The 269483-nt window shown below is 43.4% G+C and overlaps 1 protein-coding gene across 7 annotated transcripts; it reads right to left on the reverse strand.

The window, feature by feature from the left end:
* Positions 1-6265: 6265 nt before the first annotated feature.
* FBXW7 (F-box and WD repeat domain containing 7) lies at positions 6266-235926 on the reverse strand. 7 transcript variants are annotated; one of them, XM_033059352.1, is made up of 12 exons: positions 235863-235926; positions 123817-124398; positions 37747-37829; positions 34582-34723; positions 28327-28461; positions 23067-23190; positions 21073-21209; positions 19302-19415; positions 15215-15396; positions 13946-14171; positions 9340-9550; positions 6266-8279 (listed from the first exon to the last, which is right to left on the reverse strand). In XM_033059352.1, the coding sequence occupies exons 2-12, from the start codon at positions 124327-124329 to the stop codon at positions 8011-8013; spliced, it is 2136 nt and encodes a 711-aa protein (XP_032915243.1). In that variant the 5' UTR covers positions 124330-124398; positions 235863-235926; the 3' UTR covers positions 6266-8010. The 7 variants fall into 7 exon arrangements, with proteins under 7 accessions (XP_032915243.1, XP_032915242.1, XP_032915248.1 ...); XM_033059351.2 differs by lacking the exon at positions 235863-235926 and adding an exon at positions 182088-182173; XM_033059357.2 differs by lacking the exons at positions 123817-124398; positions 235863-235926 and adding exons at positions 59907-60090; positions 60774-61791.
* Between the last annotated feature and the right edge of the window lie 33557 nt (positions 235927-269483).

Genomic DNA, 269483 nt, shown 5'->3' on the forward strand with positions numbered 1-269483 from the left:
GTCCCAAAAACCTCTGTTTTTATCTTGGTAAGAAATGCTGGGCTCTTCCCTCCAGCTGGCGCAACTTCCAATGGGATGAAGTAATTTTATCAGTCACACAGTGGGACTCAATGGGCCATTAGCAGAAAATGACTCACTGAAGGAAGGATGGGTTGTGAAAAGATAAAGAACAATGCCCCGCCTGTTTTCAATGGATGGCCCATTAGCAGAATATCTCCCACGGAGATAAGGATCACTGCCCCCACCCTCAACAGATGGTGATAGAATAGATACCGTTTATCACACTCTGTATTGTAACGTGCGGCTTATAATCAGGTGCGGCTTAGATATGGACAAAAAATGAAAAATTGCTGACACCCGGAAGTGCGGTTTATGATCAGGTGCGGCTTATGATCGTGAAATTACTGTAATTTCAAACTGAGGAGCTCAAAATAAAACTCCAGTTTAGGAAGAGCAGCACTGCTCAGTTTACCACACTGATATTTACAGTCATAATCTAAATCCTTTTGTCAATTAGAAATCATCAATCCTCTTGAAGGTGTGAGCATCTTCTCACACTGTCAGATTTGAATATTTAATCTAGAGAATAAACACGTTTAAATGTGACTCCTTTGGCAATGGAAGCTGACTTTGAAGTTTTTGGATCTTCTACATTCCATGTTTCCTGTTTTAAATTAAAAGAACAAAGCAGTCTCAAATAATGCACTGCAAGCAGCCTGTGAAACCTGCATCTCAGACATGAGGAACTAGAAACAAGGAGGTCTGAGGGCATTTCATTCATCTTCCCATCAAACCATCTGCCCCACGTAAGAGCAGTTCAGGTAAGCCAGATCTAACAGGGTTGATCATATCCTCAATTACAGGGCAGCCCAACTAAGGGCTTCATTAAAAATCTTACTCCTGTGCTTTGTTGATGACAATGATTAAATACCCCACCATAGTTATTGCAGGATGCAAAATTATGATCTCTTGGAAAGACTCCCCAGCCCATTCTGCCCCCATAAAGCCGCAAATTGTTGTCATCTGCCATTCTCAGAATTCCATAGGTCAGTTCTGATCCAGCTTACGTTGGCTTTCCATTTTTTTCACTGTCTTTAGACCAGGACCTCTCCCAGCTTCTAGGAGACAACACTTATGATCCTGCTTTAACTGTGAAACTTCTTAGGATGTGCCTATTTTTCAGGCATGACTGGAAGACTAAGGAGTTTAGAGATCAACTTGAAATTTACCTAATTGAACCAGGTTTAAACACTTTTTTCAGTCTAGACTCAGGTTGGGGTGTGTTTTATCAACACTGATGATGAATCTGTCATTCTGGGATGAATGATATCTTCTCATCTCCATGCACTGCACCTTGGAGCATTCAGTTTTAGACTGTTGTAGGTTGTACTGTCCCTGTGCATTAAGTGGCAAAATCTACAGGGTAGATTCCAGCAGCACAAGGTCTAAAACCTCAGCTTATCTTTCGCCAGAAGTATTGCTACTATGTAACTTTTGACAAGATCAGGTTGCCAGTAGGCATCAGGGAGTTGAGTCTGAATCAAAGTGAGACAGAGGTGAGGACAAAGGAGGGTTGAAGAATACCTTTAGTTAAGTCTCAGTCTGTAATTTAGAACCACTGCTGAATTGGCAACTGCTCTGATTAATGATTTCTGACATCTCTAGTTCCTGGGGAGATTTTGTCTTAGCTCAGTTATGATTTTATAGGACTCTCCTGTCCCAGCTGGGCTAGAGCAATGCAGTGTACATGGGCATAAAGCCATTGGTTTTTAGGAACAGCAGTCTCACAGAGTGCTTGCACCATTTGTCCTCGGCAGCTCTTGCTTCTGGTAGCACAACGCACCATTTCTTCACCTTGAAGTAGCACTGCAGCTGCTGGGCCAGAGGGCAACTTGAACAGGGAGCAAGAGCCTGGACTTGCTCCTGACTTTTTGGTGACAACTGGTTTGTCAGAATCTCTGTCTCAGAAGGAACCTGGAACAGCTTTAATGTAAAAAGATCTATTGTATTTATAAACCTACACTAATGCTTGAAGAGGTGTTTGAAAAATTTCATATGCTATTTTTAGACGATGTTTGAAAATCCTGGTAAATAGCAAATAGATCATATACTTTGTGTATAACCATAAACATAACATATCATCATAAAATGGTAAATGTCATTCCACAGCATGTGTATCTTTGCACATTGACAGGGATCAAGGCTATAGATAGAATGGCAGGAGATGGAAAGAAAATAATATTCCCGCTTTTATTAAAGATTCAGTGGTCAGTATAGCTTGGCTATTACCCCTTAAGTAATAAACAGTTTGTCACTGAGTGACCAAAGTAATTACTGACAAGTTTGTCTTCATTATTATTACTATTATTTTTATTTGGCTCTTCTGTACAATTGCACAGCTTCACTGTTCCTTTTTCTGAATGATCAGGTGTTGATTTACTGGTACCAGATTTTGACCAGACTGATTGTAAGAAATTTGCATTTCTTTTTACTGGATTCTATAAGCTGATCAGAAGAACCTCTCCATAGGAATGCTGAAAGAGTTGAAGGCATCTGAGCTTTTTGCTTTGGTAAAATCTTTTAAGTGATATCAGGTGAATTCTCTTGGGATGGGAGCTGGTTCTGATTACAAGTGAGGAGCCAGGGATGCTGTGGGAGAGGAGCTGGTGATGGTTATGTCCGTACCAGAAATTAGTGCTGTGCAGTAGGAGCAGAACTGTAATGCCAATTACAAAATGCTGGTCCTGAAGACCTAATGTCCACATAAATGTATTTTTGACATGTTGGACTAGTTCTGGTTTGGTCCCACATTGCTCCTACAGTGGCTTGAGTGCCTGGTGTGTGCCCTTGGAGAGCTGCTCCAGATTTAGGATTCCTGAAGGAATCCTGTTAGTGATCTCCAAGGCAGCACTGTGTTCTACTGGGAAAGCTGCTGATCTGAACTACAAATTGGCATAGACACAGATGTTAAATGTCTGGTCCTATCTTTTGAATAAGTAAATCGAGACCACAGGAATAGGCTCTTGGAGGAAGTGGCAATAAGCTCTGACTTACTGTTGGATAAAATCAAGGTCCATTAAAAATTATTACATTAAAAAAAAATTAATGTTATTGACTTGGTTTCACACACAGGAGAAAGTAAGGAAGCTCTTTCTAGGGCTAAAACTAAAAGAAAAAGGGGAATCAGCATGAAAAGAAGAGAGCAGAAATGCCAGAAACACCATTGCAGTTATTTCTTTAGGATAGCTGCAGTATTTTGACATAGCCTATGATGACTAAGCCACTGGATTCAAGAAGTGAGTGTGTATTGAGAACATAAAGATGTTATAGTCTTATAAAAGTATTCTTAAATGTTTTTATTTTAAAAAATCCCAAACACTCTACCCACCTTAGAATCAAAATCTCATTACACTAAATAAAGATGTTTCCTGAGCAATCCTATTTGAAGCACGTGCTGCCAAAGAAGAGTTCATATTGTGAGCTATATTATGATGAATACATCAACAAAAGGGGGAGAGGGTGTAAAGAGAAACTGATCAGTTTCTTACATGTAACATGTTTACTACAGGCCCATCTTCCTTAAATCACAAAATTTCTGCTTATTGAGCTGTGTTGTTCAGATAGCTCATAAGCAACTCCTACAAACCAAAACAGACTTCGCAAAATTAGAAGTCTTTAAAGCACTAACACAATTAACTTTGTAAAGTTGTTTTATTGAATGGGAAAAGCTTTTCTAAAAATATTTTTAGAGTACTCTGTTGTTTTTGGTATTTAATGTGACAGTCAATCATATTTTGGCTTTGTAGCCATTAGTTTACTTGAACCTAAATCTGTGATGAAGGAATCTGGAAATATGGTTTGCTTCAAGTTCAAGTTATTCTGAATTAATTTGAACATTTAGATACTGCTGGAACCACACTGTCAACAGGAAAACATCTCAATTCTGGTTAAGCACATTTTCCTTCTGCTCATATTGGCTGCCTAAACTACCTTGATTTGTTAGTTTCCTTCCTCTGTCAGTTCACTCTTCTGCCCAGATTTGTATTCCTGCCCTCCAGTGCAACATTACTCAGAAACATCTCATCCTCCTGCACCATCAGGCAAGTGCCTTCACTCTTTGAAAACATGTTGTTGCAATTTCTAAAAATCATGGAAGAAAATTGTATAATCTTAAAAGCTATTGTTCTGCTTACTGTATTAAATATTCATATTTCTACCCTTGTATTTCCAGCACATCTCACAAGTACTTCAACCCACGCTGGCAAGTGTTCTGCCATCAAGGGGCCCAGAGTCTTGGCCTGAACTCTCAGCAGAGCCATGACACATCCTGGCAATCTTCCACTGCCATTTTAGAAAAGATTAATCTTCAACGGTTTTTACATAAATAAGAGACAATCACAGTTCTTATATTGTCAGTACTTGCTGCAAGGTTTTTTTCCTTAAGCACCAACCCAAGGAATAGATTTTTACAATTTGGAGATGCTCAGTCAGTTCAGACGGCTTTTTAATCTCCAGAGGCCAGATGGAAGCATGATCCTTCACCATGGCAAGTTCTGTGTAATGTAAGGATTGGAATTAAATTTTGTTTCCATTTAGTCTTAGATGTGTAAGTATATAAATATTTTTCTTTCCTATATTTTCTCTTCTACTGTTTTGTTTCAGTTTTTTTAATGACAGCTTTCTACAGGGCAAAACTGTCACAAACAAGCAAATGCTATGCCCCGAAAGAAAAGCTTACACAGAAGAAAACAATTATTTTGGTCAAGGAGATTTGAGACAGAACTTGACACTCAAGTACTAAGTTTCTGAGACAGAAGACGACTTACCTGGGTTTCAGGGCTCTGATAAAACTACTGTTGGACTGATGTGGAATGATGTTATTTTATTATTTGTTCTGAAGCTTTATTTCAGGCTCTCCAATCCCAACTTTGTTTTTAGTTGGATTTATGGATTTGTTCTTTGCTGTCAACTGCAATCAACTGACTGAAATCTATAAACAATAAACATCAAGTTTCAATTTAAGATGCAGTTATGAGGATGCCATTGGAAAAAGTTTTAGGTACAGTAATTTCACGAATACAAGCTGCACCATTTTGGCTAAAATTTTGCTCCCACACCGGAAATGCGGCTTACACTCAGGAGCAGCTAATATGTGAATAATTTTCTGACATTTACAACCCTGGAAGTGCCAGCCAAGGTGCCGAGCCAAGCACCTGCCAGTAAAACCCAGGATTTTGCGATTGTTACAAATTGGTTACTGTGTTGCTTGGTGGGAGGGGCCAGCTCAGTGCCGGCAGCGCGGGGAGGGGGAGGGAGGCAGGGGAGCTCCCTCCTTCAGGCGGAGGAGAGGGCAGGGGCTCTGTGCTGACATCCACATGGCTCAGGGAGGAGGTGGGGGCTCCGTGCTGCCATCCCCATTGTGCGTGGGGTAAGCGGGGGGCTCCTGCCCCCGCCTGCCGCAGCAGGAGCAGGCAAGCTCTGCCCCCACCTGCCACCACTGCCGCGGGAGTGGGGGGGCTCCGTCCCTGCCTGCCACCGTGGGTGCCAGTGGGCTCTGCCCCCGCCTGCCGCGGCGGGAGCGGGGGTGCTCCTTCCCCACCTGCCACTGCGGGAGTGGGGGTGGCTCCGTCCCCGCCTGCCACCACGGGGCAGCGCTGGGCCGGGGCGAGTGAGCCCAGCAGCAGCAGTGGCCGGCCCCGAGGGGCCCTACTGAGCAGCCCCACCGAGCTGGGCCACCTGGCCCTGTCGGCAGCCCCGAGTGGGCTGAACCTGCACAGCCTTAGCCGAGCCAGTAAACCCCGCCATGTCGCGATTCTGTTACTATTTGGCAACTTTGTTGCACGCGGGTCCTCGCTGCGAACGACAGAGTGGCTTATAATCAGGTGCGGCTTACTTATGGACAAAGAATGAAATGTTTGCCACCACCCGGCAATGCGGCTTATAGTCCGTGCGGCTTGTATTCGTGAAATTACTGTACTTTAGCAGCTTTTTTAGCTGCCTCCCCTCCCAGAGCAAGGTCCTGACATGTTCCTCCTGAGAAGGAGCAAATATCCTTCCTGCATGTTTGTCCAGACCCACGTGACAAATCCCATATGGTAACTGAAAGAGAGGACACTCACACACCTGTGGAAGGGTTATATAACAAGTCCCAGGACATATTTAAGCATGTACCAGTAAGATGAGCTACTTGACCTGTTTTACCCCTCATAGGATACATAATATTAAATTAACAACTAGAAAATAAAAATTTTTTAAAAAGACATACTAACATGAAAAAACACATTTTATTGCACTTAAGTTATAAGAAAATAAAATTTCTAAGTGAATCAAACCATAGACACAATCCCTTTAAAGGTTGTTTTCCTCCATCAAGTCAGGTTGTTACATAGCTAAAATTAACCAACTGGAATCTGATTGTTTTAAATCAGACTATAAATAAAACAAAAACAAAAAAAGGAGGAAAAAAGATCACCTAGGATACAGTGTTAAATCACTTTCACAGTTCAGCTTGAGTTGTGGAGAGGCTCTTGGAGAATGAGGCAAATAATTTGACTCTTTCTTTTCTCATTTTGTTTGCATGTGACATCTTTACAAAAACATAAGTTTTTGCTCTGTCAGTTCCTCCCAGCAATAACTGTAACAGTTGTTTTTTTCTCAAATTCTGTAAAACACTAAGACTGACCAGAAATTTTGTTTTATTTTTTTGCATTTTATAATATTTTTTAAAAATTTTGTCAGTTTTTTAAATGTGTGTTCATTCCATTCACCACAGTCCTCACAAAGAAAAATTTCCCCACAGAACAGGCTACAATAGCTTTGTTCCAAGGAATGTGTTTTAATTTTTGCCCAGAAAAAAGAAAATAAGCTTTGCACACACACTCAATTCTTTATTTGCAGGCAAACTTCACTCTTAATTGTCTGAAACTCTTCCACTCTCAGCCTCTTAGAGGCACAGTTGGCTCAAGTTTCAGTGGCAAAAAGTCTTTTTCTGTAATCAAACTAGAGCAAATTTGGAATTCAGTCTGGGACTAAAACGTCACAGCAGAAAAAAAAATAAAAAAAATAATTTGCTTTTCTTTCTTTCATTTAGCAGCATAAATAAGTTTGGCCACTGGGAATACAGTACAGGGGTGGGACAACAATCCCATAATTGAAGACCTACTTCTAGCACCAGCATTATTAATTAAATGTATCAGAGGACTCTCAAAACCCAGGACAACTTGCCACCTCAGAGCAACTTATGCATTGATGAGTGTAGATGGAAGCAACGTAAAAAGACTAAACAGAGGCTAATACCGTGACTGAAATTGGCAATGGTTGTCAAAAAAAAAAAAAAAAAAAAGAGAGGAATAAAGAAAAAAAAATGAAAAAGCTCTGACAAAACTGTACAAAACAATTCACAGTAATATTTTAGCTTTTCCACACCAGGAATGGATTATTTGTTTTTGTTTGTTTTTCTCATTGCAGATGCTCTCTAGTTTTTGAAAGTCAGCCAGTGACTGCTGGTGGAGGTTGGAAGGGACCTTAGAGGTAGTCCCATCCAACCCCTCGCTTGGAGCAGGGCTAAGGGACAGTTTGTTACTCAGAGGGGCTGCTGGGACCCAGGGTGACCCAGGGGTACATGAACAGGCTTGCCTGTGCAGCTTATTTAAAGATGTTTGTGGTAAAATAGCTTGTTAACAAGAAATGCAACAATTTTTTTTCACTTCAAATTGCTCAAGGGTTTCATTTCTAAAGTTGGATTTTTGCAAAACTGCCCTGGTCAAAAGCGTAGCCTTTTTATGTGATGAGACAGCAAAAGCCTCTCTTGTCAGTAATAGTTTGTAATCTTTGTCTTCTCCTTCGTAGTCTGTAGGTCTTTAGGATCTGTTGCCCCAAGGCAACATCCTGCACCACCAAGGACAAGGGATTTTTTCCTTTTACTTTCTTTCTTTTTACTTTTTTTTTTTTCTGGGGGGAGAGAAAGGAGAACATCATCTACACATTTGGAAAAATTAATCTTTATGCCCTTCACTTCATATCGACATCAAAGTCCAACACCAGCAGCTTTGTTTCCTCAGTCCCATTGCGGCTCCCAACTGCACACACCAGTTTTGTGTTAGAAGCTCTGATTCGCCATACGACGCCTCCACTTCCCCCGCTCTCCAATGTGACTAGATTTCGGATAAATTCACCCGTTTTCAAGTCCCAAAGTTTTACAGTCCCATCATCTGAGCTGGTAATTACAAAGTTCTTGTTGAACTGTAAACAGGTCACAGCACTCTGGTGCTTGTTGGGACCTGTAAGAGTAAACAAAAACATTTCTACTTGTAATTAATTAGAAAGTAATGTCAGATAGTGCTGCATTTAGAATAAACACCTTGCTATTTGCACACAGCTCTTTCCATCTATTAGAACTATTAGAGAACTATCTGTTATATTTCCTGGGTTTGTACATTAAAAGGTGCAGAAGCCTTGCCATGCTTTCAAAAAGTGAAGCCAGGTAAAAAAAAATTTTGTTTCAGTGATCTCGTTGTGCTGTATATCAGCAGCTAGGGAAACGTGCACTTGGACATCTATGAAAATTAACTTAACCATTCACAATGAGGTGACTGCTGTAAGAGTTTGTCTCCAAGTCCCTTTGTAGTGTTATTATGATTTTACTCCATCAGTAAATACTGACAGTTATATGCTGACATATAGCTTAAAGACTATATGTCTGTTAAAATCGTAAAACAGCAGTTTGCTTTAGAGGGAAATTGAATTTTCTGCTCCAGCCAGCATGGCTGCATATAATATCTGAGAATGATATAAGACCTTTTTCTGTGGGGAGAAACACAACCATGGGTTTGTGTGCATGATGCCTGAGTGACATCAACACGGAGGAAAAAAATAATACAAAAAAAATTTCTCTTTACTGAAATAAAGAAAACATCTTCCACTTGCATCTCTTGATTTATTGCAACAGACAGTGTACTTTGCCTCCTGATCCAGTTAAACTGGAGGTTTTGAAATGTTGAAGTGACCCCTAAATAAATACATTGATTGTCTATTTTGAAATGCAATTTCCTACATATTTATGTGGCTTATTAGGCTAATATACCCATAGCAAATTGCTATCAGTCCAGATCATCTGCCTTTCATAACGGGCAAATGATTTGAATAGATTAGATTAAATACATTTTGTTCTTCTAGTTCAGAAAAAGATCACACAGCTGTCTTAAAAAAAAATTCAAGTTTTAAGTGGTCAGTGCTTGTTTCTTTGTACGTAATTATTTTACAGTGGGGTTTTTTTATGTAGAATCTGCAGCACAGAACACTGTAGGCTGCCTATTTTACGTGAAACTAGTTTAAACTTACCTTGCAATGTCTGTAAACATTGTCCTGTTTTAATGTCCCAGATTTTGACTGTAGAATCTGCATTCCCAGAGACAAGTATATTGTCCTTGAGTTCCATTCCACTTGTGAGTGACTGGTGGCCTGTTAGAGTGTGAATGCAGTTGCCTGTCTCCACATCCCAAACTCGGATGGAAGTATCAAGAGATCCACTCACCACATGGATACCATCAAACTACAAGAAAGATAAATCCATTACAAGCAATTATATTAGGACCTTACAAAGAAGGCTATTAAGTATTTAAGTCACTAAATGCAATACATGTAGATACTATATATATTCAGTGCAGTACAAAGCAAAAACTCAGTAGACATGACCATGTTACCACAGCAGGTGCTTCACTGTCAGTGTAATTTTCTGCTGAAGATGTAGGCTCTTGAGGGACATGGTTTGAAAAGAGACTCAGCCATGGTCTTTGAAATGCAATACATTTCCTTCAAACACAGCAGATCCTGACTACCCTACAGTGTGCAAAGGTAAGAGGAAAGTACAGTAATTTCAAGGCTCACCCTTTTGACTAAAATTTTGATCGAAACCTGGAAGTGTGCCTTATAATCCGGTACGCCTTATATATGGTCAAAGTTTGGAAATTTGCCAACCTGGAAGTGTGAGCCGTGAGCCGAGCCGCGAGCTGAGCCACAAGCCGAGCCACAAGCCAAGCCGTGCCATGAGAGCTGCACCAGCCACGAGAACCGCGCCAGAACCCGTGGCATGGGGAGGGCACCTGGGGCTAAGTTTAAAGGCTAGGCTGATCCGTGAAAAATGTTTGCAAATTGAGCACCTGCCTGTAAACCCCACGATTCCATTACTAATTTGTTACTTTGTTGCACGCGGATCCTCGCTGCAAAAAAGAAGTGCGCCTTATAGTTCGGTGCGCCTTATATATGGGAAAAGTTTGGAAATTTGCCGACACCCGGAAGTGCGCCTTATAATCCGGTGCGCCTTATAGTTGTGAAATTACTGTACTTTTCCTAAAGGAGATGTTAAAAAGCCAACCTTGCTTTTTACAAGTCTGAGGGACTTCAAGCAGGAGAACAACAACAACATTAATCCAGAATCATCTACGCAAAACTCACAACATTAGAAAATGGAAGGAAATGTAACTGAAAAATATGGAATTCAGCTATTTTGTAACCCTAATTGTGTACAATAAGGAAGTGTTTCTTTCCAGTCATGTAGGGAAGGCATACACGCTAAGATACAAGATTCTTTTGAGTAAGAGCACTGACCATGTAGAGAACAAAAAGGTAGAAAATAGCTTGAGCTATGATGACAATAATAGAAGAGTCCAGAATTCTCAAAAAAGGGAAAAAGCAATATAATAAAACCAGTGGTCTTTAAGCAAGCATATTTAAAAAACCCAAGACTTCCTTCCCATGTGGATTTTATGCATCTATTCTCTGAGGGGAAGAATAATTCAGGACAGTTGGCAGTTTCTTAAAGACATAAACTAACCTGTGTAAAAGAAAGATAGCAAGTATTGCAAATTACTGAGACCTACTTGGCTAAACCACAAAGAATTGTACAAAAAGTAGAAACTAGATCAATAGACGTGTATAAAAGAGCATACTGGGACAAAACCAGAAAGGCAGGGCACAACACAAGATAAAATCAGTAAGAGCCATTTCACTATTGTATTAAAAAGTCTCAATCAGAATCATAACAAAACGGAAAAAAAAACCACATCAAGAGGAAGGCAAAAAACCCCTCATTTATCCTCAGTGGGAAGGAAACACTTATTGAGGCCAGCTATTTAACTTCTTTTTGTCTCAGTCCTCAGTCATGTGAGTGTAGGCCCACAGCAGTAATGCCAATGACAAATGAGTGTAAGGTTTTGCTAGAACGGGGAAACAAAATCACATAAGGCAAGTTGTTTTAAGACAGTCTCAGACATCTGCCGCTGTCTTTGAGAACCCATGGAAGATAGACAAATTTCAGATGGCAAATACAATTCCTTCCTTTATTGAAGGAGATGATGGGATAGGGGAATTATGGATCAATCAACCTAACTTCAATTTCCACAAGGAACTTTTAAGCCCTTTGTAATGTGGTAAGTAGCAGCAAACAGATTTGTGGGAAAATTATCATAACCAATATGATTTTTTTTGTGATAGAGTAAAAAGTCATGTGAAACAGCTAAAGTCTTGGTTGTATTTTTACAAAGAGGAAGAAAAATTTGAGGCAGGGATACTGTTACTCTGCTTAGAGTATTATTAGAGATACCAGAAAGAGTTTCAGAGAGGTCTGGCATTTACTGTTTTCATTAGGATTTGAGTGACATTTGAAACAGTAGAACTGACCAAAAGCAAGGAGTGTGGAAGCCAAGTAAAAAGTGTGAAGATCTGAACTTGGCAGAGAACAAATGAAGGTACAGCTGCAGCCTGGGAGAAGGAAGGTGAGAGAGGAATCTTGGTTATATTTAAGGTAATGTGACACTACTTGTCCATTCGGACTAACTGGTACCAGATGATACAAGAACAAACCCAGTTAAGGGAATTTGACTATCTGGGGCTGCTGTTTCTTATAAAACCTGCAGAAAATGAGTATCTTAGATCTCTGCAGTCAGACGTGGTTGGGCATGGCACCTAGATTCAAAAGAATGGAGAGTGACTGGCACATAGACTGCTTATCTGCTGTATGCACGGCATTTTATGCAATGCATTTAAATTCATTTTAATATGCATTTTCATAGATGAAAATACACTAAAAAAGACCCTCTGGTATCTGAATGGAAGGCGTAAAAAATTTTTCACTTCTAGCAAGCATTGATAAGACTTTGACTGGACCCTGTTTTGGGTCCCCTGCTTTCAAAAGTGGATGGGAAATAATCTGACTTCAGATAAAAAGACAAGGAGTGCCAAGTAGCCCAACAGACTTAAGAAGGCTAGAGCATATTTTTATATCTTAAAAAGAACTAAACCTGATTGATATAACAAATTCTCAATTCTTTTCCCCCTTTCCTGCAAACTAATTTTATTCTCTATTCATGAGGTATTCAGAAAGAAAGGTTTAAGGTTGAGCATCAAGAGAAATTGATGTTGCTGCAGTGAAACAAACACTGGTTTGGATCAGTTAGTTATCCATGAACCATGAGAATCTGTGGGTTACCGTGGAGGCAGTTAATGGACTGTTAATGGTCCTCAACTACTGCATAAGGATCTCTGGAAAATATTAGGTCTACTCATGGGTAAAAATCAAGATATAATAGAACTTGCCATGGAGGACTGGCTTATTCCATCTGATTGTTCTAATTATGGGAACTCTGCCGTTTGGAGCCACTTCAGGCTGAAGGGCAGGAGCCACCACGCAATTTTAAGGAATCTTTCTGTTCCAAACCTGTATGCACCTATAGCTTGCCCTGCCCTGCCCGACCCCTTCTCATTTGTTTCAGAATGTATCAATATGTAATACAACCCAGTTATTTGATCCATTATTACTACAGTATCAGAGTAAGACATAAACATTCGTAAGCCAAAACAAGAGTCAGTGGTGAAGATAAGGTTGAAAAACATCTGTTCCCAAATTGACCCACATGAAATAAATCCTCAGAACATTTTTTAGAGTTAGGTAGATAGTACAGCATTTTTAACTTGCTTCCTGCTTGTCTAGAGAACACTCCTCAGCATATGAATATAAGAGAAGAGCTGGAGTTTTTGATAAATTTTGCTACACATTTTTGAGAAAGGAAACCAATTAGGAGCTTTGTTCATATTTAATATATTATGGGGAGGTATGAAATACTTTATGAAAAATGTCTCAAGCACTGCGCTTCACTTTCTGGTTCATAAACCAGAGCAGTTACATGCTGAATGCCATTTCCTAATTTTGAACTGTCTTTGCTGATTTCTTTTTCAAGTCCTGACAGATTGTGGTGTGAACAGCCACAAGCATGGAATTAATTTTTTTTGCCTTTCAATGCCTGGAAGTGATGCCTTGACTCTATGAACGAATAAGATGAGGTTTTGGGTTAGTAAAGGTAAGACCACTCAAGACATGAGGTTTGTGTGTATCTTCACCAGCTTTGGGGGTAACTGGTGGGCAAAAGAGAGATGCCACAAAGCACCACCATAATAACCTCCACCTATATTATTAACATATTGCTGTTGAAAAAGCCTCACACTTGTATATCTGGCCTATACTCAGAGAAGAGGAAGTAGAAGGCTAGAGATTTACATAGGATTGTTAAAATTTTAGGTTCAGCCTTACTGTGAATTACAGTTTAGAATTTCTTGAGGAAAGCATCCTCCAAAATACATGCAAGATTTGAAAAGAAAATCTTCCCAAACAACCCATCAATCCACAAAACAATGTAACTTGCTGGTATAGAGATTTGGGCTTTATTGAATTGGATCCTTTAAAAAATGCTACTCTAAAAAAAATTCAGCTTCCAAATTAAGACAATATCTAAGTAGTGCAACAAAATTAAAGAGGTGTTTATCACAGATGCCTCTGTATTCTTGTGGTCTGTATAATTCTTTATGAGGTACACACAACTTAATAAACAAGATGAAATAAACTGACTTTAAAGATTATTTAAGGAAACTAAAGCAGCAGATAAAAATCACATACCTGTAATGAGTAGACTCTGTTAGTATGCCCTTGCAGTGTGTGCAGGCAGGTCTCTGTCTCTGGATCCCACACTTTGACCATAAAATCATATGCACCACTTACAACCCTTCTGCCATCATACTGAACGCACCGAACTGCAGCGACGTGGCCCATCAGAACGTGTAAACACTGGCCTGTCTCTATGTCCCAGACTCGCAGCGTAGCATCTCGAGACCCACTGACCACCCTGTAGCAACAAGAAAACCCCTCTGGTACTTAGCATTGGACATAAAAGTACTACAACAATCACACTTGGCTACAAATGGGTTCTGAGTTTTAATTTGGGACTTTAGAAAGAGTTGGTGCACCAGCCAACAAAGTTGTGGCTTGGTGTGACATTTTAACAGGATCTCAAATGACTGGAGTGTTATTCTTTCTTGCTCTACTCACATCCTCAGGATCTGTCTATTTGATACAATTAGCAATCAGTATTTAAAAAGCACTTCATTCCTGAACAGCAAAACAATGCCATGAGAAATTCTGTGGACTGTTGTATCTACCTATGAAAGCTTATGAACATGGTGAGCTCAAGTCAGTGCTACAGGAATTCTGTTTTAATAATTGAGTTGACTAATTATAAAAAATAAACAAACATCTTTAGAAATTTCACTTTTAGTAAAGTAACAGTTATTTGGCTTGATTTTTTTTTTCAGTTTATAGTTCTATAAGGTTTTTTAGGCAAGAACACAAATGAGATGGAATGAGCATTAAAGAATTTATGTAGAAAAACATCATCATTCTCCGAAAAAGAAGATATGCAAACAACAATCTGATACCACAGCCAAGTAACAGAGCTATGCCAATGTTTGCTGAATCAAGACATGGTTTACTCTTGCAAAATTATGTTATAATCAGTTAAAATTTAATTAAAATACTCCAGTGACAATACTTAGAAGGTTATTGGGTAAAAGGAGTAAAAGTTTGTAACACTGACAAAAGAAGGTATTATTCAGTGTGGGAGACTGGATCATGGCACAATAAAGAATAAGCTTTGAAATAATGCAGACTGTGACTTTTTGAAGTACATGACTCAATTTTCAGTTCTTCATTTAGTATTCTTATGCTTCTACTCCTATTAATCATCTCTTCCCTTGTGTTGATTTATGTTTTGCTGGTTTGTGTTTCACTCAGTGCTGGATGAGGTCCCCAAGTCTCAGGAGAACTTTCTGTGAGCACAATTGTATGAATGCCAGGCCAGGCTGTGGCTGTAGCTCTACACAAAGCTCTCACCTTTTCTCATGGAGATGCATGCAGCGCACGGTGGAGGTATGTCCATACAAGGTGTGGATGCATTCCCCGGTCTCAGCATTCCAGACTTTCAACGTTCTGTCTGTAGAGCCACTGATGATGATATTGTCCCTCATCTGTGATGACCACACTCCGCCTGTGTGCCCAACCAGTGTTCTCAAACACTGAAAATAAACATTTTCCTTAGTTACCCTTTTAACACAGGGGAATGTAAACTTCAAGAAAAAGCAGTCTTGGAGGTAAGAGTCGGCTCTCATAGCAAGAGCCAGAAGTTCCCTGGAGACTTCTTTCTGCTTGAACAAAAAAATTCCCCTTTTAAAAAATATTCATCAAATTTCTCTGTCAATTGTTGGTACTTCAACTATAAGGAATTTTTCTTGCAATCTTTTCCTTTCCAAATTTCTCAATACAAGGACATGCTTTGCAGCCTTGAGTCATTTTCCTGGCATTTTCTGAGTCATTGCAGGATTTCCAATAGCTTTTTGAAGTGTGTTAAAAGTGGAGAGTATACACTTGGTATTTTTACCACCAATCTATAAACCATATATTTTTGTTGTATTTTTCTCTTTGTTTATCCAAGAAACACTACACTCTAAACAAAAGCTACAGCATCACTCCTGCAAAACCATGTTTCAGACCTTTTTCAGACTTTACTGTTGCCCAGGAGAAAACCCCACACAATATAAACACAGCCTCCTTTTTCTCATCCCAAATGTATTACATGATTTCTCACTATGTACAGACAGTGTTTGCTCACACCTTCTTCTATAATACCCCTGTTGGCCCAGAACAATGGCTTGTGTCTGTCTCCCAGCCTGTTTTCCCTACAAGTAATGACTATATATGCTTTCCCACCAGGCAGCAAGAAATGGTAATTAGCACAGACAAGGAAAGATCCTTGCAAGACTCCTTTAGATAGATACTTGTGAAGATTCTGCATTTTCTTTAACAAAATGTTCTCTATAATTACCCATTTTCTAACCCACTTAAATATGTGCCATGATGAGTTTTGCACTATTGTATTTTCTTCAGTTCTGTCGTGGGGACAGAGTCTTTAAGGGCACACAGACATAGACTTCTGCACTATTATTTTTATCAGTCAAACCTGTAACTGCACGAGAAAAGAGGACAAGGCAGTTTGAGGATCTTTTTTTCTGTAATCTAATGTTAAGTGGCATTAATTGCTGTGGTCTTTTTTTAACTGTTTGTTGACTCCTCTTTACACAGTCCAATGTTCTTTATCTGAAATACCCAGTCTTTCAGTTTACTCTATTTAAACATTGATGCATTTTAAACTAGATCTTCTCCTAGTGATCATACCCCTTGAAAATGCACTAATTTTAAGCCAAAGATTACTTTAGAAAAAAAAACTCAAATACATATTATATGGATCAACTCTAATAAGAAAAAACATAACTTCGGTAGTTAGCATGAGTTTCTGCTGAAATGTTCTATTATCACTGCATGCTGTATTTCCATCACATTAATTTTCTTCCAAAGTATTTTTTCTGCATTAGTGACAGTATAGTAATTTCTGTTGTTACTATCCTGTTCTTTCTAACATCCTTGAAAATATTTGCTTTTTTGTTGTACATAGGTTTCCTGTTCTTTAACAATTTTTAACTGGTCTTCTGCAATTACTGGCTCCTGGCTTAATTCACTGCTCTCAAATCCATCTTTTTCAGTTCATTGCTGATGTTCACTTCTACAGTTCTCTTTTTTCTTATTTCATCCAATGTGCTCATATTTTAAGAAATCATCCTGATAAAGCAGTAAGAACAGAGAATCCTTATTTTGGGCTTTATATCTGTCAAGGGAATTATTTAGTCATGTTCATTTGCACAAACCAACCTTTAGGGTTTCTTTATTTTATTAATTCTCCAGCATTAGTAAGCATGAGGGCTGATACAGCATGCTTCCACCTTTCAGACACAATTTCTGGCTCTGTTAAAGGTTTGGGGTAAATGGCCACACTAGGTTTTGCAATTACTTTCAAAAAATTACTGAACAGTAATTAAGTCATGCCACTGTGCTTAACTTGATATATTTAGGGGAATGTTTTGCTTTTGGAAGTGTAGTATGTACAAGGAAAGTATTTTTCATTTGTGTTTAGGTTGCACTTTTCAATTAAAATAGATGCAAATTTCATTATGGAATCCTTCATTAGACAGTTTGTTGTAGGGAATCCAACAGCAGCAGGGTAAGGCTGCCTATGGCTCTTAATTTTATTCTTACCCACAGTAGGATTAATAATCCCTTCAAGGATCTCCTGGGCATGCAATGACAAATGCTGAATACATTCAGATTCCACATTATGAAGTGGATACCTTTTACATCTTAAACATGTTATCTTCAGCAGCTGTCCTGTTTTTACCTACACCATTAAAACCAAGCTAAGTGCACACAATACCAGTCCAAAAGGAAAAGGTACAGTAATTTCAGGACCATAAGGCGCATCAGATTATAAGGCACACCTCCGGGAGCCAGCAAATTTCACAACGTTGTACATTATATAAGGCGCATCGCACTACAAGGCGTTGCAGTGAGGAGCTGCACCGTGTGCAACAAAGTAACAAATTACTGGCAGGACCTCAATTTGCAAACATTTTTCACAGATTGGCGTAGCTTTTAAACGCAGCCCCAGGAGCCCTCCCCATGCTGCGGGCCCCAGCACTCCCGCCCACCCGCGGCACCGGCTGGTGCGGCTTGCGGTTCCTGACTACCACCGCGCAGCCGTGGGTCTCAGCTTCCCCTGCCCAGCGGCCACAGTTGGTGCAGGCCCAGGCACTCCCACTCGCCGCTGGCTGACACAGCTAGGCTTGCAGCTTGGACACCATGGCCATCGGTGGCTCCATCCCCCCCTCGCCCGGGCTGCAGCCACCAGCGGCTCCATCCCCCCTCACCCAGGCTGCAGCCGGCGCTGACCAGCTTCTTCTTTCCCCCGCGCCCAGGCTGGCGCCGGCCGGTTTCTCCTTCCCCCATGTCCGGGCCGGCACTGGCTCCCTCTCTCTCCGCATGGCAGCCGAGGTTTGGGCTGGGGCCGGCGCCAGCTCCCTCCCTCCCCACGCAGCTGCCGGAGCCGGTGGCAGCTCCCTCTCTCCCCGCACAGCTCCTGCCGGCTGCGGCTGCCCGCTCCTGCCCCCGCCTCGCGATTCGGCGCTCCCGCGGCACCACCCCCCCATTGCGGCTCACACTTCTGGGTTGGCAAGTTTCACAACTTTGTCCATTATATAAGGTGCACCGGACTATAAGGCGCACTTCTGGGTTCAGGGGAAAATTTTAGTCAAAAGGGTGCGCCTTATAGTTGTGAAATTACTGTACTGTTTTACCAAGGCCTTTTCTACATCCTTGGTCGATCAGTCACCTCAAAAAAAAAAACCCCTGTAGGCTGAGTAGTTGTGATGTTCTAACATGAGTGAAATGCTCAGTACTGTCTTTTTGATTGCACATATTGCTTTGCTTCTCTAAGCCAGAATTAAATTATTGAAGTTTATTAAATTCCTGCCTGAGTTGAATCTAATTTAACAGGAAATATTTAAATCTAAAGCAAGTTAATTTTTTTTGTGTGGCTCAGTAATATAGTAGGTTGGGAAGAAAAACAAACTTTCTATTTGAAATCTGAGCCAGTAAAATGAACGCTCCATTGCAAAAACTTGAAAACAAGTGAAAGAATCCTAGAAGATAAGTGAGAAAATGAGACCCAGAGTGGTAAATGCAGCCAAAGTTAAGCGTTAAGGAAGATAAAGTAATGTTTCTGTCCAAATTCTTTAAAATCCATGCCACAAATGACTTCACAAGAATAGCAAAATTGCCAAGAGAACAAGGATATATGCCAGTGGTAACATGAGTAGCATTGAAATTTCACATCAAGGTAGCTTTTTAGAACTGGAGGAGTTTCTGTGCAGGAAAAGGCAGCTCAGATGATTATCCAGTACATCATCTGATTCCTGACCCAGAGGCACCAAAGGCCATCCGGCAGCTCGGTCTGATGGCATAGTACCATTTTTGCTGTGCCACAGCTCTACGAGTGGCTCATTTCCCAAGGAATCCAGCAGAGCAGACACCTTACCTTGCCTGTGACTGCTGACCACACTTTGAGCGTGTTGTCATCAGAGCCGCTCACAATCCGGTTCCCACAGAACTGTAGGCACGTAATCACATGGTCATCATGGCCCTTGAGCACCTGGCAACCAAGAACACAAAAGCAACAGTCACAATTTAATGCAGGAGATTAGAGAGAAGCAGGAGAAACAAAGTGCTCTTCTAATTCATAAATTACAAAATGCTAGAGTTGCTTCAGTAATAATAAGGCCCCTTAATCCTGTGTGTCAAGTCCAATTTACTGCAACCTGGGACCAAAGGTGTTTCCCTCCTTCCATGGAGTGATGCTGCATTGCTTAGCAGGTACACTGCAGTTACTGCAAACCTCCTAAAAGTACAGGAAAAATCATTAACAAAAGTGGGTTGAAGTAGTAACTGGAGACTGCTCTATTCCTCTGCAGTTATTTCATCTCTTTAATTTTTCAGTTGAGTTACTGTTACCTTTTGTTGTGCTAATCCTTAATAAAAAGGATGGGCTGATTATTTGCTGAATATTTTGTATGTCAGTGGTTAAGGCTGACTACATCTATTTTTTTTCCTTACCAGCCAAGCATTGTATTGTGTTAAATGCAAGGCAGCACCAAAGGCAAATCTAGAAAACCATCAACTCAAGTAAATACAAACAAAAGCAACAATTTCATGTGTTGGGAATGTGGATTGCAATGTCATTTTATAGAGGTGGGGTTTTCAATGCTTGATTTTGGAAAAACTGTAATTCTGTATATGTTATTGCAATGCAGCAAAAAAACCCAACCTCCTTCGTAGAATACATAGGATGAATAATTTTTTATTTTAGCTATCCAAACATTTTTCAAGATGTTCATTGAAATGAAATGGCATTTGGATAATGTCAGAGGCTGTAATTTTAACAATAATTCCAAGATAACTTGATGTGGCATATCAAGGCAAGAAATACAGAACCATTGCCAGACACGTATGTAAGTCACAGCCAAATAAATACCAGGATATAGCCAAAGGTTTTCCATGGGAATTCTTTTGTTCCTATTTTATTTTGTTATTTTTAAATAAGAAAACAGGTAATTTGTCTTAAAACCGTAAAAAGCCACAAATGTGGATTTTCTTCACATTTCTGGCTGCTTGTTCATTATGAAATTTGATCAGAGAGTTGCTGTTTTATTTACAAAAGGTTTGAAATATTGAAGATATTCCATACCTTCATATTGGAAAGGATGTAATGATAAATATCAACGTCATTAAAATAATTTTAACATTTAGAAAACCCCACAACAGTCTTAACACAGAAGGAAGTCACTGTCTTGTATTGCTCAATTTAGAAGAATATATTCAAAGTAAAGCATGAATTGATCCCAGAACAGTTGTGCAGTATTTTTATGTTGTAACATGACCCAGCTCCACCAATACATACATATACACTCATATATATATGTGTCTGTATGTTTAAATATAAGTATTTCAGTCAAGTTTCCATGATTACCTGCCTCAAAGAGACTGGCATATTTATAAGAATTCACAAAATTGTACAGAAATTCTTAGAAATGCAGTGAAAGGATTCTGCAGTATGAAGCATAACACATTGCCAAAATGGTGGTCAGAATATAACTGAAAGCCAGGTAAGCTAAAACACAAATTATTTCTAGATTTCTAGAAATTCACTGGTTTTTGTCCATGGATAGTCTTGTTTGTTGAAAGGAAAGAACCTGAGCCATGAGCTGATCCTGCTTCATTCACAGCCCTGTGCACAGAGCTCAGAATCTCACCTTGGGTGATTTCAATTCTCCTCGCCGCCAGTTGGTATCAATCCTGTGCTGTCTGATGTAGGCGCTTTTCCATGGACTGTGTATAAAGCCTGGTTTTATTACTTTCCTCCTCTTGATATGTAACGGTTCATCAATCCCTAAAATGGAATTTTAAAAAAGGGGGAGCGTGGAAGAGATGAGGCCACCTCACAGAAAACACCTTCCCTCCCCTTTACTGTGACCCCTGACATTAACATATGGCAGAAACGTAACAATCTCCTGCAGGTCAACATTTGTGTGTCAGTGTCACCACCCTGCTCCTCAGAGATTTATACTCTGCCTGTCCTTGTCAGTTCAGCATAATCATTATCATAACACGACTGAAAATGCTATAGCTCATCATTCCCTGCTGGCAACCTCCTAGTTTGGGTTTGGATCCCCCTTTCCAAGGTAATGCAGCAGAATATTGCCTTTTACAAATGGGTATTGTCCAAAACTCTCCTTAACCACTTATATGCTTATTCTGGAGCAGTTCAAGAAGTCAGCCTTTCTGTCTGCAATTCTCCACCCTGGTCACCCATCTTCATTATCTTTAAGTTCACTGTGACTCCTGGTATTAGTGGGCTTTTAATTTCTTTCTTGATCTGAAAGGCTGAGTACTTTTGGCATTGTCCTCTCTTGGCTGGAATTTATATTATAGTTATGCCCTTTCTGACTTAACACTTAGGCAGTAGCACTTTGTTTCAGCCTTGCTACTACAGATACAGCTTTTTTAACAATTCTCTTGCCCTGCTCTCTTTTCTATGCAGTTCCTTTATCCACTGCATTTCATTACTGGGAGGAGTCTTGTCTCTTGCCAGTATGTGGATTTCACTCTTCTGCCTTTAGCCCTGTCTCTGCTTGCAATCTTGAATTAAGGGCTCCTTCATGTTAGTGAGCAGTTCACTGAGGCTAAGAAGGCTGCAATACAGGCCTGTTTGCCTGTGCTTTCCTGCCTGGATGTATTTATTCTTATTTTAAGCTCACAAATGTAAGCTCATTCCCCTCTCAAACCTCTCCTTTTTTCTCACTCTATCCTTGTAATGCATTTTCACTGACATTTTTAAGAGGAGAATCTTTAGAGAAGATTTAGGAGGTCAGACACCTGCTTTCCATCATAAAAGAAAACAAATTAGTTTAGATGCCCTCACAAATAGCCAGCTACAACTGACATTGTTATTGAAGCCTTTGCATCAATCCCTCACAAGTCCTTGTCTCCATACTTGAAGGCAGTCTGGACAGGGTCCTGTGTCCAAGATGAGATTGCTCTGGATCACATGTATGTGCTTTTCTACCCCTCTCCTCCCTGGCCCAAACAGACTCCTTGTTCCTATAATTCTCCTTAAACATAAAAGCTTACATTCTCCATTTGCACAAATACATGGCTACTTTCATGGGAGCCTTTTTTTGCCCATTCATATCAGTGCTGGAGCACCATATCTTCTTGAATTGGTATAAGCAGAATAATATCCATGTGGCTAATTGACTGTGTGTCCCTCTCCAAGCAAAACTTTTAGCACCTTCTCCCACTACCATGTGCCATCTTTGCCTTAATTACCCTACTAGTGATGTGAAATTAGAGCAGCCCTTCTACCAACCACTGAAACAGCTTTTCTTCCACACTACAACCTGCCAGGCCATACTCCTATCATTTTTACACCGCAGTTGTTATTTCTTTTGGTTGCATTTTGAATAAACATAATCCTCAAAAAGCAAACCCAACTGTATTCTGAAAATATGCAACTGGTATACTTTATAAATAAGATATTCAAGCCTAAACTCTAGCACTCTGTGGATTATTTCTACTTCCTGCTTTCAACAGACATACATACCAGGTAGCTCAAAGCATAACTAGCACTAAATCTAAAGTCACAAGAATTGCCTTCGTAAAAATTTAAGCTTATTATGTAAATGAACTGCACTTTTTATGATGGCAGCATCTTGACCATTACATCCAACATTTTTCACAGCCTTACCCTCCTCTTTGCATTTCTCTCTCCAGAGAAGATTATCTTCAGCCAGAATTCTCCAGTAACGACATGTCTGGGCTGCCTGCAGAAGGTCCCTGGGCTCCAGGAATGAAAGCACATACAGTGCCAGCTGTAAAAAATTAGAAGAGAGTGTATTTTCTGCACTGCTTTTGAAGAGAAAAGTGAAATAACTCCATTTACTATCACACATCAGGGGCTGAAATGCAGAAAATTGGAACGATAAATTATTAAACAATCTCTGAAATTTAACACACTCCAGTTTATTCCTGTGGGCATGTGGAAATAATCATCACAAGTAACTACTTACAGATCATATCACCAAATTATTCTTGCATTTGCAATAAAATAGATGTCAGCTGCAATAATTATTACATTTTTGAAAAAATATAAGCCACATTACTTTGAATCATAAGAAGAATTACTACCAAAGTAATCATGCCTGTTATTTTAGCTAACAATTGCACCAAAAGTTATTTTGAGAGTTGAACTGAAAAGCAGAGTGTTCACCACATGAGTAAATAGGGATGTACATTGTGGTGAGCAACATCACTCAGTAAGCCCAAATACAGAACAAGTAAATGCTATGCTCCCCAGAGCTCAAAACCACCCTGCAGCCATAGGAAACGCAGTGTAGTTATCGCTCATTTTCTGCTGAGAATTCAAACACACTCCTAGGTGGAGTTACAAGCAGCTTTATGGATTGGGATGTAGTAGGATCAAGATATGTAACTTCAGTGCAGCTTGTTACCAAAACCACAGGGCAAATCCTAATGAGCACCAGAAAGTAAATAGAAAATGAGCTTTTCCACGTGACAAAACTAAAGTTTATTGGGTAAAAATTCAGACCTTTTCTGACTGAGCTAAACTGTATAGTGACCACAACGAAGTCCCCAAAATCTCCACATCTCCATGAAGCCTTAAACAGAGGCATATAAACCAAAATCCAAAACACAAAGACAGCTATCATTAAGGGTGTGACGACCAAGTACAGTTTTTCTACTTGACAGCAACAATGCAAGTCCCTAGTAACGGAAAATAAGTGTGAGATGGAGGAAAGTCACAGGAAATGCATGGAGTCCCTAAAAACTCTGCAGAAAGAACAATATTGATAAACATTAATGCAGAGAACTACTAAGATGCTCACACAGTGGGGTCTTCATCAGTAATTAACAGGATGCAGAAGCTGTCAAGGAAATCAGATCACCCATTTTTGCTTCAACTTGCCATGTATTTTGTTTAGGACTTCAAATTTTTAGCTGAAGTTGTTAGATAGACAGACAGAAAGAAACAGAATCTGCCCTTCAAAGCAGAAAAGACTGAAATTTACTGAGGATGTCATAACTGCAGGCTACTGATCTCAGCAGATTTTTTACTTCACTTTGTGAGAACCATTTACTTTTAGTAATCTACACAAATCAGTGACTGAGCAGAAAATAAAAATTCAGCACTTCACAACTGTTTGCATTTTGGTTGCACACACACCTTTCTTGCAAATCATCACCTGCAGCTTATGGGGAGCACACTGGACTTCACATTAGAGGGAGGGACCTATGCCTTTAATGATGTGTTAAATCCTGTAGGCACCCCAGGCCACAAACCTGAAGAACCATCTCTCCTTACTCAGGAAGTCAGCATTTGGGCTCTGGTGTAAGGTTCTCTATTACAGGAGCAACAACTGTACTTGTTAGACTTTTTAGACTTTTTGTCTTCATTCCTTGGCATGTGAAATTACTGAAGAACTGTTTTTTCCTAACACACATTACATAGTGAAAAACTCAAACATGACACAGACCCTTTCCATTTTTTGCTGAATGTTCCTCAGTTGGCAGCAGTTTGTTTAAATATTACTTGTCTTATCTATATAGACAAGGACATTTGCTAAGCTGGTGTTAAACCTATGAGCCAACTGATTCTAAACCAGGTTAAATATGGGTAGCATATATTTCAGACTACATTTATCTAAATAGTCATAATGGTCAACACAGCTGACTTTAGGATTAGCAGTGGATAAGAAAACTTCAGGTAGCAAAGATCTGACCCTGGACTAAACTGGATTTAGAACTACTCTCTGTTGAAGTGTTAATAATACCCAATAGTAAGCAGCCCCTTGCCTTTTTCTTCACTTACACACACAGAACCAACAACATTTCTATGGCTGATTTCAGCAAAATTCTATCTATTGGTTTCTCAACCTGACTTTCATAAATTAGTAATTTGAATAATTATTTCTAAAGTCTCAGTAAGAAAACAAGAGTATTTATTTCATATTAACTATGACTGCTGTTTTCTCGGGAGGAAAACAAACATTTCCATGGTTATTTGGCTTTTAAGTTCCTGTCCTTGCATTGCAGTCAATAGTTTTGAAGCAAAGCCCTCCTGTCCACATCATCTTCCTGTTCTGGTTTGGTAATAAAATCAGTGCATTGCATTCAACAGCACTGGAGATAACCAAAGATGTTAATGTGGAGCAACGGGTTTTCATAGGATGATGGCTTCACTAGGGAAGTCTCTTCATGAAACTACTGATCCCAACAACTAGCTTGTGCCCTCACAACTCAGAGCATCACCCCTGCACTGCAGCCAGCACTCAGCAGCTGGGGACACCCCTGCTGAGGAGATCTGGGTGAGGGAACAGCAGAGGAGATGGTGGAGTCAGCTCAATGGTTTTTTTAAACTTGGTTAATTTCGGTGATAGTGACTTGGGGTTAGAAAGCGAAAATTATTCAAGCCAACTTCACTGGTGAAGTCAGCCTGTCATGACGCTACACATTACAATATTCTGGTTTCAAGAGGCAGGAAACACACTAGAAATAAGCAAATTAAACATTAGTAGTTTACAGAGGAGTGAAGAAACCTAAGTGAGGTAGTTTTACTGCTAATTATTGTATTTTTTCTGTGAAGAAATTGTGAAAACTGAAATTATGACACGATCTTTACTTACAGTGAAGCTCCATCACTGGTTGTACTTCAATGAGTAGTGCCACAAAATCATGCAAAGAAAACTGATCTCTGAGCTACTGTTATCAATTCTCTGCTAAATTTCCAGACTGAACAGATGCAGAAGTGGTCAAGTATCTTCTGTCTCTTCAAAATATAAAGTCTTGTTGCCTTCCTCTGCCTCTGATGCTCTGGGTAGCCTCTGGAAAAATGGCAACTATGCAGAGGTGCTGCTACACTCTTCTACTCTCCCAGTGTCCTTCCCACTCCCTGAGAAGGTTGCTGTAGGAATTACTTCTCTAAATATTGATCTCATGTGCTGTGTACTAAGTTAACACCTGCTGCATAAATTGATTCCAACCCTTACAAACGCCAGCCAGCAAGGGAAGGCTGTGATACTTCCAGACTTGTGAAGATATCACAGTGTAGTAAAGGAAAGAAGAAATTTGTACATGCAAGTATTCAAAAATAGGATATATGCCAGAAAAGAGTGTCAAAGAACAGAACACGAAAGTCTTCAGGTAATAAAACCACGTCAAACATAGCAACCAACTACAAACACCACAATACTTCGCTTTGCAAAGTGTCAAGAACTAAGACTTAACTTCCTAAAATCAATCAAGATGAGAAGTACAGTAAATTCACGAATACAAGCCGCACTGAGTATAAGCCGCATCTCTGGGTGTTGGCAAACATTTCGGTTTTTGTCCATAAATAAGCCGCACCCGAATATAAGCTGCTCTGTCATTCGCAGCGAGGACCTGCGTGCAACAAAGTTGCCAATAAGTAACAGAACCGCGGGAGGGCGGGGTTTACTGGCTGAGCTAAGGCTGTGCAGGCTCGGCCTGCTAGGGGCTGCTGACGGGGCCAGGTGGCCCAGCCCGGCGCTGCCGCTCGGGGCCAGCCGCCGCCGCTGCCACTGGGCTTGGGGCTGGCTGCTGCTCAGCGCCGGCCGCCGCTGCCACTGGGCTCGGTCACCCCGGGTCAGTGCTGCCCCGCGGTGACAGGCAGGGATGGAGCTTCCCCCGCTCCTACAGCAGCGGCAGCAGGCGGGGACGGAGCTTTCCCACGCCCGTGGCGCCGGCAGCGGGCAGGGACGGAGCTTTCCCGCGCCTGCCGCAGTGACGGCGGGCAGGGACGGAGTTTCCCCGCTCCTGCCGCAGTGGCGGCGGGCGGGGACAGAGCACCCCGCCTCCTCCCCGAGCCGCAGTAATGGCTGCGCGGGGCTCCCGTTGGCTCCCCGAGCCGCGGCAATGGCGGCGCAGGGCCCCCCCGTCTCTCCCCTGGGCTGTCGCAGAGGAGGGAAGAGAGTTCTCCCGTCTCTCTCCCCGCCCCTCATGCTGCCTGCAGGGAGCCAGGGCAACAGAGTAACACTGTAACAATCGCGGAATGCCAGCTTTTACTGGCAGGTGCTTTGCTTGGTGCCCTGGTTGGCGCGTCTGGGGTTGTAAATGTCAGAAAATTATTCACATATTAGCCGCCCCTGAGTATTAGCCACACTTCCGGGTTTCCACCAAAATTTTTGTCAAATTGCTGCGGCTTGTATTCGTGAAATTACTGTACTATTTATAAGTCAACTAAAATACATGTATTCAATAACTGCAGCAAATTTGGTTATAACTTTGCATATTCACCCTCACGTTCTAGTAGTGATGACATCACAAATTACTCTTGTATGGACAGCATTTAGTTACACACACTGAAATCTAAATCTCAGTTTCTCTTTAACTGGATACAACATTATCTGATTTTCAGTGAAGGATTTACTGTAAAGCGTCTGCTTAATTACAGTTTGGCTTGATCCTTAGTAAGAAGTGCTTTTCAGGGTTTATTTTTGGTTTATTTGGTAGAGATTTTAGGTTTTCATTTGTCTAAAATAAATTCAAAAATAACATTAACAAACACTCACCACTCACAGCATTAAAAATAATGCTTACACTCACAGAATAATGTGCAGAGAGGTCTTACATCCAGAGGAAATCTTTGTGTGTGTGTGCCCTAACAGAATTGGTTCCCACAAAAAATCACAACTGGCCCAATTAAGATACAGAGATATTTTTAGAGCTATTGGGATTTTATTTAAAGGGGTCATCTGTATTTCCAAACATTCAAATGCTATCAAGACAGAGATACGTCAACCTGAAACTACAGTAGCCATATTATGTCAGTGTTCCAAACTGTTAACTTCTAACATGAGATTCCATCACTATGTTGGCAAAATTAGCACAGAACTTTTCTGAAGATGGCAGCTAATGCACTTCATAATCCAATATTATGGTGTAATCCAATAATAAGGTGTAATTCTCACCTCTTTTGGGAGCAAGGAAATGAAGTCTCTTTGAAACTGGGGCTCTATCACTTGCATCATGTGTTTTACTTGTGTTGGTTCACAACTATCAATGAGTTCATCTAAAGCAAGTAACTTCTCTGGTCCACTCCAGCTCTGGAAGGGAAGAAGAAAGAAACAGGGAGCTTAGTTTAACAAACTGGTTTGGTTTATATTAGTAAGTGCCACTGCTGTGCCAATAAGGCAAATTAAATTTCCTCATTAAAATGTGTGCAAGCATATAAAAAACCATGAGATAAATGCTCATGTTAATGATACAAAAATGAGGAGTTAATCAACACAATATATTCAAAATTACTACACTAATTCATAAGTTAAGAAAGGATTTGTTACATGCACACATACAGATTGGCAATTAAATAGATAATAATATTTATTAATAATAATTGAATTAATTAAGCTTCTTTTGAAGTTGATGAAATCTACACACATGCTACAGACAATGGAGGGGTTGAAATGAAATTAACTCCTTTCCTCTATTGTGCATTCAAGTGAAATGATACCTTTTAACCTTCATGTTTCATCTGGTAGACAAAAATCTTGAAGTAAGAGGAAAAAAAGCAAAAAGCTTTCTTGAAAAGTACATTAGCTTACTGTCTGCTTATAACCACAGTGTGTCCCTAAGTGACAATGTTGTAATTTCAGAATCCTGGCTATAAACCAACGCATATTTTGTAAGTATCAATTCACACTTGAATAAAGAGGGAATTTTGATTGGCAATTTTCTTGCTCGACATTTTTACTAATACGAGCTATAAAATTGGAAGATTTTAATAAGGCACTCAATTGGGAGCATAGTAGATTAGGAGCATCATTTTTAGGAAAAAAAAAATAGCAACTTAATATATGCAGGATCTAAAAATCCTGTCTTAAACTCATCTGTGCTCACCAAAAACATTTGATTTGTTACGTGAAACCAATTTAAAGGGAAAAAAATTACAGGTAAAAAAAAGAGCTACCGCTCGCTGATTTAGCAACAGAATTAGAACACAAAGCCTTAGAGAGAAAATGAAACATCACAATTTTTGAAAGCACATTCACATTCCTACTCTTGAATATCTTCTAGAGTGACATTTACAAGTAAATTAGCACATACAAGTAATATTATAGTTACCGTAAGAGGCTAACTGAAACTTTAAAAAAAGGCAGGATACCTTGCAACTTAGATTTCTGTATTAATCTGCCATGTATTTCAGGACCTTTACTGCTCAGGTTATAAATTTCTGTTCCCTGGATTTGACTCTGACAATTCACTCTGGTCTTAATGATACTACACTGTTTGTGTACTGTTCAGTTTCTGCAGAACAATGAGGCAAGGGTTAAGAAAGGGTTAAGATGGAATTTCTGAAAGTGAATGCAAAGCAGATAAATATCCAGTTTTACTCAATGTAGAGAGGTCACTGTGTTACATCACTTCTCCCTAGTTAAAACATCAAAATACTTGAAATGTCAGTAGAATTATAATTTACCCAAATGATGGCCTTGGGGACTTTCAGGTGACCCAAGTCCCTCAGAGCAGTGCAGGTGGCTGCATTATGGAGCCTCATCTCTGGGACTGCCGTGGATCAGCCATGCACAGCAGCTGCCTCACTGCACTACCATGCACTTGTTCTGCAGCAAATATGTGCCAGGTACTGGACAGCCTATCCTAAAGGAGGAGGAAGTTCCTGACCTGAGCTTTTCCACACACTGTGTGCAACTGATAAAATGGTTTAAGCTGGCAAGAAAACATTTTCCATCCACCTGTGTGTATGCAGTGTCACCACAGGAGATTAAGATTTCCATGTCTAATACCCAATACCTCAGAATATTCAAAAGAAACAAGACTATCTCAGCCAAAGTTCCAGCAGTGCTATTGCAAATACCTTTTATTATAAATTTATTTCAATAGAAACATTTCTATCACAGAGTATTTCTCCATAAATCATGCACTAAAGAACTGTTAATCTCACCAAATTTCCAACTGCTGTTTGTTTCATTAACCTACACCTTAGCTGCTGTTAGGTACAAATGTTTGAAGTCTTTAATCTCATCTGTCAGCTGTGTTTGAATGTAGGAGAATTAAAAAGAGAGAAAGTAATACTTGTGCTACTTCCTTATAATATAAATTTCCAAGGTCATTCTACTCCTAGTTTATAAGTAGCTACATTTACTAAATCAGAACAACTCTACCTGAAGAGCACTTGCTGCTGGGGCAAATGTTGCTAGCAGTTACCAACATGTTATTGATTAATAATGTCACTGTATGCCATCTTAATCTGTAACTCTCTTACACTTAGTTGGTTTTTAAAACTTAATACAGATCTGGACAGAAAAGGGAAAAGATTCAAGAATGGGAAAGATTTGCTAATGACTAAAAGCAGAACCCTCTTTTATCTGTCTGTCATCATTAGGGGATGGGTACAGGCAGCTTCCTACAGATCTTCTTAAGAAATCAACAGCCACAAAAGGTTGTCTCTAGGACACTGACCCCTCAGTCTTTCACAAACAAACCTTCAGCTACAGTCAGTAAGGGGTCTCCGAGGGAAATGTCTGGCATGGAAAATTGGGAGGAAGCCTTGCCAGATGAACACAACTGTTTGCATTAATGAAGACAACACTAGTAAATTCTTTTTCTGGGCCCTGTAGCTTGATCCATTTGCAACAAAACTGCATGCAGCCCACTAGGCAGAAAGGATAAGGAGTAACTTTGTAGCTTCGATGAGAAACAACAGTGACCAAGCACTGAAGAAGAGAAAGATATATAACTGTGTGCCAAACCTTATAGATGACCTGAGACTTTTGAGGCAGGCGCAGGTGACCAAACACCTTGGATTCCTACCAGGTAATTCCCTTTCAAATTGAAGGTTCTTGTAAAATACTTAAAATACTGTTGCTTAATTGACTTCCTTTGCTTTTCTTGTCATCAAAACTGAAGTTTAATTTTAATGTAAAATTAAACTAAAGCTTTTATTTTGGGCAGGGGTTCCCTCAAAAAAGGTAACTCCAGGATTCATTCACATAGCCTTGGGAAGCCAGCAGGGCCTTTTGATACTGTTCTTTGAATGACTTCAGAATCCTGAAGAAACATACCCCTCCTTTCCTCCCATTTCCTCAGGAAGGTCTTGATTTGTCAGCCAAAGCCTTTTGGTTGTCCATACCATTTCCTCATCCAGTAAAGCAGCTGCTGCAACAATGGCACTACCTAGCTGAAAACTAACCCTTCTTTCCTCCCCTTGCTACTCTGGGTAAATGTCTTCCCTTTCTTACAGTCAATATAAACAACATCTTTGCTGCTTCTACAACTTCCACCTCATATCTTCTGTCTGACCTGCCACCTGCTTTTTTATCATCATCTCTTTCTGCAGCCATCCTCTTCCATGACCTGCACTCTTCTATTGCTCAGTTCTCATCTGCTACCTTCAATTTGTACAATTACAGCTTGTAGCAACTATATCCTTTTGCTATAATAGGTATATATTGACAACCCATTTTAAAGAGTTTAACTTCAGGGCGCTGTTCTCCATTACTAAGTTCAGTTATTGGAGGTCTGTCATTACTGAGACCTGCAGAAGGGCATTTCTTGGAGCCTGCTTCTGTCCAGCTCTTGCATCAGTTACTGAAAACCTTGCCATCCCCCACCTTGAGGGTATCTCAGTCTAGATAAAAATAGCACATAAGCACTGAAACAAACATCATCTACAGCTGTAGAGCTGTACAGCAAGTAGTTTGTCACACAAGGAGGGATTCAGGAACAGCTGGTACTGAAGTCCCCTCATTGACCCATATCAGAGTCCCAGTCCCCAGTCTGGTCTCCTGGGCCAAACATTTGCACCATGTATGATGGACCTTTTCTACAGGAGATGTGACCCAACATCACTGCTAGAGTTGGATAACAGAGTTTCTCAGAAATTCAGTTTCTCTGAATTTCAATTCAGTTGAATTTGTATGTAACAAAACTTCCATGAGAGCAAAACCAAAGGGAAATAAGCAGGGACGGATAGGAGATCTGCTGTAAGTCTGCAGGACTCCTTTGAAACAAACCAGTGATAAGCCAAGAGGGGCATGAAGTTGTAGTGCAGATCTCTCCAGAGCTGCTTGTAGGGGTTTTACAGAAACTCCAACCCTTGATCTAGTCCCACCACAACACACAGAGCAGAAAATGCTGCAATGCTGGTTATGGTACAATCTTTACTGCCTGCTTCACATAAGAGGTGGACTACTCAGTTGTACATGTATTCATTCCTGAGCATCTTTGGAATGGTAAGCAATTTGAATTTAGGTGACTAAGCCAACTATTTATCTAAAAAAAAAAAAAAAAAGAAAAAAAAATGAATGGTGCTGTTGCCAGCACGACATGGCAAAAGCATTTTTGACGCTATCTAAAATGCTGTGAAAAAAATGCTTTCAGTTGTAGGTAAAATGATAGCATTCACTGTTTATTCAAAGTGATTGACTATATTAGTGTGTATGGGACAACTTTTCAAGATCAATTTTCCATGAAAATGCCATTTTAAAATAATTTACTTAATTAAAAAAAACCCAATACCCTAAGTATATGAAGTAGGACAAAGAGAGAGCTTAGTAATTTTTAAAGCAAATACCAACTCTGACTGAACTTAGCATCCAGCTGACTTTTTTCCCTTATGGTAAGCAATTTGGTAACTTAAAACTTCTTGTAAAGAATTAAATTTTGTAAAGATAAACTTGGGCACAGGGTTTTAAAAACTCTTAGAGTGAATTTTAAAAAGAACTGAAGTCAAGAGCCACTGCAAATCAGAAAAAATAAATAGGCCTTTAAGAAATTAACTGGTTTGAATCTAATAAAATGCCTTTCTATTCTTCTTTCGAGACTTCATTGAAATCCATATACAACTTTATTTTTAAAAGGAAAGTGCAACCACACAACTGTTTCTCCCTTCTGCGTTATTTTGTTACTTTCAAAATAAAAGGCTTAGATCAACGGTAAAACATAACAACAAGAAATGCATATAAAAACCCTTAGAGATCATCTTAAGTTTTCTTAATATTTGCAGAGTCATCTTGATTTTATCTGAAAAGATAACACAGGAGATGGACTGAAGGCCAGCATACAGGTGAGAGTTCTCAAAATAGCTAAGTATCACTGGTCACTGCCAGCTTCCATGCCAAAGAACAGTTCTACCTGAAACAATACATATGTCGCCCTAACATGCCCCTAGAAACTGAGTTTCAAAATTAATTTGAAATATATTTTCAGATAAACTAACAGAGCTATTAAGCTGTACTATCAAATACACAGTACACGAAGAAAGTTCTCTCATTCCTGTTTCTTTACAGGCAAAACATCGTGTTGCAAGAATGATGCCGCATGCGCCATTTAATCCTGCCTTTTGGGCAGAGCTACCTCCCCTCTGAATGTGCTTTTATAATTCGGCTGTTTAAGACTTTCCCCTTTCACAAAATCCATGTGAAAAATAAGCCCACAGAAAATGAGGAAGCAAGCAGATGTAACACTGTGATAGAACTATGTGACTCTGAAAGCTTTGCATTCAAAAGTAAGGGACTCCGTTTTGTGAATACAATAAAACCTACCAGTGACAGATGTGATCAATAAGTGCTGCTCAATGATCTCCAGTTAGGAGAGAGAGGCCTCCCTCTCTCTCTCAGTAATATAGATCAACATTTAGGTACTTAGCATTGCAACTAAGTATTTTGGCAAGTTGAAAGTATCTAAATATATATGTATTAAGACATGTTTTCTACATTACACACTGTACACATTTCTCTATATAGGCAAAATTTTCATGTGCTTATAGACTACTTATCCTAACCAAACAGCCAATAGCCTTGGTTTTACTGGCTTGTGTATCTGCACCACTTTCTCAAACACTTCAGCCTTCGGTAATGGTATAACTGCACTGAAGCTAACCATGCACCAAAGCTTATTAGTCTCAAGTGAAAATGCCTTGAGGCCATGCAGGTAGCCCTTACATGTTGGACAGACTTTGCAGAAAATGTGAAAGCATTAAACAGGAAGGATTATATTATTAAGAAACAAGTTAAAGCTATTATTTGCTGAAGCAGGGGACAAGTATTCCTTAAAGTTGATTCCCATTTGTTATTGCAAGAGAACTCTAAATCAATGGTAGAGACATTCTGGGATGTATAAGGAAGACCAGCTCTACTGAAGCTCTCCCTTACATAAACCATGGAGGTGGAGTTGCTTCAGATGCTTATTTCTGCAAGCATGGTTACCTGAAACATTTTCAGCCATTCCTGGAGGCCCGATGGTGGCTGCACAGATGTAATGCGGCGCCGCTGCTGTCCCTGGCCATTGGCTGCCCGCAGGTCCCCAAACGTTGTTGGTGTGGCGGAACATGGCACCAGCCCTGTGGTACTGCCATACAAATGAAGAGTGATAGCCATAAGTAAAACATCAAGAAAAATCCACAAGAGAACAAAAAATCTCATACATAATTTGCAACTATTACTTAAACTCTTTAGCTTAATGCAAAAGCATTAACGTGAAGAATTGTTCTGCTAGTCACTCAAGAGGTCAGTCCCTCACTTGGATAAATCTGCCTGCTTCTACCTACCAGTGCTAGCCCTCCAACTAGGGGAGAAATACGGATGTAAATATGTGTGTAAAGATACAGGTTTATACATTCCTTTCCTTTTGGGCTACACTGGTGGCTTCTGATGGGGAATACAGGAAGCCAGACCTCAGAGTTCCCACCTGTATGTGAAATGTGCTACTGCTGCTTAATCTCCAAACAGAAAGGGGGAAAAAAAACCCCATTTTTAGATTTTAATATATTTTGTTGACAAAGAGCTAGTAATATCAAGTGGTTCTAGTGGTTTAGTGGTCTTAGATTGGGCTTTGAAATACTCTGTATGGTGTTTTTAAGTTCCTGTGTTGATAGAATGACACAGAAATTAAGGGGGGGTGTGAAGTGAAAAGGAGCCAAAGGTGCTCTTTGAATCAGTTTGATTTATTCACTCTGACATGTTAGAAACCAGTTCATTAATATGGAATGGAGCTTTTAAAAGAGCTCGGATTAAGCTACTATTGTGGGAGTCTAAAGAAATACAACTGACAGTGTTTTCTGGTTTGGGTTTTTTTATTTGGTTGATTGTTTTTTCATTTTGGATTTTTGTTGTTGGGGTTTTTTGTTGTTTTTTGGTTTGGTTTGGGGTTTTTTGTTTTTGTTTTTGTTTTGTTTTTTACATAATATAAAGTACTTCGTTCACAGAATATCAAAGCTGTATTCCCTATCAGGATATGGAATCCCAGCAGTATTTGCACAAGCATGAACACTTTGAATATAGTGTGAGACTCCCAAAATCCCTCTGTTTTTTTGCAGGATAAACCCAGCTTTTTAGGAGGCATGAGCTTAGAGGGTTTACTAATTTTTCAGTGGCTACAGGAATAGCTTTAAATGATGCATGGCAAGTTCATTTTAATATTTACCTCATTATGCTCTACAAATATTTCACACTATTCTTCCTTATTCTGAAGGACAATCATAGCACGTCCTAACATTTACCCAAACAGGTTAAGAAAAGTAAAGATTGGTTTGGGCAGGTCTATTTTTAACTGTTCATTTTACTAAGTAATAACAGAAACAGAAGCTGGTATGAAAATACTGTTTCAGAGATGAAGGATCCTCTTAATGGCATTTGTTTACTGACTTTATCTGTTACATGCAAACAAAGTTCATCAGCTGGTCAATTTTAGAGTGCCTGATCCTAGAGAAAATGGAAACAAGCAGGCACTAGGAACTGCATAATTTGCCTACATATTATTTAGGTAAAACCAAATCAATGAGTTTAAGAGAGGAGGATAAAATGTTATTTAAGGATTATTTTATGCCAATAACTACTCAAAATCCAAGTAATGTCAGTAAAAAGTATTTTTAAAATAAAAATGTGGTTTTACAGCTTAGTCATTCTAACCATCTGCACAGAGATCCAGCACAAGGCCTATCATTCAAGGTCCAAAATAAGGCACTTGAAATTAGCTTTTATTGGTTCTGAGCAGTATGTAGCCTTGAACCTACTCCAGTAGAACAGTTACACTTTACTTTCTTCTGCTGTAAACTGGTTCTCAGTCAAAAACAGTTATTCAAAGCAGGATTTAAAAGTTTCTTTCCTTTTACCTGAGATTAAACCACAAGATACTTGTTTGTGCTTCATTTTTCCTCTGTTTTCATTTCCCTGAAACAACAAGTGAGGTCTCTGTGGAAGCTTGACAAGTCCAGCAGCTCCTCTAAATCTGACACATACGCTTGACAAAAAAGTGTACTTTCTTTGGTGCTGAATTGTTTACTCTTCTGGGAATGCAGAGAACTCCCAGTGTGTCACCTGAATAAATGGTGGCCAGCAAGAGAGTCCTTCCATTAGACAGACTCAGAAATCAGAAGATACCACCTGCAGGCTTGGGGGAATGTGGAAGCTGCAACAAGTGCCTCTCAGCAGCAACACATCACCTCTTTTACTCTGCTGTAGCATTTACACATCTGAAATGTAACCCTACGATCTGCAGCCCATCTTTTCATTCATCACTGGATAAACCTCTTAATGGAAGAGAAATGATATATAAACTACTTTGAAAGAGCCATCAGTGACTGAACACTGCTGTAGTGAGTTCAAAGGAAGTGCCATTTCCAGATAGTCTTGGGAGGTAAATGCAATGCTCATGGGAGGGACGATACTTATAGTGGGGGAAAAATGCAAAATAGTGTATATTCAAACAGAACAGGAAGCAGTGTGACATCCAAGCACAATTGTTATGGCAACTACATAGTAAGAATGCAGTTGTAAGGCATGGTTCCACAGCCCTGCTCTGCTACTGCTGCTCATGGTTGGGAATGCTTTACCCCACAAAGCACCTGATGGAAACAGCAGGTATTTGTGCTTCCTGGTACCACAGAGGAGTAGCAAGGAAGCGGACCAGAACCCATAATACTTTCACACTGGATAGCAAGTATGCATATGTTCCTGGTCTGCTCTGCCTACATGAATTTCCATTCTCTCATTCCTGTTACCATAGCAAAGTGATACATTTGATCACAATTTTAATAGTCTTAGGGTTTATCGTTATGCCCCTTTTTAAAATCTGACTGACTTTCCCAAGAATGCTCCAGGCCTCAAAACATCTCTTAAGTAAATGGGCATGCTACATTTAGAATGAAACACAAACCTCAACTGAAGAAATGCAAGTCCAGCTACTTCATTAAAACCCATCTTCAGTTCACGTAATTTCAATTAGCAAAGCAATATACAAATGCTGATACCACTTCTCCTTTGCTTTTCAGTGTTTTAACATTAAGAGGTGCTTAATTAATCAGGCTCAGCAACTGGAAAGCTAGGATATTTGCAGGAATCAGGATCCAGTGATCTGTCATTGTGTTTAATTACCTCGTGTATTCTGAGACTTTGCAGGGTTTCTTTCCCAGAGAGAAAGAACGGACCTCAGAGCCATGGTCCAACTTTCTCTTCATCTGCAAGGTGAGGGAAAAAGAGTAACAACACAGATTTAGTTACACAATCAATCTTACTTATGTGTACTTCTGTAAAATTAACACATTTTTACCTTCTACTTTTATACCAAATTTCAAAAAGTTGACACGTATAAAATGATTTAAAGCAACATTTTATTTTCCAAATTCAACAATATTTGATACATGTTTTATGGGTGCCGGTACATATTATGTCTCTTTTAGGGTCCAAAATCTATTGGAATTACATTCTTTTAATTCCCAAATTGTGAAAAAGTGTGCAGTGTATTGGTTTATTCACTAAGCTATTTTCTCTCTGTCCTCCCAGAAGAGGAGGGAAGGAACTAAACCAAAGCCCTGGATCCTGGATTTTTTGTGTTCAGGTTCATTGCTCAGTCTGCCATTGAAACGGTTAAATTTTAGGTAGTCTGCCTTCATTATAAACCCTATTTATTTCAAGGTCTAAAAAAACCAAAATTACCGTATCTTTTATTTTGTCTATATTTATATTTTAAAGCTGTACATTAAAAACATTCGTAAAACTGCGGTAAAACAAACTGACAGATTAAACAGTATTTTTCCAAGAAGGGTAAGGATGAAAAACATTACACCCCAGCCCCAAATGTCACCTGCAATTAGATAGGATCAAAACCAAATAATGAGCAGGTCAGCTGCTAAAAGGGGAAGCCAGACTGCAAAAATTACCAAAGAGATGGAAATCAATGAAAGCCATATTTACCCAGGCAAATAGAGATTACTTTCTACATATTCGGGTAATCTTTAACCACAGACTTTTGAACTAAATGAGACCTACGTGTGCCAAATGCAACTTCTGAGGTTTTTTCTGGTTTTAATTTTTTTTTTTTTTGAGATGTGATACACCACAACAGTTTAGCCAGCTGAAGAATATTTACTGCTGTTTACAACTATAAGCTGCAAAATACATAAACTACTTGTATTACATTTCAGACTTTAGTAAAACCATTTGCTTTCTTTTTTTCCAAAATTTCATTATTAAGATACAGTTTAAAAGTTGGCATCTTTATTACACAACTGATTTGATATTTTAAAATATTTTATTATAACAGTTATTTAACTATTTATTTTATCAGTCTACTTACCTAAAACAAAACACCTCAAACTCAACAGGATTTTCTAATGCTTATGCCCCATATACTTTTGCTGTGATTTTGGTTATTTATACTTTTAAAATACTCTTATGGCTTTACCTAAAAACAGCCACTGAAGATCTTGTGTTCTGCTTCACTAGTGCTTACACAGGAAAGCTAAGGCTTTTTTATATGGGAACAGCTACAACACAACCAGAAGAGCTTGCCTTGTAGCTGTCTTTTCTTGCCCATGCCTCACATGGGACACTCCACCAGATTTCACCAGACAAGCACCGAGCCAGAACCACCCTTCATGCTCCCAAATCACCAGCCTTACCCTCACTGCTTCCCCACGTCTCAGGAGGAGCAGCCCCCCCACTCCCCCCAAGAAAACCAATTGCAAAGATCACTGAAAAATAATGGATACCATCCTCTATTGCTGTGCTAGGTGGGTGAGCCACCAAAATTACCAGCAGCATAAGGAAGATGTTTGAGAACGAATTTCAGTATTTGATGATACACTTTTCAGAAAGGATTTTTCCTGTTCAAGGAAAATTTTTATTTCCAGCTTGCCCTTCTGAGAGGTTATCATCATATTCCTCTTCTGCTTCTCATATGAGGTAGATGCAGTTTTTCAAAAGCACACCTTAAAAATAAAAAGTAGAAAGCCAACAGCAGAAAAATCAGCTCTGGTGATTTATTCTTTCACGTTAGTGAAGAAAACAATATGCATTATGTTGCCTGATAATGATTTCACCTGTTTCTTTTGGTTGGTTTTTTTTTCCGACATTTTAGGCAACTTTTACATGGGGTCCATCACACAGACTGACTTTCAGTATCTTAGAAGGTGCTAAACGCCGTTTATCATAAGAAGAAGATAAAACTTTCTCTACAGCAGAGAGGTCTCGTGAGAAGATTCAGACATCAGTAAGGTCTCTGTGCAACCAAAACACAGAAACCGTCGAGCAAACATGCTCTAGACATTTAATTTGCCGCTAGGAAAACACAACTCCTTCAGACAACGTTTATTTATCGAACTAACCGAGACTGCAGTATATAAAAAAATTAAAACAAAAAATATTTTTAAAAATGAAAAGAAGGGGCAGCAAACTGCATACCGCATCACCGCCCGTCACCAAGCGCTGGCAGCGCTCCCCGGCAGCGTACTGACTGCAGTTACGGCCGGGTGGCAGCCCTCCGCCGCCGGCACGTCTCCGCCTGCGGACCGCCGGTGCGGAGGACGCACGGCCACCGCCCGTCCCTCCCTGCCCTCCGCGGCCGCGCACCCGGGCCACTCACTTTGTAGAAGATCATCTTGAGGGTGCCGTAGAAGCCCATGGTGTCCGCGCGCTTCCCCTTGCGCGGCGGCGGCGGCACCCCACGGGCCCGGCGGCCGGGCAGGCGCTGGCAGTACAGCCCCTTCTCCGGCAGGTAGGTCACCGCCTCCCGCGCCGACATGCTCGGGCACGGCGGGCGGCGGCGGCTTTGCTGGCCCGGCCCGGCCCGGCCCTGCCTGCGCGGCTCCCCCTGCCCGCCGCCTGCCTCCCGCCGCCCCGCGCATCCGCTCCGCCCCGTCCCTCCCTCCCCGTCCGCCTCCGCAGCGGCGGCGCGGCACTGCGGGATGCGCGGCCGGGAGGGACCCGCGGGCCCCGCCGGCGGGAAACCGCCCTCACCCTGCGCAGAGAGGGGAAAAAATTAAAAAAAACAAAAACCAAAAAACCCAAAAACAAAACCAAAAACAAAAAAACAGGGCTACGTGGGTTTGGGGCTATTTCCCCCTTTCATCTTTCTCCCTCCCTCCCCTCCCACTTCTCCCGCACCGCCTCCGAGGCAAGGGCTGCCACCAAGCCCTCGCTCTGTTCTCTCAATGCCACTCTCTCAAAACAAGCTCATTTCCACTAACTATAATTATACCATCGCCCTCGGCGGGCCTGGCTGGACTCGTCCATGATTGCATTCCGTGGACAGACCCAAATTAGTAATTTAAAAGTGCGGGTAATTTTAGAATAATTTGAAATGCACTACAGTTTTGCCAGGGAAAAATATACTGAAGTACAATCTATTGGCTAGACAATAGAATAAACGGTTTTTGAAGATTTAGGAGTTTAAAGACCATAATCCAACAATTAATTAATATACATTGAAACACTAATCCGGAGCTGTCAGAGGCAGGAGCGGAGTTTCCCCAGCAGGGAGGTGGGCAGCCTTCCCCGCGCACCTGGAAGAGCCTGGACGCATACACATGCCCCTCTTCTGTACAAGGCAGCTCTTGGGCGGCACCAAGCCATCTTAGTTCGGGCTTCAAATCCTTCGCAGGATTCTCACTTGTCTTTCAGTGAAAGCACAAGGAAAGCCCTTGGTAATTAATTACTAAAGAACGCTCCTTTTTTAGTCATTGTTCACATTAAAAAAATCTGTCCAGTTCACCCTTACGGCTCTATTCAAGGGCATTGAAGTTCCTGACATATGTCTAGACTCTCAGACACCTGGAACCGGCACAGCAGCTGAGTAGTTTGATTGTTTTAGTGACTCAAGAGACTTCAGCTTCCAAAATCTTTCTTTTTTTATTATTTTTTAAATTTTTAAAATTTTTTTTCCACTCCTGTAAAGTTTTCTGCCTAAGTTCAGAACAGAACATATCCGAATATGATCTGAAGCTGCAGCATTCCCCTATAATTTTCCCCAAGTGCAGTGGAAACTGAAGATGCTCAGCAGCCCTCCAAATCAATGCACTCAAACAGAAGGAAGCATGTAGGCCGTTCCTAATGACCTGAGAGGAAATCATCTTCTTTATCATCCAAAGCAGTACAAAACAGGTTTTACCTTTATAGAACACACATCTAAAGGAGTGGAACTGTAAAACCCATTAGCTTCCTCATTAGTACAGTGATTTCACGAATACAAGCCGCAGCAATTTGACAAAAATTTTGGTGGAAACCCGGAAGTGCGGCTAATAGTCGGGGGCGGCTAATATGTGAATAATTTTCTGACATTTATAACCCCAGACGTGCCAGCCAGGGTGCTGAGCCAAGCACCTGCCAGTAAAAGCCGGTATTCCACGATTGTTACAGTGTTACTGTGTTGCCCTGGCTCCCTGCAGGCAACACGGGGGGGCGGGGAGAGAGGCGGGAGAGCTCTCTTCTTCCCTCCTCTGCCGCAGCCCAGGGGAGGACGGGTGGGGGTGCGCGCCGCCATTGCCGCGGCTCGGGGAGCCGACGGGGGCCCTGCGCCGCCATTGCCACGGCTCGGGGAGGAGGGGGGGGCCGCGCTGTCATTGCCACAGCTCGGGGAGCCGACAGGGGCCCTGCGCCGCCATTGCCGCGGCTCGGGGAGCCGATGGGGGCCCTGCGCCGCCATTACCGCGGCTCGGGGAGCCGACAGGGGCCCTGCACTGTCATTGCTGCGGCCCGGGGAGGACCGGGGCGGGGCGCCGCCATTGCCGTGGCTCCGGGAGCCGACGGGAGCCCCGTGCAGCCATTGCCGCGGCCCGGGGGGGGGGAAAGTGCGCGCAGCCATTGCCGTGGCCCAGGGAGGAGGCGGGGTGCTTTGTCCGCGCCCACCGCCGGCGCCACGGGCGCGGGAAAGCTCCGTCCCCGCCCGCCGCCGCTGCCGTAGGAGCGGGGGAAGCTCCGTCCCTGCCTGCCACCGCGGGGCAGCGCCGACCCAGGGTGACCGAGCCCAGTGGCAGCGGCGGCCGGCCCCGAACGGCAGCACCGGGCTGGGCCACCTGGCCCCGTCAGCAGCCCCTAGTGGGCCGAGCCTGCACAGCCTTAGCTCAGCCAGTAAACCCCGCCCTCCTGTGGTTCTGTTACTAATTGCACACGGGTCCTCGCTGCGAACGACAGAGCGGCTTATATTCGGGTGTGGCTTATTTATGGACAAAAACCGAAATATTTGCCAACACCCAGAGATGCGGCTTATACTCAGTGCGGCTTGTATTCGTGAATTTACTGTACTTTGAAAAATCTCATATGTATTATTACTTAGCAATAGACAAGTGGCAGGTGTTAGGACACTCAGATAAGGTGAAATCACTACCTCCACAGCACAGATTCTGCCTCTCTATGGTTGTATATATCTCCCATCCAGCACTGAGTCCTCACAGTGCTTTACATCTCCCAGCGAAAATGGTTTTGCCCATCAAATCTTGGCATTTATGCCATTATCCACTAAACTGCAGTGCTGTATATTTTATGAGAACAAAATGCTCTGGAGTTGACTTCATACCTCAAGAGCTGTACATATCCCAGGAGACTATTACTTTCTTTGCTAGCACATCATATGCAAAGGGGAAGGGAAAAAAACCCCACAGGCTGCATGTACACATTAAATAATCACAGGAAGCAAATTAACACTCAAATCATCAGAGTAAGAAGAATTTGAACATTATCACTGTGAGAACTTAGAAGTACTTTATCTATGTGCCTGCCTAATGCCTTGTGATGCTTGCAGCGACCTCTGCCCCTTTTCCCATCAGTGAATGTACTCTATGCAGAGGAGGGATGATGGCTACTCTTGCTCCAGCATAGAAGCAGGAGCGGGTAGGAAATCTCCAGGGATTAGCCTCTCCCCCGGCCCAAAGGCAAGTGTAATCTGACAGCATGGCTAGATTTATCTTTTGAACAAAATGTGCTTCAGAATTAAGCAGTCAGTGAGTTGAATAATAATTAGAAATTACTATTTTCATCCCTTTTGAAGTACTACTATTGCAGATTACTTCTCTTTTGATCATGACTGGCAGATATTCTCTCATGGTAAAAAACCCCACTGACTTAACTACTAATCACTTCAACACAGTCAGGACCCATGTAATAACCCCAACAATCATTTGCTAATGGTAGAAAACTTGGTATGTCAGGTATTTGTTCTGCACAAAAGATTTGGGTTTTTTATTAATTTTAGATACAGATATCACAGATAGACATGACATTTGAACAATGACCATCTCTTATCTAGTAATCTGCCTTTCTCAGAGGAAAAAAAATTTTCATATGATTAGGGCTCTGGATCTCACCTGTTTAGTGTTTTTTCTCTGGAGTGGTCCCACTTTTGATTCTCTACAAATAAAGAAACATTCTCTCTATTTCAAACTAAGTTTGATAGTCTCTGGGTAATTGCAAAATTACTCTAGTTGGATGTCTGTTCTTCCCCAAAATGCTGAACCACAGCCTAGGCCCTCCTTAGTTATTGGAGAAGAACATGTTCCACCAAAGGCTGATAGCACCTACTTTTAGAATCCCACTTCTAAATTCCTGTCTAGAAAGGACTTTGTCTCTCTCCCTTGACTTTGAGAACCACCCTGTCCTCAGAAAAAAAATCATGTAATGAATGCACCACATTCTCCCTTGTAGGAAATTATTTAATGTTTTGCAGAAGTAATGTGGAACTGCCTAACCTGGGAAAACTGAGGTCACACAGCTTCACTCTGCATCTTCTGGAAAAATACAAAGGTGGAGGAATAAGACCCCAACCCTGCAGGTACTTTTGAGAGCCTGACAGCAAGTAGCAAAGACGATGCATTCACTTACATCTCTAGCAATATTTGAAATAATATTTGCTACAGTAACTTTATGCCCCAAGACAACTTAATGATATAAAGTAAACATTCATCACAAATTAAGGTACACTGAGGAAGACTACATTTTAAAGCAATATTAAGAGAAAAATCAAAAGTTACCATGTTTCTTTCCCTGTTTAGTATATATTTAATTTCAAAGGTTGGTCTTACTTTTTTTAAGCTGACAATAATTTTTCAAGTTCTGAAAACCACAAACAACATACAATTCATGGCATTTAGAAAAATGTCTAGAGTAAAATTACAGTAATTTCACTATTACAAGCCACACCTGACTATAAGCCACACCTCTGGATGTCAGCAACCTTTAGGTCTTTGTCCATATATAAGCCGCAACTGATTATAAGCTGCACTGCCATTCGCAGCAAGGACCCATGTGCAACAAAGTTGCCAATTAGTAACAGAATCACGGGATCGCGGGGTTTACTGGCTCAGCTCGGGGCCGGGCAGGCTCAGCCCTCTCGGGGCTGCCAACATGGCCCAGCTCAGCGCTGCAGCTCGGCAGGGCTGCTCGGGGCCGACCACTGCTGCCGCTGCCACCGGCCTCGCTCACCCCAGCCCAGCACTACCCTGCGGCAGCAGGCAGGGCGGAACCCGCCCACACCTGTGGCAGCACCCGCCCACACCTGTGGCAGCAGGCGAGGATAGAGCCCGCCTGCTCCCCCGATGGCAGCGGGCATGGAGCCCACCGCCTTATCCCCCTGCCGTGGGGCTGGCAGGAGGGAGCCCCCCACCTCTGCCCCCGCGCTGCCGGCAGCATGGAGCCCACCTCTACCCACTGCGCAACAGAGTAACCGATTTGTAACAATTGCGCAATCCCGGGTTTTACTGGCAGGTGCTCGGCTCGGCACCTTGGCTTCACTTCCAGGTTTGGAAATTTCAGAACGTTTTTCATATATTAGCCACTCCTGAGTGTAAGTCGCATTTCTGGGTAGGGATCAAAATTTTAGTCAAAATGGTGCGGCTTATAATTGTGAAATTACTGTACATACTTTTCAGTGGACACAAGTCCAATCTTATTTCCTGTCAGTACTGCAAACTCTTAATTAGAAAAAAAATTCACAACATCCAATTCTTTTCCTGTTGGCATCACTTCTAGCACCTTTACCAGTTTGTCATGTGGCATGCTGTAATTAAGACCGTCTATTACTTCTAAAGAAAGACTAAAATGAATTACAGAAATCACCCGCAGTGCTATATAATCCCCAGAAGATCAGAGATTACAGTGCAACAGACCAAAGAAACAACTTTTTGGTGGGGGGGGGGTTGTTTTTTTTTTAGCTGGAGAAACATTTTTGGGTGGAGAGACCACAGGATGGTCTGGCTGTGTTAATGGCCAGTCAGCATTTTGAAAAACACTGATGCTTAAACCAGAGAAAGCAAAAACCGTAATTGGCATTTCATATTCACACATGTGTTGGAAGCATAATGTGTGCAGGAGGAACCGTGGAGCAATATGGTTTGGTGTCTCCATTAATATTGGTAAATGCATCATTCAAGACAGTGCCAGAAGGGATTCAGTGTACTCTGCACATTTAGCAGACGCTTAGCAGACTCACTCCTTTAGAAACATTTCAAAGTGATTTTTGTGTGTTGTCTAATAGGATTGCAGGGCTTTCTCTATCCAGGAAATCAATAGTGAGGGGTCAAATTCTTAGCTGTGCAAGATTTACCGTGGACACAGTGAAGACAACCTGAGAAGAACAGTAATGCTTAGCTGTTCTTCCCTTTCTCAAATTTGGATCCACTTTGGCTTTAAACATTCCCCTTCTGCTTGGTAATCTAGTTTGGGCAGCTGCAGCAGCCAGCACTTTGTCTTCTATATTTGACCTATTCATCCAGCTACATACTTCATTTAATTTGCCAAATACTCCCATTTAGGCAAGAATCTGGCCCCACAGAGAGATATTTCCACCATTTGCTTCAGACATTTAACAACAGCTTAGCTTAGGACACCTACATTTAAAAGCCTAAGCTCCCACTCACTCAGTGAGAAAGGCACATGCTAGAGTCCAGCATGTGTAAGGTTTCAGAAACGGAGAAAAATATTCCACATGATAGCAAGTGTTTAGCAGGTTTCAAAGCAATTCAGGGTGGGCTTTTCCACTACAAAAAGGCATTGCTTTTATGGTCAGATCTTTTTCTTTCTGAACTATTATGAAATTAAACAAGTAACCCACTGGGATCATAGAAATCCCACATTCTCACATTTTCTCCCAGTTCAGTTTGGGTTAGGCAGCAGCCTTACAGGCTACAGATTTGAGATTTATTAGTGTGTATAGAAGTTGCTGAGCTAGAATTATTTTATGGGTAAATTCCAGATCTGTGGGCTGGGTGAGATGAAAGTTTAGCACACTCACCAGTTAAGGAAAATGGGTATTTGGCTAAGGAAGTTCACGGGTACAGTGTAGGATGTACCTGTCACACAGGTGTAACTGTGTAGAATATACCATTGGTATTGATGCCACGAAATAGACCTGCAGAAATGAATTTAGGTGCACCAATTTGTGACCAACAGCTGCTATATTACAGCTATTAGGGAAGAACAAAAGCAACTTGGCTCCCTGGAAGCCATTCAGATAGAGGAATTTCTGCTTAATTTGTTTATAATGTGCACAGCAAGCTCAGAAAGGTTCACTTCCGCATGTTTGCCTAACACAGTTACAGGAAGAAATTTACACTTATGATCATGTATAGTTTAAGTGTAATACAAGCAATTCTGGACACTGCAATGTGCACTGATCAGTAGCTTAATGATCAATGATGTATTTCTATAATACTGATGAACTTAACCTCCAGGAGGAAGTAGTGAAAGCAACAGTAACTCTACTATGGAAGGAAGGACACAGAGGGGTATTACACTACATTGCATGAAGCCTTCCAAAGCTTATTTAAGTGGAGCGGAGAATATGTATTATGAAATATGATGGGTAAGTCACCAAACTGTTTCACTAACCATGTAATGTTTCTTGGCAAAGTGTTTTGAAGACTGTCTTCAAAATTACAGTAATTTCATGATTATAAGCCGCACCATTTTTACTAAAATTTTGCTCCCAAACTGGAAGTGTGGCTTACATTCAGGAGTGGCTTATATATGAAAAAATTTTGGAAATTTCCCAACCTGGAAGTCCGACCCAGCAGCAGCCCGGAGCCGAGCCGGAGCCCACCCGACCCCGGGCGGCGGGGCAGTGGCAGCACAGCAGCGGCGCCGCCCAGCCCAGGGGGGCGCAGTGGCGGCACCGGCCAGGCACACCCCTCTCCCTCCTCCCAGCGGCAGCGACTAGGCAAGCCCCTCTCCCGCTTCCCGGTGGCAGCGGCTGGGCACACCCCTCTCCCTCTTCCCAGAGGCAGTGGCTGGGCACGCCCCTCTCTCTCTTCCCAGTGGCACCGGCTGGGCAAGCCCCTCTCCCGCTTCCCGATGGCACCAGCCGGGCAAGCCCCTCTTCCTCCTCCTGGTGGCAGTGGCTGGGCAAGCCCCTCTCCCACTTCCCAGTAGCACCGGCCGGGCACGCCGCTCCCCCGCCTCCTGGTGGCAGCGGTGAGCGAGGCTGGGGCCGCTCCCTGGTGGCCGCCCCGAGCAGGGCCAAGCCAGTAAACCCCTTGATCCCGCGATTTTGTTACTAATTGGCAACTTTGTGAAAGTTGCACGTGGATCCTCGCTGCAAACGAAAGTGCGGCTAATAATCTGGTGCGACTTGTAATCATGAAATTACTGTAAATGCCCCACACATGATTATCCATGATTTCCATGCAAAGTACGGCACTGAAGTCAAACAAAATCGTAAAAAGACTTTAAGCTTTATTTCTGCAGGGAAGGAAATGGTATTGGTAGCAACTGAAAAAAAAAAATCAATTAATATTTATTTATAAATCATGATCCTATTAGAATAGTGTGAACTTTGATTACAAATACCATTTTGAAGGTATATATAGCAGAGATTTCCCATAAAACCTTTTCTTAAAATATTTGTCTTTAAAATAGAGTTCTAAATACATTGTGATAAAATTCAAAAGGTGTGCTAGTTAATGGCTGCAAAAATAGCTTTGAAAAGGATTTAAACATGAAGTGTACGTAACAGATTTCAGCATTGGATGCTTTTAATAAACTTAAAATTATGTTTTAAGAGCAGGGAGATTTCACAGACAAGCTTAATATAATATGGCATCACTGTGTGTCCAGCAGAGCAGAACTCCCCTCTGAAGGTCATATATCCTATCGTCTTTGCTGGCTCTCTGTATCTGGGCACAGAATTTGCAACATATGCTTCAATGCTTAGGTTATTTTAAAGGAGTACAGCCAAAGTTGTCATATGCCCATCAATGAAAGGAACAGATCCATGCATTCTTCCTTGGTGATAACACCAGCTTAAAGATGTCCCAGTCTCACCTGCTCGTTCCCGTCCCCAAATGGCTCTTTGCCCTTATTTCTGCAGGAAGAAACATCAGTAGAAACACCCTGTGAACCAATTCATTTACTGATGCAAGGTTAAGAGACATGGATTTAAGTTTTTACCCTTGGGGTTTTCTTTTTTCTTTCTTTTAGAACTAGTTGCTAGTTTAAATTTCCACCATGGTTTCACAAACAATTGAGCCAGCAGAAGCAAATGAGCAATTCACAGGCAGTGTACAAACTCCTTGAGCCAGCTACACCACTCAGAAGAAGGTATGAGGAACTATGACCCGAGTGTCCCATGCAGAGAGGATAAGCCTATTATCTGTACCTAGAGGCATCACTCTCTCAGCTATAGCTTCATGTGCATTTCCCAGTACAGCCACTGGGAAGAAGGAAAAAAACAAACACTTCCTTGTGGCTACCCTTGGCCATTACAGTAATTTCATGACCATAAGGCACACCGGACTATAAGGCGCACCCCCCAGGAGCCGGTACATTTTGCAACTTTGTAGATCAGATAAGGCGCACCGGACTATAAGGCGCACCTTTTTGTTTGCAGCGAGGCTCCGCCCCCAGCTCCCCCAACACGCTTGCTGGCCGAAGCCCCGCCTCAACCCGGCAGCCATTGGCCCCTGGGCCTGCCTGTACCCGGCGGAGCTGGGCTATGCCTGCTGCCGCTCCGTGCAGCGTCCCCAGGGCCCCGCTGCTCCGGGTGTCACGCGCTCTCCTGGCGCACCGGGAACCCCGCACTGCCGGCGTGCTCTGGGAGTCCCCTGGCACTCCGGGTGACCTGATGTTAGCAGGCTTGCCCCGTGCCGCCGCTGCCCCGATTCCGGCTGCTTTCCCCCTTCCTGCACGGTAGCCGCTCCAATTCCGGCGGCTCTTGCCCCCCCCGCGCAGCGGCCCCCCGATTCTGGTGGCTTTTGCCCCACCGCGTGGCGGCCGCTCCGATTCCGGCGGCTTTCCCCCTCCCCGTGCGGGGGGGCGCTCCGATGCCGGTAGGCCCGCCCCGTGGGGCCAGCTCCCCGATGCCGGTAGGCCCGCCCCATGGGGCCAGCTCCCCGATGCCGGTGGGCCCGCCCCGCGCGGGGGACACCCCGATGCCGGCAGGCCTGCCCCACGCGGGGGATGCCCTGATGCTGGTGGGCCCGCCCCATGGGGCCTGCTCCCCGATGCCAGCGGGCCCGCCCTGCGTGGGGGACGCCCCCATGCCGGTGGGCTCGCACTTCCGGGGTGGCAAATGTCGCAACTTTGTACATCAGATAAGGTGCACCGGACTATAAGGCGCACTTCCGGTTTTGGAAAATTTTAGTCAAAAGGGTGCACCTTATAGTCGTCAAATTACTGTAATTTCTATCCTTGCATCACTTCTCAGATGGCCACCACAGCCTTCATTATATGGCTCTGTGGCCAACTACAGTGGCAACTGACCTCGAGTTGCCTTTTTGCTAGGCTATTTTCCAGCCAGGTCAGATTCCTCATCTCTCTCACTGCACATCCACACACACGTCTGTGCCTGCACAGCAAGAGATACAGCCCGTTCTCTCCTTTTTAACCTCCCCAAGCCCCCAAAGAGCTACCTTACCTTGAACACTCACAAAACTACAACCCTAGATGAAAAGGCAAGAAACTGTGGGGTTTGGGCTTTGTCCTCCCAACTCAGAGGAACTGTATTATCACCAGAACAACTTATTTGCATTGAAAAATATACTTCTGTCTGTGATAAATGGAAATGGACATTCAAAGGTTTACCACAAAACAAGAAAAAGGTGAACCACAGGCAGGCGGTATAATGTCAACCTTCTTTAAACATCATGTTGTAAATCCAGGAAGCTTGTCTCCTTAGAACTCCATACTCTTTTACTGAATAAAACTAACAAAACCAGAATGTTTTTCTTCCCAAAGCATTTTTCTTCTTGTTAAAGAAAAAGATAAATTAAAACAAAGTATCAGTGCAGCTAAGCTTCCTGTTGCTTTTAATTCCCTGTGACAGTAACCACATGCAAGTTTACTACACAGAAATACATGATTTGTTTTAAAACTAGCAATATTAGCATATAATAAACATTTTTGCATATTCATAAGGACCAGAATTAAGTTTGGTAGAGTAACCTTTACTTTCACATTCTTCACTGCTTTCTGTGCAACAGGAACATTATGAGTTGCTTTTTTGAGTTTTGTTCAGAATTTTAAGATTATTCATTTTTCAAAGGAAGAAGGTATTACATATAATACATCTTGCAAAACATTCTCTAATGGCAGCAGATCTTCATAAGAACTACGTCTCCATTCATTGCGTTTCTATTAAAGTTAACTGTAATCTATTTATTATATCATTAAACTTAATATATTGTAAGATGAATTCTATTTATAGATGCAGTAATAGCTGTGCTAATCACTCAAGTTTTCATTGAACCAGGTTGTGCTTCTGGGTCACAGTCAACACTAGCAGCTTCTTCAGAGACCAAAGGACATTCCTAGATTTCTGGAAGTGATGACCTTGCCTGTTACACACTGGACAAGCCCAAGTGGCCTGCCAAGCAGCTTCTGCAAGCTGCTGGCTCCCACACTTGCACTGTGGAGGAAGATGGAACCACACATCCCGTCCACTTTTCTCCCTTGGCCCACTCTTCTCCCAGATATCCATACACATCACTGAAGTCAAGGGCAGTGGCTGCCACACCACATCAGCAACCAGAGGCCACCTTGGCACAGGGTAGTCTGTTGGCACAATATGAAGACAGCAGTCACTGCCTGGGATCTTTCAAAAATAATTTTACCTTACATTCCTATCATAGTAATTTCACAGATTCTGTATGTGACAATAGTCCATAAAATTAGAAAACCGTGCACTAGAGACTGTTCTTAGGCACACAAAGCACAAGCCCTTCTTGCTGATCCACAGATGACAAACAAAATACAGAAAAAACTAGTAGAGATCAGTTCCTTTTTACAACGTTTCAAACAGAGAGTTGTTTTGTTTATATTGACAAGAATGTTTCCAAATTGGAGAAGTGTGCATTTCTGCCTTTGAACATCAATGTTCGAACTGCTTTCACTCGAATATAAGCAGGTTGGCAAATCACCTTTGTACAGAAAAAGAAATGTGTGTTTGGACTTGAAAGGCTTACCAAAAAATGTCTGTTCTTTGCACTGTATACAAGTGGAGGACTGGTATCTACTGCTGTTTTCTATTAAGTTTTCCTTTTATTGTTTTTAGAGATAGCTTAATTTTACAGTAATTTCACGACTACAAGGCGCACCTTTTTGACAAAAATTTTGCCTGAACCTGGAAGTGCGCCTTATAGTCCGGTGCACCTTATATAATGTACAAAGTTGCGAAATTTGCCAAACCAGAAGTGTGAGCTGCAACAGGAGGGCGGTGCCACAGGAGCGCCGAGTTGTGAGGGGGGGCAGGAGCGGGCGGCTGCAGCCGGCAGGAGCTGCGTGGGGAGGGACGGAGCCAGCGCCGGCCCCAGCCGCCGCGTGGGGAGGGAGGGAGCTGCCGCTGGCCTAGGGGGAAGAAGAAGCCTGCACTGGCCCCAGCCTGGGCACGGGGGGAAGAAGAAGCCGGTGCCGGTCCCAGCCCAGGCACAGGGAAAAGAAGCCGGCTGTCACCAGTCCCAGCCTGGGTGCGGGGGGAAGAAGAAGCCAGCACCGGCCCCAGCCTGGGCGTGGGGGGAAGAAGAAGCTGGTGCCAGCCCCAGCCTGAGCCGCACGGGGAGGGAAGGGAGCCGCTGGCCCTGAACCGCTGCGAGTTGTGGCCGCCCTGAGCTGCCCCTCGCCAGCCAGCGCCGGAGGCAGGCAGGAGTGCTGAGGCCCACGGCACGGGGAGGGTGCCTGGGGCTGCGTTTAAAGGTTACGCCAATCTGTGAAAAATGTTTGCAAATTGAGCACCTGCCAGTAATTCATTACTTTGTTGCACGCAGCGCAGCTCCTTGCTGCAAAAGTGTGCCTTATAGTCCGGTGTGTCTTATATAATGTTGCAAAATTTGCCAACTCCCGGAGGTGCGCTTTATAATCCGGTGCGCCTTATAGTCGTGAAATTACTGTGATTGCCAAGAGAAGTGCTTGTTTATCTGGCATAATCTATACAAATTTATTTACAAAATAGTTTCTGTTGTCATTTGTGTTACATGAGAATGAGAAGGGGTTAGTTGTGAGTCTTTAGGCTACAGACAGAAGAATTCCTGGAATTACAGATAAAACAAGAAGGATTTAGGAAGAATGTAAAGAAAAATTGTCAAATCTCTTTTCCTACCTGTTTTACCTAAAGGGGGTATAAAGGTTACAAAACCAAGCATTCAAAAGAACTTGAAATTACAGGAATAAGATGCTTTTACTCTGAAAAAGCTGTGTAACAAGACAGCCTGTGCATGGCACACACTAAATAAGAGAGATTCGGTGTCAAGCTCAGTGTCTGAGCTTGTGATTTATTGTACATTTATTTCATTTTTATTACATTATTACATTTGTTATACATTGCACATGCATCAAGTTTGCAAAGGCAAACATTCCAATGATTTAGGCATGCCATCCTGGCATCCATTTTATAACATCAAGGGAATTCACTCCATCTTGTGGCAACAGATTGACTTCTTGTACAGTGTGCCAGTGTCATGGAACACAGCCTGAGCTCCCATGTGACACCCCACCACTGTGGGTAACCAGCAGTGAGGAACACAGCAGGATGCCACCTTTGGTGCAAAAGCTCTAAAGAAAGATGAAACGTGATGTGCCAGGGCAGTTGGCTGGTAACAGAAGTGTAGGATCCTTGAGTCTCAGCTTTGGAGAGGTGATTGTTCTGTTGAACATGTATGAATGGCTCTCTCCATCTTTTCCTCCTTGATTCTCTGCAAACACCACCCCCAGGGTCCTCCATTCTCTTGCCCTGTGCTTCCTGTATCAATCTTCTGGCCCAGTATTTTCCTCCCTCCTGCCCTCTCCACAGCATCACAGTCTAACAAGACTTAGTGTCCCATGTTGTAACTTCTTTCCTTTGTCATCCTCACCCATGTTTTCTCCCTCTGGAATTCAGAGGAAGCATTTTTCCATAAAATGTTCAAGCATCTACAAGGCAGGGGACATCTGGACTGCAGGACACAGAATCATATAAAAGTCTGGGTTAGAAGGGACCTTCAAGATAATTTAGTTCCAACCTCCCCCCATGGTCTTTGATGCCACCCACTAGATCAGGTTGCTCAGGGCCTCATCCAACCTGGCCTTGAACAATTCCAGGGATGGGGCATCCATAACTTCTCTCAGCAACCTACACCAGTGCCTCCCTAGCTCCTTCGTAAAGAATTTCTTCCGAACATCTAGTCTAAATCTCTCGTTTCAGTTTAAAACGGTTCCCCCTTGTCCTGTAACTACCTACCTGTATAAAAAGTGACACTCCCTCGTTTTTACAAGCATTTTTAAGTAACTGAATGACCACAGGGAAGTCTCCCTGATGCCTTCTCATCTCCAGGCTGAACAACTCTCTCAGTCTGTCTTCACAGAAGTGCTTTGGCCCCCTGATCATCTTCATGGCCTGCTCTGGACTTACTCCAGCAGGTCCATGTCTTTCTCGTGCTGAAGACCCCAGAGCTGAATAAAGCACTGCAGGTGGAGTAGAGAGGCAGAATCCCCTCTCTGCCCTGCAGCCCACAGGGTTTCAGATGCCGTCCAGGACACAACTGGCCTTCAGGGCTGCAAGCACGTTGCTGGCTCATATCCAGCTTTCTGTCCATACCCATGTCCTCCTCTGTAGGGCTGCTCTCAACAAGATCTCCCAGTTGTATTCATGTCTGGATTGCCTTTACTCAGGTGCAGCACCTTGCACTTGGGACTCCCAGCCTCCAGAGATTTTCATGGGATGACTTACTAACCTTGTCCAGGTCCCTCCGGATGGTATCCCATCCTTCTGTTGTGTCAACTGAGTTGCCAGCTCTGGTCAGCTCCTCTGTACCTAAGGTCGGTTTCCCTGGGGATCTAATAAACTAATTCTTTAAAGGACTTAAAGTTCACTTTTCTGGAGCTCACAGTCCTGACTTTGCTCTTGTCAGGCCCATGTTCCTCAAGATCAGAAACTCAACCAGGGCAGGGTTGCTACAGCCTAGGCTACCTCCAATCTTAACCTGTCTAATGAGCTCCTCTGCATGGGTAAGCACCACGTCCAGTAATGTTTCTCCTTTGCTTTGTCTAATACCCACACCAGCAAGTTACCTAGAGGATATTTGGTGTTTTTCTCTGCCATTCTTGCCCTACAGGGAAGATGCAGTTCTGCCTACATTGCCTTTGGCTACAAAATGCTCAGTGCATCCCAGGTCAGTCAGGTCAGTCTGATCAGCACTATGACCTGGTAGGACACAGACTCTTTGCAGCCCAGAGTGTCTCTGGTACATGCAAATGGTAATTTTCCTGTGCCCTAGCATTAAGTGGTAGTGGTGGTTATAAAATTGCACATTCTACCTGCTTGATCCAGCTTCCTTTTCTCTCCTAACCCATGCCTATTCTCTATGGTAGAGTACAGAGAAGGGAATTTACTTTTTCCACGAACCCTTATGATTTATTGCCATGACAACTCTCCCCTCTCCAGAGGTGTGGGGGAGCCCTGTGAGCTTGTTTCTCCTGAGTACATTCTTCCTGCAGCAGAGGATGGATGCCAAACCCTTGCAGAACAGAAAGGAATGCCAGGCATCTCAGGGTCACACCAGATGCTTGGAAGGCTTGCTAACCCACTGTCATTCACCTTATGCTGTGCAATTGCATGCCAAAATGGGCTACAGTCAGAGCATGGAGGCCAACAAACCTGCCCCATCTAAAAATGTTCTTCCCCAAACAGGTGATACCAGTCTAGAAACCACACAGCATGCTTGCCTGCCTCTTCAAGAGACACAGCACTGCACAACTTCAGGTAACCAGTCCCTCATCTAGACGAGAGGGATGACAACTGGTAATAATTTACTTTTTTTACACTGAATTTAGCTTTACTAGCACAATTCTTTGTAACAGATGTTTCACAGAATTCAAGACGTACGGAATAGGTGCCACATTTCACTGTGTTTCAGAGATATTTTCAAACAGTGCTACCTGCACAAAACCTAAGAACTACAGCATGAAAGAAGAATATGACCATACCTGTCCCCTGTTATGTCTAAGGTTCTTTTGGGAAAGCATTTTGTTAAAGAAAAACTTATGTTTCCTTTATAAAGTGATAACATTTCTACTTGAATTTTAAAAAAAATTACAAGTCAAAACCCCCTGTTTCTACCCTCAAACTGCATGTCTTTGACATAACTTTAGACATCACATATTTCATCACCATTTCTCTAAAAACTTCTGTCAACTTGCCAGATCAGTGTAATGGAACTGATGTGTTCGCTAAACCAATCCATTCACTGTGGGTTAAATTGCAAGACAGTCAACTAAACTCCTGGGTTTTGAAGCTTACAATTTCTTTATTTATGGACAGGATGGAGTAAATTAAAGATTTCAGATTTTTTAGTTTACTGTTCTATTCACTTGTAACCACAAAATTAGATGGCATCTACGGTTTTAAATGTGTATGTTTATGGAGACTCAGTATTTCACAAATCCAATTATTTAAGGAAATACAGTCCATCTAATGTTACTGATTTACAAATTAAACACTACAAAGTAAAATGCCAAGGAATAGTCCATGTCACCAATGTGGTTGGTTGTACAGGGAAGTATCTTAAAACTATTTTAAAATTAAGAGGGAAAAAAGCAGAATATTGCAAACTATTATTTGAAATTAGTACACTAGAAGAGAGATTTAAGATTCTATAATAAAGCCTGTGCAAATATATGTTCTAGTTCCTATTCCTTTTATTTTGCTGAAAGCGACTACTAAAACTTGTTATTAGCTATAACATTGCTTAAGCAATGCCAGCAATATTCTGAAAAATCTCTAGGAATTTTTTTACCCACTTTCCTTTCATACTCCATCTCTAGTATTCAATCAGTGCCAAATTGGTTTATGTATGCCAATCTTTCTCACAGAAATGGAAAAATATCCTGTATGCCATAGGCCTGTTGATGTGACAAGGAGACACTGGAAGTGGGAAAAGGAAGGGAAGCAAAAGGGAAGAGGATGAGAGCACCAGCCTGCAGTCTGGTATTTTAGCAGAATTGTAATTTTTTTTGATCAGAAAGTTGGCAAAAAAATCAAAGTGCAGAGTTATGTCCCTTAGTTAGGTCCCTTTTAATTTAACCTTCAACATAAGCTTTGCACATCGTGTGGACTCTTCTCTTTAGTCTAATTTCAGACACAGAACAAACTTTTGGGTTGAAGTCTGGCCAGACCTGAATAATCCCCATTTTACTACCTACCTTCAACAAAACATGCTACAAGACCAATCATTTGCTGATGAACCTAAATTTCAAATTTTATGCAGTTATTTATACACAGCCCAGTTGTTAAACAAATTTCCCCACTGGAACAAGACTGTATAATGTACACTTTTGTCCCTTGTAAAATCATAGTTGGTGTTTAGGAATATTTGATTAAAAAGAAAATTCTGAGAAGAACTCATTTGCTGCTTGTGTAAATATAGTTCCTCATTAAAATTTGATAACAACAGTCTTAATAGAATACTACAACCTCATTCATGCTTTTAAATAAAGTGATTTAAATTGGCATGAGTACACTTTAAGTACACTTCTTCCCAGCTAACTGTTGGCTGCTTTTTAACGGCCTGCAGGGACAGGTATGGACTCATGTCTGCTCTTCAAAAACTTTTTCAAAATACAGATTTTTTTTCACTGATCTATTATGCTTTACAAGTAAACTGAAAGAGACTAAAATTAGAAAGCAGACTACTATCATCAGAAGGATTAGGAACTCCTAGCTATGCTGATTCCAAAAACTGAATTGGTTGACCTGTACTAGGGACTCTTTCTTTTTGGTTCCTATTAGATTTCTGGCAAACTTCATCCAAAGTCTCTCCTGGTTACAAATTATTTTAATTCCATGTGTTAGGAACAGCACGTGTTCCTCTGGATTCACACGCAACATTGCACTGAAAAACCCTCATTCTCTGCTATGCAAGACCAAAGAAAATTAAAGTGTTCCCCCTAAGTAAGCCAGCATGAGAATGGCTACCTGGTCATAAGGCATATGGCAAAAGCTCTGGGGTTTTTAAAACAACTGCAGCAACAGTCTTTTCATGTGCATTATGCACAGTATGTTAATATTTAGTGATTCTGATTAATACAAAGAAAGTTTGGTGGACAGTTATTTTAAGAAAGGACTCCAACAGCCTCAAGTTTAGGTAGCAGGAGATACTAACCTTCCCTGAACTTCAGGCATTTTAGGTAATGCAGACTACTGGGTTAAAAGCTAAAACAGTAGGTACTTTTCAACTTAAGACAGGGATGTCAGCCTCCTTATCAGCACATTGCTTCAAAGAGCCCTCTGAAATTCTCTTCCTTTGAGAGACAAGCCTCACATCCATAGCAAGATGTGTGGGCTACTCAGTCCTGAAGAGCACAATAGGTGCTCTCAAAGTAATATCCTGTTAACCAGAAAACCTGAACAAGTTTTGTGCTTCTTCATGCAAAATACCTAGGGGAAAAATGTTAAGTACTTAATTTGCCATATCACAGAGGGAAGTTAAATGTGACTCAGCAGGTGTACATACTGAGAAGCAAGAACATTAAAACTAACTGAGCTTTGTTCACTTTCCTGTTCATGATAGCTGGTTACATTACCATATTATGTGCATCTACTTTAGGAATGGTGGCTTTTTCTTTTACAGCAGGTAAACAGACAGTTGGCAGTTTTGTGTGTCTCTCTGAAAGGAGCTATAGAAATGTGACTAGTAATCTTGGTTAGCTGTTCAGTATTACAGGCTGAATGGGGAAAAGAAAAAAGAGGAAGACCCAGCCAGAGCATTAATCTAAAGCATGGGTCAACAGCCCCAGGAGAGAGTAAATCCAATTCATTTTCCATTTCCAATTTCCAGGGATTATCTATTACAATCTAAAAGGTATCTGTTTTGAAGAGTTGTGGTGATACTAATACTGTTTTCGAAGCAGAAGTAGTGTGCACTGAGGTTAAAGACATATCAAAAGAAATCTCATCTCGGAATTTAAAAAAAGGTGTGGAAAAACAATCATAATGTTCCTTTCACCTCCACAAAACTAGACTTTTTTTGTTGCAACAGAAAGTGGAACTCTTAAGTTAAAAATTTAGCAGATGCCCAAGTCTGAGAATGGGGATGGATACCAGGCTAAGGAGCTGTCATGAAGGCTGAGAAAACAGTCAGCATGCCATATCCAACCCTCTCGATATTTTGGAAGGGTATTTTCTATATCTGCAACTTGCAGTTAACATTTTTCTGGTTTTATATCTTCCTAAATATATAAATAAGCAAAGTGTCTTCAGCTCCTGAGGACAATTTGTGCTCAAGGGTATGTGACACCTAGAGAGATCCCAAGGAGCAGTTCATATTTTCTCAATACTGAGGTACTGACTTAACCCTCAATGAAACAGAATGCGTAACTGGTCTCCAAACAAGACCCCACCATGCAACCAGCAAGCTGATGGTATCAACAAGACAGTCAAAGGCTGCTGCAGTTTTGTTTAGCCAGGTCGCTGTCACATATTCAGTTTACATTCTCTAAGAAAAGTTTGAGCAATAACACCTAGATCTGAACAAATCTAATCCTGTCCAATTACAATCTCAGTCTAAAATAAATTATCAACTCATTTCTTCCAGAAAACACAAGAATTTCAGGAAGGCAAATTAACCATTTTATGCCCCTGACAGGTCTTTCTAAACCTTCTACTAGTTCTTCCAACTTTTCATTTCCCTGAAACAAAACCAGAACAGTTCTCAGAAATACTCTGGAAGAATAGACAAGTAAGAAAAAATTTCCCCGTGCTCAGATGTTAAGCCTCCCTCCCCACAGCATTAATGTCTTCAAAATGTTCTTAAATGGACACAGAAAGAGGAGTAGCTTGCCATAATTTCCAAATAATGCAGTTACACTACCTTTTATCTGTATGGATGTCATCATGGAATTGCACTATTCCATTAGGGGCCTTTAGGAATGAGGTGAGAATGTTATCTTGATCTACATTAAACCAGTAACAGAATTGAGTGTATTTGCTTCTTCATGTTGAGCTAATTTCAATAAGCTCCTAATTTGTTAGCACTTTTCAGAGTGATCTTGAGGCTGGAAAGGAAAGGAAGCTCAAGTTTTGTCAAGTAATATTGATATTCCTCATAATAAGATTGCCCTTTCAAAGTCAGAACTACTTAGGGATATCATAAAGACTCCAGCTCAAAGGGACCAAATGGAACAAGGGGCTCACAAGCTGAGGGCTCAACCTAGAGGTAAAACAGACTAAAAACCTGGCTAGGAATCAAGACTGCTTCTTCATGTTGCCATTCCCACCTTTCTGTTGTAAACAAATGTGGAGGCCGATGGCCCACCAGGGACTGAAATTGCCCCACTCCCCTGGAGGGAATACCCTTAAGCACTCCCTCTTCCTAGTGGTTATGGAAAAATTATCCCCAATATGCCCCTATGTTATATGTTAATCTGTTGTACCCTATTGGACGCCCCTCTTTGTATCACCCCTGGACCGTCATTTTCATATCCTATATGAATCCCGCTCCCTTAGCCTCCCCGAGGTCGTTCGTCCCTGGACCCCTCTGAGGAAGAAGACCAATAAACTTCGCCTTGGAAGTTCCAAACGCGGCTCCCGTCTCTTTCTCCTGTGTCGGCCGAAGCGGAGCCTCACAAAAGAGCTGGTCACTTCCGCCCGGGAGCGAGGACGTGCCTGTGATTGACAGACACCCTTCTAAAGACGCTTTACCGGAGAATATCATGGCACCTCCCCGACAGCTCCTCACCGCGATAGCTGGCGCCCGGAACAGGATCTCTGCTGACAGGTTCCTAGTACAGCGTCTCCCTCAGCTCCAGCTGCCGGAATTAAGTCGCCTCCGGGATAGCTGGTTCCCCGAGGACAGATTCTCGCGTTCTATAGTGAGAGCCATCGGACGGACGACCGGGACCTTCGGAAGATCATCTTTGAAGACCGGTCGATGGCCTGACCACCCCCTGCAGTTTTGTTTTGACCCGGCGGGCTTCAGTTGGCCCAAAGAGAAAACATGAGTTCAAATTCTCGCGGTCTTTTTCCTTTCTGTTCTTCCTTTTACTGCTCGGTGGGAAATTGGAGGTTTGAGGATGGGCACGCAATATTCTATGCTTAGTCCTCCTCAACAGGACATATATTTCCAAGTTGAGGGTACCCTTCTTATGGGAAATACTCAGTTTTAGAAAGGGGAACTTGAAACATTTATCCTTTGGGTTTTTCAACATTTTCCCCATACAAATCGTCACTGTTCTTTCGGGCTCCTTTTAGGATAATGTGGGAAGGAAGTTATACAGTACTCAGGTAAATGGGGATTTTTCTGTTGCGAAATTTTCCCCTTTATTTCATAACATTTTGAAAGCTACTGAGATTTTAAAGGATGTTTTGGGTGATGTTTTAGACCCCTCGTTAAAAACTATTTCTCCCCCTTCCCATCCCCGCGTTCCCGAACCCCCTTCCCTGCCTGAGGAGGCGACCGGCAGGTGGAAATCCTTGTGATATACAGGGTTGCTTCCGATTCCCTGACACCTCCCGATCCTCTCTCTCCCCTTTCTGAGATGGCACTGGCCATGCCGTCCCGGACTTTTCCTCCAACATCCTACCAATGCCCGCTTACCCAGTTTTACCTCCTGTTGTTACGCCGCAAAATAGCGCCGGCAATGCAGCCAGCCCCTCCATTTTGCCTCCCTCGTACCCCAGTTTTGCCACCCTTACACCTCATAATGGCTGTGTTCCCGCCTCTCCTCCATGTTTTCCTGCGCTCGGCTTCCCCCCACTCCCTGCGTTGATGGGTGTAACTGGGTTGGGACCCTCCCCCTCCGTTGGGAAACCCCTCCCTGATGCGAACCTCATCCACCCCTGTCCTCCGGTTGGCTCCGCCCCCATCGCCCAGCCCACCTCCACTCCTGCTGTCGTGGGAACCGGAGGTGACGTTGGCCAGGACCGGAAGAAAGCCACCTTGGCCTCCACTGCTAACCATCGTCCAGCAGTTTCGGTCTGCCCAAAGAAGTCTCGCCCGGCGAGAAAGCGCTCTCCAATCTCCCTCAGAAGATGAGAGTAACGACTCCTCGGACTCCCACCCCGAGTCCAGGAACCGCTGGGCTAAGGGAAGCCAACTGAGAGGGAGACTGGGAACTGGCAAGCAATATCACAGCCTTCCCGGTTATCCATAGAAAAGGGAAAAGGGCACTAGCATATGCATCATGGGAGCATCTGCCTTACGGGGAGCTCAAAGATCTTTGCAAAGCTGCTAAAGAACATGGTTGGAGCTCATTCTACTTTAAAAACCTCCTGGAAACTACCTTCTCTGTCCATGTTCTGGTCCCCCATGACATCAAAAATATTATACACTGCCTCCTTACCCCGGTTGAATGCATGCTGTGGGAAAGATGTTGGAAAAAACACTTTATAGCATTATCTGACACCTACTCTAAAGACACAAACAGGCAAGATTTCACAGTAGAACAGTTGGCAGGAGAAGGTAACTTCCAGAAACCCACTGACCAAGCCCAGCTTTTACCAGAAGGCTACATTACTGCTATTGCAGCAAAAACAGCTTTACTCCTCACCCCAGATAATTCCATCCCAACACAAAATTATGCAAACATCAAGCAAGGGGTAAAAGAGACATTTATAGAATTCATGGACAGACTAAAGCTTGCACTCGAAAAACAAATCAAAAGTACTGAGGGACGCAAAGACGTGGTAAATAATATTGCCATGGCAAATGCCAATCAAGAGTGCAGGGCAATTTTGAGGTCGTTACCCCTAGACTCTGAGCCCACTATCAAACAAATGGTTGAAACCTGCACAAGGCACACCTCCACTGAAAATAAAGTGGCACAAGCTGTTGCCAAGGGTATTGCAGACGGGGTATCAGGAGCCTTCGCAGCCAACCAGTGATGTTTTTGCTGCGGAGAACTTGGTCATTTTCTAAAGGACTGTCCAGAAAAGGACTCAATAACAGATCGTCGCTACCGGAACCCATGGCATCAACAGCAATCATCTCACCAGCCGCATCTGGGGAACTTCCAGCGGAGCGCGGAACGGCCCCGTGCGATGACATCAAATCGGAAGCCGTCTCGCTCAGCCCTACCCACCATCTGGGAACAACCGAGAGAATTGGCCACCACCATCATCAGTCTCAGAGATTCCGGCTCAGACCCAGCAGACCTCCCATACAGAGTGATTCAGGTGGGGACCCGATGCCAGCTGGTAAGCGCACTGACCGTCCATTTTGTTGATGAGTGTGTTTTCAGAATCCTGACTGGAAAGTATGGGTCACCAGATGGTCCTCAAGACATTTTAATCATTGGGGACACTGTCAATGGACCAGATAATTTTCATGTCTTCCCAGAGGTCCAAACTGTAGGCCTCGACGACAGGATCCTGGTCTCTCTTTGCTGCACGGACACACCATTTCAGCTGTACCAGGGAACCCCTAGAGCCAAGGCCTTTCTCCTACCCAAGAAATATTTGGAACAGGTTCCTCTCAATCCAACCATCATGTGGACACAAATTGTGGGCTCAAGCTAACCAATAGTTCAATGCATCATACTTTGCAGAGGAGAAAAGATTCTCCACCCAGGACTGATGGACACTGGAGCAGATGTTACCATCATTGCCCGCTCCGAATGGCCTTCACATTGGGAGCTGCAACCGGTTGCGGGAAGGATTTTAGGAATAGGAGGGGTTGCCATTACAATGAGAAGCAAGCACAATATTATAGTGGAGGGTCCAGAGGGAAAAATAGCTACCATCAGACCATATATAGTAAGAGCACCTATCTCTCTTTGGGGCAGAGACCTTTTATCCCAATGGGGGGCTTCTATTCGTATTTCCAATAAGGATTTTTAGTCGGGGCCACTGTGCAGCGCGCAACACCCACTATCTTGTTTCCCGACTCATCTGGAAACAAGATCATCCTTTGTGGGTTTGAGCAGTGGTCCCTTTCTAAGGAAAAATTGCGTGCCTTGGAGCAGCTTTCCAAGGGTCATACACGGAAGCTAATAGCCCTTGGAATTCCCCTGTCTTTGTCCTCAGAAAACCTGGCAAAGATAGGTGGAGGCTCCTTCACAACCTCAGAAAAATCAATGAGGCCATTGAAGATATGGGTTCACTGCAACCTGGCATGCCCTCTCCCTCCATGCTACCACGAGATTGGAAGCTCGCCATTATTGATATCAAAGACTGCTTCTTCAACATCCCCCTCCATCCTCAAGATGCACCCAAATTTGCATTTTCAGTTCCTTCCCTCAATAGACAAGCCCCTTTGAAACATTACCACTAATTTGTCTTATCACAAGGCATGAAAAACTCTACAACCATATGCCAGTGATACGTGGCCCTCATTTTGTCACCTGTCAGGAACCTGTTTCCGGAAGCAATTATTCTCTATTATATGGATGACATCCTTTTTTACGCACCTGAACAGACATATCTCGACATCACACTAAAAAAGACCATTCAGGTCATCGAATCGGCAGACTTTGAAATCAGCAGAGAAAAAATCCAATTTGTAAGCCCATGAACCTACCTCGGACTACGAATTCAAGAACGCACCATCACACACCAGCAGTTAGCCATCCGAGACGACCTGAAGACCCTGCGAGACCTCCACCAACTCTGCAGGTCCATCAACTGGGTATATCTCCTGCTAGGAATCACCACAGAAGACCTTTCCCTGTTGTTCAACCTCCTCTGTGGCAATGAAGACCTAGACTCACCACACTCGCTTACCTCCGAAGCCCAGGAGTCCATCAAAAAGGTCCAAGAAGCCCTGTCATCGCGCCAAGCCCACCGGTACGAACCGAGACTTCCCTTCCAGTTTGCCATTCTAGGTAAGGCCCCTTGGTTTCATGGACTAATTTTTCAGTGGGATACCGAATCCAAAGATCCTGTAATCATCATAGAATGGGTATTCCCACATCACCAGCCAACCAAAACTATAACTACACCCCAGGAGCGAATGGCAAATTTAATAAAAAAGGCTAGAGCTCGTTTCCTTTCTCTTGCAGGTTGTGAATTCACACGCATTATCCTACCATTGGCTACCATTGGGGATTTGGAGCATTTGCTTCAATGCAACGAGAGCCTCCAGTTCACCTTAGATAGCTACCCAGGCCAAATTTTCATCCATCTGCCTGCTCATAAATTGTTTAAATCAGTCTTTAATTTGGTCCCAAAATTAATACAAAGTAAAACACCTCTCAAGGCCCTAACCATTTTTACTGATGGCTCTCAGTCTTCTCACAAGTCAGTAATGACTTGGAAAGATCCCCAGACTCAGAAGTGGGAGTCTGACGTCCAGGTGGTCAAAGGGTCACCACAAATTGCTGAATTGGCAGACGACATTAGAGCCTTTGAGAGATTTAAACAACCCACAAATGTGGTCACGGATTCGGCCTATGTTGCTGGTGTAGCTATGACAGCTGAACATTCTCTTTTAAAGGAGGTTTCCAATCCAAATTTATATAAGCTGCTTTCTAAGTTAATTTATCTCATCTCCCACAGAAAGCAGCCCTACCACATAACGCATGTGAGGTCACATACTGACCTCCCAGGAGTCATCGCCGATGGGAACAGGAGAGCGGATGCCCTAGCCATGTTTACTGAAACTGCGAAATTACCAGACACTTTTGCCCAAGCAAAGATGTCCCATGCATTTTTCCATCAAAATGCCCCTGCTTTAATGAGAATGTTCCATCTTACAAGAGAGCAAGCTAGAGCCATGTAGCTAGCTGTCCCAATTGCCAATCCTAACAGCTGCCTTCCTTAAGATCTGGGGTCAACCCCCGTGGTTTAAACAGCTGCCCGTTATGGCAGACTGACGTGACTCACTTCCCAGCATTTGGGAGAACAAAAAACATCCATGTGTCAGTAGACACTTTCTCAGGCACAGTGTTTGCTTCCGCCCACGTGGGAGAAGATGCTGCTCGCATCATCAAGCACTTTCTCCTGGCGTTCATTACCTTAGGAGTCCCAAATGAAATAAAACCAGATAATGGGCCTGCTTACTCTTCCCGCAAATTAAGGGACTTTTTTAACCAATGGGGAGTTAAGCACACCACAGGCATTCCACATAATCCCACAGGGCAATCAATTGTTGAAAGGACCCATGGCACTATCAAGCAGGTCCTCGACCAGCAGCGGGGAGGGACAGAGACCATGTCCCCAATTGAGAGACTCTGTAAGGCTCTGTACGCAATAAATTTCCTAAATTGTTCCTCCACTGAGCCCACTCCCACCGTACTCCAGCACTTCTCAAATTCGGCCCGAGCTAAGCTTGAAGAGAATCCATCAGTGCTGATCAAGGATCCTGAAACCCAAAAATATTGGGACCTTTCCCACTGATTACGTGGGGAAGAGGGTATGCCTGTGTGCCAGCTCCATCTGGCCCGAGACGGCTCCCAGGAAAATGTATAAAACCTTATTTAAGACCAGCAAACACCACAACCGACAACATTAATAAAGTCTCTCCTAAGTCTAACACTACAGGATCTCAGCACCAGAAACGAAATACCTGGATGCGAAAACGTCACCGAATGCTGAGCCAGCAACAGCCAAATTGTCCCGTCACAAACAAAAAAAGTGCCAAATTTACACAAAAAAATACGAGAAACCCCGAGCTAGGCATTTCCTAGCTATTGCTGCTACCTCATCCCCTAATAATCCTTACCAAACCCCACTTACCTTCCTGCCCTTCCTATCCCAAACCTTCCCATGTCCCTAATTCCCTTCCCCTCAGCTACCTCACCAGAGAAAATACTCATTCTTGTCAAATAACAATTTTGTTTATATTCCCTAGCCCAAACCCCATCCATAGCCAAGATGAAGGTCGCCCACCTCGCTGTTACCCTTGCAACTATGTGGATGCTCTTCACCACACAGCGTGCACTCAGCTGGATCGTCCCACAGCCCAGTCAAAATGTGTCACTCTGGCAAAGTCCCTCCAATAACAAGACCTGTGCCTGTCTATGGGTTCTGTCAACAACCCACTCTCAACCTGCCTGGTAGGGATCCCTTTCACACCCGGTGATGGCCCCTCTTTGGAGAAATTGCTCAGAACAGCAGGCACCTGGGAACAGTGGCTTCACCCTTCTGAACAAGGGAAAAAGTGGGCAGAAGTACTTCCACCCTTCCAGGGAGAGCCACAAGAATTGGATTTGTTGGGGTCCGCAAAGGCCAGTTACTGTGTTAACTTCTCTTTTTGGAATCCTTCCTCCTGGTCCCAGGACTTCTACCCAACCAAAAATATCTATAATTCGACTAATTGGTACAATCACATTTCAGAAACAGAGCCCAAAACTTCTGCCTCCTTCTTTCCCAGAACACTTCCCAAAGGTGTCTTCCTTATTTGTGGAGACTGAGCGTGGGCAGGAATCCCCTCCCGCCTCAGAGGTGGTCCATGCATCCTTGGCCGGCTTACTACCCTCACCCCAAACACAACACTTCTCCAAAATTGGAAGGACAAAAGAGAATTTGCATGCCAAAAAAGATCACTCACACAATTTGATGAAAATTGTGATACCACGGTAGTGAACTGGTCAAAAGGCAAAAGATTTGCCGCTTCATTATTCCTCCCATTGGTGGCAGCTGCAAAGGCTCTCCGTGAACTTAATCACATGGGGTGCTGGCTCAGTAAGCAGGCCAAAACAACATCAAAGGTGCTTAGTGACCTCCTCCAAGACGAAGAAACCACCAGGCATGCCACCCTACAAAATCGAGCTGCAATTGATTTCCTCCTCCTAGTCCATGGACACGGCTGTCAAGAATTTGAAGGACTTTGCTGTTTCAATCTATCGTCGCATGCAGAATCCATCTCTAAGAGCAGCCAAGTGCTCAAGGAACAAGTCAAAGACATCCAAAATGAAGAAACAATCACCGATGGCTTTAATGACCTCCTTGGACAATAGGGACTTAAAGGCTGGGGACTATCCCTGGTTAAAAGTGTTTTATGGATTTTCATTATCGTCCTTGTTGTGTTATTCATGCTTTCCTGTTTTATGCACTGTATCAAAAGGGCAGTTGGGGAAGCCTTCTTAATAAATAAAGAAAGGGGAGTTGTGGAGGCCGATGGCCCACCGGGGACTGAAACTGCCCCACTCCCCTGGAGGGAATGTCCTTAAGCACTCCCTCTTCATAGTGGTTATGGAAAAATTATCCCCAATAAGTTATATGTTATATGTTAATCTGTTGTACCCTATTGGATACCCCCCTTTGTATCACCCCTGGACCATCAGTTTCATATCCTGTATGAACCCCCACTCCCTCAGCCTCCCTGAGCTCGTTCGTCCCTGGACCCCTCTGAGGAAGAAGACCAATAAGCTTCGCCTTGGAACTTCCAAACGCGGCTCCCGTCTCTTTCTCCTGCGTCGGCCGAAGTGGAGCCTCACAAAAGAGCTGGTCACTTCCGCCCGGGAGCGAGGACGTGCCTGTGATTGACAGACGTCCTTCTAAGGACGCTTTACCGGAGAGTATCACAGCACCTCCCCCACAGCCTCTCGCTGTGATAAACAAACTCTGGGGCCATGGCTGGGAACACCAAGTCTGCAAGCACACAGTCTCCACATCAATGCCTCTATGCAGAGCAGAGAGGATGACTTTAGATAACATCAGTAGAAAACTGCAGTTGACAAGGAAATAAATCTTTAGGAAGAGGAAGATACCATGTTTTTACCAGTTCAAATCCTGTTTTCAAATCTATGTGAAGATTACCACTGACAACCAAACATGGTTTACATCAAGAACAGTTCTAGATCAGAGGCCCATCTGCTCCAGAAGCATTCCTCATGCCTACTGCTATCTCCTCCTAAGAAAATGCCCACACGTTTCTACACATATTCTTCACTGTAAGACAACATACCTTTCGTAAGATTTTCTGAAACAAACTTGTCAAAAACAGCACTCAAAATGGCAAGCCATGGGCATATTCTCTGTTGGATATACCTGTACCAGAAGAGATTACTCTCTCCTCCTTAACAGATTTGAGTCAGTGAGCTAAATTGGCTTATACAACTATATATAGTAGAAGATCTTCGACAATAAATGCACATTTTCCCTCTTAAACAGGCTAAGAAGTGATGACATGCGCAGCTTTAATGGCAGATCTGAAACATCAGAAGTCTGCTGCCCAGATACATGACAAATACCTGCAAGTAGCCCAAAGGGTCGCAGTTTATCCAGCCAATTTAGCTGCACTTGAAGATGACCTTCACAGTACCAACTGGTCACAATCACAGAAGCCAAAATACATTGGATTCCCTATTGGTAGGATAAGTGTACTGAATTCACTTGTGCCTCATGGCAGGATTTGACCCAACATCTTATAAACCCGTATTACTGCTGCTTTAATTATTAAAACCTCCCAAATCCAATACTGCAAAGAGTGGCACATGTGACTTCAAGAGTGGCTTTCTTTAAGAAATTCTAGAGGCAAATTACTAATCCAACATCAAGATATCTGTCATGAAACTCAGTTGTGTTTGCTATCCACTGTTGCAGTTACAGGAGCTTCTCCTGTACTGGCACTTCCAGCTCATTCACACATATACACACTAAAATCCCCTACTGTCAGATGGGACATGCCAAGTCATCTGTTCTATACGTGTTTTCAATAAATAGACAGACAAACAGCATTGCTAAAACACATTTCAGTTATTCAGTTCAAAAGACAAGTTAGTTGAAGAAACCAGCCTTTGATCTAATTTATCTTTTTCTTTTTTTAAAAGGAGTCCTGAGTTCTGTTTTTACTGTTGCTATGTGTGACTTTGTGCAACACCTTAGCTCCGTGAAGGGAAAACGGTAGTAACCTACACAGAGGATAGGTATGCTAGAGGCCTAAGTTCTGCTGAGAATTACATGTTAGCAAATATACCTGGGGTCAGCTTGCAGACAGCTAACAGCAGCTGCTTAAAGTGAAGGTTTGTATTCATGGCGCCTTGCTTTCTCAGTGTATGAGACAGGTTGGAGAAGCAGTGAGAAACAGTAGCAAGAGGTTTAATACTACTAGCAGATAAAGCATGAACTTTTCAGAAACCCTTGATTACATGCTCTGAAGCTCACTCCACAACAATTCTCCTACTGTCAGGACAACTAAATGAAATCTCACACTCATTCTGTAGGCATAAAATGATCAGCAAAATAAACTCTAGTAACTTATTATTGATGCATTTTGGAAGTGGTTTTGGTTTCACCAGACAAAAAGGCCTTCCAGTGAAATCATTCTGTTTAGATATTATTTATAACATGTGTTTGCACTCAAAAGTTTCAATTTCAAAACCAACTGACTTTTATTAATGAGGGTGTGTTCTCCAAACCCATTGACGAAATACCTGAAGTATCTTCAAATCACATATTTCTTTCACTTACCACAGACTTCATACTGCCACACCAATTCACAAAACAATTTTATTACAGAGCTCTGCTCCTGCTGTAGTGATGACAACAGAGCATCCCTAGGACTGTGACTACCCTCCAGGCTGACACATATTTCTGGTGCACTAGTGGAAGCAGTGTCCACTGTGCCTCAGTGGGTAAAAGCCTTTGCCTGTCATCTGTCATTCATCCTTTTCTCTGCAGTCCACTGTACCAACCTGCAAATGTCCTCTTGTACAAACAGCCCAACCTTATCCACTCCAACCAAACAAGCTGGGTTGGCAGAGCCTTATTATTTAAAATATTTTTTGACAAACAACGTTGTCAGCAGATTTGAGAGGGCATTTCCCTTAAACATAAGGGTTGTTTATCTGAGCTTACCTAGGCAAACAATCTATAAAGGACTCAACACATGGTTATCAGTGACTGCAGTGGTGTAAACTAAACTGGATTTTGCAGACACATGGCTGTGGATCAGTAGCATATTCCTTGTACCAGTTCGGCCATAGGAGCAGAGTACCCAGAAACAGCTGGATAAAATAGTATCTTAAGTTGCGGCAGCTTTTATCTAAGAGTGAACTCTGCCAACGAAAGTCATCTTTGTCCACCTTAGCTGTAAACAAATGAAAGGTTTGGTTAGCAGAGAAATAGTAGGTAAAATTAGAACTTTCCAAGCCATAAGACTTTAGGGTTATATCAGCAAAGCTACTACACAAGACATCATCACTTTTGTGAAAAGTACTCTGGCACAGGCAAAAATGCTGACTTTTTTGTCGAACCAGAAAATCTCTGAGTGTTATCATGAAGGCATAGTCATCATCCATGTGATTTGCCCGTAAGAGTGTAAGCCATCGGAGATGACAATACCCCCCTCAAAAAAAAATCCCAAAACACTTGACAAAGCCTAATCTGTTTACAAAAGTTGAGACCATCTACTAACCAACCTGAAGGACACCTTTAAAGACTGTATCTACAAGCTTTTTAAGAAATCTGTTCATGCACAGAAATCTGCAATATGAAGAAGCCCTGGAAGGGAAAGTTCAAATATGAGAAAAAGTACAAAGTCAAAGACAGCACAAAGAGTTTACAACCTTCTCTTTCTCTCTCTGTGGCTTTTTAAAAAAAAAACTTCTGGGGTTTTTTCCTTTTTTCTGCTCACAGTTAAATAAACAAAACAGGAAATTAATTTCACCTGTTTCAGCAAAGCCATAACAGTAAACTACTTTTTTGTTTGTTGCAGCAGTTGCAAGAGGCGAAAAGTTACTACTTAGTGAACCTAGTGGATTATTTAATAATTCTTTTATCAGTAAAAACATGTTTTTCTTTGAACATGATAGACTTCTCTTGAGATTAGCAAGTTTCTCTCTCACCATAAACAATTTTCCTTCCATTTTAGCTGAGTTTTTTGTGCCAAGATGTTTGAAAAAGGCAACTTACACGAATATTTGTATGTTAAATCCTCATGATAGAAATTACAGAAGTAATTTTAAAACCATAGTGACTTTCTTTATAATCAGAGTCCAGAATTTAATGCTAGTATTTAAAACATATATAAGAACTTTACCATAGAGAAATACAATATCTACCTTAACTTCCAGAGACAGTTAACTTTTCTAGTATGTTTGGAAAAGAAATCAAAATAAAACAGTAAGAAAATATATTAGCTTTCCTTTTGAGAGTTGAGAGTAAAGAACTTCCATATTTTTGTTAACTTGTGTCATATCAGAATGCAGCCATTATAATTTATGTCCTTTTAGAGTTCCAAAAATGAATGGAAACCTTACTCTCAGATCACCAGAAGCCATAAAGAAAACACAACAAAGAACTGAGAATGTGATGGAGCAAGTAATGACAGCATAAATCTGAAGTTCAGCATTTCTCTCCAGTAGCAGTGCATGGTAATTTTATGCTGTTTTCTGCTAAATCTCCTTTGAACAGAACACTGAAGAGTGATTACATGTCCAAACTTTAATAAAATGTCAAAATCCACTGCTTCATTGTATCTGTAATTGTGATGGATTCCTCCTACACTTGCGATAAGAAAGCATAGAATTTTGTATTTATGGAGCTCCAAGCACTATGTTTTAAGTTGGGGCTTGATGTAAATCAATTATTTGCCAACAAGAAAGTCATTATTATAACACCACATTTTAATTAAAAAGACATTTTTGCTCTTAAACATACAGCTTCAGATCTTGAATACACTTCTAGAGAATCAAGACTTTTAAAAATTTAGTGGCTCTCACCACAAAACTAATCTATGGCCAACATCATATGTCACCACTACAAGGGGGACAGAAGACAGCAGACTGGGTTCTTCCCTGTAATTTCAACTCTGATTAAACTGAAATAGGAGAAAGGACCTCCCTTTTGAGAAAAGAAGCTACAAAATCTCTAGTTTGGCCTCAAAACTTCTACCCTTTACAAGCCAAAGCTCATGCCTCCAAGCTCTGAGGTCTGTCCAATACCAATGGAAAAAACAGGCATAGGCAACTGGGGTAGTATTGCTTCCACCTTCCTACCTCAGGTGGTGCTGTCAATGCCAGATGGAAGATGGAAACTACAGACAAACCAGACCAGGCATCAAAAACACATTCACTCTGCTTTCTGGAACCCCTGCCATGTGGCAGTTTCTACAGTCAAGGTTAGCTATGTCCTAACCTGCAGACAAAAATTCCCCCACTTATTTTTCATAGCACAGATATCTTCAGACAAAACAGAACCAAACTTTTAATATTTATTTCTTTCTGTATTTTGGATGGACACTCTTTTTAAAATGAGACCACATGTGAAAACTTGTTACTCAAAAGGGATTCCTTTTTCACTCTTTCTATTCTCTACAGATGGTGACAAAAGTAGTTCTTCCTACCTACAGTAGAAAAAAGAATCACTCTCTGAGTTTCAACAACCAAAGCAACGTAAAGATTGTATACAACCTATGCACTTCCCCTGGTAGAGGGAACACATCAAAGAGAAGACATCTATCAAGAATGCACAATGAAAGGTTGACAGGCAATCCAATGGTATTAGGTCAGCTTTTGCACACTGGATGTTGCAGAGCTGAATAGCAAATCTAACCAAAACCTTCTTGCCAGGAGATTCAGCTCTCCGATAGGGTGGGCTTTGACGCGTCAGAGAGGAAAGGATAATTCTTCTATTTTCTTTGAAATAAACAATGCAATAGTGATTGCGAAACATATTTGTTTGAATTGGATGTATAACACCAAGACCCAGAAGAGACACTCGGAACTTCTAAAGTTTGCCTGGTAGTGACAGGAGTTACTAAGGGGTCTGTTTTAATGGATAAGAAATATGACAGCTCACACAAAGAATCAACTCTGGTGCTGTGCTGGAAGGACTGAAGTCCTACCATTGCACTCACAGAGGGAAAAATGAAAACACATTTCACATCAAGATCTCCAAGAGTGTTCATCCTGATTTTTGTTCAGAAATACACGAGTGAAGAACTTTGACTTCTTACATCCCTTCTGATAGAACTTACTGCAATTGAGCTGAGCATTTTTTTGTATTTCCCAAGTGTAGCACAGGTCCAAATGTTAATCATCATTTTGAATCAGATGGCACTGAAAAGAATCTTGAAATTACAGATCTGATTGGTGAGGCAGAATCATGAAGCTAGCTCGCCAGCCTGAATGGAAGTTGTTTGTGTTAGTCCTGCTCTGAAAAATTACATATTGGACCTAGATTATTGCCAGCTTTGTGAGATGGTTCTCTCTTAAATCCTGACAAGTAGGGAGACTACTACTAATAACAATAACAATAACAATGATAATCATAATCATCATCATCTTATTGCTGTCCCTCACTGATTCCCTCACCATAAAAAGGTTGACCAGCAGCCTATTGAGTGAATTACCAGGGAGGATGAGTACCCACAGACCAGATTCACCTCAAAATTAAATTTCTGCGGGGAGAACCATGCTGTCTGATGCACATTTTTCATCTGATTTAGAGTGCACTCTCCAACAGGAAATTTCTGTCACCAAGAGGAAGGTGACTATCTTTCTGCCTTGGAAATAGCTGAACCCATGATGGCTGTTACTTATAAATTCCTCATCAGATAATGTTTTCAGCTAACCAGAATAAATCTATTAGCCACAGTTTCAAGACCTCAGTGTCTTCCCACATTGCAGCCATTCTTCCTGGTACACAGTGCTTAAACTCACACGGACCAGAATAAGCTCTTTCCATTATTTGCAGCTGACATCCATCATAATAATTTGCCTGTCTGTTTCACAAACAGGGGGACATCTTTGTATTTCTCATATTGTCTTCAGATGGGATAGGTGTGGTGAGCTAGAAAGTTCGCTCAGAAGACGTCGTTATGCACGAGGAGTTAGACCCCGCCCTCTCCATGGCATTAGCCAATCACAGCTGTATCGAAGTTACTTAAGCCCGTGTTTGCCGAGCAATAAATGCATTTCACCGTCGACTGCATCAGTGTAGCGAGTGATTTGTCCGGCGACTGGGATTGTAAGAGTATATGTGTGTGTGTTCGCCGTGGCCCGCTCTAGCCAGGTCGCCACTTGCCTTCGTTTCTCCCCCAACGAAGGCAGCATAGTGGTGCCGAAACCCGGGATCGCCCCCAGGTGTTCGGGCGAGGGAATAGCCCCCGATACATGCGACTGAGGGCGGTCCGGGTGACGGGACTCGCGCTGGAGGAGGTGGGCGGTCGAGGCAGCTGGATCTGACCCCGACGGTGAGGACGCTCACGTACCGCCAAGAAATGGATGCGCTTGGCAAGGTAGTTCCCCAATTGCATAGGCAATGTGGCATCCAATGCAAATCAAGGAATTTTGATTACGTAATCATGCAGTTGTTAAAATCGAGGGCGATAGACCGTACCACAGACACCCTGCATTCAGGGTGCTGGAGGGAGTGTACTAACGCCTGCGCTAACAACGTGATTGTCTCCAGCTCTGGTAAACGTTTGGAGAGCTGGGGAGGAGCTGTGAGGACTCTGGAGGGAGCGTGGTTAAAACAGGAAACTTGGAGAGTGGCCCGGGACAGTTTGGAAATCACACCGAAAGTGGAGGTGGCCGCCACTCAGTCTGCGTCTGGTGATCGTGCGGGGTTGAAAACTGACAACCGCTCGCGGCCCCAGTCCCTTATCTCAACCCCCAATCCAGCTACTAATCGGTCGCCAGACTGCGGGAAAATATGTGAGCCTCGAGGCGTCTTTAAAGAGGCGAGCCCTGAAGAAGTTTTTAAAAAAAAAAAAAAAAAAAAAAAAAACCGCTGCTCTACGCGTCACAAGATGGCGCCGAGCCTGAGGGCGAGCGGCGGGGCCAACAGCTTTCTCGCGCCTCACACACGGGCAGTGACGAACATGAGGGGCCATGGCGGGGCCGCGGGTGGAGGCCGTGGAAGCGCTGCTGCGGGAGCTGCTGAGGGAAGAGGTGCCATCCCGCATTGCCGCCCTCGCCGAGGAGCTGTTCCAGGCGGCGGAGGGCATCTCTGAAGAGGATGGGAAGGTGGCGGAGGGAGAGTCCCCGCTCCCAGCCCGTCGGGAGGAACGGGGGATGCCTCACACCCCACAGCCCTGGCCCAGGTTGGTGCCGCAGCTCCGTAAACACGAGCTGCTGCTGCTTCCCACCCTTCGCAGTGAAGCCAAACCTGTACCACTACTGAAACGTAAAGAAAAGAATTTCTTCATCGTTCGCCCCAATAGCGTGGAAGTTCAAAATAAAGTGGGCAATGTTATTTTTAAAAGTAAAAAAAAAAAACAAAACAAAACAAAACAAAAAAAAAAACACAGGGAAAAGAAGCGGGGAGAAAGACAGGAGACATCTGGGCATCGAACCAGCCAGTCACAGAAGAAGAACATCTAGCTCCCATCCACGCAGCAGTCCCTCCATCAGCTTCTTCTCGCACCAGGACTGCAGGCGCTCCTCCTGGAGGGGCACCGGGTCCCCATCCAGCAGTCCAGGCAGGAGCGTGCCCACACATGCGAGAATTCCTCTGCCACTGCCCTGGTGCACGGACTCAGCTGCAGGTAACAGGCAAGGGAAGAGGAAGAAATTCAGCCGAACTGGGTGTTGCTGTGGAGGATGCACTGCTAAGACAGAGCCAGAGACTAGAAAGAATGTGAGTGATGACACCACAGCAAGTGAACTGGAGCTAACCTCTGAAACAGTGACTGCTCTGGAGACAGCAGAAGCTTCCTGCACTAAAGAGACGATGGAAGCTAGTTGTAACGGGCAGAGAGTACGCGGCAGTTAAAAAATGATGATGTCATCAAGTGGTGCCCATTAAAATCTATAAAGCCCGTGCTGTCTAACAAAACCAATGAAACTAACGAGATCTCTGAGTTTCTTTTGACAGGCTTGCCACCGTGATCCATCTTGTCAGCCTCGCGTTCCATCTTCGTGCTTCGGTGTTCTGTCGTTGCCAAACCTGCTTCATCGGCAAAGCAAAGAACTCGAAGACAAGTTCCAACGTCACGGCCAAATGCTCCGGCAATGAAACCAGTTCAATTTCCCTGTTTACCCAACAGCCCTGTTTACCACCCATGTGTTCACCCTAGTGGGACTAGTTGCAGTTGTTGTACCCATGTTAATGTTCGGTTCCCTTTTCATTGTTAGCCTGGATAAGTTATAACCAAGTTGCGATTGCATTTAGACGTTTAAAATAGTTCGCGTGTTGTTACTAATACATTTCACGAGTTTTTACTAACATCAGTTTAGCGCAGCTGCGAAGGCTTAATCGGTCATGGAGAGGGGGGAAATGTGGTGAGCTAGAAAGTTCGCTCAGAAGACGTCGTTATGCACGAGGAGTTAGACCCCGCCCTCTCCATGGCATTAGCCAATCACAGCTGTATCGAAGTTACTTAAGCCCGTGTTTGCCGAGCAATAAATGCATTTCACCGTCGACTGCATCAGTGTAGCGAGTGATTTGTCCGGCGACTGGGATTGTAAGAGTATATGTGTGTGTGTTCGCCGTGGCCCGCTCTAGCCAGGTCGCCACTTGCCTTCGTTTCTCCCCCAATGAAGGCAACAGATAGGGTATTTGTTTTTTTCAATTTCTATTTTGAATGAAGGCCATTCTCAATTATTTTATCAATATTATTCTCAGAGAAAACTCATTCCCCATGGTTTTCTCTTTCACTATAGGCCTTCAGGCTGACTTCTTTGACATTGTATATCCACCCCACTTACTGGAAACCATGATAGGCTGAAAAAATGCATCCATTTGCTTCACCTTTGCATTCATACTTGTTCAAAACTAATGTGAATCAGTACTTTCTTCCCTCCCAAAACCAAATGTAGGATGCAGCAACAAAAGTGACTTCAACCACCACTAGTCATACACACAGTAAGAGAACAGTAGATGGGTTGGGATTATGCTAAAAGACTTCCTGAAGAGCCTTTACAGCAATGTGCTGTATAATTTCATTCTGAATTTTTACATAAAATCCTTTCTAACCTGAACATACTTCCAGGGATTGCTCAAGATCTGAAGTGCAATAAAGATACAGCACTTGTTACTTCTGCACAGCTTTACATAATATATTTACAGGATAACATCCAATAACTTTATTTAAACAAACTTAGAGACAGCTACTTGGTAACTCAATGAGTGAAACTGAAGAGAGTTTTACTAGTGTATAACCAGAGAAGTGCATACATTAGTGAACCGGATTACTGAAAAGCTGGTGAATAAAGCTACTAACCACCTTCCTTCAGGACTTTTATGCTGTTGGGAGGTATATCTTGCCTTATGGTATCTCCATCTGCCATACATACACCTTGTTATGCATGTGTTTCAACAATATACATGAGGGGCCAACACCACAACAATTTCCTAATTATTTTAATTTGCCTCATTTTTTGGAGGTTTCCTAATCAATATTAAGCTTCAAAAATGCTTCCTCTTGAAGCTTCACTGAGCTGTTGAGTTTAAAGTACAGCCATTAAAACAGGCTTCAGAGATACAGAATTGATTTTTTTTTTAACTGGATAATTTCACTGGTTTGAATGATTCGTCCAAAACTCAACACTGAATGCTTGTCAGCAAAGTCCTACATAGCAGAACTATTCCCAACAGAAAAATTGACCTAAAATCCTGTCTTTTACTAGGGGAGCAGAAAATCTTTTCACAAAAGCAAAAAACTTCAAGAGGACATTCTTTGTTGTCAGTAACTCACAATTAGGTTTTGTCCACGGGTTGCAAACACAATGAAAAATCCAATACAGGAGATCCAGGACACCATCAGGACAAAGACAGAACCATAATGTCTCTGAACACTATGACGTTTCAGTAATTTCCATTCTTTCTCTGAAAATTGTCTTTGATGTGCTCTCATCACCAGCCAGTTGCTTCAGATGTTGATTTCTCACTACACTCCACTGTTTCTCCACTGTTTCCAGTTTTCTGAAGGTTTTATCTTTAACTTTTCCAAATCAAAGCAGTATAAAATATCTTTGGTGAGATGATGTTTTGGATGGAGCTTAATTCTATTTCATCCACAGTGGTACCTGCTCTCCATCTGCTTATTAGGAAAATTTCTTGTGGCTTTTACTGTATCTATTACCTTATGGACACTTTAGATCCTACCGCAAACTTTATCACAAAACTCACATGTAGGCAGTGTAACAGGCAAAGACAGCTGGAGATCTTTAAGTCTGTTCAAATCTGTGCATCTGTTCAGAGCACCAAACGTGTTAGGTAACACATTAGTCTTTGCATGCATTATTTTTTAAATAATGTGGAAATACAAACAATACATCTATAAAATTACAATGCATATTTTTCAAAATATTTAAGGTAGAAACACACAAAAGGTTTTCAGAGGTGGTTCTCAGACTTTAAAATGTCATTTGCTTTTCACAAATCCCAGTCATTTGAGATTCCCTACCACAAAGATGACATCATAGATCTGGGAGATTCTAACTAGGACCATGAATTTAATAATTTTGTATTTAATAAGAAAAACTTATCTAAGCACTCTGACTTCTTTTGCAGCAAAAGCTTAATTATTTACCATCCAGATACTCCCACTGAATTACTTTTACACATGAACTTAATTCAAATTAATACTGAAGTTCCATTTTACTTAAAAACATCCATACTTAGATGATAAAGTTCCACATTACCACCTATTGTCAGACTCAAAAGTAACTAGTGCTTTCTGCTATAGAAGAACAAACTGCTCATTAATTTACAGTTGTCCTTCTTAATTTAATTACAAGGACTTCTAAAATATACTCACATAGCCTTTTGTTCTTCTCTACTCATCAAACCACCTCACAGGAAATTTAAACTGAAGCTACAAAATTGGGCACAGCACTGAGTGGGGTCCTTACTCAAAGAGCTGCCCATTTGTCACACCTGGACACCACGCAGCTTTTGTACCATGGCTCCCTCATGTTTATCTGTGCCACTAGAAGATGCTGCTGTCCTTACTGCAGAAGCAAAGGAACAATAAATCCACTTTATGTGAAATTAGATGGGGTAGTGCAAATCACCCATTTAAGTTGGCTAAGTTTTTCTGGCTGATTGTTCCACAGCCAGTGTGGGAGCCCTACTGGCTCCAGTGAGACCATAATTACCAACAAAGAGGCAATAGGAACCTGCGTGGGGGAGATGAAGGTTTCCAGTGGCAGGGATTTTAGCCAAGCGAACGTCTGTCTACAACCTCCAGCATGTGATTTTTAATCAAAGTAATGTTATTAGCACAGGAAGTTGCAGGAGGACCTTTACAGTGACAGCAGCTCTTACATCTGCTCTTCATGCACCACAAATATATGTTCATTTGGCCAGTTCATTTAACCTCTGAGTATTCTACCATCTTTCTACAAGAGGTTACTGACCTTAGAGCTCTGCTGCTCTTTCATCTCCTTCATGAAAAACATTTTTCAGGTAGTTTAAATCACTTTTGATAGTCTTTTAAACTTAACTAACTTTGCCTAAAGCAAGTTAGATAATTTACAGGATCCATTTGCCAGCAAAGCTGAAGAAAGGAAATAACTTCTGGCAGACTACTAGGCAGTACTCAAAAAAGAGGGTGAAAGCAGGAAAGTGGGCTGGAGGAAGAGGTGTGCAAATAAAGCCTCTAGAAAGCACAGTTGGAATCAGAAGATGGCAGCTGTTCATAACCTCTTCTTGTACTTTTGTATAACAGCGTTTGAAGACAGATGTGTGAAATAGAAATAAATTCAGAGGGTGGAGAGGAACTATCCCTGCTGCAGCAGCTATCACAACAGGGTCTTACTTCCACCATTACTTTTTTTTGCTGTACTTCAATAGACACCAAAAACTTTAAAAAATTATTCTTGATTTAAAGTTGCAGTTAGTAAATTTCCCCACTTTGCTCTTGACAAACACAGAGTAAATGTGCTTCAGATATGGAAGCTAACCAGTGAACAGCACTTCACTTGCAACTCAAAACTCATATAAAGTTGTGCTGAAGTCTTCAATGTCCTCAGTGTAATTTTGAATGTTATCACTGACTCAATCAAAGTAGAACTCTTCGTGTCTTTTTTTCCAAGTGTTAGCTCATATTATAGAGAAGCAATGGAATTTTGCAGCTGAACAGTGCTATTCTTTAGAATCTTTGATGTTTTGTAACTATTCTTGAAATAAAACTCTGGTCAATAGTTAAGTAGATAAGAAACACCTCAATTTCTTCTCTCAAGAACATAAAAATGTGGCCTAAATTGTACATATGTCTCTTAGCCGGTTTGGAATGAGATCTCATCTTCTCACTGCCATGTACTGGCTTTACACACTACAGTTGTTTGCTACGCTGCAGGACCAGTATCTACAAATACAGCACACCTCGTTGTTATTATTAGTAAAGGAAGGTTTATGAGTGGCAGAAGCTTTAACTATCCCAAATAATACAGCTGGGATGGGAGAAGGGGAGGAGATCAAAATGCTGAGGTGATAAGGTTCCAGGTATACCAGGTGTGGTATACATTTTAAGTATACAGCTGAGACTTGCTAGTTCCCACCAAACAGAAAGGGCAGTGTTAGTAATGAAGGAGGAGTTTGTCTCCAATGGAAAAGAAAGAGGTAAAACAACGGGAAAGAATCCCAAGATTATAGCATCCCATGAAACCAGTAGCTCTATTGATTCTATGGTTTTTTAGTCTCAACTTGTTTTATATTTCCAAAAGCTCAACACTTTAGAAAGCATTCTGTAGCTTCTCTGGAGGAGTAGGACTGAGACTGTGTGGGTACTCTGAGAAATGTTAACCCACCAGTGTCCATCATCATCATCATCATCATCATCATCATCAGGTCCTTCATCAGCTGTCACAGCACTCCATCTGTGTGAGGCGACTGCTTAGTCACCCCTGGGCATCCCAAGGGGCTCAGAGCAATACCAAAATGCACCAAATTCCAGAAGGAAGCCAGGAATTTGATCATCCTGTTCCAAGGGCTGTGCACTAAACCCACACAGAGCTGTGTTAGCACATAACAATTACCTTGTATTTTAGACAGTATATAATTATTAATTTACATGTCTAAATGCAGAACACCTGTTCCCAGCTTGCACTTAGCCTTATAATTTCTGGCTTCCACTGCAGGACCCGAAGAGCAGACTCAGGTCCTAAAGCTTGTTCTCCCTTCTCAGCTACAACAGTAGAGCAAGTACTGGCTCTAGACAAAAACTTTGTTCAATTATCTCTTCAGATCACCTCAGCCAGTGCAGTGCTACCCATTCTGCTAGCAAAAGAATCAATTTCCATGTGTATCTAAAGGGTTGGCAAAGGTTTATATAATTGTACATAATGTAAAGTTCAGTCACAACATCAAAAGGAAAATTACTTTTCCTTTCATGAGTCTGGGATTTTACTATTTGTTCACTCATTTGTTTTGGCAACAGCCCTGATCATGAACACAGTGTATATGATCCTATATTTTTTTAAAAAACCCACAAACCAAATCAGGATATGCTGAAGGAAATGAACTGTAAAGTGGGGGCAGCAGGGTAGCATTTAACATTTTTGCAAACAATGAATTTGTCACTTTCATGGACCTAGGTTAATTAATATTCTATAAAGGTTTTTCAAAAGCTGAATACCTCTCAAGTTCTGAATTCATGGGGTCGACCTTAGACTTTCTCAGAATGATTTTTAATGCTGTCTGTTATCAGCAAAACCCATTTAAACACATGCCCCATCTGCCAGTACCCTATTTGCAAAAGAGCTTCTTATACTTTCAGACAGTAAAGCTTCTGCCTGCTTCCCTCTCTCCTCTAAATACCAGCTGTATGGTAATGAGCGCAAACAGCTGAAAAATACTTCACAGTAACAAAGCTGGTACGAAGCAGGCAGAACAACGCATTCACTCAATGAGGCAGTTGTAGCATGAATTTAGCAGATTAGCTATTGAACAAGAGTGGGGGGAGGTTTGGAAAAAAAATGTAAACGGTCTACACAGATAGCAAGAAAATGAAAAGACACCAGAGGGGTACAGGCTGCGAAAGAAAAGCCCAAATTCTAAAGTACTTTTGTTGAAACTATATGAACCAATTCTTCGAATTCTCTAAGCTTACTCATCCTTTACTAATGATATGCCAAATGCTATTCTGATCATTTGCAAGTTCAGTTAGTTTTTAAAGGAGGCAAATTGTTAATGAAACTCTTCCATTCATTAACAAATCTCTTCATTGGCTGAGGGTGGGGGAAATCCTGAAGAACAAGAACACGGTCTTTTACTTCAGTCTCTGGTACTTTCAGCATGTGTGACCATCAAAAAGTATCTATGTATTAACTTTAGTTACTATCTATTAACTTTTTGCATAATAGCCCTCTCAGCCTATCAATTTTTACAGACTTTTTTAAAATGCCGACAACATTCATGTTACCCTCCAGACACTGACAAGGTTTTAAAGCAGTGAACGTAAAAGACACTTGCTTTTAGGAAAATTTGTGCATAACTGCATTCAGCTGATGTGCATACAAGGCATACAGTTGAGTATTTGTTTATACAAGTAGCTAATTTGATATACACTGTTTACACAAAGTCTTAAAATGGCAAATGCACTTTTGCACTTGAAATTACACACATCTGTCTACTGGCAGATGTGAAAGATGCAAGCAGGTTTTTTTACATAAAGCTGATGTGAAAATGCAGGACTTTTTTCTTGTTTGCAATTTCCCAACAGCATCTAGTGTGTTACTGATGCTTTCGAAGAACTGAAGCCTAACACTCCAACAGCCAACACAGGAAAAGATGGGTGTATAGACACTCCCAAAAGCAAGTGCTCTGTCAAAAGTTTGATATATATGGTTAGATGGTTTTAAATTCCTAATTTAAAAGCCTTACTATTACAATCCCTCAGTAACCTAACATTTGTCTTTAGCAACAAGTAAGATGTTTTTCAAAGATTCATCCATTAAGACATACTGCAATAAAAATACTATATTGTTTCTAAAAGTAACGAAGAATGAAACCTTCTATCGGCAAAAAAAGCATACTTATTTCTAAGGTCATCATAACGAAGCTCCTAAGAAAGCAAACAATCTTTTAACCTTTATACATTTCACTTAAACACAACAAATCATCTATATTACTGGCTTCTTTTCATTGGTATGACAGAATAAACAAAAACAAAAAGAGAAAGCAATTTTCTGAGGGCATGAAAGAGCTTGTCATTTAGCTATACACTGGTATTCATAGATGATATTTTTATTGCTCATGTCTATCATAACCCTGTAATAAATAGAAGAAACCCCCCCCCCAGTACTAACATTCACGGGAAGTCTCTACCTAATTTAAAACTTTAATGTAAGTCACATCTATTGAATTTAGGTTAAAGAACATGTACTTTGATCTTTCCTGGAGAATTCTAGCTCACATTAAAAATACTTTTCATCTTTTAAGCACCTTAAAGAACTCAGAATAACTTTATCAAAAGAAAAAATAGGTAACAGACATATTCAACATACAGAGATGCATAAAATGTTAGCTAATGATTAATTAACCATAAATGATTTACTGGCAAAAAAAGTGTTAATATTGGGTTTATATGCTTATTATTAGTCATTATAATTATCAGTGATTCCCATAATTTTCTGTACTTAAAACTTAGCACAAATATCACTCAGTTCTTATTTTAATTCTGCTCTCTGAATTGTTTAATATGCACCAAAATGAAAACTGGTAGCTTAAAGATGCTAAGCAAATTAAAGTGGTTTATTATGAGAGAAGGTACAATACTTGAACTGATGGAAAACATAACTGCCAGAATTACTTTTGTTCTTTCCAGAAATATGTATTTCTTCAACTCATCAGCACTCCAGAAGGAAAGAATATGATACTACAGAAGAGCTATTTGCTATGTCACTAACCCAGGTACACCTTGGTATCTTCTAAGGAGCCTGAGCTGCTCAGTATTATTATTTAGCTTTTCAGATTATGGTCCTGGGGTACTAAAGCAGCAACAATGAACAAAGAAAGCTCCACTTACTCTAGAAGATTTAAACTGGAATGGTGAAAGAATTCTCTTTTTCATGTTTCACATAAAATTTTCTGAAACTCTGTATTTTATGAGTTAGAAACAAAATTAAACATTCACAGAAACAAACCCAAAGTTGTCTATGAAAAAAACCCAACAACCTTACATAAAACATTCAAAAGTATGCATGAAAAAGTTTGTCATTGAAACTGGCAGAGCTATATTTAGTTATTTTAAAAGTTTAACCTCAAAATCTTCATTGATCTAGTATTTGGGCAGAACACCAGCTACAACAACCAAAAATCATAAGGGAAGACTGGAGTGAATGTTGGCTCTGTTGAGAAAACAGTGACATGAGAAATAGTCACAGAATCACGGAATGGTTTGAGGTGGAAAGGACCTCAAAAATCATCTAGTTCCAATACCCTTGCCACAGATAGGGTGTGACCCAGTAGATCAGGTTGCTCAAAGCCCCATCCAGACTGGCCTGGAACACTTCTCAAAACTTCTTTGGAAAACCTACTTCAGTGTCCCACCGCCCTCAAGGTGAAAAAATTCTTCTTTTAATCTTTTCTTCCTTATATCTCAGGATTATAACTATACTCTTTGTTTTAGAAAATACATGCCAATACTAGGACCCTTCTCTTTGCAATGGTGGTATCAAGAGACATCGACAGAGTGCCTCCTTTGGATACCATCTTGTTCTACTGGGTAAAAATATATCAGGCATCCTCAATACTTCAGTTCTGCAGGATGTCAATTAATTGATAAAGAATGTGCCATTCACCATGAATAAGTACTTCAAATGTACTTTAATACTCAAAGTGAAAAAAACTAGCCAAGCAAAAATTGCATCAAAGTTGCTTTGTTAATACCATTTATATTTCAAGTCTAGCTGTGCTTTGCCAGCACTTGTCCATAATCTTCATGTGCTTTCACCATGTGAAAGCCTTTAAACACTAACAGCCTTAAAAAAAAAACTGAATAATATCCATGTTCATGAGTATAAACAGTGTCAAGGAGAAAATAGTGACTCAAACAACAATGTTCTAAACTGTACTGATATTTCTAGAATATTTCTTTAACTTAAAAGAATCATCATACTTTCTTACAAGTAATGCACATATATAACACCGAAAAAGCAATCACATTTAAAATACTATATTCCACAAAAGAATGAAAAGATGAACACAGAGGAAAATTTATCGACAGCACTACACTGCCCCTTCATGTCCACTACAGAAACAACACCACAAGCTGCATCATGTAAGGAAAAAAAAAAAATTACTGAATATTAACATAATAGAACAACAAAGCTTTGATCGGAATCAACTCTTAATGGCATGGGAAATTTTTATGAGCATCTAAGCTACCTCATACATCTTATAGATCCCCATAACTTTTAAAAATAATACAGTTTTCCCCCCAAGCATCCTGTTTCTTCTAATTTAAAATTCAATTGCTATTTTGGTTGTCATTTAATGCTTGATGTATTGTTCTGATGGATGTATAGGTTATTATTTTGGTAGCATTAACTAGAATGTCAGTCAGGAACTTCTGATTTAATAAAAAAGGTGTCCCATATACTCCATGAGGCAAATCTTTCAGTGTATCATTAGCACATGCATTCTGAAGCCTCTCTCAAGCCAAGAATTTGTCATTCTTCCTACCCCTTCCTACAGTATGAGAAATTAGCATAAATGAAATACAAGATAACAAGGACCTCACTCAACACCATTGTAATCCAAAATTACAGTAAATTCACGAATACAAGCCGCACTGAGTATAAGCCGCATCGCCGGGTGTTGGCAAACATTTTGTTCTTTGTCCATAAATAAGCCGCACCTGAGTATAAGCCGCTCTGTCGTTTGCAGCAAGGACCCGCATGCAACAAAGTTGCCAAATGGTAACAGAACCGCAGCAGGGCGGGGTTTACTGGCTCGGCTTGGGCCATGAGGGCTTGGGGCTGCCGACAGGGCTGGGTGGCCCAGCTCAGCGCTGCCACTCGGCGGTGCCGCTCGGGGCTGGCCACCGCCGCCACTGCTGGGCTCAGTCACCCCGGCCCAGCACTGCCCCGCGGCGGCGGGGGGGCACAGAGCCCGCTGGCACCTGCGGCGGCGATGGGAGGCGGGGATGTAGTCTGCCTGCTCCTGCGGCGGCGGCATGCGGGGACGGGAGACCCCCGAGCCACGGGGCCAAGAAGGAGAGAGTCCCTGCTTCCCCCAAGCCACAAGGCCAAGCAGGAGAGAGCTGCGCCAGCTTCCCCCGAGCCGCGGGGCTAAGCAGGAGAGAGCTGCCCCAGCTTCCCCCGAGCCGTGGGGCCAAGCAGGAGAGAGCCCCTGCTTCCCCCGAGCTGCAGGGCTAAGCAGGAGAGAACTGCCCCTGCTTCCCCCGAGCCACGGGGCCAAGCAGGAGAGAGCCCCTGCTTCCCCCGAGCTGCAGGGCTAGGCATTAGAGAGCCCCTGCTTCCCCCGAGTCGCGGGGCCAAGCAGGAGAGAGCCCCTGCTTCCCCTGAGCTGCAGGGCTAAGCAGGAGAGAGCTCCTGCTTCCCCTGAGCTGCAGGGCTAAGCAGGAGAGAGCTGCCCCGCCTTCCCCACCCCCTGTGCTGCCTGCACGGAGCAGCTCCACCCGCCGCGCAACAGAGTAACCAATTTGTAACAACCGCATAAATGCAGGGTTTTACTGGCAGGAGCTTGACTTTGCAGTTTGCACTGACTTGGTTTGCACTCCCAGGGTTGAAAATGTCAGAAAATTATTCACATATTCGCCACTCCTGAGTATTAGCCGCATTTCCGGTATGGGAGCAAAATTTTGGTCAAAACGGTGTGGCTTGTATTCGTGAAATTACTGTATATTTTTCACTATTAAAGAAAAAGGGTACACAATGAGACCACAAAGCAACCATTACATTTCAGAGGCCAAATACATTTTTTAAAGAAGCAGAGTGCAAAATTGGCAATTTAAAAAATATGCTCAAATTACTTCTTGTGCTACAAATGTTCATATAGCACATGTGATCAACATAGTCTTAAGTAGAAAAAGTGTCTTACAAAACTCTTTTGATTATAAAATATCCTGTATTCTGTCCATTACATTAGTATGGTAAATCTAAATAAATGATATATCAGAGTTCTTGCTTCTAGATGTCTTTAATAAATCCATGGGACATTATAGACATGCTATAGTTCACAAGAACATCACAAATGTTTCTCTGGGTGTGGCTAAAAAACCCACCTACCTTAACAGAGTCTGATCATAATTTAATTTTCTCATGGACTAAACCCATATAAACCAGGCTCTTCAAGTCATCTACTTACAGGCATAATCTTTTCAAGAAGGAAGAGAAAAATTAAATTGGCCTATCAACAGTTACGAAAAAGGGTGCAAAGCATTTCTCTCAACATTCAAGATTTTTTCCATTTACAGTAATTTCATGAATACAAGCCGCACCAATTTGACTAAGATTTTGCTCCTAAACCGGAAATGTGGCTAATACTCAGGAGCGGCTAATATGTGAATAATTTTCTGACATTTACAACCTCAGAAGTGTCGGTCAGAGTGCCGAGCCAAGCTGCTGCAAAGTCGGCATTTTGCGATTGTTACAAATTGCTACTCTGTTGCACCGTGGGTGGAGCCTGGCTGCCTGCAGGCAGCACGGGGGGCAGGGAGAGAGGCGGGAGAGCTCCCTCCTTCCCTCCTCTGCCGCAGCCCGGGGGAGAGACGGGGGGACCCAGGCTGCCATTGCCGCGGCTCTGGGAGGCAGCGGGGGACCTGGGCCACCACTGCCGCGGCTCTGGGAGGTGGCGGGGGACCCGGGCCGCCACTGCCGCGGCTCTGGGAGGTGGCGGGGGACCCGGGTCGCCCCTGCCGCGGCTCTGGGAGGCGGCGGGGGACCCGGGCCGCCCCTGCCACGGCTCTGGGAGGCGGTGGGAGACCCAGGCCACCACTGTCGTGGCTCGGGGAGGAGGCCGGGGGCTCCGTCCCTGCCCGCCGCCGCGGGAGCGGGTGGGGCTCCGTCCCTGCCTGCCACCACAGGGCAGCGCCGGGCCGTGGTGACCGAGCCCAGTGGCAGCGGCGGCTGGCCCCCAGCGGCCCCACCGAGCGGCAGCGCCGGGCTGGGTTACCTGGCCCCGTCAGCAGCCCCTAGCGGGCCGAGCCTGCACAGACTTACTTGAGCCAGTAAACCCCGCCCTGCCGCCGTTCTGTTACTATTTGGCAACTTTGTTGCATGCGGGTTGTCGCTGCGAACGACAGAGCGGTTTATATTCAGGTGCGGTTTATTTATGGACAAAAAACGAAATATTTGCCAACACCCAGAGATGCGGCTTATACTCAGTGCGGCTTGTATTCGTGAATTTACTGTAATATTTTTCCTATTAAAAATGAGCTCTTTTTTATACAAGAAAACACCTGGTTATTTTAAAGTCAGAATATAAGACAATATAAGTGGAAAGAAAAAAAAATTAAAAAAACACTTAAGGTTTTTTCTGCTTCGTAATAGTAGGGAATTCACCAATTTGTCTATTTGTGAAAACCATTAATGAAGGCACACCTAAACAAGGCCAGATACAACCTTAGTGTTTGATACAGTTTTTGATATGTCTGTAACAGACACACCTAATCTAGGACAGAGTCTTATGAAGCAGCACTGATGCTACTTATTGGCAAGAAGCTAGAAGGAAATCTTGAAACTCTCCCTGAAAGAATAGCATCTGTATCTGTGTATGTATTCTGACGACTATTATTAAGTAGTATTAGATAATGAGATGCTGCCTACCAGCTATAATATTGTGTGTTACAGAATGAAAACTATATACTGTATTCTGAATTTAAAAATAGACCTTGAAGTTCACAAGCACTGTCAAAGCAATTCAGAAGTTCAGAAAGGTTTTTAGCATATTTCTTAGTAGCAACTGACATTCTTTTAGAAATATAAAGATGGTTGCATATATTAGGTTTTCAATAGGGCAACATCTTTGTGATCCATGTCATTACACACTTTGGAATGCCGTATCCAATATCTGGCACACTGATCCTTCAAAGACAAAATATGTTTTATGTCCTCTGTACTGGAATGCTCTCCTAGTCAGCTTAAGGAGGAAAAAGGGCAATTTTCAAAAGTTTAGTCTCGAGACTCCAAATTCATTCCCTATATGTTCACATACCATCAAAACATGAACTATTTCTTAAAACCCTGTGCAGAAGTCAAAACTCCTAGTAAAGAGAGATTAAAAGATGGACAAAAAAAGTGCATGCATCCTATGTTGCCTCATAGCAAGGAACTGCTTGTATGAAAACACAAATAGGTATCTTGACTTCATGGTTCTGAAGGAATGGCAAAAAAAGAAGAAAAACTCAGAGATGCAGGCAATCTGAAATTAAAATTGAAGTGGAAAATAGTTTAAACTACATTCAAAACTACTATGTAATGTACTTCTTTATTTTTCAATAATTGTCACACGTTTCACCCCACTGAGGTTTAATATGTGTCAGTATAAGTACCTTTGAAGAAAGGATTCTATTTACAGTAATTTAACGAATACAAGCTGCAGCAATTTGGCCAAAATTTTGGTGGAAACCCGGAAGTGCGGCTAATACTCGGGGGTGGCTAATATATGAACAATATTCTAAAAGCTGCCAACACGGAAGTGAGAGCCCGCGGCAGCCCCAAGCCAAGCTGGAGCCCAGCCGGCCCCGGCAGAGGTGGGAAAGCCTGGCAGAGGTGGGGCCAGCGGTGCGGGGGGTGGGTGGCAGAGCCCAGGCCAGCAGGGCGGGGTGGAGGGGGCGGCAGAAACCAGGCCAGCAGGGCGGGGGAGCCCAGCAGAACTGGGGCTACCAGTGCAGGGTGCCCAGCAGAACCGAGGCTAGCAGTGCAGGGGAGCCTGGCAGAACCGGGGCTAGCAGTCCAGGGGAGCCCAGCAGAACCGGGGCCAGAAGCGTGGGGGAGCCTGGCGGTGCGGGGGCCTGCAGTGCCGGCCAGGGCGAGCAAACGCGGCGGCGGCGGTGCAGATGGGAGCGGGGGGCCAGCAAGCCCGGCGGTGGCGGTGGCGGTGGCGGCGGTGGCAGCGGCAGCACCGCCCGGCCAGGGCGAGCAAACGCGGTGGCGGCGGTGCAGACGGGAGTGGGGGGCCAGCGAGCCCGGTGGCGGCGGCAGCGGCAGCACCACCTGGCCAGGGCAAGCAAACGCGGTAGCGGTGGTGCTGACGGGAGGGGGGGGGCAAGTGAGCCCAGCGACGGCAGCACCACCCGGCCAGGGCGAGCAAACGCGGCGGTGGCGGTGCAGGTGGCGGGGGGGGCAAGCAAGCCTGGCAGCAGCAGCACTGCCCGGCCGGCCCCAAGCAGCCCTGCTGAACCGTAGTGCCGAGCTGGGCCACCCAGCCCCGTCGGCAACCATGAATGGGCCGAGCCTGTCTGGCCCCACCCCAAGCCAGTAAACCCTGCTATGCCGCGATCCTGTTACTAATTAGCAAATTTGTGAAAGTTGCACACGGATCCTCACTATGAACAAAAGTGCAGCTAATATTTGGGGTGTGGCTTATTTATTGACAAAGACATCAACATTGTTGATGCACCGGAAGTGCGGCTTATACTCCATGCAGCTTGTATTCGTGAAATTACTGTACTTCTTTCAAATACATTAATATACAAATACTGTAGATTATGCACACAATTATTAGACTAGGTTAATTAAAGGACATTTTTTTGTTTATAATACAAAGATTCATTACTTCAGAGAGACAACAGTTCAATTTAAAGGTTTATTGCTCACTAATATTGTTCATGCTTAAGTAGTGCAAACTTGAATTACAAATCTTAGAATCACTGAGAAAATACAAGGCCTCAGGGTCAATTACTTAATAACATTCAATTTTTCTATCAACATACATACACAAAAGACAGAATATGCTGAGAGCAAAGAAACACATATGTCTCTTGAAAGATCAGTTTTATTAAGCTTGCAGCACCTATTATGACTGGGTAACTATGTACAACCTCGAGGTGGAGTGGGGCATTAATTGTCTACCGAAGCCCAAAGAATAAGCTGAAAATTTTCAGCCATTATAATTCATATGGTCTGTGTGTCCACTGCAAGGGGTTTCCAATGCTACATGTTTTTATAAATTACATCCCACAAGTCAGTAAGACACTCCAGAGGTGCAAATTACGAGTTTTAATGTTTTTACACTTCAATGACTACTGAGAATTTTTACTGCTGGTTTGCATCTGTATCAAGAAGAGAGAAAGAGAAAACTGGGGCAGGAGTCATGAAGGTTTGCACACCTACCTCTCCTCATTGCCATGTTTTCAGGAATTAATTAATTCCCTGAGGATGTCTTGGATGTCTTGAAGCACTTATTTCTCCACACACCAGAAAGAACATTTCACTTTTTATATGACCTCTTCCTAAATCAAGAAAAATAAGGCTGGACTTGCTAAACATGGCCATAAACAGACAAATATTCAGTATTTATGGATATTTAAAACATTCCCTTGTGTGCTCAAATTAAAATGGGCCAGTACTTCAGAACAGGAAACTATTTCTTCTTCACCCACTCAGAAGTTTGGATGCCTTCCCAGAAATCTCAAGACTGGTGCAAGGCTTAGTGCTGCGCCTGCAAGACAGCTGCATCTGGATACAACACTTCATGGGAATGCACACGACAAACCAAGGAAGACAGGTTGAGCAGATGTAATTAATGGAGGTGGTGCCAGAAAGTGATCCCTCTTAACCATATGCTCCAAAGAAATTCCTCACAGTAAGGCAGCACAGGCCTTTTGGAAGGCTACTTGAGCTGTATGAACAGTTCTCAAAGCCACCCACGATCACTCACATAGCTTAGAACCAAGCAGCTCAAGCTGCCTCCTCTTCTTCTGGGAGGGAATGGCTACAACTCACTGAAGTTTTCTCCCATGATGACCAGCTCTTTATGCAGCTAGAAAAGGGAAGTGGACAAGAATCTAAAGGAAATTTACATACAGCAAATTAATCTGACAATTAAATTGACTAATCCTAACAAAATCATTACATTCTCTAACCCATATAGGAGGGGCATGGTGTGTCTTAAAAAACATCAATAAAACAAATCCCCAAAATTAATCTACTTTTGCAATTTTAATCCATGTAATATTCATACCAATTAGGCAGCAACCAAATTAGCTGCTGCTATTCTGACTCATTTTTTTTCTAAAGTGAAGAAGCACTCCTATGTATGTGCCCTTAATAAATCTGGATATTAATTGCAATTATTGTCAAATTTTCACAGTGCAAAGTGATCTCAACACAGAATGACATTTCAAACATGATGAAAAACTAACCATTTCTTTGAGAAGCAATTTTATACTATTAGATGAATCTCAGTCAGAAATAGCACAGACACCAAAGATCCTATCATAGGTTAAAGGGATGATGTAGTCTCCTTTCTATAATTTGTATTATTAGTTTTTTTGTCTGTCACCTATTTCTTGCACCACTGTGAATGGAAATTGCAAATAAGTGGCAAGCATACATGTCTAATAAAGTAAATTAACAGAAGCCTATTGTTGTTTAAAACAAAAACATTCCACCTGAAGGAGAAAGGTACACAAGCATCTATTCTAAATGCTATTTAAGAGAAGAGAATTAGTACCAACTATGAGAGTTTATCAACTGCCTGGAGATAATAATGCAAGGGTAGGCAGTGGAAATTGTTTGACATGTACTACTTTAATTCTGAATTTATTATACTTAAAGCTAAATACATGTATTTTGAAAATAGTGATAGATGTTGTAGAAGTTGTAATTTATTTTTTATAGCAAGGTTTATCTGGTTCTCTTAGGAAATATAGTCAGTTACAGATAATTTTTTGTTTTCTTAAAGATGGTGTGTGGGCAGAAAGGATTTCCCAGAAGTGTTTGCAGGGAAAGCAGAGAGGGACAGTGGGTGTAAAGAGGAAAGAAAAGAGAGATGATCTATAAAAACTATGTGGGCAGAATAGGCACTAGACAGTAGAGGACCTGTTGAACAGCTTGGTGTGTTGACAGGATTTGGAGAAGGGAAGGCAAAAGAAGGGAAGACTGTGAGGCCGAGAAGAAATTCATGCTAAGAATTTGGTCTGAAGTTTCAGTAACAACGTAATATAGGAGAAATGCAAGATGGAATGTAGCAATGCAGTAAATATGTTAAAATTGCAAACATTCTTGCCAGCTGCTGCTGTTATCATGAGAAGTAATCTTGTGTTAGGGTTTATTAATAGCAGCATGCTTTGGAAGAGACAAAATCTTAACTGTTGGATTATAGCAGTAGTACCTAAACACAGGTACTCAAAATATACCTCTGTAGTACTTTCTATGCTGTTCTTTTCAATTTTCAAAAAGTAAAATGCTGTTAGGAGAGCATCCTTAGAAAGTCACCAGTATGGTATCACCTACAGGTTCCCAGCCTATGAACCATGAACAGTCTTCTGCTTGCAGCAGCTAACAACACATCATGTTTCTTTTCCTGTTTCATCTTCTTTCATCTCTACAAGCAGTAAACTCTCTGTGCAGGGACAATTTTGCATAAAGCGTATCAGATATATTATATATAATATATTATAGTATGAATAATAATGCTTGCAAATAAAACTATGCTTTTTAAACACGTCTCTATACATAAATGGGGGCATCTAAACCATGAGGAAAGATTCTACATTATACTATCTAGGATCAATATGCTGCAACTGCTCACCATCATTGTACACTAACTATAATTTTAAAATGCAATTTTAGACATTCCACAGGAATTTAAAACATACTAAAAAATCTTAAAACATATAATAAAACATCATATATTAAAACACATGGTCTTTAATTACCTTGTGTTTACATATTACAGATTCATTTTGAAAGTTTTTTACCTACCTATATCTTCTTAAAGTTGCCTCTTTTTCACAATTTACAAATAAAATTATATTTACTACCTTGTGTACGCAAAGCCATGCACCACCAACTTAATAAACTATCAGAAAGAATGAGCCATCTGAAATAGACAGGAGAGAAAGAAGCATCTTTCACCAAAGAAAATACAAAATTTTACTACCTTTGCTACATTATTACAGTAATTTCATGATTACAAGCTGCACCTGGTTATAAGACGCACGTCTGGGTGTCAGCAACTTTTCGTTCTTTGTCCATATATAAGCCACACCAGATTATTAGGTGCACTTCTGTTCACAGCGAGGATCCACATGCACCTTTCACAAAGTTGCCAATTAGTAACAGAATCGCATGATCATGGGGTTTACTGGCTCGTCCCCACTCGTGGCGGCCACCAGGGAGCAGCTCCGGCCCCACTTGCCGCAGCTAGACCGTAGAGGACCTGCAGGAAGCGGGCGAACAGCGTGCCCGGCCAGTGCCACCGGGAAGTGGGAGAGCGGCATGCCCGGCTGCCGTCGCGCTTGCCGGGGCTGGGCAGCGCCGCCACGCTTGCCAGGGGTGAGCAGCGCTGCCGTTGCGTCGCTGCTGCCCCACTGCCTGGGGCCGGGTAGGCTCCGGCTCAGCTCAGGGCTGCTGCAGGCTCTCACTTCCGAGCTGGGAAATTTCCAAAATTTGTTCATATATTAGCCGCTCCTGAGTGTAAGCCTCACTTCCGGGTTGGGAGCTAAATTTTAGTCAAAATGGTGTGGCTTATAAACGTGAAATTACTGTATATTATTTCCTGGAAAAAAAAAATCCATAGCTAACAAAAAAGTTGAGTATATTAGCATTTACCAAGTCTTATGAATGCCTTTGGTACAACATATAAACTAAGCTGGGTAAGGAAGTACTACTAAACATAGAGAACTCATAAGGGAAGAACATTTATAGAAGAATGTATTTAGACTTCTAGCATCATTTATGTATTTCAACTTATTCTCCTTCTTGCTTTGTCAATTAGTTTAGGGTCAGCAGAATTTTGGCTGTCCTACAATATATTAAAATATGATCTACAAAACCAATGAAAACTACCACACACAAATCTTACTTGCCTATTTCAAGTGTTACAGTAGCAGCAGAATTATTAAAAACAGGTTTGCTGTAATGCCTTCTTGCACAGCACCAATGTCTTCATTATGACATATATAACAAGCACTTCTCTTTCATAAGCATAAATATTTGTAGTGTATCAAAAAGGCACTGCAGGTTGTAACTATTATCTGATCTTTAAAGAAAAATCATTGCTCTACTTCATAGACTGTATCTTTCAGTATTAAACTCATGTCCATGTGATAAGCAATTAACTAGAGATACTTTTCTGAAATGTGGTTGAACTATACATGATATACAAATGATATGCAACCATCTCAAACCTCTTACGAAGAAATTTTGCAATCAAGCTAGTTACTCAAAACATACTTTCAGGAACAGAACAAATTAAAAGTACAGGGTTCCTTGGATAAAAATAAATAAATAAAGGGAAAAGTAATGTAAATTCTAGTGCTGTTTTTCTTGCCTTTTCAAAAAAATTAGTAACATTATAAAATACCTGAGCAGCATTTAGAAGGACATTGCTGCTGTTCCTAGAAAAACTGTATTTTCAAATCTGACAAATAAAGAGGCCCACTTTTAACAGAATATGAACATTAATGAGAAGCTGTAGGGAGAAAGCAGAATTACCAGTCCAAAACTAGGGGAAGGGAGAGTGAGATAGAGTAGACCAGAGCTACAGATGGAGTTTGAAAGAAAAACACAGGTCAAGCAGTGAGTCTAGGAATGAGATGGGATTGTTGCTCTGAGGAATGGATCTATTCAAACTGACAAAATCACTGACAGAAAGGGTTCATGACATAAAGAACAACAGCCAATCAATTGTGGTAAGTGGCAGAGATCCAAGAGCAAGATGCTAAGGCTACAACCCTGCCTATGATTTGTCTGAGTGTCATTGTAGTTCAGTTTGACTTCCACTCAAAATCTGGGGAATACTGGAACAAAAATCACCAATTAAAAATAATTTGCCCTCTTTGTGTTTCTGTACTAAGGATAGTCATGACAGAGCAGATCAATATTTTTATCACAAAGGATTCTTCCCCCATACCTGAAAAAGATCTGTTCAGGAAATTAAAGTGCCTTCATTTGCTGCAGAAGGACAAAAAGCATTTACCTAGTGATAGAAGGGACTGCATAAGAGAAAAGGGAGATTCATAGTTAAAGCAATTAGGTTTCAAAGCAATACATTAACTATTTAATTACATATTTCATGAGCTCCCCTCTGGCATGAACCATCAGCAAAGAGGCAGCTGGGTCAGTTTATGGCATCCCTGCTGTCTTCCATTCCTTCTTCTGCTGGATGCTCTAACATCCACAGTTTGAGACAACAAAACAGATGAACTTTCAGCAGGTAAAGACCTCTTACAAAGTCAACCCAGCATGTCTGAAAGCTCAAGAGTATGACAATAAAAGCTTCTAAAGGTATCTAAACAATTGGGCACAAGGAGTAAAATCCCAGAGGAAACCTTTCTTCTGACAGCTCCTGAAGGGAAGGGACTGGCTGCAGAATCATCATAACATGCTTCTAACATCTGCACTCCTGCAGTCTGAGACAGCACTGGTCATTGCAAGAGGAAATGGAAGTTTCAAATGCCTCAAAACCACAAAGAAAAACATTTTAGCTAGTGTTAAATATAAATGAGTTTCCAATTGCTGCTTTTATCTTGGCCAGATAGGTAGAACATTTTAAATGACAGTGTTTCTCAAAGAGCCAGTACAGTGACAGAGGATCCCTGAATATTCTGAAAAAGTGGTTTTTGGGAGTGCTATGATATGTGTTACACTGCAGGTTCGAAAACAAACTAATAGCCCCCCCACCCCGAACGAAACAACGAAACCTCAAGCAAGTTGTCCAGCTGTTTTTGACCCACTACACCAGGCTGAACTAGATATGCACAGGTTAGCTACCAATTTTATTTTTTCCAAGGGATGCAGGGAACAGCTGTTTGAACTGCAAACTGAGTGCTTCCTCCTACAAATAGCTATCTTAAGCCCAGAGCTTCTCTAACATCCCAGAGAAGGGCAGGGCTAGAGAGAAGCATATTTCTGCCTGTATCTCATTCTACAAAGCCATAAAAACTGGAACAACTGACTGTAGGCACAGTTTGAAAGACAGATTTCATTAAGGCTTGGTAGAATTCTTGTGAGCATTGCCTGGGAGATCATGAGACACTTCAGTTGAGCCAGGTTGAATCACCCCACCTTGAGCTGACCAGAGAATTGAGGATCTGTACACTTCTTTCCACTTCTATAAAACCTGTATTATTCCTTCTCAAGTACAGTGTAAGTTTGTTTGCAAACAAAATGAAAGAGAGAATTGTAGAAAGAAGCATTAAAAGGGTGTAGAAGATAATATTTAGACTCTCGCTGTTCCATATTGATAAAATAAGTAACATATTGCTTTTTCTTCAAGCAACCAGGAAAAACATTTCTTTCCCTTGTGAGAGTAGATGAAGGCATGGGAAAAGCAGATTCAGAGTAGAGACACTGTATGTATGTAAAAAAGAAAAGAAAAAAGACGAAGTTAATTATCCAAGACTGTTTATCTTCTAAAGGCATGACCCTCTAGGCAGAATGTTACAGAAGATTTAGCCTTCCTCATTTCTGCAACTATTTAGTATTGCTGCCTTTCCACTCAAAACCATCTTCCTTTCAGTTAACTTCCTTCTACTGAATTTTTGAAGTATTTCTGGTTTATTCCAAAGATTTTCCAAAATTGAAACACCAAAAATAATGAAAACAAGAAAAAAAACCCCACTATAAATTATTAATTTAACAATGAAAAGTGAAATATCTAGAAAAAAAGCTTTATTGTGAATATTTGGAAATCCAGAGCAATGGACACACCACTTTATGACAAATAAACATAAGTCAAGAATAAACTTCTTTTCCTGTTAAGTATCAACTGATCAGTCCATGATCTGTACTTCTCTGACAAATTTCACAATGTAAGTTCCCTGCAACAAAGTCCAGAAACAAAAATTGTATTGTAGAAGACGCAAGCATTTGGGAGTGCTCTGATTTGTCCAGTGACAGACTCTGAAGACTACCTTTCAACATTAGAAAACTGTACACATATACATTATATACGCACACACACATGCACACTTTCACATATTTTTTCCTTTATGCTCTTCTGTCAGTCTCTTCTTACCAAATGGTGAGAAATTCTGAGGGAAATTACTTATTTTTTGTTTAAGGAGAAAACAGATTAGTGCTTTTTTACATTACCCAGAACCTTATCCAAAGTTATCTGCAGTACAGGGAAGTATAACAGGGAGGATATATAATTTCAGAGAAAGCAAAACAGTGTTTCGTCCATTAAGTAACTTCTTACTGTCATCCATGAAATCAAGTGCTGTATTCAAGCAAGAAATATGATTTATTGTGGAAAAATTCAGGACTGGAAAACTGAATGGATGGACAGTAAATGGTTGAACGGCTGGCACAAACATATACATAGATTTGACAGACCGTGAAAAGACTGATTTAGTTATTTTAACACAGAAATTAAGGGATAAAGAAACAAGTCCAAATAAGTGAAGCTGTTCATGCATAAGTCACATTAGTGGTTTAAATACACTACTAGCCTACCTGTCAACCAAAGGAAGGAAAAAGAACTGGAGCCTCCTTCCAAGTGCTCTACTCCACAAATGTGCAAGACCAGTGGATGGTCTTATACGAAGAACGCAGGCTGGTAAAAAGTAATGCTTCAAATGCTTTACCTTGTCTTCACTTAACATACAAATACAGAAAGAAGAATTTCATTGATGATCTAAGCTGACAAATTGCCAAAATTTGGTTGGATGTATTTTAAGGGTGAAATATACACACATACAGGAAGACTATTCTCATAAAACCATAGAGTATAACAGAATCTTTGGTGTTTCTGAGATTACAGGCACTGAAAATGTATATATTTATCACCTTGATTTTTCCAGCTTGTAATTCCACAGGGTGCACACTGAAACCCCTGTTTTATAACAACTCATTGCAACTTTTATCCACTTGAAATGAAGGAACACTGCAAGTGAGCAAGTCACTCTCAAATTCTCCAGCTTATTAGCACTTCTTCAAAAGATCCCTTCAAAGTGATGAAATTGTTATACAGCAAACTTCAAGAGGATATTTCAAGACAATTCAAGAGCAATTTCAGGGGAAATAAACCTTGGAAAAAATAAAGAAGGAAGTCTATTTGTTAAACATAGTTTTTCAAAGGGTTGAGAATTACAAGACTTCAGAAGGAAAAATACTTCTGTTGGTGGTTTAAGAACATTACAAAGGGAAAATTACATACTTAATAAAGAGACCAGTTTTTGGTCTGGAATTATTTCTTGAAGTATTTACCACGGCAAACAAAATACAGCATTTGATTTTGGAACATGTGTGACATACGTGACTATGCTGTGTGTTCAATTATCAGCTACAGTTACATTGCACTGAAGAGCTAAATTATATCTGATACTCTAAGTGTTCATCAGCTAAAAGGTATTCATTGCTTCATCACTTTATACTGCAAAAACTACTCCAGTGCCTACAAAAGATGTGTCAAAGGCTAAAGAGGACCACAGCTATGTCTACATTTGGTGATACTGCATCTGGGTTTTCTTTGACAGTTTTGTAGGAATACTGTGTAAGGTTTACTGTGTAAGTACAGTACAGTAATTTCATGACTGTAAGGCGCACCCATTTGACTAAAATTATGGTCCAAACCCAGAAGTGCGCCTCATACTCCGAAGAGCCTTATATATGGACAAAGTTTGGAAATTTGCCAACCCAGAAGTGCGAGCTGCAAGCCGAACCACACGGGGTCGCGGGGCTCAGCGGAGCTCGGCACGTGTCCTGGTTTGGAGGACAGGTGTCTGCTAAGAAAGGCAGGAGCCTCTCTTTGAAATCGAGAATGTAAACCCCCTCCCTCCAAATTATTAAAATTTTGAAATTAAGGGGCTCTCAGGCAAAGATATGGGAATTAGGAATAACAGTTCTTTATGAGGAAAATTAAGATAGAAATACATTACTACAAAGAAACAAACCCCAAACACTGACACAGTGTCTTGGATTACAATACAGGATGTGATCAAAAATATCTATTCTATCACCATCTGATGAGACCAGGTGGGGCAGTGATCCTTGTCTCCATGGGAGATATTGTACTAATGAGCCATCCATTGAAACCAGGTGGGACATTGTTCTTTATCTTTGCACCCCCCATCCTTCCTCCAGGGAGTTGTCTTCTGCTGATGACCCACTGAGTCCCACTGTGTGACTGATAAAATTACTTTATCCCATTGAGAGTTGCTCCAGCTGGGGGGGCAGGGAAGCCAAGCCTTACTCCTAGATAAAAACTGAAATTCTAGGACACCGAATAACCCTTTCTCTACTGGACTCTAGAAAAAAATGAGATTTCTCCACATCACCACAGGACCTCTGGAAGGAAACTGCACTTTCTACAAGATCACTGCTTCAGCTAAACCACATCTGTCACTGCAGGAGGACTGCAGCCACTATTTAATCAAACTGCTACCCCTGCCTGACAGGGTGTCAGGTTGTACTCTGACTTTGTCAGGGTTTGGAGTTTGTTTCTTTTTAGTACTGTATTTCTATTTTAATTTCCCTAGTAAAGAACTGTTATTCCTAATTCCCATATCTTTACCTGAAAGCCCCTTGATTTCAAAATTATAATAATTTGGAGAGAGAGGGTTTACATTCTCCATTTCAAAGAGAGGCTCCTGCCTTTCTTAGCAGACACCTGTCCTGCAAACTAAGACACAAAGTCAGAGCACAACCTGACACCCCGTCAGGTTGACACTCATCAGTCAGAGTGTTCGTAGCAGTCCCATTAAATGGTGGCTACAGTCCTCCTGCAGCGACAGATGTGGTTCAGTTGAAGCAGTGGTCTTGTAGAAGGGTGCAGCCTCCCTCCGAAGTTCCAGCAATGATATGGAAAAAAAGTCTGGATTTCCTCTGGAGTCCAGGGAAAAGAGGGTGACTTGGTGTCCCAGAATTTCAGGTTTTATCTAGGTAGGAAAGGCTTGGGTCTCCCCCCTGGTTGGAGCAACTCTCAATGGGATAAAGTAATTTTATCAGTTATACAGTGGAACTCAATGGGTCATTAGCAGAAGATAACTCCTTGGAGGAAGGATGGGGGGTGCAAAGATAAAGAACAGTGCCCTACTGGTTTCAATGGATGCCCATTAGCAGAGTATCTCCCACAGAGATAAGGATCACTGCCCCACCTGGTCTCATCAGATGGTGATAGAATAGATACTTTGATCACATCCTGTATTGTAACCCAAGACAGTACGGCTGGCGTGATTGTTACTAATTGATTACTTTGCTGCATGTGGATCCTCACTGAAAAAATAAAAAGTGCGCCTTATAGTCTGGTGCACCCTATAGATGGACAAAGTTTGGAAATTTGCCGACTCTCGGAGGTGCGCCTTATACTCCACTGTGCCTTATGGTCGTGAAATTACTGTACTCTGTGCACTAAAGTTATCTTCAAGTTACACAAAGGATGCTAAGTAATCCTATTTTTAACTGGATTCAGTTTAGTGGTATTGTAGACAAGTTTTAACTACGTGAGCAAATGGACAAAATGTAAAAGGGTAAACTTCTAAATCCTGTGACCATTTATAGTGCACTTTTTGAGAGAAGCCAAGTATAGCCAATGCAGAAGATGCAGAAGCTATGAACTGTCAGCACTCATAACAGAAGTATTTTTACTCTTAAGGGTCACAGAACAGATTTTAACGCTGTTTTGTTAGGTCTGATACACAATTAAGGAGGGGAAAAAATTACTTCAAACAAGGAGAAGGTCAATATTAATGTCAGGTCAATATCTAAATGACCCAATCGTACACTTGCCCAAAACCAGGTGACATTGATATATTGCCAAATTAATAATCTGGAAGAAAATGGTAGCTCATGTTCTAAAGCACATTAAACTTAACTCTGAAAATGAAGTATTAAATAATTCAATGCATAACTTATTAAATTTAAAGTGGATTTTTAAAAAAATAAAACTAGAAGTTGCATTAAGCAAAGACTTTGTGTCAAAGCTCTTATTTTGCGTAAAAATACTTTTTTGATTGTTATGTTTACTAAAAGAATAAATCTAGAAAACAGAAGTATTGACTCTCTCATCTGTTGATATGAAGAATTAGATTGGATTTTACTACCGGATTTGTTCAACATGGCAGATCTTGTATGCAACCTCTGTGCATTAGCATGGAAGGAACCCAATATGGTAATCGCTGGGAATTACGTCCAGGCTTTGAGCGTTGAAAAGGGACTAAAGGTGAAGCTCTCATATTTTCCACTATCAGCAGCCATCATACTGAGAATTATTAGTTTCAGAACACAAAATAAATAGATTGATGAAAGCTTAACTGGTAAAATATACATTTACTAAATTTTCTCCTTAGTCCTAATGCTAAAAGAAAAGTGGATGCTTTCTCCTCCTAGAACATAAACATTAACTTGACTGATTCCACGGGTGTAGGACAGCACAAATTATATAATTCTGATCATTTTGGACCAGTGCAAAATCTTGATAAAACTGCCTTAGATTTTGGAAAAGTTGTTTTGGGGTTATAAGTTAATGTATGATCATATTTCTCATTACAAAAAATGTACAAATAGCACATCAGCATTCAAGTTCCAAAAGTACACCATACTTACATGGCCATGAAAATAGTTCTGAAGTATATCTACTAAACTCATTTTCTATACTGTATACTATATTTTTTCTAAGACAAAGGAACTAAAACTATCCAAACATATTCCAAATGCTTATTTTCAAACAAACAGTTACCAAATCATACAAAAGAATTTAAAATACTCTATTAAAATACAGAAACTTACTTTATCATTTTCAATAATATGAAATGTTCCTATTCTATGTTCAGCAAACAGATATGCATAATATCTAATTTCAGAAAAAATACTTTTCTGAAATGTACATGATCTAAAATTAAACAGTTGAGTGTGTGTGTTCTAAATTTTGCATTGTTGCAGATTGACATTAAGTCACTGCCTTCAATGCGTGCCATGTACCTTTAACATACAGGAAACATTCTAAGATATTCCAAACGATATAGTACAAAAAAAGTCAAACCTTCCAGGGTGATCTTGTCAAATTTAAATTTTGTCTGTGATTTAACTTAGTTTGCTAAAAATTAGTAAGTTGACATTCAAAGAAAGCCAGCATATTTACAAAAGGTGAGCTAGATTTTAAAACTTGCATCGATAAACTGAAACTATTTATTCAGCAGCTAGAAAAAACTCATATAATGTATTTTATGAGCCACTTAATTCATACAGTTCCTGAAGCTGTAGTATAAAACCCGTGATAGTTTGTCAAGCTAGGATTGTCTATATATAAACTATATTGCAACCTCCACATAGTAACATGCTATTTTTATTTTATGTAACAGCAGAAAATATTATCTCCTATACTGAGTTACAAAGGAATTAAAATTGTATTTCAGTAATTCTTACTAAAAATGTTTAAATATTGATTAATTTAACATTTATAATTCTCTAATTTAATATCCGACAAGTCACATATGCCACTAAAATTCAGAGCTGAGTTCAATGAGTTATACCCCAAACTATATTCATGCCCTAGAAGACTGAATAAAAACAAAATACACATTTATGAGCACAGCTATTTTGCACAGCATTTGCTTCCACCTACACGGATTACAGTTATAAGAGAATCACTGACATGTTCCTTTAAATGAGTAATAGCTTAGACATTATGTACAGAGTTCCATGAAATTAAAACACAAGAATTGATGAAATAAATTGCCAAAGAGCTCCTCTATGGCACACTGAATGAATAGATAATAACACACATAAGTGCTTCCTCATGGAATGAATGCACGATGACAAAGCATTGAGCTCCAAGCCAAGCAATGGAAAACCAGGTTTTAAGATTTTTACACTTACCCGCCTATGGCAGAAGGGCAAGCCCTGTGCAATGATGTTGATGCTAAATACCTTCATCACAGTTTGGTGTGGTAGAGGCTCTTTGACACTTTTAAGATCAACAGGAACCAAGCCATGGTTGATGGTAGTTTTCCCAGGTTTGGACATTCTATCGCTACTACTTTGTCAAGATTACTAACACTGCAAGAACATTGCTAAAAATTTCTCTTTTTGTTTTTAAGTTTCAGATTGGTGAATGAGCTCCCCACAGTCTGCTGCCTTTGTCTCTCAACCTTCTCCTGCCAAGTGTCCCGACCTGTCTGCTGCTCAGTGAAGTGCAAGCTATCCTAGTATAGACAGAAATTAAACCACCAAGGGGCAGGCAGACTGCTCCTGTCAGTCAAACAGCTGGTGGACCTCCCCTGCAATGTCAGTAGAACCCTTTCCAAAAAGGGATCTGCACATTGAAAAGGAAGAAAATCATGACTGCCTGGAGTTTTAAACAGCACAGTAACCTGCATTTAAAAGGAAGAATTTTCTTTGTTGTTTTTGTTGGTTTTATTGTTTTAACAAGTTGATATTACTCTTACAGAAGGGGAATCCAAGGAGATTGCAACCTTCAGAGGGTAACAGTGTTGCTGCAGCATCAATTCTATCACTCCCAGAGCAGATTTCTTCTGGACTGTCAATACAATTAAATAAAAACCTAATCTGGACTTGGCTGTTCCTCAACCATGGTCTCTAAAAATGTAATATATAGTCCAAAAGTTTAGAAAGGAATAAAAATAAGTTTTAAAAATTTGAAAAAAAATTGGTACAAAACTAGCTCATTTAATAAAAGTAGATGCTATATTGTCATTTTTAATTCCTTCCTCCTGGCCTTCCTTACTTATGTACAGGTACTCCAGTCTGCACCTCTTCCTCTCTCCCCACAACCGTAGGGGAAGCAACATCCAAATGGTTTTTGCTCTAAGTATGCAATGGTACAGTAGTTTTCCCTCTTCTGGCCAACTCATTTCCCATGAATTTGGGTACCAGTTTGCTCAGGCCTATCCATCACACCATTGGAAAGTAGGAGGGCTCTTCCTCCAAGAACATAGCATCTCTTAAAGGATGTGGGGAGAGGTCTGCCTGCCTTTAGCAACAAATCCAAGGCCCATTTTTCAGGAAAAAAGTTCTTACTCCACTGAACAAATCTGCAAAGCAATGTCTACCACTCAGATTTTCCAAAATTAGTTTACTTCCATTTTAAATAATTTCTTGATCAGATTAGCTTTCCTAAAATGTCTCCATATGTTCCCACAATGCCCTTCTGGTGCCTGTACTTCGACATGTTTCTTAAAAACATATTTATATTTTGAAAACATTTTTGAGTAAAACTAAGTAGCAAGAAACAAAAACCTGTGAAAATATCATGTGAAGCGGCTGATAAGAGATGAAGAAAAGCATCAAAACTCTTGCACAGAGTCAGTACAGTCCAAAACACAGTGAATAAATGACCATTAAGAAATCTTATAAGTCTCTTTATGCACAAACCAGCAAAGATAATGAACTGTATAATTATGTGAGGGCAAAAGAGGAAGCGCAGAAATGCTTTAATGCTCGGAACACAAGAATGCAACTTGACAAAAGACAGCATTAAAATATGACTGTATCAGCATTTCCACTTAGCCCTTTGTTTCCCCTTCAAAAAACAGACTGCAAGGATTACTCATTTGCATACTGAGGGCCTCCCTGACCAAGCATCTGCACATGGTAAGTTTTTATCGGAAAAAAAAAAAAGAAAAAAAATATAAAAATCCCTAACATTCCATTGAGAGTATAAATATACTACAGTAGGCACCTACTTGTAACACAGTATTTTTCTCGGACAAGCAAGGCAATCCTTATGTCTTTACAGATGTTGCATACAGAAAAGGTAGCATGGTATTTTCTTGCACAAATGATTGTTCTTTTACTCTTCATGCATCCCATTCAGATGTTATTTGAAAGTACATTTAGATATTCATCTTCTTTTAAAAGACTCTTTACATTTCCTAGTTTATACTTTCTGGTAAAACTCCAAGGAACATTTTACCATTAGCCTGTACACAACACTAACGGCATTACTTTATAACTTCATTCTGAATTATTTCATATTTTATACAAGTACTAGACTTGCACTTGACTGGAATGCTTCAGCATAAGTGTCTCAGAACCACAGTTTTATTCAAATAAGAAGATTTCACTGAAGTACTCCAAAGAGGGAAAAGGGCAGCCTTTTCTTTTTACTTTGAATGACTAAAGTGAAGAACAGAACCAAAAGCTCAAAAGAGATCAACTCAGGTACCCTATTGATGTATAATTCAAAAAGAAGCAACAGATCAGTTTTCCATTTTTGATGAACTAGTCACCATCTCGGTAAACTTCACACTTTGTTGGAACAACTAAAATGTATTATATAATGTAATTATATAAACATAATGTAAGATCAGATCAGGATCAGACAGAACATTCTGAATAAAGCAAGCCTTACTTACTCCTTTAATAAATACTCAATATTTTGTTTAGTTGCATGAAGAATTGTCTGTGTTCACCAAGAGAAATTGCTGAACTAAACTCAGTTTTAAGTGTACTTCATTGCACAATTGCTGAAAGAATTTGACAGTGTGCCAGACCACCAGTTGTTATTAGTTGATTCAAGAGCCTGGCATCTTACTACTTTACAGACTTACACTCCACCTATTAAAAAAAATATTAGCTCATAAAATGAGTGCAAAATAGGAACATAACTTGGCCCATTTACAGATTTACATACAACTGGGGAGTAAACAAGACTCTAATATTGCATTCTCCGAGGACTGCTCATCATGCCAGTTCCAGTCACATGTTATTCTCACATTGAAAACACAAAACTTGGGATTGTCAGCCCTTCTTCTTTTGTGGTTTGAGATAAAGTCCCAGTGGTACATTGTTTTTTCCCGGAACGCCAAACTATTCTACAGTCATACAAAAGGGACACACTTCTAGCTGGGAAAAAAAAGGATCATGTTCATAATTAGTGGAGTCCCCTTTTAGCGGATAAAGCCATGGCACAATAAGGCTTTTTTTTGTCCAATGTGAAGTCACAGAGTTAGATTTCATACTTTACCACAACAATAAGAAAAAAAATTAGCTTTTATCAGTGACTTTTTTCCACCACTTTTTTATTGTTGCCTCCCAGAAAAAAAAAGACTTGCATTAGCAGATGAGATCTTGTCCCAATTTTAATTCCATTAATCCTCACTCCAGTTTTTAGTCTTGTATTTGCTACACATTGCTGACTGTAAGTATAATTGTCTTACAGTAATGTTTAAAGGTCGCAGGCTAATGGTGGAAAGTTATAGACTTTTAATAAGTGAAACCAGAAAATAAAATGCAGTCTAATTTAAGCAGTAAAATAGAAGACAAAAATGGTGAAGGCAGACTATCCCATAATTGTCAGAAATACATTGCATATAACAGATATGACTTACTTTTGTATTTGTACTATACATATATATTATACCGATAATCCTAATTTACAGTGCAGTAATTTCACGATTATAAGGTGCACTTGATTATAAGCCGCACCTGATTATAAGCTGCACATCCGGGTGTCGGTAACTGTCTTGGGTTACAATACAGAGTGCGATAAAAGGGATCTATTCTATCACCACCTGTTGAGGGCAAGGGCAGTGATCCTTATCTCTGCGGGAGATATTCTGCTAATGAGCCATCCATTGAAACCAGGTGGGGCATTGTTCTTTATCGTTTCACAACCCATCCTTCCTCCAGGGAGTCATTTTCTGCTAATGGCCCATTGAGTCCTACTGTGTGACTGATAAAATTACTTCGTCCCATTGGAAGTTGGTCCACCCAGGGGGAAGAGCCCAACATTTCTTACCTAAACAAAAACCGAGGTTTTCGGACACTAAGGGAGCCCCTCTCTCCACTGGATTCCAGAGGGAAACGGGATTTCTCCACATCACCACAGGACCTCTGGAGGGAAACTGCACCTTCTACGGGACCACTGCTTCAACTGAATCACATCTGTCACTGCAGGAGGACTGCAGCCACTATTTAATCAAACTGCTACCAACACCCTGCCTGACAGGGTGTCAGGTTGTACTCTGACTTTGTCAGGGTTTGGAGTTTGTTTCTTTGTAGTACTGTATTTCTATTTTAATTTCCCTAGTAAAGAACTGTTATTCCTAATTCCCATATCTTTACCTGAAAGCCCCTTGATTTCAAAATTATAATAATTTGGAGAGAGAAGGTTTACATTCTCCATTTCAAAGAGAGGCTCCTGCCTTTCTTAGCAGACACCTGTCCTGCAAACACACAAAGTCAGAGCACAACCTGAGACCTCATCAGGGTGACACTCGTCAGTCAGGGTGTTCGTAGCAGTCCCATTAAATGGTGGCTACAGTCCTCCTGCAGTGACAGATGTGGTTCAGTTGAAGCAGTGGTTTTTAGAAGGGTGCAGCCTACCTCCAAAGGTCCAGCAATGATATGGAAAAAAAGTCTGGATTTCCTCTGGAGTCCAGGGAAAAGAGGGTGACTTGGTGTCCCAGAATTTCAGGTTTTATCTAGGCAGGAAAGGTTGAACTCTCCCCTCTGCCTGGAGCAACTCTCAATGGGATGAAGTAATTTTATCAGTCTCACAGTAGGACTCAATGGATCATTAGCAGAAGATAACTCCTTGGAGGAAGGATGGGGGGTGCAAAGATAAAGAACAATGTCTCACCTGGTTTCAATGGATGGCTCATTAGTAGAATATCTCCCATGGAGATAAGGATCACTGCCCCACCTGGTCTCATCAGATGGTGATAGATACTTTTGATCACATCCTGTATTGCAACTCAAGACAGTACGGCTGGTGTGTGATTGTTGCTAATTGATTACTTTGTTGCATATGGATCTTTGCTGCAAAAAAAAAAGTGCACCTTATACTCCACTGCGCCTTATTTATGGACAAAGTTCGGAAATTTGCCGACTCCCGGAGGTGCGCCTTATAATCCAGTGCGCCTAATAGTCATGAAATTACTGAAATCAATTTGTAACAATCACGCGATCACGGGTTTTACTGGCAGGTGCTCAATTCATGAGCTCCGCTCCCCCCACGGCACCTGTGGAAGCCTGCCTCCCCCCACCATGCAACAGAGTAACCAATTTGTAACAATTGCGCAATCACGGATTTTATTGGCAGGTGCTCAATTCGTGAGCTCGGCTCAGCCCGCGGCTTGCACTTCTGGGTTGCAAATTCCAGAACTTTGTCCATTGGACACTCTGGAGTATAAGCCGCACTTCCAGGTTGGGACCAAAATTTTAGTCAAAAGGGTGCGGCTTATATGCTTGAAATTACTGTAAACTTCAAATGTAAATCTTAAACAGCCACTATGTTGCTTCTATCTGTAAAAGTGTGCATTTTCATTATATGGGATGAGAATTTGTATAAAGATGATAAATGTGATATTATGAAAATTTTAGTTTTAATGCCTTGTACAACATTTTTCTAACATTCTGTTTCTAAATATAGTTGGGCTGATTTCCAGTGGTGCTCTTTTTAAGTGCCTGCCCATCCTTTTAATCAGATCACATTTGAAATGAAATAACATGAAAGTGGCTGAAAACCTAGTATTTTTAGACTCAATTTAAGGTTGTTATGGGCTTTCAACTGTATACATAAGAATCCAGAAGACTCTTGTTTCTTTTTGGTCATTCCAGTGAAGAGATGCCTGTAAAATGAAAGCATGTACAAAACAGCAATAATCTTTATACCTTTCTGTCAGAGTACAGTAAATTCACGAATACAAGCCGCACTGAATATAAGCCGCATCTCTGGGTGTTGGCAAACATTTCGGTTTTTGTCCATAGATAAGCCGCACACGAATATAAGCCGCTTTGTCGTTCGCAGCGAGGACCCGCGTGCAATTAGTAACAGAACCGCGGGAGGGCGGGGTTTACTGGCTGAGCTAAGGCTGTGCAGGCTCGGCCCGCTAGGGGCCGCTGACGGGGCCAGATGGCTCAGCCCAGTGCTGCCGCTCGGGGCTGGCCGCCGCTGCCCCTGGGCTCGGTCACCCCGGGTCGGCGCTGCCCGGCGCCGGCGGCGGGCAGGGACGGAGTTTCCCCGCTCCTGCCGCGGCGGCGGCGGGCGGGGACAAAGCACCCCGTCGGCTCCCCGAGCCGCAGCAATGGCGGCGCGCGCTCCCCCCCCCTCCCTGGGCCGCAGCAATGGCTGCGCGGGGCTCCCGTCGGCTCCCCGGGCCACAGCAATGGCTTCCGCGGGGCTCCCGTCGGCTCCCCGAGCCGCAGCAATGGCGGCGCCGGCTTCCCCCCCCCTCCCCGGGCCACGGCAATGGCGCCGCGCGCTTCCCCCCCCCCTCCCCGGGCCGCAGCAATGGCGGCGCCGGCTTCCCCCCCCCTCCCCGGGCCGCGGCAATGGCGGCCCGGGTCTCCCCCCTCCTCCCCAGGCCACGGCAATGGCGCCGCGCGCTTCCCCCCCCCCCTCCCCGGGCCGCAGCAATGGCGGCGCCGGCTTCCCCCCCCCTCCCCGGGCCGCGGCAATGGCGGCCCGGGTCTCCCCCCTCCTCCCCGGGCCGCAGCAATGGCGGCGCGGGCTTCCCCCCCCGTCCCCGGGCCGCGGTAGGGGCGGCCCGGGTCCCCCCTCTCCTCCCCAGGCCACGGCAATGGCGGCGCCGGGCCCCCCCGTCTCTCCCCTGGGCTGTGGCAGAGGAGGAAAGAGAGCTCTCCCGCCTCTCTCCCCGCCCCCCGTTCTGCCTACACGGAGCCAGGCTCCACCCGCGGTGCAACAAAGTAGCGATTTGTAACAATCGCAAAATGCCGACTTTGCAGCTGCTCGGCTCAGCACTCTGGCAGGCACTTCTGAGGTTGTATTAGCCGCACCTGATTATTAGCCGCATTTCCGGTTTAGGAGCAAAATCTTAGTCAAATTGGTGCGGCTTGTATTCGTGAAATTACTGTAATTAAAAGTCAGTTTTTTGCCACAAGCAAATTTTACAAAATTAACTCGTTCATTCAGTATACTGAACTTAGGAAGGCCATAATTTTAAGATGTGGATCTACGAAATTATCCCAACACAGAAAAACAGTCCATGCAAACCTCCCAGAGTTTTCTTCTAGAGTTGTTTTGCATATTAATATTACTGGAAAAAAACAAAATCACAACATTTTAATATGGTGGTGGAACAGTACAAGACATAGAGAGATCTAAATGAAGAATTTACAAGTATAGAAAAACTGAAATACAGATAGCAGAACCCCAGACAAGTTCTGCACAGTTCTTAACATCAGTGAACAGCTGCCCTCAAATGGATAAACATAGAACTGCAACATTTCAAAAGTCACCTTCTCAAATTACAGTAATTTCACGAATACAAGCCGCAGCAATTTGACAAAAATTTTGGTGGAAACCCGAAAGTGCGGCTAATACTCGGGGGCGGCTAATATATTAATAATTTTCTGACATTTACAACCCCAGACGTGCCAGCCAGAGTGCCGAGCCAAGCACCTGCCAGTAAAAGCCGGCATTTCGCAATTGTTACAGTGTTACCGTGTTGCCCTGGCTCCCTGCAGGCAGCACGGGGGGCGGGGAGAGAGGCGGGAGAGCTCTCTTTCCTCCTCTGCTGCAGCCCAGGGGAGGAGGGGGGGGGGGGGCGCCGCCATTGCCGCTGTTCGGGGAGGAGAGGTGGGGGGGGGGGGGGGGGGCGGGGGGCGCCGCCATTGCCGCGGCGCCGGGAGCCGACGGGGGGGGGGGCCCCGCCATTGCCGCGGCTCGGGGAGGACGCGGGGGGGCCGCGCCGCCATTGCCGTGGCCCGGGGAGCCGACGGGGGGGAAGCGCCGCCATTGCCGCGGCTCGGGGAGGACGCGGGGGGGCCGCGCCGCCATTGCCGCGGCCCAGGGAGCCGACGGGGGGGGGCGCCGCCATTGCCGCGGCCCGGGGAGCCGACGGGGGGGGGGGGGCGCCGCCATTGCCGCGCCTCGGGGAGCCGGCGGGAGCCCCGCGCCGCCATTGCCGCGGCCCGGGGGGGGGCGGGAAGTGCGCGCCGCCATTGCCGCGGCTCGAGGAGGAGGCGGGGTGCTTTGTCCGCGCCCGCCGCCGGCGCCACGGGCGCGGGAAAGCTCCGTCCCCGCCCGCCGCCGCTGCCGTAGGAGCGGGGGAAGCTCCGTCCCTGCCTGCCACCGCGGGGCAGCGCCGACCCGGGGTGACCGAGCCCAGTGGCAGCGGCGGCCGGCCCCGAGCGGCAGCACCGGGCTGGGCCACCTGGCCCCGTCAGCGGCCCCTAGCGGGCCGAGCCTGCACAGCCTTAGCTCAGCCAGTAAACCCCGCCCTCCCGCGGTTCTGTTACTAATTGCACGCGGGTCCTCGCTGCGAACGACAGAGCGGCTTATATTCGTGTGCGGCTTATCTATGGACAAAAACCGAAATATTTGCCAACACCCAGAGATGCGGCTTATACTCAGTGCGGCTTGTATTCGTGAATTTACTGTAATTGTAGTAACATAATCATCCTTTGAATATATTTGATAAAATATTTCCTAAAAAAATCTGTAGTAAGCTCTTCATAGCTGTAGCATAGAGAATGCATTATCATTTACATTATACATAAGACTAATTATTCATTTGATATTCATGCTGGTTGCTGCCCAGTAAGGCAGCCTATACAACACTATTAACAATTTATCCAGCGACTGTGGTCCCAAGTTTATTTATATGAGGGATTTCTAATATCAATATACAAGTAGTTTTCAAATGACATATTGCATATTAGCCTGCTTTGTGGAGGTTAACAAATAAATTATATAGATAAAAGGCACCTCTGAACAGAAGTTAACTGCAACGGTACTACTGGTGGTAGAAAAAAACCCTACTGCTCTAAAATGACTGTTGTATCCAAGTTTATGCAACACAAAAATCTGCACATATAAGAAAACATAATAAAGACTTCTGAAGAGGCTATGAAGGAGACCAACAGGGAGGACAACTTTGATCTTTTGAGATCAAAATGTCCTAAAAAGTGTATACTTGAATAGTATGCAAAAGGGATAAAACAATTAGTAAAACATGCAACTGATGGCTTCCTCCCTAGTCCATGAAAAAAACTCAAGGGCAGACCTATTGAAACACAATCAACAGAAAGAATAAAGTCTGTCTCCAGGTTAGATTATTGTACAAATTCAAATTGCACTTGAATTACACTATAGCTTCTCCAGGGCCTTATGGCCCCACAGTGTCAGGGGACCTGTATGAAAACATCACTCTGAACAGTCCAGCCATAGCAAACCCTTATGTCAGGCTTATGTGTTACTTATGTGTTGCCTGCTAAATGGCTTCTATGGTGTAAAGGAAGAAAAAAATGTTGACTGAACTTGTGTACATGATCACAGCAACATCCAATTCCACAAGGATTCAAAGATGCCTAAACAGGTGATGCTTACCTTGCAGACTTCCTCCTCAGCAGTCTCTCCTCTTCCCCACCTACCTACCCACCCTCTATTTATCTTGCAAACTTGTGTAATGTTAATCTCTCTTTTTGTCAAATCATGTGAAAATTAGCCAAGAGATGCATAAACCCCAGAAAAGATGACTGACAATGACACATAGAAGTCTCAAATGCACAAGTCTTGTTTTCTTTGACAACAAAGCTTGAGAACACCGTGAAGAAAAATCCAAATTTTCTTAAATTAACTCAACTGATAATTCCTGGTTATAATTCTGGCTCTGAAATCATATCAAGGCATGATCATTATAAACTACTGTATCTAATACAAAAGAGCTATCTTACAATTTTTACTGTGGAAGAGCAAGAGGAGCTATACCTTTAGTGACTGCTGGTAGAAGATGGTACAACTTGTATAACACTTCTGTATTGAAAAAAAATTATAAAGTTTCAAAAAAAATATAGATAAGGATGACGGTAAAGCTGCTGTCTGGCAAAAGATTTCACACCACACAAGATAGCACTCCCTGAAGTGCACTAGTAGAGCCCAGGAAGATGAAATACCAAGTATATCAGCAAAGGGGAAATCATCAGATAAACATACCGACTACGTATTTTTCAGGCCTATGTGCATGCTCATAACTGTTCAAGCATCCCGGCATTTAAGTTTGAGCGCACAGAGAAATCAAATGAGACTCAAATTTGAACTACTGGATTTAAATACTTGCATATGGGGAGCCCAGCAGCAAGTCAGACTAACAAATGGCAAGGATTCACCACTGTCAATATCTAATTGCAACCACCAGTTCAAGCGAATTTGAATGTCACTCTGTAACAAAATAAGATCTTTACTAGATCTATTCAATCCCACAGTTCATCCTCTTTATAGTTGAAAGGAAACAAAAATGTCCAATGGAGACTTTAGAAGCAAAAAGGAGAAAACTACCACTTCCCCCCTTCTATCTTTGGCCAATTTTTACCAGCTCTTCAACAAACCAGCAGTAAAATTCATCAGGCTTGTGAGCTCTGAAATAACTCCAGTAAACAGGAAACCTGGAAATTCTCAACTTTTGTTTTTGCTAAGTAATTTTTCCACTAGATTAGCAATTGTAAACAGCTCACAAAGCAGTCAGATGGGTGAAGAGATAAACAGTGTTTAGAAGAGGAGAGCAGTCAAGACCTCCAACTTCTGGCAAGAATAAGCTACTAAATCACCTCTCTTTGTCCATGGATCCATTAGCATGTGATACCGGTCCCAAAAAGGTGGCAGCTTCCCAAGCATCTCAACAACTGCAGAATTCCATCTTAAAAGAAAGAGAGGGGAACTTGTAGGTACATGCAGCCATAGGCGTGGGATGTGCCCTCAATCATGACAGTACTACCACAATAGAGCACATTTGCATCCACAGAAGGTAATTTTTTGTAAGGTCTCATGAAGTGTTTAGGAAAACAACATAGACTGTCTAGTAAAATGCATATTGATGAGACTGTATAGTATCAATAGTAATGATGCTATCATAGCATTAAAAAATACTTAACTGTGAGCATCCAAAAAAAAAAAATGCCTACCTTACATAACCATTTGAAACTGGAGGCCTCTATTATCTAGTTTTACTCTACAAGCAACTGCAACTTTACCACTGTATTTACAATATTATGGTGTCATGTTGTCATTGTCCATTTTTTTAAAACTATCTTTAAAGCATGCATCTTCATTTCTCCAGTAAATATTTCAGAAAATATTCCAGGTATGCAACAGAAATTCAGCTGCATCATCTTTCACTTAATAAATATTCCAGAAATGTCTATCCAGTTCTCATTGGTTATAACATGACTTGCTGGATAAGCAAGTTTAACTCTTTGGTCTAGTCAGTGTTGCAACAGCTGTTAAAAAGAATTTCTGCAGCTGCTCTGCAGGAATTTATTTGCTGACCACTTATTTATGCTGGTTTGCACCTTTAAATAAATCTGAGACAAGAATTAAGAACTGCAATAGTAAAGAATTCATGCAATATTTAACACCGGATTAAAATGCAAGTCAAATTCCCAGCTGAGGATAAGCTGGGGGAAGGGAAGGCGGTGGTTTCTTAGAAAGGAGGCTGCTTTTATGAAAAGGAAAGATAAGAAACTGAAAAATTATTTTCCATACTGCAAAATTCAGCTTTTCTTATCACTATGTCACCCTTCCATGTAAAATGCAACACTTCAAATGAGAAATTCTCTACTTATATACCTACACACACAAAAATGCACAAAGCAGTACCAAAATATTTAAAACATGTTTATCAGTTCCTGAATAATGTACAAAATGCACAGACAAAAATGAGGTTTGGAGTTAGACCTTTCTTTCTAACATATTAAATGGAAACAAAAAAAATCCCCAAAAAAATCAAAATGGTATTAAAACATTTCCATCACCTTTCACATTTAAACAATTTTTTTCTTCTGTAGTGGAATTCAGTCCCAACACTGTTTATGCAGCATTTAAAAATAAATCTCAACAGCACTCTATGGATTAGCTATGTTGACAACTACCAAAATAAAAGGCTGAACAGTGCAAAGTATTACAGTTTGTATGTCTGAAACAAAATGGTTTTCAAGGCCTCTTTTGATACAACACTATTTTTCTTACCAGCACTGTAAAATACACATAAACACACATAAATCTAACAAAAACAACAACTGATTGTTACAAGGGCTTTCATTTGATAGCACCACATTAAGCTACACAGTCCTTTTCAGCTGGTAACAGAATATTGCAATGGGGTGTGAGGCTACGTCTAAAGCTCAAGATATGTGAAGTAAAGAATGCTTAGAGTGCAGAAAAAAAGCAGGTAATATGTGGAAAGGCTGGCATTCTTGGTTGGTATGGTTGACTAAATCCAGCTTTGTGCTTACTGGCATTCTTGTACTAAACCCTGTCAAGAAAGACATGAAGCACACCAGCACCAAATTCTGATTGGTACGGTGTGGGAAGAATCAGAGTCTGTCAACAGCTTATCCTCCAAAACAAATACATGGGAATAGCACACACAGTGTGCAGCATATTTGCTCAAGGGTATGGAATACTAGCAGTTTAAACCAAAGCCAAAAATTGTGCATCTGAGTACCAACAGAACGTGTCCTTGCTTTGGATGAAGTCCAGCTTAAAAGTCAAAGGACAACATTATTACATTTGGCAAGAACTGATCCATATTGAATGATTTTTGGTCTGATTTCTTCAATTTAGCTGTGTCACTCTTACTTACTTTGTTATTTTTACATACTTATTTTAATTAGATCAATTATTTTCTGTCTGTTTTAGAAAATCTGACCAAGACATCACAAATGAAGGAATTATTACATTGGCAAAATGAGCGTTTATTATTTGTTGCCTTTTAATTTTTTTTAGTACTCAATATATTTGAGGCAATAATGATCACAGTAGTTGCCATTCTTAAGGGGCATCCCATAACTTAAATGAGAAGAAAAAGGGGTTTCCCACCACTTTGAAGCATCGACTAAGTAAGAATGAGATTTGCACTTACAGGAAATGTTGCTAATACTTTACTTGAAAGTAGTGATGATTTCTGATGGTGAATAAGGTGGAATTTATCCCTGCTGGCAATCTGCGGTGGCAATAAATACATTTTCCACTTCACAGAGGGGCCAGGGATTGAACAAATGTATTAAAATTTTATAAGCAGTAACTGAGTAATACATCATAACACAGTTGCAAAGTATAGCCATTCTGACAAGACTGAATTACACTGAGTATTACTAAAATTTACAACTCACTCTTTTCATATTATGCAATATACGGTCAGGTAGTAAAGTCAGTAGAAATTATCACCTTTTAGTAGGAAAAAGGATTTTAAAAAGCAAGGTTTTACAAATAAATTGTTAGTTTGGACCACCTTGATTTGGGATAGAAATCTCTGCACTTCTTTAGTAACTATGTCCTCTTCCCTCTTCCCAAATTCTTGTTACAAACTAGAGAAACCAAATTTGAAATTATCAACAAGAGTAAAAAGGAGAAATAAGACAGAAGAAAGGACGCCCAACAGCAATGCCTTCCGCTTGTATTTCACTGATTATTATCAAGGTATCTATCTATCCACAAGAACTCATGATTTTCTCCTTTAAAATCTCAATACTACTTAACTATATATAATATTACATCAAAAGTTGTACCGTAAAGAGTCAAGGCACAGGAAGTTTTTTTTTAACATAAAACATATTTTATAGTAGATTGATGAATTTCTGAACTTGTTTGGCCAGGAGAGAATGGGTAGAAGTTTCACAAATTTTGCATGAAGTTTAGACAGCACTTTCATTAACGACACTATGGAAAAAAAAGGGAGAAACATTTATAGAAATACCTGGTCTAGGTTCTACAGGGATTTTTATAACAGAAGTTTCACCAATAAACCAAACTGTAAAACATCCACATAAACAAAACATAACAGTTCATCAATAAGTCTACAAAAAATGCACAGTATATCATTTAATCAAACTGCTACCAACACCCTGCCAGACATGGTGTCAGGTTGTACTCTGACTTTGTCAGGGTTTGGAGTTTGTTTCTTTGTAGTATTGTATTTCTATTTTAATTTCCCTAGAAAAGAACTGTTATTCCTAATTCCCATATTTTTGCCTGAAAGACCTTTGATTTCAAAATTATAATAATTGGGAGGGAGGGGGTTTACATTCTTCATTTCAAAGAGAAGCTCCTGCCTTTCTCAGCAGACACCTGTCCTCCAAACTAAAACAGCAACTTTTCGTTCTTTGCCCATATATAAGCCACACCTGATTATAAGCAGCATTTCTGGGTTCGGACTAAAATTTTAGTCAAAATGGTGTGGTTTATAATAATGAAATTACTGTACATACTGTAATCTGTAAAATAGCTCTGAGTGAGAAATATATCAGGAAAAAATGTTAGTCGTGCAGCAAGTGTTAAACTTAGTTTTGGTCTTCAGATCAATTTCTAGTCCTCCAGCTTCCTAAGCTAATTTCAGATCCCATGATTTTATAAGTATAAACATCAAGAAGTTTACTAATCGTAATTTTATTTTTTAAACATGCACTCCAAATTCATAGCTAAAGGAATATTCAATAATCATTTGGGAAAGGATGTGTCAATAAAAACAAAAACTAACTTATCAGAAAAAGTTTTACAGTAAATTCACGAATACAAGCCGCACTGAGTATAAGCTGCATCTCTGGGTGTTGGTAAATATTTCGTTCTTTGTCCATAAATAAGCCGCACCTGAATATAAGCCGCTCTGTCGTTCGCAGCGAGGACCCGCGTGCAACAAAGTTGCCAATTACTAACAGAACCGCAGCATGGCAGGGGGTTTACTGGCTCAACTAAGGCTGTGCAGGCTCAGCCCGCTAGGGGCTGCTGATGGGGCCAGGTGGCCCAGCTCGGTGGTGCCGCTCGGGGCTGGCCGCCTCCTCTGGGTTCGCTCGCCCCGGCCCCGCTCCCGCCGCGGCGCCGGCCGGGCACGGAGAGCGTGCCCCGCTCACGCCGCGGAGCCAGCCGGGCACGGAGCACCCCCTGCTCCCGCCACAGCAGTGGAGGGCGGGGGCAGAGCCTCCCCCCCTCCTCCCCGAGCCACTGCAATGGCAGCGTGGGCTCCCCCCCTCCTCCGCGAGCCACGGCAATGGCGGCGTGGGGCCCCCGTCGGCTCCCCGAGCCACGGCAATGGCGGTGCGGGCTCCCCCCCTCCTCCCCGAGTCATGGCAATGGCGACGCGGGTTCCCCCCCTCCTCCCCGAGTCATGGCAATGGCGACGCGGGCTCCCCCCCTCCTCCCCGAGTCATGGCAATGGCGACGCGGGCTCCCCCATCTTTCCCCCGGGCTGCGGCAGAGGAGGGAAGGAGGGAGCTCTCCTGCCTCTCTCCCCGCCCCCCGTGCTGCCTGCAGGGAGCCAGGGCAACAGAGTAACACCTTGTAACAATCGCGAAATGCCGGCTTGTACTGGCAGGTGCTTGGCTCGGCGCCCTGGCTGGCACGTCTGGGGTTGTAAATGTCAGAAAATTATTCACATATTAGCCGCCCCCGAGTATTAGCCGCACTTTCGGGTTTCCACCAAAATTTTTGTCAAATTGCTGCGGCTTGTATTCGTGAAATTACTGTACTTTCTCCACACTTTGAATCATCATTTGCATTGTTTTATAACTTGTAATACCAATTTCAGTTAAGCTTCAAAAGGAGAAGCAGTTTAAAACAACAGGGCAACAGCATCCACTGATAAATGCTCAAGAAAATACAGCTGTATCACTACAGACTGGGAATATTTGGGCTAACGATCACATCAGGCAATAGCATGTGCCACATTGTCAAGAACAGCAAAAGGAACAAATGGCATATTTAAGTAGGGTAGAGCTCTCAAGTGCATTTGTTGGACAAGTCACATATCTCAACAGAGTGAGTATACTGAAAAGATTGTGAAGCACATTTGCATGATTTCTACTTCTAAATATTGTTGTCATATAATTGGTTAGTTGAAATAGTACTACTGCACATTTTTTTCTTTCTCTTCATTGGAAAAAAAAAGCTCATTTTCATTTTGACAACAAAGATGCAGAGCAAAAACCACATGGGCACTGAACTGACATTAATTTCAAAGTCTATGAAAAAGTGTGGGACAAGAAGATGCTGCTTCAGGAATCCTGAAGGCATCAATTTAATTTATTCCACATAAAATAAACTGATATGGAAGTTTGAGTAACATACGGAAGTACTTCCCCAATATTTACCTTTAGGGAGCAATGCCTAAGCCAAGCAACCAAAGGACAATTCAAGTATTTACTCTGTTTCTGCACCTCCCTTGTCCCAGGCAGCTGGAAACTTTACTGCTTTAGAAAACTGAACAACCAATGAACATAGCAACAAAAGAATTACATGTATCTTCAGCAGAAAATACTAGACATGTCTGGTAAGAATCACCAGGAAGAGGAAGGTTTATGTCCTGATGTATGCTCCACTGCAAAGAAAGGATAACTGTATATTCTCAGACAACTCTATAGACAAAACTGGCACAATCCAAAGCCCTGTACATTTATTTTCCATTATGGCTAGTTGAGGTAAATCCCTTGCCTGGAGTTTAAAGACTGACCTCAATTGGCATAGAAGTAGAAAATTGCTTGTGTCTTGCTCAGCTAGGACTTCAGTCTAGTAAGCAATCTTGGTAATGAGAGACTAAATCAGCACTACCTCTTTCCACATTTAATAAAAAACAAAAACAAAAAACCCCAAACTAACAAAAAAACCCCCAAACTAGCAAAAAACAACAACAACAAAAAACCCAAACAAAAAAAAAAAATTAAAGCCACCAAAATCCCCACAACTGTCTGCAGTGAAGGGAAAAATCAGTTTAAATCTACTTATTAAATAGAACGTAGTAGTCCAAACTACAACTCAAACTGTCAGAATCAATGTTTTATCTTTTACCTTTCTTCCTTCCCAGGTACGAAGATACTTGATTTTACTCTCTAAACAGAATCACCTACTTCACAAATTATATATTTAAATGGTCATTTAATTGTTGCAATATTTGAAAAAATCATAGTGAAAAGTGGTAAGACACCCCACATAAAGGAAAAAAATCTAGAATTTATTATAAGTTCCTTTAATTTGACTGTGACACTTTAACATAACAGTCAAATTAATTAAGTATTACAACAACCTTGCATAAGAAAGCTCAAACTAGATAGCAAAGTTCTTACATAAGCCACAAACTCTATTAGTAATAACCACTTTACTATAAACATAGCCCACATATCTATAAGCAGACTTCAAGATCCACTTACAGAGTAGGAAAAATTAGCAGAGCAGCAATTATGTAACACATTAGTTTTACATACAAGTGAAGGTGTAGGAAAATTTACTTAGAAAATGCAAAAGTATAACTAATCCCCTATAAACCTTGAGTAGCAAATGAAATAATAAACACAGCCATGTAAAAGCACAGGAAGTAAAAAGTACTTTTCAAATAAAACACTGGTAGTTGCAGTTCTTTGTCCATATATAAGCTGCACCAGATTATAAGCCGCACTTCCGGGTTTGGACCAAAATTTTAGTCGCAATGGTGTGGCTTATAATCGTGAAATTACTGTACTTAAAAAGCACTTCAACAAGTTTCCAATACAGAGACTAAGAAACATATTTTTAAGAATTTCCTACGTTAAATATTGTCCATGATGGATGCAAGTTTTGATATGATTCTCAGTAAAACATATTAAATCCAGGAAAACCAATGTGTTGAAATAAAATCAAAGATTCAGTTGTAAAATCCAATTCAGTGATATGAAACATAACAGTACTTCTCTCCAAATTATAAAGCATATACTTCAGTACCTAAAGCATATACTTCAGTACCTTGAAGAGTAGAATTATAAATATGAAATTATAGAAAAAGTTCATGTGAAAGCATCACAACTTTTCAAAAATCAAATATGTTAGCTGAGATGCTTTAAACATGGAAGTGATTTGCATACTATTGTTATTAACAAAAATATTGCTATTAGATTCCAGAAGCAAATGATCACCCTATTTATCTGTTCAGGTGCCTCTTCAAGATTGATTATCCATCTCTATACATTTATGCTCATACTTAACCTGTCAACCTATGTTAACTGACTTTTTTGTGGTTTTATGTTACATCAGGTTTTAAGTATTTTTTAAAAGTAAAATTTTAAAGTTTGAGGAGGTTTTGTTTTTTGAAAGGTGAGAGGAGTCTAGGTGTTCTATTAACAAATGATGAGTAAGAAAAAGGAATGCATTCATAGACTTAGGAAGAACATTCTTCCAGAAGAACACTAGCCCACTCCTCTTTCTTACTAGTCAATTATACTACTTCCATTATTTTGTTGCTCCTATGAGTTAATGAAATTCCTCCTTCCCAAAGAACTTGGAAAATAAAGTGAACTACGAATGTACACTGCAGCCAATAATTTCTTTTTAATGTAAAATGTTTGGTGATATAAGTAGAAATAAAAGTATGAAGAATAATTTCCAGATTCTTATTGCAAATCTGAAGTTTTCAACAACCAGCACACAAGTTCAAGGTCCTCACAAGCAAAGTATTGTAAGACATTATGTAATGACTTCCCAACTGAATGACTGGGTACCACACTTTTTTTAACCTGTATTTTGTTAAGGAACTCAGCAGGTCATCAGGAGGAACTTGATGTTTCTGTAATATTCCACTCTACTTTTCATTACAATGTTTTCACCTAAATGAACCAGATCTTCTCTGAGAAAACAACACGTCTTACCTTCCCTTCTACCCCATTTGGAGAAGTAAAATACCATAAATAACACTGGGAGGGTCGTATGTAAAATATTTATGAAGAAACATCTTGGTATTTTGGCCACTGTCACCAGAGTGCTACTCCTTAAAATATATAGGGGTATTTGCTCATGTCAAATGCATGCAAATATTTTTATTATTAACAGCTAAAACAGCATAGTTTTTGAGTACTACATAAATTCTTCACTGAAAGTTCTATAGGAAATAAAATGTTTGCTTCATTGCAAAACTTTAGTTTATGCTAAATATGTAATTTTTTTCCAAAACCCAAAGTTAATGAGGATTAAGAACACAAAAATATGTAGCTTCTCACCTTTGTCTTCATGTAGAATGGCGATGACTGGTGAATGGGCAAATCCATGAGGCTGTTGGAATTTGTGACACTATTACAGTTAGCGTGTTCATCTTCTCTACTGCTGTCATCAGACTGATCAAAATCATCACTGTCCTGGTCCATTTCCTCCTCTTCTTCCACCTCCTCCTCTTGATCACCAGCATGTTCATCATCATCTTCCTCTTGGTTACAAGTGGAATCTTTATCCACTGTAATAAGTCTATTACTATTTTCTTCTAACTGTTCCTGCTGAGACTCATGCCTGTCATCAAATCCAGGTTCTTCTCCTCCTATCTCCCCATTTCTCCCAATATGCTGCTCCTCTTGTTGTCTTTGCTGCTGCTCCTCTTGTTGTCTTCTTTGCTGCTGCTCCTCCTCTTCTATGACCTGATTCATCTGCTCCTCATCTACTTGGCTTGAGGAAGCATTACCTCGAAGAGATCCACCAGTTCGTCGCCTCTTGCTGCCCACAGAGAGCAGTTCCTGATTCATTTCCAAAAGCCAGCTTGCTACTTCTTGGACCTTGGCTAGGCTATCTGAAGATGCAAATGCTTTCACATTCTAAGAAGATAAAGAAAAAGTGGAAAATTACAAAAATTACTTTTTTTATTAGATAAAGCAATAAAAACCTATTTCATGGTATTATTGTTTGCAAATAAAAACTTACAGGAAATAAGGAAGAATTTTTACTCGACACACAACTAGAAAAACCTAAAATACTACAGGCAACTTTCTAGCAAGATAATTACAGTAATTTCACGACCATAAGGCGCACCGGACTATAAGGTGCACCCCCCGGAGTTGGCAAAATTCGCAACTTTGAAGATCAGATAAGGCGCACCGGACTATAAGGCGCACTTTTTTTTTTGCAGCGAGGCTCCGCCCCCAGCTCCACCCGCACAGTTGCTGGCCAAGGCCCCGCCTCAACCCAGCAGCCATTGGCCCCTGGGCCTGCCTCCATCCGGGAGGGGCGGTGCCACAAGCCACCGGGCTCCCCTGGACCCGGCGGCCATGGGCCCCCGGGACTGCCTGGACCCGGGAAGGCGGGTGCTGCGGGCCCCCTGGGCGGCATTCGCCCGGTAGCCATGGGCCCCCGGGACTACCTCAACCCGGGGAAGGCGGGTGCCACGGGCCCCCTGGGTGGCATTCACCTGGCAGCCATGGGCCCCTGGGACTGCCTGGGCCCGGGAAGGCGAGTGCCACGAGCCCCCTAGCCCGCATTCACCCGGCAGCCGTGGGCTCCCGGGACTGCCTGGAACCGGGAAGGCGGGTGCCGCGGGTCCCCTAGCCCGCCTTCACCCTGCAGCCTTGGGCCCCCAAGACTGCCTGGACCCGAGAGGGGCGGTGCCGCGGGTCCCCTGGCCCGCCTTCACCTGGCAGGGGCAGTGCCGCGGGCCTCCGGGCCCGCCCCCAGCCGGCTGCCGTGGCACTTCCGGCTCCCCCCACGGCTCACAGCTCACACTTCCGGTTTGGCAAATTTCGCAACTTTGTACATCAGATAAGTCGCACCGGACTATAAGGCGCACTTCCGGGTTTGAGGGAAAATTTTAGTCAAAAGGGTGCGCCTTATAGTTGTGAAATTACTGTACTTGTTCTGTCAAACAGTCTGATAATACTCTCTTTAAGCACCAGATTCTGCAAAATTCAAAAGAACTAGTTGCCCTTCTAGAGAATCCACAAGAACCATTAACATTCATGTCAGCAGAAGATACAAGTATGGAATGTTACTTGCAGAAAACTGTACACAAATAATTTCAAATGGCATTAATTTTCCCTCTCATTTGATTACAGACTTTGTATATTATTCAAAAAACAAACTGTTTTTGGTCTTATGCATTAAGAGCAGCATATTTTCAGATATAATTGAAAGCCTCATTTATTGTTATTTTAATTTCCTTTTAGATTAATAAAGAAGAGAGCACCTAATAAAGAGTACAGCCTTATCACTACCAAGTCTTCAGGTGGCCAGAGAGATGCCCAGTGGTCAAAAGAAGACATCACTAGGCAGCCCGTGTGGCCCCAGAAATGGCACATACCTCGCCTGGAAAAAAAAAAAGATTGTTAGTAGCAAAGTTATCCAAAGTCTAACAGACTACAGTAATTGTTAAATGAGTCTCTGAGATGTTAAAAAAGGCCGAAATTAGGTGCATTTTAATAGAAACTGAAAAATACTAATGCAATTTCCAAATTATTCATGCATTCAGTTACTCATGTGCCTCCAAGCAATATATAAGAACGGAGGGCTATAACACAGACTAATTCATTATTAAATTTAGTATCAGATTTCCAGCTATACAGCCTTTGAGGCTGGCACATCCAGACTCTGGTTTCCCTAGATTCAAGCAATGTGTTGAGTAGATGAAGCCAGACAAAACTCAACAAGTAGTGAGATTCAAAGGCTACGAAAGCAGTACATGAAAATCTGAGCAGAGAGAAATTGGTGTTGTCATCGTGTATAGAGTCACTGTCCTCGGAAGCCCATAGCCCTACCCACATACTCAAAGGCCACACTGTGAGAGAGTCAGAAAGCACAACAACACAAATACTAGTTGGGAGCACAAGTAGGAGTCCTTGAAGTAGGAGTAGTAAAGGATGTTTCCATGAGTACTTCAGCACAGGATGATAATCTCTGAGCCTCCGCCACCACCACCATCACCCCCTCCTTTTTCTTAAGTCATGTATCTCTTACAGATTTTTTTTTCTTTTGAACAGAAAAGTTAGGGTCTTGTATGATTGAAGGGGAACAGATAAACCCCAACTTTGCACCGTGACATTGCAAAAACATTCACCTTATTGGTTAGTACAGAAAAGAGTACCAGGAACCATAGCTCTACTGTAATTTTCACTGTGTTGTACCCTAAAAGGCACAGATATACACTCATAGGTGTTTTCCACCCTTTCTCTGTGGAGGATTTATAGCTGGGATTCTGCACTTCTCGGCATCTTTCTTCCTCTGGGAAACACTACTTACATCCCAAAGACAGTGTTCTCAAGTTTCCATGTATCTACCCAGGTGACAATTCCTCCAAATAAAAATAAGATCAGTCACAGAAATATATGTTCAAAGAAAGTATCCATTAAGTTCCAGTCCATGAATGAGAAGGTAACACTAATAGACAATGAAGTGCCACACATTCAATGGAAGGAAGTAGACATTGTGCTTACTCTTGATTTTTTCCATGGGAAAAAAGCTTTCGGACACTTGGGTGCACACGACCCGAACCAGAAGCTTTTGTCTATGTTTTTATATTCAAGTGGTAGCAAGAACAAATGTGTTTACTTTTCTGTGTACAGTAACTAGCACTTAAAAAAGATACCATGAAGACTGCATCTAAGAGAAATGTTTTCTTTTAACATCTTTCCCCAAAGCTCAGAAACTTTAGCATGTGGGAGTGATGTTTAATAACAACATTTCATCAAAAGTCAAATTGCATATATAATCTGATGGTAATACAACTTACATATCAGGCTCGGTACATAGTTTGGGCATTATGAATGAAACAATACTACACCTTCTCAACTTGGAAATTTGAAGCACTAAATAATGTAAAAATCAGTAGTTTAAAAAAAAAAAAAAAAAAAAGAAGGCTGAACAAGAGGTTTACTTCTTCTTAATCTAGTTTAATCTAGGAATTCCAGTTTCCACCACAAATGTTTCTCTAAGTAGCCATGGATGTCGCTTAAAAGTTTAAATGCATTTTTTCAGTATCAGCAGCATTATATATGCAATTACTGGTTAAGTATGTACTTGATAAAACTGTAAATGCTGCATTTGTTTCAATAATTTAATACATACTTCCAATTTGTATCTGTAAGTAAACAAAAGATCAACTTTGAAACATTAAAGTAATCAAATGTAAGAATATGATAAATGTTGAAGTGATAAAAATAACACTTATGTTATTGTTATTGTACCCAAATGAATTTCCAGCCAATTAAAATGTACACTAGTACTAGCATATGTTTTTAATTATTCCTACATTTTTGAGTGACCATCAGTTCATGAAATTAGCTTTAGTCATTAGTGGTTTCCATTTTATTCTGCATTTGCATGAATAAACTCAACTTGTTTTTCCAAGAACCCTGTAAAATACATTATCAAAATTCATTTACAAACAGTGCTACATCAGAAATCATCAGTATGCAGAGAGGTGATGCATTTGCTAAATAACAGATGGATGTAAAATTATCTGAGAGATTTGAAACATTAAAGCTGCCTTCTGTCATGTACAGTAATTTCACAGCTATAAGGCACACTGGATTATAAGGCCCACCTCCGGGAGTCGGCAAATTTTGCAACTTTGTACATTATATAAGGTGCACCAGACTATAAGGCGCACCTTTTTTTTGCAGCGAGGATCCATGCCACGTACAACAAAGTAACAACATAGTAACAGAATCATGCGATCGTGGGGTTTACTGGCTTGGTTCGGGGTCGAGTGGGCTCAGCGCCGCTCGGGGCTGCCGCTGGTGCTGGGTGCCCGAGCCTCATAGCGGTGCCAGGCACCCGAGCCGCGCCGCACCGCCAGAAACCTGTTCCGCCCCGCGTTGCCGGGCAACTCTGCTGCGCCAGGATTCCGGAAGCCCAAGCCATGCCAGGATGCTCACACTTCCGGGTTGGCAAATGTCGCAACTTTGTACATTATATAAGGCTCACCGGACTATAAGGCGCACTTCCAGGTTCAGACCAAAATTTTAGTCAAAAAGGTGCGCCTCATAGTCGAAATATATAGTAGAAATTACTGTTAGTGCTTTCAGAATTAACTATTGTCAGCTAATACACATGATACAAAAATTTCCATATATAAGGTAGATAACAAATAAGAAAGGATTATTATTTTGCAAGAAGAAGTGTATTTACAAATCAACTTCCAAGAGAACTGAAAGTATGTGTTTTCAGCTAATACAGCGTCTCTTTGACTTACACAGTCAGAGACTAAAATGACTCAAATCAACTAAAAACCAGAAGAAACACTGAGGAAAGCTATTGTTTTTCCTACCTGTCTCAGACCACAAAGATTTTTTTTCAGACAGACACCAAAACATAGCAATGCAAGTAGCAAGACTTTGCATAAACATTAAAATTCATTAAACTTGGTCAATGTATCTAACCTGGCAATTCCCAGGTAAGTTTCTTAACACTCACATTGTATTTGAAAACAAAATGCAAGAAACCCCTAAGAAAAATGGAACTCTCCAGACTGCTCCAACAGTAAACTCAGAGCTGATGAAGACATCCCACAACTCTATTGAAGACTGCATGCAGCACCCAGCTCTATTGAATATTAAATGTTATTTAAGCGTAATTCCTCAGCTTTACCCGTTACATTTTCACAGAAGATAGATTATAAAAATTAATATCAACAACAGTTGCTCAAAACCAAGAAATGCCAAGAAATACTAGAAGAATAAAGGGAAAACTGCTCAGGGTTATCTGCAACAACAGTTTGCATTCTGTACTACGAGGAGAACCACTTCACTTCCTGCTTTACTGCTAAAACCTTCTGTCCTGCTAATACAGATTTTAAGTCATTAAATATTTTTAACTTATAAACCCACATAACTATGGGAAAATGAAATTTGCTAGTACTGTCTCTTCTCATTTTTCCATTTTTATCACTTGAAATTGTAAAGAAAAAAGGAAATCAGGTGGATGTAGAGAAGTGGAGGTTGGGGAGTGGTAGGGCTTGATTTTTAACAAAATATAACATATGAAAAGGTTTTAAAAATAATTAACTTGGAAACTAATGTATTAGACTGACTTGGATACTAACCTAAGTATCATGATAGCATTTCGTGACAAGGCAGTATAGCTACAGACACAATATGGTTTATGGCCAGTGGATGCTTCTAGAACAAATCTTTTGAGATTACAGATTCAGTGGACAAAGACAATTGAACTAACACAAAAACTTCTATAGCTATTTGACTAAATCTTAACAGTGTAATATATCTGAGCTTTTAATTCTGTTATTTAACTGTGTAATACTGAATTGAGATAAACAGAAAGAAAAATCCAAATCTACCTTCTGAAAAAAAAAGTTTAAGACTTGTATAAGCACACTGTGCCCAAGAACAACACTGATGTATTGGTCCTCACAAGCAAGCAGTGCAGCGCTGTAAGGGCAGAGGTGCAAAGCTGAGAAACAGCACCCGCAGAATACCAGCTCTGGGAAGAGGAAGTGATTTATTCCCATACCTTCCCGGACCTCTACTCACCCCCTCAAACTTAAAATTACCCCCGCAGTTGGAGCACACCTCCTGCTTTAGTTTCATCCAGAAGATGCTCTGGGACAGCTGTGCTTCAATTCATTCTACTGGGGAGCAGGTGCGGACAATCAGAAATTAGGCTTTTAAAGGTGCACTTGATCCAAGCCCAACTACTACACAGAGTGTAATACACCTAACAAGCCAGGCCACCTAAGGCCTGCTAAGCACATTTGAAAAAACATGCATGAGAAGGGGATTTGTGTGCAACATCAAGCAAGTATGAATGAATAACAGAGTTAACAGTGAGACTGTGAACCATGTTTTACCAAAGCAAAATACATGTTTGAGTCATGGCCATAATACCTAATGTTGTAAAACACTACAAGCAAGACAAGTACATGATGTGTTTAAGAAAGCAGTTACTATATTTGTCTGATCACTGGCTACACAGTTTGTATATGGAAAAGATTTTGCTAAGTAACAAACCAAAGCAGCCAACACGCAATAACTGAAATACAAAAATCAAATAACCAACGTGCCACCTTCTTTTATAGGTTATGGTAGTAGACAATTATTCTCATGCAAGGACTTAACAAAGTTAAGACACATCAGATAAAGCCACAAATTTAACTAAAGTTATGAGCTTTAAATGAAAGTTACAGAATAATTTTGCTGCACTATAAAGGACACCAAAGATGATCATAGTAATGGAGTCACAAAACGGTGTTGAATACATTGCACAGATGAAGTAAAGAAAAAACCTGTATTTCATCAGCACATATGTTGATTAGAGCAAGACTGAAACAGAGATTCAAAAACTTTCAGTAGCTTTTCTTCAAAATAAAATACATCATTAACAATATAACTCCTTCTACAAGAACACATACGTTTTCTAAGAATGATAAACTACTTCTTCCAAACATACACACACCTCAAATCCCCCAGTGAACTCCATTATTTACAGCTCCAAGCTCCAGAACAAAATAGCAGCCAGCAAGATTTGCTGTTCCTGCTTTACTATCAACCTCCCAGCAAAGCTCTGACAACACTTAATAGAGCAGCACATGCGATGTTTCTGTTGTATTAGAAATTATCCTGCTCTTTTTTCACAATCTCAATATACTTTCACAATCAATTAATGTAGTTTATTCAGTTCAAAGGGGTCAAAAGAACAAACATTAAAGTGTGCCTCTAATTACTTACTTATGTCAAATATAAATCTGACAGCAAACAAAAAAATAGATTTAGTATTCATTAAATTTTAAAAATACAATTAAAGTTTCCTGTTTAAATTTAGTTATGTCCAGCTGTGTTTAATCTTCTTTTGCAGCCAGTTTTATCTCCCTCTCTACTAAAATTCAGGCCCATCTACCTGCTGAAGCTTTTCAACAAGTCCTGGTGTCCTCAACCTCTCCTCCTGAATGTTTCTGAACAAAGACACTTCCAGGTTTCTCACCACACACAGTCTAGTAAGATGTCTTTGCCTCCTGTTCACCTGCTTCTGTTTAACCTAACAATCCTATTTAAACAGACTTTACCCTTTCTCTCCCTATTTCACCATCCAACTTACTCTTTTCTCCCAGGACTGCCACTGAATATGGCTCCCTCTCTAATCCCAGACCTCAATTTCCCAATCCCCATTAGCCTCCAGTGCTACTTTACAGTCTCATACACTTTGCTTTATTCTGATCTATTCCCCACAGAACAAAGATTTATTTAAAAGAGTCAATATTGGATAATAACACGGGTAGTGAGAGCATGACAAGCAACGTCCCTTGCTATCAGGGGACAAACACATAGAAACCATTAAAAGAAAACTTAGCTTTAACTCTGGGAATGAAAGACCTTTCACATAATCCTACCCTTTTCTGACACAAATATATAAAGTATTTAACATGGGATAAAATATGAAATATCACACAAAACTTATCAGCAATGGAGAGACAGGGACATCCGAGTTTGGATCAGAAGCCAATTTTATTGAGTATACAAAATGTTTATATAGGGTTTTACTTGTATGGCACTTATATAGGGCTCTATTTTTGGTAACAATTTCCCATTGGTTACACATTCTTCATGATATCACCTGGCAAAATTACATTATTACAAAGTTTCACAGCATGTTTCTTGGTCACTTCTTGCCCAGAGAGCACTTATTTCATCTCTGTCTCTCCCATGGTTTCTGCTCAATCAAGCCTAAGATATCAGGCCCCTTTATCAGTTCCATTGTACTCTGTTTTACTCCCTATAAAAACCTAGAGAATGACAACACAAAAAGCACTCTAGAAAATTAGTAAATGCTACAAGAATTTATGTATATTTAGCACTATTTAGGCTAAGTGGCTTGATAAAGAAGTATCAGAGGTAGAAAAGAGATTAATAGACCTTTCATAAGCAAGAGTTTAGAAGAAAGAGTCTGAACAAAAAGTAGTCCCATTCTTTAGATGATGATAATGTATAAGGATACAACCACATACAAGGTTCAGACACACACAAACACAGAACCTGGATGTATTATAGCTCATATAGATTCCACAGATTCTGTTTCCAATAGCAAGAGCAGAGAAACAAGCACGCAGACATGAGCTGAACAGAGAGACTACGGGTCACACCTGACATTCTTTGTTCACTTGTGGAACCTGCAAACCTTGATTTTTATGCCAATGAAAAAAGTGTAGAAATTGTTGGTTTTGTAGAGCTCTTTTGGTAAAAGCTTGGTATCCTTTGTGTTACTTTAGAGAGTTAAAAACACCCCCATAAAATTGGTAAAGCTAAATTAACCACCTTTTTACTATAATTGGATAACCCCTTAATAAATTTGGGAGTTGATATTTATGGAGAAAGCTTTTGCCAAAAAAAGTAGCTCACAAAAGGTATGGAGCAAAATCTATTGCTACGGTGGTGCTTGGTAGTTTTGCTTCCTTCATGCAGTGAAATCCTCACTGCACTAGTTGCCCATAGGACAACCAAAGACAAATGTTTGGGTTACCTTAGCCAAGGCTGCAGATTCAGACAACATATGCCTGTCCAATTGGAACCCAGAGAAGCCTTTTTCAACTTGTCTAATTGGTGTGCCAGTAAAAAATTGACCAATACCTATGTACTATGATCCTTAGACCAAAAGGCAACTGAATAGTAAGCCAGACGATGCTGCCAACATCAGCAATCCTGTGAGTGATTGGACCAATGAACTTCCCAAAGCATTATCCAAACCCCAAGAATTAGAGATCCTTGGTTCTTTAACAATGGATTTCTGTCTTATGTTTTCAGCTAGTGATTGGTAAGAAAGTGATCCTTCAAAGTACAATGTTACTCCCCATTACTTTGCATACAGAAATTAGAGTTTTTGGTGTAATTATTCAGACAGTTGGAATGAACTTTCCAGGACTGACCAATATCCATGCAATTACCAAAAGGATACTGGTTTATTTGTAGAGATAGGGCTTGGTAAGGCATTCCACCACACATTGTAGGTGGTCCATGAAGCTCACTGTGATAGCACCTAGTCCTAAAGCAGTTGTTAAGAAGAAACATCGGGGGAAAACATTTGCCGACCAATAAAATAAAAATTGTAGAAGTAATTTTAAGCCCTGGAAGGCTGTGGAAAGGGTTTCAGCTGGTTTGTTTTTATCCTAACTTGCTTCAGCTATGGCCTTGAAATAAATAGATCACTTGGGTGTTGGCTGAGTATATAAACCAATGCCACATCCATTACAATCGGTGATATGCTGACAGACGTTAGCAGAGCTAGACATGCCACCCTACAAAACAGAGCAGCAATTGATTTTCTCTTACTAGCACAGAGACATGGTTGTGAGGAATTCGAAGGATTGTGTTGGATGAACTTGTCTGACCACTCCGAATCTATCCACAAAAGTATACAAAAACTGAAAAATTTAACATCTCAAATTAAAAGAGATGATGGATTTTAGTAGTGCCATGGTATACTGACAGTGGTACACTTAGTGTGTGCGACAAATGATGGACAGAACCATCAAGGGAGCTTTTGTCATCCAAAAAAGAGATGTAGGAAAGGAAATTACAGAGAACTCTCAAAATCTTACAGAAAAATCATGGGATCTTATGCAGTTGTCTGCTGATCCCAAGTTAAAGTATCAAAATATAGAGGCTGACAAAGGCTTTGATTCAAGGCCTTAGAACAGATGAAACTTAACAAATCAAGAGACAGCACTTACTACCAGATTTGACATACATCCTTGAAATCAACCAAATCTTTCAAAACCTTAGAACTGCTATAGTTTAAAATAAAAATGCTTAAAACAAGCTTAAAAATTGCCTTAGACAAGCAAAAAGCAATGTATTAACTAAAGTTTATTAATAAAGCCTTGCTTAAAAAGCTGGTAATGCTGTTTTGCTAAATAAGGAAAAATGCACTGTAGTAGAGCTATGTAATGCAAGGTACAGTAATTTCACGAATACAAGCCGCACCAATTTGACCAAAAGTTTGGTGGAAACCCGGAAGTGCGGCTAATATTCGAGGGCGGCTAATACATGGACAATATTCTAAAAGCTGCCAACACAGAAGTGAGAGCCCGCGGCAGCCCCAAGCCAAGCTGGAGCCCGGCCGGCCCCGGCTGAGGTGGGAAAGCCTGGCAGAGGCGGGGCCAGCAGTGTGGGGGGCGGGCGGCAGAGCCTGAGCCAGCAGGGCGGGGCAGGGGGGGCGGCAGAGCCCGGGCCAGCAGGGCGGGGGAGCCCGGGAGAACTGGGGCTAGCAATGCAGGGGAGCATGGCAGAAGCAGTAAGGCCGGCGGGTGGGGCTGCCTGGCAGCGGGGGAAGCCCAGCAGAATTGGGGCCAGCAGCGTGGGGGTGCCCGGCGGTGCGGGGGCCTGCAGTGCCGGCCAGGGCGAGGAAACGCGGCGGTGGTGCAGACGGGAGGGGGCGGCCGGCGTGCCTCGCAGCGGCGGCGGGGGCCGGCCTGCCGGCAGGGCGAGTAAACTCAGCGGCGGGGCGGCCGGCGTGCCTCGCAGCAGCGGCGGGGGCCGGCCCGCCGGCAGGGCGAGTAAACGCAGCAGCAGGGCGGCCGGCATGCCTCACAGCGGCGGCGGGGGCCGGCCTGCCGGCAGGGCGAGTAAACTCAGCGGCGGGGCGGCCGGCGTGCCTCGCAGCGGCGGCGGGGGCCGGCCCGCCGGCAGGGCGAGTAAACGCAGCAGCAGGGCGGCCGGCGTGCCTCGCAGCGGCGGCGGGGGCCGGCCCGCCGGCAGGGCGAGTAAACGCAGCAGCAGGGCGGCCGGCGTGCCTCGCAGCGGCGGCGGGGGCTGGCCCGCCGGCAGGACGAGCAAACGCGGCAGCGAGGCGGTGCTGACGGGAGAGGGGGGCCAGTGAGCCCGGCGGCGGCTGCAGCACCACCCAGCCGGCCCCGTCGGCAACCATGAGCAGGCCGAGCCTGCCTGGCCCCGCCCCGAGCCAGTAAAGCCCGCTGTGCCGCGATCCTGTTACTAATTGGCCAATTTGTGAAAGCTGCGCACGGATTCTCGCTACGAACGAAAGTGCGGCTAATATTCGGGGTGCGGCTTATCTATTGACAAAGACAGCAACATTGTCGAGGCACCGGGGGTGCGGCTTATAGTCCGTGCGGCTTGTATTCGTGAAACTACTGTAGTTACTATTCAACAAAGTCATTAAAAGGATTTCTTTAGGGTTGAACCAAGAGGGGGAATTGTGGGAAATAGAAAAGGCATAAAACTCACAGAAAGCTGTGTGAGAGCAAATCTTAGAATGGAAAAATGCAAGAAGGTTAAAGATGCAAGGTCAAGAAATAATAATGCTATGTGCTATATAGAGATAGGCCTTAGAAAACATGTTAAGCAAGATAGGAGAAATATAAAAGCTTAATAATGAAGCTTTATCCACTGTTTTAAGCTATTACAAGCAAGCATTGTCCAAAGCAAGATGTATGTGCAGCTGTATTAATTGGCCCAAGCAAACACTTGTCAGCTTTTAACATTATGCTATTGACTAGAAAGTTGTTAAAAGACATTGTAACAAAGAGAACTTCGTCTGCTTGGCTTTGTAAAATTCGTCTGCTTCGTCTTGCTTGGTTTTGTAAAAATGAGACTGATGATTATAACAGAATAAAGGCTTCAAGACAGCTGCTCCAGCAGTCCTGTCCTATTGTTTGCATATATATGTACATATAAGAAAATACCTACAGATATTCTAACATGGTTCTTTAGATGATGATAAAGTATGTATGCGGATATAAACACGTACAAGGTCCAGACACACATAAACACAGAACCTGGATGTATTATAGCTCATATGGATTCCACAGATTCTCTTTCCAACAGCAAGAGGAGTAACAAATCTTAATACTTTAAACCAAAGGACTTTTTGTGGGATATTGGTGAAAGCCAGGGAAATACACAGCTTGGATTTTTCTCAAGCTGTTCAAGGAAAACACAAGAGAAATTATTAATAACAATGATTAAACACCTGCAGGGTATGTGAGAGACATGACAAGGGGTGTTACTCTTCTTGCACCAATGAAATCAAGTCTAACCTCAGTTCCACGATCTAGTCTTTAAAAGTGTGGTTGTTTCTTTAATAAAGGGCTTTTGCTTTCTTCTGCCTCTGAAGGAAGTATTGCTGCTATCTTTTGACTGCATCCTAGTCTTTTATAGCAACAATTGGAGGTCCCACAGAGATCTGCTACTCGAGCGAACCAATATCGCCTTGAGCGATCGCCGACTTGACAGCACTGGGAAAAACTCGGGGCTTGGAGGTCTGCCAAAACCAGGACAGACCTTCTGAGGCCTGTCACAACTGGGGTACAGCCCAAGCTGGGTTTTTTCTAGCCAGAGCCATGCCACCCTCAGACTGACCAACCAAGGAAACCAGGACTGCAGAGCCTGGGGCTAGAACCAGCATCATGACATCTGGCCAGGATCAAGAGCCGTCTGGGAAGCCAAGGACTCCTCACTCCTGACACAGCGGGATGGGAGATCCACAGGAAATCGTCAGACTATCTCCTCCCTCACTGAGAGAGGTACTGTGTTTTTGTCCTCCTTTGTGAGGATTAATTCCATTGGAACATGAGCATTTAGCTCAGGAGCCTATTGACTCATTTTGGAGCGGTAAACTCCTGGCTTAGTTGCTAGGAGGATTGGAGCTCTCTTTAAAATGGTGAGGTTGTGTTCTCAACATGGAGAGGTGCTTTGGCAGACTTGAACTGCACTGGCTTCCTTCACTCTGCGACTCCCTCCATTTGCACTCTGGGGGGAGATGGCTCGTTGGGAGACAGCTCCCACCCACAGGTGTCTGCGTTTGGATGCATGTGCAGGGCTGACTGCTTGCTGACATCACTGCGGTGGTCAATCCTGCTGCGCCTCCACTGTCACCTGTGCATTCTGTGCATGCTCCGTTTTTCCCTATGGACACTGTGATCACTGCTCTCTGGGCAGCCGCTGTAGCTCGTGTAGAAGTGGCGGTGGCGGGGCAGGCAGCAGCCATGGTGCATGCCACACTGATGGTGCTGGCCACTGCCAATTTGGAGCGGCCTGCAGCGGTGGTGTGTGTGCCCACGGTGGATGTGGCCTGCAGTGGTCAGCTGCCAGGGCAGGACCATGGGTACCTTTGGGCCCGCCTGCCAAAACGGGGCAGCGGGTGCCGCCCACTGCTGGGGTGTGGGTGGTACCAGCCTGTCCCTCATCCGTGACATCTGAACTTGATCCACCTGCTGAGGTGGGGCAGCAGGCACCCCAGATAATGGGGTGGCACCAGCCCTTCCCTCATTGCTGACGTCAGAGCTAAGTCCGCCCACCTGGGCAGGGTCTTGGCCACCCTTCTCTGCCTTGGCAAAGGCAGGGCCACCTTCTACTTTCCCCTCAGCGTCATGGCCTGTTCACTCAGAAGTGATGACCTCTTCCTCCGGTTTGCCTGGAGCAGGGCTGCTCCCACCGCTGCCACCAGTGCCACATCTCGCCTCGCCGGTCAGAGATGTCCCTTCTTGTCCATGCATGGGTGGGCCTCTTCTGCCTCTTCCATCAATGCCTCAGGTTGCTGTGTTGTCTTGTGTCGGGCCGCCGCTGCCTTCATCACTCCCACCCTGTGCTGACAACATCGATGGGTTGCCCACACTCTGGGAGCATGCCTTTGCTGTAAGACCTGAAAGTCACCCTAGTTTTTGGGGAGCAGTCGGGGGTGGGTTCATTCATGCAGTGGGGGTGGGGGAGAGTGCTCAGGCAGATGCTTCTGAGCATGATCTGATCTCTCGGAAAGAATTGCTGAAGAATTGCCATGATGACATTCAAATGGAAGGGGCTAAAGCCTTTCCTTGCATTTATAGCTGTTCCTAAAGCAAAACAGCGTGACTGGAAAAAGAGAAAAAAATATTTAAATAATCCTGTGAATCACCTTGCCTCATAACAGGCTTCAGACTGGACACACCTGCCTTGAGCCAAGGTCTTTGCTGGTGACCTGCAAGGTGATCTGCAACGCTGAAGGAAGTGTGGCCAATATACAGCTTTCAAATGCTGACCAACATGCCAAGCAGATGATCCCTCTGCAAGCAGAAAATGGACATTCATCTGTTCACCACTGAACTGTTTTGTTGGACTGGTTTGAAATCAGAACTGCTTTGTAATCAATGGACAATTTTTGGACAGATTTCTAGAAAATCAATGAGAAGTTTTTAGTCAGTTTTTTAGAATGTATTAGACCTTTTGTTGAACTGCTTTGAACTCCATAAGAAGTTTTTAGCCAGATTTTTAAAAATGTATTAGAAATGGTAATGGATTTTAGTTCTGGTGAATTGTATTGGACATAGTACCTTTTGTTGAGTTTTCAATCAGATTTTTTAAAATGTATTAGCAATGGTGGTGGATTTTAGTCCTGGGGAACGGTCACAGATTTTACTATTGTATTAGAAATAGTACTTTGGTGGTGGATTTTTGCAAGGCAGGTCAACAGGTTTGGAAATTTCCTGGGCCCTCGAGGTGTCCTTGTGTCTCCTGAATTGTGTTTGATCTCCCTTGCATGGGGACCTGTGGGGGAGCACAGGCTCACTTCTTCTTTTTTTTTAAATAAATTTCAAAAGGGGGACATGTGGGATATTGGTGAAAGTCAGGGAAATATGCAGCCTGGATTTTTCTCAAGCTGTTCAAGGAAAACACAAGAGAAATTATTAATAACAATGATAACAGTAACACCTGCAGGGTATGTGAGAGACATGACAAGGGGTGTTACCTTCCTTGCACCAATGAAATCAAGTCTAACCTCAGTTCCATGACCTAGTCTATAAGTGTGGTTGTTTCTTTAATAAAGGGCTTTTGCTTTCTTCTGCCTCTGAAGGAAGTATTGTTGCTATCTTTTCACTGCATTCTAGCCTTTTATAGCAACATCTTTTGTTCCCTCTTTATGCATTCTCAAACAAGGACTGCTCTGGCTAAAAGAGGGGAAAATCTGAGTTGAAGCCATAGCAGTTTTTAATGTTCTAGCACAAAGAATCATGGTATAAAAATGTATTAATAGAGACCTGATGTCCAAATTAAAGCAATGACCATATAAGAGGAAGAGAGAAACTAGAGGATTTTTCTTTCTACACTTGTTCATAAGTAATTAATGAGATTAATTCTTGTCTTGGAGGTGTTTCAAAACATGCGTGCATTTTCCTTGTTTCGAAAAGAATATCATAGCAAATAATCAGTGAATACTGTCTTACAGAAGTTCTCCTTTGACCTCTTAATTTGACACATGAGAAAATGAGAATTATTATGTAATGCTGTGGCAAGGATGGGGTGGAAATAAGAGGGAAATGTGAAAGTGGCCCATGAGGAAATCATTGAAAGCCTCCATTACACAGCAATAAGAAAACAGCAATTAAAAAACAAAACAAAAACAAAAAAACAATTTAAGTACTCTTCCTCAAAGCTGTATCCCAAGTGACAAGTTATTAACACACAGGTACAGTGTTATTGCAGAAGTGGGGAGCTCAGGAAGCTTTATCAGGAAAACTGTTTGTACTTCTTAGCTCCCTGAAAAGGAAGACTAACAACAAAAGTAAAAAAGTCTTTAATTTTACATTCTTATGTTTTCATCAAGGACAGTGAATGGATATAATGTCGAATAAACTCACTTGCATTCCTTGGAAGATATAATGGGAGCCAACAATCCACAGTAGGAGGAGATCTGTATTATCACTAGTCTTACCGTATTGACAGAAATATTTATGTTATTTTTAGTATTTCTATTAGTAATAATTCTTATGCAGAAGACGGCTAGTTTGTCTTTTCACTAAAAACTTTTAAATGAAGAAGGATTATGCTGTAAAATGTGACAAGTTAACTGTAATGCAGAATTAATGAAAGGCTTCTCTCCCCTTTTCCTCAGAAAAGGAAAGCAGAAAAATAAAAAGCCCTGAGTTATTTGAAGGGTGACAAGTTTCCCAGCAAGTGTTAAAAACAAAACAGGAAAATCCTCCATATACAGTAATTTCACAACTATAAGGCGCACCCTTTTGACTAAAATTTTACCCCGAACCCGGAAGTGCGCCTTATAGTCCGGTGCACCTTATATGATGTACAAAGTTGCAACATTTGCCACCCCAGAAATGTGAGCCACCTGGGGGGGGGCGGTGCTGCGGGAGCACCGTGTCGCAAGGACGGGCGGGAGTGAGCAGCCACGGCTGGCAGGAGCCGCAAGGGGAGGGAGGGAGCCAGCACTGGCCCCAGCCCTGGTGCGGGGGAAACGAGGAGCCGCCAGGCGCAGGGGGAGCAAAGCGCTGCTGGGCGCCGCCAGCCACGGGGGGAGCAAAGAGCCGCCGGGTGCCGCCGGGCACAGGAAAGCGGTGGCACAGCCCCTGGGGCCGCAAAAAAGCGGCAGCAGCAGTGGCGCAGCCCCTGCGGCTGCGGAAAAGGGGCGAGAAGCGGAGGCGCTGCCACCAACCGCAGGGAAGGGGCGAGAAGTGGCGGTGCCGCTGAGCCCAGTGAGGACGGGCACCTGGGTGGCTCTGCCGCCGAGCGAGGACAGGCGCCGGAGCAGCCGAGCCGCCGAGCAAGAATGGGCACTGGGGCAGCCGAGCCGCCGAGCCGAGCGAGGACAGGTGCCGGGGCCACTGAGCTGCCGAGCTGAGCAAGGACAGGCGCCGGGGCCGCTGCGCCACCGAGCGAGGACAGGCGCCAGGGCGGCTGTGCCGCTGAGCCAAGCAAGGGACGGGCACCAGGGCAGCTCCGCGCAGCCGCGAGGGGGAACAGCATCGTGGCAGCATGGAGCCGCAAGGGGGAACAGCACGGCAGGATAGCCGAGCCGAGTGTGGGACAGGTGGCAGGGCGGCTCCGCGGAGCCGTGAGGAGGAACAGCATTGCAGTAGCACGGAGTCGCAAGGGGGAGGCGGCCCTGCGGCTGTGTCGCACTGCACCTGCCAGCACCAGGGGTGGGCAGGAGTGCCAGGGCCCACTGCACAGGGAGGGCGCCTGGGGCTGCCTTTGAAAGCCTACGCTGATCTGTGAAAAATGTTTCCAAATTGTGCTCCTGCCAGTAAACTCCATGATCGTGTTTTTCCGTTACTAATTCGTTACTTTGTTGTACACGGCACGGATTTTCGTGGCAAATAAAAAGTGCGCCTTATAGTCGGGTGCGCCTTATATGATCTACAAAGTTGCAAATTTTACCAACTCCCGGGGGTGCGCCTTATAGTCCGGTGCACCTTATGGTCGTGAAATTACTGTAATCCTGCATGCTGCCACTCAGTATCAAGCAGTGATTATTTTTCCATTGAAAGGACCTCTGAGGTATAAAAGCAAAGCACACAATTTTCAACTGCATTATCTTAACCTTCCCACTTTGAAACTGTACCATTACTTGGGTTCTTATATGAAAATTTTTACCTCTCGAAATCTAAAGTTCTTACCTTGAATAACTAATTAATACCTGCTTATTGTTTTCCCCGTGAATTAGATTACAGTAAATTCACGAATACAAGCCGCACTGAGTATAAGCCGCATCTCTGAGTGTTGGCAAACATTTCGGTTTTCGTCCATAGATAAGCCGCACCCGAATATAAGCCGCTTTGTCGCTCGCAGCGAGGACCCGCGTGCAATTAGTAACAGAACCGTGGGAGGGCGGGGTTTACTGGCTGAGCTAAGGCTGTGCAGGCTCGGCCCGCTAGGGGCCGCTGACGGGGCCAGGTGGCCCAGCACGGTGCTGCAGCTCGGGGCCGGCCGCCGCTGCCACTGGGCTCGGTCACCCCGGGTCGGCGCTGCCCCGCGGTGGCAGGCAGGGACGGAGCTTCCCCTGCTCCTACGGCAGCGGCGGCGGGCGGGGACGGAGCTTTCCCGCGCCCGTGGCGCCGGCGGCGGGCAGGGACGGAGTTTCCCCGCTCCTGCCGCGGCGGCGGCGGGCGGGGACAAAGCACCCCGTCGGCTCCCCGAGCCGCGGCAATGGCTGCACGGGGCTCCCGTCGGCTCCCCGGGCCACAGCAATGGCTTGCGTGGGGCTCCTGTCGGCTCCCCGAACCGCAGCAATGGCGGCGCGTGCTTCCCCCCCCCTCCCCGGGCCGCGGCAATGGCGGCGCGGGCTTCCCCCCACCTCCCCGGGCCGCGGTAGGGGCGGCCCGGGTCCCCCCTCTCCTCCCCGGGCCGCAGCAATGGCGGCGCGGGCTTCCACCCCCCTCCCCGGGCCGCAGCAATGGCGGCGCGGGCTCCCCCCCCCCTCCCCGGGCCGCGGTAGGGGCGGCCCGGGTCCCCCCTCTCCTCCCTGGGCTGCGGCAATGGCGGCGCCGGGCCCCCCCCGTCTCTCCCCTGGGCTGTGGCAGAGGAGGAAAGAGAGCTCTCCCGCCTCTCTCCCCGCCCCCCGTGCTGCCTACAGGGAGCCAGGCTCCACCCGCGGTGCAACAGAGTAGCGATTTGTAACAATCGCAAAATGCCGACTTTGCAGCTGCTCGGCTCAGCACTCTGGCAGGCACTTCTGAGGTTGTATTAGCCGCACCTGATTATTAGCCGCATTTCCGGTTTAGGAGCAAAATCTTAGTCAAATTGGTGCGGCTTGTATTCGTGAAATTACTGTACTACAAGAAGCCTACCCTACTACTGCTAGAGATATAGCATAAATATTCTTGTTTGCTCAATTTAGGGCAGCAAGTTAATATTTCAGACTCATGTAAACTACGCTTTCTGTGCATACTAACAAGGAAGAGTTTCTTGCCAAAAGCAAGCATTAGATAATACTTAAAAAAACTTAAACAGAGTATCTTTAGCTACATTACTTGAGAAGCATGTGGGCTGAAGAATTCTCAATTTAGAAAACTAGGCAGACAATTTTTTATATGCCTTTCAAATTTAAAGGTGCTGTTGTATATCTATGTAGCAAAGGTTAGAGGTGTACCAACAGAATCATCCAAACTCTCCCATGATAGTTAGACACGCAATAAAGAATTTCTCTACAAAAAAGGGTCATGAATCCTCTTACTGCATAAAAGGAAACTAAGAACTCCTTAAAACTTAACAGGTTTGGATAATTTTGGTTTGCATCCAACTTTCTTTTCAAAAAGTAAGTAAGCAAACTTTGTGGGTAGTTGTGAGGGCTTTCCAAAATGGCCTGACATCTCCACAGTACTGCTATGCATTCTATTCTATTTTCACATGCCTTTCTTTCCACAGACTTGACCACCTATATTCCCTGTAAGAAGAGTCCTTGGGGTCAGTTTTACAGCATCACCAACAACACCGCATACAAGGACCAACCCAGCTGCCCAGAACAAAACCAGCTTAGGATAGTTTTATACTACTCAAGGCCTTTCATCCATAGGAAAAGAATCTGAGGAGCAATGAGGATGATCTTCTGGCCTTCTAGTAGAGAACTTTGGTTAAGCCATGCTGGAGTGTTACTGCGCTATGGAAAAACGCTTCTGCACTAGCACACATCAAGCCATGGGTACCATGGAACCAGAAATCTCAACTATCATTCAGTAACATGTATCTTATGTAAACAGGTAATGTGATTTCTATGCAGAAACAGTTCCATTCTTCCCAACTGTCTACGTGAACATAGATTTTATCTAGTAGACAATTAAATAAGATCCAATCACTAAATGCTGAATTGAGAAAAATTCAAATTGAATTAACTATGAGGATAATTACTCACTGTAATAACTCACTAGGAAGATAGTAAGTTCGTCACCACTTTAAGTCTTAAATTACAAATATAGTCCATTTTAGTTTAATACATACATTCAACAACTGCAGAACATGCAGCACAAGTGCAGCCACCAGGGCATGGCGAGCTGCCTGCCTGCCCCTGAGAATATACACAAACAAGAGTTGTTGTCACCTCCTCTCTGCTTCCACAGTGACACAGACAGAACGTATGACCAAACTGCTGATTAAACCCTACCTAGTTTTAGTGCAGACTTATTTCAGAACTACAGTAATTTCACGAATACAAGCTGCACCGTTTTGACCAAAATTTTGCTCCCACACCAGAAATGCAGCTTATACTCAGGAGCGGCCAATATGTGAATAATTTTCTGACATTTTCAACCCTGGGAGTGCAAACCGAGTCAGTGCAAACTGCAAAGTCGAGCACCTGCCAGTAAAACCCTGCATTTACACGGTTGTTACAAATTGGTTACTCTGCTGTGTGGCAGGTGGAACTGCTCCGTGCAGGCAGCACAGGGGGTGGGGAAGGCGGGGTAACTCCCTCCTGCTGACCCCACGGCTCGGGGGGAGGCAGGGGCTCTCTCCTGCTGGCCCTGTGGCTCGGGGCGAGGCAGGGGCTCTCTCCTGCTGGCGCCGCGGCCCGGGGGGCTCCCGTCCCCGCGTGCCGCCGCCGCAGGATTGGGGTGGCTCCATTCCCGCCTCCCACTGCCGCCGCGGGTGCCGGCGGGCTCTGTGCTCCCCCTGCCACCACGGGGCAGCGCCAGGTTGGGGCGAGTGAGCCCAGCGGCGGCCAGTCCCGAACGGCCCTGCAGAGTGGCAGCGCCGAGCTGGGCCACCCAGCCTTGTTGGCAGCCCCGAACCCTCATGGCCCGAGCTGAGCCAGTAAACCCCGCCCTGCCACGATTCTGTTACTATTTGGCAACTTTGTTGCATGCGGGTCTTCCCTGCGAACGACAGAGCGGCTTATACTCAGGTGCGGCTTATTTATGGACAAAGAATGAAATGTTTGCCAACACCTGGCGATGCGGCTTATACTCAGTGCGGCTTGTATTCGTGAAATTACTGTACTAAGCTAAACACAAAGGCTAATGTTGCATGGACCATAACATTGATGGGCCCTGAGGCTGGGATGCATTTCCAATGGGAAAATCTTAGCAGTACGGTACACTGAACCACTTTACATATCTATTCATGCAGACTGTTACCTCACCTGATGCTGCTTCATGGAGTTGCATCGTAAGAGCAACACATTAATAATTTCCAAGCAGAGCTGCCCATTATTAATGCAAACTATTCTGAAGGTAAAAGCAAAACAGCATTTGGCAGTAAGACCACTGCCATTAAGATGTTTGCCTGCAAACCTCAAAATTATTTCTGACATACTCCACTGACTTCTCTGTCTCAGTCTCTTTCCTGTGTACTAATCATAAAAGTAATTTTGGGTACATGTCCTGAAATTACCAGTTTTACTAATAGTGAGTTGCAATTTTACTAGATGGCTGGTGTCAGCTCCTGGCAAAATGCTAACATGGTTTCTTGGACTAAAACTACAAATCAAGTGTTGCTGAAATGCAGCACAAGCAAGCAGACACACAGAAGACCAGAGACATCAAAAAAAAAAAAAAAAAAACCCAAAAAAACCCACCAAAAACAAAGGTGATTTAGAACATATGGCAGAAAAGATAGATCAAAAAAGGTAATGTTTAACTGAAGTGGGCTAACAGACCTTGAGAACAATTAGCAGCTAAATTTAGTGGAATTTTAAATTAATTTAGTTATATGAAAATTGGAGGAAGGGCAGGAAATTAACACCAAGTACCAACTTGTCCCTTATCTCTGTTTGAGAAAAAAGTCCTCTAACATGAATCAGCAACACACAAACAGATGGGAATATATATACCCTTTACACTAAAAAGCATTCTAGTGGTTAAAAAGAAGATGACAGCAGAATTATAGCTGAGAAAAGTGAGAATCAAGATCTGTGACTACTACTGAAGAACATTTTTCTCTGAGTCATTAAAAACAGTTGATGTAAACATCCTTTTTTCAAGCAGCTCTTCATACCACCTCTAACAAGCAAGAATAATCAACTCCCTTTACTCCCAAGAAGCTTCAATGCACAGAACAGTATTTTTGGGCCTCTTAATAATGACTAACAATGTAAAGGAGGAGAAATGCATATTATGAGAAGTCCAATCTCACTATTCTGTTCAGTTGCAGGGTTCTGCATCAGACTAACATCCTGGAAATTACAATAAGGTTATGGTAAAAATTAAGAATATTCTACTAAGCGAGATGTAGACAGAATTGAATGCCCAAGTCTTTCCAAGTTATCAACAACAAATTTTACCCTAAGATCCACATGCTTATTCCAGGCTACTGCCCCAAATTTTTATTTTAATTTTCTGTTTCAGTTGCCAATTCTTTAAAAAAAGTCTGAAGGACAAGGCCAACAGTATCCTATGTGCTTTAGAAACAGCATTGCCAGCAGGGGAAGGGAGGTGGTCCTGCCATCTACTCAGCCCTGGTGAGGCCATCTGGAGTGTTGTGTCCAGTTCTGGGCTCCTCAGGACGAGAGAGACATGGAGCTCCTCAAGCAGGTCCAGTGGAGGGCAACAAAGAAAATGAAGAGACTGCAGCACATCTCTTAGGAGGAAAGACTGAGGGAGTTGGGCCTGTTCAGCCTCGAGAAGAGTGAGAGGGGACTTCATCAACGTCTGTCAGTATCTGCACGGAAGGTGTCAAGGGGATGGAGCCAGGCTCTGCTCATTGGTGCCAAGCAATAGGACAAGAGGCAGTGGGCAGAAACTGATGCACAGGAAGTTCTACCTGAATATGAGGAAGAACTTCTTTACTGTGCAAGTGACTGCACACCAGAATAGATGGTCCAGAGAGGTTGTGGAGTCTCCCTCACTGAAGATATTCAAGAACCCACAGAACACAATTCTGTACCATGTGTTCTGGGATGGTGCTGCTTGAGCAGGGAGGTTGGACCAGATGACCCATTGTGGTCTGTTCCAATCTGACCCATTCTCTGATTCAGCTATCATGTAGTCCCATATGCTAGGGGGGAAAAAAAAGTAATTCTATCAGTACTGTTAAAGCAGGTTGGAGTAAAAGGCTGTAACATAAGATAGACAAAGGCATTTCTTATTTGTGTTTAATTCACCATTTATAAACCAAATTTCTTAGATAAGAAAAGATAACTGGGATCAGATTGGGGTAGAAAACATGCCTCATGAAAGCAACACAATATAAACATTGGTGTATTTTACCATTTTGGTAGGAAAAACTGCATCTCAGCCTTATTCCAGTGAGATTGCCCTAAAAGAATGAGGAGCAATAAGTATTTTATGAAGAAAATCTATCTGTCCACAGTCCCAATTCCTATCTTACAAAATGTTCAGCTGTGGTGTTTTATCAGATTTTTGCAGTATCCACTAAGCAATACTGTCTCCGTTCTGAATGCTGTGCTTTCAAAGATGAAATCCAAATTATGTACAGTAATTTCACGATTATAAACCGCACCATTTTGACTAAAATTTTGGTCCGAACCCGAAGTGCGGCTTATAATCTGGTGCGGCTTATATATGGACAAAAACCAAAAAGTTGCTCTTTTAGTTTGGAGGACAGGTGTCTGCTGAGAAAGGCAGGAGCCTCTCTTTGAAATGGAGAATGTAAACCCCCCTCCCTCCAAATTATTATAATTTTGAAATGAAGGGGCTTTCAGGCAAAGATATAGGAATTAGGAATAACAGTTCTTTTCTAGGGAAATTAAAATAGAAATACAGAACTACAAAGAAACAAACCCCAAACCCTGACAAAGTCAGAGAACAACCTGACACCCTGTCAGGCAGGGTGTTGGTAGCAATCCCATTAAATGGTGGTTGCATCCTCCTGCAGTGACAGATGTGGTTTAGTTGAAGCAGTGCTCCTGCAGAAGGTGCAGTTTTCCTCCGGAGGTCCAGTGGTGATGTGGAGAAATCCGGTTTTCCTCTGGAGTCCAGTAAAAAAAGGGGCTACCTTAGCGTCCCAAACCCTCTGTTTTTGTCTTGGTAAGAAATGTTGGGCTCTTCCCCCTGACTGGAGCAACTTTTAATGCGATGAAGTAACTTTATCAGTCACACAGTAGGACTCAATGGGCCATTAGCAGAAAATTACAGTAAATTCACGAATACAAGCCGCACGAATATAAGTCGCACTGCTGGTGTGTTGGCAACATTGTTGCCTTTGTTAATAGATAAGCCGCACCCGGAATATTAGCCGCACTTTAGTTCGCAGCGAACTTTCACAAAGTCGTCATTTAGTAACACAATCGTGTATTGCCGGGGTTTACTGGCTTACTGCCGACCTCGGAAACATTGTTTCCAAGTGAAAAAAGACACAGACGATAGCTGCGGCACCGTTCCCTGCAAGTTTTATTTACAAGCCGAAAAAGACAGGAACAATAGTGTGGTCATTTTGCGAGCATTCCCAACGGATCCGGGTTGCCTTTAAACAGCCGCTGAGCCGTGCGGGCGGGCAGCCAAGCACCGAGCGGAGCCACATCTCCGCGCCGGCACGGCCACCCGCTCAGCCCCTCGGGCGAGTGGCTGAGGTCCCCGAACTCAGCTCTTTCCCTACCACACGCATCGGCGCGAATGCGCCTGTCCTGTGAGCTCAGCGAGCGCCGCCCCGCCCCCGCCCGCTCAGCTGCACCCCCGCTGCCCCCTCAACCGCCCCGCCCCCGCCCGCTCAGCCGTACGCCCCCGCCCGCTCAGCCGTACGCCCCCGCCCACTCAGTCGCCCCGCCCCCGCCCGCTCAGTCGCACGCCCCCGCCCGCTCAGCCGCCCTGCCCCCGCCCGCTCAGCCGCACGCCCCCTCATCCGCGCCAGCCCAGCTACCCGCGCAGCCGCACAAGGGCGGCCAACCGCGCAGCCGCAGAAAACTGAAAACACTTAAAAAAATACAGAAAAATATCACACTTTTATTAAACTTTTAAACAGTTTCATTTTTCATTCATCAGCGGCTTCATCTTCCGTGAAACTGTCGAAGTCTTCGTCCTCCGTATCGGAAACCAGCAGTTGGGCAATGGTGGGATCCAGCGAACGTGAGGCGGTTTCGCCGGCACCTTCACCATCAGAGTTATCACCTTCGGTACTCCCGATGGCATTGCTGGTCAGTCCAGGAATGATGTCGGCTTTGGCGAACCCTCGGCTGATAGTTCGGGTAGTTACTTTACCCCAGGCATCCAGTATCCACTGGCACACTGTAGCGTAACTTGCCCTGCGCAGCCTCCCGGTGTTGGTATAGGAGTGTTCGCCTTCCAACATCCACTCTTCCCACAGAGATCGCACTTTAGACTTGAAGGAACGAATAATACCTATGTCCAGCGGCTGCAGTTCTTTGGTCAAGCCACCCGGTATTACAACAAGCTCCGTCTTCTTTATTCTCACGATTTCTTTCACGGTTTCCGTCGTATGGGCACGCATGGAATCCAAAATTAGCAGTCCCGGTAACTGATTAAAGAACCTATGCAATGTGCCACCGTAAACTTCCGTTAGCCAAATCTGCATTCCGTCCTCATCCATCCAGCCTTTTGAATTAACATGAACCTTTATTCCCTTTGGAAATCTGTCTTTAGGGAGGGTTTTTCTTTTAAAAATGACCATGGGGCGTAATTTCTGCCCAGCTAGTGAAACGCCGAGGACGACCGTAAACGATGTCTTTTCATTCCCCGTGGTTCTTACAGGCACCGTCAGTGTTCCGCTGTGCTCCACGGTCCTCGTCAGCGGCATATCGAATGTGAGTGGTACTTCGTCCATGTTTATAATACAGTGCGGCTGTATACTATTTTCAGAGATCTTGTTTTTGCAGTAACTCCGGAACCTGGCTACCTTTTCTCTGTAGCCCGCCGGCAACCGCTGACACACCGTGGTCCGTGTACGGACAGAGAGCTTCTGTCGCTTCATAAAGCGGAAGCACCAAGACGCTCCTGCTTGAAATTCTTCTATATGCAATTGCTTTGCAATTGCTTTGGCTTGTATCTGAATGGCAACAGTAGATACACTTCGGCCAGCTGCCCTTCGCTCAGAAATCCACTGATAAAGTCTTTCTTCCAGCTCTGGCCATTGTGCTCTGCGGCGACGGAAACTTTTCTTTGTCTTCCTTGCGAGACGAAGTTCGTCCTCTTGCTGTCTCCACCTACGTACCATGCATTCATTAACGTGGAACGCTCTAGCTGCAGGTCTGTTCCCACGTTCTTTTGCATAGCTAATCGCTTTCAATTTAAACTCTGCGTCGTACGCTACTCTCTTCTCCGCAGCCATGCCGAGGGAAGAAGTCGCCGAGGGGAGAACGAGCCGAGAAGAGAACACGCTGAGGGTAGAGCACGCCGAAAAAGAATGAGGCGCGGGAACTCATCCTGCTAAATACCCCCCCGTCCCCCAGTAATGCCGTCATCCACAGGCAGACAATAAGCTGTTCTCTGATTGGTTCATCGTCGGAACAACGGGAAACCATGGATTTCAGACTGTTTTGGCTCGGGACTGGACCAGCATGATACTAGGTAAGGGCAGATATCACATTTTTGTCAATAGATTAGCCGCACCGGAATATTGGCCGCATTTCCGGGTTTCCATCAAAATTTTAGTCTTCTTGCTGCGGCTTGTATTCGTGAAATTACTGTACTCCCTGGAGGAAGGATGGGTTATGAAAATATAAACGGCCTGCCTGGTTTCAATGGATGGCCCATTAGCAGAATGTCTCCTGTGGAGATAAGGATCACTGCCCCGCCCTGAACAGATGGTGATAGAATAGACACTTTTTATCACACTCTGTATTGTAATGTGTGGCTTATAATCAGGTGTGGCTTATATATGGACAAAGAATGAAAAGTTGCTGACACCCGGAAGTGTGGCTTATATTTGGTGCGGCTTATAATCATGAAATTACTGTACTTACTTCCAGAGCTAGTCAGTGAACATGTTAAATGCCTTTGCAACATCTCATAAGGAAGATCCTTTGATCTGTACTTCTCTACTTTTAATAAAAGTAAGAAATACAAAGAGAAATATAGTGGCAGCATTTACCAGACTTGCTGAAATATGTTAATACACTGGTTTGTCTGGATTTTCAGCATCTTTATCAGTAGAAAGATGTAAGTAAAAGAAGATTACGTACTACCAGAACACAGCTGAACACATTTCCTTTTCTGGTGTCCAATTTAAAAGGAAAAAAAAAATCCAAACCAATTACAACCTCCACACAATATTTAAAAACCAGTGAATGCCTTCTCATTAATCTCACATCTCCAGAACACTGCCTAGCACACACTGGTTCCTAAGTTAATGTTCTTTATGTTACAGAGAAGCTTCATGGCACTAGATTTAAGATCTGACCTTGAGAACAACAAGGCACTTGTGAACAAACAGCATGAGTGAGTGCCAAGTTTGAAGGAAGATGATATTCCAGCCTGTATGAAACAATCTGGCCCTGGCCCAAGCAGACTCTTAGCAGGCTCCACTGGAGAAATGGAAATGGTTGCAATTACTGTTATTGATTTAATTCCCTTGAAATGGCTATCTGGAAATCTTATTTCAGTAACTGATTAAGCAGTACGATTCAGCAGCAGGGCATCTGCTAATAGCCTACAGAAACACAGACTTCTTGGCTCAGACTGTTTCTTGGACCAGGAAAGTAAATATTTGTATTTGCGTGACCAGAAGTAGATAAGAATGTAAGATGGTCTACAATATTTAAGTCAGGCAGGCATTCAAACTTTCTTTCCAATTCTACAAAATCATCAACTCTAGTATTCTCTGTTTCTGTTCTACAGAAATTTCCTAGAAGGAAAGGTGATGTGACTACAAGCAGTAAAGATAGCTATGTTCAATGCAGTAAAGCACTGATCATGTATACAGATAACCAATAAATTATGTACCTGAACTACCAAATAGAAGAGATACTGTGGCAGACAAATATAAATAGAGTAATTTCATTATTACAAGCCGCACTGACTATAAGCTGCATCTCTGGGTGTTGGCAACATTTCATTCTTTGTCCATACATAAGCTGCACCTGATTATAAGCCGCCCTGTCATTCACAGCGAGGACCCGCGTGCAACAAAGTTGCCAAATAGTAACAGAATCGTGGGATCGTGGGGCTTACTGGCTCGGCTCGGGCCGTGCAGGCTCGGCCCGCTCGGCACTGCCAACTAGGCCAGGTGGCCCAGCTCAGCGGTCCACTTGGCGGGGCTGCTCGGGGCCGGCCGCCACTGCCACCGGGCTTACTCGCCCCAGCCTGGTGCTGCCCCATGGTGGCAGGCAGGGACGGGAGCCCCCGGCCTCCCACCCGAGCCATGGGGATGGCAGTATGGAGCCCCTCCGCCTCTTCCCCGGGCTGCGATGCCTGAGGGAGGGAGCGCCCTGCCTCTCCCCCTGGTGCTGCTGGCACGGAGCCCGACTCCACCTGCCGTGCAACAGAGTAACCAATTTGTAACAATCACGCAATCCCGGGTTTTACTGGCAGGTGCTCGGCTTGGCACCTCAGCTGCACTTCTGGGGCTGGAAATTTCAGAAAATTTTTCACATATTAGCCGCTCCTGAGTGTAAGCTGCATTTCCGGGTTGGGAGTATAATTTTAATCAAAATGGTGCGGCTTATAATCGTGAAATCACTGTAATCTCAAAATTAGAAATTGGGATCATAATTTGAGTGGATGAAAAACAGATTATAGATTCTTTTCAGTGACTAATGTAGTTTAAGATGCTGTTACTGCTTTGCTACAGGATATTTTCAGTGGAGTTTCACCAAAACTGACTGTCTGCCCCCTTACCCATTCCAGAAAAAAAATACTCAAATCAATTTTATCTCACCAGTTTCCTCTAACGTGTATGGTGTTGTTGGCACTGGGTTAAGAATGACAGATATGAACTCTTTGAAGGACAGCAGATCTTACACCTCTCCAGCAGAGATGGGTAATGATTAGAGACCAATTAACAACTTACACCACTGCAAAATAAACACCTACCCATAAACCTGAAGCTGTACTCTTCAGTAAAAGCAACACATGCTCAACTGCCAGCATTACGGATCTAAACTTGACTACTGTCAGGACTCTAACCAACCCACCAGTTCACCACAGTCATCATTTATCATGCCTATGTGGAAAGAGACATGCAAAGCTAAGACAGTTTCTTTCCAACAATGAACCCACCACACAACAGCTGCAAAGAACAGCCCCCTACATCACTGCCTTGAACCACCTTTACTGTGGGCTAATCTATGTTCCTGATTTTTCAGGACTCCTGTAGGTAAAGAGCAGTGTCTATCTTTCCCAGACGGTGTTAAACACCATCATACTGATCAAACACAGATTGCACCACTCCCCATCCAAACCTGGCACCTACCCTTGCTGCTACATCAGGTGTATGGTGTTTCACAAAGGTCATTTGACATGCCACACAGCTGCCTTGTAGACACTGGAGACCAGCATATTTTAGAAGCAAGTATATAGTTGTTCAGGTGCTAGTGAAGTATTGATATTCAGAAGGAGAAATTTGCTACATTGCTGGTAATGTGTGGAAATACAAAGAAGTTGAGATGGTACAATCTGTGAGACAAAATGATTTGTCTCCTAAGTGCCACAAAAACCCACAACAGGCAAGGGAAAAGTCAAATCTTGTTGACAACAAAGAACAGAGCTCTGGATGCACTGAACACACAAAAAGCACATTGTTGGGTTGATTGTTTATTTTCTACCTAGAAAATCTGCTAAAAACAAAAATTCACAAAAAAACTGATTTAATACAAATTTTGAGGCCATTATCCAGATAATTCAGAATGTTGTTTTAGCACTACTATATAAGAGTGATGTGTGGAACAGTCCAGGTGCAAACAGTTGCATTTCACTCCAACTGTTTCTACTGATGGAACACCAAATTGGATAACTTTCTGAATAATAAATTGGCTGGTGATAGCAACAGCACCATCAAAAACACAGCATTTATATTTGTTCTTACTGAAGAACTTGGCTGATTAGGTTATGTCCTATGACATAGTTTGAAGCCTGCAAAATGGACCTTACAGTAACTTTCTCACTGAAGCAGCCCAAAAAGGCTCTCTCACTAAATAGCTCTATTTTTCAAAAGATCTAGTCCTCCACTGAAGAAAACAGAATATAGTGTAGGCAATGTGAAGTTCAAGTCATCCCTCACAGCCTTCATGTCAGTACGTATTTTACAGTAATTTCACGACTATAAGGCACACCGGATTATAAGGCGCACATCTGGGTGTCGGCAAATTTCCAAACTTTTTCCATATATAAGGCGGACTGGATTATAAAGTGCACTTTTTTTGCAGCATGACTCGCTGCTCACTGCTCAGCTCACACTTCCGGGTTGGCAAATTTCCGAACTTTATAAGGTGCTCTACCGGGTTTCAATCAAAATTTTAGGCTTTAAGGTGCGCCTTGTAGCCGTGAAATTACTGTAATTTTTCTTATAATCTACACATGGGTTTCCATGTTCTCAGATGTGTGGATGGTTAACAAATGCTACCATTCTGTCCAAAGTTCAGAAGCCACTTTTTTGTCAGCAAGATATAGGAGTCAGCTACTTGCTGGGTTGAAGCAATCATTAGGTATGAAGTATAAAATGTCATTAAAAATACAGTTGAACTTTTTAAGGTATTTACATTTCCATTTCAATCATCTCAACACCTGAGAAATATCTAGCACACCAATTTTCTTTCTTTCTTCAGTAAGAATCCTGGAACGAAACTAGGCTCTATAGGAAATGCTTTCATTTCCTGGTGAATTCTTCATAGATTTTTATCAAAGCCTAGTAAAAATGTATTTTCTATTTGCAACACTGCAGGATTTATATACTGAAATCCATTCCAACAGAACTCATAGCTGTTCTCAAAGGTATTGCAGTCAACATGGAGTAATGGCACCAATGACTACAGATCTGCACTTACTCCTCAGACATTAGTGAGATCAAGTATATGTTTCCAAGCTATCTCATCATCATAGGTGGGCACTGACCTGAAACTCCCAAGCTCTTTTAGGCACTTCTGGTATATTTTTTCAATATACCAGTAGTTGTTTAACAACTACTTTGACACTGAAAGTACCAACTCTTTCAGGAACATGGCTGTTCTCAGCAGCAGCTCCTGCACTGCGTTCACTTTTCTGTTGAAGAACCAACCGTTTTAAAAATACTGAGCAGCGCAAATTTATTGTGGTTCTTCTTCAAACTTCTGGCCTAAAGGCACTTTTCACAGACTGCCCAATTAGACTTGCATTCCTTGATTTTGAGTCTCGGGGTGGGGGAGTGAGTGAGGAAAGCCTGCTGCACATCTGGTTTGAAGTCACAGAAAGCAACATCTGCCACTCCCAGCTCTAGGGCTTACCAGAAAAAAAGTCTGAAATCAACAGATTTGGACCTGTTTTAAAGGACTTGTTACAAGTGGACAGGAGGCGGCAACCTAAAATTCTGATCCCAAGTCCATTTAGTCCCAGGTGATGAATTTACAAGACAGAAAACATTCTGGAGACCTTTTCTGATGAGTCCTAACATCTGGAAAATATTCAGGTGATGGTAACAGGACAGCAGGCTGGGCATTACTAGGTCTTTCTGTCACTGGTGAAGGAATAGAGACTGGATGATGAGTGCTTCATCATCTATACCCCAGCATGGAAACACTAAGCAGCTCATATGCAGGCACCATCCATCAGTGACAAATGGTTGACTTAGTAGATATCACATTACCAACCTCAAAAAAGCATGAGATTTCTATGAGCTCACGTAGAAATTTCCTCAGTTGTGCAATGGAGAAAAATGGAAGAAAGATTCAGTAGACTTTCTAGTAGGACTTTTTTAAAATAGAAAAAATCAACTTCAGATGTCTGACAGCAGTTTTTTGACGGATTTTTTAAAAAATCATTTAGTTGGTCTTTCTCCTTTGTAGTTGTGTGCGTACAGTTACAGTTGAAACTAAAATATTAGTTGAACTTTTTATTCCTAGAAATATACGAGGACTAAAACCAGCATCATAGGGAAACCTTAGATCATTGAATTAGATAAAACTGCAGCAAAGCAGATATATATTACAGTAATTTCACGAATACAAGCCGCACCAATTTGACCAAAAGTTTGGTGGAAACCCGGAAGTGCGGCTAATATTCGAGGGCGGCTAATACATGAACAAAATTCTAAAATCTGCCAACACGGAAGTGAGAGCCCGCGGCAGCCCCAAGCCAAGCTGGAGCCCGGCCGGTCCCGGCTGAGGTGGGAAAGCCTGGCAGAGGCGGGGCCAGCAGTGTGGGGGTGGGTGGCTGAGCCTGAGCCAGCAGGGCGGGGCAGGGGGGGCGGCAGAGCCCGGGCCAGCAGGGCGGGGGAGCCCGGGAGAACTGGGGCTAGCAGTGCAGGGGAGCATGGCAGAAGCAGGAAGGCCGGCGGGTGGAGCTGCCTGGCAGCGGGGGAAGCCCAGCAGAATCGGGGCCAGCAGCGTGGGAGAGCCCGGCGGTGCAGCGGCCTGCAGTGCCGGCCAGGGCGAGCAAATGCGGCGGCGGTGCAGACGGGAGGGGGCGGCCGGCGAGCCTGGCGGTGGCGGCAGCGGCTGGCCCGCCGGCAGGGCGAGTAAACGCAGCGGCAGGGCGGTCGGCGTGCCTCACAGCGGCGGCGGCGGCTGGCCCGCCGGCAGGGCGAGTAAACGCAGCGGCGGGGTGGCCGGCGTGCCTCGCAGCGGCGGCGGCGGCTGGCCTGCCGGCAGGACGAGCAAACGCGGCAGCGGGGCGGTGCTGACGGGAGAGGGGGGCCAGCGAGCCCGGCGGCGGCGGCAGCACCACCCGGCCAGCCCCGCCGAGCCGTGGCGCTGAGCTGGGCCACCCGGCCCCGTCGGCAACCATGAGCAGGTCAAGCCTGCCTGGCCCCGCCCCGAGCCAGTAAACCCCGCTATGCCGCGATCCTGTTACTAATTGGCCAATTTGTGAAAGCTGCGCACGGATCCTCGCGACGAACGAAAGTGTGGCTAATATTCGGGGTGCGGCTTATCTATTGACAAAGACAGCAACATTGTCGAGGCACCGGAAGTGCGGCTTATACTCCGTGCGGCTTGTATTCGTGAAACTACTGTAAGTTTAAAATAGGTAAGGACTAGCAACTAATAGAAAGCATGCACTCAGCAGACACCCCAGCATGCTTATTCTGCACAAGATTTATTTTGCTTTCAAAACACACTTCCTGACACATTAAAATAAGTTATTTAAAGGAACTTCCGGAAAAAACAGGAGGATAAAGATACATGCATACACTCTTCCTGAGGCACAGGCTCAGCCTCCCACACCCAAACTGTATATCCCTGCATCCAACCAGATTTTCTGGCATACCTGTGCACATAAGCATCACTAATCCACTTCAGACAAGTTAGCTTACAAGTTTAAAGTCTCAGCTAAGCAGATTTATTTTGCCTGAAATAGATTAGAAGCACTCACAAGAGCAGTTCCACATGCAGATTAGAGATGAACAATCTACTTCAAGGGCACAGGGCAGGCAGCATGCAGCCACAAACTACAGTCAGCCCAGCTGAACCTGAACTCAATGCCTACTGCGGCCCAGGCATATTCACCTGGGAAAGTAGCAAGAGCTCAGACAGATTTATGCTCTGCCCTGTTCCACAGCTTTCCCATGTTGATAACACCCACCAAAAGACAGTCAAGGATCTCAGTCATAGCCTTAGAAAGTAGTTGGCATCTACAGCCTACAAAGTTTTAGACATAACACACATCTCAGAAATGCTAAGTACCTTACAAGTGACATCTAGAAATGAACTGCTAGCACTTCCCTTAATTTAAATGGACAACAAGCTGTAAATGCAATTAAAATGTTTAATATTTTCCAAGCAAAAAAAATTACTTTTTTGTTATTTTCTTAATGATAAACATAAGAGGAAAAGAGTACTGGTCAATTGAAATTACAATTCATGGGCTTCCTGCTTCTTTAGCAGCCACTTTCATAAGTGAATATCCTGAGAAAACTCATGAGGACAGACAATTTCAAGGGAGAAGAAAAAAAAGTTAATGTCTATATGCAGATGGCAAATTTACCACAGAATTTACTATTTGGAAGGAGTGCTTTGCTCACAGCTTTACTCTCAATTCTAAAAAGGGGTTTTGTGGGAATTCAACTAGTTGAGATGGATGGTAGGCCAACCTTTATCAACAATGAAGGCATCAATTTGAGATATGGAGAAACAGGATGCTAAGAAGGGAGAACTTGGATTAAATTAGCCAAGAAGTGTAGAATTATGGGTTGTTGTTGTTGTTTATTTTAAATTTCTTCTAGTTGTTCCAATAACATCAGAAATTTAACAAAATATAAGACAAGTCTGCAAATACACTGAAAGCATAATAAAAAGTGAGTTCAAGCAGATGTGTCATGCAAGAGCAAATGCATTCCACAATTGGAACTATAAAAAAGGATCTTTCTAAAAGTAAATGTTTTAATGGTTTTTCTACCACTACATTGCATTCACTTGTGCCTGTTTCTGCTCTGCTACCACTTCTTGTTACTCATGTCTCCAAGAAGGTTTGAGTGAAAAATTTTTGCTCTAGCATTTTTAATCTACAAGAAGAAAGCAAAAGTCTGAGATGCAGACATGTAGACAGGACAGCTCCACTATTCAGGTTGATGACAGAACTTAGAGCATGCTTCAAGGAATAGAACATCATCAAGAATATTCCTATCTTTTTGGTTTGTTTGGGTTTTTTGGTATTTATCTTTTCGTTTGTTTTCTTGGACTTGGTTTGTTATGGTTCTTTTTTAGCAGATGCATGGAAGAGATAAGAAGGTAGAAGAATTAGGAATTTTTATCAATAAAATACAACACTTTTCCTCGAGTACATGCTGCTCTTACAAAACCCTCCTCAATAAGCAGCAAAATATCATAACTGAAACAGATGAATAGCTGAACATACAAACAGCTAAGACTTCTAATATTTGCAGATGTGGTAATAAAGTAGAAGAAATAAAATACCAACTGAATCCCTTCTGTTCTGGTAGCAGCAGTGCCATACACTATTTCAAGAGCGACTTAGAATCACCCAGCCATTGACACCAAACCCTCAAAAATCAACACTTGCAGATATTGTGTTCATTCATATTTTATAAAAGTTTACAAGATGCAATGAGAGTCCAAAACACCTGGAGAGAACCTTTGTTTTGAAAAGGACCTGCAGCTGGATTTGAGCATTCTGCAGCGACCATATATATGCTCAGTGACTGTATGCTACTGTATGAACAACAGCAGGAATAGTGAAAGATGATAACGACGTAGTCTGTAAAAACTCCACCTTATCTCTAAAAAGAAAACCCAAAGAAAGAATGACATATCTTTCCAAGTGCTAGCATATCCAAAAAAAGGCTGTAGGAAATTATTCTATTCCTGTTTGTTCACGTATTACCTCTACTCTCTTCACTATACTTTCCCCATGACTGAAATGTTCAGTGCTGCTCCACCTCAGTGCATTTCTGAAAGTCTATTCAAGTCTTTTGGAACTGCAAAAGCAAAACAACCCCAGATTTTATTTTTTTAATATGCACATTATCACCTCCAAATTAGTTACCAGTAACCTTCATACCCAGTATATAAACATGAAATCCAAAAGTAGGTGCTTTTGTTTGTCCTTCACAGGGAAAGTCCTTTCTCCAAGTACATGTCTGACAAATATCAGCCAGGATCTCTCACTATCAATACATGTGTTCCTTTCCAGAAGGAATGAGCCAAGTGTCTCTGGTACCGTGGAGTCCATAGTTTATACTGTCAAAAGATTATCTGCTCAACAAAAGTCACAAATCTCAGACCAAGGACAGAAGATATACATTTAGGTGCTTGCAATGGGATTGATATGCTGCTTATTAGTACACCCATTACTGTTCTAGAAAATTAGAAGCAGCAACATTGGAAAGTGGGCGTAGATTAGATCACAGAAAAATTGTGTTTTGATAAGAAATTGCAAGGTGATGTTAGAAGTTGTGTATCTCAACAGAGAATATTCTGAGTACACACAGCAGTGTAAAACTAGAAGTGAACTAAGCATAAGGGGATAGGAAGGGAAAAAAAGCATGAAGCATAGAATAAATTACACAGTGCAAGGTCCTAGAGGAATTATGGATAATTCATTACTAGATACAGAGTAAACAGGATCAGATCTGTTCAGTACCTGTAGGCAAGAAAGTGCATTACTGATTTACTGTATTATGCAAGGCTTGGAGTAAGACCACAACTCAGGAGTAAGTGTTCCAGCATATCAATTTTTATATTTAGTAACAGCTGAAACAAGCAGAAACGGACACTTCATAACATTAGTACTTGGTTGTTTATTTTATGCTGCAAGATAAATTGGCTTTGTTCACCAAGAAGAGGAAAACTGTCATAAAGGCCATGAACTCAATTCTTTAATTTAATAATATTTAAAGCTTTTCTAACAATAGAGATGGAGTCCAACCAGCATTGTCCTTGCAGCATACCATCAATATTGTTAGGACAAGAAATACATAAAGGAAACTAACATGTAAGATATTAAACCAGTCTGCCAGTGAAGTTCACTAACCAGACTGACTAATGTCTAAAGCAGATGAAACATTTATAAGGAAGTATTTTCAAAAAGTGTTCATCTCTGTAAATCTCTCTTATTTGACATGTCCAACACAGGGTGGGGTAAATCTGTATATGATCCTGAAAATGTACAGGTTGCTAAAGGCCAACTCAAGTTTCACATAATGTGAAGGCTGCAGAAGTCTACTTTTGCCAAGTTATTTAGAGCTGATATGACAGAACAGTAACAGGATCCAAGGAGAGTTATTGATTAAATAAATGACTAAAAGCATATTGAAATGTAGAAGATTACAAAGAAGAGGCGCTCTCATTGTGGCTAGTAGGGGCAAAAAATACTACCTTGGAACAGCAGTCAATTTTATAGAATTTAAAAAACAGAAAATACCAAAATAATGCCTTTTTTTTTTTTATAGAAAATGCAAAGACTGTACTACAATCCTTGCATAAAAATGAAATAAAATGTTCTATTAGTGAATGATTTTGCCTGACACCAGAAGCTGTTTGTCAGTCATCAATACAAAATTAGTATAAACCAAATAAAGAGAAAAATGTCTTCACACACTAACAGTACTTGCCTATATTTATAGTCATAGAAAGTTATAAATGTGGAAAACAGTGGACTCACGCTTGTAGGAATGTCAATCCTGCCATTGTGATAGACAGCCTGTCAAGATTCATTAACAACAGTATACTTACACATTTTAAAAGAAATCTAAATTTATATAGCAGAAGTATGTCCCTTCCTCAGCATCAAGGATATCTTAACTGGGCATGTGAGAACTTGCTTGTTAAAACCGAAAGTGTACAGTAATTTCACGAATACAAGTTGCACCATTTTCACCAAAATTTTGGTGGAAACCCGGAAGTGCGGCCAATATTCCGGGGTGGCTAATACATTAACAAAATTCTAAAAGCTGCCAACACGGAAGTGAGAGCCCGCGGCAGCCCCAAGCCAAGCTGGAGCCCGGCCAGCCCCGGCAGAGGTGGGAAAGCCTGGCAGAGGCGGGGTCAGCGGTGCGGGGGGCGGGTGGCAGAGCCCGAGCCAGCAGGGCGGGGGAGCCCAGCAGAGCTGGGGCTAGCAGTGCAGGGGAGCCCAGCAGAACCGAGGCTAGCAGTGCAGGGAAGCCCAGCAGAATCGGGGCTAGCAGTGCAGGGGAGCCCAACAGAACCGACGCTAGCAGCGTGGGGGAGCCCAGCAGAACTGGGACCAGCAGTGTGGGGGAGCCCAGTGGCGCAGGGGCCGGCAGTGCCGGCCACGGCGAGCAAACGCGGCGGTGGTGGTGCAGGTGGCAGGGGGGGTGAGCAAGCCTGGTGGCAGCAGCGGCGGCAGCAGCACCACCCAGTCGGCCCTGAGCAGCCCCGCCGAGCCGTGGTGCCGAGCTGGGCCACCCAGCCCCGTCGGCAACCATGAGCGAGCCGAGCCTGCCTGGTCCTGCCCCGAACCAGTAAACCCTGCTATGCCGCGATCCTGTTACTAATTGGCAAATTTTTGAAAGTTGCACACGGATCCTCGCTACGAATTAAAGTGCGGTTAATATTCGGGTGTAGCTTTTTTATTGACAAAGATATCAACGTTGTCGACGCACCGGGAGTGCGGCTTATACTCCGTGCGGCTTGTATTCGTGAAATTACTGTAATTGCATTCAAACAGCATGAGTAAATGTACAAAATCTGGTGGTTTGTGAATAGAAGTGGCTAAATAAAGTGCAAAAATATGTGGTCGGTGGTGTCTCTGGAGCCTGAGCCGACCACCTGTGTTGTTTTAGAGTCTCTACGTTCCAGCCTGAGCACCAGAGAATGAGTTGGGAGACTTCTATTGTTTCCAGAGGTGGTAATTTAATCTAATCTAAAAGTTATTTCCCTGACTAGCTGAGGTCCGTTCAGCTAGTCAGTCCCAGGCACACTGCCTGCCCTTGGGGTGGCATTATCTTTTTATACTGTCAACTACGTAAACATTATTTACAATTCTCTTCCAACACCTATCACTTATATTGTACAGTCTGGTTCTACTCTAAACCAATCTAAAAATGCCAATATCACCTAAAAGAGAGATGCTAGAAAGAAGGAGAAAGAAGGACAGAACACACCCAAATTCCTCCATCTTGACCCCAAACCCTTATTATAGCATTCTTAAAGACTTACTTTTTCACCTTATAATAATCTAACTTATACTCTACTTAGTTTTTTGTGACTTGTAATTCTTCATGTAAGGGTGGTAGTTTTTCCCAGGGAGAGAAATAAAAGGCACAGGGGTTCTGGGAACTGTGCCAAGGTTCCTGAGCCCCCTGTCTGGGTCTCGAACTGTCCAGGGAAGCCAGAGGGATGTCTTGGGTTCCCACAAAAATACCACTGTTCCCTCCTCAAAAAACTACGCCAACTACAAGTGCAAGTGAAGTCTGACACCATATGTCACCTAATTACACCTTATATAATATATGGAATCAGGACATTTACCATAGACATCTCTCTGCAAGTGATGGCACAAGATTTTTTCAGTTGTCAGATACTGTTCCATTTTCCTTTTCATGGAACCAATCACAATCACCTGCAAAGCTACATGCACTACTACAAGACCTTTTCAGACTACAGTTAAAATAAACTGGTAACAGTTAGAGAGCCAAGGAATTACCATCACATCTTTATTTCACAGCTCTTCCCACAAGCAGGTAGTATGCCCTATTTTCCATAATTCCTACACTTAGAATTTCAATTCTCTGAATCAAAGATGAGCTACATATATTGGAATAGCATCCATTTCACTAAGTATGTGGAAATCTAGCACACAGAGGAAATTTTGGAAGTGTGATTCCTACATGAGAAGATAAGAGGATGATTAAGAGTTTTTTCCTTAAGTTGTTGCTACCTTTGTGGGGTCACTAAGTCACTGTAATAGCTCAGAACCATTAAACGTGGTCTCCAACAAAACTCACTGTACTTCTTTGCCTACACTTTCCAACAGATAGAAAGCTGCTACTTTACTTTAGTCACAAATTAAAGGTCCACAAGAAAGTTGAAAGTGAAGTACTACCGGGGATGGAAGAATAATTAATGCAGCCATACTAACAATACAGAATAGTGACAAGATTCATGTTATGTGTTACATAACATGAAACAGGTTTGAGGAAGACTTTGATACTAAACACATAAAAATTAATTACGTTCTCCTAAAGAAAGATGCATCTTCTGCAAGTTTGTCCCCAGTTGAAGGCATGGCCAGAAACATGGCCAGAAACATGGCCAGAAACATCTCAGTCTGGAGAAGATTAACTCCACAGTTCTGGTAAGAATCAGCCTGGAAGGTGGTATTTTTTATCTCCACAGGGTAGTAATTCTCCTTACATGCAGTTTTATTATTTTCTCTTGGAACTCCATGCATTTAGAAACTCCACAAAGATAAAGTACAGCAAATACAGGTTAACTACTCATTCTTCTGATGGATAAAGTGCCAAATGTGCAAAATGTTAACCAAGATTTACAAAGAACTTGAAAATCAAACTATACATAGGCTTCAATGCACCCATAAGATGCTAGGAAATTTTTAATGAGAAATTTCAAAGGTAATGTGTACACAGACCTAAGCAAGATTAAAATATCTTGGTTACAACAATGAAACAAAGAACTTCTCAGACCAATAAAACTTGCAAAACTTAATCAGTTTGTAACTGCCAGTTGTTGCTGCTTTCTTGAGCTCCCAAACAAAAATTGCCACAAAATCAATGGCAAGCAAATATATAGTTACATATAGATAATTAAAATAAATAGACATATAAATAAAATTGAGCATAAAACAAGCATAAGCAGCAGGTAGAATCTATCCATATTATTCACTTGAATTAGGCTAAGTGGTTTGCCAGTTCATGTTTTGTTTCAAATTCAGCTGGCTCATCACACTTATTGTGATGCTCTGCAGTAACTTAGCAATGTGCATGGTCTGCAGACTTCAACACCTTGAATTGCCCTTGATATGCAAGAGATCTTTTTAAGTGGAAAAATAATTAATGACCAACCTTCCATCAGTAAATTACCACTCAAAATTAGGGGTTGTTATACCTTTAAGATAAATAAATTACAGAACTCCTTTCCCAGCTCCTGCCTTTATCCTTCAGTGCACGTTGTCTAGCTGTTTCCTTTCTTCCTCAATTTATGCCACTTAACCAAAACCTGCTCAAGAAAAATATTTTTTTGTCACTGCAGATACTGTGAGAAATAGCTGTAGCTCTGGGTGGAAAGCAGATGGAAAATGCTTTGGTATACATTAGTTATGACATGTTCAGGAGGTCTCTTCTACTCTCCATCCTGAATTGTGAGTATGGGTATAGGCATCTAGAGGAAGGAAAGGTGTAATCTGCATCCTCTGGAGAGACTGAGGTCAGGGAGAGGCACAAACTGACTATCACTGTCAACTATGCATCTGGGATGCAGCACAGTAGCCAATGGAAAGCAAACTATGGAAGTGACCAGACAAGTAGATGGAGCCAAAAAGCTTGCGAGGGAAAAAATACTCACGTGACAACTGCATTAGTTGGCACGTGGTTCCCAACTGTTGGCAAAGACACTGCACACATACTTGTGAAAATATGGTAAAAAGAAACTGAAGCAATAAGTTGCAAGAGGTTACGAAGACCATTTTGTGAAATGCATTAAAAAGGTAGAAAACATTTGAGATTTTTATCCCAAGTCCAGATGAGAGAATTTCAGCAAGTCACTATCTTCTTTGTGCCTTATTTCTCCAGTTACATGAAATGGGGATCACCTTTTTAAAGTGCTTGGAATATCCCTACAAATGTTTTGCCATCTTGCAGTCACTTGAGACTTTTCTCTGTGCTTTTCTAACAAAGAAAATACTGTATGGAGAAAATGTGACCTAGTGGGAAAACTGGTGAATACATTCCGAGGAGATTTGGTTTCCATGCTCGGATTTGCCAGGGGTCTGAAGAAAATCCTTCATCCTTTTCACTTTCAGAGTCTGTTTCACCATTTATAAAGTGATGTTTATTACACATGCTTCCCTGAAAGAGGGCTTTGAATAGTGAAAGGCAAATAAACGATAAAAAATCTCATTACTTTGTCAGACCAAATTCTTCCTGCAATTCATTACAACAGTCTCATACTCCAATTTTTGCCCTCATGGTCCATATCACCATGCCCACAAAATGCAAATAAGTTGTATTTATACATTTTCCAGGTTGCTCAATGCAATGGTATATATGCACATTTCATAGCAAACTGCTTTATCTTAGCAACAAACAGGTGAAAGAGTGATTCTGTCAGATGCCTGCCCAGTAAGGTCAGCTATACTGGACTTAACTGTGATAGCAAGTTTCTGTGAAATCCCAGCTTGTATCTACAGCAATGTAGCATAGCTGCGCTTTGAACTCTGACAACTCTGGTTCTTTAAATTTATTTTTTTGGGACGTTACATCTCTTGCTTCTTCTTTTCACTTTTTGTACTCACCAACAGTTGAATGTGCTGGTTATATGTTTGTTTTTCCTCTAGCATTTTCCCAACCCAGGAAGGCCTGATGACCAGGCTGACGTCTATCAATGAACCATAAACAAAGAAAAAAAAAAAAGAAAAAAAAAATCAAAACATCATAAAGCCTGTACGTCAGGCTCAGTTAGACCAGAAATGAAGAAAGACGCATGTGCATTATCAGAGCAAAATCTGATAAGGGAGATTTAAACCAGCATTTCTTTCTCATCACTACAGCATTCCAAGACAACAGGACAGAATAACAGAAGAGATGATAGCTCCTAGTGAAGGCTGTATTTTAGTTCTGTTTTTTTCCATACAGTTGTCAATTTTTTGAGAGAGAAAATTTGGAAATAACGCAGGGAGCAGACTCTGGTGCTCAGGCATCTCTTCCCCAAACTTAGGCAAAATATACTAAGCCCGCAAAATCATATTCCTTCTACCTTTCTCCTCTCTTTACTCTTAATCACACAGTGGCCTACACAACACAACGAAGATGGAAGATGCCATTACCCAAACAATTTCTCAGCACTCTTCTAGAAAAGGGAGAGATGAGCACTTCCACCCTTGCAGGAACAAATAGGAACTGAACCTGGCCCTGAGTGCTTGAGCCATTCCCTTTTGACAAAGGGTGGGCACTGTAAGCATTCCTACTACCACCATTAGGGAAAAATCAAATCAATCCTGTTCTTTTAGGCTCCCATCATTAAGGAGTAGCTCTCTGCTCTGGACTGTGAGCCAGCATACAACAGCATCAATCTGTAGTAGACACATTATTTTACTGTAGTTGCTTTATGTTTCTAAAATAAGGAGAAAAAAAAATACCCCTCTGCACACATTCCTTTCTCATGTGGGATCAAATGTTTGGTAAGTATAATAACAGAACATCAGTGAGATAACCATCCTTCATTCTTGCTAGGTCCTTTGGTCAAAGCAACTGCAGGCTTGGAAGAAGGGGAAGAGGAGTCAGGGGGAAACCAAGACAAAGAGTCAGGCAGGTTCAAGAAGTGCCCAGAGAAAGAGAGTAGAGAAAGAGAGCATTTAATTGTGCTGCTTCTTAAATGTTGAATGGTAGTACCTCAAGTAATGAAAACAGCCTTAAAATAATTTAAAAACAGTAGTTGTAAGCACACATAGTGAGTCTGTGTGTAAAAGAGAAGTCTGTAACCTTTCATTAGCTCAGTTTCATCTGAATATTTTTAATACAGTGAGCCCTTACTGACTCACTCTGAAGGCTAAGATCTTACTATGCTTTTTCTCAAAGCAATTTTTTATTATCAGCACTAAGTCGCTGATATAAATGAAAGGTTCCATATGTAAGTGCAGACACAACCCTTACTACAGAGTTCTGTACAGCATCTTGGCATAGCTATAATTAAAAAGACAGACTACATCAAGCAAAAAGCTTTGCCACAAACCTTTTTAGTGGATCAATACAATACCATCAGTGATATCTCAACAGGAATGATAAAGGAAAAAAAGGTTTCTTATGTAATTAAGAAAAATTATATGCATTTATTTTAAAAAATAAATCCTTTTTAATTCTGCAGACAAGAAGTTAAACTGACGATCTAGTTCTAATATTAAATACACAGAGCATAGCATACCAATGTGTGATATGTTTGTCTTGCACTACAGTATAATTGCAAAAGTATTTTAGGTAACAGATACAACACCACTAAAACTGGAATAAAAACAGTACTGAGGAAGCAGAACAGAAGCTTTAACAAAATGTAGGAGAAAAAGTCTTTGCAATTACTTTACCAAAACAATGAGCAGCATTCAGCTTAAAAGGATCCAAGATATTTTCAGGCAACTGAAAGTGTTGCAAGAACGACCAGAACAGTTCATATTATAAGAGTTTTACTCTTGATGTATCCCTGAGCACCATCTCCCAAAGCTGAATGTCAACAAGTTTTAAGTCACAGTACAAAGTCACAAAACGTAAAGTCTGCTACTTAGAAAAACAAATATTCATAGGAACCACAAAGTAAGAAGTTTCTTGGAGGGTCTTTGAAAGCAGCCAAGCCAAGCACACAAATTCAGTTTTGATCCAGCGATATTACAGTAATTTCATGAATACAAGCCGCACTGAGTATAAGCCGCATCTCTGGGTGTTGGCAAATATTTCACTCTTTGTCCATAAATAAGCCGCACCTGAGTATAAGCCGCTCTGTTATTCGCAGTGAGGACCCGCGAGCAACAAAGTTGCCAATTAGTAACAGAACTGCGGCAGGGCGGGGTTTACTGGCTCGGCTCGGGCTGCGCAGGCTCGGCCCGCTCGGGGCTGCCGACGGGGCCAGGTGGCCGAGCCCGGCGCTGCCACTCAGTGGGGCCGCTTGGGGCCAGTCGCCAGCTCTGGGCTCGCTCGCCCTGGCCTGGCGCTGCCCCGTGGTGGCAGGCAGGGACGGAGCCCCCGCCACTCCTGCGGAGGCGGGCGGGGATGGAGCACCCCGCCTCCTCCCCGAGCCGCGGTGATGGTGGCACGGGGCCCCCGCCTCCTCCCCGAGTCGCGGCAATGGCGGCACGGGGCCCCCACCTTCCCCCTGGGCCGCGGCAATGGTGGCACAGGGCCCCCCCGTCTCTCCCCCGGGCTGTGGCAGAGGAGGGAAGGAGAGAGCTCTCCCTGCTCTCTCCCTGCCCCCCATGCTTCCTGCAGGGTGCCAGGCTCCACCCATGGTGCAACAGAGTAACAATTTGTAACAATCATGAAATGCCAGCTTTTACTGGCAGGTGCTCGGCTCAGCACCCTGGCTGGCACTTCTGAGGTTCTAAATGTCAGAAAATTATTCACATATTAGCCGCTCCTGAGTATAAGCCGCATTTCCGGTTTGGGAGCAAAATCTTAGTCAAAATGGTGCGGCTTGTATTCGTGAAATTACTGTACTGCTCAAGAACCTGAAGGTCTCCATTGCTGTGATGACATTTCCCTCTCCATGGCTCATTCCTGTGTTGTGGACATTGATGAGTAAAATGCACCTCTGAAGGAGGGAACTGGGGGGGAAGAGTTGCTAAGATTTTATACGAAAAGTTGGTTTGATTAAAATTGACAATACTTAATTTTAACCCCAGAATCTCATAGTGCTTAATACTATTTACGGGATTCTGTGTGCTCTAGCACTTGTATAGCATTTCTAAGAAAGCAACTGTACTCAAATCAAAACTCGCAATGGCAGCCTGTTGGGACGAAGAAAAACTCTACCATTCTGGTAAATGATACCAATTACAACTTTTGGGAAATCTCATTTATTTCTGAAATTGATCTTTTTTTCCCTAAATTCTGCTTTGAGCAAGAGGACATTGCAATGGTTTTGTAGTCTCTTACATTGCTATTCTGATAATGACAATACAGATGCCAGTAATAGCATCTTACCACAGAATGTTACTTCTTGCTAGGTTGTCATAATTTTTCCTGCTGTGCCAACAATGTGAAATAATTATGTGCTACTCTTAAGAAAAAAAAAAAAAAAAAGGCCCCCAAAAATCCCAAAAAACCCCAACAAACACAAAACCACAACATGGGAAAAAAAAAAAAAAAAAAACCAGGAAATGACGAAATCACTTTAGCTTGATAAAGACCTAGGAAAATTGAAATACTATTATACAATCTTTAAAGAATGAGTAGCATGATTTAGCTCTGAATGATGAATACTGTTACTGAACCTTGATGTTGGGGTTACCACATGGGTACAATCCTGTGTGTGCTATGCAGATGGTGGGACTAGATTACCATAGGTAACATAGAAAACCACTTAAAAATCTATATGTCCATTTATTCCAGCTCAGTCGGTCATCTGCCACATACAAAGGCTTCCTAACTCCTGGTTCTATGTTCTTGCCCGCATTTCCAAATTCAAATACCACCAAGAAAGGTTCTTTGCCCAACTACTCAGAAGACACGCATTGCTATTTAAACTTATTCTTCAGAGTATTCATAGGCCATTTTTCCATCTCCACCCTTCTGATTACAGCGGGACTTCTTTTCTGAACATGAAACATAACACACATTCAGTCTCTCCCCCTTAGACCTGCAAGATTTCTTCACTGTTAAGCTGCTGGCAGAGAGAACAGCCCATCTGTGCTGAGAAGGACCAGTTTAAAACAAACAAAAAAGTACTCCATAAGTTATCATTCATTCATAAAAATCATAGGCCATCATACTTCGAAATCCAGTAAAGTGTTCTCTCTCCAGTTATAATTACACTAACCTCTTAACACACAAAGCAGCCGCAAGATGGCACAACCCAGCAAGTTGCAAAAAACTACGTATCTGCTTGTCTAGTTGAAATATTTCACTATTTGTTCCTTGCATTTGCTATGCCATACACAAAATAGAACAAGTAGGTATCTCCACAAGAAACAGGAACTTTCAGCCTTCAGCATCTCTACAATACAACATTTAAAGATGAAAATCTATTTATGAGAAGAATTGACTTTAAATTTGCTAAAGGTTTTGACCTAAAAAGACCCAGCTGTTCTTTTTTTAATTGGATATATCTAGATTGGTATTTTCATTCTACTAAAGGAATACTTTGATTTTTATTTTTGGGGTTTTTTTTAAACATTATTCTTAGCAGAGCTAAATTTAGCCATGTGGGAGTTACCAGGTTCCCTTTAGACACATTAGAACTAAAATGAAGAATTATGATCACAAATTCCATCTTTTAGAGAATGAAGCCTGACATTCAGATCCTACAAATTTCTAATGATAAATTTCAATTTGGAGTGCAGCATGAAAGAAACAAAAAAACACAAATACCAAATATAACCCTTGCTCATGGTATAAATGCACACACACTGCATGTTATCTGCAGAAGTAGAACAAAATCTGTGATTAGCATCTCTGCAAGATTCATACATATAGACAATAAAAGTGGCTTACAGCAAGGTTTTCCACCTTCCAATAAAACACTTGCCTGCTGCTAGTTCCTTATAACTTACTGCTTCTACACTTAGTATCCAATCTTTAGTGTTCTCAAGTCTTCACTCAACTTCATGAAGTACAGTAAATTCATGAATACAAGCCGCACTGAATATAAGCCGCATCTCTGGGTGTTGGCAAATATTTCGGTTTTTGTCCATAGATAAGCCGCACACGAATATAAGCCGCTCTGTCGTTCGCAGCGAGGACCCGCGCGCAATTAGTAACAGAACCGCAGGAGGGCGGGGTTTACTGGCTGAGCTAAGGCTGTGCAGGCTCGGCCCGCTAGGGGCCGCTGACGGGGCCAGGTGGCCCAGCCCGGTGCTGCCGCTCGGGGCCGGCCGCCGCTGCCACTGGGCTCGGTCACCCCGGGTCGGCGCTGCCCCGCGGTGGCAGGCAGGGACGGAGCTTCCCCCGCTCCTACGGCAGCGGCGGCGGGCGGGGACGGAGCTTTCCCGCGCCCGTGGCACCGGCGGCAGGCGCGGACAAAGCACCCTGCCTCCTCCCCGAGCCGCGGCAATGGCGGCGCGCACTTCCCGCCCCCCCCCCGGGCCGCGGCAATGGCGGCGCAGGGCTCCCGCCGGCTCCCCGAGACGCGGCAATGGCGGCGCGCACTTCCCCCCCCCCCTCCCCGGGCCGCGGCAATGGCTGCGCAGGGCTCCCGTCGGCTCCCCGGGCCGCGGCAATGGCGGCGCGGCCCCCCCGCGTCCTCCCCGGGCCGCGGCAATGGTGGCGCGGCCCCCCCACGTCCTCCCCGAGCCGCGGCAATGGCGGCGCCCCCCCCCCCCTCGTCGGCTCCCGGGGCCGCGGCAATGGCGGCGCCCCCCCCCCCCCCCCCCCCCCCCCCGTCGGCTCCCCGAGCCACGGCAATGGCGGCGCCCCCCCCCCCCCCCCCCGTCGGCTCCCCGAGCCACGGCAATGGCGGCGCCCCCCCCCCCCCGTCAGCTCCCCGGGCTGCGGCAATGGCGGCGCCCCCCCCCCCCCCCCCCTCCCCTGGGCTGCGGCAGAGGAGGGAAGAAGAGAGCTCTCCCACCTCTCTCCCCGCCCCCCGTGCTGCCTGCAGGGAGCCAGGGCAACACGGTAACACTGTAACAATTGCGAAATGCCGGCTTTTACTGGCTGGTGCTTGGCTCGGCACTCTGGCTGGCACGTCTGGGGTTGTAAATGTCAGAAAATTATTAATATATTAGCCGCACCCGACTATTAGCCGCACTTCCGGGTTTCCACCAAAATTTTTGTCAAATTGCTGCGGCTTGTATTCGTGAAATTACTGTACTCCTTTTTTTTAATATTCCTTCTCCACTATTGGTACTTTTCCAGTTTAAAATTAGGGCTCTACATGCAAGAATACAGATATCCACACTCTACTAAAATAGGCATGTACTCTTATAAAATAATCATGTGTGACAGATTTTGAAGTTCAAGGTATGTCACGCATCCATTTTCACAGTCCTATTATTTTATTCTGGACTTAATTCAAGTTAGGTTTAGGTGAGACCCTAAAATAATCTGCCATCGCCAGCAGTTCCACTAGTACTTGTCATTGCCATTGCCACTAGTATTCCTACTGAAATCACCTGCAGTGGAAGAGGGGAAGCTATTAATTAATCTGGTCAATTCTTAATTAAGTAATCGGATGCAGAAGCCCTCAACTGATCTGGAGGGTCAGGCAGAGTGAGAAAACCAGTTTAGAAGATTGTTATCTTGTGTCTGTAGCTACACAAGCGTTCAAAAATAACAACACCTTTTCACTATATTTTTAGGAGATCAGTAAATAAAAGTATGGGGTTTCTTCTACTGTGAATGCTTGTTACCATCAGTAACACTTCTGGATCCCACAGAAGTTGGTATGGTTATGCAGAACAGCACATGCATTAAAAATCTAGTACTATACATTTCAGGAAAATGAAATTAAACTAAACTGTTGAAAAATCTTCCAGGAGATATCATTTTGTCAAGTAGTTCTCTGGGCAACACGTCCAAGAGTTCTGTTGAAACTAAGGTAAAAAGTAAGAAGCATAAATTTTTATGAAATTGATATAATTCTCTCAATCCTTTTTTGTTCAGTTGGTTGGTTTTTTTGGGTTTTTGGATGGTTGGTTTGGGGGGTTTTGTTGTTTTTTTTTTTTAATAAAGGCATCTAATTTATTGGAAGATTCCTTTTGTTAACACTTTGAGAGACACTTTAAACATACAATATTTAATATTTTTGTTGATGACATGGATGAGAGTATTAGTAACTTTGCAGACATCAAGCTGGGAGCATGTGTTGATCTTCTGGAAGGTAGGAGGGCTCTGCAAAGAGACTTGCAAAGACTGGATGGATGGGCAGAATCCAGTAAGACGAAGTTTAGTAAGTCCACATTGCTGAGTCCTGTATTTTGGCCACTATAACCCCCTGCAACGTCATAGGTTGGAGTCGGAACTGAATTAGCTGGGATAGACCAAAACTTAGTCCAGGTTCCCTACACAGAGCATAAATCTGAGACCCTGAGAGGTGGGCTGTTGGGAAGCAAAGCCTTAGACTTAAAGGTCCAGCCCCTGCCCTGCAGATGCAGGAGGTTAAAACCATGAGACTTGTGGTGATATGTAAGGGTGTGCCTAGACATGTTCCTAGTTCTTGTTCGTGATTGGACCTTTGCCCTCAGGTACCCCTATGTATTGTTAAGTCCGACATCTCCCCCTGGTACTGGATGCTGCCTCTCGGACTGCGTGGTCACAGATAAATTAAAAGATTTTTCAGGCACACCATCGTACCCATCCCGTTGATTTAGCCACACTTGGACCTGGTCAAGCCAGACAAAAGGTCACAGGGGAAACATCCCCCTGCGACAGGCTGGGTATGGAGTAGCTAGACAGTGCCCAGGCAGAAAGGGAGTACTGGTTGACAGCCAATTGAACATGAGCCAGCAGTGTGGCCTGGTGGCGAAGAAGGCCAACAGCATCCCATCCTTTATCAACAATAGTGTGGCCAGCAGGAACAGGGAAGTCATTCTTTCCCTTCCACTGCTTAGGCCGTACTTGCGTGCTGTGTCCAGTTCTGGGCCCCCCAGTTTAGGAAGGATGTTGAAACGCATGAGCACGTCCAGAGAAGGCAACAAGACTGGTGAGGGGCTTGGAACACAAACCCAATGATGAATGACTGAGGGAGCTGGGGTTGCTTAGTCTGAAGAAAAAGAGACTCAAGGGTGACCTTATCACTCTCTACAACTTCCTGAAAGGTGGTTGTAGTCAGGTGGGTATTGTTCTCTTTCTCCAAGCAGCAACTGACAGAACCAGAAGACACAGTCTTAAGCTGCATCAAAGGAAATACAGGTTGGATTTTAGGAAAAGTTTTTTATAGAAAGGGTGGTAAAGTATTGGAATTGTTTGCCCAGGGAGGTGGTGGAGTCACCATCTCTGGATGTGTTTAAAAAAAGACTGGATGTGGCACTCAGTGCCACGGTCTAGTTGAGATGTTGGGCTGGGTTGGACTCGATGATCTTGGAGGTCCCTTTCAACCTTTTGAGTCTGTGTGTGTACAGTAAATTCACGAATACAAGCCGCACTGACTATAAGCCGCATCTCTGGGTGTTGGCAAATATTTTGGTTTTTGTCCATAGATAAGCCGCACACGAATATAAGCCGCTCTGTCGTTCGCAGCGAGGACCCGCGTGCAATTATTAACAGAACGGCGGGAGGGCGGGGTTTACTGGCTGAGCTAAGGCTGTGCAGGCTCGGCCCGCTAGGGGCCGCTGACGGGGCCAGGTGCTCCAGCACGGTGCTGCAGCTCGGGGCCGGCCGCCGCTGCCACTGGGCTCGGTCACCCCGGGTCGGCGCTGCCCTGCGGTGGCAGGCAGGGACGGAGCTTCCCCTGCTCCTACGGCAGCGGCGGCGGGCGGGGACGGAGCTTTCCCGCGCCCGTGGCGCCGGCGGCGGGCAGGGACGGAGTTTCCCCGCTCCTGCCGCGGCGGCGGCGGGCGGGGACAAAGCACCCCGTCGGCTCCCCGAGCCGCGGCAATGGCTGCGCGGGGCTCCCGTCGGCTCCCCGGGCCACAGCAATGGCGGCGCGCGCTTCCACCCCCCTCCCTGGGCCGCAGCAATGGCGGCGCCGGCTTCCCCCCTCTCCTCCCCGAGCTGCAGCAATGGCGGCGCCGGGCCCCCCCCGCCCGTCTCTCCCCTGGGCTGTGGCAGAGGAGGAAAGAGAGCTCTCCCGCCTCTCTCCCCGCCCCCCGTGCTGCCTGCAGGCAGCCAGGCTCCACCCGCGGTGCAACAAAGTAGCGATTTGTAACAATCGCAAAATGCCGACTTTGCAGCTGCTCGGCTCAGCACTCTGGCAGGCACTTCTGAGGTTGTATTAGCCGCTCCTGATTATTAGCCACATTTCCGGTTTAGGAGCAAAATCTTAGTCAAATTGGTGCGGCTTGTATTCGTGAAATTACTGTAATATTTTAAGTCTGCAAAATTATCCCATTAAATGGCAAGCACAATTAAAATAATTTTGGCAAATGTTGAGACGTAATTCAAGAATGTATGTACCATTTAACATAAAGGCAGTTTCTTTGTGATTTTAATATACGTTTTTACTATAATGTTTACCTTGATGTTTCACATGGTCAAAGTCTCATTTTCATGACAATTTCTCTAGAAAACAAATCCTGCTCAGGGCTAGTGTAGTGGCTACCACTACAAACATCTTCTGGCTGAAAAATAACACAGAAACACTCATTTTAAATCTGGCAAAGTGCTAGCTTTTGTTATTTAAGAACTAGAGCACCAGGAGGTGCCAGGACCTAAAATAACACTACTGCGGCACATAAGGACCAGACACCCCGGAAAGCAACTGTGGGGTGGGAGCTGGGAGGTAACATGTGGCACACAGTGGGTGGCCATGCGTAGTGACACCTTGGACTGTGTTACCCAAGTGTCACCAATACATGCCACAGGCATGTTGGTGAGTCTACAGCTGAACTCTTAAACTGCTAAATACAATTTCAACACTTCTAATACTACTATTTTCTGTAATAAATCAGTTGAGACTCCATTTTCTTCATGCGGGAAAAGCCCATTCTTTATTCATATAATGCATTTCTATACAGTTTTTACAAACCTCGTGTGTAATTATAATTGATTAATAGCTTTCTTGCCAATTACTTTATTGGTAAGTAAAAGATATTTCACTTGTCCATCAAATCTCTTTATTCTTCAATTGCTTACATATTTTCTTCACTGATTCTCATGGAACAGATACATCGTTTATCCAGGTGCAGACTTGTTTTTCTCACCAAGAATAGGTTGTTGCATTAATGAACTCTCATTTCCAAGATTACTTTTGCCTGGGAACTTGCAAGTGTAGAAGTGACAGGCTAGCTTTAATTTAGCAGAGTAGGCCTGATTTTATGTGGCCTTTTTTTATAGTTTCTCTACCTGTCTATGACAACTATTCAATTAGCTCTATTACTCCTTCTGCTCCACTAGCACAACAGTACCTGCAGCACGTATTTATTCACTGCCATTGCAGAAACGTCGGTCTCCACAGAAATGCCCTTTTCTCTTCCCTACCCTAGTTACAGTTTCACACAGTTGTGTTTTCAAGTGCAAGTTTGCACATAAAACACTATTTCAAGAAGAGCTTATTTGCTGCCTTCTCTGAAAAATGTAATTCTTTTCAACTACAGTAATTTCACGAATACAAGCCGCAGCAATTTGACAAAAATTTTGGTGGAAACCCAGAAGTGCGGCTAATAGTCGGGTGCGGCTAATATATTAATAATTTTCTGACATTTACAACCCCAGACGTGCCAGCCAGAGTGCCGAGCCAAGCACCGGCCAGTAAAAGCCGGCATTTCGCAATTGTTACAGTGTTACCGTGTTGCCCTGGCTCCCTGCAGGCAGCACGGGGGGCGGGGAAAGAGGCGGGAGAGCTCTCTTTCCTCCTCTGCTGCAGCCCGGGGGGGGGGGGGGCGCCGCCATTGCCGCGGCCCGGGGAGCCGACGGGGGGGGGGGGGCGCCGCCATTGCCACGGCCCCGGGAGCCGACGGGGGGGGGGCGCCGCCATTGCCGCGGCCCCGGGAGCCGACGGGGGGGGGGGGGCGCCGCCATTGCCGCGGCTCGGGGAGCCGACGGGGTGCCGCGCCGCCATTGCCGCGGCTCCGGGAGGACGCGGGGGGGCCGCGCCGCCATTGCTGCGGCCCGGGGAGCCGACGGGGGGGGGGGGCGCCGCCATTGCCGCTGTTCGGGGAGCTGACGGGGGGGGGGGCGCCGCCATTGCCGTGGCTCCGGGAGCCGACGGGAGCCCTGCGCAGCCATTGCCGCGGCCCGGGGAGGGGGGGGGAAGTGCGCGCCGCCATTGCCGCGTCTCGGGGAGCCGGCGGGAGCCCTGCGCAGCCATTGCCGCGGCCCGGGGGGGGGGGGGGGGCGGGAAGTGCGCGCCGCCATTGCCGCGGCTCGGGGAGGAGGCGGGGTGCTTTGTCCGCGCCCACCGCCAGCGCCACGGGCGCGGGAAAGCTCCGTCCCCGCCCGCCGCCGCTGCCGTAGGAGCGGGGGAAGTTCCGTCCCTGCCTGCCACCGCGGGGCAGCGCTGACCCGGGGTGACCGAGCCCGGGGCAGCGGCGGCCGGCCCCGAGCGGCAGCACCGGGCTGGGCCACCTGGCCCCGTCAGCGGCCCCTAGCGGGCCGAGCCTGCACAGCCTTAGCTCAGCCAGTAAACCCCGCCCTCCCGCGGTTCTGTTACTAATTGCACGCGGGTCCTCGCTGCGAACGACAGAGCGGCTTATATTCGTGTGCGGCTTATCTATGGACAAAAACCGAAATGTTTGCCAACACCCAGAGATGCGGCTTATAGTCAGTGCGGCTTGTATTCGTGAATTTACTGTACTCTTGTCACTGATCACAAAGATTTTTCTCTTGAACTTCAGAACTCATTCCACTAGCTATTTATCATCATGTTTAGCATTCAAACCACAGCAGATCACATCAACTTTCTTGCAAATACTTCTATGATATACAACATCATGGTCACAAAATTTCCATGTAGTATAAACTAACCTTGGAAAAGACATATAAAAAAAAAATCAAAGTAAAAGCAATCTATTTAAGTTTATTTTTCTCATCAAGTTAACTTATTTAAATGGAAGTGATTCTTAATTATTCTCTCTCTTAAACTAATAGCTGTGTTTCATACTGCCTGTAAAGGCAATTTACAACAAATACCTGAAACACTGTGAGAACATTAAAAGTCAATTACAGTAGTTTCACGAATACAAGCCGCACGGATTATAAGCCGCACTTCCGGTGCCTCGACAATGTTGCTGTCTTTGTCAATAGATAAGCCGCACCCCGAATATTAGCCGCACTTTCGTTCGTCGCGAGAATCCGTGCGCAGCTTTCACAAATTGGCCAATTAGTAACAGGATCGCGGCACAGCGGGGTTTACTGGCACGGGGCAGGGCCAGGCAGGCTCGGCCCGCTCATGGTTGCCGACGGGGCCGGGTGGCCCAGCTCAGCGCCACGGCTCGGCGGGGCTGGCCGGGTGGTGCTGCCGCCGCCGCTGGGCTCGCTGGCCCCCCTCTCCCGTCAGCACCGCCCCGCTGCCGCGTTCGCTCGCCCGGCTGGCAGGGCTGCCGCCGCCGCCGCCAGGCTCACCGGCCGCCCCGCGCCGCGTTCGCTCAACGGTCGGCAGGGCTGCCGGCGCCGCCGCCAGGCTCGCTGGCCCCCCTCTCCCGTCAGCACCGCCCCGCTGCCGCGTTCGCTCGTCCAGCCGGCAGGGCTGCCGCTGCCGCCGCCAGGCTCGCCGGCCGCCCCGCGCCGCGTTTGTTAGCCCTGCCAGCAGGGCTGCCGCCGCCGCCGGGCTCGCTGGCCCCCCTCTCCCGTCAGCACCGCCCCGCTGCCGCGTTCGCTCGCCCAGCCGGCAGGGCTGCCGCCGCCGCCGCCAGGCTCGCCGGCCACCCCGCGCCGCGTTTGCTAGCCCTGCCGGCAGGGCTGCCGCCACCACCGGGCTCGCCGGCCGCCCTGCGCCGCGTTCGCTCGCCCGGCCGGCAGGGCTGCCGCCGCCGCCAGGCTCGCCGGCCGCCCCCTCCCGTCTGCACCGCTGCCGCGTTTCCTCGCCCTGGCCGGCACTGCAGGCCCCCGCACCGCCAGGCTCCCCCATGCTGCTGGCCCCGATTCTGCTGGGTTTCCCCCGCTGCCAGGCAGCCCCACCCGTCGGCCTTCATGCTTCTGCCATGCTCCCCTGCACTGCTAGCCCCAGTTCTCCCGGGCTCCCCCGCCCTGCTGGCCCGGGCTCTGCCGCCCCCCCTGCCCCGCCCTGCTGGCTCAGGCTCTGCCGCCTGCCCCCCACACTGCTGGCCCCGCCTCTGCCAGGCTTTCCCACCTCTGCCGGGGCTGGCCGGGCTCCAGCTTGGCTTGGGGCTGCCGCGGGCTCTCACTTCCGTGTTGGCAGCTTTTAGAATTTTGTTCATGTATGTTGTGGGTTGGCGAGGTTTAGAATTTTTTTCCCATTATTATGTTAAGCTAGCCGGGATGGCTCTCCTATTAGCCGTTAAGAGCTGGAGACAAATGACTAGCTGAAGCAATGATGGCCCATTAGGGAAAGGTGGAGTCCTGCTTTTGTTTTCGGCAAATAAGAGGACACTGGGGGTAGGAGAACTCTACAGCTCGCCGGCCGAACTCGAGGAGAGAGGTTCTTTTTCTCCTGTTGGGATCAGGCTTCTTGGATTTGGACTGCTAAAGCTTTCTGCTTCCTCTGAACAACTGGGAACTGGGACGCTCACGGTGAGCAGAGTTTCCTTCCTCACCCTTTTCTTCCACCTGGGGCGTGAGGCCACCTGGCCCCCTCCCCTGCCCCTGCAGCAGCCGCGACTAAGAAGCCGCCCGCCCTGGTCCATCGGAGAGCCATCGGTGACTGAAAAAGGGACTGGGGCTGAATTCCATTCTGTTCTGTTACTGTTTTTTTTTCTTTCGTATAGCTGATGCTGTTTTTGTTTGTCTTATAAATATTTCAGTAAAGAACTGTTATTCCCAACCTATACCTTTTCTGTGCCTGCGAGTTCCTGAATTCCCTTTTCCTGGTAATACTGTCCCTTTAAACCGGGACAATGTATTAGCCGCCCCGGAATATTGGCCACACTTCCGGGTTTCCACCAAAATTTTGGTCAAATTGGTGCGGTTTGTATTCGTGAAATTACTGTAAAATCATTAAAAAATTACTAAGTAGATCCTGCAACCCGAGCTCAGTGAAGTGCTACCCCTAACACCATCAACACCTTTGAACACTACTCCTTTTCAGGTTCAAAAAGCATGCTTGGGTTCCTTCTGCTATTCCAACACAATGACCAGTTCTTTCAGATTGAAAAAACATCTTGTACTCTGGGGAAATAGGAATCTGGGTGTGTAAGGATAGGAATTACACGTGTAAGCTGGTGAGATAGAAACTTATTTCTGCAAAAGGACTCACGCTCATTTCACAATCTATAAAAAACCAAACCAAAACAAACATAAAAAAACCACAGATCAAATTGCCATGAAGAATGTGAATGTCAAATCATACACAACAGGAGCAAGCATGGGAATAGTAGTATATTCTTCTTATAAATAAGTAGATGAAATAAGACAAATGAGTGAGAATAAATTTTCTTTTAGTTACTTTCATTGAGATATAAATGGAAAACAAAATTTAAATCAATTGGTATAAATCATATGTTTCCTGCTCACTGTCTTTTATCAAATGAGAATTGGCTGAAGGAGCTCTCTAGTTTAGTTTAACTATAATCAGGTTTAACAATTTCTAATCCAGCCACCTTGATTTCCTTCAGGCCACTGAAATCACTATATAGACAATCAGGTGGAAATTGTCACATGTTTGATCCTAGTTATTCTACCTCGTATTGTACACTGCACACTGATGTCCTCCAGCCAAAGCAAGTGTCATTCTCTATACTTCAGCCTACTGAAGTTATGTTTTGACCATTTCTTACTTTGAGAATCCTGTGAGACTTTTCTACTTCCTGATGTAATATTTTCCCTATCAGTTTTCACTCCAAAATGGGCACATCAACAATGAAAAGCCATTTAATATCACAATGGGTTTTTTTTGTATTGAAGTTTTTGTTATTATATGATACAGCAAATAACAGTGAATTCAACAGGACACGTTTATTCTTTCATGATAATGGATAAACTACTTTTTCGAAAGTGAAAATAACTAGATACAAACTACCAATAATCACTGTAGCACACTCCAATTAATCTGCAGGGGAATGATGTGCTATGTATCTTAAAAGCTCTTAAAGTTTAACAGCATTTCATCAGCCTAAAACAGATTGATTCAAAAAGATTGATTTAGTTTACTCAATCACAACTCCTAACGGCTTTTTCTTCAGTAAAATCCTTATTCTGATATTGAATGGGTTTTGTTCAGTTCAGTTTGGTTCATTTTCTAATTGTAGCCTGTTTTAAGCATATTATCAGAAAAAAATCCCCAACATTTAATAGCAAATCATAAAGAGCTGTTCTATATTCTCCTCTAGGCACAAATTCAGACTACATTTAGCACTGATGAAACTCTCAGAGAATGTATAAAGCATATGTGCTCTTGTATTCTAACTGGCCATCAGGAAAGGGGATAGGCTGACAAATAAGATGTTGCATTTTGAGCATCTAGCAGTTTCAGAGCAACTCAAGGCCGCAATCAAAACATCCATTAGAGTGCTCCACATTTCAGAAAAAGCAAGCAAGTGGTTGTCAGTGTATCCAGTAAATCACCTGATCCTATTACAAAATCAATTACTGCAGCACATTTCTATTGCTACACAAGCTGATAATGGCAAAATGATATTGCATAGCTACTCAAGGTCAAGAAAATTGTCAAAAAGATCTAAAATTTGTCTTTTCATCATGCAAATCCAAATGATACAGCATCATTTTAATGGTATAGTTAAAATTAAAAATATAATTACCTTCTTTGGTTGATTGAGACATTCAATGGATACTCTCTGCAACTGCTCTGATGTATGACTGCAAGACAGAAGATTGGAGTAGCAGGTCGAACAGCCCAGCCTCTTCGTTAAAAAAGAAATAATGCTGCAGCCACAGCCACACATTGACTTGCTCATCAGACAAGTTTATTCCTAAAGAAATTAGGACCAGTATTGTCCCATAAACACCCAAAATTGGCCAGCTGCCTCATTCTGCAGCTCCCTGACTGTTAAACAGAGAGGGAAGAAAATAAAAGAGAAAAAAAAAGAAGAATGTTTTGCAAAAAAAAAAGTCAGTCAGTCTCGTCAGCAAGTAATACCTTGCATTTAAAAAACAGGTGCATTTTTCCCTCCACTCCTCTTTGCAAAGTAAGGTGCTCCATCTTTTTGACAGACAGCTGTCCAACAGAGGAGCAAGTTCAGGGATGGCAATCTCTCAAAACTGCTTGCTGTCTACTCCTTCAATGACTGTTCTCACTTCCAATCTGTTTTGCCCTCCCCGGCAGCACAGCCTATCCAGCCTTGGCCATGGCCAGAGGAAGGTGTGCCAGCTCAGAGCTGCATGCCCCACCCCGCACAGCCCCACACGCTCAACCATGAACCTGACATGACACACTGCAGGTGCCTGCTTGCCTGCACATCTTTGGGGCTGCCAACCTGCTGAAAGGCCTCTGCTGGAAAAGGACCTTTAAATTACACAGGGGAATGATGGCATTTGACTGCTGCACTCTCAGACTGACTACCTGAAGTGTCTGGGAAATGGTGAAAAAGTCTTCTTGGAAAGTCAGAATGCATGAGAAAAATATTATCCAGGTCTATGAGATCCTGAAATAAAAAAGGCTGCTACAATGCTAGGAGAGTGAGAACAACATCAGGAAAAGTCAACACAAATTTGAACCCAGGAAGAAAGAAGAATGAAAGGATTTGTAGTAGAATGTCCAAAGATACCACAACCAAATCTCAATGCAAGTTAGAGGCAGATAGGCAGATCGTGTAAGCAGCTTTAACAAAGTCTTCAAGGAGCTCTTTGCTCTGAGAAAAACAAAAAATGTAAACTAATTCAAATGAGCAGTGAGATATAAACAGGTCTCCTAACCTTTAAAAAGAAGTATACTCTGCCCAAAATACAACATTGGATACCCCCTAATTTAACACACAAAATAACTTACTGATGGAAACATTGTCTTGTTTACAAGGGATAATGATGCAGTAACTATATACTTTTGCTTTTTCATGGGAAAAAAATGCAAATAATATTGTAAAAAGCTCATTTTAATTGATTTAAGATAGTATGGTATGCAATACTATTCCTGAAAGTAGAAGGTGTCACACTAACACAACTGCTTAACTTGACTGCGGGATAATCTGACTTGAAATAATTGTCACTTACATTTACAGAGCTATCAGTGCTTGTTCAACCCTTTTAAGTAAAAGGTTAAGAAAAATACAAGTGATGTGAAAGCAGCTGAAAAAACACTTGCTCACAATGCATTGAAACCCTAATTTCTCTCCTGCACTCTCCTCTCCCCTTTATTCTCTCTCTCTTCCTCCCTCCCTTTCTTTGGTTTAAAGCTGAACTCCCTTCACCTTGCTCTGCCCTTTTTATATTAATATTTATGTTCCTATTGCACAACAAATTGAATGATAAAAAAAATCCCCTTCCATAAATACTACAGAAGCAAACAAGCAAAATAATGTAGTAACCTTTTACTTGCCTGCTGGAGGTACTGTCTGCTGCAGAGAATTTGAAATCCACATCTGCAGATAAAATTGAGCCAGCATTGCCAAGGACTTTGCTCTTCCTGTGTTGATTCTATATGGCTATTCATTGAAAAAACACATTATCTAGAACATTTTAAAGTAATATCTGGTGAAATTACTTAAATATCTTAAGGAACCAACTTCCAAAAAAAGCAGCTGTAGCTCTCATAATCCACATTGCAGGGATAGCTCAGACACATTACTGAAGAAAGTCTTATTGCTGATGCATGCTTGTCAGCAATGTGCAGGATGTAGAAGCAGAGAGAGTGAATTAAAAAAATTAATACACAGATTTAGAGTGCAAGGATCATGTTCCAATGCTCAACATTTCACATGTCTTGCATATCACAAAAATCCCTTTACAAAAGCATCTGTTGTTTATAGGACTAAGAAAACATTGAAAGCAATCCCCACATCCCCTTGATTCAAATCCTGGTCTCAGTAGACTACAAGTCAATTCTTACACAATTTTTAACAAGAAACAGACTAAATGAAAGCATCAATATTTGGATAATGGTTTCAAGCCTAATAGGGTGAGGAAGTGCAAGAATTCACTAGAATTTGTGTTACTTTGTGTAGAGATGAAGCATCAGCAGTGTAGCCTGCTATTTATTATTTATGAATCCTTTCCCCCTTCAAGTCAGCTTCTTTAATGCACTGTTGATCCTCTAGTGCATGCAGATAGAGCCAGTGACTGATAGCCATGGTTTCATAGAAAAAAAGTATCTGCAACATAAATTAATATTTTTAAGAATATTGAAGTAATTTTACTGAGGCAGGGGGATGAGGGTTGGTGGTTATATCTATATCTATAGACAGCAGAAGTTCAGCGGAACTGAAGTCCTACTCATAGTGACATAGCTAATGGAAGAACAAACTTTTTTCCCCTCATCTAAAACATCCTATAGTGCCACTTAAAACATGAAGACAGATTTGCTTTTAAATTTTACATTGCTATTACCACTATATTTGTTTATTTTATTTTTCTTGTGCCTGATCAACAGAACTTTCAATAAAACTTTATTCCCTATTGTGGATGATACAATTCCTCCAAAGCCATCTTCCTCTGGCCCCTGGAACTTACTATAATAGATAAGGTCTCCTAGATACCAAGGCTGAGCCAAATTCCTTAAGAATTTGATCACTCTCTTAACATCTTGGAAGATAATTGGTTAGAAATGAGTTTATGTAATTGGTCAGTTCACCTTTAGAACTTTTGACATAGATTGGATGCTGTTTTTTGTATAAACTTTTTATTGGCTGTAGTTTCAATCCCCCTTGAACCTATAAAGATGACTGCCTACCCTTTGTCTGAGAGAATCCTGCTTGACCACCCTTCGCATGAAATAAAGATTCTTGTGGAATGTAAGTAAGGCCTTCAGTCTTTCTCTGCTGGCTAATGTAAGCTCCTGAGAGATGGCTGATCAATATTAGCACTCTCAGGTCCTGGTAAAACAACTACCAGAGACAAAAAGAAAACTTACACCCTATGATTCACCTGAAATTAAAATTGCTTGCTATGAGTCTTTTTCTTACATCCCTGTTTCCAACTAAAGTACAGTAATTTCACGAATACAAGCCGCACCAATTTGACCAAAATTTTGGTGGAAACCCGGAAGTGCGGCCAATATTCCGGGGCGGCTAATACATGAACAAAATTCTAAAAGCTGCCAACACGGAAGTGAGAGCCCGCGGCAGCCCCAAGCCAAGCTGGAGCCCGGCCGGCCCCGGCAGAGGTGGGAAAGCCTGGCAGAGGCGGGGCCAGCAGTGCGGGGGGCGGGCGGCAGAGCCCGGGCCAGCAGGGCGGGGAAGCCCGGGAGAACTGGGGCTAGCAGTGCAGGGGAGCATGGCAGAAGCAGGAAGGCCGACGGGTGGGGTTGCCTGGCAGCGGGGGAAGCCCAGCAGAATCGGGGCCAGCAGCGTGGGGGAGCCCGGCGGTGCGGGGGCCTGCATTGCCGGCCAGGGCGAGGAAACGCGGCGGCGGTGCAGACAGGAGGGGGCGGCCGGCGAGCCTGGCGGCGGCGGCAGCCTTGCCGGCCGGGCGAGCGAACACGGTAGCGGGGCGGTGCCGACGGGAGAGGGGGGCCAGCGAGCCCGGCGGCGGCGGCAGCCCTCCCGGCCAGGCGAGCGAACGCGGCGCGGCCGGCGAGCCCGGTGGCGGCAGCGGCAGCCCTGCCGGCCGGGCGAGCGAATGCGGCAGTGGGGCGGTGCTGACGGGAGAGGGGGGCCAGCGAGCCCGGCGGCGGCGGCAGCCCTGCCGGCCGGGCAAGCGAACGCGGCGCGGGGTGGCCGGCGAGCCCGGCGGCGGTGGCGGCAGCCCTGCCGGCCGGGTGAGCAAACGCGGCGCGGCCGGCGAGCCCGGCAGCGGCGGCGGCAGCCCTGCTGGCCGGGCGAGCGAACGCGGCAGCGGGGCAGTGCTGACGAGAGAGGGGGGCCAGCGAGCCCGGCGGTGGCGGCGGGAGCCCTGCCGGCCGGGTGAGCGAACGCGGCAGCGGGGCGGTGCTGACGGGAAAGGGGGGCCAGCGAGCCCGGCGGCGGCAGCAGCCCCGCCGGCTGGGCGAGCGAACGCGGCGCGGGGCGGCCGGCGAGCCTGGCGGCGGCGGTAGCCCTGCCGGCCGGGCGAGCAAACGCGGCGCGGGGCGGCCGGTGAGCCGGGCAGCGGCGGCGGCAGCCCTGCCGGCTGGGCGAGCGAACGCGGCAGCGGGGCGGTGCTGACGGGAGAGGGGGGCCAGCGAGCCCAGCGGCGGCGGCAGCACCACCCAGCCAGCCCCGCCGAGCCGTGGCGCTGAGCTGGGCCACCCGGCCCCGTCGGCAACCATGAGCAGGTCGAGCCTGCCTGGCCCCGCCCCGAGCCAGTAAACCCCGCTATGCCGCGATCCTGTTACTAATTGGCCAATTTGTGAAAGCTGCGCACGGATTCTCGCGACGAACGAAAGTGCGGCTAATATTCGGGGTGCGGCTTATCTATTGACAAAGACAGCAACATTGTCGAGGCACCGGAAGTGCGGCTTATACTCCGTGCGGCTTGTATTCGTGAAACTACTGTACAGTAATTTCACGACCTTAAGGTGCATCTCCGGGAGTTGGCAAATTTCGCAACTTTGTACATTATATAAGGTGCATCTCACTATAAAGCGCACTTTTTTTTTGCCGCGAAGGTCCATGCCACGTGCAACAAAGTAACTAATTAGTAACAGAATCCCACGATCGTGGAGTTTACTGGCAGGTGCTCAATTTGCAAACATTTTTCACAGATTGGCATAGTCTTTAAACGCAGCCCCAAGCGCCCTCCCCATGCGTGGGACCTGGCACTCCTGCCCACCCCTGGTGGGTGAGGCAGGGTTCGGAGTGGCCACGGCTCGGGACCACCTGTGGCTCGGGGCGGTGCGGCACTGCCCGCTCCCTCTCTCCCTGTGCAGCTGCTGCTGGCCGGGGGTTGGCAGCTCCCTCTCTCCCTGTGTGGCTGTTGCTGGCCAGGGGCTGGTCGGCGCTGTCCCCCCTCGCGGCTCGGCACTCCCGTGGCGCTGCACCCCCTCGTGGCTCAGCTCACGGCTCGCACTTTTTTTTTGCAGCAAGGAGCTGTGCCGCGTGCAACAAAGTAACGAATTACTGGCAGGTACTCAATTTGCAAACATTTTTCACAGATTGTTGTAGCCTTTAAACGCAGCCTCAGGTGCCCTCCCCGTGCCGCGGACCCCTGCACTCCCACCCGCCCCCAGCACCAGCTGGCGCGGTTCGCGGCTCCTGGCTACCACCACGCGGTCGTAGGTCCCGGCTTCCCCTGCCTGGTGGTCATAGCCGCCACGGGTCCAGGCACTCCTACCCAGCGCTGGCTGGCGCAGCTCAGCTTCTTGTTCCCCCTGCGCCCGGGCCAGGGCCAGTGCCACCCCGGTTTCTTCTTCCCCCCACGTCTGGGTCGGGGCCGGCGGCAGGTCTCTCCCTCCCCGCGCAGCAGCAAAGGCCAGGGCCAGCGCTGGCTCCCTCCCTCCCTCCCCGCGCAGCTCCTGCCGGCTGCGGCCACCCGCTCCCGCCCCGCCTTGCAACTCGGTGCTCCCGCGGCACCACCCCCACATTGTGGCTCACACTTCCGGTTTGGCAAATTTTGCAACTTTGTCCATTATATAAGGCACACCGGAATATAAGGCACACTTCCAGGTTCAGGGGATCATTTTAGTCAAAAGGGTGAACCTTATAGTCATGAAATTACTGTAATAAAGGTATGATGCTTTCCATAATATGCATTGACAGGATAGGGTCATGAACTCAACATCCTCAGAACTGTGGTCACCTTTAAGAATACCAGCAATTTTCATTACCTTAGCTCTCATGATTTCCACAAACTTGGTCAAGTCCAAGTTTCAAAACAGAGTAGGGTTGTTTATGGTATTAAATAAACCATAATAAATGGTTTATTTAATAGATTTTATAAATAAATTATTAAAAAACCAAGTTATTAAATAAATTTAATAAATGTTAGCATTTATGATGCTAACAAATCTTTCTTGCAATAGTCTTCATCACAAGCTACAGACAGTTTCTCTTTTTTAAAAAATGCAAAGGAGACTTGGTTTTATGCCAAACTAAGGCCATTGCTCTCTTGTATGCAAAATCTCAATAGTCAAGCAGCCAGACACACTCTTAAGCACCAATGAAATATCACTTGGATGTAGAGTGGAAAAGACAGTACACTATGGAAAGTGCAAGTACCAACTAATAAAAATGTGCAGAATAGATACACATATAGAAAAAATATAAAAATTATGAAATACAGTTAGAGAACAAATATCCAAACAAATGCAACTCTGAACTGGCGGAAAGTAGCCTGTGATTGGTAATAAGCAATTAGGATAAAATCACTATACTATATACAAGACATTGTAAAATTTAAATGTCTAAACTTATTGCAAAGGTCTCAACATACAACACACCTGACACATAGTAAAATAGTCAAACTGAAAAAAGCCAGCAGGTTTATTTGTTACATATTTAGAAAAACGCAAGAGAATGCAAGGGAAGCTGAAACTTCAATGGGTTTAGTAGGATGGAAGATACTTTTCACAACAGCTGAATGAGTTCTAAGGCAATTCTCCAAAAGATAGTTGGAAGCATCAGAGACCCTGGAGTTTGCCACACAACATGGCCAGCTCCCCTGTTCTGTCTGCTGAAAGTCTAGTTGCCTTGGAAAATAAATCCAACATGCACAGAAACCTCCTTTTCAATACCTGGCCAAGAAAAGGGTTGGCTATATTCCTCCTTCAAATGAATGGATTTTCTCAAAGTTATGGTCAAATTGTTGCTTAAATTTTTTCTTTTTAAAAAGTTCTTTTCAATACATACCTAGCTTTTAATACAGTCAGAATATATTTGCTTGTGCATAGCAAAAAATTACCACAAAATCAGAATGTAGGCTTCTTGAAAGGGAGATGACAGCAATCTGAATTAAGATTTACAAATCTACAGTAATTTGACGACTATAAGGCGCACCCTTTTGACTAAAATTTTGGTCCGAACCCGGAAGTGCATCTTATAGTCTGGTGTGCCTTATGTGATGCACAAAGTTGTGACATTTGCCACCCCGGAAGAGTGAGCCGCAAGGGGAGGGCAGTGCCATGGGAGCGTCGAGTTGCAAGGAGGGGCGGGAATGGGCAGCCACGGCCAACAGGAGCTGGGAGGGAGAGAGCCAGCACCAGCCCCAACCCCAGCACGGGGGGAACAAGAAGCCACCGGCCGCGGGGGGAGTGAAGAGCCGCTGGTCGTGGGGGGGAGCAAAGAGCCGCCGGGCACCGCCAGCTGTGGAGGGAGCAAAGCGCCGCCGGGTGCCACCAGCCGCGGGGAGAGCAAAGCACTGCTGGGAGCCAGGGGAGCAAAGCGCAGCCGGGTGCGAGGGGAGCAAAGCACCACCGGTTGCAGGAAAGCAGCGACACAGTCCCTGTGGCTGTGGGAAAGTGGCGGCGGTGGCAGCACAGTCTCTGCGGCTGTGGGAAAGCGGCAGCGGTGCAGCCCATGCAGCCGCCAGAAAGGGGCGAGAAGCGGCGGCGCTGCCGCCGACCCCGGGGAAGGGGTGAGAAGTGGCAGCGACACCAAGCCGAGCGAGGGACGGGTGGCAGGGCAGCCGCGCTGCCGAGCCGAGCGAGGACAGGTAGCAGGCCGGCTCTGCGGAGCCGCGAGGGGGAACAGCATGACGGTACAAAGGAGCCGTGAGGGGGAACGGCACAGCAGGAGTGCCGAGCCGAGCGAGGGAGGGAGGGAACAGCATGGCAGGAGCGCCGAGCTGAGCAAGGGAACAGTACGGCAGCTCCGTGGAGCCACGAGGGGCAACAGCATCGCAGCAGCACGGAGCTGCAAGGGGGAGGCGGCCCCACGACTGCGCCAAGCCGCGCCTGCCAGTACCGGGGGCGGGCGGGAGTGCCAGGGCCCACTGCACGGGGAGGGCGCCTGGGGCTGCCTTTGAAAGACTATGCCGATCTGTGAAAAATGTTTCCAAATTGTGCACCTGCCAGTAAACTCCACGATCACAGGTTTCCGTTACTAATTTGTTACTTTGTTGTGCGTGGTACGGATCTTCGCGGTAAAAAAAAAGTGCGCCTTATAGTCCAGTGCGCCTTATATGATCTACAAAGTTGCGAATTTTGCCAAGTCCCGGGGGGGGTGCGCCTTACTGTCCGGTGCACCTTATGGTCGTGATATTACTGTAATTAAGATAATAGAAGAACTTGTAGCTCTATAAACTCTATGATAGATTCTTTCTTGTAATCTAAAAGCTGCTCTATTGGTACATATAAAAGAACGAAGCCTCCTTTCATACACCAGTATAATAGGTATATAGTTAAAAGATAAAATAGCTTCTAATTGAAGGTTTACTCCTGGTAATAAAAACTTTGAAATTCTACATTGAGAGAAGCGGCAAATTGCTTTTAAAATTGCATCATCTGCTGAGCTTTCAAGACTGCAACTTAAAGATCTGAAAACGGTTTTTGGGTATTTGAGTTCTCATTTAAGAGATAATGAAACAAAACAGAAATTTAAAAAACACCATCACAACAGACAAGTACATTGTCCCTGCTACAGACAGATTTCAAAGTAGTTATGGGAAAGATATAAGAAGGCATGTCCAATTTCACCTAAGTGAAACAGAAGTGGTGTTTTTCAGCTTCATCAGCTTTTCTCAAGGCCCCTTCCTTCCTTCTTTTTGGGGTGGGGAGAGATGAATGGGTAGTTAAACTCAGGCTCATACTTTCCACTCTTGCACAAGACAAATCACCAAAAAAAAACCCCAAAACAACCAAATAAAAGCATTGAAGAAGACAACTCTGTTCCAAAACTGCAATTTGTACAAGCTTATGAAGGACAAGCACTGGCTGCACCTTCTAAGGCCCCCATTTCACACTTGATCTCCTTTGTTGATGACAAGTTTTTTAACAAGGTCTTTCTCACTCCATGTGTTCAGTTGCCTTTATTGCAGGCAGGAAAGGAAACAAGCAAGAGAAAAACACAAAACCCAAAACCAAAACAAACCCACAACATCATAAACATTTCTTTGACTGTGACTAAGTGATTCCTCCAGCCCCATGTCTTGCCTCTCTAGCTTACTTCCCCAACTTTGCTTTCCAGAGGATTTATATTTACCCGTTCATCTGGTCTGAAAACCTAAGTAAAAATAATCACACCCCTCCAGCAATTACCAGCATCTGCTAAAACATGAAGAAGTCCTTTCTACCATCTTCCAGCTATGTGAGACAATAAAAGGCTTCGCTCATACAGTGAGTACAGTCTAATGAGGACAATCAGTCTGGGGTTTGTGAGGATGTCTCCTGAGAGAGCAGCAGAAGATCCAGTGGTCGATTTCTGAATGCCTTTTCTAGTGGGCTTAAGAATAACAGAATTCACAACTTGGTTTGGGAGTTAAAATCACTTAGCTTGAATGGTGCTACAGTTAATACAATCTGGATGAGTGAATCACATGGCAAAATGCTAGCTTAACACCAGTAGGTTATGAAAGTTTAAAAACTATTTTTACTTTAGATTCAAGTTCATCACAAAGCAATTATGTTCTATGCTCTTGTCAGCCTTCTCCACAGGAGAAGTGGGCTGCATGTAACAGCAGAAAACATTAACTGATGTTGATGCAAGAGAGAAAAAAGCACTATGCCTGCTTCCTTTTTTCATATGAGATCATCCATCTGGTAATCCTAGAAGGGGAATTGTGTCCTCCAGCTAAAAAGAAATTTAAGGTAATCCGAAGTTATCAGTCAGAGAAGATGGGCATTTAACAAACTGTACTTCCTAGAGAATACTCCACATTTTAACAAAATGAACTTCATCTCTAAAAGTGAAATAGATAAAAATACAAAGTACAATCTAACTCAAGCAGAAATTACACTCTTTCATCAGCCTCTTCCTAACAAACAAATAGATATGCATACATTTAGCCCCAGTGCAGAATTTTTTCACAAAAATACATAGTATACCCATTCTTAAACTGGGGTTGAATAGCAAGGAACAACCTACAAGGACATTCCATATTGATTACTGTGTTGAAAGTTGGGTTTTCTTTTCCTTGTTACCTGTGGAATTTTTCCCATGTAGCTGCTAAGAAGCACTGACAGCTAAGTACTTGAGACAGGGAAAGACGGGGGGGAAGCGGGGGGGGGAAGGGCATGGAACTCCTCTGATTTTTGGGAGTTTCTCTCGAGGAACAGAGACACCCAAGAGCCCAAGAGTAGAAGCAGGTAAAAGGAGAGTGGGAGCAGTTGCTTTCTCACTCAATCTCAGCTTTAAATGAGAACAGTTGCCGCTACCACCGCCATAACCCAGCTGGGAGCTGCCTCTTCTTCTGCTGCTGGACTCTGCACTCCCCGCCCTGCAAGGATGCCCTGCCATTTCAGCTTGCTGTTTCTGAGTGTCCTGCTGGAACACCGGGACCGACACTGCCCCAGGGTTCGTGAAGCAAAGCCTCTCTTTTCCATCCCTTCCGGTCTCAGACACAGCCGCCATTACTGCGTGCTGCCCGAGCTTGCGCCACAGGGCCCCCTGCAGTCACGGGGGGATCATCGCACCTGCCCTGTCCACGGGAGCCACCAGCGCTCCCTGATGGCTGCGATGGGGAAAATGCCTGCGGCCTAGAGGAGTATTACTAGGTTCCTGGTTCTGTTTGTTATTAATTCCATCGTTGCTGTTTCGCTTGCCTTGTTATACATACTAGCAAAGAACTGTTTTTCCTATCCCCATATCTTTCCCTGAGAGCACCTTAAAATTTCAAAATCTCAAGAATCAGAGGGAGAGAGCTTACATTCTCCAATCCAGGAGAAGTCTCTACATTTCCTAGAGGACACCTGTATTTCAAACCAAGACAGACTGCTATATACTGAATCTCTTAATATACATTCACTTTCATCTGTGCCAAAAGCAGAGAGTGATTCAAAAAAGCTCTGAGGAAATAGTTAATCTTTCCTAAACTATCAAGTCTATTTATCAGTTTATTTGCAGGTCCCAAGAAAAAGGACAATTAACTTCTCCCTACTCTGTATGTCATGCCATCTATTTTCTACACAGAAAAATCAAGGTGTTATCATGCATGAGCTTAACCTAGACAACACAAGCAAAAACAACTGTACCAATGCTTCAGTACAAGCCTTAAGTGTGTGCCAGAACACAAAACTGAAGAAATCTCCATCCCTAATGACGGTAATTAAACACACACCAGCACAGGGGCATGAACAACTTCCACTAGTTATATCTTGAATTTTATTGAAGTAGAGCAGTCCAGGGTCAGTGCTCCTGGCAGGGAAGTTCACCTGAGGCTGCTGCAGGCTGACAGGCATTGGCAGCAGAACCATTTATACTAGCTTCAAAAACATACTTAATTCTCCTCTATTTCCATCCACACGTCACCCCTGGTCTTGTGCGGGCACAAGAATCTGTGTAGATTGCACAAGCATTTTAGATGTTATTGAAACAATTAATTTTATTCTGCAACAGTTCTGAAATCTAGATCACTGCACAGATGCTCCTAGAAGTCAAAAGTCAGAAGCTAATCAGCAGAATTTATTTCAGTATCACTGCCTAAAAACTGTAACCTAACACTAGTTTCAATCTTAGAAGCCTTGTTGCTTATGCGAGGTTACAGAGTCATTGAATCCTTGTTTCAAACTCCTCTTCCTCCCTTACACAGGGGAATAGACAGGTGTAATTGTTCATTTAGTTAGACAGGGGAAAATACGAAAATTTGGATTTGGATAAAAAACACAGGGGAAAAAATAAAAGTAAGGCCACACTTCACAAAATGGTCAACATAGATCAGTGTGCTATGCTGCACATGACTTCACGACACAATACAGAGGGGGATGGTGACATGGAAGGTAAAATACAGCCAGAGAAGGAAGTCGGGGATATTGTTGTTTGACACAGCAGGTTTACCACAGGAAATCAAACATGACCAAATACATGGATGTCATATACTCCACTGATGAAATAACTTGTTGCTCTGTTCCTCACTTCCTTGTCAATATAACTGCTTTCTATGCTTAGGGCACTTGGGTAAAGTAAGGAAGCTAAGGACTAAGTTACAGTAATTTCACGATTACAAGCCACACCGTTTTGACTGAAATTTTGCTCCCACACTGGAAATGCGGCTTACACTCAGGAGCGGCTAATATGTGAATAATTTTCTGACATTTCCAACCCCGGAAGTGCAAACCAAGGTGCCAAGTCGAGTAACCTTCCAGTAAAACCCGGCTTTACCTGATTGTTACAAATTGGTTACTCTGTTGCACCGCGGGTGGAGTCAGGCTTCGTGCAGGCAGCGTGGGAAGGTGGGGGGGGGGCGGGGGCGGGGGGAAGGCAGGGAAGCTCCCTCCTTCAGGCAGCGCAGCCCAGGGGAGAGATGGGGGGCTCCCTACTGCTGGCCCTGTGGCCTGGGGGGAGGTGGGGGCTCCCTCCTTCAGGCAGCGCAGCCCAGGGAGGTGGGGGAGTTCCCTCCTTCAGGCAGCGCAGCCCGGGGGAGGCGGGGGGCTCTGTCCTGCTGGCCCCACGGCTCGGGGGGAGGTGGGGGGCTCCCTCCTGCTGGCCCTGTGGTTCGGGGGGAGGCAGGGGGCTTCCGTCCCCACCTGCCACTGCCATGGGTGCCAGCGGGCACCATCACCGCCTCCCACCACTGCCGCGACTGCCGGTGGGCACCCTGCCCCCTTGCCACCACGGTGGCAGCGCTGGGCCGGGGCGAGTGAGCCTGGTGGCGGCGGCAGCTGGCCCCAAGCGGCCCTGTCGAGCAGCAACGCCGAGCTGGGCCACCTGGCCCCATCGGCAGCCCCAAGCCCTCATGGCCTAAGCCGAGCCCGTAAACCCCACCATCCCGCGATTCTGTTACTATTTGGCAACTTTGTTGCACGCGGGTCCTCACTGCGAACGACAGAGTGGCTTATAATTGGGTGCGGCTTGTGTATGGACAAAGAACGAAATGTTTGCCAACACCCGGAGATGCGGCTTATAGTCCGTGTGGCTTGTAATCGTGAAATTACTGTATTTACCTACTATATTAGTAAAGAGCAGATAGAAAAGGAAGGATACATTGCTTGCAGGTAGGACAAGATACAGACAGCTAACACTGGCTGTAGTTTTTCTTCCTTTTCCTGTGACCAGAGTATAGGAGAAATAGTTGCTAACAGGTTTGACATGCTGCAGACAGCTTTCAGGGAGAAGAAAACTCAAAAACTGTGAAGTCGCAGCAATAAACATTCCAAACCTTACTCAGAGGAAGCTTGAGCTGGATGTGCTATCTAAAGCACTCCAGGCATTTAATTGTCCACAGTTGCCATTGCATTAGAGCAGCAACTGGACCCACCATTACAGGGGAAGAAGTGACTGAGAGTAAGCACCTTAGTGATACAGAATGATCAACTATCAATGTAACATCCTAAACAGATTTCATTCCATATTTATAATCTAAAATCAGATTTTACTTCTAAATTACAACCAGTTCTTTGGTTTTAAGGTTATTTTCTTGTATGTTAAAATTATTTATTTACTATCAAGATGTGAAAGACCAGGTAAGTAGTGAGGTCCCCTGTGGGAGGCCTGGTTTTACATATACGCATTCCTGCAACCACTTCGCAGTAAGCAGCTAGAGCAGATGAAGCAAGCTATTCAAAGTCATGAAAGGTTTAATAACTTACAATTATTAACTGAAAGCAGAAATACAACAATCTTGCAAAATTCACATCTGATTACATGCCTTTTAACAGTTTGTATTCTTTTAATTAAGCCAAAGTATTCAATTTCTCTAAAGTTCTGAAAATCTTTGGTCCCAGAATATCCAATTTGCAAGTCATGTTTAGAATTTGTGACTAATTGGTTTACAAACTTCAGGAATAACTTTCTCCCTAGAGCAAGATCAAGACACGGTGCTGGGATATGCTTTGTACCATGCACCCCAGACAACTCATTCCCAGTTCAGTTTCTTAAACATGATATTGAAGAACATAAAACCTACAGAATACCACTGGATCTTGTTAGACCAGTTAATGTTTTATTGTAATTGCTTGGGGATTCACTTCTTTCCTCTTTTAGTTGGCAGTGGGTGAGAATGTGACAATGACACCAAGACAATTTAGGACATAGTCAATTAGCATTCATTTGTGTAGTCTCAAACCAAACCCCATTTCATTTGTTGTAGCACGGTAAATAGAGTGCTTAAAGAGGCATTCAAGGTGAAGTCACAGTTTGCTCATGCTGTTTTTCTTGTCTGCCATAACCTAACTAAATGAACTTCAAGTAAACTAAATACAGTAATTTCATGATTACAAGCTGCACATCTGGGTGTCGGCAACTTGTCGTTCTTTGTCCATATATAAGCCGTACCGGATTATTAGCCGCACTTTCGTTCGCAGCGAGGATCCGCATGCACCTTTCACAAAGTTGCCAATTAGTAACAGAATCGCATAATCACAGGGTTTACTGGCTCGGCTCCGCTCGAAGTCGCTGCCAGGGAGCGGCCCCGGCCCTGCTTGCTGCTGCCGCTGGGAAGCAGGGGAGCAGTGTGCCCGGCTGCTGCGGTCAGGAAGCGGGAGAGTGGGGTGCCTGGTCGGTGTCGCCGGGAAGCGGGAGAGTGGGGTGCCTAGCCGCCGCCGCCAGGAAGCAGGAGAGCGGCGTGCCCAGCCGGGGGTGGGCAGCACCGCTGCCACCGCGCTTGCCGGTCTTGGGCAGCACCGCCGCGCTTGCTGGGGGCAGGTAGCGCTGCTGCGCTTGCCGGGGGTGGGTAGCGCCACTGCTGCCATGCTTGCCATGGGCAGGCAGCGCCACTGCTGCCACGCTTGCTGGGGCTGGGCAGTGCTGCCGTGCTTGCTAGGGGCAGGTAGCGCCGCCACTGCCCCATTGCCCAGGGCCAGGTAGGCTCCAGTTCGTCTCAGGGCTGCTGCGGGCTCCCACTTCTGGGTTGGGAAATTTGCTAAATTTGTTCATACATAAGCCGCTTCTGAGTGTAAGCCGCACTTCCAGGTTGGGAGGTAAATTTTAGTCAAAATGGTGCGGCTTATAATCATCAAATTACTGTACTTTAGTTAACTAATCAGTGTAACCAATTTACCATTTTCCATTTACACCTAAGTATTCATACACTAGAAAATTCCACTCCCTCCCTTTTTGTCAGCTGGTCTAATAAGGGATATTATTCTTCTTTCCTCTCCTGCCCCTCACTGCACAACAAGCCTGGTTTTACTCTCCTTCTTCTATCCTGTCACAGCTGCAATACTATTATGATCTGCTGCATCCACTCCTCAGGATTGCTAGCACATCCTGTGTCTCATGCATTCCACAACAGAAAAATTTCAAGTAATCTCAAAACTCTTAGGCACTAAACTTTCAAACTGGCTTAGTTTAGATTAGGTACAAAATTAGATACAATCTGGGTACAAATAATGCATTTCTCAGTGACTAAAACAGAAATCAACAAGATGCCAGGAAAAGTTCTCTCACATGTTTTCTTGGAGCTTTTTAACTGATGTGTCTTGGAGCCTTCTAATTAATGCACCTTCAATGTTTCAGTTTTACAAAAACATTAAACTTCTATATTCCATTAGCTAGGAATAACTGTCAAAACACACAAATGGTATTGTCTGCTGATGTTGTTTCACACGGACACCAGTGATACAACCAGAAGTGACGAGTATGAAGGATTACAGAGCCCTGAGAGTGACAGTAAGGAACTCTGGAGCACAGGTAGATTTTTATAATCAATCCTCTCAGTCAAATGGATTTCAAAAGCGCCAGTTGAATCGGGAAAATCATAAAATGGTTCCAGGACTGGTACCACCACCAGGGGCTTAGCTACCTGGACTGTGAGACTTGCTTTGAGAAACCCAGTTCTAACAAGGGCTGATGTGGTCCCTCTGTCGGAGAAGGGAAGTGTGTCTTCAGTCATAGTTTCACCAAGCCAGGGAAGAGGACTTTAAACCAACAGTGCTGGGGTGAGGAACTTCAATTTATGCCACTCATAACAATTTGATGTCAGTGTCAGCAAAAGAAGCCCAGAGCCTGGAGCAGGATCAGAGGTCAGTCAGAGAGCACCTGAAGGGCACCACAAGGCAATTCCAGCCATTTCAGCCAGTAAGATGGCTTCATCGTGGGCCCAACTGAAATGTCTCTATGCAAACACAGGTAGCATGGGGAATTGTAGGATCATATTTACAGGAAAATGGACATTAATTAAATGAAGCAGTCAAACCTTCTGAAATAGGTTATCTCTGTGAGTAACAAAGCTGATGTGTCAAGAAGAAGCAGAAAGTTGCTGAAAGAACGTAGGGGTGTCAACCTGAGTAAAGTAACACTTATAGTATCAACTAATTAAATTAAGAAAAAAGGCACATGCTTACCTCATGGACAATGTAGAGTTACCAATTTAAAGACACATGGACAAAGCAGAGCAACCAATAAAAAAAATACATGACTGTATAATCAAAGATAAGAAGTAAATATAAGCATTGTCTAGAGGCACAATAAATGTTTTTTGCTTGATTCACATTGAATCATGCAGAGTCCTTTGTCTTTTCTCTACAGGGAATAAACAAAAAGATTTAGTTGTGATCTTACTGGCACCATGGAACTGTGGTGGGATGGCTCCTATGACTGGAGTGTTCGAATGGAAAGACATAGGCTTTTTAGGAAGGACAAGCAGGGTAAACAAGGAGGGGTGTTGCCCTTTATGTTAGTGGCCAGCTGGAGTGCATGGAGATCTGCCTGTGGATGGGTGAGGAGTTGATCAAGAGCTTATGTCAATCAGGATTAAAGGGAGGGCAGGGACAAGCGCAAAGCACAACATCCTTGTCTCAAAACTGGAGAAACATTGATTTGACAGGTGGACTGCTCAGTGGGCGAGGAATTGTCTGGATGGTCTCACTCAAAGAATTGTGATCAACAACCTAAGTGTAGACCAGTGATGAGTGGTGTTCAGTGAGGAGCTGGAATTGGGACTAGTGCTATTTAACAGCTTTGTTGGTGACCTGGATAGTGGGAACGGAGTGCTCCCTCAGTAAGTTCACTGATAACACCAACCTGTGTGGTATGATCAATACATTGCCACTCCAGAGGGATCTGGACAGGCTTGAGAGGTGGGGCCATGTGTACCTCATGAAGTTCAACAATGCCAAGCACAAGGTCCCACACCTGGGTGAAGGCAACCCCAAGAACCAATACAGGCTAAGCAGAGATGGATTGAGAGCAGCCCTGAGAAGAAAGACTAGGAGGTGTTGATAGAGGAGAAGCTCAACATGACTTGTCAATGTGCACCTCGCAGCCTGGAAATCCAACTGTATTCTAGGGTGCATCAGAAGCAGCATGGGCTGCAGGGCAAGGGAGGAGATTCTGCACATCTGCTCTTGTGAGAATTACCTGGAGCGCTGCATGCAGCTCTGGGGTCTCCACCTTAACAGAACTGAGGACCTATTAGAACGGAGTCAGCAGAGATCCAGAAAGATGATTAGAGGGCTGAAGTACCTCTCCTACCAGGACAGGCTGAGAGAGCTGAAAAAATGAGGGCTCTGAGGAGGCATTATTGCATTCTTCCAGCACCTAAAAGCAGTCCATAAGAAAGCTGGACAGGGATTTTTTATAAGGGCATGAAGAGATAAGACAAGGAAGACTGGTTCTAAACTGAAAAAGGATACATTAAGATTAGATATTAAGAAAAATTCTTTATTGCAATTATTGTGAGGCACTGGCACAGGCTGCCCAGAGAAGCTGCAGATGCCCCATCCCTGGAAATGGTGAAGATGAGGCTGGATGAGGCTTTGAGCAACCTGATCCAGTGGAAGGTTTCCCATAGAGGGTAGAGTCAGAACTAGATAATTTTAAGGCCCCTTCCAATGCAAAACATTCCAGGATTCTGCAATGAAAGACACCGAATATTAGCCTCTCTGGCTAAGTAACAGAATCTTTGGAGCATGTCAGATAAGATGAAGTTTTTGAGGAACTTTCCATGGAATCTGAAAGGTATATTTTCTCAGCTTTGCACTGAGTTTATATTCTTAGCCACTAGTTTTTCTACTCAAATTTTTAATGCAAAGTTGCAATTTGTGTGCAATGTAAATCAGTCACATATTGAACCCATTAGCCAAAACATTGTGGCACTGAGGAGCAGAAAACATTGTATAATCACCTCTAGGTACAAACAATGCCCGTAACTATGTCAAACCATCCTCCTCACAGTTTTTAATGGCAAGTTTTTATTTTTATTTTAGCATTTCCTAAAGTTCAAAAGTTCACACAAATTTAAGAAAGCATTTCCCTTAAATTTTTCCCATAAGAATAATTTTCTATTGAATTTTATATTCAGCTAAATATTTCATAATTCTCCAGTAGCAGGCAAATCAGCATATACTTCACAACTTCAGTTAAAGAGACAACTGCAAATATGTTACCAAATATCCATATATTTTGTACAACTGAATTTGAATTATAAAAGTGGCTTTCTGGCACAAACCAAATTGGTGCTTGTTTACCTAGAAAGTGCCTGGCTGTAAGCTGCAGCTGTTGAGGAACTACTTCATAAGCAGCTTGATCCACAACACAGCCAGAGGTGTTCTGTTGTATCATTAGCTCTCTCACTCAATTAAGACCATTCCAGCAGGCAGTCTCACAATGAGATTAGTCCTTGAACTATCCTGGAAAAGTTCTCCTCTTGCCATCCCTGCAAGCAGTGGCCACCATCAAAACAGCCAGGCTGTTTTGTGTCAGGGCAATGACAGATGCTCTTCAGCTTTATCGTACTGTAGGCAAGTCATCCTCCCAAAGCCATTAAAGCAAAAAGACTACAAGCAGCAGCACTTTCTTCACAAGCATTAAAAATTAAGGGCTGGCTATCATATTAAATCACTAGCTGCAGCATTCTTTTTCAAAAAGACTTGGACAGCTGAAAACATTTCACATTATATTCAGTTCTGGAATAAAGTGGAGTAATTTGCATAATATGCATTTCCCCCTGGAAATGTACTTGTGCTTTCCCAAAGAAAAAGGAAAAAAGTACATCAAGTTACTAATTTGTGTTGTCTGAAGGGTTAAGTTAAAGAACGGAATTCTAAATTCAATTCACAATTGGTATCTAATAGTTTGCTAAAAACAATTCAGATCTCTCTGTGCATAATAGTTTAGCGAAAGTAGTTTTGTTTAATTATTCAAAATGCACGTGTCTCAATATTTGACCAATAGAAAACATTACATGAAAAGATTAAAATATTTTTAAATGGAATTCCAAAAATTATAAAAAACCACCAAACCCCACAAAACTGATTAATCAGCACTTACTACAACTACTTAATTACCAACAAAATCCTGATTATCCCAGAAGAGTCCATTAAAACAAAAAACCAACAAAGAAAACACATTACTTTTTTACTGAGAATACTGAGTGAAGAAAAAATTAGGGTATTTTAGGGTGTCAAGTTATTAAGTTTGTAGAAGAAAGCTACTTGTCAAGTTAAACTAGAGACAACTTGCAACTTTGCTGGGCAACTTCATCTTTGCACCTTTTTAATTAAATATGTCAAATCATCAAAAATTTATTTTTACAAAAATTATTTTGGAAATAAATAAAGCTTTGTTTTTAAGTTACCTTGCTTTTACTGCCCAGTATTACTGCTGGCAAAGTTTACAATGAACACAATTCAGGAACCAAATAACATAAGCACACAAAAGGTCCAAACAAGGATCAGTCTTGATGGACAGATGAAAGCATGGAGGCTGCAAGAAGGGGATGGTATTCCCAAAGTGAGGGTGACCCTCGGCCAAACCAATCAAGAGCAGCTCCCTTTAAAAAGTTCATTCATTAACTTTCAAGGGCTAATGATTCTGGTGTCTTTCAGGAAGACTGGTAAGAACTTTGCCAGTCTAGTCACTGCTGGATGGCAGTTGAAGGAAAGGATGGGAGGTGTCTATTCCCTTCCTCAGCTCAGATCTCCTGTGGGACCAAAATTCAAAGTTTTGGAGTTCAGCTTGCTTTGTATTAGGCAGCACAGACCAAATAAGAACTTGCATAGATTCTAAAATGTGAAAGACTATTTTTTACAGTGGAGAGAACAGAGTATTTACCCATAATTATGCCCTACTCCACCCCTGGTTTCACTGAAGACAAACTTCTCTCCAGACACCAAAAATTCTAAATAAGTTTCCTTCTGAAAGCTACAACTCCTGTGAAGACAAGCATCTTCCTACACTAATTTATACCAGACAGAGTTGCTTATACTGTACCAGTGCTCAAATTTATAAGGTTCTAGGTCCAACGTATGAATTTTCATGTCTTAAAACAAAAACTTTCATGTATTATTGGCCTTTTACTGTCAGAGAAAAGTAACAAAGATATTTTTACTCTGCATAACTGACAATCTACCCTGCAGAGAGCCTCTCTGTCAGACTCTTCTTGGAGACATAGTGATAGGACAAAAGTTACATATGCAAGTTTCAAGAACAGAAATTCTGACTAAGTGTCCTGAAAAAGTCTTACATCACATCCAAATACTGAAGCAGGCTTTCTAAAGAAGCTGTGGAATAGCTGTCCTTGGAGATATTAAAAACTCATCCTGGATAGCAACGCTGAGCAACTTTATCTAGTCTGGTCCTACTCTGAGTGGGGGTCTGGACCAGATCTCCAAAGACCCTTCTAATCTAAATCATCTTACAGCACCATGGAAAAAAAAATCACCTTATGACTCCATGAAACTAAAACGAGGACTGGAGGGGAAGAGGTAATGGTGGTGGTGTGTCAACTGTACTGCACTGTAGAGCTATACATTAACATACATACACCATACACATACCATACAGAAAGATGATTGATTTTTGCCTGTAAAAAGAAAAGGGTTGCAGAACTTCTTAGTCTTTTTTTTTTTGACAATCTACTCTGTCTCCCCAATGTCCTCCTGTTCCATCTCCTAATAATCAAATTTCAGCCTTTCTAATGACAATAGTCAACATATATAAAAGGACACTGTAGCAATCATGATGCCAGATGAAGAAAGTTAAACTATGTGCATAGAATATGAATCTCACGTTTTCTGCAGGAAAAAAGAAGGTGATTTCATGTGTAAAACAACAGCAGCAATTCCGTCCTTTGTGGAGACACACCATTTCTAAAATCTCTGTTGTCCTGGGGTGATGTTATGGTGCTTGTATCCCCAATCATGTATTCTGTTTAAGTGAAGGTTTGTTTTGTCTACTTATCAGTTGGCTCCCCTCCCCCATCGTCTGTGCTTAGGGGAGGCTAGGTTTGCTGACTCAGGCTTGCTTGCTTGCTTGCTTGGCTTGCTGGCTTTAACTTTGATGGCTTTTGCTTATTACTTAGTTTAGTTAGGCAGTCCAATCTCTTTCCCTGGACTGTTTATTTTTTGTTCTTTCTCTCCCTTTCTATATACCATCTGAACCTGTTCTGGACTGGGACCTGGGAAACACCAAGGAACACCGGGAATCTGCAATTTGTGATCTGCAGCAGTCATCCCCAGCGCCGGAGACTGATACCACTCGCAGGAGAGATTTTCTGAGTTTGTCATCCTCTCAGAGTGGTGGGGCTGTTCATTTTCTTTTCTTGGGTTGGGGAGTATTTTGATTGTTAAATAAACAGGTTTTTTCCACTTTTCCTCTGAGGAAATTCTTCCTGAACCCGGTGGTGGGGGGAGGAGTCACGGGGGTTTTGTTTTCTGCAGGCTCCTTCTGGAGGTTTTCCTCAAATTTGCCCTAAACTAGGACATCTATTGAGACAGCATGAAGAAATGCTGCACGGGGACCACACGTATGTTTCTGGTAGTTTTGCTGTCCAGCAGGCTGCTATAAATATTCAGCCCATTCCTTATGATAGATCCCACCAGTCAGACACAAAAAGACACCTTCCCACCTCTGCAAAAATGCTGTGGGGTCGTGTTTCTCAGGACTGCCACACCAGCAAACAGCAGCAGAGAGGGACCTGCCACTGGGAGGAGCTGTAGCCATACACGATTTTAAATCCTTGCCTTCCACTCAGGTCTGAGAACCTGGCAGAAGTTAACTATTTCTGCAAGCCAGGTTCTGCCAGCAGGACAGAGGCTACCTGCTGCAATACACCAAACTGACTGAATAAGCACAGAGAAGTAATTCTGCATTCTACAAAACAGAGGTCAGACTTCTGCACATTAAAATAATCCATCCTTTGTAATCTTCTCTAGGTTAGTCCACAGTTTTGTCTGAAGCTATGCTGTCTGTACATTGTAGAGAAACAAGTAATCCAAGTACAAAAAGGGTACCAGCTTCCCTGAATCCACAACTGTGAGAATCAGTTTCTCTATAATGCAGATTTCAACAACAGATGAAGGAAGTATTGTGAGCTAAAAAAATTAAAAATCATATTGATGTTTCTCCCTTTGACAACATCTTTACAAATCAGCCAACAGAAACACTACACGGTCTCTCAAGACACAAGTTACCCTCACAGCATTGTATCACCCAGCAGAGCCATTAACTGACACTAATAATGACTTCAAATGCAGCCGTCTCACAACTAGGTGTTCACATCCACCACCACCATCGGCAACACCACAGAGCCACTCTGGCTTCGATAACAAGAGTGAGGAAAGGAAAACACCACTCTTTTAAAAGCAAAAAGCATGCATGTATGGAGGAAAAAAACTACAATAATTTCACGATTATAAGCTGCACCTGATTATAAGCCACGCTTCCGGGTGTCGGCAACTTTTTATTCTTTGGCCATATATAAGCTGCACCGGATTATAAGCAGCACTTTTCGTTTGCAGAGAAGACCCGTGTGCAACAAAGTAATGAATTAGTAACAATTGTGCAATCATGGGTATTACTGGCAGGTGCTTCATTTGCAAACATTTTTCATGGATAACCTAAAAACTAAAAAAATACAGAGAACAATCACTCACTTTTATTAAACCTGCCGGCTCCGCTCTCACCCAGGCGAGGGGAGGGTGCGGCCCAGGGGGGCGAGGGCAGCAGGGCAGGCAGGCTGGGGACCTGCTGCCCCAGGCTGTCGGAGGCAGCACAGGCCGCAGGCAGGAAAGTTTCCTGGTGAGCAGCGGAGCCCCCTCCGAGTGCCGCACCGCCCACCCCAGTGCCGGGGTGGCCCCAGTGCTGGGCAGGCCCCGCTGCTCGCTGGGCGGGCTGGTGCCCTGCCCCAGGTGCTGCGCGGTAGCGGGTGGGAGCGTGGAGCCTGGGCCCGCCGGTGTCAGGGGTTGGGAGCCTGGCGGAGCCACCCGGAGGGGCCCTGAAGGGCCAGGGAGCGCCACCGCTGCCCCGGGGCTGGGGAGTATCACCGCTGCCCCGCCGCGGGGGACGGGTGGGCTCCGGTTCGGCTCAGGGCTGCTGCCGGCTTGCACTTCCGGGTTGGCAAAATCCTGAACTTCATCCATATATTGGCTGCACCTGATTATAAGCTGTACTTCTGGGTTCGGACCAAAATTTTAGTCAAAATGGTGCAGCTTATAATGGTGAAATTACTGTAATTACTATTTGTCCTAAATAGAGAGCTAAAAATGGAACAGAGTTTAAAGAAAGATGACATTGAGAAGAAGGAGGCAAAAAAGCAGGGCAAGATCACAAAGTGACAAAAGAAACTGGCTATGAAAAACATGGACTTTCCTTCACTGGCAGCTTAAAAACAGGTCAAAACATTCCTTTGGGTCACAACAGTCCCAAGCAGCACTACAGGCTGGGGTAAGAGTAGCTGAAAAGCTGCCCAACAGAAAAGGACCTGGAGGTACTGGTCCAACAGTAGCTGAACATGAGCCAGTGTGTGTGTCCAGGTGGCAAAGAAGGTCAACGCCATTCTGGCCTGCATCAGCAATAGTGTGGCCAACAGGACCAGGGCAGTGACTGTGCCCCTCTATTTGGCACAGGTGAGGCCTCACCTTGAGTCCTGTGTTCAGTTCTGGGCCCCACACTACAAGAAGGACATTGAGATGCTAGAGCATATCCAGAGAAGAGCAACAGAGCCAAGGAAGAGCCTGGAACACAAGTCCTCTGAGAAACAGCCGAGGGAGCTGGGGTTAGAATTCATTGTTTTCTACAAGTACCTGAAAGGAGGTTGTAGCAAAGTGAGGGTCAGTCTCTTCTGCCAAGTAACAAGCAATAGGACAAGAGAAGCTGGCCTCAAGTTGCAACAGGGGAGGTTAAGATTAGATATTAGGATACATTTCTTCCCTGAAAGGGTGGTCAGGCATTGGAATAGGCTACCCAGGGAAGTGGTGGAATCGCCATCTGTGGAAATGTTCAAAAGGTGTATGGATGTGACATTTGAGGACATGGTTTAGTGGTGAATCAGGCAGTGTTGGATTAACAATTGGACTCAATCTTGAAGATCTTTTCCAACCTTAGTGATTCTGTGAGTCTGAGAGATGCTGGGCTAGATTTTTAAGTCCAAAGTCCCTTCTGCCCCTAATTACTCTTAATGAGCACACATGATAAGATAATGGGAAATTAATACAATTGCTAGTGACATTGTATCCAGGACAGACTCCTAATCAGCATTTCACTAAATACAGGAAAGGTCTCAGCAGTACAGTTGGTAGTGCTCCCTAGAGGAGATAAAGGAGGAAATGCTGTAGAATTCACAGTCATTGTGACTTCTTGAAACAGAAAATAAACTCATTTTAACTGTATTTTAATCACAATTCTCTGTAAACATAAATGATTCAGCTATTCCAGGCTGAAGAGGCAAAACAGAGTGAGTCCCTTCAGAATACTGATTTCCTAAATATCTTCAAAAAATAAAGGTGGGCTTTTTCCCTCATCAGTTCAGCATACTGCTTATCAACTTACTTCACTATGGGCATATGACAGAAGAGAACATCATTATGCAATATTTAAGTGTGCTTTATTTTCCATATCTGAAGGCAATATATACTACAGGTAACTAATGCAAAGCTTAGGATGATGGATGATAAACCAGAACATGGATGAAGTGGAGCCCCTCTAGTGTACTCCTCTATTAGTAACATCACAGTTGACATAGAAAATTTGGCAAAAAAAGTTTGCCTATCAGGAGTCAAGGAAGCTAAAAATCTTGCTAAGAACTCTGAACAACACCTACATTTTTGAGTGCAACATTTTGTGGACAAAATAAAATAATATTCCAGAGGCACGGAATCTCAGCTGCATATTTGTGAGATCTTCTGTCTCCATATACAAAGCAAAATCTTCATGATATGCCAAAACTATTTTCTCAACAGTACAGTTACACATTCAAAGATGAAGTGAACAAACTGCTTTAGGTTGTCTGTCAAGATGACCTTGGATTCAGATCTAGATCTTTGAGTTACTGGTACTGACTCTTCCTTTTCATAGTGAAGGAGGAAATGAGACTGGTGTATAGCTCCTGTGCGATGAGTGAAATTTTGGATTAAAGCAGATGCTAATTATCAGAGCTAGTAACAGAGAGCAGAGTAGGAATGTTGATATGCTGTTTTCTGATATGTATATACAGCAATAAAAATTCTAAATCCTAATTAGGTTTTCACTTCTGTCTGTGCAGCCTTTAAACTTTCAAATCAAAACTTAGAGGACATTTTCAGTGCAATCTGAGATTATTCTTCATGGTTATATAAGTTCAGTTCTATAAAACGAAACTGAACAGAAGTCGGCAACTACTGGACAAAAAGGAAATTATTTTAGCAATTTAGCAGTAACATGAAGAAACCAAATGGATGCCATAGCATGCATACAAAGCTACAGTGAGAAAAATTTCAAGTTTACAAAGGTACAAAAATTTAATCTATAGTCACTGTGAACGATTAAAAGTTATTTGCGCATTTTTCATCTGTCTACACAGACAATCAAAGTAGTAAGGCAATGAATTATACTTGTCCTGTTTGAAAGATGGAGATAATTTAACAGATCTGTGAATGCCTGTGTAGGCTTACAATGTGGATGCAATTAGGATGGCTGTGGTGGAAACACTAACCAACCAAACAGCCTAAATATTAATTCATGTGTTCTCCCAGTTTTCTTTAAGAAAGCTTCAACAGCACCCCAAGGGACCTCTGTAATCTGAGAGAAGGAGGAAGAAATTTTATACAACCTCACACCAAGAATGTAAAACATTACTAGGCCATAAATGTAGTATTTAATGTTGATCTTTTGGTCCCATAAAGGGCTCATTCTCCTAGAATCTGTCTGAAACTACCCCCAATGACATCTTGTTTGTTAAGGATTGTAATTTTTCTTTCAGTTTTCTATAAACATCGGAATACCCAGCTTTTCAGGATGCAACAGTTCCCAGGAGTAATTAATGATAATCCTGAATAGTTCTAACATAACGAATCAAGCTACTCACACAATAATTCTGTTTTGCATTTGGAAGAGAGAGTAAACATAAATGGCAAGGCATTTTTTCAATTATGCTTTCAGAGACAAAAACTCTCCTCTCCTCACAGGGGTAATCAACATTATCTTTTCTCAGACTAAAGAAAAACTATTGCATAAGGAAATGTTTATTACTGACCTTGTACATCAGTCCTTTAATGGCTTACAAGCTATTAAATTAACATTAGACAAACTTATCCTCTGTTATTGTTCTAAGGCAGTACTCTCCATGCCTCTTTTCAGACCAGGATTTACAAAGAAAACTCAGAGCAACATAGATGTAGATTTATGCAGAAAGGCTGCTAAATTTACAGCAATGGGAATCTACAATGCCAAAAGAGGTAAAGTGCCAAGTGTTCAACTGAAACAGAAGAACATAGGAATCAGTCCCTGATACTAAGGAGGGTTTGCAATTTTATTTTCTGCTTGCTTTAATTTGCATAAGATTAAAGAGTGGTGTGTTAAAGCAACTCCTAACAGTTCCCAAGGTCTTTCAAATTCTTTGAATAATCTAATTTTAGGATCATGTACGGAAAATTAGAGATCCTGTTTATTTGCCTTGTAGTAGCAGCCAGAATACATTTTGCCAGAATAACTTTCACTTTCTAGCAACTATAACATCACTGAAGTAGATAAACATCAAGAAATTCCTCAGCATGGTCTTGGATAAGAGTTTCTACCATTTTTTCTATATTCATACAGATGTGTGAGATGAAAAAATTGTGAGACACACAAATAGAATAAGCACTCTGGTCTACAGCAGCATATCTGTCATTCTATTGTCCACGCAGAATCCAGTGGACTTCTTGGAAGCAGTTGGTCCATTCATATAACCATATATATATATATATATATAAGATTTCTCTCATATGTAAACTCAGCTGATTCAGACCTCCATTATTTTAAGAATGAATTGCCACAAGGTACAGAACAGACAGGCACTTCTTGAAACTACTCAGTAAAAACATGTCTCAGGTTCTGAGTAATTTGCATACAGACACCCAGCATTTTGTATCACACTCTAGTAAATGGACATATTCAGATTAACAGATAAATCTATGTCTGCATCCAGATTCATATGCAGTATTCTTATGCCATTCCCCAAGTTCTTTCAGTTCTCTGGCCATCTAAATATTTTCATGACATTAGTATTTAAATAAATATTGTATTTATTACATGTATCATCCTACCTTAATTGGTTAAAATTCAATTCTTTATAGTCCATGCCAACCATTAACAATATTTAAAGTTATTATCAGTATAATACTGAACTCCAATCTCAGCACAAATAACTAAAAGAGAAGACAAAAAAAAAAAGAAAGCATTACTCTAGGTGTTAGCAAAGCCAGTAAGTCTAAACCCAAAAAAGGCAACTCTACAGAAGACACCAGGTACCTTTTAAAAAAAGAATTTTATCAGTAGCTTTATCCATTTCTCACAATCAAGACTTTAATATCATTTCTAGTTTAGTTATCAACTCAAGTTTGGCCCATGATGTAACATTTTAACTACGAAAAAAAGAATAATGGAAGCATTTACTAGAAAAGAAAGGGTTGCTTGCTTTATACTTCCCATTTGTTTGCTAACAAAACATTCTGCCTGACTTCATAAATAGTAGCAGTCAGAATGAACAAACAGAAAATAATTAAAGCTGTAAAGATACAGTACTCTTCCCCAGTAAGTACCACTTCAACAGCAAAGCATAAAGAGGGCAAAAAATGAAACTGATTTTAAATTGACTGATCTTGTTTAAAAAAAAGAAGACTGTCTTCGCTACAATTCTATTTTTACAATCTGCTTAATATTTCCTAACAAAAATATGGACATTCTTTATACCTATTCCCAAAATTAAAATAAAGGAAAAAAGCCAATCCTGTCTAATCGCATACTGCATGCTAGCATGACAGGTTTTTAAAGAGCTGCAAACCCTGAAGCTGACGAGCAGCAAAAGCAGGTTCAGTTGCTCCAGACACCAGCACCCACCAAGGCCAAGTTCCTACAGGTGTGCTTCTGCTCATGTTCAAGGACTGTAATTCTACCCACACAGAGCAGAAGGATCCCGTTCCTTCATGCAGTGGTAACAGTAGCATCTGTAACATGTACTATCTTTGGAACTAGTCCACTGCCAGCTAAGAGGAATGAGGAGCTGGAGACCAGGGCACCAATCAGCCCACTGGCTGCTGCTCTATCTGACTTCAGGGATGTGCCAAGCTTCCCCCATCCTTCACTACTACCTCCAACATAAATTCAACTGAGAAAAACTTGCTAGAGCCATTTTTTCACATCCCCTCAACTTGCTTCAAGATCTCCTGGACACTACTGACAGTTTTTGTACGTTTCCAGTCCCAGCCAACGCTTTATGGGTTACACTCTGGTGATGTCTGCAGGCTTCTCTTTGCAGCCCACAGGCCCAAGTATTTTGCATACTGCTCAAGGTTTTGGTTGCACCACATGATGGCTGGTGCCAAATCCAAAATTTAGCCCTCTAATTCATACACACACTCTTAATCCTGTTCAAAACTTCAAAACTTTCTTCCAGTTATTTTGACCCACAGGAAGAGATATGTATCTGAGCATGAAAATTATTTCCATACTTTTATATATTGTAAGAGCTCAATATCATTATTCTTATCTAAACTATACACTGGAAATTGGAATAAAGCACTGGTTGGTTAAATAATTCTGGCACAATAAATTTTCAAGCATTAAAAAATTAGAATGTCTTTTTGGTTGTTCTGTGAAATTCATTTCAGACATAGGAATTGAGCAACATTTTAAAACAAAGCATGAATGAGCCATCTTACAGATACAGATAATGCAGCAACTATATCAGTAAACCGCTTCCATGAGAGTGAGAAAACATGACGTGTATCATTAAGCACAATAACATCTCACTTGGAACTTGTGTTTCTGTCTTGGATATTGCACTCATTATGTGAGAACAATATTTATGCTTCATTAAGCATATTTTGAACAACATCAACAGCACACAAATTTAGCATCTGCTAAAACAGTCCTGCAAACACTTCATTACTATAACTACAGTAATTTCATGATTACAAGCAGCACTGATCATAAGCCGCACTTCTGGGGTGTCAGCAACATTTCGTTTTTCCTCCATAAATAAGCCGCACCGGATTGTAAGCCGCACTTTTGTTCGCAGCAAGGATCCGTGTACAACTTTAACAAAGTTGCCAAATAGTAACAGAATCGCAGGATCATGGGGTTTACTGGTTTGGCCCTGCTTGGGGTGGCCACCAAGGAGCGGCCCCAGCCCCGCTCGCTGCTGCTGCTGGGAGGCAGGGGAGCGGCGTGCCCACTGGTGCCGCCGGGAAGAGGGAGAGGGGCGTCCCTGGCTGCTGCCGCCGGGAGGAGGGAGAGGGGCGTCCCTGACTGCTGCCGCCGGGAGGAGGGAGAGGGGCGTCCCTGACTGCTGCTGCCGGGAGGAGGGAGAGGGGTGTCTCCGGCTGCTGCCACCGGGAGGAGGGTGAGGGGCGTCCCTGACTGCTGCTGCCGGGAGGAGGGAGAGGGGCGTCTCTGGTTGCTGCCACCGGGAAGAGGGAGAGGGGCGTCCCTGACTGCTGCCACCGGGAAGCGGGAGAGGGGCGTGCCCGGTCAGTGCCGCCGCCACGCCCCCCAGGGCCGGGTAGCGCTGCCGTTGCGCCGCCACTGTCCCACCACCACCCAGGGTCAGGTGGGCTCCGCCTTGGCTCGAGGCTGCTGCTGGCTTGGACTTTCTGGTTGGGAAATTTCAGAAATTTGTTCATATATAAGCCGCTCCTGAATGTAAGCTGCACTTCCGGTTCGGGAGCAAAATTTTAGTCAAAATGGTGCGGCTTATAATCATGAAATTACTGTACATATTTCCTTAAAGCACGTGATGTCCAGTGAATCTACTAGCAATTAATTTTAAGTCACTGCTCTCATTAAAAAATTAATAGTTACATGTATATTGAAGACCATATAAGATTGTTACATAAATTACAGGCTGCCCTTTCAATGTAGAATGGTGAGCTACTGATGCTGCTTCTTTTTCACAAGGAAATAAAACCGTACTATTATACTGGCATCACAAATTGTGATCCCCTGAAACAAACACTCAGAACAGCTTTTGCCCAAAAACTTCAAAACATATGACAGATGTGTACTCTCATTTTATAGAGCATGATGCATAAAATGGAATAGTATGCTCTTGAATAAGAGAATTTCAAACAAAGTCAGTGGCAGCTAGGAAGCTGGAAAGATAGGAAAAGAAATTCCAGTTCTTCCAACTATCACACCACTGCTCGGTCTACATTTCCACCTCCAGAAGATTGATGAAAAAGGCAGCTACATGAGTTAAAAATAACTTCCAATTAGCAAGGTAGAAGCCCTATGAAAACCAAATGAGCCAGAGTCTCGCTCAAGGTTGAACTAGAACTTAAACTCTGGAAACTGAACATTGTAAGGCCAAGTTAATGTTTTGCTCAAATTAAGTGAAATTGAGTTTTCTAAGACAATAATTTTGCTCCAGTAGGGTATTAAAAGCACTAACCCATAAAACTGTTTCTATTACTCAAACTGAACAGACTAGGCACAGAAAATCTCCAGATTTCAAAAGAACACAGAACAGCCTTTAGAACAATTTCAGGTTGAGAATGATGAGTTCCAATTTCATCTGGGCTATGTTAATTAATATGAGGAGGTTGAAAACTTTTGAAATGGAAATTTTTCTAGGAAAATGGCCAAAGTTAAAAAGTATTTGTCATTTAAGAAGAGCAGAACAGACAATTACTATTTGCACATGATATACTGAAAATTTAAAGGAGTTAGAAAATTAATAAAATTTCACAAAACCCCTTTCTATAGTCTATATAAACCCACACTTAAAAACACAGATTTGACTTCTGGACGTTCCTTTAGGCACACCTTGGTTAAACTCCTACAGCCCATTTTCTCTGATACCTTGCTTGCCTGAAAGAATAGAGTGGTTAGGTCTTTTCTCATTTCTAGATACATGTTCACTTGGGTGCTTAGCAGTTATTTGTTTTCCCTCCCTTTACTCCCATAACAACATCTGGTGACCTATATTGATTATATTTCATTCTGGTGTGTGAATATGTAAGACCCACAAAATTTGTTGATTTTAGTGGGGAGGAGAATAGTATTTACTACAGGAAAGTAAAGATTCATTGGCAAGTTTTGCATTTGTTGCTCTGCAAGGCCTGGTACTATTTGATCCAAATTCACCTAAAAAAAGGTTGGCTTTGATCATGACAGGGGATTATTAGGAAGCTAGGAAAAAGTGTTGCAATTTCTTCCACATACCATTTTCCACTATAGTTCAGTCATTTTCTGTAGAGATTCCAAGCCACAATGCTACGTCATATTTTACTTGATTTTTCTTGCAATTCATGTTTGATAACCAAAAATTTTACTATTTCTCTAGAGGAATCATGTTCTGAGGTATATGCTTTGAAAGATGAGTATCAAATGCACCCTCCTTACTGCAGATGCACTGATATCTAAGGGATATACAGTATGCGTTTAATTGTATGTCGCAGATGGCTGCTGGTTTTAAAACAAACAGATGTTTGTCGTACCTTTTTTTGTCAATATATGCAGTTTGTGGGCTGTCAGTTGATATTAAATGTTTAGGAAGCTGATATTGATGAAGAAATGTATAATGAAAAAGCTAACTGCAGCAGAGTTCTAGACAGCTAAAACTCTTCAATTTGTTTTATTGTTTTGCCTTTACTTAAGCTATCTTTTCAACGAAAACTGCACCAGAATTGCCAGTTTTCTTTTTCACATACAGCTGGCATCAATTGCTATCACATACACCAGTTACAGATTGGTGTGCAGTCATAACATCAATGCAGCTTCAAAACCAGTTCCCCAACAGTGGGCTGTTAAAATACAAGTTTCCAGAGAGTAGTACGAAGGGTTAAGACACTATTTGAAGCTACACAACCTCTTCAATTCCATCACTCCTAGGGACACTTTGGACATAAGGAATTTACAAATATGAACTGTGTTTAGTCAACTGCTGCCATGCTGACTATTCTTAAAATACTTCTATAGAAACTGCTGCACTGTAAAAAACCTTGGATACCTTAACTGATTCTAAACACTGAGGACATAAGTTACCTTTAAAATTTGCACATCGGGAAACTGAGATACAGACACATGAGCAAGTACTTGAGTAGCTCTCAGAATGGAGTGCTAAGACGACCTCTGGAAGGGACAGCTCCTTTAAAAATCAGGGCTGACTCAACTAATTTTTATGCCCAAAAAGAAAACCAAGTATTTTGAAGAGGTACAAAACTACTTCAACAGCATCAAAATGTAAAACAAGGGTTGAAGGGCAGAACTGGACAAGCAAAGGGGTGGAGGAAAAAAACTGCAGCCAAAAGGAGATAGGAAGATAGCAAGACTGCACTAGAGAGCAAAACAAACCTCGGGCACATACCAAAAGACCAGAGAGAAAGAGGAAAAGCAGGGAAGGCAGTAGCCAGAAGAAACAGGCAAGAGGAAACAGCATACTCTGCCAACCAAAAAGCCTACCCAGCTCCTCACAGGAGGGAGAAGCAAAAAAAAATGCTTTTTTTCCTGCTCTAAGTTTCCTCCATGCAAATTTTACATTAATGACATTTTGATGCTACAGGATTCAAAAGAAAACTAGAGAAAGTCTAAAGGTACTTCCTGTAAATAGCACTGTTGAGCTATAGCTGTTAACCAGATCCTCTGACCAGGATCAGCAATGCACAGTCTGAACACATACTCATTGTGGCTGCTTCTCCTCGACATGTTCTAATGCAAGCTCACCGAATCTCATTCCTAATCTCAGAAACAAGTTTATAGCAACAACTGTCTCAAAAATGAAATCTAGATAAATTTATGCATGGGCAATTTCACTGCTTGACATAGTTTTCCTCAAATTGTTGCAGGGAAAACTTGTTTTTCCTGAGGAATTAGGAGCATATTAGGGTACAAAACTGCTCCATGAGAAAAAAAAGTACAGTAATTTCATGATTATAAGCCACACCATTTTGACTAAAATTTTTATCCCAACCCGGAAATGCGTCTTACACTCAGAAGCGGCTAATATATGAAAAAAATGCTGAAATTTCCAAACCCAGAAGTGGAAGCTGAGGTGTCGAGCCAAGAACCTACCAGTAAAACCCAGGATTGCGCGATTGTTACAAATCGGTTACTCTGTTGTGTGGCGGGTGGAGGCGGGCTCAGTGCCCGCCTCCCACCAGCACCACGGGAGCGGACGGGGGGCTCCATGCCCACCTCCCACTGGCACCGCGGGAGCGGGTGGAGGGCTCCATGCCCACCCGCTGCCGCAGGGCAGCGCCAGGCCGGGGCGAGCGAGTCCGGCGGCAGCGGCAGCCGGCCCTGAGCGGCCCCGCCAAGCAGCAGCATCAAGCTGGGCCACCTGGCCCCGTCGGCAGCCCCAAGCAGGTCAAGCCCGCCCGGCCCCGAGCTGAGCCAGTAAACCCTGCGATCCCGCAATTCTCTTACTAATTGGCAACTTTGTTGCACACGGGTCCTCACTGCGAATGACAGTGCAGCTTATAATCAGGTGCAGCTTATATATGGACAAAGACCTAAAGGTTGCTGACACCCGGAGGTGCGGCTTATAATCAGGTGCGGCTTATAATCGTGAAATTACTGTAATTTGAAGACTTTAGTTGTGTTACAAATAGAGTTACAACTATAACTAGACCAAACAACGATAACCACCAAGCATACTACATAATACCTATGACAAAACTCAAGAGTGTAACTAAAGTGCAAAGTATATTCCAACAGCTGTTCCCACCCAATGACAAGGGCAAATCTGCTAACTAGAAATCAGCCAGCTACAGAACATCCATGCTGCACTGTACTTCCTGATCCCTAATAAAAAAGTATTTACAGAAAATGATAAATTGGTTTTATACAGTGCTTTCATTAGAGAGAAAGTCCCTAATACTTTTAATCATTATTATAACTTCATCTGTTTTATAATGTAAGCACATTTCACAAATCTATCTGAATCCCCCACTTCTACTGCAAAACTATTACTATAGTTACAGGAAAATGCTCACCTTTAATTAGCAATATGATAAGATGTTAAAGCAAGCTGATAACCATAAAAATGACTGCAATGTCATCCCACCTGATATAGCAACCTTTCATTACACAGACATCAACTTTGAGAGCTGATTGTTATCATTAACAAAAGTCTACAGCAACTAAGAAATTTCTTCTGTGTCTTAAGCACACAGTCAAGAGAAAAAAAAAATACAAACAACTATTTGCTCATTTAAAATAATTTCTTAGGAAGTAATTCAAGAAATAAAATAAGGTCACTTAATTCAGGCACAGGTTATGGTTAAGACATATGCGTTAATCACTTAATAAAGCATAAACAAGTCAGACAATCAATAGTAAAAACAGACATTTTTTGAAGACTAATACACTTTACATTCAGAAGTGAATGAGTACCTGCTTAATGGTTTTCCTTATAGTTATGACATAAACACCTTCTTTCTTTAGACATAGTTTCCATGAAAAACAGCTTTCACAAAGTCAGTCCTGCCTTTTCTTGTTTCAGGTGGTTCACTACACTGAGCCACCTAGTGAGAAAAGAAATAGAGGTATATGATCTCTTGATTTTTACGTTGCTGAACTCAACAAACAGCTATGCATTGCTCCTTTCCCTGCACACTTTCCCTCTTCACAAAAAACTTTTTATTGTGCTTTAACAGAAGGTCAATGGCTATCACTTCTCTACTCCAGCACAACGGTGAATTGAAACAAGAACCCATAGCTGTTTAGACTGACAAAGCAACCAGTATGTCTAAGTCAATAAAGCAATTTGTTCATTAAAGCTACTAATAAAGCAAACTTTTGTTAGTCTATGAAACATCAGAAACCTCATAGCATGCATTTAACTATGCTTTCTTAAAAAATCACCAACTCAAAAGTTCTAGAATACGTTAACTTCTCCACTTCCTTAAACTGATAGTAAAATGCCTTTGTGTTGACTTTTCAAAACACAGCAAGTGAAATACAAACTTTCCTGCCTATTCATCATCAGAAAAGTTTAAGGCATTTGGTGAAGAGACCCCCCCGACAAGAGCTCAAATTCATCATATTAATGCATTATGTAAAGCTTCCTGTGCAACACTACAACCTAGTGACCACCAAAACTGTACACAAAAAGAACAAAATCATTGAACAGGCACACTCAGTTTGGACCCAAATATTCATTTGGATTTGACAAAAATGAGAAGAGCTGTAGTGAGTGAAGATCAAAAATGCTGTTAGCAAGTGTGTCCATTGCTTTCAGTTAAACTGAAACAGTCTAAACCTGAGTCCCCAGCACTCAGTGTTGCTATCTGGAGGCAGTTTGTTACTATTCCCAATAACCAGCACTAACGTGATAATGGCCACAAACTTCCTCCGAACAACATCAGTATTTTTGCCTTGACTTTAGCAGTACAATACCAGCAATCTTTGAAAGCATTAAAATGAAGTCTCCCCCCTTATTCAAAATTTCTAGACTTGCTTCGTAAACAGGTAGTTCCATTATTATGTGATTAGAGACTGGCCACCAAAAAAGAAGAAAAAAAAAAAAGCCACATTCCATCCAATTACCATCAGCTAGACAAAAAAGGCCAGACAGGTACTTCCTTGAAACTTTTATGTTTAGAACCTGTGAAAGACAATTTTACTGGCAGCAATATACAAGTATTGAAGCTGCATAACGTGTAAACACAAAAAATAAAGCAAAACAGTATGTGAGGAGGAAAAGTACAGTAATTTCACGACTATAAGGTGCAGCCTTTGGACTAAAATTTTGGTCCAAACCCGGAAATGCGTTTTATATACGGACAAAGTTCGGAAATTTGCCAACCCAGAAGTGCAAGCCTGCAACAGCCCCGAGTCGAGCAGAGCCCGCCAGGCGGCGGTAGCATCGGGGCAGCGCCAGTGCGGGGTGAGTCCAGCGGAATTAGGGCAGCGCCACCATGGGGCGAGTGCGGCGGCATCGGGGCAGCGCCGGCACAGGGCAAGCCCAGCAGCATCAGGGCAGCACCGGCACGGGGCGAGCCCGCCGGCATCGGGGCAGCACCGGCACGGGGCAAGCCTGGCAGCGGCGGAGCAACCCAGGCACTGGAGGGAAAGCCCGGTGGCGCAGCCTGGGTTGGGTGGGGGAAGCCAGCGGCAGTGGGGCAGCGCCGACGCGGGGGGGGGGGTGTCCTAGTTTGAAGGACAGGTGTCTGCTAAGAAAGGCAGGAGCCTCTCTTTGAAAATGGAGAATGTAAACCCCCTCCCTCCAAATTATTATGATTTTGAAATCAAATGGCTCTCAGGCAAAGATATGGGAATTCGGAATAACAGTTCTTTACTAGGGAAATTAAAATAGAAATACAATACTACAAAGAAACAGACCCCAAGCCTTGACAAAGTCAGAGTACAACCTGACACCTCATCAGGCAGGGTGTTGGTAGCAGTCCCATTAAATGGTGGCTGTAGTCCTTTTGTAGTGACAGATGTGATTCAGTTGAAGCAGTGGTCCCATAGAAGGAGCAGTTTCCCTCCGGAGGTCCAGTGGTAATGTGGAGAAATCCAGCTTTCCTCTGGAGTCCAGTGGAGAAGGGGACTACCCTAGTGTCCCAAAACCTCTGTTTTATCTTGGTAAGAAATGTTGGGCCCTTCCCCCTGGTTGAAGCAACTTCCAATGGGATGAAGTAATTTTATCAGTCACACAGTGGGACTCAATGGGCAATTAACAGAAGATACCTCCCTGGAGGTAGGATGGGTTGTGAAAAGATAAAGAACAATGCGTTACTGGTTTCAATGGATGGCCCATTAGCAGAACATCTCCCACTGAGATAAGTATCATCGCTCCCACCCTCAACAGATGGTGATAGAATATACCTTTTATCACACTCTGTATTGTAACCCCGGACAGGGGGAAAGTGCAGCAGCGCAGTCCAGGCTGGGGGGAAGCCGGTGGCATTGGGGCAGTGCCGGCGTGGGGCGAGCCTGCCAGCATCAGGGCTGCATCAACGCGGCATGGGGCTCCCGAAGCTGCACGGAGCTGCCGGAGCACCGGGGCGGCGCAGGGAAGGAGGGAGCGGGCTGCCGCAGAAGCCGTGAGCCGTGGTCACCCTGAGCCAACCCAGAAGTGCAAGCCGCAGCCGTGCCACAACGTCCCCGAACCACCGCTAGCCGCAGCAGCCCCGAGCCACCCCAAACCACGGCAGTCCCGAGCCGCTCCAAGCCGCGGAGGCCCCGAGCCGCCCCGAACCACCGCAAGCTGCGGCGGCTCTGAGCCGCCCCAAACCACAGCGAGCCGCGGCCGCCCTGAGCCGTGCCTCGCCAGCCGGCGCCAGGGGCAGGCAGGAGTGCCAGGGCCCGTGCACAGGGAGGACGCTTCGGGCTGCGTTTAAAGGCTATGCCAATCTATGAAAAATGTTTGCAAATTGAGCATCTGACAGTAAACCCTGCAATTGCACAATTCCGTTAGTAATTCGTTACTTTGTTGCACGCAGCATGGATCCTCGCTGCAAAAAAAAAGGTGTGCCTTAGAGTCTGGTGCGCCTTATATATGGGACAAGATTGGAATTTTGCCAACTCCCGGAAGTGCGCCTTATAATCTGGTGCGCCTTATAGTCGTGAAATTACTGTATTGTACACATACTCATATTTAACAGTGAAAAACCCCTTTTCTAGAAGCAATCTGAAGTAATTCTTTTGCCACCATTTCTCATCTGCATCTTTTCATAAGGCACACTGCAACTACTGGATTTTTTAATATGCACAACCCAATCAAAAAAAGGAAGTTTCATCCTTATTACTGCAACTTCTCCAGAACAAGGTTCCCATTTGTCACACTGGATATAGCCTTTGAATTATCAGTGAAAGTGCTTGTAGCAGAACGACAGTACAATATTTGTCCCTATTCAGAGAAATGTACAATCAGCTAAAGTTCTATCATTTGCTAGTCAGAAAAAAATAATCTTTATTTATAAAATAAAGAAGTCTGCTATCTAGGCCAGATAGCATCCCTCCCTCTACAGTGCGACTCCCACTATCAAGACATGAGATTATATCATCCTTCTGGACTTAAGTGCTTGTTTTAACAATAACACTTCAATAGCATGTGAAACTTTTCAATTACACAATTGTCAAGCAGCCAGATAAGGCACAGAAAAACAACTGATAGCTGAAACGAGTCATACAACAAGTTTTGCAGACTTCCTAGTGCCTATGAAACAAATCATTAATCAGTGAGTAGTCAAGAGGCAAACAAACGACTATTAAAATTCATAGCAAAAAAAGACAGATCACTTTATTTAATTGTAAAGTTTCAACCATCTTCTAAGGTTTTCACTTAAAGCTTTTTTGGACTTTTGAGCCCTTTGCCTACTATTGCACCACTGACATGCTCTAGCAAAGAAAACACGACCATAATTATTGCAAAGACACTAATTTTAAAGAGTTGCACAATGCTTTTCTTACATTCTCTTTGAGAGGATACATGTGACTTTCCAACAGCAATTAAAAATAATTTAGACATAGTATTTTCCTATTTAAGTCCTGAAGTCACATTTTGCTAATTCTCCCTGCCCATAACTGATCAGGTCTTCCAACAATTCCAGAGTCGAATATTCATTCAGGTTGAGAAGATTCATTCAAGAATCAATCAAGAACACAATACACTGCCTGATATTTGTGATCAAACTGCACTTTTTCCAGTTTGCTTAACTTCTAAAATTTATCCTTTCCTTCAGTTCAATTCTACTCCTCTCACACTACAGAGGCAGTGGAATTTATATTTCTGAATGACAAGCATACTTGAAAAGTCCCACTCTTCAAAGATTTACTTCTTGCTCTTACAAGTAAATAAACCGAAGTTTAGACTAATGTTTTTTTATCAATGGAAAACTGACAATTAGTTCTTTTCTGAGGCAAAAAAAAGCACAGGACTAAGAAGTTTGACAAATTTACATTTGTAGCTACTGATGCAGCAAACATTGTGCAAGTGTATATCTTTCTACAAGTATTCTTACGGCCAAATCTAAGTGTATACTCCAGTGACTGCAGGACCAGATCTAGATTTCATTTATCTTATCTTCCCATGTATTACAAAAGAGCTAATATGACAGCCTATCACTAGTGACAACAGAAAATTAACAATTGAGTTAAAATGCTTCACAAGTATCATTAGATTTTTCCTCCATGATAGCAATTTAACACTAAAAAACACAAAATCTTTAAAAAAATGTTAAAAGCCCATGATGATTATATAAATAACTTAGATAACCTAAATAATAACTAGTATTTAAACAAACACTAAGTTACATGCCTTCAACACCTTAATATCTCAAGATGTAGCCTGAATAACTCTTCTATAGATTTCTATAAAGAATTCATTCTTTAAATGTATACATTTATGGGAGTGTTTAAGAAACAGACTCTATATTCTCATAGATTCTCATTCCTTAATACAATCTATTTGTATAGATCTACAAACCACCCAGTTAAATAAATGCTTTAGAGGCATACAGAAAACCAACAAGGATAAAATTTATTTTTCTTCACAAAAGTACTTGCATGGGATGATAATAAAATTGAAGTTCACAATGCACTCCTAGCACCACAGACCAAAAAAAATTTCAGTTACAAGAGCTGAATTTTTGTTTGCTCTCCCTGGCTACAACAGTTGTAATGCTAACATGGGAAACTTGCTATTTATCATTTCAGACAGATCCCAGTGTTTCTTTATTTTTTTCATGATCCAAAACATCAATAGAGTCAAACTGCAGAGTTGCTAAGCTGATGTTCTAACCACATTAAAAGATGACCACAGGAACAACTACACAGGAATTGCCATTTCCTGGACACACAAATGAGAATTCCTCATCCTTACTTGACTACCCATCATTTTCACAGGGTCAAGCAATTCTTCAGAAAAACATGTCCCCAGCATAGCCTGAACTTCAGATGCAGTTGCCATTCATATGGTTGACTTTGATGATGAAAAACCAGTAAGAACTGGTAACCAAACAGCACCTCTACATTTCTACAAGAAAAATCACATAGCAAAGGAGCATCTGTCATCTTACAGAGGAGAGGTGAGTTGTTACAGCAAAAAGTGCTTAAGAACTGGGACCTGAAAAAATGGTCTCTTTAGGAACAGAGATCCCCATTCCAAGGGACTATGCCAGAAGCAAGTGACATGAAAAGAAAAGTATAGCAGTACTTCATCGCCCCTTGCAACACAAACATGACGCAGCAGCTAAGGTAGCAAGGAGAAGCCACCTTCAAAACATGAGTGACTCTTCAGGCACCAGCCAGCAGACCTGTGGAATTTGTTGCAAAAGGATGTAATGGAGATGAAAAATTTACAAGGGTTCAAGAAGAAACTATAAAAGTTCTCAGAAGAGAAATCATTCAAGACTTTCTGAATAAATAGAAACAACCTCTGGCTCTGAGATTCAATAACTGAAAGCAGTTGGAGAACAATCATGAAATGAAAAGCATCTAAAATATATTGTTCTCAATGTTCACCATGCAACCACTTACATATTTTTTTGAGATGGGTCATGTGAAGAATCAGGGAACTTCTGGGTTTCTGGACAAGATTTTCTCTTTTATGGCTATCAGACACTGAATACTAGGCTAGAAAGAACACATCAGCGTGATCCAGTGGGTCAATTCTAGAATACATTTAAAATTATTTATTAAACACAATCTAAAACAGAACATTTCAATTAAAATATAGAAGAAGCATTTTAACTTTTAGACACCTCTCCCAAAACTACCATCTTGATAAAAGATAATAGACTCAAGTGTTTCAATGAGTTTGACCTTGCATTCAAAATATTAGTTACACAATTATATCTCTACTGGAATAACATTACTGATTACTGTTCACCAAAACAGCTACAGCAGTTTCATGGCTTTGCCGCCTAGACACTGTGTCTATGCAAGTGCTTACTGGGCAACAGAACGGTTCTACTACTGAACAGTTTCAGCTACCATTTTTCTCAAGAGAAAAGCTAAATGACTCACTATGGGTTTATTTGCAGGTTGCTTTCCTTCCTGAAAACAAAAACAAAAAAAAACAAACAAAAACAACAAAACAAAGAACCAACAACAACAAATAGATGGAAGAATACGTCACAGGAATCACCCTGTTCACTAATTAGGGAGACCTCTATAGCCTGTTTGTTCCCTTTGCACTGCACGTCTCACAGTGTATCTGCCATGCAAATTCAAGATCTCCTAGATACTGCATCAAAGTGTAAGAAAGGCTACCTGAGCACACAATCTTCTCAGCTGCCACCACTCCATTACATAATTTGGGAGAGTAGAAAAGAGCTAACAAACCTACCAAAACCACCAACACCTCAGCTGAAGAAAACATGGTACTTTTGCATTTTCTCATTTTATTAGCAGAAATCAGAACTGAGTGATTCCACAGGAACAAGAGAAAAAATATTTACAAATAATGAAAAATTACATTCACCTCCTATTAAAAACACCTAGTATTAGAATGTGAGAAAACACAGTACTTACCCTACATTTCTAAGAGCCAGTAAATATGATTTAATGTGTTACAAACAAATAAACTATTCATGTATAGTAAGCATCTGTAAAAACTGTTTGGAAAATACAATTGTAAAACATACGCAGTTGATACCAGAGAATTTACACAGCATGGTTTCTGGAAAGGAAACTATGCTTTTTAGGCTAGTAGCATTTTATAATAACAACAGTTATTATTCTTTGCTGAAAGAAAGACTTTCAAAGAGCACCCCCCCACCAAAGTCTCAAGGGGCCATTAAGTAAAATTAATATTGCTGTTAGGGGAAAACATTTGTGTTTAGATGCCAGCAGTAAAGCATGAAAAGAAAAAGCAGTAAGCGGTCTGTTAATTTGCAGAAAGAGGTTAACAGTGGAAGACCATTGTTCTGCACTAGAACCGCAACACATATTCCCTAATGGTCCAGAAAGCAAAAAGTGGCAAAACTCATTCGCATAAAAGCTATTAAGGTTAAGATAAGGAACCTTAAGAATTTCATGTAGTCTAACCAAGTTAGATAAAATGGGAAATACGTGACACACAAAGAAAATAATGAACAAGGCATTATGTGTCCAGGTGAATATTTTACTCATCAGCTTCCTGGATCTAAACAAATTCAGAAAGAAACATGTTGACTCTTAATAGTCCATAGAATGATAACATTCAATAAAAGAAAAAAATAGGATGTGTATTAAATATTTTGGAGACTATTATAATTGGTACATTACAAACTCAATACAGCATTTGAAATAGACACTTTGTAAATATACAGCACTCCTAGGCAGGCATAAAAAATGGTTTGAAATGTAGTTAAACTAAAAGTTTTAAAAAGTGACATTTAGTAACAGGATCTTAAAGGGAAAACCAAAAACCATCAGAAAGTTTGGGTATGTTGATTGTAACTGAGAGATACAGAAGAATATAAAGGAAAAGGTATAAGAAAAAAACACTAAGAAGCTTGAGTTGAACCGGATTTTTGTAACAAATAGAATATATTCAACTAAACTGGGGTTAAAGCATCACAAATAACATAAAGAAGAACTGAACTACTTGAAGTTTTATACATTAAACTTTTCAGTGCCACAATATATCTTTGTGAAAGGTTATTCTGAAAAGAAAGATACACGCACCTTATACTGAAACCCTACTGCTTTTCTGGATATGACAACTGATAGGCAGAGAGAACAGAACAAAAGTTAAACTCTCAGCTTCATAATCAGTAGAATTCTTGAAAGTAAATTTTTTCCTCCTTTAGCAGCAGCCACCAAGTATAATTCTGCACAGCTCTGCATCCATCCCAGCACATGCTGCCTCTACCCCAGTTAGCCGCTAGGTTATATGGGGAGTGGTAATAGTCAGGGTGCAGGATTTGACATATAGTGTTAAGGGACTGTTACTGTAATGATGGGATACAGTAGCAGGATAGAAATCCACAGGAAACTAGGTTTTGCTAGCTCTGTTGCTCACAGAACAATTTGTTTCCTTTGTGTTTTACAGATTTGAATACTAATATTTCTGTACATTGTAGCTTTGATCACTGTGTGAAATGTAGCTCTATTGAATAAAAGGATTAGTTTGCCTAGATTGGCATACTTATGACTGATAGGAAGAGAACTCAAGGGAAAAACCTTTGAAAGATCAAGCACATGCTCTATTTTAAAGGCTGAATTGGCAGTATTAGCTGAAGGTAGTTTATATCACGCATATAGTTTATAGCATGATACATATCACAATACAGTTTAGTATAAAGATTGTAAACACTTTCAGATTACAGTAATTTCACGACTATAAGGCTCACCCTTTTGACTAAAATTTTTCCCCAAACCCTGAAGTGTGCCTTATAGTCCGGTGTGCCTTATATGATGTACAAAGTTGCGACATTTGCCACCCCGGAAGTGTGAGCTGTGAGCCGTGGGGGGAGCCGGCAGTGCCACAGCATCCGGGAGGCAGGCCCGGGGGCCCGCGGCATTGCCCCTCCCGGGTCCAGGCGGGCCCGGGGGCCCATGGTTGGCCGGTTGAGGCAGGGCCTCAGCCAGCAACTGTGCGGGGGGAGCTGGGGGCGGAGCCTTACTGAAAAAAAAAGTGCACCTTATAGTCTGGTGCACCTTATATGACCTACAAAGTTGCGAATTTTGCCGACTCCCTGGGGGTGCACCTTATAGTCCGGTGTGTCTTATGGTCATGAAATTACTGTACTTAAATTTGTCTTGTTATTAAAAGAGTAAATACCACTCTACTGAAAAGGTTAAGAAGTCAGGCAAGAGTAGCACTCATGTTGGTTCACAAACAGCTGGATTTCAGAAGTGGACAGCACAACCACAAAAGCAAAGAAGGGACGGGGGGAACAAGATTGGCCCTTTTGGTTATAGCACATACTCCACACTGGTTTCAGCAGATCATCAAACCACAACTATGAGGTTTCAGGTCACAGTTAAGCTGATCTAATGGCCAGACAGTGCCCAAAGGATTCACTGCCAGCTGTGCATCCCCCGTGCCAGCTCTAATGCACACTCCGTGTAACAGTGAGCCAACTCAATTTGCCCTACTCACTTAAATTCAGGGAACTAAAATGATAGAAAACTAATAGCACAAAATTAATTTGAATAATCTTGACAAAAAATTAAATTAAACCAATAGCTAGTGTAGGAAGAGGTATGGGTAGGAGAAGCTGTTGGGAGCCATTTCTTTCAGTAATAACTAAGCAGGTCAAATACAATATGAAGTGACAACCCCATAAAGGCCAAGTGAATATAACATTTCAACCTCTGTGACATTTGAAATTATTTTATGAAAGGAAGGGTAAAATGTTTAAAAAGTTTCTCCTTTTTAATCTTTGCTAGGTCATACCTAACCTACGTGATCAATTTTGTTCCCACCACACTGCAGGGTAAACAAACAATAGGAATGAGAAGTATCAAAATGTTAACATTTCTTTTGTGCCACTAAACAAGCTTTTGTTTTTCCAGTCATTCCCAGCACGTTTTGAAAAGTTCCCACAGGCTGAGTAAACAACCACAAGCTGAGCGGGATGACTGTACATACATCCTACATAGGCAGAGAGCAACCACAGCATGCAGCTCCCCTCACTAGACAGCCACACACCCACTCCATGACAGGGGACACCACCCACCTCTACTCTTTAAACAAAACTGCCTGTGCTCCTGAGTCACACTGAATGTTATCTGCTGCTCCCACCGGGCCAAACGTCAGTAATGCTGGAGCCGAAGTTTGACCCTCAGTTATTTCACTATCAGCACACTTTTTCTGTAGCATATCAGGAATTACTTGATTTCAAAATAGTCAAGCCTAACAGTGTTCAAATCACAAATAACAATAGATTCACCATGGCAATAAGCTATAAAGCTGGGAATACAATACACAACTTGAAATCATAGAATCAGAGAATGGTTTGGGTTGGCAGGGACCTTAAAAGGTCATGCAACTCCAACCCTCTTGCCATGGGCAGGAACACGTTCCCCTATACCAGGTTTTTCAAAGCCCCATTCAGCCTGACCTTGAAGATGACGTGAAAATACAGGATGTCCGGAAACAACCTAAGTGCAACTGTGCATGTCAAAGTTGTTTTGCTACAGCAAGCCATGTCTAAGAACTGCCCTAGCTGTAGTGCACTCACATACATAAAATTTCAAATTTAGGTTAAATATCTGGACAACCTAAGGAAGCAGTCATTATGGAGATAATCAGGGTTATCAACAGAAACACTTCTATATTATAATATTGCAAAATGTAAAGTTCAGCCACCTGTGTATTAGAGTCCACTTAAGATATTATTAGTTGGATCTCTTTCACACATATAAGTGTGTTCCCTGAAGACACAATGTCAAAACATAGTTAGCATTACTACCATGTTACTAAGGGGTTACCAAAGCCTGCATGCTACTCTTGACATGTCTCATGAACATCAAGTGGCTGTTTGGGCCATGTATCACACAGTTGGTAGAGCGGAGCAAGTGCAAGGTAGCACAAAATTCAGCAAGCTGAGAGTCAAGCAGTGACCAACTCTAGCTCTTACCCAGACCACTGACAGCACAGTCAGAATCCACCTGCTGCCACAGATAACTAACACATCATGAAAGCAGAGGGATATAACTGCCCCCTTCCACCAGAGGCTTGTTGTAAGGGCTGTGTCTGTCCCATCTTGGCTACACAGACAAGTTTAAATATGGGCCAGGCGGGGGAAGTATAGCAGTTTTGATTATTGTTGTCTCTCTCCCCATCAACTCTTGCAACAAATAGCAAGTTATAAGAAAAGCAATCCCCAAACACAGTGCCCCAGACAAATTGATTATTTCAAACTCATTCTTGCTGGAAGATCAAATATGGACTGCTATTTAGGCACACGAAGAAAGAAACAGTGTCAAAAGTTTCCTGGGGAAAAAAAAAAAAAAAAACAAAAAAGCAAAAAAAAAATCACAAACAAACCAAAAAAAACTGAAAACCACAGCAATTTCGTGTCAGCATGCTTTAAAGGATGCTGAAGATCTGAAGATTAGCCCTCAAGATCCATAAAAACTGTCACTACTGTACTCTGTAGTAAAGAAAAAAAGAGTTACCTGTCATTGCAGTGATCCACCTACTCAAAGAAATGTCACAGATCTACAGATATACTCCTCAGTTCTGGCAACAGCAGATGAAACTGCCACAGCAGAACTCAGAAACAAATGTTAAAAATAACTTAGACAAGGGTATCTATAGGATCACAGTTTCAGGGTCCTTTTCGGTCGTGCTAGGTCATCTCTTGCTTTCAGTATCATTGCAGGAATTAAAACAAAATGACAAGATATAAACAGCAAGAGAAGTAAACACTCCTGGCAAACTGCAGGTTCACTGGCTCAAGCTCAGGGCCACAAGTAACATAGCTTAGCAAAGACATAGACAATGGTGAAGCAAAGGTGAAGACATCCTGTTTTCAACAGAGATTCAGCACTATGGCAAGCTGCGTGGGGTCACACTTGCCACAGAAGATGAGTAACATTTCCTCAGAGAGGTCTGAATCCATAGCTGTTGTTTTGGTTATCATCACTTGATGGTTACCACCTTGAACACTAAAGAAAACACTCTCCAGTATATTCTAAACCCTTATTATATTCTAAAGCCTTAAGAAGTCAACAAAAGCAATGTACCCACTACTGTCAGGTCTAGCAAAGAAGTGTTAGATTTTGCAGCTACTGCAATAGCTAATGAGCAACTTCTCAAGCATGAAGTATGTTACAATGCTGAAAAGGTTTGCACTTGCCAGGGAACACACTGAGCAGCTTACTCTCCTAAAAAGGTAACTTGGGGAAGAGCTTGAAACCTTTTCATCCCCATTGGCTTATGATGCTTTGGGCTTGTTAGTCATTTAGTAAGACAACCAGCTTGTCCTGAAGTAGCCTGTTCAGTTCTGAATTCCCTGTGACTATTATCATTCCTGCAGATATATATGGACACACATTCTATCCTATTCTATTCATTCTATACATAAAGACAGTAATAATCTTTCACATACAATTTTGCAATATAGCAAACTAATTCCCTACAAGAATAGGCAGGTTCTGCATGTTACAGCAGATCTAAATGTTTCACGTTTAAGAAAACACGGTAGACTCTATGCTGAAAAGCACATGCTTCAAAAGTATCCATCAGCATATACGAGAACCCAGAGCTAATGTGTGCAGTAAGGACATTATAATGGTCAAAGAGGGCAGAGTTTAAGTAGATACTGTCAACAACACACATACACAGTTTGCAGCTCCTGTCCTCCTGAAATTCACAGCAGTTGCCACAACCAACAAGAACACAAAGCCACAGCTGAATAACTGATGCTGCATGACCGAATTAAGGAATACTCCAATCTATCAAAAGGACCAACCAAAAAACTTCACATGCAATCAAGTCTCCACCACCCTTCAGTTCTTTGATAAATCCACCAAGGAAACACACAAAGGAAGTGTCTGGAGACTTATATCATATAAAGGTCACCTCACATTCCAAACCATCCAGGGCAACACTTCTTAAGGATGAAGTGCTGAAGAAGGAGAACAAGCTCTGACATTGGACCAAGAAATTGAGGAACAGGAGAAGGGTACATAGGAACAAGTACAATGATTATCCCAGAATTAGTTCAGATATTTTATTTTCAAAGGGAGACCCGCATGTAAAGAGGGAGAACTGGAGGGGTACAGATTTAATTTATTATTACAACCTAGGATACTAAGTGATGAGACTCATTGATTGAGGTTTATGAAGAGTGTAAGGGGAGATTACTGCAACACTATTGCAACCTCCTCTAATCTCCAATTTGCCACAGCTCCAGTTCCACAGGGCCAGGTCTCACCACGGCATGTGCATGCCTCTCAGCTCCACCCCTAGGGCAGCACTCCTGCCTCAGTAAGGAGGCGGATCTTGCACTTAGAAAGTGTTCAGCAGTATGCCCTGCCCTCTTGAGTGCACTTCATCTCAGCCTGCCCATACTGAAGAGTTCATAGACTTCCTAGAGCTGCTTCCACAGAAAAGTATCAGGCAGGTCACACCATCCACACCACTGAAAGTTTTCCACCAAAAAAGCAATTCAAAACACTCACATTTTGGACAAGTTTAAATAGTCAGCCTTTGATTATCTCAGAGTTGTGCCTCTGCTATAAGCAGCCACCCAGTCCCAGGTCACAAGGCAAACTAGACTCACCTAAGCCAGCTTAGCCAGGCACTTACCTCCAACAGGCTTCTCCTATACTGGAGCTGCTTAGAAGGCACACAGACCAAACAACTTCAAGAAACCCATTTCTTTCCCCTGCACATCCCAATGACCCCTGCCCACAAAACATCTAAGGTACATCAGCAGGTTAATCAGTTTCATAACAATGTATTTGGGTTACAAAAATCCAAATATCCCTCAACCTTTTATGAGAGTATTAAAGGGAAACTGTTTTTCTTTTTTCTATATGCAAATAGCATTGCAAAATGTATCATACTGTATAACTCTACAGCCCAAACTGAAAACAGCACATACTTTTTTGTTTGGTTGAGGTTTTTTCTTTGCTTGTTTTATATCTTCATTAAAATATGCCAGGTTTCTCTATTTTATGGCCATATTTGTGTTTGGTCAGATAAGTAGTCAAACTCTACTAATTCCTAGTGCAATAGCCACCACCGATCATGTTGAGGGGATTTGGATTGAGAAAAAAGAACTAAAGAACTGTTTGGGAGTTGCTGTAGCTACCTGCAAGCACACAGCTGCTGAAACCATCACATCAGAAGTGTGCCACCAAAACAGCACACACCAACACTTCATCCTCCAGCACAAAGCAAAGCCAACTGTCTCAGCTCAAGACTCAGGCAAAGCTACCTGAACTAAGCAAGTTAGTTTTGGACAATATTTCACACACCTCCTCTTACCAACCAGCACTGGGTGTTGTATCCTCTAGCTGATGGTAGCATCTTCAATCGCCCCAGTAAATGGAAAAAGATGTCTGCTGATAGGTTAGGTATGACATTCTAGAAAAATGCATTGCTTCACCTATGTAAAAATAACTGCAATTGTTTCAGAGAGCACTGAGAAAACAAAATAGAGCTTTATCTGAATTACACAGATCTGTCTATTTAGAAAAAATGAGCAGTCTTGAGGAGATAAACATGTATTTTTTGCCATAATGAGCATGAACAAAACTGAATGCAGTAGTTCCTTTTAATCTGACATTCCTTACTTTTGAAGTACAGTAATTTCACGACTATAAGGCACACCCTTTTGACTAAAATTTTCCCTCGAACCCAGAAGTGCACCTTATAGTCCGGTGCGCCTTATCTAATGGACAAAGTTGTGAAATTTGCCAAACTGGAAGTGTTATCTGTGAGCCGTGGGGGGAGCCGGAAGTGCCACAGTAGCCAGGTGGGGGCGGGCCCAGGGGCCCGCGGTACCACCCCTGCCGGGTGGAGGCGGGCCTGGGGGCCCATGGTTGCTGGGAGAAGGCGGGCCAGGGGGCCCGCAGCACCGCCCCTGCCGGATGGAGGCAGTCCCGGGGGCCAACGGCTGCCGGGTTGAGGTGGGCCAGGGGGCCCGCGGCTCCCCCCCGCCGGGTGGAGGCAGTCTCGGGAGCCAATGGCTGCCGGGTTGAGGCGGGGCCTCGGCCAGAAACCGCGCGGGGGGAGCTGGGGGCGGAGCCTCGTTGCAAAAAAAAAGTGCGCCTTATAGTCCGGTGCGCATTATCTGATCTACAATGTTGCAAATTTTGCCGACTCCCTGGGGGTGCGCCTTATGGTCGTGAAATTACTGTATTTGACCTTACAGACATAAATCATGTCCACATTACTGACAAAAAAAACCTAGCAAGGATCTATTAGAAAATACACAACTTCAGTGTTTGCACTGATACAGGACAAATACTGGAGCAGCTAACCAGAACCAGTGGTGCAAAGACTCAGGTAGGATTCACAACATTGCAACCGTTTAATTACTTCCATTCCCTCTTCCTGCCCAAGAAATGGTCCCTCACAAGTGAGCCACAATGCCTCTCACATTCATAACAGCCAGTCACTTCAAAACAAGGATTTGTCCATTCCTCTGTCAAAGCCGCCAACCATGTGCACCCAAGAGGAAGCCACTAAGGGTTGCTAAACACACAGAAATTACACAGCCCTAAAGTACACACTGATAGCAACCAGAAGGGTGTTCTGGGACAGAGACCTGTAAGCATCTAGTGCTGCCTACAGCCCTTCACAGACATCCTCTGCTAACCACTGAAAGATAGAGGAGACCTGGCTAAACTGTCCTTGTTTGATTTAGCCAGAAGAGCCTGTGTAATAACCAGCAGCTGTACCACCACAAAGCAAGATCAAGAAGTTTGTTGACAATAAGTCCATTACCATGCTTACGTGGGTCTGGGTCTTCATCAGAAAAATACCTAAAATCTTAGTCTCTTGTGACAGCAAAGGCTACAATCTTAATGTTCATAGCAGTGATTCCAGTAAACAGATTTCATCTATCCAGTGAATAAATGGAGAATTTCAGTGTTGAACCATCCATCAGTTTCCACAAATTCACTAAAGCACAATACTTTGTTGTGGAAGAGCATTTTCATGAGCAATTACATACTACGTTTATTGTATCTTTCTAGAATTACCTGACATTACACAGTTCACATACAACAAGGCTGAAGCAGCTCTGCAGATAAGGTCTTTATGCTACTTTCATTTCAAGTGTAATGCCCATATAGTCATTGCATGTGCTCTTTACAAAAAGATTCAGAAGATTAAACATGTTCATTAAATACTGTCCAAATTATAAAAACTCTGTTTACTTCAAAAAGACAGAAAAGTAGCATTCCTCTCTGTTTAATAACATTGCCTGGCCTAAATCATTCCTTTTTTTTACTGATTCAGAAACAACAAATTCCACTGAAATAATGGACAAAACTTTTGCAAAGTACTGCATGCATACATAAGAGGAAGAAAAGTTCATTTGTCAGGCTAAGTTTAAAGATAAAAAGTTCTTCTTCCCTAAAAAGGTATTTGTTGTAAAATCTTTTCTAACACTTAATGCAAACGAAAACCACATACTTTCTGATAAACATTTATGTTTCCAAAGAGACACTATTGCATGAGTAAATTATTCAGCTTGAACAAAGGACATACACCGATTAGGTATAAGCTGCAGTGGGAGGAAAAACCTAAACCTTGACAAAAATAATTTTAAAAACATGAATGATATATTTTTTGAGATATTTATGAACCTGGAACACCAACAAGAATGCATAATTGCCATCAAGAGACAGAACTAAGCTACCACTAACAACTGGATGATGATGGAAAAAGGTCAGATTTAATTTTGGGGCTAGGAGGTGCCCTAAAGCAAGTGTAATCACCACATGAAAAAGGATATAGTGTCATTCCGTTCCTGTAGATATTAAATACAGCATAGAATTGACCATCTCCTTAACACTGTGGCCTGAAGAGAATGCAACCTCCTTTCCTAATCACTGAGTTCAGCGACTGAGAAAAGCTAGGAGTTCGACTTCCTTACACCCCGTTTTAAAACAGCAATGATGGCAGAAAGCCTAAGATACGGAGATACTTCGAACTAAAGAAAATTAGTCATCTTACCTTCACCAAACTGGGTCTCAAAATGAAACTGTGAAAGATCAGGTGCCTTGTCTACCTTAAAATTCTACTGACGTCTAGGCTTTCCCCAGAGTTTTCAGAGGCTATGTCCTCAGTGGAATGGACAAGTATACAGCTAGGAAACAGCCAGCAAGTGCTCTCTAAAGTGTAGCACAAACTGAAGCACATAGCAAGCACCCATAGCTGGAATGCTGGAGTATATACACCCATACATTTCAGAATTTCAGCAATTGTATACATTTCTGTTACATTTTGGTTTTTCCTGCTTTCAATTGCATGTGGTAAAGAAAGCGCAGGAGAGCAGGTGCCTAGCAACTGGCCCACAGGCTGTACACATTTCTTTTAATGAAAAGCATGACAAACCCTACAACGTTGTCCTTCAAACTCTTTCTAGACTCCTTCCAGGACGATGTGGAAAGGACTCATGAAAATGACAGTTTCCACACAAGAGTTATAGTTTCTGGATCTCTGTCTCAACATTGTCTTATCAAATAAACGACATTCAACATACTCTCTTCATGTTTTAGTACATCCTCCTCGTATGTAACAAATTGCTGTATAAATTTTAACACTTGAATAGTACAATTTAACACCGGCAGACACAATTGTTTCTTCCCCAACAAACTACTGACGTGTTGGGTTTTTTTCTTCAGTTCAGAGAAAGTTAAGATACAGTTTTTCTCAGCGGTAAATTACGCATGGAGCAGAAATGCTAAAAAGCAAAGCAAAACAGAACCCAGGCAAACACAACACCATTCCCAAACGAAACCCTTCTTTCCCCAGTCCAGGAGTAAGGTCTGGAGTAAGAGCAAGAGCACTCTCGTGCCTCGCCAAGCAGCAACTACTTCGATAAACAGAAGAGCCCATACCACTCCTGGTTTTTAAAACACATTCAAAATACTTCACATAAGCAACTCTTCTGTAACGTTTTTCCTCGACAAAAGCTGTATCTTCGACCCAAGTGTATGTAAATGAGCGGGGAGAGGGCAGCCGCGGGGCTTGTCAGGAGACACCAAACCCAGAGAGAAAAGAAGGAAAACGGGGGAACGGGGTAGGGGATGTTTAGAACCCTCGGGGCTCACAGCACTGCGGCCGTGCGTTCCGCTCCCAGACTTGCACAACTTTCCGCCGCGGCAGTTCCGCTCGGCTCCCCGGACGGGGATGGGACGAAGGGGTCCGAGCCCTCCGCTCGCCCTCCCGCCGCCTTTGTTCGCGCGGGCCGCCGCTCCCGTCACAAAGCGGGCGACACAACTTGCGAAGGAGACCTCGGCACACCCTGGGGCCGTGGCGGAGAGCCCCCCCTCTCCCGCCCTGCGGCGGGCGGGAGCGGCGCGTGGACCGCAGGGCAGCAGACCATGCGCGGCCGGCAGCGTGAGCCGCATGGGAAACGGAGGCCCCACACCCGGCCCCCCCGCCCGTTCCGACGGCAGCCCCGGGGCATCCAGCCCCTTCCCAAGGCGGCTCCTCCCGCTCGCACTCACTTTTCGGCACGGGCTCCGCTGGGCTCTCCCTCCGCTCGAGGCGCGCGCGCCTTCCCGCCGGCGGCGCGATGCAGGCGGCGAGGCGGAGCCCCCGTCCCCGGGCGGGACGGGTCCGCTGCCCTCCACCGCCCCGGGGCTGCCGCCGGGGGCCGGGTGACTTCAAAGGGGCAGGCGGGTCCAGCCCCCCACCCCTGCCCCGGGCGGGCTGCGGACTGGTGGCCCTCGAGGAATCCCCCCGACTGTGGCTGTCCCGGCGGCGGATCAGGGGCGCCGCCGCGTCCTCTCACATGGAGCCACCCCGTCGGCGTCCCCCCGGGCCGGTCCCCGCACCGCCGCCGGCCAGGAGGCGAGTGGTTCGGGCCGTGGCCCCCGCCCCGCTCTCCCTCTCATGCACTGCGGGCGCCGCCGGGCTCCGGCTCCAGCGGCAGAGGGGCCGTCAGGGCCCCAGCTGGGCGACACGGCGGGGCAGCTGGATGGCGGGGCTAGGCGCCGCGGCCGCTCCGTTCTGCAGCATGTGGGAGGAGCGGCGGGGCCGGGCCGGGGACGCCGGGCGCGGTAGGGGAAGCAGCAGAAGCAGCAGCACCCCGGGATCCGCTCGCTTCCTGCGGCGCCGGGAGGGGGCGGGGAGGGAGGGCGGGAGACAGAGCGAGCGCGGCGGTGGCGCGGGCAGATGACAACGGTAACCCGGCAACGAGACCGGCCCCGCCCCAGTACTGGCGCGGAGCGATGATGCCAAGGACGGGCAAGGCGGAGCCGCGCAGGTCCCGCCACGGCCGCGCGGTTCAGCCCAGGACAAGGGGGCGGCCCCGCGCCCGCCCCGCCCTTTCCCGCGGTGGGAACGGCTGATTCCGGGTCTATGCCAGTGCGCGCCGCTTCGCTCCCGGCCGCCGCTAGATTTGTTCAGCAGCCGGCGGTGGGAAGTGCTGGTCACCCTCGGTGCTTCCAGAAACTGGGGCTTACCTGTCCCTAGCAGCACTTTGTCAGTCGGACTCGGGGCGCCGCGAACCCAGTAACGGTAATGATGGTTGCCCCGTCCCTGTTCTCTTAACGGTAAACCAAGCGTTATTTACAAGAGCCTCTAACAGAATCACAGGATCAATTCGGTTGGGAAAAGACCCCTGAGTTCATCTAGTCAAACCTATGACCGAACACCACCGTGGTCAACTAGACCATAGCAATGAGTGCCACATCCAGTCATTCTTTAAACACCTCAAGGGACCCCACCACCTCTCTGGGCAGTTCCTTCCAAACTACTCTTTTCTGTGAAGAAATTCTTCCTAGTGTCCAACCTAAATGCCCCGTGGTGCAACTTAGGACTGCCCTCTTGTCCTGTTGCTGCTTGCCTGGGAGAAGAGACTGATCCTCACCTGGCTACACCCTCCTTTCGGGCAGTTTTAGAGTGATATGGTCACCCCAAGGCTTCTCCAAGCTAAACAACCCCGCTCCCTCAGCTACTCGTCACAGGACTCGTGCTCCAGTTTATTGCAGAGCTATGGCTGTCACACAAGAACTCCGGTAGGCCTGCTTTGATTTGCGATGCTGAATATGCGGGTCTGTTCAACAAACAAGGTAAAAACAGAATACTTAATTGTCGATCATTAAGTGTGTAGGCTCACTGAACACAGCACTCAGCCTGGCCGCTGAGAAAAGCTCAGGCCTCAGAAAAAAGTGGGGAAAAAAGCAATATTTCACTGTGTTGCCAATCATAAAACATACAGAACAAGAGCAAAATTAAAGATTACTCGTGTACCTTAGGTCTGGCATTTCCTTCCTTTCCCAAAGATCATGGCTGATCTTTGCCATGTCAGGGTATGCCCAAGCAGACATTGGCTGCTCTGCCCAGACCTCACGCCAGCATTGGGCCATGGGATGTCTGACTGCGCTAAAAGCCTTCCAATTGCCCACTAGCTTTTTCCTGTCTGCTATTCAGTTTTAGTTCTGCCTCTTATTCTCCATCATCTTCTGCTTAGTGTTTCTTTACCCTTTCCTGTTACCTTGTTAACATGATTTTTCTTTTCCTATGCATTAAAAACAGATGTTTGAGCTCACCTAAGTCTCCAAACCTCTCCCATGTCCCCAGTGGGACAATTCAGCAGAGAAACACTCTCACTCTTGAGAGCTGCAGGCTGAACTTCTACACGTCCATTCCTGCCACCTTCTTACAACATACTGGCAAGGAGTGCTTTTGCAGACAGAAGCCTCCTTCACTAGTAAGCTCTGCTTCCCCACAGAATATCACTCACCTTTTCCACAGAACAGCAAAGCAGCCCTGCAATAAGAATATAGGTAAATATATAATTGGTTAATTGAGCTTTTTATTCCTGGACCAGGAAGGAATTAAATCTTCATGAATAATCTTTTCATTTTGGCAAGGTGTTTTCCCCACAAGTTTACAAAAACATGTATTTTTTGCCCTTTGCAAAGGAAATAGCAATGCTAAAACTCTTGTATCTGTAGTTTGGTTGTCTGCCCCTTGAGCAGAGAACACAGGTCTCTCTCCTCAGACCTTATCCATGTCAAGGGGTTACTGGTTCCTATTTCTTGGATCTATTGCTTATTCCACTGGCTTTCTATTAATTCTATTAATTACTCTGCCAGTTGAGTAATAAATTCACACATAGGTCAGACCTAACTGGGACGCTAATACTGAGTACACGTTACTTGGGAGTAAAGGAAAAATTTGGCTGTCTAATCAGTGTAGATCACTGAGATTGGCAGAGGCATCGCTCAAGAAACAGAAAATCACTACTCTGCCAGCACTGATCATAGTGCTCAGACTGGCTGTGAACTTAATGAAAATGTTACCATTATTTTATTAGTCACAGATTAAAATGGTTCAGCATGTATTCTTTAATAGAAATGTGGTCATGACTGGTTATACTTCAAACAGCAGGGATGAAAATAGGAATTGTACTGCAGATCAATGCATTGGCAGAACTAATCACACTGTCATATGCCAGACTTGAATGCCACCACACAGACAGTTTCAATAAAACTGATTTTAAAAATAACATACAGAACAATTTTAAGTGGAACCATGTTGTTTTCAACATACAATCCAGTGATAATGCAAAAACCTTGCCAGAGGTTATTCCTGTGCATGAAATTGTGACTGAGGGAGAGAAACACTGGGGCTTTTAAGCACTCTGCCTAGAGACTGAAAGGATACTTGTGGATGCTGCTAGTGGCCTAGGAAAACTTCCAGCCAGGATTTTCCCAGGCTGTGAAGGTACACAGCTTCAGTTTTTCTTTAGATAGCTAGAATCGTTTCCAGGCTGTGAAGATACACAGCTTCGGGCTGCAGACCTCCAGCAGAGTTTCCCAGGCAGATAGTTCTATTGGTGATAGAACAGGAAAAAAACACAGTTTAAACACCTGTTGTATTTCATGTAAGTGTACTGGGTGTACATGACAAAGGTTGTTTTCTTATACTGTCCAATAACCTTCTGTTCTGCCTGAGCTTCGTGGTCTATGCTATAGAAATGTGCCGGTCTTTTCAATAAATGCTTCTTCTTGCTGAAGAAGTCTGTGCTGCTGTCATTGCCTTCCCTTATGTGATGGTGACAGATACTTGCTGTTTGTCTGGATGTATTTTTCTTCCTGTGATGTTTATAATCTTGATGGACTACCACCTGTACCAGAGGTTGGTATTAAGCTTAATGTCAAGACTGCAACGTATCGACAACCCTGGTAACTGAAAAGATTCCATGCTAAAAGGCATAGAAAATTAGATGATGATTTGAAAATGGGAGTTAGCCAGGAGAGAGAGGGCACATGCCATGAGTAACAAATCTGCTATAGAGTTGTTATTATAGAGGAAAATTGCCCCTGTATCATACTATGTCATCTTTAAAATGCCATAAATAATAAGGTGAAATAACCAAATGAAAGGAGCACATTCAAATACTAAATCACCATTTTAAAAACCTACTTAATTTGCCCGAATTTCTGGTTCTATAAGGCATCTATGATAAATTTTATAAGCTGTCTGCAGATAAAGGGAAGAATGTTCTGTATGGGAAAACATGGACCCAAGTAATGATAATGCTGAAGGAGACCTTCTTACAAGGTTTAGTCCATTTTGACTAATGCAATTTAAATTTACAATAATTTCACGAATACAAGCCGCAGCAATTTGACAAAAATTTCGGTGGAAACCCGGAAGTGTGGCTAATAGTCGGGGGTGGCTAATATGTGAATAATTTTCTGACATTTACAACCCCAGACGTGCCAGCCAGGGCGCCGAGCCAAGCACCTGCCAGTAAAAGCCAGCATTCCGCGATTGTTACAGTGTTACTGTGTTGCCCTGGCTCCCTGCAGGCAGCATGGGGGGGCGGGGAGAGAGGCGGGAGAGCTCTCTTCTTCCCTCCTCTGCCGCAGCCCAGGGGAGGACGGGGGGGGGGGGGCGCACCGCCATTGCCGCGGTTCGGGGAGCCGACGGGGGGGGGGGGCCCCGCCATTGCCGTGGCCCGGGGAGCCGACAGGGGCCCTGCGCCGCCATTGTTGTGGCCCGGGGAGGCGGGTGGAAGCGCGCGCCGCCATTGCCGCGTCTCGGGGAGCTGACGGGAGCCCCGCGCAGCCATTGCCGCGGCTCGGGGAGGAGGCGGGGTGCTTTGTCCGCGCCCGCCGCCGCTGCCGTAGGAGCGGGGGAAGCTCCGTCCCTGCCTGCCACTGCGGGGCAGCGCCGACCCGGGGTGACCGAGCCCAGTGGCAGCGGCGGCCGGCCCCGAGCAGCAGCACCGGGCTGGGCCACCTGGCCCCGTCAGCAGCCCCTAGCGGGCCGAGCCTGCACAGCCTTAGCTCAGCCAGTAAACCCCGCCCTCCCGCGGTTCTGTTACTAATTGCACGCGGGTCCTCGCTGCGAACGACAGAGCGGCTTATATTCGGGTGCGGCTTATTTATGGACAAAAACCGAAATATTTGCCAACACCCAGAGATGCGGCTTATACTCAGTGCGGCTTGTATTCGTGAATTTACTGTAAATCCTTACTTTTTAAGATTATTTTCCCCAATTGTTTACAGGTAGATATATCCTGATAGCTGCCAGTGCTGTGCATCCCACTGCCTGCAGAAATGAGAATGAAAACTGAGCTCTGCCTAGGCAGATGCTTAAGCTTCTCTAACCTGCCCGTTCCTGAGGCTGCATGTCCTAGGGTTTGGGATGGGAGAGGCAGGCATCCCGTGTAATGGGATCATCAGCGGTGCACACATGTGCAGGTCCTAGACTGGGGAAGGTTGTAGTAGGCAACTGGCAGAATCGGTGCTTGAGAAACAGACCCTTTAGCGGGACTCCTGTGAGGAGGGAATTATACCAGGCACAGAGTCCTGGCTCGCAGCATAGTGCTTATCCACGTTTTGATTTCCCCCTGCCAAGCACTGACCACAGGTGTGGGAAAGCTGTGCTGTTGAGCTGCTGGAGTAGGAGGAGACAGGCAATGGAGCAGGGACACTGGATCAGCAGCTGTCGTAATCACAGCTTGTTCTGCTGGGTGAGAAAAGAATCTCAGGAGCAGACAACAAGTAGCAAAAGAGGAAAGATAAGCAAGGGAGTAGAGCCACATTTTTTGTTGTTAGTGAAATACAGATTGATTCATCCAGCTCAAAATTCACCCTCTAAGCTGCAGTGCTTAGGCTACACATGGGCTGTCAAAACCTTATTTAAAACTAAATCTACCAATTTAGACTGTCCGCTGTCACTTCCTAAATGGTATGAAACATACTCTCTCTCTGCTTCATGTAAGGATATGACAGACTGGAGGTAAAGAACTCTTTTTGATAGGCAATCTTCTGAGCAAAGACACGGTTAATTCTACCTTTAATTACCTACAAATAAAACTGCTGTCCTGGCTGACCTTGGGAAGGTCATTTTAAATACAGTAATTTCATGACTATAAGGCGCACTGGATTATAAGGTGCACCTTTTTTTGCAGCGCGCATCTGCGCGCAACAAAGTAACCAATAACAAACAGAATCGCGCAAGCCCCGCCGAGCCGCGCAGCCCCGCCCTGGCTCCGCTGAGCCCTGCCAAGCTGCACAGCCCACCCCAGCCCCAGTGAGCTGCGTGGCCCCACCCCAGCCAATCTGCACGGCCCCAACCCCAGCCCCATCAAGCTGTGAGGCCCTCACCCCTGGCCCTGCCAAGCTGCTTGACCCCCCTCAGCCCCACCGAGCTGCGTGGTCCCCCCATCCCCGCCGAGCCGCGCGGCCCCACCCCGGCCAAGCCACACAGCCCCGCGCGGCTCGGCTCACTTCCGGGTTGGCAAATTTCCGAACTTTGTCCATATATAAGGCACACCAGTTTATAAGGCACACTTCTGGGTTTCAATCAACATTTTAGCCTTTACGGTGTGCCTTATAGTCATGAAATTACTGTACCTTGCATGATGGAACTGCAATCATCTCCTTCTCAGCAGACAGACATTTGATTTCTCTCTCTTTTCTTGCCGTTCTTTTCAAGAATGTTTTTAGAGTCACTGGTAAGGCATAATTCACATTTCTCCCATGGCATTACTGAATGCTGTAAAGTTGTGTGCAAGCACATTGCACCAGACTTAGACAATAAAATCATGGTTGTATATAGAACCTATTGCATTCAAACAAAATAGAGGGGATACAACAGAAATAATAACAAGAAAACAAGAATGAAAATAATCTTTCGTCTTAACTCCTGTAGGGAACAGGTCATCATGGACATACTGGGCTCAAGTGAAGGTATAATGTAAATATTCTTTTCAATAAAATTAAGAGATAAAGAAAAAAGAGCTATGAAAGATCTCATTTTCAAGAGGTGTAAAGGTCTAACACTTTCCAGTTGCAGATAAAAACCTGGAAAAGAGGCAAAATTTCCAAGATAGATAAGGCAAATTTTCATGGATGCAATCAAAGAACTGGACCCTACGTCCCAAGCCTTGTTCCCACTTGGTAGACAAAGGGAGTAAATTTACTGCAACAAACATGGATTAAAGTTTAGCCAGACATAACCACAGCCGTCCCAGGATGCTGTGGCAGCATCAGCTCACAGAGGTGATAGCACAGATGGTCTCATCAACAGGAAATTTCAACATCAAACCCTAGGTCTTGGTAACAACACCATCCTTTGCTATGAACATTTACATATAAGTTTCATAGCAATAATATCATACCAGAGAGGATTTGTGAATTCTTACCCTGACTCAGGAAAATGGCCTCATTTTTGATACTTACAGGGATGATACAATGCAAGACTTCCCCTTATTCTATTGCTCCATTTCTGCCACTGTTATTGGCAATGTAACGGTTTTAGTAGAAGTAACATATAAAAGAAGAGAAACGGTACAGTCAGTGAGAAGACTAGCAAAAAAAAATCTATATAAATATACTAGTTTTAATGATAGAGTTAATTACCTTTGTGTGTCTGGCTGTAGCTTAAAGCAAATATAACTGGGCTTAAAATAGTTCCGGCCTAAGTGTGCCGCATACTGATAGATTGATTTGCTTTTGATGCAAGAGTGCTGCTGATGTTTTTCTTTTTGTACTGAATGCAAAATCGTACTTTTAAAGGACATGGCTTTAAGCAAAAACATGGGGTTTGGTGAAATATTTGAACTAAGCCCCATTTTGATCTTACCTGTTCAACACTGCAGGCTCAGATCTCTAATCTTAGAAACCTTACAGGCAGGTATTTCAGTCCATTACTAACACCCATGATAACACACTCAAGTGAACCAATGTTCTCCAAATTCACACAAAAACACAAAGTTTGTCAGGTCCAACAAGGCTATGATTACACTAGGACTAACCTAGAACAACAACTAGAATTAATTCTGTCCTAGTTTGGAGGACAGGTGTCTGCTAAGAAAGGCAGGAGTCTCTCTTTGAAATGGAGAATGTAAACCCCCTCCCTCCAAATTATTATAATTTTCAAATCAAGGGGCTCTCAGGTAAAGATATGGGAATTAGGAATAACAGTTCTTTACTAGGGAAATTAAAATAGAATTACAGTACTACAAAGAAACAAACCCCACACCCTGACAAAGTCAGAGTACAACCTGATACCCCGTCAGGCAGGGTGTTGGTAGCAGTTCAATTAAATGGTGATTGCAGTCCTCTTGCAATGACAGATGTGATTCACTTGAAGCAGTGGTCCTGTAGAAGGTGCAGTTTCCCTCCAGAGGTCCAGTGGTGATGTGGAGAAATCCAATTTCCCTCTGGAGTCCAGTGGAGAAAGGGGCTACCTTAGTGTCCCAAAACCTCTGTTTTCATCTTGGTAAGAAATGTTGGGGTCTTCCCCCTGGCTGGAGCAACTTCCAATGGGATGAAGCGATTTTATCAGTCACACAGTGGGACTCAATGGGCCATTAGCAGAAAATAACTCCCTGGAAGGAAGGATGAATTGTGAAAAGACAAAGAACAATGCCCCACCTAGTTTCAATGGATGGCCCATTAGCAGAATATCTCTCGCGGAGATAAGGATCACTGCCCCCACCCTCAACAGATGGTGATAGAATAGATACTTTTTATCACACTCTGTATTGTAACCCAAGGCAGTTGCCGACACCCGGACGCGCGGCTTATAATCAGGTGCGGCTTATATATGGACAAAGAAGGGAAAATTGCCAACGCCCGGAAGTGTGGCCTGTAATCAGGTGCAGCTTATAATCGTGAAATTACTGTACTAACTGTAACAGATGACACAAGATTCTCATAAATTAAAGTTTCTGGAGCCATTTGTACTTTTGATTGTAATTATGTGTCTCTAAAATCAGACACTGATGTCTTAGGCCACTGCCACCTGGTCCCCCAAACTAATGTCAGTGTAATGGGGTTAAAGGAACTTTATTAAAGTCTACCTATGACAGACAGCTCTCAATTTGTCTGAATTAGGCTATTAGTACTGCCCAGGAGTGGCAAGAGTATCTCATAAAATTCTAGGCTTTGAGTCTTTTCTAATATTACATTTCACAACCAAAAATACTGGCAAATTAATATAGGCCGAGAACTTTATTTCCAATCCTTTACATGCTCTCCACGTAGTAACTTGTTTCCTTTGTTGTTTTCTTTTCCTTGGGAGTTTGTTCTTATTTCTCCCATATGTAAGCAAATCAAACTTCCCCATGACTGCAGAAAATACACTCAGTTTCTTTAGCTGTGTTGCTTCTGAATAAAGCAACTCTAACTACTTATATTTCACTAATGATATTTAAATTGCACATATACATACAGAAAGGGAAGAAAAGCATGAGAGCAACTTTCAAAATACTTGGCTGTGCACTAGAAAGATCAAGGTATAGCTGTTACACCAAACTGTATAATAGAATCTGAAAACTATGCAAATATGGCAAGCCATATGAAAAAGAAAAAAATCTTCCTCTCTTCATGATGTATTTCAAAATCATATTTTTGGTTAGCCAGTCATGCTGCTAGCCTTTTTTATTTAGCTTCATCTGGGGCCCCAAGGAAAATGGAAAAACAGAAAGGATTAACATTTTATACTATCTCAGCAACTTTGCAACAATTTAATAAAAAAAAAAATTAAATGTTGTCATGAAGAGTGGCTTCTGAAAGGCAGGATTAAAGGCCTGTGCTACACTCCCTGGCTTCCTCTTTTACCTGAAAAATGCCTTTTCTCATCAGGTAAAACTGTATCACATGAAATCAAACAGCAACCAAACGCACCAAGAAATAGAAACATTAAATATGTAGGGAATGCTAAACTTTGAAAGTATCTGCATCTTCTTTGCAGAGAGAATTCCCAAACTTTCTTTTTGAAGGCGCAACCAACAGACATTACCCAAGGAAACAAGCAGACAGCTGTGGATTTGTTCTCCACAGCATAGCTTTGCTGTGGGCAGGTGATACAAAATTTTCCAGAAGAGAGTAGTGAAGAGAGCTAAACAGACTCCTAGGGATGACCCTGGTTCAAGGGAGAGGGAAAAAATACCATGAATTTGTGTTGAATACTGTCTTTTTCCCCTGAAAAAGGAAACCCTGAAGAGAGAAGGTGTTACTGCCCTGACAATTGCTTTGATGAGTGATCCCCTCAGATTATTATGTTCCATCTATCTCACATACACAGTTTAGCAGTGCAGTATAAAGCCTCTTTCCACAAGGGAAAATCTAGAGCTCTCGAAATATCGGTGGGAGCATTTCAAAATTAAAAACAAAAAAAAAAAAAAAAAAAAAAGAAGAAAGAGAAAAAACACAAAACCACATTTTTACTTCCCTAGTGCTTTGCAAGAGTTATTCTGAAGGTCATCTGCACTTTCAGAAGTGATGGTTCTGTGAAGGCTATATTATACAATGTCAAATGCTTTAAAAGTTCTAATTAAAGCAACCAGACTGTAAGCAAAATCTTACCAGAAGTAAAATGTAGTCTTCTGTGCCTGAGAGGGAAAGCTGAAGGCAATTCCAGGATGTTTAGAGGCAGTCCAAATAAGTCTCCAAAAATGCAAAGGATTCTTATACAGTTGGATCCTCTTATTGACCCTGTTATTATAAATGACAATTATGTTACGTTTTTGAAATGTATTTATGCTATCAAACTACTAGTCTGAATATCCTTAAATATAGATCTCATTAACAAGGTGTTACCACATCTCTCTTGACTAGTAGCTGGTATTCCTTTGGGTAACATTAACAGCTGCAATCAAAGACTGTTAACTATTACCCAGATTAATTAGTTTATAATTTAGATTTATGTAATCCAGGGGGAGGAAATAAGGATGAATTCCCTTCTAGTATTCACAGGTCAAATATTTATTGTCACTTGGTGAGCATAATGGGCTTGAACCACATCATAAGCTTGAACAAAGGAAAGATAACATAATATCTCTTCTGTAGGTCTGCTCAGTTCAGATTCTTCACTGTTTCTATTAAGCAAAGCAATGAGCCTACCTGTGTTATTTTTGCAGAATTACCCTTTAGCAGAAGCACTACTAGAAAACAGCAAAAATTCCACAGCCAGAACATCTCAATTATCATCTTCACTGCTGCTCAGAAGGCTACTGCCATACAATAAAACTTCTCAATCAGCAAGAAACTTCAGGACCCTTGTTATTTGTAGGAAAAAAAGGCCTGGAGTTATAATACGCGATCAATTGCATGAATGTTAATAGCGCTGAGTGCCTTAATCTAGACAGTACTCGAACTTTGCAAGAGCTGTTCATCATTGTGCTCATCAGACCTCCTGGGAGAGTGATACAGAAAACATTTGCTAAAGCTCAGGAAAAGTTCCTGCTGGCTCCTGGCACTGCTTGCAGTGCCTCTGTGCACACTAGCAGTAGAATTTGCAGTGGACAGGAGTAGGAAAAAACACAAACTCTCACATACAAGGCTGTGGAGGAAAAGCATCATGCTAAGGCTCAGCAGACAGCATCACTGCTTTCCTGTGGGAACCCAGGGTGCATCATGAGCCTGGATCCTTCAACCTCTCATTTGGTGTGTTAATGATGCTGTACACAAAGCATGATGATCCCTAGTAACTACTGCTAGAGAGGTATAGCTTTCTGGATTCTTGTTATTGCTGATACCAATACAAAACCCATTATTTCACTGTCTGATCAGCTAGGCTAGCCAATCTGAAAAGGCAAAATCAGTTTCAGGGGTTTGGCTTTTCACTCAAGGATAGAGGAATAGTTAAAATGCTCAGACTCTGTTAGGGACCTCTTTATAAAAAGTCGTGTTTGTATTAGTTTTGCACCCTGACTTGGCAGCAGAAACACAGACTGGGCTTTTCCCCATGCAATTGCAGAGGACAGGGCACTGAGTGTCATGCTGCAATTTTGGAGCATGTCAGCCCTGAGGGCCCCTCTCACCTCCTGATGCACAGCCCTGTCCCCACCCTCCCTGCAATAGCAGCTTTTTGTACAGCCTTAATAAAAACAGAACAGAAATAACCCTTTCTTAGGAGGCTTATTTTGGAGCTTGGTCAGCCAACTGCTTCTTTTTCTTCTCTGATGTGGTGATGCTGGGGCTGGTGTGCTGAGCCCACCTGAGAACAAGTGACCAAGGAAGCAGGAATTCACCAAACCTAGCCCACAGTCAAAACTAGCATGGGGCAGGTTGGGTTTCATTCCCAAGGGCTTTATTTGGTTCTTTAAATGATTGTTAAAGCAAACATAACACAGGGTTTCCTGAGCTGTTGGCAGAAGTCACATTGATCTTACTAGGGCTAGAACTTTATCAATTTAAATAAAATGGCAATCCAATATGTCATGCAGTGTCATCATCAACTTATCCATTCCACAGCTTCAACAAAGCCTTCCAAGCTGCATCCTGATCTTCTAATGCAGAAGCTGCAAGACCATACATTTCTTATCTTTTACTTTCCCACAAGAAGGAAAATGTGAAAATGCTATCAGTTACTTAGATTTTAAGCATTTGATATTTGGGGCTGAGTCTCTGACTGGAGCAAGGGGAAGCTTGTGCCATGAAATTCAAGTCTGTTCCATGTCCTTTGGATCTGAGATTTAGTTTCACCTCTGGTTTTCTTTCAGTGCTCATATTCCATACACTTTTTTGGTTTATACTTCTAGGAAAGTCACTGAATATCTTCTGATAAGTGCTGAATTACATACTTACATCTGTATTTGTGCTTATTTCAGAGATCTGTTGCTGTAGTTTCTAAAAGCTCAAGTATATCAACAGAATTGCAGGTGCAGCTCTGATCCCTGAAGTCATTTACCAAGTCACAGGGAGAGATTTATAACTCTGACTTCAATGGCGCTACACTGATTTATGTCAGCCAAGGAGCCTCTGTGTGCTTTTTAGAGTTATCTGCTTGACAACTTGTCCATCTTCTCATCTGACTCAGCTGCTTTCTGTTCTTGGGCTCTAACCTTCCGCACATTAGTGAGTGTCATGGTAACTAGGGAGCAACCATACATAGCAGGCTAGCAAAAAAGCCAGAACTGCTGAAGGTTAAAAAGTGGAAAAAATATTTCAGTTATGTAAAAAAAGAAAACAAACCTCCCCCATCCCCAAACATGAAAGACAACTTTTTCTGGTAAAATTGGCCAGTGGCAATAAATGAATAGCACAGCTGGTTAGGCACATTAGCAAGCAGCAGGCTGTGGGTTCAAATTGGGCAGTTCTTTTGCCTACATAGGAAGGAGGCTGAAGATAGCAAATTCTGGAAATGTTTAGGTTCATGTTTCGACAGGTGTCTGTGGCCAGAGAAGTAAAGATGGAAGTAGTCTTTGCACAGCTAGGAAATGGATAAAATCCTTTTACAGCACTTGTTCCCAACAGGAATGTAGAAAGTGCAGTGGGAGCTTGCTGTAGTGTGTGTTTGAGAAGAAGCTCTACAGCAGGATGTGCTATAGTATGACCCACCAGGGGGCTGGGGTGGAGGTTGGTGATGGGGGCTGTCTCAGCAAAGAGGTTCATTGTGAGCTTAAGTGTGGTGTGATATGAGCTGAGGGATCACAAGTCTCAAAAACACTCATTCAAAAGAAGCCCTGGCTCCCATTTCAAATACTCTTAATTTACTGACTTCTAGATAGTCTAAAGGTGAGTGGAAGTCAGGGAACGAGCCTGGCCTATGACTCCCACATCTTGGACTTTTACCTGTGCTGATACCCTCTGGCCATACCCATGTCTTTGACAGTCTTTCCAAGTGCATAAAAGACAGTGCACAGGAGGCGTATTCATAACTGCAGGATCTTGGGGTGCCTTGAGTTACATTACAGGATGTGATAAAAGGTATCTATTCTATCACCATCTGTTGAGGGTGGGGGCAGTGATCCTTATCTCCGTGGGAGATATTCTGCTAATGGGCCATCCATTGAAACTAGGCAGGGCATTGTTCTTTGTCTTTTCACAATTCATCCTTCCTTCCAGGGAGTTATTTTCTGCTAATGGCCCACTGAGTCCCACTGTGTGACTGATAAAATCACTTCATCCCATTGGAAGTTGCTTCAGCCAGGGGGAAGACCCCAACATTTCTTACCAAGATGAAAACAGAGGTTTTGGGACACTAAGGTAGCCCCTTTCTCCACTGGACTCCAGAGGGAAATCGGATTTCTCCACATCACCACTGGACCTCTGGAGGGAAACTGCACCTTCTACAGGACCACTGCTTCAACTGAATCACATCTGTCATTGCAAGAGGACTGCAATCACCATTTAATTGAACTGCTACCAACACCCTGCCTGACGGGGTATCAGGTTGTACTCTGACTTTGTCAGGGTGTGGGGTTTGTTTCTTTGTAGTACTGTAATTCTATTTTAATTTCCCTAGTAAAGAACTGTTATTCCTAATTCCCATATCTTTACCTGAGAGCCCCTTGATTTGAAAATTATAATAATTTGGAGGGAGGGGGTTTACATTCTCCATTTCAAAGAGAGGCTCCTGCCTTTCTTAGCAGACACCTGTCCTCCAAACTAGGACATGGGGATGTTACAGACTCTTCTAACCATGTCTCAGCAAACAAATGTCTCTAGCCTGGAGCTGATGGTAATTCAGAGTTCCTAGGTCATGGAGCGAAAGTGAGATTCCTTCAGAAGTCTTTGAATAACATGCATCCCGATCCTAGGTTACTTACTCTTTTTTATTGAAAATGTTTCTTATTTCTGTTTGCATTTGTCTAGCTCCAGCTTTCATCCATTGTATATTTCAATATTGACTACAGATTATTTAATGCTCTATGGTGAAAATCTCCCAATGTTGAGACATACAAAATGCTACAATTTCAAGTGGAATATGTAACACAACAAGGCAATATCTGAAATATAGAACTATTTTTCATATATAAACGTTCTTCACTAAGGCACATTTGTATTTGGAGAATTGCAGGCTTTGTTTAAGGCATCTCTCTGGAAATATCTTCTAATGGCATCCAATGCGAGGCACTCTAGAGTTTATGTGCATTCAATACTGAAAGAACATTTACACAGGTAAGAAGACTGAAGAGCTTCTCGCAGGTGCTGTAATCAGAAACCCTTTTCTCTTTCTTTTTTAGTCACTTTCAGACTGAACAATTTGAAATCACTGTGTTATTCTGGGTTTGTTTTTTTTCACAATCAAATTAGCAACTGTTCTGCTTACTTTTTATCAGTCACTAGAAATGACATGCCTATATATAAAGGAAGCTATCATAATGTGTTGATGTAATCTAATTTCAGTGCCTTTTTATGGAATAACAATTTATTGAGACACCAGTTGGATTCTTTGGCTCTTGCTTTTCCCCTCCCTCTTCTTCTGGGCTGGTACAACAGGGTCTTTCTTGGACACTGCCTCTTGGATGTGAACTCAGCCAGTCTCGTCTTCCTACCTGTCCTTATTCCAGCATTTCCTTTGGGTTAACTTCCAGCTGCTTTCAACTGTACATGTGGACACATTTGCATGTATTTAAAGCACATGGTTTTAGGCATGACCTTGGGATTGAAAATGCGTAGTTGTAACTGGAAAAGAGTAACTACACTGTTGGCTTTATCTTAAAACTAATCATGAATACAGGTCTAAGCGTGCTTGTGCTGTTCATATCTGTGTATAAAGATCTTCTCCCCATCTGCTTATAGACATCCTGTCTTTCAAATGCTGCTGGTGCTGCAAATTTGAAGTGTTCTCTCTGCCACTCTTAGCTGTTCTGCTCAGGCTGAATCCAGTCAGTAACTCCCAGCACTGACAGATCAGGTGCTGAAGCTGTTGGGTTGGGTGAGAGGAGGTATGCAGTCCTACTCTAGAAGCTGTGTAACCAGCTACCCTGCTCTGAATTATCCCCTGCTGCCAGAAGAGACAGCCAAAGCTCCCTGCTGCAGCCCTGTGCCACTCCATATAGATGATCTGGTTGCAGAGTGAGGGGAAAGCTGAAGAAGAAACAGGGCAGCAAATTAGGCCAGGAGGAAAACCTTGTTATAAGGCAGCTGGGTTAGGAGCCAGGGAGTAAGATGCTCATGTAGCAATGGAATAAATTCTGTAAATGTAGGTTAGAATGGATGGGAGGATACAAGCAATTAATTTGTTTTATTATTTTTAATTTCAGCTTTATATTCAGGTGTAAAATATTTTATATGCACAAATGTAAAAATATGCAGACTGGAAGTAAAAATAATGTATGTGAATTTTCATACTATTCTGAAAGAGGTCAGAGGCTTATTGCTGGAAAATCACTAGGGGAAGTGATTTTTTTGAAGCAAAGAGATGCAGGCCAGGTCTCTCTAGGATCAAGGACTGTGTTAAGACAGCAGGCAGAGAAATGTCAGGAAAATAAATAAGGCACAGAATTGCATGCTAGAGAACAGCAAACAAAACCATAAATTTGTGGTCCAAAGTAAGACAAGGGTAATGAGACTAGAAGCTACTGGGAATAAAATGCTTTTGTGTGTGGATGAGGTTAAAACCCTAAAAGGGATTTCTAGAAGAGTGGAAGAAATCATTAGGGTTTTGTATATGGCATTTTTAATAGACTGAAAAGAAGAAAAAGACACATAGATAGTGGGTTGGGCAAAGATCTGAAGACTATAAAATTACAAACTGCTTTGAATCAGCTCTCCAATGTAATGTGGGAAAGACCCTAGTAATAAAGCTGGAGATGTCTGACCAGTGTGTCTCCTGTGGGGACAAACTCCTCACTTCTCCATGCCTTTGCAAGGTTTAATGAATAGGGGCAGGCAGGGATGGGATTCAGTGAGCTGGGCAGTGATTGTGCCAAGGCTTGCTTGTCAAGTCATATTTGCCACAGTGCTGCAGGGTTGGGGTTTGAGGATGTCTAGGACTGACTGGGTGTGGAGGCACTTGCCAAAGACCCCATGGCTGGTTAGCCTCTGAATCAGCCCGCCTGGGCATGAGGAGGGGGCAAGGTGGCTGCAGCTAGGGCACCCCTGCTTGGGGCCCAGGGGTTGCATCAGTGACATAACTGAATTGTCAAGTGTCACTAGTTTTAAACAAATTTTGGTTGATTTAGGGTTTTTTGATTGTGTTTTTTGGTTTGAGATTTGGGGTTTTTTTTTGGCTTATGTTTCCCAGAGCTGCAGTAGTGTAGTTGACTTTCTCAGTTGGTAGTTAATGACATGGGGATGGTAGGAAAATAAATCACTGAGGCTGCAGGAAAATTCTTTTTCAGAACAATAATGGCATATATCAACAAAATGCTTTGTCCTGTCACTTGGTACCTCGTTGGCCATGAGGCACTAGGGATCTTTGTAGACTGAGCAATGGCTTGACTATACCTGAGTTAGTAGAAGATAAAAAAGGGCTTCAGGATTCTTGTATGATAGTTATAGAAAGAGTCCTATAAAATGGTAGCTGGATTGAGGCCAAAGCCATCACATGCCTCTTTGTAGTAGTTGCATAAACAGAGGATGAGTAGATAAATTCCCACTCTCTTCTGCTCTTGTCTAAGATCTGTCTTGTCATAGATAATTATAAATTAAAAAAAAAAAAAATTAACTTCCCCTTTAATGCATTTGAAGCTTTGGCATGAAGTGGTGTAAACAAGTTCTGAAGTTTAGTATATGCGAGCATTAAACCTAATTATTGATAGATAAATAACTCTTCATCAAAAACTGAGGGAGAAGTTTGGGGCTGATAGTATATACATGTATACCCATAAGTAGTAATAACTTGAGGATCCTGTGACTAATCTTATGTTCACAGAATAGATGCATTCTGTGCATAAATCAATAAAGCAGAGAGGAACTAGTTTAGTGTGCTGCCTGCCTGGACCTATGAGTCCTCCCCTAGACCTCAGCTCTTCCTGTGCTCCTGGAATGCACAAGGATAATACTTCAATTCATGCCTCCTTCTGGTTTGTGCTTTCAGTTCACGGATTTGGCTCAAGGGAGGTAACACAAGGATCTGGCCTTTTCAGACTATGGTCTTTAGTGAGTGAAGAAGTTCTGCTCTTGTATTTTCAAGTTTTTCTACAAAGCTGTTCACAACACTGAAAACTGGAAAGAATTATCTATGGTTAAATGAAGTGTTAGCAGTTAACCTTAGTATTTTAATTTCAGCAAAGAGGCCTTTCATTGTTCATGTGTTGTTGCAATTGAGCCATGGGAGTGGCAAAAAGATATCGCAACAAAGTTCCTTCCATACAATGGAGAAGCAAAAAGCAAAAAGCCCTTTATTTAAAAAAACACTACACTTATATACAGGGAGCATGCCCAGACACAACCTGATTGGTGCGAGGAAGGTAACACCTCTTGAAAACATGCTTTTATGAAAACATCACATCCCTCACGTCTCCAGCACGTGTTTAATCATTGTTATAATTCTTTGTCCTTGAGCAGCCTGAGAAATCCAAAACTGCTTCCCTGGTTCCCAGCAGTATCCTAACAACATGTCCCCCTTCTGAAAAATATTTTTTTATAAAGAGAAAAAAAAAGTATTTGTACTCCCCAGTGGGGCCCCTTGCTAGGGAGGACTGACACACATGCAGAAGAATGGAGGATACTAGCCTGGGAAATTCCAAACTCGTTGACCTTCCTTACAAGAAATCCACCACCAAAACACTGTGTCTAATACAATAATAAAATCTGCCACTATTCTCCAGAACTAAAATCCATTGCCATTCCTAATACATTTGAAAAATTCTGGCAAAAACTTAATACAATTCCCCAGAGTGAAAATTAATACAATTCACCAGAACCAAAATCGCCCATTGATTTCAATAAAATCCATTACCATTGCTATTACAGTTTAAAAAACCCTGGCTTAAAAGCTAACAAAAAGCACTATGTCTGATACATAATACTCGAATACAAAATACATTTTTTAAAATCTGGCTTAAAACCCAACAAAAGGTACTATTTCTAACACAATTCACCAGAACTAAAATCTAAAATTTTGCCCACTAATTTCAAAGCAGTTCTGATTTCAAAACAGTCTAGCTTTCATCTTGCCAAAGCAGTTCTGACTTCAAAACAGTTCATCTTGTAGAAAGATCATCTGATGATCAGCACTTGAAGGTTGTCAGGTCAGCAGAAACAACCTGAACTTGAAGCAAACCTGTCCTGTCCAAAGACTGTAGCAAGGCAATTCACAAGAATATGACAAAGATAATTTACATCTTTTTTCTCTTTTTCCAGTCACGGTGTTCAGCTTTAGGAACAACCTCAGGAAGAGTATCAAACACGGAAATTGTTTGGGTTTATTTAACTGGAATACTATAATCACAATTTTCCAACAATGCTTTCCCAGAAATCAAGGGGAGCTTAGAAGGATCTGCTCGAGCACCTTGCTTCCCCCCCTCCGCATAAATATCATCGTCCCCGGGATCCCTGAACGTTTCCATGTGCCCACCCAGTCCCAGCCACCCTGTTGTTATGAACAAGTTCGTAAGTTTTAGCTTTTCATGTTAAGCTTTGCCCTGTTCTGGTTGTTAATTGATGTTAGTTGTTAAATATTAAATTGTTGGCCCCCATTTTGCCTCAGCCCCCACCCTGTCTCACCTGTGTGTCTGTCTCTTTTTCCCTCCGCCGAGTGTGCTGCTGCTGCTGCTTCCCTGAAAATGGTGCCTGGAGGAGGGTGACATCATGGACCCACATGCAGATGAGGGGAGTGCAAGGGACACTGGGACATTTTTCGGACACAACACCCCTTAGGACAACGAGCCCAAATGACACCTGGAGCTAAGACCAGTGTGGCAAGACTGGGAAAATGATGTGGACCATCCTGAGGTGCTCAGATTTACCACCATGACGTAGGAAGTGCCCCACCAACATGACACCCCTAGACCATGCGCAGAAGTTGTGTTCCTAGGGGTTCCCGTAGAGGACAGAAGACCCAGCTCTGCCTGCGAGGACACAGCTGCACTCTTTCTCCTCCTCCGGGACATCATCGGGAGCAGCGGCGGCATGTGCATCCCCGCGGGCTCCTGGCCCCGAGCTGATCTCCCTAATAAAGGTGTTTAGAAGGAGTAAGTCTCCTGGCCCTTTTACTTCATTTTGAGGGCTTGTCCGGGATAGCCATGCCCAAAGAGGACCAGGGACAGACCAGCCACCCGCCCCACTGGACCTCGAGGGACAGCTGGCTACGAGGACCAGGAGATCAGCGCAGGCCAACAGACCAGAGGAGCGCCGGGTAAGTATAGCCGGTGGCAGGAATAGGAGGCAAGCGAGTGGTATGTGAATGAGACGGGGGCCGGCAGCTCGGACCCCCAAAACGAGTGGGACCCCTCAGTACCGCAGTTTCGGATCTTCCGCGAGGGGGCCGGCCGGGAGAAGGGGGAAGTGAATGAGGCCTACCAAGGCCTAACAAGTGTGTGAGGCGTCTCCTTGGGGATAGGTTCCCCCCTCCGAGCGTGCGAAGGAAAACCCAGAGTGTGAGTGGCACGCATTAAGCCCCCTCCCAAGGTAGCTTAGGTGACTCCGGGCGCACGGAGGCCTAGGCAGTGGTGTGAGTGGTGCGTAGTTTTTGGCAGGGTACCCCCAGGTACCGCCGGCGCCGAGCGTCCAGGAGGGCCCCGTTTCCCAGGGCCGGACCAGACACGCCGTAGGTGTTGCGCTGTCGTGACTCCAGGGGAGGGTGGAGTTTGTAAACCTACTACTGCCCAGAGCACAGGGGTGGGGAGTCAGGGAATCGCGTGAGGACTGGCAAGGCAGGCAACACACACACACACACGCATCCCTCTTGCCTAGGCCATTCTTCTGGGGGAGGGTGGTCAAGCCAGGCCGGCGGACAGCAGAGGGGTCGGGCCCTGCTTGGGTGACTCTCCAGTAATGGAGAGCTCACCCCCAGGTAACCCCGGAGAGTTTCTTTTTAGCTTTCCCAACTCTCTTTAAAAACTCAGGAAAGTGATGGCACCAGAGAAAGGACTGCTTGTAGTCCGGGGTTGGACATGTCTGGCCCGGCGGGAGGCTAGGCAGGGGAGGTCCTTAGAGAGAGACCTGGTGCTAGGGACCCCGGCAGCGTCAAACAAAGGTGCTCAGAGTCCCGCTGGGGCGAGGCGCGGGGACACGTAGGGGGCTGATCACTAGGACCAGCCCCAAAAGGCTCAACAGGGAGGGTTGGGCCTTAAGCCTGGAGAGGCTTGTCGTTCAGTTTTGTGAGGCTTGCATTAAAGTTACGATAACTTAAAGGATTGCGAGTTCGGTTCTGCATATTTAAGGTTTACGTTACAGTTTTTTGGCAGTAATTTAAGTGAATTAAAAGGAGTTGTGTTTAATTGTTAGAGTTTAAGTTGTAAACACTTTCGACAGGAGTTAATTTGAGAGGCTAGCTTGAGCGGTTTAAGTTGTTTAAGTGTTACGTTGCCCGTCGGTCTATTTCCTTTTGGGTAGGGGCACTGTTAAAGTTTTATTTCTGGCCTGAAAAGGGAAATTATAACGAATAGTCTTCTTAATTGTGTTGCCTATTGATGAATTAAGTTTAGGTAAGGGCATTTTAGATTTTTGGTAAAGTAATTTGTGACTTATAATTTCGAAGGGCCGAGTAAGTTTCAGCTGTTTAGAGGTTGTGTTGCCTGTCAGTCTATTTCCTTTTGGGTAGAAGCACCGTTGAAGTTTTTTTTTTGGCCTGAGAAATGGGAGGATGTTACAGCAGGAGAGCAAGCCCCTCTAAGAAGAAGGTTAGGAACATTTCCCCTGGTAGTCCTCTTGGACAATTGCTGGATAGATGGGACGCCCTAACAGTAATGAACGCCCTAACAGTAATGAACAGTAATGAATATATCAAATTGATATATTATTGCACGGAGGTTTGGCCCCAATTACAAATGCAAGGGGAATGGCCTTGGTACAGGACCCAAGACCAGTGGTTATGTACACAATTAAGCCAGTATTTAAGGAACCAAAGTTGTCCCGATATGGAACAACTGGCTTATGCCGCCTGTTGGCAAGAAATTGCCACTGGCTGGGATAATGCCAAGATATACAAATTACAAAAGAAGAAAAAAGACGAAAAAGAGGATGAGGAGGTAAGGGAAACAGGCAAGAGATGGGACCCCCTTGAATATTTACCACCTCCTCCTCCTGTCTATCCAGCATTGCCTGAAGCTCGTCTTCCAGCTCTTTCAGTTACGCCTCAGGTTTCTTCCCCAAGTTATCCCACAGAAACCCCAGTACCCCCACTGACCTCTGGCAACAGACCTCCACTCCCGTCCTCTACAGAGCCTAAAATCCCTGTCTCTTTGCCATCAGCGACCCAGCCACTAGCTGCCCCTAGTGTTCCTGTCCAAAACCCAACTCCTTCACCTACCCTGTCCACTGCCCCAACCTCTATTCCTCATTTGCCTGCACCATCAACCCCTTCTGTTGTTCCTTTACCTACAACCTTAACCTCACCCCCAGTGTCCCCTGTAATATCCTCCCCTTTGCCCAGTACCCTTCCTTTTCCTCCCCTGGGCTGGGAATTGAACCCACAGGCATTGAACACTAACTCAGCCCCTAACACCTCTGTCCCCCAAGATAGCGCTCAGGGGGAAGAACCTTATTATCACACTAGGTCTAGGGCATCGAGGGCAGAGAGACTCTTCCCCCTTAGAGAGGTCCCTATAGGTGGAATGGCCGGAGGAGTAGGATCTGTGAATGCTCCACTGATGGCTTCTGAGGTTCGAGGATTCAAGAAGGACCTAGGGAATTTGGTAGAGGATCCGATAGGAATCTCAAATCAGGTTGATCAGTTTCTGGGACCTAATATTTATACGTGGGGGGAGTTGAATTCCATCCTTAACATATTGTTCTGCCCTAAGGAGGTTCGGATGATTTGGGCAACTGGCATGAGGATCTGGGATAGAGAGAATAGGTTAGGGCCCCCAGGAGACAACAAAATGCCCCTAAGTAGACCCAGGGTGGGATCCAAACCGGGAGGGAATGTAGGAGGAACATGCAAGATTACAGATCTCTTATGGTCAGGGGTATAAAAGAGTCTGTTCCCCGAAGTAATAACACCAAGTTGGCCTTTGACAGTGCTCAAGAAAAAGATGAAGCCCCGGCCACTTGGCTTAACCGGCTAAGGAGAAACTTCCAACTATACTCCAATATTGACCCTGATAGTCCAGAAGGCCAGGTACTATTAAAAGTACAATTTGTGACCAAGTCTTGGCCTGACATTACGAGAAAATTAGAAAAAAACGGAAGACTGGCAAGAGAAGAATATAAATGAGTTGTTAAAAGATGCTCTCAGGGTATATCAAACAAGAGAAGAAGAAAAGGTAAAAACAGATGCATGAGTCATGGTAGCTGTGGCCAGGGAAAGCTTAGGGGCAAATCAAGATCGACCAAAACCCTATGTTAAAGATAATGATTACAGATCAAGGCTTCCCCGTGAAAGACCCAGAGGTGGAGCACTGTCAGGGGCTAACAGAGAGTGCACTGATTATGGGAGACCCAAGGTATCATTTATGAGTAATCAGAGGTGTTACTACTGTGGGGAAACAGGACATTGGAGGAGAGACTGTGAGAAACTCACACTCAATGACGCAATAGCAAAGGAACAAGAGGCCCTGGAGAGAGTTTTGAGGGGAGACGACTAGGGGTGTCAGGGGCTCTATAAATTAGGGGATCCAGTGAGCCACCAGGAAGAGCCCTTGGTAAACTCTGAAGTAGGTCCCCAAAGTGAAGAATTTGACTTTTTAGTGGACACAGGAGCCGATCAATCCAGCATGAATGAGCTCCCCCTAGGAGTTACCATTGGAACAAGGGTCTGTGAAGTATTAGGGGCAGAAGGGAAACCATTCAAAGCATCTGTTATCGAGAGAGTGGAAATCAAGGGAAATTCTAGACAGTGTCTAGCTGATTTTATTTATTTACCCCATCTAGAGAGATGCTTGTTAGGAAGAGATCTTCAAGTTCAGTTGAGTGTGGGAATTATCCCCAAAGATGGAAAGATGGTGGTTAAAATCATGAAATTAACTCAAGTGGATATAGAGGAAATTAACTCGAGGGTCTGGGCAGAAGAAGGAAAATACGGCTATCTTAATATTCCACCAATCCATATTGAAATGGAAAAAGATACTCCCCCCATTCGAATCAGACAATACCCAATATCCCCAGAAGGGAGGAAAGGGCTAGGGCCTGTAATCAACCATCTGCTGAAGGCAGGGATTTTAGAACCATGTATGGTCCCCCATAACACTCCTATACTGGCAGTCAAGAAAGCAGATTTCAAGACCTAAGAGAAGTTAATAAAAGAACCATTACAAGGCACCCAGTGGTGTCCAATCCGTATACCCTTTTAAGCCAAATCCCACAAGATCATGCTTGGTTTACAGTTATAGACTTGAAAGATGCGTTTCGGACATGTCCCCTAGCAGAGGAATGTCGTGACTGGTTTGCATTTGAATGGGAAGATCTAGACAGGAAAAGAAAACAACAATTAAGATGGACTCGTTTACCTCAAGGGTTCACAGAATCTCCAAATCTTTTTGGGCAAGCTCTGGAGGGGTTACTTGAGCAATTTGTCTCGGGAGAAGAGGTACAAATTCTACAATATGTAGATGATTTGTTGATATCAGGGAAAGAACAGAATGAAGCGAAAACAGCTAGTATTGGACTTTTAAACTTTCTAGGTGAAAAAGGTTTGAAGGTTTCTCGGGACAAATTACAGTTTGTAGAGACTGAAGTCACATATCTTGGCCACATCATTGGGAAGGGATATAAGAGGTTAAGCCCCGAAAGAATTGCAGGAATCCGTCTATCCCCGCCCCTAAAACTAGGCGGGATATAAGAAAGCTCTTAGGTCTATTTGGGTACTGCAAGTTGTGGTTAGACCAATATACCCAGAGTATTAAATTTCTATATGATAAATTGGTTAATCCAGAGCCAGTAAGGTGGACAACAGAAGATGAAGAGCAATTACAAGAATTAAAAGATAAATTATCCTCAGCACCTGTACTAAGCCTGCCAGATCTTAAAAAGGGTTTTGAGTTGTTTGTTAACACCGAGAAAGGAATAGCATATGGGGTGTTAACCCAGGAATGGGGAGGGAGTAAAAAGCCAGTTGCATTTTTATCAAAATTATTAGACCCAGTGGCTAGAGGATGGCTGACCTGTTTACAAGCGATTGCTGCTACAGCCATCCTACTAGAAGAGGCCCAAAAATTGACCCTACAAGGAAAAATCAGAATACATACACCACATGACCTCAAAACGGTCTTAAGCCACAAAGCCCAACAGTGGCTGACTGACTCTCAAATATTAAAATATGAAATCATCCTGATTAGCTCTGAGAATTTAGAATTAAACACCTCGAAAAGTTTGAATCCTGCACAATTTCTATCTGGGGAATCCCTAACTGATGTAGAACACGATTGTATTGAGTTAATAAACCTACAAACAAAAGTAAGGGAAGATCTAGAAGACACCCCTCTGCCATATAGGAGGGTCTTGTTCACCAATGGGTCCTCAAGAGTAATAGAGGGGAAAAGGGTGTCAGGATGTGCAATTATAGAAGGCACAGATATGAAGGTTGCAGAAAAAGGGAAGTTACCATCGAACTGGTCTGCTCAGTGTTGTGAGATCTGTGCACTGAAAAGAGGATTAGTTTTGTTGAAAAGGATCAGGGGACCATTTATACCGATTCACAATATGCGTTTGGGATTGTTCATACGTTTGGTAAAATCTGGGAGGAACGAGGATACTTGAATTCGAAAGGAAAGAGCTTGGTACATAAAGAGTTAATAAAATTAATACTTGAATCCCTGTATAAACCAGCAGAAATAGCAGTAGTGCACATTAAAGGGCATCAGAAGGCAGACACCTTTGAGGTGAGGGGAAATCAATTAGCAGACCAAATGGCCAAAGAGGCAGCTTTAGACCCAGAAGGGCCAATAAAAATCCTAAGACTGGAAGAAACATCAGGTCAAGGAGAGGGAGAAGGAAGACCAACATTTAGTGAAAAGCAAATAAGAGAAATAAGAGAGTTAGGATTACATCAAGGGGAACACAGGGAATGGCTAACATCTGATGGGCAAAAATTTCTGAATAAAGCCTTGGCCCGGAGAGACTAACAGAAATACATGAATTAACCCATTGGGGAATTCAAGGGCTTTGTGACCACTTCCTGAGAGAAAACATATATATTGGGTATATAACCTAGCAAAGGCAGTTACAAAGGGATGTATCATTTGTCAGAAGGTAGACCAAAAGGTTATGAGAAGGTCAACACCAAGAGGAAGGGAGTTAGCTTTGAGACCATTTCAAAATATACAAGTGGACTTTACAGAAATGCACCCTATACAAGGATATAAGCATTTGTTGGTACTGGTAGACCATCTTCCCCACTGGGTAGAAGCCTTTCCTACAAAAAAAGAATCTGCGGAGGTAGTTGCTAAAATAATTTTGGAAGAGATAGTCCCAAGGTATGGACTAGTAAACAATATTGATTCGGACTGAGGCTCGCATTTTATTGCACAAGCCCTAAAAGAGGTAATAAGAGCTTTGGGAATGAAATGGAGGTTACATACCCCATGGCATCCCCAAAGTGCAGGAAGGGTAGAAAGAATGAATAAAACCCTCAAAAATGTTTTAACAAAATTGATTTCTGAAACTCAGATGAATTGGCTTAAGTGTTTGCCTCTTGCCCTTCTACGAATAAGAACGAGGCCCCAGTCGGACATAGGAGTTTCCCCCTATGAAATGATGTTTGGACTTCCTTTTCTTATCACTCCTTTCAGTACAGGGAACTACATAGAAGGAGAGACAGCAACCCGAAAATATCTAGAGACTATTGGGAGGACATTGGGGAATCTCAGAAGAAAGGGATATCTTCCCCAAACTTTCCCCCCTCGATGCAGATGTACACCAGATCAGTCCTGGCGATTGGGTATTAATAAAATCTTGGAATAATCAACCCCTAACCCCTAGGTTTGAAGGCCCATTCCAAGTGTTGCTCACTACACACACTGCGGTGCGGACCCAGGAACGAGGCTGGACACACATCTCTCAGGTTAAAGGACCAGTATCACCTCCTAGCAGCGAACCAGATGCTGTAACACCATCAACAGATGCCCCTGAATGGACTGCTACTCGAGACCCAGAGAATCTTAAAATAACATTAAGAAAGAAACCAAAAGACGGTTACGAAATTCATACGGAAAGACTAACTGGTTAGGTCTTAAAAGTCTGTGTGCAAATGGACATTATGTTGTAACAAGGACTCTTGGAGAAGACAAAGGGTTAATATTTCTTGCGGTTGCTTGAGAGTGTGTTCAACCCATATTTTTCTTCTGATATTGTTGCTGGTTAAGTGATTTCTGAAGTCCAAAGTTATGAAAGTTGGCAAGTTCAGGGTTTTATTTATATGCCCCCAATAACTGACTAAGACATTAAAAAGTTCATATATTCTTCTCTGAGCCCTAAGTATAGTTTGCCGGTGGTTCCCTGTTAACTTTAGTGCCCAAAGCAGCACTGATCTCCTACAGAATATTCCCCAAAGGGTGACTAAATTGGTAGGGAATCGGGAGTGAAGGGAGCCAGTCCCTGAGAGAGGGACTTTGGTATGCATCCAGAAAGTTTTCCAGTTCCCTGAGAGGCAAGACCAGGTGAGGCCGAAGGAAATGGCTCATACTGGACTCTTGGGGAGGAATAATGATAATCTTATTCACATGCAACACTTTAGGAACTAAAGAGGATGCCTGTACTAAATGTTATCATCCCCTGTATGACGGGGAAAATCTCAAGTCCCTCTTAAGGGTGCATACCAACTTAAATCCCAAGTGCTTCAATAACTCCCAGTTAAGCACCTGTCAAGAAGATGTGAAGGTATATTGGCTAGTAAGAAATACAGCCTCTTATAGGCAACGCCTGTATGGGGAATGCCCTGTAGGAGATACTTGGCTTTGCTTCGAGTACGAAGCAAACCAAAATGGATTGGAAGACCTCGTGAAAGAAAAACCAGTAAGAACCCAGGAAAGGGATGACTTAGACACTCCTCTAAGAAAGAACTTATTCATCAACCTGGTAGAAAGGATCAGTAAAGAGCTAAATTTGACAGACTGCTGGGTTTGTGGGAACACCCAAATGACTGAGATCTGGCCTTGGGAGGGAATAAGTCTAAGCCCATTGGAAATATTAAGGTGGAAACAAATCAGACAGGAGCCACAGACTGGGATAGAAAGAGGAAAAGAACAACGGGACTTGAAGTCCAAGGTAATCGGAGAAGAGTGCATTATGAGAACAGGAAAAAGATACAATACTCCCATGGGGAAAATGGCCTGCAAAAGGTACCTAGTAATGAAAAATCTTGGCACCAGGTGGGTCCCCAGAGAACCCAACAGATACTGGTCAATTGGAAAAAAAGAAAGAGGGTGTATTTACCATGCGGGATATGAATTACACGAATGCGCTGAAAAAGGAGTGAATCCCTTTTGGGGAGTTAGAGAGTTATCAAAATTTTGGGAATCCCTGGCTGAAATTAAAGACACATTCTGGGAAGCTGCACCTCCTCTATTTTGGATTTGTGGTAATACAGCATATACTAAATTACTTGGAGATTGGGCAGGGAGTTGTACAATAGGGATTATCAAACCAGCCTTCTTATTATTACCTAAGGAATCAGGAGCACATCTAGGAGTCCCAGTGTATGATGACTTAAGAAAAACTAACAAAACGAAGAGGAGCATAATTTAAATGGGGAGCAGCCAAAAGTGGAAAGGTACAATCTGGACACCCGAAAAAATTATTAAAACTTATGGACCAGCCACTTGGGCACAGGATGGGTCATGGGGATACCGTACCCCAATTTATATGCTAAACCAGATCATCAGGCTCCAGGCAGTGCTCGAGGTCGTTTCCAATCAGACAGCCCTTGCACTCAATCACATTAGTGACCAGCTGACCCAAACGAGATCAGTGATCTACCAGATCAGATTAGCCGTGGACTATCTATTGGCTGATGAAGGGGGAATATGTGGGAAGTTTAATTCATCTGAGTGCTGCCTGGAGATTGATGACAAGAGTTCAGTTATCAAAAATATTTCCAAAGAAATCCGAAAATTGGCATATGTAGGCAATCAAGAATGGACTCCTCTAATCAACTCTAACTGGTGGGACAACTTCTGGTCCTTTAAAGGGACATGGTGGAAGAAGGCTGCGTTTGTCATAGTATGTGCAATCACAGGAATGTTATTCTTGCCATGCCTACTTCCCTGCCTAATCTGAATGGTGAGCTCTACCACCCAAGCCAGCATACAACTCGCAGAGCTAACTAACCAAAGACACACCAAAATCATGTTAATGGAAAGTTGGGAACAAAAAAGTCAGGAGCAAGAGCAAGAAGGGGCCAGAGAACTATACAAACAATATCAGAAACTAAGAAAATTTTATATTCAGGAATCAGAGGTCAGTGTTTGATGCAGGTTAAGGCCTGATCAAAGAAATAGAGGGGGGAATTGTTATGAACAAGTTCATAAGTTTTAGCTTTTCATGTTAAGCTTTACCCTGTTCTGGTTGTTAATTGATGTTAGTTGTTAAATGTTAAATTGTTGGCCCCCATTTTGCCTCAGCCCCCACCCTGTGTGTCTCTTTTTCCCTCCGTTGAGTGTGCTGCTGCTGCTTCCCGGAAAATGCTGCCTGGAGGAGGGTGACATCATGGACCCACATGCAGATGAGGGGAGTGCAAGGGACACTGGGACATTTTTCGGACTTAACACCCCTTAGGACAACGAGCCCAAATGACACCTGGAGCTAAGACCAGTGTCCCCAGGCTGGGAAAATGATGTGGACTACCCTGAGCTGCTCGGATTTACCACCATGACGTAGGAAGCGCCCCACCAACATGACATCCCTAGACCATGCACAGAAGTTGTGTTTGTAGGGATTCTTGTAGAGGATGGAAGAGGCAGTTCTGCCTGGGAGGACACAGCTGCGCTTTTTCTCCTTCTCCGGGCTGTCGTCGGGAGCAGTGGTGGCATGTGCATGCCTGCGAGCTCCTGCCCCCGAGCTGATCTTCCCTAATAAAGGCGTTTGGAAGGAGCAAGTTGCCTGGCCCTTTTACTTCACCTGTTACAACGCTTGAAACTTGGCTGGCCCCAGAGATCAAGGCGGCTGTCAGATTCTGCCGCGAGTGGACTGAAGGCATGCCCCAGAGAGGAGATGACCCACCGGCACCCCCGGCGTGAGGTGGAGGCAGCGCCGGGCCAACAGAAGTCAACAGGGCACCCTGAGGCGTTGATGGAAGGGATCAACCCGCGCGTAGTCAGGCAAGGACATCTTCTCTGGTAGGCGAGGCGAGACCCGCCGCTGGAGGCGGCGGGTCACCACTGTCTCCAGTCAACCAGAAAAGGAGGTCATAATTTCCGGGTGGACGAACCGTGACGCTGAGGGGAAAACAGAAAGAAGCCGCACCTCTGCTTCAGCAGACGCGGACGGCCAAAGCCCCATCCCGGTGCGCGGGTTCAGGTCAGACGTCAGCGCTGAGGGACAGGCAGGCACCGCCCCTACCTTAGCCGTGGGCGGTGCCCGCTGCTCTGTGTCACCGGGCGGGTTGAGCTCCGACCCCAGAGGCGAGGGAGGAGCGTGCGCCACCCCTTTATCTGGTGTGGATGGCTCCCACGGCAGCGCTAAGGGGCGGGCTGGCGCCGCCTCTACCTCAGCAGCAGGCGGCGCCTGCAGCCCCGCCTCAGCTAATGACCGCCGCGAACTCCCAGTATTCATCGCGGGCCACTCCAACTGGGCAGCGGCCAGCGCTGTTAGCGCAGTGTGGACTGTGGTCACAGCTCGCCTCGCCGCGTTCGCTGCAGCGAACCCCGAAGCTGCTGCCTGACTGGCAGCGGCGCAGCGACCATCCCCCGCCAGGCCCAGCGGGAGCGGCTCCGAGCCCATTGCCGCGCACTCAGGCAAGGCGGCGGCGTTCACAGACAAGAACCAGGCTTGTGCGGACGGAGCCCTTGCCGGCGGCGGTGGAGGCACAGTGAACGGCTGGCCCGGCGCAGGCAGCATGGACTCAGATGCCCCCGGGTGGGGGGCCGTTTTCTCCCCCTGGGCCGCCTCCCCCCGGGCCGCATATGAGGGGAGTCGCAGAGCGAAGGACGCCAGTGCAGTCCTATTCTGCGAAAGCCATCCATGTCGAGAACGCAGTCTGCTGTTCGTCTTTTTTTTTTAGCTTGATGAACCCCCATTTTAAAGAGAGCTCCTTCTAGTGAAAACCAGGAGTTCGCCGCTCCAAATGAGCTAACAGGCTCTTGAGCTAAAAGCCTATATTACCTCTCTCTATGAGGGATTCCGTGGATTTCCCATCCCGCTGCAGTCCAGAGAGGGTCCACGATCTTCCCACATGGCTCTTGACCCCAGCCCTTCTCACGACTCTGGTGGTGGCCCCAGGTTCTGCTTTCCTGGTTTTCTGTTTGTCGGTTTGCTCTCGGCACGGCTTTGGCTAGAAAAACCCCAGCTCGGACCGTTGTTGACTGCCTCGGTGGGTCTGTCCCGGTTTCAGCAGACTTCAGCTCTGAGTTTAACCTAGTGCTATCCCGTCAGCGGCGATCGCATAATGCGATCTCAGTTCACTCGAGTAACAATATCGATAGAATCCGATCTCACTGAAGTGCGGATCTTGGTGACACTTCTAATTGTTGCATTTGAGCTATGAGAGTGGCAAAAAGATACCGCAACAAAGTTCCTTCCATGCAATGGAGAAGCAAAAAGCCCTTTATTTAAAGAAACGCTATACTTATATACAGAAGTTCGTAGAGCAAGCCCAGACACAACCTGATTGGTGTGAGGAAGGTAACACCTCTTGAAAACATGCTTTCATGAAAACATCACATCCCTCACGTCTCCAGCACGTGTTTAATCGTTGTTATAATTCCTTGTCCTTGCCTGAAAAATCCAAAACTGCTTCCCTGGTTCCCAGCAGTATCCTAATGATGATGTGTTTTCTATAAATAAATCTGTTTTGTGAATCTGATTAATGCATGACTGTACAAATCCTTGTTTTACCTGTAGGGTTATAAACTCTTTATTATGCATCCACTTTATTATTTCTCCTTCATTACCCCTTTTATCTGCATACTCTAGCAGTCACAGCTCCCCAGACAGTGAAGCTCATTGCACCTATACCATTGCTATTGTACCCTTGTAGCAATTGTACAGTGCTATTGTACCCCTGTAGCATTGTCATCCAAACCCTGGATGAGCCACCTTCAGAAGGATTTCCACTTCAGTATTCCATGAGTCTTATTTTTCCTCTGAAGAGGAAAAGACCTCTTTGATAGGTCTGGCTGTAAAATGACTGAAAGAAACAAGGCTTCTTAAAAAATGTGCTCTTGGAAATTGCTCTGTGGTTGCTTCTGCTTTAACTTCCTATACTAACACCATACAGCCTAGTGGATAAAAAGTATTTATTTTCCCCAAAGAAAATGCTTTTAGTTATTCCAGGCAGTAAAAGGTTTGTATCTTTTTGTTCTTTCTTAAATGGCCCGTGTTTTTCTACAATATCTTATTAGGAATTATTTAAGTTAATATATTGAGAAAGTAAATGCTGCAGTTAAAGAATCAGGCACAGCCTTGCAGTCTGTACTGCAGAGAAGTTCTGCTTGAGGAAAATGGTCAAATTACAATCTGTATGTATAATTTTCAATGCTTTCACAAGAATATTCTTATATAATTTGGACTGGTCTGCATGATTAGTCAGGTAACCCAGTGTGTCCTGGGGAAAGAGCACTCCCCCTCTCCTGTCTCTGTGCTTCATGCACTGCTGTCAGGGCAAACTGCCCCAGCCCCAGGCTTCTTCTCTCGGTAATAGAGTTCCATATAGGAGATGCATTTCTGCAGCTGCAGGTCAGGAGTGCCTCCTGGGGGTGGCAGTCCCAGTAGCATTTCGGACCAGAGCTAGATGCATCTAGGCAGAGCAAAGTGGGTGTGCCCTGAGCCGAGGTATGGCTGGGAGAGACCTCAACAAACCAAAAATGCTTTACTGAGAGCTGAGTGAGATTCCAGCCACTCTCTGGAAAGATGCTGCTTTGATGCATAATTCACCTGTTTATAACAGTTTACTGGACTTGTGAGATCCTACTCAAAATGAGGCCAGAGAACTGATCCAGTACAGAACCAGACCTGGAACAACCTCACTGGAAGGGGATGGGAGTCTGCAGCTCATGCTGCCCTTTGCTGTGGTATCAGACCGTGCTGCTACTATTTTCTTACCACTGATACTCATGGAAAGTACAGCTTTAACCATTCCTAAAGCCAAAACAGAGAGTAAATGCATGGGATGTATTACCATGTATGTTGCTGATAATGTTGGTGCAGGATGTGTCCTTTGCTCACCCCTCAAACCCCCTGCCAAGCCAGTTCTCCCATGACCCCTTCCAGCCTTCATTTAGCCCACATTTGAGGAGCCCCTGGACTGTGGGTCAGTATAATGGTGCTAGGAGGGGCAGAATGGGGCAAGAGCAAGTGTCGGGACAGGAGAGTAACTGTGTTACTTTCCAAGGTGTCACAACACTTTCTGGGACTTCATAGTCAAATCCTCTTTTACACCTCCCTTGAACTAGACAAACATTGCCCCAAAATGCAGATTTCTCAGTCTGTACCTTAGACAAGTGTCTTGCTGATGTGCCGTCTAGGAAAGAGAGAGAGAGAGAAAGAGATGACTAGTTTCTGCCTGGTCATTGCTATGATGCTTTCTTACTGAGGTTGTTTGAACATTAAGAGCATTGAATAAAATAACCACTGTCTCAAGCTTTCTGGATACTCCCAGGCCATTATACACCTCTCAAAAGAAATTGTCTGCTGCGAAAATAGATTAAAGTAATGCTTCACTTT

The sequence above is a fragment of the Catharus ustulatus genome, chromosome 5 (assembly GCF_009819885.2).
Source record: "Catharus ustulatus isolate bCatUst1 chromosome 5, bCatUst1.pri.v2, whole genome shotgun sequence".
Classification (NCBI taxonomy): Eukaryota; Metazoa; Chordata; class Aves; order Passeriformes; family Turdidae; genus Catharus; species Catharus ustulatus.

Bases quoted from the DNA above. Each gene is read 5' to 3' on its own strand.
- FBXW7 (XM_033059352.1), bottom strand. From the start codon at position 124,329: ATGAATCAGGAACTGCTCTCTGTGGGCAGCAAGAGGCGACGAACTGGT. The intron at 28,462-34,581 runs GTAACCATGCTT...CTTCCCTTCCAG, and splicing joins AATGGCTGAAAATGTTTCAG to AGCTGGAGTGGACCAGAGAA. The intron at 23,191-28,326 runs GTGAGAATTACA...AATTTTTTACAG, and splicing joins TTTCCTTGCTCCCAAAAGAG to CTGGCACTGTATGTGCTTTC.